We start from the raw sequence: 288,358 nt of genomic DNA on the forward strand, positions 1-288,358 counted from the left end.
TCTCTTCTGGTGTTCCGCAGGGTCATAGGGAGCAGCTTTGTGTGCTCCGGCGGTAACACAGTGCTGGGCGTTGAGTAGGGGCTCAGAATTTCCAATTTGCTGAAGAAATGTGAGTAGCTGGGAAAATGGATAATTGGAGCTTCTTGGAACCATCTGGGTGAGGGCGGGACCAGGTTCTCCAGTGATGGGGCTTTGATGCCCCATGTCTGGCCATGGCAGGGCTTTGTGCTAGAGCACAGAGTGGGGATGGAGCATGAGCCCTTTTCTCCTTGCTGAGTCTCTGCCTCCTGGAAACCTAGCTGTTGGCCTTCCCTGCAGCTGCTGAGGTTTACAAGTCCTCGGGTGTCTCATGAGTGAGGAAAGGTCCTCCTACCCCAGAAATGCTGTTCTCCAGAGCAAACGCAGAACGAGGGAAAAGGAGGCTGGCTGTTGCTTACACAGTAAGTGCCTATAATCTGCACAGGGAGGTGAACTGGGGCCTTATCCCTCCGAGCAGGAGATTAAAGGCCTGAACTTGTGATTGCTGCTCGGCTGGGGACCTCTGCCTGCACTGACAGGGAGCCCCGAGAGCGCAGAGAGCACAGCTGCCACTGGAGAAAGTCAGCGCAGGGGACCGCCGGTGGCGGGCTGTTGAAAATAAATGGGGCAAAGAAACGATTCCAATGCTATTGATTGGAGCTGATGTTTGCAGAACAGCCGGGAATGACTGACTTGCCTTCAAAACCAAAAGGGAAACTGAAGTCAGTGAGCCTAAGACAGACCTTGCTGAAAGGGCATTTGCATCCCCGGCCTCAGAAACCCCCGCACATCAACACACCTACCACAACATCGCCAAAACCTGGGCCTGGGGGAGGGATACCCCCAGCTGCCCCTGCTCCTTCCTCCCCACTCTTATCCTTGGGTGGCCTCCATCATTAATGTCTTCCTCAGCCTCCCACGGGGCTGGCTGCTGCCACCACCACATCTGGCCTCTGATCCCCCTTGCTGCTGTCATCAAGGCTTCCGCTCCGTGTGTTGGGACATGGATGAGTACCTTCCCTCCTCAGGTTAGCAGAGACAACACTGGAGCTTTTGTTGTTGCTGTCATTTACTGAAAAGGGACTCCACTAGTAAATTACCAAAACAAATCAAGAGAAGAGAGTACAAAAGCCTAGAAATGGATGAGTTTGCAGAGCGGGGACGCTTCAATCCCAGATAACTCAAGTTTAGCTCAGTGAGCACAGCCTGTTGGAAACCCTGGTCCCCTTCTTCCCCTCCCCTCTTGTCTTCTCTCCTTCCCTCCCATTCCTTCCTCTTCTCTTCTTTCTCTTTCTTTCCGTCTCTCTCCATTTTTTGCATCCACCCTATGTTAGTCTGGGTCTTTCAAGAAGCAGATGCCAAGACAGGATTAAAGGAGCATCAATTCTATTGGAGGAAACACCCTGTGAGAGAAAATGGGGAGGGAGCTAAAAAGGCTGAAAGAAGCAATGCAAGCCTGACCCTGAGTGCAGGAGGGAAGCTGGGTAACAGCATGCTTAACTGCCCCGCAGTCTAAGGAAGGTTCAGCAGGGCCCTCAGGGTGTTCTTGGGCACAAGCTTGCCATCCAAGCAGTCCGATGTCTCCCAGGCACAGGCCTGCTGCAGCATTCCTACTGTGCTCAGTCGTTGGCTGGGTGCAGCCCGTGGGCAGCAGGACCTTGGTGTGAACTGGGCGACGGGTTTCAGAACTGGACACTGGGAGGCTTGGTCAATCTTGTCCCTGCAGTTGGGGGTCTGTGGGGCACATTCTCTTGGCCGCCATGACCCTGTCTGGTTTGGCATGGCCGAAGCCAGTTCCCAGACTGATTCTGCCCTTCATTGGACTCTTACTCTTTCCCTAGTCTTCCTCCAGATAGCCATGTGGGCTACTTCCACTATAGCCTCTCTACAAGGCCTTCCCTGCCCACCCCATCTGCAACTGCAACTTTCTGTCCAACGCCGCCTTGCCTCCCTGCCTCGTGTTTCTCCCTAGTTCTTATCATTGTCTAACCTACCATATATTTTATCATTTATTGTCTTTATTGTCTCTCACCCTACTAGGATATAGGTTTCATGTGGGTAGGGACTTCTGTCCATCTTGTTCAGTGTTGTATCCCCAAAGCTAAAACAGCGTCTGACACTTAATAAATATTTGGTGAATGAATACAAGAATGACAATTGTTCAGAGTAACCTTCAGACTCAGTAGCTTCAGCAGCTGTGTGGACCTCAGGAAAAGGGCTGTCTTCTTTAGAGCCTGGGGGCTTTGCACCCCTTTCAAGGAGCTGGAAAGGCAAGGGCTATGGTGCAGGAGTTAGTAGCATGGGGTTTAGCCCTGGACAGACTCAGGTGCTGGTCCCAGCTCCATCACTTACCAGCTGTGTGACTTTGAGTAAAGCACTTACCCTCTCTGAGCTGTAGCTCCCTCATGGGTGAAATGAGGACAAAACCTACTGCTGTCAGGATGGTTTTAAGGTTGAGAGGGTTCTGATTACCCCAACCAAGGCTTGAAAAAGACTTTTCCTACTTAAGTGAGCACTCACTAATGATTTATCACCAACCTCTTTCTTCTGTTGACGGAGAACTTCAGCTCAACCCACTTCCCCAGGTCCTTTGGGGGTGTCTCCTCACAGCACTTGGGGGTGCTCCCTCCCTCCTTCCTCCCAATCCCCCCAAGAGGTAAGATTTTGGCATTCCTAGGTCTCTGTCACAACTAATAACCTCCATTTCCTATGGGACGGTTACTTTGCATACACTATTACATGACTTAAATAATTAGAGCTCTGTGACAACAGGGACCGCATATCTGGTTCGCTGCTATGTCCCCAGGGTCTGGCGCTGTGTAAATATTCAGTAAATATTTGTTAAATCATCTCAGCCAACTGGGAGGTTGGTATTATCATCTCTGTTTTAGAAATCTGGAGACTGAGGCTTGCTCACAATCACAGAGCAAATAAATGGTAGCACCAAGACTGGAACCCACATCCGCCTGATCTCCAAACCTGAGAATTTTCCATTCTGTGCTGCCACCTGAGGAAGGTAGTTCTCTTACATAATCCCCAGAGGAAAAGCCCAGGTTACAGGCGTGGACTTCTGATGGTCTTGGGACTCACCCAGCCCCCTAGTTACAGAAAGTATCAGGGCACCCCAGTTCACTGTGAGGGGACGGCACAGCCTCACAAACGGCGTGCCTTTAGCCCATTGACTTTTACTGCCAGAACATTATTTTCCAGGTTGAGTGAATCATCCTTGGCTGGCAGGTAGACCTCTTTTAATTTTTTTTAGCTGCTCCTGAATTCTTGACAATGTGGAGTCATTCCTTGGCAGCACATTGCCAAAGTTGTGGCAGTTGAGACAACGGATGTAGGCCAAACGGCTTAGTTAACTAACCTATAGGTTTTCTTTCAACATGGCACAGAGTTTAATCCTATTCTAGGCAGCCTAGAAAGAGTGGTGGCAGCCCTTTAATCCTCGCAGAATGCTTTCAAAGTCTCAGGGGCAGGTGGAGGTAGTTGGAAGACGGAGGGGGTGTATTTGTGTATTTGCAAATGATGAAGTCTTTTAACGATTCAACCTGGGCTGTTTGTGCTTGAAATAAGACTCAGACATGCATACAAATACACAAACACCCTGTGATGAAAAACTGAGTCTTTATTGTACAAACAGAGGTGTTTGCCTTTAAGTGATGCAACTAAAACAGTGTTACATGTAAGTAGAGTGGCATAGTCTAGGGTCAGTTCTTTGAGCATCAGAGGGAGAGCTGCTGAGGGATGTCGTGTTTGAGGGGCACCTCAAAGGCTGCTCTCTTTTGAAGTCCCCCACCCCTGTTCTGCTTTGGGGATTCTATTTTTCACCATCGGTCACTGGTAGAGGGTATAGCATTGGGCCTTTCATTAAAGAGCAAGAGTTTAAATAGATGACAAGAAAGTGGTGACATATTAACAGACTGACTGGTGCATAATAATACTTTGATTATTTAGATGTCAAGCTAGCCAGCTGATGGCCTGGAAAAGCTAGGAGATTACAGGTGAGAAGGTATGTTTTGGTGTGGAATGCATACTTGTTATTTTTGCCTGTCCAACATCTTTTTTCTAGACATGGCTTTCTGATTTTCCTTGGGGCACCATCCCTTCTCTAATCTTTGTCCATGGATTTCCAGTGGGCATGTGACCTAGGCTTAGCCAATCAGAGCATTGCATTTTTTCGGCCACTGTAATTAGTTCAAGAATAAGCATGTGATTTGAGTCAAGTCAATAGGAGACCTACTCTAGACTTGTCCTGAAGCTACTGGGACAGAGTTGTATTCTTGGAAGTTACTAAGCTAGTAGAGTGTCAGGCTGGAGCATCTGGGTGGGGATGGAGGACATAACGTAGAGAAAGCCTGTCTGAGAATAAAGGCAGAGGAAAGCAGAGTGGAGAGGGGAGAGGGACACGTTCCTCAGGGCATCACTGGAGGATCACGGTGTGCCTGAAGCTAGCTATCCCTCAATTTTTAAGCTATATGATACAATGAACTAGTAAATTCATCTTGCCCCAGTCCCCTCGCTTTTTTTGCCTAAGCTTGTCACCCAAAGACGAATCTTGACTGATATGTTTTGCTAGTTTACTGCTCTTTCCCTCCCACCAGACTGTAAGTTTCCTGAAAACAGAGATTTTTGTCTTACTAATTTTTGTACGCTCAGCATCTAGCACAGTAAGATTTCAGTACTGAACTGAACAGCCAAGAGGATGCACTTTAAGCAAGATGGTGCTAAGCAGGAAGATGGTGTATCCTATAGAGGCAGGCTGAAGAAATGTGCCTCTTTTCTGGGTCATTGTGTAAGGGGCATGGGGGAAAACAGAAGACTGGAGTATGAGGAAGAGAGTGGAGGTTGACTGGGGAAAGATCCCCAATGATTATCAGCAAGAAGTGGGTGGGTGCTGATGTTACCATCCAGAGATGAGATACGGAACCAAATGGGAGTTGGAAAGCCAGGAAACGCAAGAATGCACACCCAGAGGTCAAAACTGGCAAATGGGAGGTGACTGGATGGATTTGGAGACAAGAGTCAATACCTACGGTTTGGCATTTGATAGAGAGAACAGCTCCATTCAAAGGGGGCAAGATGGGGAGGGTAGAGATGAGAATATCGGGTGCCTTCCTGGGAGGCTGGACCCAGAAGGGGAAACCAAGGCAACATTCCCCATTTTCTACCATTCTTCTTGAACTTTTAAATTTGGCAACAGGGGGCTGGCCCCATGGCCGAGTGGTTAAGTTCGCGCGCTCTGCTGCAGGCAGCCCAGTGTTTCGTTGGTTCGAATCCTGGGCGCGGACACGGCACTGCTCATCAAACCACGCTGAGGCAGCGTCCCACATGCCACAACTAGAAGGAACCACAATGAAGAAAATACAACTATGTACCGGGGGGCTTTGGGGAGAAAAAAGGGGAAAAGAAATAAAATCTTTAAATTTGGCGACAGAAGTTATTGGTGTCCCTCTTCCAATTCTGCCTTTTACAGAGGTGAATTAATTTGAGTGGGAGAGGCAAGTTATGGGCTTTAGAAGCATTTCAGCATATCTTGGATTATCTCATAATTATACAAGGTCCAAGAGAGCAGCCCCTTCCCAGGTGCCCCTCTTCCAAAGTAAATCCAACCAATTGAGTCATTCTCATCCACTGACCAGAGGAGACCACGTTACATTTCAAATGAGCTTAGGACACCTGGTATCCAAATACTGCTGAGCCAGGAGCCACTTACTCTTCCATCATCAGACTCCTCGAATCTGTTCTCAAGTCTCTATCTCTGGATGCGATGCTCCTGAACCGAGGCAGGGGAAGGTGTCTCCATGGCTGAGGTGAGGTCAACACTCAATGAACCTGAGGCTGCGGCGTTGCTGGGGGTGATGGGGCAGGGACCAGAGGTCAAAAGTTGTCCCGTTTAGAATTCCTAACTACATTCCACAGGAAATTTTGTTCAGTCTCCTTCCTTCTCCATCCTATGACCCGTCCCCTGCACCCCCCCATCCTCACTCTGGCACCACTCAGAGGCTGCACGGCAGAAAGCAAGTCAGCATAGTCTTCTTTTCCTACCTTCAGTTCTTGGAGTTCCTGGCTCCTTGGTCCCCCTCTCCATGGTGCCACTGTGGGAAAAGGCTACGTGGCAGATTCAGAGGGTGTCACTGGTGAGCTGGGAGACTTGATTCTAATTCCAGCTCTTCTAGACCCGCATTCCTTGGACTTGGGAAAGATTCTTCCCTTTCTGAGCTTCAGTGGCTTGTTGATTGTGTAATTCTGGAAACTGACAAAGTGAAACCCTTCTCTGTCTCTTTCTGCCTATCTGTCTCTGTCTGTGTCTCTCGGCTGAGAAGGCTGAGCACTTGACGTCCATGTCGGGGTCTCGCCGTGTGAGATGCTGGTAGCCTCTTTGGGCTGACCCCTGCTCTTTGTACAGTTCCTCTCAGCCACACCTTCCAGTACATGCCTGGATTTTTGCAGTTGAGAAATCTAAAGTTGGCAATAACCTTAGAGGAGACTGAAATATTGGGCCACCGGAGACCAACAGGGTCTTCAATAAATGGAACGTCAGCATTTCAAAGATTCAAGTCCAATTCCCTCAGAAAAGTTCCTGAAAATAAAGATTATCCACTTAAACACCCAAAGATAGCATTTACGAAAAAGGCACTTTGCAGGGAAATCAATCTTAATGTTGCCTTTCACAATTCCAAAGCCCTCCCGCTCTATTAAGAAGTGTCCCTTTAACTTCTCCTTGGTCTCCATTCACCGGCACCCTCCCCAGGAGGACCCGCCTCTGCCTGGGGCTTTTCTTCTTTTTTCTGTAATGACAGTTATGGGGAAACTGGAGGATTAGCCGTGGTACAGCCACCCTGTGCTGAGCGGTGATGTGAGGAAGGACCCTGGTCATTCGGTTCCCATCTGTGAGCAGTCACAGACAGAAGGAAAGGGAATGAGAGGAATGCCTAGCCTCAGCTCAAATCTCTAAATTTGGGATTTTCTCTCAAAACTCTTATGTGAAGGATGGTCTTTTAGAATCCTTCACCTCCCGCTCATATGTGTGTTTCTGAGTTTCCCAAGGAAAAGGAAGCAAAACCTTCTCACTGTCTTTGGATTATTATTATTATTTTTTTTTTTTGTAGCTTAGAAGTTGGGAAAATATCAAGTGATAAAGTGAACGATGACATTCTTTTCTTAGATTAGTTTTTTTTTTCATTATAGCAGCATTTATATCCATTTGAAAAATAGTAAGGCAAATGCATGAGAGGTATATAATTTATTCATTCTATAGGTTTTTCGTAGTGGTCGTGCAGACTTGAGGTTCCCCTATAATAATTCTGGGGCTTCACTAGGGTCTACTGCCTGCAGATTGGAAATGCTGTTCTAAAACAAAAAAAAGTATTGATAGCATATATTGAGTGTTTCCTACATGTCTGTCACTCTGCTAAGTGTTTTACATACCTTCTATTTGATTCTCATGGCAACCTTATAAACTAGATACTTATAGTGTCTCCGTTTTATAAATGAGGAAACATAGGCTTAGAGAGGTAAAATAATTCACTCAAGCCTGCACAGATAGTAAGTGGCAGAGTCAGGATTTAGACCCACATATTTCTGATTTCAAACCCGTGTTCTTAATCACAGAATCAGAATTTGGCATATCCTGTGTACATCCTTTTTAATTGGCTCCTTTGAATTTAGCTCTTTGTATCTTCTGCAGATCCTGGCACATAGAAAAAGCTCCACAAATGCTATTTAATTAATGGATTAGTGGTGAGAGTTTTTAAAAAATTTAATTCCTATGATTTTACTACTTATTTCCAAACAGTGGCATTTTAACCTTCTTGAGTATAGGCCGTTGTAAGATCTTGGATGGCCTTGGTTAACAAGCATTCTTTTAAGTTTTGAATCTCAAATCAGGAATTAATAGATAGATGTCAGAGAAGGAATTGAACTTGAAGTTCTGACTCTTGATCTAATTAGGGAGCCTGATGGAGATCATTTTGTTTGTAAACCATGAGCCATCCATCCTATTTCCCAGGACATTCAGCTAAGTTTCTTTATCCTCATCACCACCACCATCATCATCACCATAATAATTATCATTACTATATATTTACAGAGCTCCTTATTCTTACAAGGAACTTTTCTAGATTCTGGCAATAGATCTATAGAGGTATGATATAGGTCCTGTTCTTGAGGAGCTTCCAATCCAATGGAGAAGCCTGGGAGAGCTTCAGTATGGAGGTGAATTTATCCTGGGCTTTTAGGGCAGAGTTACTTGGAGGAGGGGAGGAGCAGAGTTAGGACTTATAATATTCTAGATAGAGGTGAGAATATAATCAAAAACAGAGAGGTGGGGAAGTGCAGGTTTAAAGAAATCCAAGTTTAAAGAAATGTAAGCAGTAGAATGGAAGTTGTTTAAAAGTTGTGACCTATCTTATGTGGTGTGAGGTAGGGATCTGACTTTATTTTTCTCCATATCATGGTTAATTTCTCAAACACCATTTAATGAATCATCAATCCTTTCCCAACTAATTAAAAATAACATCTTCTTCTTATACCAAATTCCCTTAAATACTTGGGTCTGTTTCTGGATTCTGTTCTGTTTCATTGTCCTCTTTGTTTATACCTGAGCCTGTACCACATTATTTAAATTCAGGTAGCTTTGTAATATGTGTTGACATCTGGTAGGACAAGCCCCTCTTTTTTGTCCTTTTTCAAAATAGTTATGGGTATTCTTGCACATTGACTCTTCTATATGAATTCTGGAAGTTCCTAATTCCCTGAAAAATCAGAGGGGGCATAAAGGGAGTATGAGACATAGAGTGAGTGTAATGGGCCGTGAGGCTGGTAAAGGAGTTTGAAGATCAAATAATGGAGGCTTAGATTGTCAAACCAAGACATGCAGAGCCCAGAGCACTTCTGGGCATTTCTAAAGAAGTTGAGATGGCTTCTGGCATCCTGGCCCCTCCCTTAAGAATCTTGTCTGCAATGCCTTGCAGGAAGACTTCTACATGTTTGGCCAGAACACCCATGTCTCCAGAGCCCTGCATGGTGGGCTGAAGAGAGAGCTCAGCCTGTGTTGGAGACCAAAGAACGACTTGTCCATCTCGTCTATGTAGAACTCAGAAGTGACCTGAATTTGAAACCCTGAGGCAGCTTCTTCCTCTCTGCCTTGTTCTTTTCACTGCCTCTGCCCCTTTTCACATGCAACCCTCCCTGGCTGCCATCTGTCACAGTTACAGATGATTGGACAAGGATAAGAAGAAAGAGTCAGCTGCCCGTTTTGTCTTCCCCTGAGGACTAATGTCAGCCCTGGATCAGAAATCACGGGAAGCAACCCTGGCCCTTGGGTGAGGGGAGGGATCATGAAGGCCCTTTGGACAAGCCTCTGAGGACAGGCTGCCCTCTCATCCATCCCATTCCATTAACTGCAAGACAGAGATGTGTGTGTAGGGAAGGGCCTCTCCTCTGCTTGCCTCTCCAGTTTCTCTTCTTTGGTTTTAACTTATTTCTTCATTCAAAAAGTATTTATTGAATACTTGCTATGTCCCAGTTGTTGGGTGAACAATGTAAACAAAATAGACTTGGTTTCTGTCCTCACAGAGCTTACAGTCTGGTGGGGGAGACAGCCAGCAATAAGCTAACAAATATATATATATATACTTCTTTTCTCCCCTGCCCTCCTCTCCTCCAAGCACAGCTCTCCCTCAGGAAGCCTCTGCCAGAGATGCGTAGAGGTGAGGCCTGGGTGATATATCCATATAAGAGGGCTCTAGGCATACCAGCCTAGGGATGGTAGAGTAGGAGAATAATGGTGATTTCTATGTGTAAGGGGCAGTCTGAAAGGGTCTTGAAAATCTTACCTAGGTTCCCATTTTTATGACCCTACCAGGTGATTCCTATCTCCATTTTTGAGATAAACGTCCCAAGTCTGAATTATACCCCCAGTGAATGACATGAATTCAGTGTAAGGAGATGGAGAAGCTTTTCTGCTCTGTGCAAGGGAGAGGAGGATGGTGAATAATTCTGTATTCGAAAGTGATGGGAAGGAGGACAGAATAATCTGACAGGGGAATCCTGACTTCTCAGAAGCAATCTGCAAAACATCCTCCCCAAGAGGGGTTCCTGGTGCTGGTGACCATGATGTGATGCATATGATTGAAATTCTGGGCCAGCTCTGCAGCCAGGCTAATCTGAGAGCAAGGAATACATGAAAAAAAGAAAGAACTGTTGTGTGGCCTTGAACACAAATCTCAGGCAAACTCATGGAGAAGATGAGGGGAAAGGAGCCATGCAGACGCTTGACAAGGAGTGCCAGAGGGCTCTTGACCGGGGTGGGGTTTGGGGGTAAATTATGGAGAACTTTGGATTGCTCTCCAGAACTCCAAAGATGGAAACCTTTCACTATTTGCATATAGCTTATGGAATTTGTTGAAAAATAAATAACAAACCGGAAATATGGCCTTGGAAAAGTCATGGGGCATCAGTTTCTGCATTTCTAAATAGATAAATTGTGGTTGGGAAGGTGGAATGGGATAATTAGAGTGGTATTTAATGATTTCTAAGGTTTTTTTCCACCTTTAATATCAAGTGAACCTGTTTTCATCCCCATGGAGCAGAGACAATGTGTCTAGAAATGTGCAGAGGAAAGTTTTTGTTTTTATAAGTTTACTTTTGGGAATCTATAGGCTGTTTGAAGGGAATAGGCAGCTCCTTAGCACATGAACTTGCATAAAGTTGATGAATGAATAAATGAATGAAGAAAAAACTAAAACATATGAAAGGTTCTCTCTTACCTAGGAGCCTACTTCTGGGTTGGAGAGATCAGACAGTACACTTGAAAGAGTTAAATAAGTCTGCTAAACGATCCACATTTAGGTTCTAAATTCTGACTTGACTGCCTGGAGAGCACTGTGGACAGCTCCACGGTGCTGAAGGTAGAGCTACAGTGAGGTGAATGCACTTTCCAATTCAGGGTTCACTGACTCGTTCATCCGGCAAACATTCACTGAGAGCCTATTATATACAGGCAGCATCCAGGTACAGTAGGGAAGAAGAATTCTTTGAGTCTTTTAAAGTCGAAGATAACCTCAGAAGAAATGACCAAAAACTATTGCAACACAGGTTTCCAAGAAAAACAGGAAAGGAAACGCAAAAGAAAGACAATTTCAGTTTAGAAAGTTGAATTCAGAAAGATTAGGAAACTTTTCATAATATGCATCATTTATTGAGTGTTTACTACAAGCCAGGTTCTGTACATTCATTCTTTCTAAATAGTTCTGTGAGACAGGAACTCAGAGAGGGTATGGGTTCCAAATCACATAGCTTATAAGTAGGAGCAGGATTAAGGCCAACGTCTGTTTCTCTCCAAAGTCTGAGGTCTTTCTAAATCCTCATGATTCCTCCCATAAGGCCACCATGGGAGGAAGGAATATTTTAGTCTGCACACAGCTTGCATGAGCTTACAGGGGGAAAGACCAGCTCTTCTTTCTCCTTCCTTCTCTAAGTGTCTTCTTGCCACCTTACCCTGGGACAGCACCAACTGGTGAGGAGAGGGAGCAGAGAGTCTCCAGAACTATTTAAGATGTGTGAGGTATATTAGTCAGAGATCTCTCAGTGGAATAATAGTTTCTTCAACTCAAATAAGCCTGATCAAAAAGGTAGGTAATTAGCTCACAAGACTAGGAAGTCTAGGAATAGACCTGTCTTTAGATGTGCTGAATCTTGGTGGGGAGGAGAGATGGAGGGATGTTTATACCATGATGTCATCATGACTCTGCCCCTTCCTCCAGCCCTCATTCTCTCTTTTGCTTTATTCTGGAGATGGGCTCTCATCACATGATGACAAGATGGCTGCCAGCAGTCTCAGAATCACACCCTCTCTGATTTGCAACACCAGCAGAAAAGAACCTTCTCTCTTCCAATTTCCATGCATCAATCACAGATAAGATCTTGAGTGGCCCTGCTTAGGTCATGTGCACATACTCTGATTGATCAGGGGGAAAAGGATACATGGGGATGAGAATGAGGGCTCAAATGACATCACCTGAAGTGAGGGAGGACCTTCCTAAAGAACCAGAAGAAAGATGAGGGGGAATCAAACTGGACAAATAAAAGTGTTGAGTCCTCTAGAGTCCTATAGTAGAAACACAGCCCAGGCAGTTAGACCAGGGGTTCCCTAGATGGTCTTATCTTCTGAGAAGAAAGTGGAGAGGCCGCCAGAAACAGAGCCCAGGAAAGGTGAACAGCCCTGCTTAGTGGGCTCTTTGGGACAAAAAGCAGTTCTGGTTCCTGGTTTTACCTGCAGAGCTCACCTTTATAAGGCAGAAGATCCATAAAAACAATGACCCTCTCTTTATTCAATTCTCTGCAGTTTACCATAGGCTGTATCATCTTCTCCTCAGAGCCTCATAACAACTGTGGAGATAGTAAGAGCAGGTGGTACTTCCTAGTTTTGCAGGGGAGGAAACTGAGGCTCTGTGATGCTAAGCGACCTTCCCAAGGTCACTCAGTTAGTTAAGTTGCAGAGCTGTGACTATCAACCAGCTCTCCAGCATAGAATTAATTAAAGGCCTATGAAAAAAAAAAAAACTCCACCATGAACAAGTCTGGTAAGTGATGAGGAGAAATCTCATTGGCCGGACAAAAAGCTGCAGAGGGAACAGATCTGCCAGTTGGAAAGGCAAAAACAGGAAGCTTGGCTGGATTGCCCAAGAAGAGAACAAAGAAATAGCCAGAATTTATAGGTGTGAGAAAAGAAAGATCAAAGAAAGAAATGAGATGCAACCTGCAAAACACATAAAAGGAAATAGAAAAACATTCTTTAAAATACAGTAGGAACAAGAGGAAGATAAGGAGGAATGTTTCTTCCTAATAGATGATGAGGGAAAGCTGATAATAGATGACACCAGAAATGCATAGGTTTTTAATGTTTTATTCCTCTGGTAGCCGGAACAAAGTGCATACAGCCAAGAAGGCAAGGAAAACAACTGGAGGGAGGAAAGGAAAAGGGAACTACAGATCTGGGATCACCAGTGACAGGGAACCCTGGAATAACAAAGTTAGAGGGACTCGAGATGTCATCTGGCCCCACCCCTCATTTTACAGACAATGAAACCGAGTATCAGCGATGGAGAGTGAGCTGCCCAAGGTCACTCTGTTAGTATTAGAAGAGCCAGGCTCCTGGATCTTGCTTCAATGCATTTTTCTTGCACCCTTAGAAGTGGGGAGATGCAGAGAGACAGTGATAGATAAACCAAGACATATAAAATCTAGTGTGGGAATTAGGCAAATGCACAAATAACATTGACTAAAGGCAGAGTGAAGGGCAAGACATGGGGAGCAAGGTAAGGAGGGTGCTGCCTTGACATCAGGGTTCAAGTCTTACTGTTGCTCTGGCCTCTAGTCTTCAGCCAGTCTGGTTTCTCAGGATCTCGAGATCATAGGCTCTCTCAGATCCCAGGGCCTCTGGGTCACTGACTGTTGTCTGGTGCTTGGCTCCTGCCTGTCTTGCTTTGTTTCTTGAATCAGTTTTCTGTTGCCACAATAATGCTCTCTGATGAACCATCCCAACATTCAGAGGCTTAAAACAATAAGTGTTTATTTAGCTTGCTGTGGGTCAATGATGGAGACTAGGCTCAGCTGGGAGGCTTTCCTGTGATGGCTGAATTCTTCCACATTTGTGGGGTGGTTGGCTTGCTGTTGACTGATCTAGGATGGCTGTGACTGGATGGCTTGGATGACTGGGGTGAATGAGATGACTCAGCTCTCTGTCAAATGTCCAACAGGCTAGCCCAGACGTGTTCTCATGGCAAGGCAGAAGAGTATGGCCAACAAGCCCAATTGCACAAGGGATGGAAACACACAGGCACTTTTCAAGTTTCTACTTGCAAATATGTTTGCTAGCATTTTGTTGGCCAAAGCAAATTACATGGCGGAGACCAGAGTCAGAATGGGCAGGACTACAAAATTACAGGGTAGAGGGTATAATTCAGCAAGGTCATTAATTGGAGCTGTGAGCACAATCAATCTACCACCAGGCCTCTGTTCTCAGGGTCCTTGACTCTGCTGCCTTACTCTACTTCTCACCACTTTGGTCCTGCTAAGTGAGCTGCTTCTCTGGCTCCCAACTCTTATTTCTGAGAGTTCTCTGCTGCCTGGGGTCCCCACAGTCCATTTGCCAGTGGGACAAACAAGCTGAGTCTCACACTTTGGTTCTGCCCAGGCAGACTTTTGCATATCCCCATCCAGGCTGAGTTTGCCTTTCCTAGGATAGCGATGAAGATACCGCATGCTCAGATCCTGGCTGCTGCTGCCACAGTCCCAGAAGCAGTCCCCTCTAAAAGCCCTTTAACTGGAAGCCCCTAAACCCACGGGCATTCATCAGCCGCTATTCACTTCCAAGTCTTCTCTGCCCATGGACACATGTCAAGGAGAAGCCAGGTATGTCCTCTGAAGCCTTAACCTGTGTCTATACTACCCTGGACTCTGTCCTCTGAGAAGACGTTATGGGCTGAATTCTCGTCCCCCTCCAAATTCATATGTTGAAGACTTCACCCCCAATACCTTGTAATGTGACTGTATTTGGAGATGGGGCCCTTAAAGAGGTAACTAAGTTAAACTGAGGTCATTAGAGTGGGCTTTAATCCATTATGACTTGTTTCCTTATAAGAAGAGATTAGGACACAAACATGTGCCAGCACAGAGAAAAGACCAAGTGAAGACATAGGGAGAATGTGGCCATCTACAAGCCAGGGAGAGAGGCCTCAGAAGACACCAACCCTGCCAACACCTTGATCTCAGACTTCTGGCTCCGGGACTGTGAGAAAATAAGATTTCTGTTATTTAAGCCACCTGTGTACCCGGTCTGGGTCACGTTGTTATGGCAGCCCGAGAAAACTAATACAGAGGGAGGAACCCAGTCTTTGATGTTTGACTAAAGACATCAGGATGCTTGGAGGTAGTCCTCCCTTCAGCACCAAAGCTCCAGACACCAAGAGAGGGACGCACTCAGTGGAGACACCATTCTGGGTGAACCCATCTCCTGGTTTCCATGCTGAAGACCGAGCACGTCCTGACCTCCCTACTTGGGTCCCGGTCAGAGCTTGCCCACTGCGGGACAGTTGACCTTTGCCTTCCCCAGACAAGGCCCTCAGCCAAGGGTTCCTGGGTTCTGGCTCGTCTACCTTCTCCTGCCTGGCCCTGCACCCCCTTCTGTCCCTCCCCTCTGCATCCCCATCAGGCCAGTTCAAGCAGTTCATCATTTCCTAGCCTTGGATCCTATTGCCAGGAGATGAGGTCTGGATTTTCATAAATTTAGAATATCAAAGCCCATTATCTTCTTTCTATCACTTTCAACAATATATATTGTCAATGCTCCTATAATTAGAGAAAGGAGGGAAAATATGTTTCATTACAAGGCAATGATCAAGGACCCGTGTTAAGTTCTGAGGCAGGAGAAAGCCTGTCGCAGGAAGCGTTTCTTGGATGTTGAAGCTCAGTTGAGACTGCAAAGGATGGGTGGGTGGCTGGGAGATGAGCCAGGCGGCCGCTGTCCTGGCAGGGTGGACAGAGCCCTGGGCTGGGAGTCAGAAGACCAGCCTGAACCTGGTCTGTCAGTCAAGCCTTGTGCTTTTTGAGCACGAAGCTGTGCGCCACTTTGCCAGGCGCTGGGCATACAGAGTGGAATGTGGTAGACATGGACCTGCCCTCACGGGTGTTCCCTCTCTCAGTGTGACACAGGGCAGTTCATTCACCTCTGAGCCTCAGTCTCCCCATCTCTAAAACGAGAAGTCTGGGCCACGATTTCTAGTGTCCTCTCCTGCTCTGGCATTCCATGATGGCCATCCCTCTGGTATGAGGTGTTGAGGACTAGATTATGACAGTGGCAACTCTAAAAGCGGGAAGGGAGATGTGAATCCAGAAACATTCCCAAAAATGAATTGACTCCTTGGCTTTGGGAAAGGAGTGAATCTGAAGACACACAATTGCTTGAGGTTTTTAACCTGAAAGTGTCATCGACAAGGGAAATAGAAGTTGGGATGAAGACAAAGAAGAATGTGAGCCCCAACTGGATTATTTCCTGGTAAATATATAGACAAATGGATGAAAACTGTTTTCCTCTAAAGAGGGAAAAATAAACTCCCTGATTGAAAAGCTGCGTGTGGAGGTGGAGGAAGGACTCAGTGGCTACATCTGCGTGTGGATGAAAAGACCTAGAGGCCCTAGTAGGAAACAAGGTGACTCCAAACCGGAAATCAGTACTGCTGCAGAAAACGATCGCAATATGGCAGCGTGAGGACAGATGGGAAAGGCACGTGTGGGGGTCATTCTCTATGTGCGCAGGAGGCCACAGCGCTGGAGAGGAAAATTGCCAGGTCGTTGCTCCTTCCCTGAGGGATTGTGAACCTGCAGCGAGGTCCTTCTTAACGACACAATTTTTCATCTTCTGAGGGAGCTGAGTACCTGGTAACCCAGCCAAACCACGAGTGCCTTCCATTCTGTCAATTCAGTAAACACTATTGTCATACCCTCCACCTTCCAGGAAACAAGCTAGGTGCCAAGGATGCAAAGATGAATAAGAGAGGGCTTCTGTTTATAAGATTAGAGCAGGGTGGGGTGCGGAGGCTGACACATGCTGAGACTAATGCAGGCAGCCTGTGAATCCTGCTTAAAACAGTGTTGTAAGCAAAGTGCTGGTGATTAATTCTGATGCTTGAGCTCTGGGAAGGCTTCATGGAGGAGGTGGCATTTGAACTGGGCCTTATATGTACTCTGTATTGGAAGAGGTAAGCTCAATGTAGGGATTCACAGAAACACCCCTGTAGACGGATAGGAGGAGAAGTGGGGAGGGTGGCATGGGAGTGGAGAATGTTCTAGACCAAAGATGTGAGTAAATTTGAAGGTGGCTGGGGGAGGGAGGAGGGTCTCATAAGATGACCCTGGATGTCTAAACACCCACACAGGACAGAACCAGATGCACTGATTTAATTCAAAACTAAATGGGGCCACTATCTAGAAGACAGGAGAAGCTTCTTTGGGAAGTAGGGGGAGAGTTGGCTGGAGGGGGAGGTGAGGCAAGAGGCAGTTACAAGCCTGCAGGAGGGTGGGGGAGGTTTCAGACAATGCTGTTCTTTCGGAAGGGTGAAACAGGCCAACACCGCAAAGGCGGCGGAAGGCTCTGGAGCCTGAGGGACAGCGCGCTGATGAGCTGCTTGGTCAGTGAAGCAGGGAAAGGAGCTGGGATGGCAGCTGAAAAGATGCGCGGGGTCAGAGGAGGACAGAGGTAGTAAGTTGCCTGGGAGTTCTTAGCTCCTACCTATGCTGCCCTGCCTGTGCAGGGGGCGGGGGGGTGGCTGGAGGTGCAGGGGCCACAGGCTTGCCAGGGTCTACCCTGCGGGGCGGGGTCATGGAGCAGCTGTAGGCCTCTGAGCAGCATGGGGAATGGTGAGACTCTAACACACACACAGCCGAGCTTTTGAGGCAGTGCAGCTGACCAGATGCCGGCTGCTTACCTGGCAGGTATGGCAGATGGAACAGGTGCGAGCCTGGAGTCTGAGTCTGCCGTCCTTCTCCTCTTCTCCTCCCTTCTGCCCTCTCACTCGCCCTAACACTTCCGTTCCTTTCAACAAAAATTTATTAAGCATTTACTACATTTGTACTAGGCTTTTTTCTGCCTAGAGACTTAGAGACCCTTTAAAGAGGAAAAGCTCAGGCCCAGTTACAGTTCCACCAGCCTGGCTCCCAGCCCAGAGTCTCTGCAAGCCCCTACCTGCACCCTGCATGGGCTGGGCAGGATAAATCTTGTTGGCTGCTCTATTCTTATGCCCACTACCCCGACTGATGACATGCCAAGGGGGCTTTGAGGCAGGCTCTCAAGCTCTTGGGCAAAGTCTACTCCCTACATAAGTCTATTTTCTTCTCAGCCATAATTATCTTCCTAACGTCAATCTTACCTTCTTCCTCCCAGTCTGCTTCACTTTAACTCCCGACCTTCTCACACAGTTCTGAGAGAAGGCTGGAGGGTTCAGCTGGGAGGGTTATTAATAATGATGGCTGCCACTTATTATTGAACAGTTACAACGTTGGGCATTAGTTAGGCGTTAGTTAAATGAGTAACTTTACTTAATCCTTACAACAACCTGGTAAGGTAGATATTATTCCCCCCGTTTTTCAGATGAGCACACTGATGAGAGGTTAAGCAACTTGCCCAAGGTCACACAGCTATTACGTGGCAGAACTCGTTCCATTCCACGCCTGTCTGATTCTGAACCTGTGCTAACAGACACTGCTCTAGACTGACTCCCTTTAGTCTTTAAACAAAGCCTCATGGGTTGTCTCTCACCTGGGATGAGACACCAGAAGGCCCCTTCTCTTCAGACCCCCCCCCCCCCGTGAGTGCAGCCACCTTCAGTTCCAGCACCGTCCATCCCTTTAATGCGTCCTGCGTACCTGTATTACCTACATAGGGGGGTCATTTTGCCCCCAGCTTTTCAGAGCGAGGGGAGCAAAGGTAATTTGGCAGCAAAAAGGATAAAGCTCAGACACATAGAACACCCGAGGACAAGGGCAAGGGAGGGAGTCGTTTCCATTTTTCAATCCTGGTGACTTTATTGGCAGGACAAGGTAACCAAGCGTTGCCAAAGCTAGTTCGTCAACCTCCTGCGTTTTCCTCTCCAGTGGGAGCTGATGCTCCCATCCTGTTCCAAGCTGGTGGGTGTCCCAGGGGCAGCTGCTGGCTCCTGTCACGAGTCCAAGTCTGCCACCACCTCTCCCTCCAAAGCCCCCGATTTCCTTCCTTGATAATCCAGATATGATGATAACTATGAGATGCACAGCAATATATCTGACATTATGACGCATTTTCACAGGCGTCATCTCACCTCCACAGTAGTAATGAGGTCCAATCCCAAGCCTTCTTTGTGGCCCCTAAAAAGTCTAGATCACATCCCAAAATGCTGCTCCCCATCCCTTTGCCTGGATTTGAGTCTTCCCCTGTCTCCTTAGCCGGGTTTGAACCAAATATGCAGACTCTACAGTTGCCCTGGAGGGAAAGTGCCACCTCTATTTAAGATGTGGAGGGATTGAGGCCTGAAGAGGTTACGCCTTGAGGGAGGGTGCACAGCTGTTGAACAGAGAAGCCAAGATTCAAGCCCTGGGCTTTCTCTACTACACTGTACTTCCTCCACCCCTGTGGGGGCAATGTTGGAACTGGGCCATGGTGCACAAGCAAGATTTTGATCATGAGAGAGGGTGAGTGAAAGGCACAAAGGTGGGACAGTACACAGCAAGCCGTCCTGTACAGCTGGAGGACAGACAGGGCTGGGGACATGGTGGGTACCTGGGGCCCCACTTCGAGGGCCTTCTCTGCCATGTTAATGACTTTGAACCTCATTACAGACATGGCCCCTGGGGAGGCACTGGGATTTGGAGCAGGGAGTGAGATCATCTACCCTGGGCTTTAAGGTAGGTGGAAATTCTGAGAGAACTATCTGACACTCCAAGGAAACAGCTGACACCAGTCCTTGGAGAATCGGATGAAAGAATTAAAGTTGAATCTGGTGGTTTTGTCCAGTGAGAATATCGCTGGAGTTGGGGTGAGACTGAGGTTTCGTGGTCAAGAGTAGGAAAGGCGTCAGAAGATCGGTGCATCCCAGGTGGCACTCGAGGCTGGCTCTGGGGTCTGTGGTTCTTGCCTGGGCTGGAGCAGGGGTCTTGGGAACTGTCTCACGGGACACAGGGAGAGGAGGGGTTCACGGGGTTCCCATCAGCTGAAAAACCAAGTGTCAGGACTCAAGAGAGAGCCATGACAGGTGAGAAATATTACATTCAGGCCTCAGGACCCACTGGGCAGGTGCCCATGGATTTGGGGAAAGGGTCCAGGGCTCTGGGGGCAGTGCTGAGTGGACGTTATGGCACCTCCGCAGGGAGCCTGCGGCCTGGTCTCCCATGATCTTCTAGGGAGCAGGGGGAGGGGGCGCTGTCTTTCAACATGAGATGCCTTGAAGGGGAAGATTCAGCAGATCCCAAGGTTCCAGCCCCTCAGAAGAGGATGCAGCTGAATCCTCCAGGCCAGGGCTATGCCCCTGGGATCGGGCTCCTGCGCTTCAGTTAGACAATCACTCAAAGGCAGGCAGGTTCTCAGCTGGGGAGCCGGAGGCAGTTTGGGATTCTCCCCACAAGCTGACCCATGCCTGCCTGCCACCCCACCTCCAATCACTGGCTCCTGGCTCCAGGCACTCAGCCACACTGGCCTGCTTTCCTTCCCTTAGCTCCCCGCGCCCCTCCCTGCAGGGGATTCAGCAGTCTCCCCCACCTGATGCTTTCCTCTTGCTACCCTTTACTTGTCCTTCCGCCTTTTGGGTCTTGGCTTAGACTCGCTTCGTCATGGGGGACTTGCCTGACTCCCCAGCCTGCAGCTAGTCCCCGTGCCTGGATCTCATAGCTCTCTGTACATCTCTATCATAGACTCTTCTCACAGTTTCCAATTTATAGGGTTACGTGTGTGCGTGTGTGTGTGTGTGTGGTTTGTTTCACGTCTGTCTCCTCGGCTAGACAGTAGGCTCCCCGAGGGCAGCTGCTGTGCCTGCTATGTTCACCAGTATCCCCTGGGCCTGGCACACTGTGGGCACTCAGGAGGGTGAAGCTCTCTGGGGTCAGCGCTTCCTGCCACTGCCCCAATCGGATATGAGATCACCCTGTACCGTTATGTTAGCCTTGGATCTGGGAGTCTGGCAGGAACAGGAGCTCAGGCATCAGTAGGCTGGCAAGGCTCCCACAGCCCCTGGCGAAGTGTGAAAATCCCTCAGGGGGCTTTGGGGCTATTTCAGGGCATTCTAGGTGCAATTACTGAATAAATTAAGAGACTGGGGGCCGGCCCGGTGGCAAAGTGGTTAAGTTCGCACGTTCCACTTTGGCGACCTGGGGTTCGCTGGTTCGGATCCCGGGTGTGGACATGGCACTGCTTGGCAAGCCATGCTGTGGTGGGCATCCCACATACAAAGTAGAGGAAGATGGGCACGGATGTTAGCTCAGGGCCAGTCTTCCTCAGCAAAAAGAGGAGGATTGGCAGCAGATGTTAGCTCAGGGCTAATCTTCCTCAAAAAAGAAAGACTGCTTCTTCTTAAGCGCTCTTCTGCCATGGTCACCTCCAACTGACCCAAATCTCTTTTTGCCAATTTTCTCCCATGAAATCACCCAGTAAGAATGCTGTAAGGTGGTGTTGTGGTTATTATCAAGATTGTGGAGAGACGCAGAGTTTTCCCAGCAAGCTTAGAGTCTTCCTTTCATTTGATACAAAAACCTTTGACGTAGCCTGTGCCAGGATTATCCTCCCCATCTGAGAGGAGGGGGAATGAGACTGAGAGAGGACTGTGGCTTGCCCTGGTCACAGAGCATAAGAGACAGCGAGTCTGTAGCCCTGGTTTTCTGACTCCTGGAGCGGAGCCCTTTTGCCTACGTCTGTGATGCCTTCACCGGAAGTGGTCGTCGTCGAGACAGACTTCTCCCTTATCCTCAGGATCCCAGCTCAGTTCCTCCTTGAGTCCAGGGCAGCCGTTGTTGTTTGACAGAAGAATGAGAAACAGGGAGAGAGATATTCCTTCTGCAATCTTTGGTCCACACAAATGGAACCAACATCTTGGGGTCCCTTAGGGCCACTGCTTGTGTGCCAGGCACAGTGCTGGGGCTGCTATCCTTGCTTCTTCTTCGTGCCTGCCATCTTTGTTACTCCTTCATCAATCCCATGAGGTAGGGCTGATGCTGGAAACCCATCTTGCAGATGAGGAAACTGAGGCCCCGAGAGTGTAAGTGACTTGCCTAAAGTCACATTGTTGGCAGCATCCCTAGGATGCACCCCCTGTCCATTTGACTCCAAAGCCCATGGACTTTCTACATCCTCACATTGCTCCTCATTACCAGGTTCTCTGGGAAGAACCCAAGAGAAGGATGGACTGCAGATGCTGGGTAATGATTGTCTTTTACCCAAAGAAGCAGGAGTCAGCTGCTCTGAGACAGGATTCGGTCCTTCAATCTCTTGACAGGTTTGCAGATGAACTGAAAAGACGATTCTTCCCAAGTCTGTTGCCTCATTCTTCCTCACACAGGGCAGCCTGGACCCCGTGACCAGAAAGTTTAGTTAGAAGCTTCAAGAGTGTCTTCCCCCAAAAGAGATATCAGTAAGAGATGGGGCATTTGTCAAAAGAAGAAACAGGAAAGAACAAAGGGAAATCAGTGGGAAGCAGGGAGAGGAAACAGGAATCAAGGGGATGGTGGACAACAGAGAAAGACCGGAGGACTCAGGAAGAGGGATGGGTGCCCTGGGGGAGGGTTGGGAACAGGACTGGATTGGCGAGCTGCAATTTGTGAAGTTTACAGATAAATCTTGGTCCTTTCAGCAGAGCTTATCTGTAATGGGCTCGGCTGGCTGAGGCCTCGTCTCCTGTAGACATAAATCATTTTCTAATTTATAACATGAATAATTGATTTTGCCTCTGTAGCCTCAACAATAAATCTCCCGATCACACATGCATAAGAAAATAATAATAATGAAAGCGATCAGGATATGCTGCCATCGATTAACTGTGAGGGGGCCACTTGACTCGCAATTCATGTTTTAAGTATTCCAGGTGGCGTTGTGCCCACAACCCACTTCTGCCCCTTGCCCCTGGGCTCTGCCTGTCACTAGTGGGGCGTGAAGGAGAAAGGGGAGAGGGCCGAGAGGGGAGGGGAAGCTGCGTCTGGCCATGACTGGCCACAGACGGGATCAATTGAAATGTTTCCTCAGTGGTTATCGTTCCTTCATTCAGCAGCTCTTTACTGAACTTCTCTTACCTGGAAGGTCCTGGGACAGGTGTTGTCCAGGGCAAGGCAAGACTTGGTATTTGGCTTCAAGGAGCCTGTGATCCAGTGAAAGGGCAAAGCATGGCACGTGCGACTTGGTGTTCAGGAAGGATGGAAGGGGAAGAGGCTTTCAAGGTCCTGTCGCGGTCATCTCCAAGCCAGGAACCCTGGAGTCCTCGCTGACTCCTCCCTTTCCCTCTGCCTTCCCACTGGGTCCTGCAGATTCCCTCTCCACAGGCCCCAGAAACCATCCACTCCTCTCCACTCGTTCACCACAGCTTTGGTCAGGCCTCCGTCATCCTTCTCCTGGGATCGCAATGACCTCCTAAATGGCTGCCCTGCATCCCTCTTGCCCTCCCCATCCATTCTCCAGTAGCCAGATTTTATCTTTAAAATGATAAATGGACCTTCCCACAGGCCCTCCATTCAAACCTCCCCCACTACCCCGACCGCTCACCCCTCCAGCCTCATCTACCAGGATTCCTCTCCACTCTGAGCTCTGCCGTATTCAACTTTTAAAAAATTTCCAAGTGTCCTGTCCCTCTTTCCAGCCTCAGAGACCTTTTGCATGTGTTCTCTGTGCCTGGAATGCTTCCTCCCCACCCCTGCTCCTCCTGTGCCCATCCTTTAGGTCTCAGCTGGACCATCACTACCACCCCAGACTCGGTGATAAGAGTCCCTGATAAACACTCCTGCCGCACCCGGCACTTCTCCTTCCCATCACGCATCACCTTGGTAATTTCCTGTTCAATAGTTTTCCTTTTTGTCAGGGATGAAGTTCAGAAGGCCAAGATCCATATCTTCTTTGTTTGCCACTGATCCCTCAGGACCCAGCACAGTGCCTGACACACAGTAGTTACTCCATAAATGCTTGTTGCATGAATAAATGATCTTCCTGCCTCTAGCCTATTTCCTCTCTGGATCATCCTACATAGAATTTCTCTTTTTTTGGAAACATCATAGCCAGATTATTCTTCTGTTCAAAAATCATCATTAGTTGCCAGTGCCTGTGCGTGAAGTCCAAATGTCTTAGCCTGGCCCTGACAGCGGGAACCTGTCCTACTAGGTCATTCCAACTTCATATCTCACGAGTCCTCTCAGTGGGCTCTCTGCTCACTTACTGAAATCCTACTCATCCTTCAAGACTTGGCTCGTATGTCAACTCTATTATAGCACTTATTTCCTTGCCTAAAACCCTTCAGTGCTTCCCCTTTGCTACTGGATGGAAGGGGAGGCATCAAAGAGTTTAAAGTGGAAGAATGATGTGGCCAGATTTGGGTTTAGGGTTGATCGTTCCTACAGCTTCATGGGGGATGGATCCGAGGCCAAGGGGACTGGAGGGAGGCAACCTTTCACCCTGAACATGACCTAGCCCTGCACCTCAGATCCACGGAACCAGGGGCTCGCTCAGGGCCCCATGGTGATTCATCATCAGACTTAGATTTACACCCAGTCAATGCCAAGGCTGCTGCGATTTATCCACTCAGTTATGCTGCTGATCCGGCCCCTGGGACTGTGGTTTCCCAGCTCCCTGGATCCCTGGCCTGAATCCCAGGGTCTCCCTTAGAATGGAACCTAAAATTAGAAGCTGCTTTTATAGTGTAAGGGAAGAGGCAAAGGACCTAGGCAGGGTTTGAATAGACAGAAGTGACACTCGGAGGGGAGCGTGGGGACTGGCCCAGGAGGCTCTGAGCACCAGAGGGAGCAGAGGGCAGGACTTCTGGTAGGAGACAGAGTCCCTGGTGGCATCTGAGAAGGCCAGGCTTCCCTTCCCTCACCTGTTCACAACCTCTCTCCCTCCACCTGTCCTAGCTCTGAGCCCAGGCCTTGCCCAGTGCTCTGTCCTCGTCTCCAGGGAGGGCTTGCGCAGCCATCAAACCAACACAGAAACATTAGAGAGAGCCAAGGAGCCATCAAACCCGAGCCAAGCAGTGGAGAAGAAGATGGTGTGGTGGGTGCGGGGGAGGCAGGGACAAAGACATGGCCCTGGGTGTCTGAAGTGACCAACCACCACCTTGACCACTGCAGCTCTTTCTGGATGACAATCTGTAGACATTACTGCTCCCCCCAGAGGTCCCTGAAAATGCCCCAGATGAGCCCATGGGCCAGGAGGACTGTCTCACAAAGTCCTTGGAAGGCTCCAGTTCTGACATGTGTTTCTAGACAACTCACCCTCCTGAACCAGAGTTTCCTCCTATTTACAGTGATAATTTTTTGAAGTAGTAGGGTTTTAATTAAAAAACCCTGAGGTCTAACAATAAAGCACATGCCTCTCAAGGGTACAGTTGATGAATTTTTACATATGTGTACACCCGTGTAACCATCACCCAGCTCAAGATCCGGAACATTGCCAGCGCTCCACAGGGCTCCTTCCCGTCAGCACCACCCACTCCCCCCACTGAGGGTAACCACTATTTCTGATTTCTACCATTATAGATTAGGTAGAGGCATTTTTGAAATTTATATCAAGTCATACAGTATGTGCTCTTTGGTGTCTGGATTCTTTCCCTCGGGGAAAGAGTTCTGTAGGATCAAATGAAATAGCCTGTACTAAGCGCCTGGTACGGCGCCTGGCCCACAGTAGCACTCCATGAATATCCAGGGAGGCAGGGACGGTTTGAATCACAAAGACCTGGCTTCGAAACCTGCTCCAGACCTTGCCAGCTTTGTGACATTCTGAGCCTCAATCTTCCCATCTGTAAAAGGGGATCATAATTGCTACCTCGTGGGCTTGCCATAGGCATTAAATGAGATAAAGAAGGAATAAGGCTGGAGCAGTAAGTGCTCAATTTATGTCTGTTCTGTGATTCTCTCAACTACAATGCTCAAGCCAAAGCCCTACCCTTTGCTCTAGGCAGCCAGTTACTTTGCTATTTTCCAGTGGTCTTCAAATGGCCTTTCCCGGAGCCTTGGGATTCTGCAGTCATGCATCAGAGGCTGAGGGAAAGGGGGGAAGAACAGGGGCAGGAGGAAGCTTAGCGGATGGGAATCGGGTGTCCTATCCCAGGTCAACTAGAGCAGGTCAACCAGTGGTCTGTGTGATATGTTGGGGGGATTACAATCACAAAAAGGGTTCTGCTTCTAAAAATGGTTTGAAAACCACTGTTCTAGTCTATAACCACGCAGTGTTGCCCAACGTGCCAGCCAGATGTTGTATAAAGGGGAGAACAAATGAGAACATGTCTGTGCTAATTGATTAGACCTTCCTGAAAACCTCTGCAGACAAATGCCCTACATCTCGCCACAAGGACACCATGAGATGCCACCAGAAATGAATGGACCAGTTGCTTTTTAATTTTGCTGAAGTATAAATTGCTTTTGAGGGACATTTACATTTCTATTTATTTTATGAACTGTAATATAAGAATCAAGTTAAATGTTAAAAGAAAAGCTTTCATGATTCTATCACTTTAATATGGCAACTAGGAAACCCATTAAAAGAAATAAGCTGCAGGAGGTATCTGTTGTTTTCGTCTGCCAAGTAAGCATTTGCCTCTCATCGGGGACCAGTACCTCATTTTTCCTCTGTGGAGCGCCCCCTTTCCCACTCTTGGTCCGTGTGGGGTAAATGTGGTTTCAAGAATGCGCATATGACCCAGGCCTGATCACTCAGGGAATTCCATCCCCTTGGCCATGGTGATTCTTTGGGGAAGGGTATCACACAAGCCAAGCCAATGAGATTCCATCCTAGGGCTTTTGTTGAAACTGGTGGGAAAGTAAAGTTCTCTTTTCTGTTAGAGTCGAAGATTGAGCAACTGGGGGCCACTATGTTCAGAAGGCCTGCTTGAAAATGAAAAGAAAGCACAAGAAGAGTTTAGAGAGATCAAGAAAGGCCAGGTCCTAAATATATTATTTCAGTCCCTGGATCCAGCCATGCCTGAAACACAACCTAATCAATCAGTTATTTTTTCCCCATTAAGCCAGTTTGATTTGGATTTCTTTCACCTGCCACCAAAAAGTCCTGCTTAATATACAAGTAGATCAAAGCTTAATCATGTAAGTGCATTTCCCTTCAAAGCTGTCACCTTGGGAAGCAACACTTATTCCAAAGTATTTTTTAGAACTCCTCATTGAGATAAGTCTTAGTACCAATTTAACAATACGGTCATCTCTTTGCTTTATTTTTTTTAATTTTTAATTTTTTTGAGGAAGATTAGCCCTGACCTAACATTTGCTGCCAATCCTCCTCTTTTTTTTGCTGAGGAAGATTGGCCCTGAACTAACTTCCGTGCCCATCTTCCTCTAACTTTATATGTGGGATGCCTGCCACAGTGTGGCTTGACAAGTGTGTAGATCCACACTCAGGATCCAAACCGGCGAGCCCCTGGCTACCGAAGAAGAAGGTGTGAACTTAAGTGCTGTGCCACAGGGCCAGCCCCCTCATCTCTTTACTTTATATCATTGTGAGGGAGGAGGAGAGTATGCTGTTCGATCACTTAGTTTGTTCACCAGACTTAATTCTGATTGACCGTCTCCAAAACTCACATCTACCCTCAGAGGATGGAGACTCGCTGACTAGGATGCCAGCTGAGGATGGCTTCTACGCACATCTCTGAATTGGTGTTTTGCTTTTCAAGGTGAATGGGAGAAAATTAATTTGCATAGATGAATTGTAGTATGAAATATCAACCTCATTATCTTTGGTCATACCTCAAAATAATTGTGCTTGTTCCCCCGGCCTCCATTGCTCAGAGAACCATATGGACTCCATCTCCCTCTGGTCCTGACGAGAGGACTCCTAGTCCCATTTCACAAATAAGAAAATCAAAGCGAACTCAAGGCTTTTTTGTGAAGCCTTGTGTGTATCAGGATCCAGAATACTAAATGGAATCTCTAAATGAAGAGGCCACCAGGAGGCGGGGCCAGAGGATGAATCTTGGGATCTGGGCAGGGCCAGATGGGGCCCACAGGAAGCAATATGAGCAACAGGAGAGGGGAGATCAAGCGCAGACAGTCACTCACCAAGAGCAGGCTGAGACCACGTAAGACCAGAGGAGATGGCCTGCAGGAGAGTGAGGACCTGGCTCTGCTGGTGTCTCTTCCTCCAGCTGGCAGTGGGTTATGCGTTGGTCCCAGGTGCACAATTTGTGCTCACTGTAGGGTCCTCGTCAGTGTGTGCATGACCTGAGGAGAGAGCCAAGAAGGACTCCAAGTCCTGGCTTCCAAGCTCTGCCCAAGAAGAGGTGTCTCACCCCGTGGAGACATTTACAGCATCCAAGCAATTTAATCCTCCCAAGCAGCTGGGCAGGCCCTGGAGATAATAAAGAAAGAAGGTAACAGAGTGGATCTGCAAAGCCTTTAATACACAGCATTAAAGGGTAATGGGAAAATCGATGGGACTATACAACAGGGTCACCCCAACTGCCAGCAGTGCTGTCATTAACAGGACAGTTGGTGCTCAGCCACTGCAAGGCCCCTGGGCAGGGCCCCAGCCCCACCTCTTCAGAGATCACGTGGTGTCATGGACTCCTGGACTTCCTACTTGGATCAGAACACCAGGGGACAGCCTTCTTTTCTCCCTTGGGCACACCCACTCTCCTCACCCTGGCCAAGTGACTTAATAATAGCTACCAATTATTGATCACTTTCCATGGGCCAGGCTCCAGGCTAAGAGCTTTCTGAATAGTTGCATTTAATCCTTACAACAACTCTATAAATTAACTACTGTCACCGTAGTTTCCATTTCACATGTTAAGTAAAGCAAGGTCCACAGAAACACATGTGTCCTCGATCATCAGCTAGGAGAGAGAGTGGATGGATTAGCGCAGATCATAGGATGTCAGAGCTGGAAAGGATCTCACAGAATGTCTGGCCTGACCCCTCAGGACGGAGAAGTGGAGTGACCTGCCCTGGATCACGCAGCTGCTCAGTAGAACGTGGGTGATTATAAAGCAGGTGTCCTACGCTTCAGTCCTGTGTTCTTTGTCCCCATTATATCATCTGATCATTTCTATCCACAAAGCACACACTCCACTGGCTTTGGACTTCGGAGTCATTCATTGTAATTAAAGGGATGGTCATTTAGGAATGGTTTCAATTCAATGCAAAGTTACTAAAGCCACTCACTGTGTTCTGAGGGAGGGCTGCTGAAGAGCGAGAAGGTCTGGCTATTGTTCTTAAACACCCTGGGCAGAGAAAAACACGCAGACCTGAAACAACCTTGGAATAATTCTAAGACAACAACTAAATAAGCATGAGAGTGTGTGATGCCAACAGTGCACCCTGAGCCTCAGGGAATGAAAAGTAAAGGAAGGTAGGCTCAGCCGGAGGAGGCTTTGTGGAGGCGAAGAGTTTGGAACTGGGCTGTTAAAGGAAGGAGAGATTAGAGAAAATGAGAGGGGGGGGGCTTGTCTGATGGCAAAATCTTGTGAGCAAAGGCTTGGCGGCTGGAAAGAGCGTAGTATAATATGTTGGACCTGCAGGAAAGAGAATTCCTGCAGCCGGAGCAGGGAGCCAAGGGTTGGGTTGGCAGGGGAGTCTAGACTCCGTGTGGAAGGCGATGCCAAGCCAATGGAGATGGTTAAGCAAGGTAATGCAAGATGACAGCAGAGGTTTAGGAAGATGTAACTGACGCTAGCCATCCTAGAATATTGGAAGGTTGGAGGACTGAATTCTGGCTAGGAAGGTAATGAAGGAAGTCTTCCAGGCATGAGGTGGCGGTGGGAGTAGGGGCTGGCAGGGAGGCCAGAGAATAATCAAGGGTGAAGCCCCGAGAGGCTGCATTGAAGGGGTCCCAGCCTTTGGTGTAGGGGCTGAAGGACAGAGGGCGTCAGGTGAAATTTACACGTTATAGGCCCGAGAGCCCAGGAGAACGGTGGCAAACTGGGTAGTTTGGGAATTGAGTTCAGAGTGTGGGATGGAGAGGGGAGAGAGTTATTTGGGAGGAGGGGTATCAGGCCGTACACAAGAAGGCCCAGGGGAAGGAGAACAATTGGGGAAACAGGCTTTGTCTCCTGAGGAAAGAAGTTTCCATAACAGTTTTCCTCAAATGGTTCCTCCCCTTTGACCTATCTCCAACCTGCCCGTTTTTTTTCATTGTTGTTGACTTTTCTTTTTGAAGATTGGCACCTGAGCTAACAACTGTTGCTAATCTTCTTTTTTTTCAATTCTTCTCCCCGAAGCCCCCCAGTACGTAGTTGTAGATTCTAGTTGTGAGTGCCTCTGGTTGTGGCATGTGGGACGCTGCCTCAGCATGGCCTGATGAGCGGTGCCATGTCTACACCCAGGATCTGAACTGGTGAAACCCTGGGCCACCGAAGCAGAGCACATGAACTTAACCACTCGGCCACGGGGCTGGACCCCAATCTGCTTGTTTTGTGAGCCCCATGGAGCGGGGTTAGGGTCGTGGGCTTGGCAGACTGACAGCTCAGGCCTGGGGCCCTGCTCCGCCTTTACTGGCCTGGAGCCCGGGGCGAGTCACACCAGGGCAATAGAGGGGATAATAAGACCGACCTCACGGCTGGTGATTACGTGAGAAGTGTGCCAAGTGCTCACCCAGATTCCTTGTACACATACGCTCAGTAAACATTAGCTACTGTGATGACAAAACCAGCCTTGACATACTGCACAGTTCAAGTTACCAAACCACCATCATGGCTCAGGACTTACATGGATTACTGAAAAAAGGTGGAGTTGGAGGAAAGGCTATCAGATGGTAGGTTAGCAGGAGAGTTGGAGGCAGCTATTCATCCAAGCTCATCGCTGAGTTTCTCAAAGAATGGCCAACAGCTTCCTGTGTGGGCCTCCTGTAATTCCCTGGCTGTTTGCCGATAGAGAGCCGAAGCTCAGCAGTGGGGTTTGCAACCATGTTTTGAATAAGCTCCACAGGTGGTTCTAAAGCAAACTGAAGTCTGAGCGCCGCATTTTATCTGCTCGCACGAATCTCCTTGGCAAGATCTCTGGTCTATGTGATCACTGCCAACGTGACGGGGAGCACTCTCCCACTGGCCAGCCCATCCATCTCTTTGGAGCGAGTTTCCTGTTAATAAGTTTCCTCCCAGCCTCTTGACCCTCTCAGAGAAATGAGAGGCAAGTGAGAGAAGAAAGGGAAGTGGGATCCGTCAGCAGGGAAGAGAGGGAGACTGAGGAAACGACAAAGGACCCGAGCCGGGGGGTGTAGGGCACGCCACTGGGGCGAGGAGAAGGGAGCCGCCAGAGCTGGCTCCCTCCACAGTGCAGTCGAGCCAGGTTATTAAAGAGTAGAAGAATGAGCCTCTGTATCTCAGTGGAGCAGGGCAAGAGTCATCAGCAGACGTTATTAAAATCCTTTCCTCACCAGTGAAAGACACTTATCGCTCTTCATCAGCAAAGCTCTCTCTTTTTGAAAAGGAGAATCAACTTAACAGGTGGGGACTGTCCTTTCACTCCTCCTGTGAGAGTCCAAGGCTGCCTCCTGACAGTCCCCAAACTTGTGTGGGGCTCACAGAGCACCCCCAGCATGGCAGGAGAGGGACTTTGGACCCTCAGCGTCTTGGCGCTGTGTTCACGAGGGGGGACCTCTGCCCTGCCGCAAGGGAACGTGTGGGTGGCAGCACCTGGATGCTGTGGGTACCAGTGATGACTCACTGCTGCGGAGGGGCCCTGGATCCCTAAACAAGAAATCATTTGGGAGGCGCTCTGCTGCATGGCTGCAGGCGGCAAGGCCTGCTCTGCACGCAGCCTCCTCACTAGAGTCCCTGCACCTGCTCTTACCACCTTCCCTCAGTCCTCCATTTACCCAGAGGCGTCCCTCCTGAGCATGTCACTCCCTTGCTGATAAATGCTTGGAAATGGCCCCCTGCAGCAGGAATCTGTCCCCACACCTCAGCCCAGGTCCTTAGCTCAATGCCCTTCCCAGACTGGCCCCAAATGACCCTCCAGTCTTCTCCCCTCTTCCCCCCATCAAGCTGCAGGATAGCAGCACTAGTCACGATTCCCCAACCCACGCTGCCCTTGCATGCCTTCCTGCTTTTGTTCAAGGCAGTTGCTCTGCTGTAATGCCTTTCTGCTTCTTCTCTGCCAGGTGATCTGCTTAATGGCCCAGCTCAAATATCCCCTCCTCTGGGAAGCCCTCCCTGACCTCTCCAGGCAGAACTAATTATTTCCTCCTCCAGACTCCCATAGCAGGCATGCTACTGTTTTAACAATTACCACACTGTATTCTAGTTGTTGTAATCCCTCGTTTGTATCTGTCTCTCCTCATTACAGGGAGTTCTAGCAGGAAGGGGAGGGGAGCTGTACCTTGCTCCTCTTTGTATCCCCTGCAGAACTAGGCACAGTTCTTAATGAAAATGCTAGCTAGCGTGTGCTGATGGCTTATTCAGCACTCTGTTTGTCCTTCATACACACTATTTTATGTAATTAAGCCTGGTTTCACAGGTGAGGAAACTGCAGGGTGGAGAAGAGAAGTGACCTGTCCAAGAACACATGGCTAGTATATGGCAGAGCAGGCATTAGAAACCAGGACTGTCTGAGCTCAATAAAAGTTTGTTGACTGACTGAACGAACCCCCCACCCTGCCCCACCCCACCTCTGGAGCCTGCAGCCCTTAGGCAGACTGGTGGAGGGACCTGCGGTGGTGTCCAGCTCCTGAGCAAGATCCCATCCAACCGTCCCCTCCCCCATCTCTGTGAGCTCAGGCTTCTCTGCCTCCAGGGCATCACACCACTTCTTTGAAGTCGTCCATTTTCTCCTGGACAAGATAAGACCCTAGAGAAAGGTCTCTGTCACCTTCCTAGAACTAGCCCCCATCACTCGGTCACTGTCACTCTTCCCAGTCCAGCAGCCCCTTCTGGCCGTCCCCTCCCCAAACCCCTCCCCAGCCCCGGCTGTGCAGTCAGCATTTCAGCCTCTGTCTCTCCACCTTCCCAGTCCACGGTGCACTTCCGGCCTCTGCCTGAGCCCTGGAAAACCTGCACAGGACAGTACTCTTGCTTCTGCGCTTAGGTTTCAGATAACTCTGGAGGGGCACAGAGCTGTGGGCAGTTGTCACAGCCTCTTCCTTCACTGGGACATTCAGGGGTAGCTCCTCTCTTCCTCAGCCCCAGTTTTAAGATCAACCCTTATTTTATAACTTTGTAAGCTTTCTGAGAACATCAGCTGAATTTTCTTCATCTCTACAGGCCCCACGGTCCCTAGCCCAGAGCTGTGCACCTAGGTGATGCCCAGTAAATGGTGAATGGAGGACTTCATGGAAAACACCAAGAACATTCCATGAGCACGTTCTCAAACACACCACTCTCCGTTTTCATATATACTGTCCCTGCCTCAGTGCTCTTGTCATTCTCTCTGGTTCTAGAAAGGACGATGTCTCTTCTCTCTGAACCTGACTCCTCCATCTCTATTGTGCTCACCTCCTCAGGCAGCAACTATCCAGCTGCCCGAGGGCAGGCCAGCAGCCCTGAAGAACTCCCCTCCATGTGCATCTGGGCTCTAGCATACTGAGTGGACCCTGCTCTAAAAGACCAACAGAATTCATCTCATTTCTATATTCATTTAACAGAAGGTAACCGAACATCAGCCATATGCTAGTAGAGAGGAAATGTGGTTCAGGGCCACCCTGTGGGGTGCAGTCCCTGGTGGGGGGAGGGGGTGCAAATCACATTGTTTTGTTCACTGCTGGTTCCCTAGTGCCTAGAACAGTGCCTGGTGCACAGTAGGAGCTCAACAAGTATTTGTTGGGTGAACAAAAGAATGCACGGCCATTGTGCTTACTGTACTTTCTGTTCATTCCAGAATGTTTATCTAATATCACTATCCTTCAGTCTCTGTTACTCCTGGGACCTCTCTCCACCCTCCCCCTCAACCACCACACAGTTAGTTCTCATCTTCTCGTCATCCCATGACCCCCAGTTCTGTAGCACTCCTCTGGGGACCCCAAAGCTCTCGATCATTCACTTCCATTAGCACAACTCTTCACTCCCCTGGGGTCTTCAGTCTCTCCCCTCCTCCCAATGTCCTGAGTCCCCTTATTGGTCCTGTCTTTGCTCATCTCCCTACAAAGCCTGAGCCATGATGACCCATTTCAGCAAAGACCTTGGTCGTCTCTTGCTACCTCCTGCCTTGCTGACCCACCATCTTCCCAGTCTTTGGCTCTGAATGTCCTCCACTCTTATTTTTTTTTCTCCACAAAAGGAGATTGCCCAAGAGCCCTGCGGATTAGCATCAGTACAACTGCATGCTGACTGCCTTCAGCTGCTTGGCAACTCTTTAAAAAATGCGTATTTAAACAATTTTCTAAAGGGGAAAAAATATCTTTGCTTCCCCACCAGCTGTTTACCTAATTCAGTGACCTCTTATGAACCATATCATTGTATAAGCATCATTCTCCAGGGTAGAAATCAACTTGTCCATCTTATTTCATACTCTACCTTGTTTACCTAACATTTTTCTGTATATACTTTCTCAGGTATTGACAGAGAACTCATATTTATCATTTGAAATGGTTATATAATATTCCATCATATTAACGTTCCGTAGTTTGCTTAACCATTCCCCAATTGTGCAGCATTTGGGTGGTTTCCAAGATTTTCTTATTATAAACAGGGCAGCAATAAACATCGTTTTTGCAAATATCTTATATTTCTTTTTCAGTTATTTTAATGGTATATATTCCCAGAAGAGGGATCATTGGGTCAAAGGCTAGAAACACTTTTACGGCTTTTGATACAAGGTGCCAGACTGCTCCCCAGAAAGATGTACGAATTTGCATTTCTCCAGTCTTTTTACTTCTGTTTTGTAGCCTCATAGTGAATTCCTCCAGGGGTTGTTCCAAATCTTCCGGGCCTGCCTGGGGCATCTAGCCACCTCACCCTCCAGAAGTGACTTTACTGAAAGAGTGATAGCACGTCTCCCTCAGTTTCCTCAACTTCCTTCCGCATCAACATTTCTATTTTCACCCTGGCTCCCCTCCTAGGTTCATCTCTCAGGAGGCGGTGTCCAATTTCCTCTCCAAACAAACCTCCCTGCCTACATATTTGACCTCATTCTCTCCTGTCTCTTCAAAACCATGCTGCACTCATTACTCCACCCTTTTCACGTCATCCATCTCTCCCTCTTCTCCTGCTCCTTCCCCACAGCCTGCAAAATATCCTCAAGTCTCCCTTTTGCTAGAAGTAATAAGCCATTTTCCCTTCCCCCTCTGAGCTACTCTCTTCTTCCATCACCATCCGTCTTTCTGAAAGAATAGTCTACACCTCACCTTCCAATCTTCCAGTCCCTTCTCAGTCTTTTACTCTCTTTTATTGATGACCAACACTCAACTAAAGCAGCCCTCTCAAGGCCACCAATAATTTTCTTAATTATCCAAACAAATGACCTTTTATCAGTTATCATTCCCACCACCTTGTTGGTTATTGTGTCCTCACTGAAACCTGCTCCTAGCTGGGGTTCCATGGCAACGCAATTTCCTCAGAGTTCCTTGATCCTACCAATGTTGTACCTCTAGAAGAATCTGTTCTTGGATCTTTTAGTGAACTTTAAATTATCTCTACCTCTTATTGTATAGCAAACAGGAGAACTGAGTGGAATTGATCCCACTCCCAGCTCTAGAGGTAAGCTATGACAGATCTAAGCCCATTAATATACACCATTCCTCCTATCACAGTGATGGTTCATGGAAAAGCAATCAACATGTGACATTTACATGTGACCTGTGGTGATTCAAAGAGAGCAAAGCTCAAGACTTTTGTTTGATGATTGAGGGAAGCCAGTTCTTTCCCTCCTCTTGAGTATAAATGATAAAGCATATAAACCTAATTGTTGTTGGCTTCTTTTACAACCTTGAGTGAATCTCATATGAAGATGAAACCAAAACACAGAATAGAGTTTAGAGAACTGAATCATAATGGATCCAGGTCTCTGATTGAACCATACCTGAAGCCCACTCCACTGGATTTTTCAGTTACATGAGTCAATAAATTCCTTGTATTATTCAGAACATAACATGTAGGGCTTCAATTTGCAACTGAAACATATAACCATTATAGCCTTTTTCTCTATTCTCCCTTTATATCTCATTGCTCTCACCCATTCCAGTAGCTTCCGTGATCACATCTATGTGGATGATTCCTCTACACCCTAGCTAACACCTGTTTCCTCACCTCCAACTCTAGCACTGATAGTTTTTTTTCTGAGCATCTATATGTGGTCTATGAAGCTTTAATCTTAGCATTTCAGACCAAAATTTTCACCACACCACCCAAGCCAAATCAACCTTACTTCCCCATATCTGAGTATTCAGTTGTCGAAGTTTGAAACTTTGGAGTCATCCATATACTTCTCTCCTTTACAACCCACAGCGGATCAGCTGCCATGACCTCACACTTTTGCCTTTGGCTGCATCCTGACCTTCATTACCTCTCTCTCAAATTGACTCTCTTCCCAGTTGGTGTCCTGCCTCCTGGCTATCCCAATTTCTGATCACCCTACACAACAAATTTATCAGAAACATCTTCCTAAAACATCAAAGCAATCAAACATTTTCAGTGATTTCTCAAAATGTTTCAGATTTGGTACAAACTTGCCATTCTAAATATGTCTTCCATTACAGGGTCTTCCCACTATTTTTCCAGTTTTATAATCTCATTACCTCTCATTGATGCCTAAACTACAGCCAGACGGGTCTATTTACTATTTCTTCCACACCTTGCTGCCAATGAGATGAATCCCACCTGGACCACCTTCCCTTCTTATTTCATCTATTGAAATCCTATTCATCCTTTAAGATGCATCTCAAAAGACATCTCAGTAAAGTATGCTCTGATTTCCCCGAATAGATGAGTGTTTTCTCTTTTGAACTCCTCCAACGTGTCATCCTGCGTCACTCATCAGAATAGAAAAGCTGTCTTTTATTTGTGTATCCCCTAAGCACAGAGCACAGGGCCTTGAAAATAGTAGGTGCTCAATAAATACTCGTTATACTAGCCTGAAGCAAGGGCAACCTTATGGAGATGAGACGCCACAAGAAGGTGCCCAAGAAGGAGTCTTATTCTTTTGCCCCAGATTCACTAGAACCTCTTTTTTCTTTTTCTTTTTTTGTATCCAGCCTAGGGATTTATCAAGTCAGCAAATATTTATTTAGTGCTAGCTACGTCCAAGTTAACACTGGAATCTGGGAGAAGCTTGCTCCGAAATCTTGTACACTGATGACTCAGAGCTGTGGTTCTCAGAGCATGGTCCATATGGATGTTCCTGGAAGCTGAGGGCTGATCTATCCTCCAACAATATCGGTATTTAGGGCAAACTCTGAGCTGTGTAGCTGTTGAGGCTAGTGGAAAAAAACCAATGGTGTAAGAGTCTATAGACCTGAGTTCTGGGCCTGGATCTTTCACTAACTGGCTGTGTGACTTGAAGAAGTCTTTTAACCTCTCTGGGAGTCTATTGCTTCTTTACCCGTGAATCAATACAGTTAAGCTGCAATGTTTCTCAAAGTGTGGTCCTCAGACCACTTGCATCAGATTCACCCCAATGACTTTAATAAATGCAAATTCCCTGGACTCAAACTAGTGCTATTGGAAACAAATCTTTGGGGGTAGGGCCTGGGGTCTGCATTTAAGCAAGCTCCCCAGGTGATTCTTATTTCCACTCAAAAACCTCTAGAATTTTGGAATTACAAGGTTCCTTCTGTTCTGGGATGTGGGGGTTACTGGATTAAGTAACCATGTGAGTTACTTTTCAGGGATCAGTAGAATGGATTAGAGAGGAATCCAGAGGGCGTCCTGCCTTGACAAAGAGTCTGTAGAGAGAAAGGTTAGGGAGGCCCTGTTCCATGGCCTGCTGTCTAGGCCACAGCCCCAGGCCCTGGGGTAGCTGCATTGTCTCCTTTCTCATCCCTCCTCCCTCCCTCTTTCCCTTTCTTTTCTTCTTTTCTCTGTCTTTTCTTTCTTCTCTTCTCTTCCCTTCCTCTCCCTCCTCTCTTTCCCCTCCCCTACTTCCCTCCCTTCCCTCTTCCCTCCTTTCTTTCTCTCTCTTTTTCTTTCCTTCCTTCCTCCCTCCTTTTACTGTTTCATTTTTCTTTCCCATTCCTTCCAAAATCCCATCGGCACCTGAGTAAAGACATCAGCAGCAGTACCTTCATTTGCACTTACCTAATATACTTTTTTCAATGAAGTCTTTCCGGCTCCTTCAATCAGATGTTCCTGCTCAGAGCTCTCAGAGCACTTTGAACCTCTCTTGTGCCATTAATCATACTTCGCTGTGTAATATTTCTAGTCTACTCTATGGTATGCCCCTAAGGAAAGAGGGTATTTTATTCTTTTTTATTTCCCCCCTTCTCCAGGGCCTAGCATGGTGCCTTGCACATGTTGATAATATTTTACACTTATGTAGTGTATATTAGTTTAATAAGTGTTTTCACAGAATTAGTGAACAGGAGACACAGAATAAGTATGTGCTGAATGGGTCAAGGAATGAATTCCTCTATTTTCCTCATCCTATCCTTGAGCTTGTCTTATCTCCTGTCCGAGAGGCAGGATTGTGCAGTGGCAAGCCCACTGACCTTGGCATCAGAGGCTTGAGTTTGAAACCTGGTTCTCCCTCTTAATAGCTGAGTAGTCTTGGGGAAGTTGTTTAACCTCTCTGAACCATGATTTTATCTGTAAAGGACACATACTAATACCTTATTTTCAGGGCTAGTGATGATGAACTGCAGTTACTTGTGAAAACATCTGGCACACAGCAGATAATTTTAAAATACTAGTTAAATGAAATTCTTCCCTTCCGCCAACCTTCACCTCCAGCAGAATGTCCCTGAGGACGAACGGGCTTTTCTAATTCTTTCTCTCCAGATTTGTATGCTGTGTCTTGGTGCACTGCATACAAAGAGGTGCAGAATACATTTTGTGGACTCTTAAAAATAGTCAATGTTGTAAGGTGAAACACATGTGGAAAACACTCAAACTGAAATGAATGGACTGTATTTGTCAGGATTCTTTGTTCAAGGTCCGTCAACCCAATTCAAACAAGCTCAAGGAAAAAAAGAGAATTTATTGACTCCTATAATTGGGAAGTTCTAGAGTTGGTCTGGCTTTACGCACAGCTGCATCCAGGGGTTAATATACTGAAGTCGGGATGCAGTCTCCTTTTCTCCAGCTCTGGGTTCCTCTTCTATGGCTTCGTTCTCAGGCAGGATCTCTCTAGTTGGTGGGAAGGATGGCTACTGGCTTGTGATCCAAAACAGCTCACAACTGATGTTCATGTCTGCATGCAAATCTCACAGAAGGATTCTCACTGACCCTGTTTGGGTCCTGTGCCCATAACTGGACCAGTCAGTGGGTCTAAAGGATGTAGTACTACGGTTGGCCCAGCCTGGGTCACATGCCCACCCCTGTGGCCTGTGGGGAAGGATGCAGTGGTTGACAGCCCCAAAGATCACAAGAATGAGGAAGAAGTAGTTCCTCCAAAAGAAGGAGTGCCAGCAGACATAACTAACTTGTTCAATGCACAAGTAGAAAATACACCTTTCCCATAAGATGCTTTACGCTTAAAACTGCCTGCTTTGCGTTATTTAAAGGGCCTAGCTTCATTTACTCATTAATTAGTTTATTCACTGTTATGGGGGGAAATGAACGCATTTTGAGTGTCTCTTAGCCCCCGGTCCAGGGCCATGTGTTGGGGTGAAGCAGTGATGAAGGTGAACCACAGCTTCCTGTCACGGAGCTTCTAGGCCAAAGAGAGCTCAGAAATCTCTCTCTGCAAGGGCTGTCTCCGTTCCTCAAAGCTCTCTGCTAAATATGACCCTTGGCTTCCAGGAATGATTTCTCGAAGATTCTGGTTACAGTGTATTATCTGGGAAGAGTACCACTTTATCTGTTATCACCCATTTAGCACAATCATGTTATTGACTGAACTGACCTCTCCTGGCAGAAATCATAGCATCAGAGACTGTGAGATGAAAGGACATGTAAGGTCAGCTCCCTTCAGAAGCTTGTGCTCGGTTCTGGAGGATGGCACAAGGGGAAGGTTAGGGAGGATTTCTTTGTTTTTTGTTTTTGCAATTTAAAAAAATTTTGGTAAACTACACAAAGCATAAAATTTACCGTTTTAGCTATTTTTAAGTATCTAGTTCAGTAGGTTAAGTACAGTCACATTGTGTAAACAATCTCCAGAATATTTTCATCTTGCAAAACTGAAACTGTACCCATCAAACAGCAACTCTCCATTCTCCCCTCCCCCAGCCCCTGGCAGCTACCATTCTACTTTCTGCCTCTACAAATTTGACCCATCTAGGCACCTCATATAAGCGGAATCATACGGTATTTGTGCTTTGGTGACTGGCTTATTTCGCTCAGCATAACGTCCTCAAGGTTTACCCGTGTTGTAGCATGTGTCAGAATTTCCCTCCTTTTTAAGGCTTACAATATTCTATTGTATATATACACCACATTTTGTTTATTTATCCATTGACGGACACTTGGGTTTTGTCCACCTTTTGGTTATTGTGACCACGGCTGCTATGAACTTGGTGGGGAAGATCAGTTTTGGTGGCGGGAGCCTGAGTGTTCTGCAGCTTGGCAGAATTCACACGAGTAGAGCCCACGTAGAACCCTGAGTGGACAAGCCCTGTGTTTGAAGGGGCAGCGTAAGAGCTTAGGGCGCCCTCTTCTGGGGCAGGCTGGGGTTAAAGCAAGGGGCGGTGTCCTGGTCCCGAGGAAGCATGTCCATGTTTGAGGGAGAGGATCCAGGAGGAAGGGAAAAGCCAAACTTTATCTTCCTCACAATTTGTCCAGCTCTAGCCCTGATTTCACACTTTGTTGACCAATCTTCGGAACTCTTGTCAGGTCATTAGAGGTGACTTCCAAACTATAACATTGTACTAATTTCTTTAGGAGAGATCTTTACTCATTCTTCAAGACCCCCTCCCTCCTCTGCTGAGCCCTCTGTTGAAGCACTCCCAGCAGCTGCTGGCAAGCCCAGCCCACTCCCCAGCAGAGCTTGGGCCCCTCCTCTCCTGTCACCCAGCCCCAATTTCACTTTTCTTTGCCAGATTGCCTATATCAGACTTGGTACCTTCTCTGTTTGTCTGTTGTCTACAACAGACTGAGGTTTGGAGCCAGCCTTGTGCCCAGCGCTGTTCCTGGCACTGAAGAGGTAAATGTTCAATGTGGCTTTGTTTGAAGGTGGAAAAGGAGAGTACACTGATTAAAGGCGGCTGCTCAGTGGTGCCCAGCATCAGTAGACTCATAGCTGGAGGCTGAGCCAAATAGAAGTAGAGTGTCTAGGGGACTCTGAAATGGCTGCCGAAGACAAGGGAATTGCTTGTTGGAACTAGGTGACCCAGGAGCAGGTTTCACAGTGCAGTAGATCAATACTGTTCCTTCTAAGGAAACAAACAGAATCAATGCCAGCTGCCCCAGGTCTCTGAGCAGATCTGAAAGCCACAGGGCCCATGGTTGGAGGTTCCATGCTGATTTTGCAGAATACAACAATGTGTGCCCGTTTGGGAGACTGGAAGACACTTTATTGAATTTCACACCGGCAGTTGCACCTGAGCCACTGAGGCCCAATATACAAGCAGGTAACAACAGAGAAGCATACAATTGAAGGGTTGGAAGAGTCCTTAGGTATTGGGGCTGGCGTTCTTACTGCCATTCCCTACTCTTCTACCCCCAGCAGATGTTGCCCTTTGACATCCACGTACTTGCTTGCCGAGCAGAGATGTAGCCTCAAAATGTTCTCACCAGTGTTTCAGGTGGCCCCCGCCAACCTGCACGGCTGGGACTTAATGGGAAAGCTTTTGCCTTTCCTGATCTACTCCAATCTAACATCAGTCCAGTAGGACTCCCTTCCATGGCTTTCTGGAGCGCTGCTCTAGAGGCTTTGTGAGCCTGTTTCAGTTCTCGAATAGCTTGAATTGTTAAACCTCCAGTTCAATTAAAACACATTGTGTTCCTATTGCAGGAAAGGATGGCGGCTAGGCATTGAAAGGGTGCTTCCTTAAGCAGGACAGAAGTCTGCCCCCTTGTAATTTCCTCCCACTGGTTCTACCTCTGCCTTCTGGACAGCACGTAGTCAGGTTCTCCCTGTGTCCTATGACAGCCCTTTCACTACCTGAAGGTGGCTGTTGTTTCTTCCATACCCTGACCCTCGCACCTTAGTCTTTCTTTTCTCTAGAGGAAATCTTCTAAGTGCTTCCAGCTGTTTCTTGTTTTTATTTTTTTTTGAGGAAGTTTAGCCCTGAGCTAACTACCTCCAATCCTCCTCTTTTTGCTGAGGAAGACTGGCCCTGAGCTAACATCCATGCCCATCTTCCTCTACTTTATACGTGGGCTGCCTACCACAGCATGGCTTTTGCCAAGCGGTGCCATGTCCACACCCGGGATCCAAACTGGCGAACCCCAGGCCACCGAGAAGCAGAACATGCAAACTTAACCACTGCGCCACCAGGCTGGCCCTCCAGCTGTTTCTTATAGTAGTTGGTTTGCAGGCCCCTCACTCTCTGTCAGCCTCCTGTGGTCATGCCCCAGTTTGTCTACATTCCTCTTAAATTGTGGTGCCATTATGCGCACAGTGCTCCATTTGTGATCTTACTAATTCAGAGTACAAGCCAATACAAAGGGACACTGAGGTGAGTCTTGATAGGTAAAAAGAAGTTCACCAAGTTACAAGGTGCATCGAGGCACCTCTGGGCAGGCAGAATGTCTGTGGAAGTGTGACCATGACTTGTTTGAGGTGGATCATGCCAACTCCTGAATGGACCACCTCCTATTTTTCATGACTTAACAATTATTCTTAGAATGACAAAAGCTCAGAGTTCCAAAGACCCTTAAAAGGCACAATCACGCATCTGATGATTAAATCGCCAGGCTACCACATTCTTTGCAAAAGATTGGAAGTCTTGAGCATCTTCTCTAACCCGGAACTTTGTTTTTTTGAAGACCATTCAATTTTTTGACTCTGTTCAAAAGTTCCTCCTTTTCAGTTGAAACCTGCCTCATTGTAATATTAGTTGTTTTTCAGTTATTCAGCATTTCATTTGCTCAGCATTATTCCAGACATTGTGTGTGCCAGTGGACATGAGGGCTCCATAGGGGCAAGCAAGGTGGAGGGACAAGGACAAATAAACTCATATTTTTGTCTCCAAGGAAACTGCACCCCAGTGTGGGGGGGACACAAAAAGGAGTTAAACAAATGCTATAATTAAGACATGGGCTAAATATTGTGGAAGTACAGAGGAAAAGGTAGTTATTTCCAATGTAGAGAACAGAGATGGCTTGTTCTCATGTCTTCACAGCAGCCAGAGTTATCTCTTTAAAAACCAAATCAGATAACATGACTCTCCTGCTCAAAACCCTCCAAGGTTTCCCATAACACTCAGAAAAGAATCCAATGATCCTTACAGCGGATGGTAGTGTCCTGCGTGGCCACCTGGCCACCTCTCATGGCCCACATGAACTCTTGAGCTTTTCCACTCTGGTCACACAGACCTCCTTGCTGTCCCTTGAACCCGTCAGGTTCCCATCTTAGGGCTTTCACACTGGGTGTTCCCTCTCAGGAACTCTCCTCCCTCAGACCTTCCCATGGTTTGCTCCCTCACTTCTTTCAGTCTCTGCTCATTTGTCAATTGTGCAGAGAGACCCCCAACTCCCCCTACTTGACTCATCACTTGCCATCCTCTTGGTCTGCCTTATCTACTTAGTAAGATTTATTGCTACCTGAAATTATCCTTATATTTATTTATTAATTGACAGTCTCCCAATAGAATGAAAACTCTATGAAAGCATGGATTTTATCTGTTTTGTTCCTGCTGTCTCCCCAGTGCCAAGAATAGAGCCTGGCATGTAACAGGTACCAAATAAAGATTTGTGGAGCGAACGAAGGAGTTAATCTTTTTAATGACTTCTTCTAAAAAACTAGCAGCAGTTGATATTAACATCCAGTGTACGTGACTATAGTTTCTAGAAACAAGTCCAATCTCTTTGAAAATGAGCCCAAATAGTTTCTCATTTGAAATCCTGTGATATTTTCTACTTTTCGTGATTTCTCAAAGATTTCTTTTGACTTTTCTTTTTCATGGAGTTCATAATAGTTTACATCATTGTGAAATTTCAGTTATACATACTTCTTGTCTGTCACCATGCAAGTGCTCCCCTTCCCTGCCTCTGAGATCTGTAAATTCTTTCAGCTGTTCGGGAGACTTTCCCACCTGGGCCTGGAGACCTAGACAAATTGCATGCACAGAAGATTGGCATCTAGCACAAGAGTTACGCTCGAAGTGAGCATAGAGAGCTAAACTTGACATATCCTCGGAATTTTCCTTGAATATTCTTAGCATCACACCAGATGACTGATTCTTGAGTTGTGCACACAAGGAATCGGTTTGTTTGCATTAAGAGCCCTGCAGTATGAAAGATATGGATCTCTGAACCCTCGAATCACTCTTAGTCCATTAGATGCTTTTTCTACTGGGGGCGTTTGGGAACTGAGTCTAGTGAGTGCTGGAGCCAAACTGTCTAATTTTGAGTTCTGCCTCCACCACTTACTTGCTGTATGACTACCAGCAAGTTACTCAACCTCTCTATGGATCAGTCTCTTCATCTGTAAAATGGGATAACATAGTTCCTGCCTCATAGGGTTACATTGAGCATCAAATTCACTAATGTATGTGAGGTCCTTGGACTAGCACCTGGCACATAGTAAGTATTTCAATTAATATTAGCAATTATTTTATTTTCTCCCATCTCATGTTCAAACTGGGGCATCTGCTCACTGGTTGGAAAGGCAGGCAGAATGTGCTAGACGATTTAAATTGCACTTGCTTGCTTGTCCTCTCTAGCTTTCTTTGTCTCTGTTTTTCTTTCCCCAAATGCCAATATTTGAATTTCTATGATGTGACCTCACTGTAAATTGCTTAGGTGCTTTCCTTCTGCTGGATTTCTATACATTCTCATACTGATTACCATATAATTTCTAGTTTGAACACCTTTGTAGAGACTGGAGAAGGTGGGGAAAAAAACAAAGGTGGGATAGTTTAACTCCTCGTCTCTGTCACATGCACATTCCCACACTTTCCACAAATGGTGGGTTTAGACTTTTTTTTTTTAAAGATTGGCTCTGAGCTAACATCTGCTGCCAATCTTCTTTTTTTCTTCTTCTCCTCAAGGTCCCCCAGTACAAGTTGTATATTCTAGTTGTAGGTCCTTCTAATTCTGCTGTGTGGGACACCCTCTCAGCACGGCTTGAGGAGCAGTGCTAGGTCCACACCCAGGATCCAAACCTGTGAAACCCTGGGCTGCCGAAGCAGAGCGTGCGAACTTAACCACTCGGCCGTGGGGGGCCAGCCCCTAGCCTTTTCTTGATGTTCTTCTCCAGATGTGGTTACTGAGTCCTTTTGGTTGCTTTTAGCTTTTCCTGGAGCACTCGCTCCTTCTCTAGCTTCAGCTTTTTGGACACTATTCTTACAGATTCATGTTCTTTCCTTTCTTTCAGCACTGAGAAAGTAAAAAAGTCAGGAAGAAAGGCAATACTGCAGAAAATTCATGAAAAATAGCCAGCCAGTTTTTTTTTTTTTTTAAATGTGGAGAACAAAAATGAGAGAGGAGGCCTGAGGAACTGGCATGAGGAGAAAGGAGCATTTGCTGTTATATACGGCAGAAGCCGCTGTCCTACCCGAAGTGATGAATTCCCCAAGGCCGGAGCTTCAGGAGACATACGTGCAGGGCTCTCTGGGAGTAGCCCGCCAGGATGCAAGCTGACTGCCAGGGTGTGCAGGCAAGTTTTGACCACATCTGGAAAGTTCAATTATTACTGGTATTTGTTTTCCTTCTAAGCCCTTGGACAGAATTCCCAGGTTCTTGGCTGATATTGAGAATAGTGAGGGAAATATTATATAAGAGCTCAGTAAGTGCCAGATATTATTATTAATATCATCCTTTGGCCCAGTACTCGACTCATTCATTCATTTAAGAAATATATACTGAGCCCTTATGTTCCAGGCATGATGCAAAACATTGAGAATAAAAAGATGAAGGAGACAGTCTCTGTCCTTAAGTCACTTACGTCTAGGGAGGAAGAGAGGCACAAACAGATAGTGCTCATACAGCAGGGTAAGTGCAGTGTCTTAGGTTGGGTGCCCAGAAGCAGCCCCAGGCAGTGATCCCAGGAAGTACTAGTGGAGGAATGAGAAGCTGAGACAGGGAAGGAAAGGGAACCAATACAGGGTGCACTCATGAGCAGGTTACAGTTGTGGGCAATGGGAGTTCAATCCCACTGGGGATTTTTCAGAGCTACCGCAGAAGCTATCTCAGTGTCGTCCCCCCTCTGAGGGTGAGAATCTGGGGTATTTACTCCCATTAACTCCCACCTTCTGGCTTGTCCTGTTCTCTGGCTGAGCACATGCATGGCCATAGGCTGTGTAGGAAAGCCATGGGTGTATAGGAAATGATGGTGCCAAGAGGATGTGGGCAGGGCACTGACAGTGTCTGTTACATACACTTATAGGAACAAGCACAGAGCATGATGGAAGCCCCAAAGAGGAGCTCCCAGATCAATATTGTTGGATCCAAGAAGTCTTCCTGGAAGACATGGCAATTGAGCAAAGTCCTAAGGATGCCTTACTCCACAGCTGTTCAGCAGCTACACAGGCAGAGAGTCCCTGTTATCTGACCACACTAAAGATTCTGCACTGAGAGTTCTGGCTAAGGTTAAAAAAAATGTCTACTTATCACCCTATCCACGTGGTTTGGGAGGTTGAGAGCAGGACAAAAACTCAGATGTCTGACATCCTTACAGTGCTGTTCTCTCCAGAACTGAGGAGTAAGAGAACAGCAAGCAGTGAGCTTTGCTCCTTGTAAAGAAAGCCTGAGGACTTTTCTGGGTTCACCCAAAACCTGCCCTAGGTTTCTGTCTATTTGTGGATTAGGTGCTTCCTCAGAACATCCTGCCTTCCAGAGCTGCCATCCTGCAGCCCTGCCCAGCCCCCAGATGCTCGCTGTGCTCACTCCTCCTCCATCACCACCACCTCCCAATTAGACCAAGGATGTGGCAATTGGACTGCCCAGAATTGCTCTCCCCACCTTCAGCTCGCCCTGAGCAGAGTTCAGATTGCACATTTCCCGACACTCAGAGAGACCCATTAATATTTAGCATGCTACATTTGCAAAGCACTTTGCTAACACGAATTGATCCTTTCGTCACCCCCTTGTGAGACAGTTCAGTACTGCTAGTCCAACTGGGGACATCAGGCTTTGGGAAAATGAGCTACTTCGGCGAAGTCTATGGCTGGTGAGTGATGGATCTAGATTAGAACCAAAGGTCAGTGATACCAGTTGTCTGAGCCTCCAGATGTAACTCCAAAGTGGTCCCAACAGCCCCTCCCTGCCCAGGATGTCTTGGAACAAACCCAGCCTTCTGAAGGTTTAAATAGAATGGTTTCGTCATCTTTAAGTTTGGATTGCTTACGAACCAGCTACTATTTATAGAGCCCTTATTATATGCCAGGAGCTGGGGACTTTACATAAAATGTATCATTTAGTTCTCACAACCCTTCCCCACCTTCTGTGTTGTCACTATTATTATTATTTTATGCATCAGAAAACTGAAACACAGAAAGATTAAGTAACTTACTTAAAGTTGCACACCTAGTAATTAGTAGAGCTAAGATTTAAACCCAAGCTATTCAGCTCCAGAGATCTTTAACTATTATGGATCAGACTAAGGATGGGTAGAGGGACCAGGTCAAGAAATTTGTGAAGTTCTGCCTACTCCCAGGCAAAGCATCCTATGCTTTGCAACATTATTTCTGGAGGCAAAGGAATTAGGTGGGATTGTGTGCAAAAGCGTTCTTGAGGAATGAGAGTGTAAACTAAAGTCATTGGTTCCTTGATTTCCTCTGATTTTATGCTTGGCTCCACATTCCCAGCCCCCTCTAAAATGATAGGGAGAGGACTAGTTTGTCCAAAAAATAATGTGGGGCCCATGTGCCATACATGGTGTTTAGTTACACTCACTGTGGTGGGGTAGAGACACACATCAATAATTAGGATTTGGTGGGGAGCGCTATAACTAAGGATTCTGAGAGCTCATTGGGAGGAGGAGGCAGAAGTGTCTTGCTAGTCCAGGGAAGTTTCGTGGAGGTGACATGAGTTGGATGCTGATGGAGGTGGAGGATGGAGAGACAGGGCATTCCGGGCTGGAGGAATAGCACATACACAGGAAGGGAGGTGTGAAATGATATGGCGGTTTGGAGAGTAACAAGAAGTTCTGTCTGCCTGGAGCTGGGCTTCTTGCTTTCTTGAGTTAAGTGGGCTGATTTGGGGCCCCGCTGCCCTAGATGAGGGACTGGATTACAAATTCTAGGATATTCCTGAGAATGTAACTCTTTGTGATGTGTCTTGCCAAATTCTTGATGTTCTGTTGTTGAATAGATAAGATGATTGTTTAACAAATACTTATCAAGTTTCTACTATATTTAAGGCACTGTGCTAGGTGCTGTTGACAAGGGACAGGGTGTTCTGAGTGCTCTGGGGCCATGGGGAAGAGTCTGGGACTGAGGGATTGTGCGCTGGGAAGGAAACTTTGAAGAAGGGTCACTCTGCCTCTATGACTCTCCTGAGGCAAAAACGAATTAACATTGTAATTTAAAAAATCTGTTTGTTCCCTATTCATCTCTGTTCCTTATGAGCAAAACTTTGTGTAATGTATATGGATGAATATGGGCATAATATCGCTAAGCCCTCCCCTCCAAGCGGGCATTGTGGCATTGGAGAACTTAGCCATACAAGTCTTGAGGTCAAGGGGCAGACGGAACAGGCTTGGTGCAGAAAAGCTAATTGTGAGGGGAGTATGTGTGTGTGCGATGGGGGTGCTGGCACAGCTCACAGTTGGGTAAGAGCATCAGATACTGTGAGCTCACAACCCAGAGAGCCAACCAAAACAATAGCTGCTGCCATGCCCTTTCTGAGGTAGCTTCAATTAGAGGTGGGAGAGTTTTCTGGGCTCCTAACTTAGGCTTGGGTGTCTGGAGTCATTGCTGCTCCTCAGAGTTCTCTATCCTGCTTTTTTTATGAATTAAATGAGAGTACCTGTTGATATTCTGCCCTCCCAGTGTCCTAAAAAGTCTTATCTTTCCTCCAGTTGATGCCTAAGACCTATACAATTCTAGATAGTAGCACTTCATGAGAAAGGGATCCAACCACCCAAAATCCAATAAAGTTTGGATCTTTTTGTGCTTATTGGCTGGAAATCACAAAAGGAAAGAATGCTCAAGTTTGGAGAGACCAATCAGGGCCCACATTTCCAAAGGGCAGGCTCATTTAGTCGCTCGCTCCTGATAACATTTCTCCTCCATCTTCCATACCATCTGGGTAATTATGATATTATATTGGGAGGATATTAAAACTCTGAGGAGATTGTGAAATGTCTCCCAGCAGTTTTTCTCTTATACATGCCTTGTTCAAATTGTCCACTTCGAAGCTGGGCTGGAGATGATCATGGCCCAATCATTGAACAGACAGGCAACATGGAATGCCTAAGAGTCTGAGAACCAGACATCCTCTATTAGTTATCCTAGGACTCCAAAGGGTCACACTACTAAAACCGGGCACCTGGCATCAGGAACATCTGTAGGAGGTGGTTTAATTTGTGGCTGAGAGGGCAGACTCTAGAGCCAGACTGTCTTGCTTCAAATCTGAGGTTTGTCACTTATTAGGGGTGTAGCCTTGAGCCTCAGCTTCCTCCAAAGGAAAATGGTGGTAATAATAGATCGTATCTTGTAGGATTGTGTGACGATTGAGTCAGATAGGGCACGTAGAGGGCTTAGCACAGTTCCTGGCACATATTAAGCCCTTGCTAAATGTTAAATGCTATTATTTATTAAAGGGGAGAATCCTGTTCCTCCTTTAGGTGTTTCTTTCTCTTCCTTTTGCCCTTGACCCCCAACCTAGACCCCCTCCCTAGTTTACATTTCTGAAGCCAGCTGCTCCAATATCCCCTCCTCTTCTGGTCTGGGATGCAATGGAAAAACAGCTTGCTCAGGAGCATATTTTTTTTCCTATTGCTTGCAGCAACGCCTTAAACCAACATGCCACAGTTCATTTTTATCCAAGAGCTAAGGTCCCTTTTAACCAGTCATTCCTTATTTATTCTGTTAAAAAAAAAAATCAAGGTCCTTTGGTTTCGAGTTCCTTTATTGTATTTTGTAAGGCGCTGAGCACTTATTGGATACTATGTAAATGTGAAATACTCTAACAATAGTAACTGAGACAGATGAGAAACTCAAGGAAGCAAACTCACCATTTTGAATTTAGCTTTTTATTGATGGGCTGAGTGATTTGGGAGAGACAACGTGGCTCCAAGGCTAAAGAGCCCTCAGGGAGTCAGTGGGCAAAGGTTTGAATCTCAGTCACAGCAGCAGCTCCGGTGAGCCCAGGCAGGCAGCTTCCTTCCCCTGGAACTCAAATTCTCCCTGTGAACCCCGGGCTTAATGCCACTAAATCATCTCCCAGGGATGTTAAGCAAGGCTGATGTTTGTGGTTGTGTAGACTGTGCACTGCACAATGATGCCAGCTGAGGGGGTAAGTGGGGCCTGAAATGTAGCCGACGCTCCACTCATCAATCTGTGCACCCTGGAGGAAGGGGCGCTTTTTCCTAATTTGCACAAAGGTACTATATGGACTAGTAGAGGCCCTGTATGAAGTAACGTGACAGTGATAGGGCGCAGAGCTTAGCACCCAGAATGGATAAATTCATTCAACACACAGTTATTGAACACCTGCTACATGCCACACCCTATTCTAGGGGCTGAGGATATGAAGATGAATATAAACAATTTCTGCCCTTGGGTCCTCTCTCTCCTTCCCCAGCCCATCTGTTACCCAGCCTCTGGCCCCACCTCCCCTACATTCAATCTATCATCAAGTCCTATTGACTCAATCTGCAAAATACATGTCAAATCCACCCACTTTGTTTCACTGCCAGATCTTCGTTTCATTATTTCTTACCTAGACTATGCACCAAATGGGCTCAAACTTCTACTCTGGTCCTCCAAACAAAAGCAGAAGTGATTGTACTTGAGATGTGAATCAGATAACATCACTCCCTTGTTTGAACACTTTGGTGGCTATAATTTAACCCAGGTTTCTCACCAGGGCCTTAAGGTTGTGCACACCTGGTCCTACTTACCTCATCATGTCATCTGGATCACTCAGCCCACACTCTCTCCATCTGTATTAGGGTTCTCCAGAGAAATAGGAACCAATAGGATATCTATCTATCTCTCTATCTATCTATCATATATTACATCTCTATCTCTGTATATCTCCTATATACGTGTATATATATATATATATATATATGTATATGTTTAAAAGAGATTTATTGCAAGGAATTGGCTCATACAATTAGGCTGAGAAGCAATGGAGAGTGGAGCAGTCTACTTTACTGAGTCCACGGATTCAAATGTTAATGTCATCCAGAAACATCCTGGAAGACATACCCTGAAATAATATTTAATTTAGGCACCCTGTGGCCCAGTCAACTTGACACATAAAATTAATCATCACACCGTTCCAGCAAAACCGACCATTCATTCTGTCCTTCAAACAGCTTAGCTCTTCCTTTGTATAGTTTCATCCCTTTGGCTGGAACACTTTTTCTCTGGTTCTCCCCTTGACCATCTCTTTCTCACCCTTTCGTGCTCAAGTGGAAAGGTCACCTCCTCAGAGAGGCCTTCCTGGACTGCCTTGTTAAAGCACAGTAGTGTAGTATTCTATGTCCACCACCGCTCATTGTCGGAATGTTCTATCACAAAGTGGCCCAGCTCAATTTGTAAGTATGGTGTTTGTTTATTTTCTTTCTGCTAGATTGTAAGCTCATAACAGTAGGGACCATGTTCTTTTGTTCTCTACTGTATATCCCTTCAGTATCTTGCTAGTCTCTGGTGCATAGTAATTAACAACAATAAATATTTGCTAAATGAAGTTACAAGAAATTCATCTAATAGGGGGGTAATCACCACAATACAATGTAGAGATGTGTGGTATGACCCAGGCTGTGGTATGCTGGTCAACTGACCCTCAAGAAAAAAAAAGGCCCTGCTTTGTCATTTGCTGATTTCCATGATGGTGGAAATACTCCCATCACAGCTGATTTCAAGCTACCAATGATTTAAAAACTGACTTGCAAAATTCCTGAGAATTTAACAGTTGGCTTTTCGAAGCTGGTATGAGCTGGCCGTAGCATATCACTGGGAGGGAGGTCAGCATGGGTGCAATGAGTACCCAGGAAAGAGACTGGGGGAATAGTAGTTCATCCTGGGGAAGCTCAGCAAACACTTCCTGGAGGAGGTGATATTTGATGTGTGTTTTGAAGGATGAGTATGTTGGCTCAGGCCCTATAGCTCAAAAATGGCTAATGTAGACCTGCTCCCAGTAGCCTACATTCAACTGTTTCTGGCTCCCCTTCTCAGCTGAGTTCTGCTTGCCTGGGACCTATCATTTGACTCAGTCCAATCCTCAGAAAATCCCTCCATGTGGCTGGTGTTCTACTGGATTTGCTCTGAGTCCAATAGAGGAGAATTAGGGTAGAAGTTAATCAAGGGAGAACGGGAAGTGTTTTCCAAACAGAGAGACAGCTTATGCAAAGGCGAGAGCAAGTGCAGTACAGTAGTTTCATAGATCCAGGAGTATGTGGGAGGGAGTGGGATCAGATTAGCTCCTGGGAGACTCTGACAGGCTGAGGCGCATAAACTTATTCCCAAGCTGGGCTGGGGCACTTGGCAGAAGGAAAGGGACTGATTACTTTTCCTGCATAATTCTTATCACAGCTGGTAATTGTGTTTTATTGTTGTTCTTGGTTTTGTTTTTTGGCATGGAATCATTTGATTAATATCTGCCTCTTCCAAGAGAATGAAAACTCCACAAGGTCTGTCTTGCTCGCCATTATTTTCTCAGTACCCAGCACAATGCCTGGTACATAGTATGAACCAAAATACATCCTATTGAAGGATTGAATCACCTGCGGAACTTTAAAAAAGGCCCACCTATCCTAAAATATGATTTGCTATAAATCTCCCTTCTCTGAATCTCCCAGCCACAATATGGGATGGGGTGGGGGTGAGGGGAGTAGTGGGGCTGGCATCCATATGTTGTAAAAGCCACCCAAAGGATTCACCTCCATTCTTCTTCCCAAACTCAATCAAGTGGATCCTTTAAAGCGTTTTACCAGAAGTGTGACATGATTAAATTTGCCGTTTGCATAAATGGGCCTGATGGCAGTAGAGAAGACTGGATAGAGTTACTGAGGTCCAGAGACCAGTAAGGAAGCTGATGCAGTAATCAGATAAGAAATGATGCGAGCCTGAGTCAAAACACTAGCAGTGGGTATGAAGAGAGAACAGATTGAAGAGTTACTCGGGACATGGACTCTACGAGATTTGGTGACCATATGGACATGGGTGGAAGAGGAAGTGAGAGAGAAGGAGGAATCTAGGTTGAAGGTTGGAGTGAATATTAATGATTAGGGAGGACGGGATAGTTCACTTTTGAAGTTGCTGTATTTGAGATGCCTGTGGTACGTGAATGAAGAGAAATGTCTAGGAAGTTGGGAATACGAACTATGAGATCAGGAGAGAAGGGGCAGGAGTGTCCCCTCCCCCACTCCACTACCTGGAACTCTGGAGAACACCAATATTTAAGACGGGAGTTAGGAAAAGAATTCTTGAAGGAGACTGAGAAGAATGACCTGAAAGGAGGAAGGTAAACCTGCATAGTGTTAGAAAATAATGTCCTACAGCGTCAAATGGTGCCTAAACTTTAAGTTAGAGGACTGGAAAATACCTCCAAAGAATTTGGCAACAAGGACACTGATGGCAAAAACGGCATTTTCTGCAGGGGCAGAAGCTGCAATACAGAGGACAAAGGAGGAAGCGGGGACAGTGAGTTTAGACTACCCTATTCAAGAAACTTGGCTGTGAAGAGAAGGGGGATGGTCTGACTGCGTGACATGTAAAGACATTTGAGCACGTTTCTAGCTGAGGGGAAGTGGGGCGGGTTGAGCAAGAGAGCGTAAACATCTTCCCACCCTCGCCACTTTGCCAGGAACCCTCCTCCCCCCCCCCGCCCCCGCAACGTGACCGAGAGGCAGCTCGCGGGGCCTAGGCCTGGCGCAAACTACAGCCCCCAGAAGGCCCCGCGGCGACGGGGGCGGAGCCGAGGCCTGACGCGCGCTCCAGCGGCGCGAGCGGAAGAGCAAGACCTTGGAGGCGGCGGCGGAAGCCGAGAGCGACGGCGCCCCTGGTAACGAGCAGCCCCGTGTCCCTGTCCTTCCCTTCCTTCGTGCCCCAAGCTGGGCTCCTCGCCTCCACGTCTCCCCTTACCCCTCGGACTAGAGTTCCTTTCCCCCTTTGTTTGTTACCGGTATTTTTTCCTCACGTGACTTGCGGGGCGGGCCCCCGCCTGGGGCGGGGGTTACTGGGAAGCTTCCGCCCTTCGACCCCTGCGGGTCCTGGGTTGCGGGGTACCTTCCCGAGGCCCTTTGCTCTCCCAGCGGCTGCGTGCCGGCTTTGGGCCCTAGCCCCAGATACTCCCTGCGGAGGGGACGTTCCTTTCCCGGGTTTCAACAGGTACTTAGCGGGTCCGTGGCGACCCCCCGGGGGTACGGGGCTGTGGGCCGCTGAGGCCGCCCCGAGACGACCCCGGGGCTGCTGCCTGATTCCCGGCCGCGAGCCTCTCGAGTGAGTCCGCTCCGCTGCCCGGAGCCCCGGGCTATGGGCTGGGAGTGAGCCGTCTATGCAGGGGGCTGTACTTCCTGGTTTTCTTGGGCCGCCCTCGGAAAACCCTAAGTCCGATGGTTAAAGTTTTGTTTATCAGTAAAGTCACCTCTCAGAGTTGAAGGAGTACAGGAGTTAGAGTCTGATGTCCTGGGAGGAGTCTCGGGTCTGCCACTTGCCGGACCTATGATCTTTTGCAGCCCGTTTATCGCAGCCTCGGTTTCCCATCTGAAAAATGGGGACGGTAGCCTTTGGCCGGCCGGTCGGCCTGCCTTCCAGTTTTGTTGTAGGGTTCAGGAGAAGTAATAATGCGAGAAAGCATGTTTCAAATATAACCTCACTATTCTCCGGTCTCCATTCCGGGTCAGTTGACTTTTAAAACCACATTCGTGTCTTTATGAACTTGTCATAAACATGATCATGGTCGTTATGAAGGTCAGATGAGTTAATAAGTAGGGAGAAAGTGTCTTTGGAAACGAATGTGAGTCATACACATATTCTTATGCCGTGTTCCTGGTGAAGAGGTGACATAAGACCTCATCACCTGTAGAGTCAGTTTTAAACTTTATCTGGATTTTAAGATCCACCAGAATTTGGACACTTCCATCCCCTCAACACACACACACCTGTCTACCCCCTGCTCTGTTAGAACCTTCAGCACCACAGATACGAGGATCTCAGAAAGCACTTAATGTTTCTCAGATAAACTCATGCCTGTCTCCAGCAGGTTGTACGTCTTTTTCACCTTTTCAGAAACAGCTCGTGCTAAACCTCCCTGTGATTCTGACATAATCCTGCTAACTTTCTGTGTGTGTGCAAACTAGCTGAAATATTGGGGTTATTGTCACCTATTCTAGGTAAATGTGCTAGGAATCTGGGTTTCCTTATAGTTAGAATTCAGAATATAAGTAGCCAATATTCCATTTTGTTTTCTTTTCTGGCAGTTAAGCTCTGAGACTCTAAGCAGGTGGCTTTTTGTCTTTTTTCCCCCTTGTAGAGAATGGGGATTTTACAATCAATTCTTTATGGGTTTGGAGGTGTAGTAATTAGGTAATCTTGTATTTATTCTGAAATCATTGGTTGACAAATCCTTGAACATGTTTCAAAAGACAAAAGAGAATGGCAATAAGTGAATTAGTTTAATGTACCAAGTTGAACAAATTTGAGTTCAAATTCTGGTGCTGTGACTTTTAGCAAATTAGTTGACCTCTTTCAACCTGTTTACTAATCTTTAAAATGGGGATAATTTACCTCACAAGGTGTCTATAAGGATTAAGTCAGATGTGAATATAAGGAGTCTTGTAGTGCCTAAAGTGAGTAAGTGCTCATTATTTTGTTGCTATTGTAATTGATGACTAGGATGATGGTAAAAAATGATGATGATAATTTTAGATAAAGTATTTTCTTGAGATTCCATTTTTTTTGTTTGTAAAATGAGGATAGTTATCTTTAACCCATAAACTTAAAAAAGATACTGTAGAGGTTCTCACATTGTAGAGTTTTGTGGTTTTTTTAGCAGTTGCATTTTATATAAAGATTATATTATGCTGTTTTTCACTTTTGGAGGTTTCCAAAATGCTGTTGTGCAAAGATCATTGTTGAGATGTGCTGTTGGACTAGTACTTCATTTGTAACCTGTAGTGAGACTGCTGTTTTCCATCTGCACTTTATAGCTTGTAGCAGAGCAATTATCTATGTTTATGACTTAAGTATTGACTAGGACATAGTTTTATAGAGCGTTTTTTTGTCCTCCCCTGCATTGTTTTTTTAAGCCAGACTATTTGACTCTAAAAGTTTAGCCTAGTGGGTAGGGTCCTTATAGAAGACTTGGTGACCCTCATATTTTTCTTTTTTTTTTTTTGTGATGAAGATTAGCCCGGAGATAACTGTTGCCAGTCTTCCTCTTTTTGCTCAGGAAGATTGGCCCTGAGCTAACATCTGAGCCCATCTTCCTCAATTTTGTATGTAGGACGCTGCCACAACATGGCTTGATGAGCGGTGCATAGGTCCGTGCCCAGGATGTGAATCTGTGAACCCTGGGCCTCCGAAGTGGAGCATGTGGACTTAACCACTATGTTGGTCCCATGACCCTCATTTTTTGAAGATGGAAACCTAGTGATTGGTGCTGATAGTGGCGTTGGTGTATGTGTATCGGCAAGGACTGAGAGTTTAGAGAAAGCAAAGAGGAAAACCTAATAGAGAACACTGCTTTGTTGATCAAAGCAAAGTCTTAGGGTTAAGAATTAAAATATACTATTTTTCATTCCTTCAAATGCTGTATTGACTACAAGATGTCTGCAGATTCAGATGTTTAGGAAATGTTTCCTTTACTCTCTTTTTTAAATTTTATTTTATTGAAGTCATACTAGTTTATAACTGTGAAATTTTGGATGTACATTATTATTTGTCAGTCACCATTTATTTATTTATTTAATTCATTTTTTTTGAGGAAGATTAGCCCTGAGCTAACATCTGCCACCAATCTTCCTCTTTTTGCTGAGGAAGACTGGCCCTGAGCTGACATCCGTGCCCATCTTCCTCTACTTTATATGTGGGATGCCTACCACAGCATGGCTTGCCAAGTGGTGCCATGTCCGCACCTGGGATCCGAACCTGTGAACCCCGGACCACCAAAGTGGAATGAGTGCACTTAACCGCTGTGCCCCCGGACTGGCCCCTGTCCGTCACTATTTATATGTGCCTCTTTGCCCCTTATGCCCACCCCCAACCCCCTTCCCCTCTGGTAACCACTAATCTTTTCTCTTTGTGCATGTGTTTGTTTGTCTTCCACATATGTGTGAAATCATACAGTGTTTGTTTTTCTCTGGCTTATTTTGCTTAGCATAATACCCTCAAGTTCCATCCATGTTGTTGCAAATGGGATGATTTTGTCTTTTTTTATGGCTGTCGTTTACTTCTCTTTTTTGACGTGGAATCCCTTGGCTTTGCTTTACTGTTTTAATGCTTACCTTTAGTTATGAATCAGTGAGGTAACTGTTTTTAATACAAACTTGTATACAAAACTATGACAACAGAGAGTCACTTGCATTACAATCTACTTTGTATGCTATAATGTGTTATTTTTTCCTTTGTGTTTTAAACACTTTTGTTCCTCGACCATTTTTTACTTAAAAGAAGTTTTTGGAAGGTACGCTCATTCCCAGCGGTAGCATCTAAGTGTGCCTAGTGGATACTCAGTTAGTAATGACTGTGCTGAATAGTTCTGAAGAGGAATATTTTGTTGATTGTTCTGGAGAGACTGTATTGTATTGTGGAGATAACCTAACCTTTGGAGTCAAGGTTTGAATCCAGGCTCTGCTACTTGCTAGTTTTGTCACTTTGGTTTGTATAATCATTCTGAGTTCATTTTCTCAGCATTTGTAAAACAAATAAAATCCACTGATAATCTCACCTCTCAGATGAAGCTAGTTTAAGGTCCATAATTTCTTATCCATGGTTCCGAAATTCCAACTGTTGTGAAAGTGGAAAGTTTGTAGGAAGTTTGTGGCAGACTCACTTGGCGGCACAATCCAGTCTGCACTGATGTAAGGCGGTTTGTAGTCTTTATCATACCTAGTATAACTAGTCATACTTTTTTCCACAGACATATTAGTGTGTTTAATTACAGAGTGTTGACCCAGACCCTGGTTGGAATATTTTGTAACATATAGAATATCTACCATATTAACTTTTCTAAAATCTGAGAAAAAATTCAGAATTCTGAAACCTATCTGGCCCCAAGAGTTTTTGATAAAGGGATTTTGGAGTGGAATTAAAAACTTAGGAAAAGATGAATTTATTAGCCTATTTTGGTGGTTCTAGACTTTTTCTTCACAAGAATCTTCCCAGAACTTCTGCGCCTTCATTTCATATTTTCATTTAGGAGAAGACCCAGAAAGAAAAGAAATAGTCTTGATTTGTTTATATGATTGGTAATTCTCTGCAACCATCCCAAATAATTGTCTCAAAGTCAGCATGCTCATCTTTCTATACATGCAATTCCTGGTGACAGTTTAGGCCTCTTGACTCTTCTAGTGTGAGAAATAATGATTTATTAAGTACTAAAGTGAACAAGCCCCAGGAGCCATGTAGCTCTTGGTTTTTGCCACCAATATTGTCAATATGACATTGCTATTCCTTCCCTTTTTGCTGTGATGTTTCGTTTTTGTACTGTGCTGCTTGTTTGTTTCCTTGGGCAGCCTGAAACTTTTCTTTGCCTCTGACAGTTGAGTTCAAGGTTGAGGAATTTATCTTTGACTTCATGATGTCATATAATTTTAATTTAAGTATTTCTTAATATTATAAATTCAAGACATGTTCGTTATGTAGGATTTGAAAATATAGCTATATTTTCACCACTTGGAAGTGACTGTTTTCCCTGTGTGTGGTATTAATGTAATACACACACACACACACACACACTCTCTCTCTCTTAAATTGGAATCTCTTACTATTGTATGTACATTTTGTATCTTGCTTTCTTAAAAAAAAATAACATGTTTATTAATAGTGTCTATCACTCTTTCAGGAAGATAGCATGAATTATATTACTGGGCAGTGATCTTTAAATTTATATTTACTTTGGTTGGGAACCTAGGGGACTAGGGTTCAAATTCTGGTTTTGCCATTGCCAGACTGAAAACCAGGGTAAGTTAGAGGACATCTCTGGGCTTCCAATTTGTCCGCTGTCAAATGAACCTTCCAAGGTATTTGACAGAATAATCTGATGAAAGTTAACCCTCTCCTTAGAAAATCACTCATACACAAAAGAAGTCCCAGTCTGGTCAGTTTTTGAGGTTCTTCCAGTTCTACTCCTGGATGATCTCTCTGTAGAGGAATGCAAAATGCAGAGTATCTATGTGAGGTTATTTAGGTTTCATGGAAGAGGACGATCATGAAGGAAGTGAGAATAATAAATTGAGTAGAAAGAACAGAAAAAAATTCTACACAGAGAGTAGTTAGAAGCAAAAGAGAGTACAACATGTGAACTGAACAAGACAAAAAGGAAACGTTAACAGTACTGCACAAATGGTATGATTTTTACTGATGATGAGTAGGAAAGAGATGTGATTTGTTGGGTTTATATGTGTGTAGGGATAATGAAGAAGAATTAATGGAAGGCTTTGAAAGCTAGCCTGTAGAACTTAGATTTGATCCTATAGGTAACAGTACTTCTGTTGAAAGTCATATGATGAAAGGAGAGTTTGAAAGGTTGTACTGGCAATTTTGTGTGATAACCTCAAGTAGGGAGTGGCTGGAGAGTATTTCAATAGTACAGTCATAGAATAATGTGGAAATAGAAAACGTGATAGCTCTTGTGGAGGAAGAACAATTAGGGTGGGGTTAGAAGAGCTGGAAGAATCAGAATACCTCAAAGTTTTGAGCCTGGCATGTCAAGTGTATTGTGGTACCATTAATAGTTACGTTGGGAAAGGATCTCAGATGGATCTAGGGAGAACGATAATGAGTTCAATTGCTAATATGAGTTTTAGGTATTAGATAATTTAAATGGTAGTTTAAAAATCTCATGCTTTAAAAATAAAGAACTTAGTAAATGAATGCTGTTCCTTTTAAAGTAATCCATTTTTGAGGCAATGCATTTATTCTAGCAAATTGATATTCTTTGGAATTTGTCTTTTGGAACTGCTTTCAGAACCAGTAGAGCCATACAAGAAAACTAATCTCATTACTTGGTGGTCATATCCTTTGTCCCCAGAACAGTGTTATCTTGCTTGATCACTCATCTTATTTACCATACTTGTTTCTAAGTGATACTTGGCAGTTTCTAAAAGTTAGTCTTCAGAGGCATGAAATTTATCACCATAGAGGATATTTAAGTGACTATTGTGGTTGCTGAGGACAGCTTTGAAAAGTGTTAAGCTGTGATGGCATCTTTAGAATAAGGTGCTAGTGGGTACTGGTTAAGAGGGTGAGTTCTTGAGAGCCTGGGTTTGAATGATTTCTTTAGTACATTTGTTATGTGTCTGGAGCAAGTTATGTAACTTGTCTGGGTCTCAGTTTCCTTGTTGGTAAATGGGGATGGTGTTAATACTGCCTATTTCATAGGATTGTTGTGAGGGTTAGCTCTTAGACCAATAGCTGGCAAATAGTAAGAGCTCAGTAAATATTAGCTATTTATTACCATCACAACAAACTACTGCTATTGCTATTACCACCACTTTGTTTATCTCTTTTGTTTGTTTTAAAAATCACTTACGTTCCTGTATAATTATGTCTCGTACAAGTGGAATGATAGACAGCTGGAGATGAAATTAGAGCTCAATCAGACCTATAGAGATGTGATTTTGTAGAATGTTTGGCCTAGAGCAGAAAAGACCAAGGATGGAATATTGGGGAATACTCGTAGGAAGGAAGTGGGAGGCAGAAAAAGAGTCAGCAAAGGAGCAGAGGGAGATTGTTTAGAGAAAGAAAGAAAACAAGGAGTGTATTTTAGTATAGAGGTTATATTCATTAGGGTTAGATTTCGTTGCAACCAAGTAAGAGAGACTTAAACATGATAGAAGTGTATTTTTCTCAATGTCAGGAATTCCAGAAGTAGTCTGGGACTGGTATTGTTTGTCATGGTGTTATGTCTCTCCATTGTGCATGGATTCTATTCTTTTCCAAAGTTACTTTAGGGTCTAAGATAGCTACTGGAGCTCCAGCCATTACATCCACATTCCAACCAGCAGAAAGGAGGAAGAGAGTAAGAACACATCTCCCTCCCTTTAAGGATACTTCCTGAAAGTTATATATACCACTTTTGTTCATATTCCATTGATAAAACTTAGTCACAGAGCCATACTCCTGCTAGAGAACTTGGGGAATATAGACTGTTTTGAATGGTCAGTGCCTGGGTATAAAGAACAGAAATAGTGAGGATGATCCAAATGTAGCTAGATGAAGAATAAAGGGTAGATAACAGAGTTAATTGTCTTTAGGACAGTTTAATTAATTATTGGTAATCCCTGATAGAGTTTCTGTACTTAGGAAACTATGAGTGTAAAACTACTTTTGTCAAATTGTGTCAATAGTACTTTGTTTTTAGAGTCTAATACCTTCATGAATCCTTGCTTAATTAGAATTATCAGTCTCATAAAGAAAAATATTATGTGTATATATGTATGTGTATGTGTGTGTATACATATATCCTCATTTAATATTAGTGTTGGCCAAAATTACTTCACATGGCAACAGTGTGCAGTAAAATTGATGGTAAATAAGTTTCTGCTATCTTTTTTTGTTGTTTTAAGCCTATAATTTTACCTAGCCTTCCATCCACTCTCCAATTTGGTTGTTTTGGCCAATGTTTTTAATCCATCTCTGTCCTTTTATATTACTGCTCTCTCTCACTGCTGTTAATTGTACTTCCCAAAATAGATAAATGAGCAAATTTAATTAAATGTGTTATTTGCACTTTCTTGATCATTAATGAATTTGTAAGTAAGGTCAGACCTACAGTCTTCCTAGTATTACAATTACTTAAATCTCTCCACTCAATTGTTAATTTGCTTTAACATTTTTTATTTTTAAAGCTCTTCTGTATGTTGTATGTTTATGCTCTTTCAGTATTGGTAATATGAGGGTCTTCCAACAAAAAGGGGAGAACTTTTTCCCTAGGATTTTTTGTCCCTTTCAGTTGAAAATGTTTTATTTATATATTCTTGAATGATGAAGAGTATATTTAAGATAAGATGTTCATATGTTGCTGTTTTTCATATTTTATCAGCAGATCTATAGTTTAAAATAGACAGTTTAAACAGTCAAATAGTAAAAAAGTGGTTTATAACAAAAATATAGTGAGTAGTTTTTGTCCCACCCTTTCCCATTCTCTCTAGTCCTTTCCCTAAAGGTAACCACTTTCAACTCCTTAAGCTGTTTCTCCTGGCATTTACATATCTCCATATTTTTTTTTTCTGAGGAAGATTAGCTCTGAGCTAACATCTGTGCCAGTCTTCTTCTATTTTGTATGTGGGTTGCTGCCACAGCATGGCTGAAGAGTGGTGTAGGTCTGTTCCTGGGATCAAACCCTTGGACCCGGGCCACTGAAATGGAGTGCGCCAAACTTAATCATTAGACCATGAGGCTGGCCCCTCCATATTTTTAAATAATATATGTGTAATGCTGTCTTTTGATTTACCAATTTGTTCATTATATATTGAGTTTCTATTATGAAAGAGAAAATTTTACTGTTTTTAAACCATTATGACCACTGCTACTCCTCCCCTAGCCTCCCAATTTACTTATATTACAATATTTGGTTAAATAAAATAGTTAATGCTGTGTTTACATTATTAAGCCTGTGCAAATTTTATTTGCTGATAATGTCTTAAATAGTAGCCTCTCAGTATACTTTTCCACAAGATCAGTCACAGTAGTCTATCAGTTCCAATTTTCTTTGTTTTTAAAGAAATTCTTGCACAAAAGAAGCCATCAACAAAACAAAAAGACAACTCACCAACTGGGAGAAAATATTTGCAAATCATATATCCAATAAAGAGTTAGTTTGCAAAATATATGAAGAACTCACACAACTGAACAACAAAAATGTGAACAACCTGATAAAAAAATGGGCAGAGGAGGGCCAGCCCTGGTGGCCTAGTGGTTAAATTCGGCATGCTCTGCTTTGCTGTTCCAGGTTTGGTTCCTGGGTGTGGACCTACTCCTCTGTCACTGGCCATACTGTGGCAGCAGCTCACATACAACAAAAGGAAGATTGGCAACAGATATTAGCTCAGGGTGAATCTTCCTCAGGGGAAAAAAAATGGTCAGAGGATATGAACAGACATTTTTCCAAAGATGTTCACATGGCCAACAGGCACATGAAAAGATGTTCACCATCACTAATTACTAAGGAAATGCAAATTAGAACTACAGTGAGATATCACCTTGCACCTGTCAGAATGGCTGTTATTAAAAAGTCAAGTGTTGGAGAAGATGTGGAGAAAAGGGAACCCTCTACATTGCTGGTGGGAATGCAAATTGGTGCAGTCATTATGGAAAACAGTATGGCGATTTCTTGAAAAATTAAAAATAGGAATACCATATGATCCAGCTATTCCACTTCTAGGTATTTATCCAAAGAACATGAAAACACTAATTTGAAAAGATATATGCACCCCTATGCTCACTGCAGGGTTATTCACAATAGGTAGGATTTGGAACCAGTCTAAGTGCCCATCAATGGATGAATGGATAAAGATGATGTGGTATATTATATACAATGGAATACTACTCAGCCATTAAAAAAAGACAAAATCGTGCCATTTGTGACAACACAGATGGACCTTGAGGGTATTATGCTAAGTGAAATTAAGTCAGACAGAGAAAGACAAATACTGTATGATTTTACTTGTATGTGGAAGATAAAAAAACAAACATATAGATATGGAGAACAGATTGGTGGTTAGGGGAAGGGGGAGGGGGGAGGGCAAAAAGGATAAAGGAGCACACACATATGTATAGTGATGGATGGAAACTAGACTTTTTGTGATGAACACGGTGCAGTCTATACAAAAGCTGAAATATAATGATGTACACCTGAAATTTACATAATGTTATAAACCAATGTGACCTCAATTGAAAAAAGAGATTCTTGGAAACTTCTCTTCTGGAGACCTTCATTGTCCTCCTTTCTGGGCCTGCTACCTGGGCCTTCTGCACAGTTCTGGAATGATTTCCCTTGTTGTCATCCTTAGACTTTTCTCTCCTTGTGGTTTTGATTCCCAGTGTTGTTGGAATTCTTTATCTTCCTCATTCTTCATTAACCCTTTTGCTCAGGTGGAGCACATCTTCTAGTAGTTGTGTCAGATTAAAAAGATGTCACTGTGGCGGAGAGCATGGGGATGATAGCCTTCAACATTCGTGTGTCAATTTGGATTGGTTGCCTTCTACTTTTAGTGCACAGTTATCCTGGAATCCCCATTCACCAATACTCCTTCACTTCTCTCTTGTGTTGGATATCCTGTTTTCCATATCCCATGTCTGTCTTTGTTTTATTTCCCTGTTTGGCGCCAAAGGATGATGAGACCATCACTCTCTGTCCAGAATATCTCATCACGTATAATTTCCCTAAACACACTGGATTGTTAATATTACATAGTGTTTTTGGGGAGTATGGAGTTCAGGGATTGGAAGATTTTAAGAGGTGGAAGTGGGTTAACATCATGTACAGAAGCATTTTATTTGGATGACGTTGTTGATTGGTTACTGCTCAGGGGTGTGTTTATTGGAGTGAATCTGTCCCTGATTACTTGGCTTGTGAAAGAGTAGCTGCTGAGGTAAGTTGTCATTATCAATTGAGTGGACTTAAAACTGGTTCTCCGGGCAGCTTTTTACCATGGCTACGAACAATCAGTCTTTTCCTGAATTTGCTCAATCTTCTAGTAATTTTCTAAGAAAGAGTACATGGGAGGTAATTTTTTGAGTCTTTCCATGTCAGAATGTCTCTGTTTTTGTTCTCACATTTGATTAACATAGTTTGGGTGAGTGTAAAATTCTAGATTAGAAATACTTTTCTTTAGAATTTTGAAGGCATAGTTTTTTTCTCGTTGTCTTCTGTTGCTGTTCGGAAGTAGTAAGCCAACATGAATCTTCTTTTGTTTGGACCTTCTTCTTGGAAACTTCTTGGATCTCTGCTTTGTCCCCAGTATTCTGAAATTTCACAGTGATGTGCCTTGGTGCATGTCTGTGTCTATTTTATGCTGTGCTGGGTATTTGTAGGTACCTGGAGGGCCCTTATATTGAGTTTTGCAGGGAGCTGGTGTGTGGGGATGGGGGTGGGAGCAGTAGAGCTTAGTGTTCAGTATGCTCACTTAATCACCCAGTTTTAAAGACCTTTGCACTTCTATTCAGCCCCCAAACTAGAGATCATCTGTTTTACATTCTGCAGAGATAACCTCAAGTCTTCTTTCAGGGAGGGGGAGGGGATCTAAGGATCTAACTACGCCTCAAACAGCTTTCACCTGTTGCCCCTTCCCCACTTCACTTCCAGTTCCAGAGATGGTGCTGGTAGTTCCTGACCCTTGTGCGGGTTTCTGGTTATAAATTGGTTTGGGTCTCAGCTTTCTCTACTGCTGGATTTGTATTTGGCTCTCCAGGATCTGCTATACAGTTAGCATTCATCTGTGTATGTTCCAACTTCTGAAGTTTTGTTACTTTTTCCTCCTCTTCTGCTCTCTCCATCCTTGTTGATTTATGTCTTGGAAAAAAAAAAAAAGACTGTACTGTTATTTTAGTAGGATTTTGGAAAGAAGCACAGTTGTATGTGTATGTCCATTCCACTCTCTTAACCCGCAAGACTGAAATGATTTGACAAACTAACTGGAATATTTTTATGTGAAATGATACCACATGATCATTTTAATTGTAATATATGAAAGGCAAAGTAACAGAATATGGTGCTCAAATACAGTGACTAAATGTAGGTCTGCAGAGAGGGGGGTACTGTGATAGAAAAGGAAGGATGTCATGGCTTCCTTGATTGTGGGCTAGCCCTTTAATTTCTAAAAGTAATTTTCAGAAAAAAACATAAAAACGATTCATCTTCATTATAAGGAAGCTAGCAAACTCCATTACTCAGAGCTAGCTGCTATTAACTTTTTAGTGTATATTTCCTAGTCTTTTCTCTTCATTTATCTGTGTATTTGTGCAAATATGTTTAAGTGGAATATACTATATGTATTATTTTGCTCCTCCCCATTTTTTTCCATCATGAAAGTATAAATCTCTTGAGTCAGGATGATTTTTTTGCACAGAATATAATGTTCTCCTTAACATCTAAAGCTACTATTTATTTGATTGCAGATTATGTGCCAGGTACTGTGCTAACATCTTTTTTCTGTTTACGTTGACATTATTTCACACTACAGAAAAGTTAGAAGAATGTACAGAAAGTTCACCCAGATACTCCAAATGTTAACACTTTACTACATTTCCTTTTTCTCTCTCTCTCTCTCTTTATCTCTCAATATTTATTTCTTGAATCGTTTGAGTAAGGTGCAGACTTATACCTAAATACTTGTATACGTATACCTGAATTTCCTGTATACCTAAATACTTCAGAGTGCATTTTCTAAAAATAAGGACATGCTTTTAGGTAACCACAGTACAGTTGTCAAAATCAGGAAATTAACATTGATTTAATATTATTATCGAATCTACAGACTTGGTCAAATTTCACCCATTGTCCCAATAATGTACTATTGTACAAGAGAAAATTTCACATCATAGAGTGCATTCATTTGTCATATCTGTTTAGTTTCCTTTAATCTGGAGCATTTCCTCAGTCTATCTTTGTTTTTTCCAGACATTGACATTTTTGAAGAGTGCAGGCCAATTATTTTGTATAATGCCTATGATCTGGGGTTATCTGATGTTTCCTCGTGATAGGATTCAGGTTATCTATTTCCCGCAAGAGTGCCACAGAAGTAATGTTACGCTTCTCAGGGCATCATGTCAGGAGGCACAGGATGCTGAAATACTCGTAATGTGATCTTGGATCACTTCATTAAGGAAGTGTCTGCCAGGTTTTCCAGTGTAAAGTTATTTTTCCTTTTGTAATTTTTTGGTGGTAAAATATACTTAAAAAAATTTACCATTTTAACCATTTTTAAGTGTACAGTTCGGTGGGATTAAGTACATTCACATTTTGTTTGTAATTTTGAGGTATTTTTGAACAGATGCTTTGAGACTTTATAAATAATAGCCTATTACTCCTTGAACTTTTACTCAGTAATGTTAGTATCCGTTGGTGATTTCTGCTTGAATCATTTTCATGATTCCTAAATGGTGATTTTCTAATTCTCCTCATTGCTTCTGCACTTATTTATAATGATACTTTATTTCATTGTTTGTTTTGACACTGTCCTGGATTTGGCCAGCGGGAGCCCCTTCAAGCTGATTGTCTTCTTTTGGCCTGCAATTGTTATTGTTTGAGTACTTCCTAACTTTTTACCACAAGATGTTCTGGGCTCATCTTGCATTTTCCAAGCTTGATCCCTAGAATGAGTTATTTCTTCAAGGAGCTCTTGTCCTTTTAGCAGAGAATGGCCTTGTAAGCCAGGATCCAGACTCTAGATGTCCTCATTGCAGCTGGGTGTCATTGCTTCTAGGCCCTCTCAGCAGGTGTCTAGGAAGTTGATGTGACGTGTGTGCGCACGCACACATGTACATCTTTGTCTACTGAAAGCGATGAGTTGATAGAGATACCTGTGATTACAGTCTAACACTACGGGGTTTATTCTGTCCTTCGTTCATTCTGTATTCACAGCTCCTTCCAACAGTGAGAACCCTAGCCCCATTATTCGTGTTTTTACTTATTGGCTCAATCCTAAATATCGAAAAATAGAATTGCTAACTCGTACCACTGTTTAAAAGATACCTAGTAAATAGAGTTCAATATTTGTCGATAGCTTTTTCCTTTAGCCTAAGGGCATATGGTCTGTCTTCACTGTCCAATAGGGTAGCCACTAACTACGTGAATTGAGATTTGTTGTAAGTGTAAAATATACACTAGATTTTGAAAACTTTGTATGAAATCAGGAATCTTAAGTATCTCAATAATTTTATGTTGATTTGGTATTGAAATATTTTAGATACATAAGATAGAATAAAATATATTAATAAAATTAATTTCACCTACTTTTACTTTATTTCAGTGTGGCCTCTAGAAAATATTAATTACATATGTGCCTCCCATTCTGTTTCTTTTGGACAGTGCTGATCTAAAAGCCATGTTCAGAGTTACTAGGGTTTGTTTTCTCTCCTCAGCATTCTTCCCTCCCTCATGTGGTTATTTAGTCATTTTAAATACAGGTCAGTTCTTTTTGTATTCTAACTTTTTCTCCTCATCCTATTCAATCTTATTTATTTTTGAATATGTGAAACATTAACATGGTTCCAAAAGTCAGAAATGTGTAAAAAATACATACTCAGAGCAGTGTCACCCATTTCTTCTGTCCTTTCCACCCTGTTTCCACCCACCCTCTGTAGGTAACCTATCTTATCATTCTTTGAATTATCCTTCCTGTGTGTTTTTCCTCCCAGGAATGAGGAGATCCATGTATATTTTCTGATTTCCTCTTCTTTCTTAGATGAAAGGTAGCATGCTATAGATACTCTTTTGTACTTTGCTTTTTTCACTTAGCCCCATATATTTTGGAATCCATTCCACATCAGTTTATAAAGCTAGCCCTCTCCCTCTGTCTTTTCCTCCTACGGTTGCACAGTACTCTGTCGTAAGGGTGTTAACCATTCTCTTACGCTGTTTTCAATATTTTGCATTTACAAACAGTGCTGCAATGACTAATCTTGTCTATATATATTTTTGTTTGGGTAAATTCTTAAAATGGAACGATTGAGTCAGAACTTTAAAGGCATCTATATAGTTTTCTTAAAAATTGCTAAATGCCTTTCTTTGGGGTTGTACAAATTTGAATTCCCACCGGCAATGTAGGAAAGTGTTAGTTTCTCCACAGTGTCACCATCAGATTGTGTTGTTATACTTTTTAATTTTTGCTAACCTTATAGGTAAGAAATGGCACCTCAATATAGTTTTAATATTCATTTCTCATATTAGTAGTGAAGTTGAACATCTTTCCAAATGTATAAAGGTCATTTTAATATCTTTTTTTGTGTGTGAATTGTATCTTAAAAAATTTTTCTGTCAGGTTTTTGGATTTTTTTCCTCCCTCAACTTTTAAGAGCTTTAAAAACTATATTAGGAATATTAGCTCTTTATAAGTGATATATGTTACAAATATTTTCTCCCAGTTTGTCAGTTGTCTTTTGACTTTCGAGTGTGTGTGTTTAGGCTTTTATTTATTTATTTATTTATTTTTTGGTGAAGAAGATTGACCCTGAGCTAACACCTCTTGCCAGTCTTTCTCTTTTTGCTTGAGGAAGATTGTCACTGAACTAACATCTGTGCCACCCTCCCTCTATTTTTTGTATGTGGGATGCTGCCACAGCATGGCTTGATGAGCAATGTGTAGGTCTGTGATCCAAAGCCATGAACCCCAGGCTCTCAAAACAGAGTCCGTGAACTTAACCACTATGCCACTGGGCCAGCCCCAGGCTTTTATTTTATGTAGTCCAGTTTTTCAGTCCTTTGTTGCATCTGAATTTTGGTTTATATTTAGAAAACCCTTCCCTTTACTCAGGTTAAAGAAGAGTTTACATAAGCTTTCTTCTAGTACTTGTATGATTTTAGTTGTTAGATTTGGATCCCTGATAACATTTGGATTTTTTTTAATGAATATTGTGAGTTAATCTTTTTCCAAATGCTAATTAGTTGTTCCAGCATATTTTCTTTAAAAAGTACAGTTTTGCCCGAGTGTTTTGCGATGCCACCTTTGTCATATAGTAAGTTTCCATTGACTTTGTTTCTGGACTTTGTTTTCTTTTGCCCTGGTCTGTCTGATCCTGCACTGTTTATCACACTGTCGTAGTTAGAGATGCTTGATACTGTTTGAGGGGCTAGCTTTTCACATTTTTAATGTTTTGTTGGCTATTCTTATACTTGTTTATTTTTCTGTTGAACTTTACTATCAGCTCTCTGTTTCCATTAAAAAAACTTACTCATATTGAGATTTTTGTTGAGATCACATTAACTTTATAAGTTAGGGAGAACTAACATCTTTATCATGTTGATTTGTGTTGAGTTTTCTATCCAAGAACAAGGAACATCTTTCCATTTGTTCAGATCTACTTTTGTGTCTTTCAGGAATGTTTTAAAGTTTTCTTTATATTGATTTTGTACACTTCTTGTTAAATTCTCCATTTTTGAAAAAGTTATACTTTTTTAGATCTTTATATCAATATTTACAGCTACATTATTTTTTAAAATATCTTTATTGTTCTCCATAGTATAATATACCATAATTTATTTAATCTGGCCCATATAGATGGACATTAAAGTTGTTTATAAGTTTTCACTATTATAAATGGTTATGGAATAAGTATCCTTGTAGAATTCAGTTATTTCCTTATGATAAATTCTTTGAAGGAGAATTACCTTGTCCAAAGGCCCTTTGATCTATAAAAGATTTTGAAATATTGTTAAAATGCTTTCTATATTAATAAAATGTATACCTCCGCTAACAATGTGTGAGCCCTATTCAGTCTACATTCACCAAAAGAGTTGCTCTTTTTTTAATCTTTGCCAGTTTGATGGGCAAAAAAAGAGTGTATTTACTTTGCAGTTCTTTGCTGACTGATGTGATTTAATTTTTCTTTGTTAACTGATGAGATTTATTTATTTATTTATTTGCTGAAGAAGATTAGCCCTGAGCTAACTTCTATTGCCAATTTTTCTCTTTTATTTGCTTGAGGAAGATTAGCCCTGAGCTAACATCTGTGCCAGTCTTCCTCTATTATTTGTATTCGGGGCACTGCCACAGCATGGCTGATTAGCGGTGCGTAGGTCTATGCCCGGGATCCGAGCCTGTGAACCCTGGCCCCTGAAGCAGAGCACGTGAACTTAACCACTACGCTACCAGGCCAGCCCCAAGATAAGGTTTATTTTTAATCTGTGTGTTCAACCATCTATTCAGCATATTCTTATTGAGCATCCACCATGTGCCATCCTATAAGTTAGAACTACAGTAATGACTGGAAGTTGAACATCTTTTTCTGCTTTTGATCATCTGTATTATTTTGTTTCTTATCTCATTTTTAGTGACAGTCAATAGGCATTTCATTCTCCTCAGACTAGTTCTCAGAGGACTGAGAATGAGAGAAGATGACATTTCCGTATTCTTTTTTGTTGATTAGCCTCTAAAAAGTATTTTTGTGTCTTTATTTTCATTGCACATTCTATGGTAAATCACTGTGTTAAACTCTTAGTATCATGAAGTGAGATAATGAAAGTTGAATGCACAGACAGGTGTCAAAGAAGTGATAACTACATATTTTTATAAAAATAACTTTTATTATTATTATTTTCCAGGTGAGGCTGCTGTCCATCAGAAGGGAGCTTTTGTACCATTTGCCTTCAGACAGTCTATCTGCATGTTCTAGAGTTTTATTATTCAAAAAATAAATGTCGCTTATTTGGTAAGTCAGTTAACTATACTTATGCATATTTTATAGAAATATTGTTTATGTATTCTAAATGTTTGCTTATATTTTCTTCCTTCAGTGTCATTTTATTTTGTAACTTGTATGTAAAACAAGTTTGAAAGTGGCAATTTCCTGAAAGACTTAGGGTCTTTTAAAGGTTTTCTTGCTTCTAGTCACTGACTGTCTTAATTTTGGTGTTTGTTGTAGAGAGAACAGGAGCTGATTAAATATTGGAATTAATTCTCAAACTTGGATTACTAGCTTTGCTCTGTTCAGTCTCTTGCCTCTGTAAAAACGGAGAATTAACATTCTTCCTGTCAAGCTCTAGCTTCCCTATTGTTCACATAGGGAGCAGCAAAGATGCGTGGTTATTGTAGGGGTTTGATGAACTGGTTTAGGAAGAAGAGATGGTCAGTGAATCCTCAGTAAAGCATAACAAAGCAGAATGAATAATGCCATCGAAGAACTTGGAAATGAAAGATAATTAGCTATCTAGTAAAACTGATTTTAATTTTTTTTCCTTAAAGATTGGCACCTGATCTAATAACTGTTGCTAATCTTCTTTTTTCTTTTTGCTTTTTCTCCCCAAATCCCTCCAGGATATAGTTGTATATTTTAGTTGTGGGTCCTTCTAGTTGTGGCATGTGGGACGCCGCCTCAACATAGCCTGATGAGTGGTGCCACGTCCGCACCCAGGATGAGAACTGGTGAAACCCTGGGCTGCTGAAGCGGAGCGTGCAAACTTAACTGCTCGGCCATGGGGCTGGCCCCCTGATTTTAATTTTTTTTTTTTTAAGATTTTATTTTTTTTCCTTTTTCTCCCCAAAGCCCCCCAGTACATAGTTGTATATTCTTCGTTGTGGGTCCTTCTAGTTGTAGCATGTGGGACGCTGCCTCAGCGTGGTTTGATGAGCAGTGCCATGTCCACATCCAGGATTCAAACCAATGAAACACTGGGCCGCCTGCAGCGGAGTCCGTGAACTAAACCACTTGGCCATGGGGCCAGCCCCTGATTTTTTAATACTACTCTATAGGTGTTTATTTTCAATTAAAATTTTTTTTCCAAGAAGACGTAGTAAGTTGATAGGACCTGCTATTTTGTGAGAGATTTTTCTTACCTGCATCCTCTGATGATATTTTCAGTTTATTCCAGCTTCTGGCTCTCATGTGTAACCAGTGGCAACTGGGAGGCTGATGTGTAGGGTGAAGGCTTTACTGGTAACGAGAGAATCAGTAACAGCAACTGTCAGAAGATAATTGTACTTGTGTGCTGCTGAAACACACGGCAAAAGTTGGGTGATAACTTAATAAAATGATACTGATGATTTGCAGAATTGTCTTTTAAATGGTTTTGCACAGCAAGGCATGGTGAGACATAAATGTTGATGTGGAGAGCTGAGCTTAAACAATGTCGTCTCAGATAGAATCTAAGGATGAGGAGCTATAGGCACGGAAAAAAGGAGAAAGATTCTTTTTGATAGTCTCTTTGCTTTTGTTAGCATCAGAAGCTGACTTCAGATGTTTGCTAGATAGGATGTGTGGCTCGTTTAAGTGGAGGCATGGGGTTTCATCGTACATAGCTCTGAAATGACCCAGCTCTCAGAGCAAACCAAAGTGAATTTTAATCTTGGTTATTTAAAATCTCCTTGTGCCTGTCTTATTAGAAGTATTATTTTTTAAGAAGAAAGTAATTTGCAACTGGCTATAAAGAGTGACATTGTGTCCGGGAAAATGCTGTACTAATACTCTGTGCTGTCCCACAAGAGTGCTTCTCAAGTCCCCAAACGTAGTGCTGACAATCTGTGACAGCCTGTTGAGTGTTGGGCAGCATTTTGGGAAGGTGGACAGCAGAATGAGGTGGTTGTGTGTAAGTTTTAGAGGGGATGGGGAGGGGAAGAGATGAGAGAGGAGCAGAGCAACTTAGTTCTGTGGGCAATTCAGATGGAAGCTATTCTCGTTAGCTCTGCTAAATATGAAATAAACAGCTAGAGTGTGTGTGTGGGTTTTGGTAGGGTAGAAATAGTGTGTTTCACTTTTCTTTTCAAGGTGTTAGTATTTTATTCTCTCGTCAAAACTGTAAGGTTAAATGTTATATTGATGAGAGTATGGATTGGATAGATTTAAAAGTTTTGAAGAGAGTAGCAATATCATTTCATGCCAGGAAATGAGACTATAAAAGTCAGAGTAATGGGGATTGGGCTTATCTTTTCCAGGAATTATTGCACTGGTATAAGGCCATTTACCATATCTGGATCCAGAATGACTAGGCCTTTATCTCAGACAAAGCCTTTATCCTGTTGTTTATTTATTTATTAGATTTGGTACACACATATACACATACCACCAGATGGTATTATTTCAGAAACAATTGGCCAACTATAGCCATCTTCATCGGACCTCAAGGCATGAGTTTCTGGATATTATTTGGATTGTGGAGTAGAATTTAATGCGGGGCAAACATTGGTTCTATTCTTTCTCTGATTATGATTATACCTAGTAAATGTATTTGATTACTCCCCTAGGCGTAATGTCTAATTCTGAATATGAGATTAGATTTGGGGCACATTGTTTTAGAGCCTCTCTCTCTTGTTGGTCCTATTCCTTGTTTTTGGTTAATATGTTACAGCTTGGTCATTGATACCATTGGATTAAGTAAGCATAAGAGAGATGTCAGTCTTTAGATTGTGTGCTATCTCAGTGCCTCTACACTGATGATGCATATTAAAAAAGATGCCAGAGGTAAATGAAAGGGCAAATGGGGTAAGGGAAGACACTGTAATAGTATCACTTTTCAGGAGTTGTCTGTAAGGTCTAGATTCAACTTTTCATTGCTTAGGATATCACATGCCTAAACCTAGTGCTGAAGGTCCTCCAGGCTGAAAACAGTCCTTCTGACCGAATATTCCACTATTTCCCTACATTGAACCCTTGCCTCTAGCTAGACTAGTTTTTACAACTATCTCGAAAATAACACTTTTTGACATACTCCCTCTTCATATGTTCAAGCCGTGCTTTCTGCTTGGAGTGTCTTCCTTGAGTTCTCTCTCTCAATGCCAGCTTCCAAAGGCCGAGTTCTAATTCCACCTACTTTATGACGTCTTCTTCAACCATTCCAGGCCCTTGGTGATATGTCTCTTCTGTGTGTTTTTATCATTTACTGCTTTTCTCTTTATTTGGCATTTATATACTACTTTAAAACAACTTAAAGAAAATCTTCTTATTTTCCCAAATAGAGACAACTTAAAGGGGAGGCTACGTTATTCATGTGGTTCAAACCATTTTATTACTTGTAGGCTTAGTTTACATCCTTCACTGCCTCTAGCATAGATCTCAGTACAATATGTGCACTTAGTAAATATTTGTTTGACTGTGAGAAAATGCCATTACCTACTGTTAGCTTTTACCAGTCTTCAACATTTATCTTTCTTTTTGTATTATAAGAATAATAGATTAGAATGCAGTTTAAGTACCTGAGCATGTTTGTTCAGTAGATTATTCTTCTTTGAAAGGCTTCTGTAGCACTCGGTCTAGGCTTCTTGATCCTTAAAGGAGCATTGTGCTAAAGATATTATTATATTCTAAGGTAAGCATTTGTTATTCTTGAAACTTTAATTAGGTAAACTTTCAATCTGCATATGTAAGAAGCTCTTATTTATTAATTATCTAATACTTTCTTTGCTTGCTTTAAAGTGTTTCTTACCAGCCACATTGGCCTTCACACCAGCTAATGTAGCTACAATGCGAAAGATGAGGTACATACGGGGTTGTAACTCTCTCTCTAACATAGGGACTCCACCTCCTTTACAGCTGTTCTCTTTTGTTGCTATTGCACTTTGGTGTTTTTGTTTTTAAACTATTCTCTGCTATGTTTTATTTTACCCCATTTTTTAGAAGGCATGTATTCTAGTCTACTGTAGTAGTTAAGTGCAGGAACTTTGAAATCCTAACCAACAGTTGCAATCTGTGAGATCTTAAGTAACTTAAGTTTCAGATTTCTCATCTGTAAAATTGAGCTAATAGCTACCTCTTAATATGTAGTTGGGATCAAATGAGGTAATATATGTAAGACACTTGGCACAGATTACGCCTAGTGGCCTCTATTTTCAAAATTTACTCAATGGTTTATTAGCCTTAGTCTGTGAATCCTAAATGGTAAAAAAGATGAAGTTTAATGGATGTCTAGTTTGAGGCTTAGCCCCAAAGCCTAATGCATTCCAGCTCTTCTGTTGTCAACTATAGGATATCCCTGTAACCCAGGATAGATCCAGGAGAGGAACTAATTTCAAATAAGTCTAGAAGCACAAACAACCTCCAGATATGTAGTGAGGGAAATAAGTTTTAGGAGGGAGTTTTTCCCTTCTTGCTTTCCCCCTTACTGCCAGGCACATATGCAGAGTAGGAAGCAGGCTTTTTTCTCTCTTCTTACATATTATATTGCTATTGTTCAGTTATATTAAAGCTTTGGTCTGACTCCCTTTTGAGGTGGTCAATAATAGGTGTTAACATTAAACTTGGAAGAGTTAAGTTGGTGAACCATGGCGTTACCATATCAGTGGAGTGTGAGAGAGACTAAGCTGCGGACTGTTTCCTGATCTTAGAAAGCGTGAAATCAGTTGGTGCTGATGCATGGCGACTACAGCCAGTGGAGTGTAAAATAAGTTGGGGGCAGGAATTGTGTCATGTTGCAAGAAAGACATTTTCAAGCCATAATTTATGTATTTTGGGGCTCCCATGATCCTAACGGAATCATGTATTTTGTATCTTTCATAGTCTTGATACTCAGATTTTTCATGAACTGTTTCTTGAACTGTTCTGCAGTCTGTATTCTTTGTCTAACTGCATGCAGAGAGGCAAAGGCTGTAAATGTCCAAGGCAGACTAATATTGAAATACTGTAACTATTAAATTCTGTTTAAGATTAAATCTGAAAATACCATCTGCAGTAGGTATTTGATGTGCCGAGTTTCTTTTGTTTTTAGACTCAGATTTGAAAGTGCACTCTACATTCTGCTTTGGAGCTTCCTCCAGTCTAAGAATTGTGTTACTTAGTTCACTGGTCGTTGTTCCTATGTTCACATGTGCCTCTGGAGAAAAGGAAGTATGTGGAGAAGGATAATGTTTTCAAATGGTTGGGGGAGTAGATGGGAAGAAGTATAGAGATTATTTTTATGGGGAATAGAAGAGAGGGAGTTCCTCTCCTGACACCTGGTGAGGTTCTTCACCATATGGCTTTGAGGGTGAGGCAAGGTGAATGAGGAAGTTTCAGAGACGATAGTGAATTATTATTGTCAGCACTTTCAAGTCTGGAAGGTTATTGGGAATAGACATGCCATGAAATCATTAAAGTTCTTTCATTCTTATCCTAGTTCATTTTATTTTACTATAGTCATTTTTGAGCTCTCTTTGGTTGCCTTGCATTTATACAGATTCTAAGCAAATTGTGAATATTTATTAAATTAATACATTATTGTGAGAGACCATCCTGCTGACTATCAGGCAGTCAGGTGTAGTAGTTACATGCAGGGACTTTGAAATCTTAACTAACGCCTAGAAGCTGTATGATCTTGAGTTATTTAAGCCTCTGATTTCTCATCTGTAAACTTGGGATAATAATGGCTACTTCCTAGTATAGTTGGAATCAAATGAGATAATATACATACAACATTTAGCACAGTTCCTGCCACATCATAGGCACTCATTAAATGGCAGCTGCTTATTTTTTCCTCTTTCTCTTCCTCTGCTACTACTGTTGGTACTACTCTACCACTACTTCAGTTTTGCTTGTAGGGCCTAAACCTTAATGAAACGGAAAACATAATTAGACGTGGTTCACAGCAGCAGATTTTGAAAAAGGTCATTGTTCTCTTAGGCATTGGTTAATGCATCTTTCTTAACCAAAGAGAAACACTATAAAAAGACTTTTTTTTAATGAAAGGAAGGGATCTTTGTGTTGGCTTAAGATAGCCTTGCAAATGAGTATAAAAATTGGTTATTATTATTATTATTTTAGAGACCGGCCTCGTGGCCAAGTGGTTAAGTTCACGCACTCCGCTTTGATGGTCCAGGGTTTTCCCAGTTCGGATCCTGGGGGACATGGCACTGCTCATCAAGCCATGCTGAGGGGGCATCCCACATAGCACAACCAGAAGGACCTACAACTAGAATACACAACTACTTACTGGGGGGCCTTGGGGAAAAGTAGAAGAAAAAAAGAAGGTTGGCATCAGATGTTAGCTCAGGTGCCAATCTTTAAAAAAAAAAAAAATTGATTATAACATATTTGGTTAATGCAAGTAAAACAGCCTTTCTATGAACTTAGGGAGTATATAGGAATAAAATAAGAGTTCACATAATTGTCGTTCCTTATTATTTACCTAACACAGGCTATTTTTTCTGAGGAAGTGCCTTTTTTGGAATTCTTAGGAGAAGTGTTTTGTTTGGTGCTACGAATAGTTGTAGTAGAGTTCTTGTTCAGTGTATGAGGCACATTTTTATGGGAATGGGATGGAAAAGTCATCCTGATCATTTATACTAATGGAGATGAACATTGGTGTGGATAATATGTTTGGCTTTGATATGCATTATGTGATTATTTCTGTAGCACAATTAACTTCCTGATTAAACTTTGCTTAGCTAGTATATCCTGAGTATACAATAGTTGTCTTTTATCTGTGTGGCGTATGTTCCAGGGCCCCCAGTGGATGCCTAAAACCACGGATAGTACCAAACTTTATATGTACTATGTTTTTTCCTATACCTACATACCTATGATAAAACTTAATTTCTAAATTAGGCACAATAAGAAATTAATGACACTTTGGAACTGTTATTAAATAAAAATAAAGGTTTACTTGGACATAAGCACTGCGATACTGAGACAGTCAATCTGATAACCAAGTGGGCTACTAAGTGACTAATGGGCAGATAGCGTAAACAGCATGAATATGCTGGACAAAGGGATGATTCACATCCTGGGTGGGAGAGAGTGGGACTGCATGAGATTTCATCATGCGACTTAGAATGGCTGCAGTTTAAAACTTAGGAATTGTTTATTTCTAGAGTTTTCCATCTAATACTTTTTTTTTTTTCCCATCTAATACTTTAGGAATGCTCTGTTGGCCATGGGTAACTGAAACTGCAGAAAGCAAAACCATGGATAAAGGGGGAGTACTGTATATCGGTGGAAAACTGGTTAAGGCAGCCGTGATGGTGATAAAACCACTACTTTAGTTGATAGGAGATCTGAGTTCTGGTCTCAGTTCCCACTTAGATAGCTGTAAGTCTTAGATAAATTCCGTAACCAATTTCCTCATCTTTAAAATGAGGAGGTTATATGACATGATATTCAACTATAAGGTTATAAAGATCTATTTGGAGGTATCTTGGCAATTAGGAAATGCAGCAGTGACACATCTTGGCCACCAGAGGGTGAAGTCCAATCGGTCAACTTGTGCTCTGTATTTGACCAGAATGTGTCCTTGGAAACGAAGAGGGCACATTACTACTCTCTTCATTTAGTTTAAGTTATGGAGCCTCTTGCTTTTCTGATTCTACTTGCATTAAATATGTTTCTGCATTTTTCTTTTCAACCTTGTAGGTAGGACTGGGTCAATTACATTAAGAAGGGAGAAAAGAAGAGTAGAGGTTTCTAGTTGTCAGGGATTCATCTGATTTTGTTCTCTAAGATAGTGAGTGGGTCCTAGATGACTCATGGGAAACTTGGATGGGAAGCGCAATAGTAAAGGTGATCAAATTTAATTAGTGGACACCTTTCTCCCCCAAAACACACAGGTGCATACACACGAATGGCACTCAATCCTCATTACCCCCATGCCCACTGAAATCCCAAGGATGAAAACAGAATGTCTGAGAAATATAGTAAAGTGAACACAGCACTTGCAATTGAAATCTAGGTTCCAGTCTTGCTTTGCTACTTAGTGTATATCTAATCATGGACATTGCAACCTCAGATCCTCAGTTTAAAAATTAGGACGTTGAATTCTGATCTATATGATCTCTTTCAGTAATGTGGTTCTGAGATTTTGTAAAAAATTTTTTAATGTTTATGTGAAGGGCAGTGCTATGCTTAAAATGACATTATAATTAAGTAGTATCTTGTAAAAATAGTACATGATAGCTTTTTTTGCTAGGAACAGAGCTGTGTGTGTTCTTAAGACATAAATATTAAAGTATTCAAGTAAACTACCATTACAGCAAGAAGAACAATAATTGCCACTCCACCAAGACATTTTTCTAACCCCACAAACAAATACAAACAAATTGTTTGTGAGCATAGGGTCAGGGTGGCAGCAAATTAGTCAAGAGGAGCAGGACTAGGAGCCAAGCCAAGCTGATTTGGGGTATAGTTGATAGTGAAGCATTTAGAGAAGTCATTTGGGGATACGTGAACTTAGAAAAGGGAATGTGAGTTCTGGGAATCTGTATCACAAAGCTGGAGTCAAAGGCCATTGAGTGGAAATAACTTTGATACAGAGTCCAGTTATACGAGTTTGAGTAGCTGTCTGAGAGCACAGGATAATGCGGAAAGAACAAAGAAGGCATGGAGTCCAAATAGACAAGCCGAGATGAGTGTGTAGAAGGTGACAGAGCAAGTGGATGCAGACATGTGCTTGTGAAAACAAGCGAGGATTAGTGCTTATGATTTGACGTGTACACAAGAGAGTAGAAGCCAGCCAGGCAGACTAGATAGAAATAGCCTTTTAGGATTATGTGCAAAAGACGAAGACTTAATCTGTCCTGGTTTTAATCACCCTCTTTGATGTTAGTAGGCAGGGTCTACTTGGTAGAGCCAAGGCTCCACACGTTTGAGGCTAGTGATTATATCACCGACAAACTATGTGGTTTGTATGGTTCTAATGGCTTCACACTCCACTGGATACACATATTCACAGATCTGCTCACTACTACTGCAGAATTCATTTCACAGAACTGGCTAGTAAAAATTTGGCAGGGAAACTAGCTTTTCAAGTGTTCCTAGGAATGGAGCCCAGCTGTTCCCTTTGGGCTTTGAGCTGTTGGAATTCATTGGGTTAGCAGCTAGAAAGAATAAAACTGTAACATTTTCAGCCCAGTTCATGACAGCAAAGCAGAGGTGTTAGAATTTCTGTTCTAGAGGTTTACACTGCAAGTAACTTAACCTGATTGTGTGTCTTAATATTACTGGGCTTCTGACCACTGAAATATGGCTTGGATCGATGGTGGTTTGGAGAAAGTAGAAAGAGGGCTATCCATCATTCAGAGGCTCCATAGAAGCTGCCTGATAATGCTGCTTTCACCAAGCCACCATCTGTCTATCCATCCATCAGTAGGATGAAATGAGATTTAGCGGAACAGGCAGCCGTAACTCTGAGACACTTTCTAACCAACTATTGCAGCCCTGGCCTGAGTCTGACCACAAAGCACAGCACTGGGGTTTGGCGGGATGTAGTGGCAAGTGCACACTCTCGTTCCCGTCACTGCAGCCTAGAGTGTGTTCAGTATATGAGGCCACAGCACAGCCATACTTCTCATACAACATTTGGCTTAACTTGGATGATGAGCGAACAGTAATTCTCTTTCAGCTCCACACTGTTCCACAAGTTGAACAGACCCTTTTGATGGAGAATTTTTTGTTTGACTTGGGGAAGAAATAGAATTAAGAGCTGATTTCATTTTGCTGGAATCCCACCACACAGTTTTAGCCTTTATCCCATATCTTATATTGGCAAACTGCTTTGTAAATGCTAATGAATCAGAAAGACCACCTTTTTCTAAATTGAAAGTACTTCTGGCAATTCCCAGTTCATCATGGTAATGAGGGATGAGGCTAAATTAAATTCAAGGATAATTCAGCGATTTTGTTTTAAGCAAATGCTTCTTTTTCCTCTTAAATTGTAACTTTTACCTAGGTTGTTAGGTAGCAGAAATTGGATTTTCTTTCTCTTATTTCTCTCTACTCCATATTATTGGTGCCAGTATGAAGGAAAGAAAATGTGGATAGGAAAATGGGTAAAAGATTAGAAGCAAGAAGCTGGATTACCCTAAAATGGATAATAAGGTTCTCAGTAATTGAATGTTAGCTGTTACTTTCCTTGTTACCCTGCTTTTCAGGGCACTGAGCCTTCTGAGAGCTTCTTACCAGTAAAGCTCTGTGCTCCTGTTGCCTGTCCTGGTACCTTGCCTGCCATGGGCAGCTTCCTTGACTATTTTCTTACAGTGGTCACTTCAGACCTCAGCTCTTGCTCTTTGTTCTGAAACCTTGCTTTTCATTTCAGATTGGGGGAGGGATTGAGGGAGCCTAATGTACCGGAGATGCCTCGGAAATGAGAGCCTTGGATGAATTCCTGGGCCTATTGATCCACCGGCAGTTTATGCATCCTGACATTCATAATCTCAGTAGGCTGCTGATGTTCCTGATTAATGGGCCCAGGGGCTGTCCATCCGTCACTTCACATTAATTACTGAAGAGGTGTTTTTCCAGTGATTTACCTGACAGCGGGCTGTGATAAATACCCCTAAGCAGAGTGGGCAGTGATTAATTGCAGGGCCACACCCCTCCCCCCACTTTCCCTTCCCCCTAACCACAGGCCAGCACTGGGACCTGACCAAAGAGTGCCCCCTCCCCCATAAGCTATCTATCTCCATAATTGCTTGTGGATGCATATTTATCGGAGCATGTGACCTGGAAGATAGCATTCTAGAATTTGTGCCAAAGATGATAAAAAATAAATCTTCCCAGTAGGGAGAGTAACTAGTATGTTTTTATATGGGGCAGAGAAGTATATATGAGCTGCCTTTATGTTACTTTTAAGAAATCTGATAGAAATATTGCCTACCTACTATGCATGTACTCAGCACTGTAATAGTTGCTCTGCGAGCTTTAAAGAGAGGAGAAAGCACAGTTTTTGTCTTTGTAATATTTTTAATCTATTCAGGGACAATCTGTGAAGAAATACGAGAAATTAGAGAACATTTCAAGACACTAACATCGTCTTGGGAGGATTGGGATAGAACTCCAGGGTTCCATTTCCTACTTTGTGGCCTTAGAAGATGAAATTTAGTTAAATATTTGAGTGCTTTCCATGTGTCAGGCACTGTATTCAACTCTGGAAATACGAAAATGGATGTGATAGCAATACAGTAGCAGATCTCAGGGAGCAAAGTCTCCTCCCTGGCTTCAGTTTCTCTAGTTATAAAATAAGCTTTTCCAGGAAGTTAAGTATTTTAAATTAATTTGAAACTTAAAGTGATTTGAAATTAATTTTTAAGTTAACTTCCACATTAATTTTTTTCTCTGAATATTTATTGAGTACCTGTTGTATTCCTGGGTATACAAGAAGCATGTGAAAAACAGTGTCTGCCCTCAAGAAACTATTATAGAGTGTGAGATGACTTTCATGGTGAAACACTTAAACAAGCATATAAGGTAGTATATAATGACAAATGATTACCATAGATAATGAATGCGTATGAAGGCACGGAAAGGAGAAATCAATGTGTTTTCAAATAGTTAAAGATTTGAAATAAGTCTTTTGAATGAATAGTGACTAGGAGTGTTTAAACTGAGATAATTCAAGGAGGGCATTTCGGAATTTGGAAGGAACAGACCATGAGGCCATCTGGTGCAGAATGGAGGATTTGTGTCTGAGAGTGGTAGGAACATGACTGGAACAGTAGATTGACACCAAATTGTGAAGAAGCTTGAATGCCAGGTAAGTTCAGTTTATATCTTGTAGGCTCTGGTGAATCACTGAGGTTTTTGAGCAAGGAATTATGAAAAAAGGTATGTTTTAGAAAAAATTATTATATATTGATATGCCTAATGTCATTTGGAATTGCCAGAGTATCTTAGAATACTCTCAGTGCTGTCTTTTCTAAAGTTGTTCAGAATAAAACTAAAACTATCCAGATTAACAATAGTTTTATATATCTCCCTGAGTACAATGCAAAGAATTGTGTGGTTTGGTTATATATGGAGTAAATAATAGAGCTGACAGTCAAAGGAGACTAAGTTTTACAGTCTTTGCTCATGGAAAGTTGAGTAACTCAGTGGAAGTTTTAAGTAATAACTGCAGAATTAAATTAGGAAAGACTATAGCCTCAAGTTTTAAGAGAGAAATTGATCTTTAGTCTTGCTTATATAACTTCATTAAGGCTACACTAATTACTCACTGGCTTCCAGGTAGGTATATTTTAAAACCAAGAATCAGAAATTAAAGAGTCAGTACTGTCAGCTATAGTTTGGTAGGAATTTCTACGGGATGAGATTTTCTTTTTTTATTAAAAGAATTAAGATCTAATTTACATAAAGTAAAATTCACCTTTCTTAGAGTACATTCTGCAAATTTTGACAAAAGCATACAGTGACGTAACTCCTACACAATTAAGATATAGAACAGTTCCATCAATCTGAAAAATTCCCCTGTGCCCCTTTCCTGAGCCTGAGTTTCTGGCAACTACTGATATATTTTCTGTTTCTACAGTTTTGCCTTTTCCAGAATGTCGTATAAATGGAATTGTATTTCCCTAGTGATAAGTGATGTTGAGCATGTTTTGGTCTTTATATCTTTTTTGGTGAAGTATTGTTCAAATTGTTTTTGTTTTTGGATATCGTATTTTGAGAGTTCATTTTGTATTCTGGATAAAAGTTCTTTATCAGATATGTGATTTGAAAGTATTTTCTCCCATTCTCTGGTTTGTCTTTTCATTCTCTTAACAGTGTCTTCGAAGAGCAGAAGGTTTTTGTTTTGCTGAAGTCCATTTTATTGATTTAAATTTTTTTTTTCAGTTTTATGGATCATTCATTTGGTATTGTATTTAAGAAATCTTTGCCACAACTAGAAGGACCCACAACTAAGAATATGCAGCTATGTACCAGGGGGCTTTGGGGAGAAAAAGGAAAAAAATAAAATCTTTAAAAAAAAAAAAGAAATCTTTGCCTAACCCAAAGTCACAAAGATTTTCTCCTATATTTTATTCTAATGGTGTTATAGTTTTAGGTTTTATATTTAGGTCTGTCATTCATTTTGAGTTAGTTTTTGTATATGTTGTGAGGTATAGATAGAAGTTTTTTTTTTTGTTTGTTGTCACGTGTGAATTTGTAGTTGTTTCAGCACCATTTATTGGAAAGAATATCCTTTTTCCATCGAATTTCCTTTGTACTTTTGTTGAAAATCAATTGATCATATATGTGTGGGTCTGTTTCTGCACTCTTTTTCCATTCCATTGATCTATATATCTTTCCTTTTTCCAATACCAGACTGATTTGATTATTTTACAGTAAGTTTGAAACCAGGTAGTGTGAGTTCTCCAACTTTGTTCTTCTTTTTCAAAATTGTTTTGGCTATTCTAGTTCCTTTGCTTCTCGGTATCCATTTTAGAAGCAGCTTGTTAATTTCTATAAAATTTCTTCTGGGATTCTGATTGATCTGGAGATAATTTTGGGGAAAATTGACATCTTAATCTTGTCTTAATAATCTTTATTTAGATGTTTGATTTCTTTTATCAGTGTTTTGTAGTTTTCGGCATAGATTCTACACATATTTTGTTAGATTTATACTGAAGTATTTCATGTTTTTGAGTGCTGTTGTAAATGATACTCTTTCAATTTTCAATTTTTATTTGTTTATTGATATCATATAGAACTACTTGTATCCTATTGCCTTGCTAAATTCACTTATTAGTTCTAGTGACTTTGTTGTAAATTCTGTTGGATTTTCTACGTAGAAGGTTATATTGTCTACAAATAAAGACAGTTGTTATTTCTTTCTTTCCAATCTGGATGTCTTTTATGTGTACATATACATATATTTACATACATATACATGTATATTTATAATATACATATATATTTTGCCTTATTGCATTGCCTAGAGCCTAGAAGTAGTGAGAGCAATCATCCTTGCCTTGTTTTTGCTCTTAGGGGGAAAAGCATTTGTTTTTCACCATCAAGTGTGATGTAGGTTATTATTACTTTGCTTCATTTTGTTTTTTCCAGGGTTTTTTTTGCAAATACTTTTTATCAAGATGAGGAAGTTCCCTTTTATTCTCAGCTTGCTGAGAGTTTTTATTATGGATGGGTGTTGAATTTTGTGTAATACTTTTTGTGCATCTATTGAGATAATCGTGTATTCTATCTTCTCTAGTCTTTTGCCTTGGTGAATTATGTTTTGTTTGTCTAAAAAAGTTTTTATTTCTCCTTCAGTTTTGAAAGATATTCTTGCTGGGTATAGAATTCTGGGTTGACAGTTTTTTTCTTTCAGCACTTCAGTGATATCTGGCTGTATATATCTTTTTTACTGAGGTTGGCTTTAAGATTTTCTCTTTATCTTTAATTTTTTTGTTGCAGGTCGAATATGATGTGTCTAGATGTGAGTTTTTGTTGTTGTTTTGATACTGCTTGGTGTTCTTAGCTTTTTGGATCTGTGGTTTGATGTACTTGATTAATTTTGGAAAATTCTTGACCATTATCTCTTCAAATACTGCTTTTGTTTCATTTTCTCTGATCTCTTTTTTTGAGGTTCCAAGTACATTTATGTTGGACTATTTGATTTTGTCCCATAGCACTTGGATGCTCTCTTCTGTCTTTTTCATTCTCTTTTGTTTTTATGTTTCAGTTTGAGTGATTTCTATTGATGTGTCTTTACTGATTCTTTCCATGGGTGTATTGAGTTCACTGATAAGGTCATTGAAGGCTTTCCATCTTTAGTTACCCTGTTTTTAGTTCTAGCATTTTCATTTGATTCTTTTTTGTAGTTTCCACCTCTCTGCTTAAATTACCCATCTGCTTATGCATGTTGTCCACATTTTCCCTTAGCACTTTTAATGTATTAGTTGTAATTATTTTAAATTCCAGTATGATAGTTCCAGCATTGGGGTCATTTCTGAGTCTGGTTCTGTTGATTGCTTTGTCTCTTGACAATGCAGGTGTTTTCTTGTTTGTTTTGTTTTTTCTTTACTCCTTTTTATGTCTTTTGGTTGAAATCTGGACATTTTGTGTAGAGAGTCAGGTAAAAGTATGCCTAGAAACAAGCATGCTTTATCTTTTGCTAAGACTTTTGTGTGTGTGTTGAGGGGAGAAGGGATTTGAGCCAGGCCAGTCTGGTTGGGATTTTGAGCTGAGTTTTGGTTTTATTGTTGCTCGGTTACCCTCAGTTTTACTATAGGCTTCAAGTTTCTCTAGAATTAGCTTGTGTTTGGTTTGCCAAAAGGTTTCTCTTAATGTTTGCTCTACGCTCAGCTTTAGGTCTTCTTTGCTTTTTTTTTTTTTTGGTAATAAAATGCATACACTTTTAATTTTATTCATACTTAATATGTTTGCTTCTTTGTTTTTTTTTAATTTTTATTTTTTTTCGGATGTACATCATATTTCAAATTCTGGATACATTGCATCATGTTCACCACCTGAACACTAATTATAGTGCATCCCCTCGGTCTTCTTTGCTTTTAACTTGCGTCTCAGAGAGATCTCTCTCCATGCTTTCACTCCTCCCAGAATAGTAGATTGCTGTTACTGTTACTTGAGGCCTGCTAGCCTAATGTAGGGGGAAGACGAGGAGGGCATTCTCTTGGTTTGGTTCAGTCTCAGTTTTAGGTAGATGCTTTTCCCCTGACTCTTGAGGTGGGGCTTTTTCAGTGATCTTACTCCTTCCTTAGGAGTAGAAGTGGTTTTTTTTGTTTCAAGATTGGCGCCTGAGCTAACAACTGTTGCCAGTCTTCTTCTGTTTTTGTTTTTCTTCTCCCCAAAGTCCCCCAGCACATAGCCGTATATTCTAGTTGTGAGTGCCTCTGGTTGTGCTATGTGGGACGCAACTTCAGCATGACCTGATGAGCAGTGCCGTGTCTGCACCTGGGATCTGAACCAGCGAAACCCCAGGCCACCAAAGTGGAGCCTGCGAACCTAACCACTTGGCCACAGGGCTGGCCCCTAGAAGTGTTTTTGTTTTGTTTACTGCCCCTAGCTGCAGTGGGCCTTCACTTACTGCCTGAGGGCAACAGGATTTGCCACCTTTTCACCACCCACAAAAGGCTTTTGTTTCCATAGGGGAGGTAGGCAAGAAGGATCCAGGTGGGGCTTGGTACTTTTCCCACAGGGGCTGCTGTTCCCTTCTCCCAAGTCTGCACCACAAGGGAGACTTCTTTCTCGCCTTGCCCTTAGTCTTTTTTTTGAGCCTCTAATGAGGTCCATGGAGAAGATTCTGTGAGTGGATGAGAATTCTACTTGTTTCTGTGGTTGCCAAGGGTTCTACATTCTCATGGTAGCCCACGTTTGGCCTTTAGCAATTTTTAAAACATTTTAACTGAGTTCTTCTTACTGGCTTGTGTGGTGTCCAGTGTTTAGATAGGTAAGAAAGTGTTCATTTTCTATCTTTCCTTTGAGGAGCCTGTCTTCTTTCCTTAGATTTTGGGTTAGTTGGTTGTCCTGTGACCATACTTCTCTGATGAGTTCAAGAAAATTGTGTTTTTGCACATTATCCACCTTTTATTTTGTTTATTTTAAGGGTGGGAATGACATCTGAAGCTTTCTACATCCTAAGCAGAATCCAGAAGTGTCACTTATTTATTTGAGGATGTGATTTTTTTTTTTGAGGAAGGTTAACCCTGAGCTAACATCTGCTGCCAGTCCTCTTATTTTGCTGAGGAAGATGGGTCATGAGCTAACATCCTTGCCCATCTTCCTCTGCTTTATATGTGGGACACCTGTCCCGGCATGGCTTGATGAGCGGTGCATAGGTCTGTGCCCAGTATCTGAACCAGTGAACCCCAGGCCACCAAAGCGGAACACACAAACTTAACCACTCTGCCACCTGGCCAGCCCCTTGAGGGTGTGATTTCCATATGGGATTTTTGTTGATCAGAGTACTATTTAAATCTTTCCCTTTCAATTTCTACCCCCAAGTTGTTATTTTTGTTAATTTGTTCTTTCATTCGTTCATTTTACCAAGAAGCAAAACAAAACAACATCGAGTCTATGCTGTGTGCCCAGACACTATACTAAGTGTTAGGGATACAGTGATGAGTAAGAAGACATAATCTTTTTTCTTGCGAGCATATAGTTTAGTGGGAAAGACTGAATAATTAAAGAAGTAATTATAATAAAACATAAGAGCTGTAATAGGAGAAGTATATGGCAGAGACACCTAGTGTAATTTAGAATGATTAGGCTCTCAGCGAAAGAGCTGTGTTGGAGACCTAAAGGTTATGTAGACATTAGTTAGGTGAAGATGGTTAAGGGGCTGTAGGGAGTAGACTAGGTAGAGGGAAGAGACAGTATAGAGGCTAAGATGAAAAAAATCCACGAAACAAACAACATGAAGAGTTCAAGAATATGAAAGAAGTTTGATGTGGCTGTATAGCATATAAGGACAGAAGTTACAAAAGGTAAGAGAAATTGATTGGAGCCAGGTTAGAAAGAGTCTTGTAAGCCATGTTAAAAGAATTGATTTTATCATAGGAATGATGTGAAGTCATTGAAAGATTTTAGGGAGGGGAATATCTGAGCAGCTAATTGTTTTAAAAGGGTCATTCTAGATGCAAGGTGAAGAATGAATGGAAAGGAAGCAAATCAGGGATACCAGTCAGATGAGTTTTTAGAGTATTCTGGGCATATTTGTGTTTGTTGGTTTAACCTGGAGTAGTATTAGGATACAAAAAACTAGACAGATTAAAGAGATATTCAGGTATGAATATCAGGGGAACTTGTCAATTGATTGAATGTGGAGAGTGAGGGAGAGGGAAAACTTGAAGTGTGTATCCAGTGAAAGCCTTGGTATGTTTCTGCAGAACCTCCAAATTTCCTTCCTTCCTTGAGAGGGAGAGTAGAAGAAAAGATCCTTGGTTTACTTTAACAAATAACCACCATTCATGGCCCATGATTCAAAATTCCTTGAGGTTTTGGGTGGAAGTAAGTCAGAAAAGGTGAAAAGGAGATAATATCTAAATAATGTAAATAAATATGTAAATAAATATGATAAATATGTAAATAAATAATATGTAAGTCATGGGGAATAAAATTCTCTTTCCTGGTCATTTTTGCATGTTGAGAAAAACAGAAGACAGCTTGATACCTTCAGTTTTGATGTTTAGCCTATCGGCATATAAACAAAATCTGCAAACTGGCTTCTTTGCTCTTTTGGAGCAAAAATAGCCTACAGTGGATCTTCTCAAAGAGCTGTTCCATGCAGAGAGAAACTTACTGTATTTAATCATGTAATTTTCTTGTTTTTTCCAGGTGTTTTTACTCAGCATTTAGTGTGGTGGATGGATATTACATAAATGTTTAGAACTTGCATTAGAGGTCAAGTCTTCTAAGACTCCAGAGTCGTCTAAGGTAGTGACCACCGCCACTAATAGCTGTGGCAAATTTTATACAGAACACAGTGGTGGGTGTCAGTAGTGTTTTCATAGTATCGGAGGGGCAAAGTCTAATTTTCAGAAAAGGGAAAGTTAGTGATAAACAATCCCTATATGATTCAAGATTTTAGTGGTTAAGATGGGAACGTATGTGTGGAGCTCATGAAGGGAAACAGTTTTCCTTTATTTCTCAAAATGATGGAGTTAGAAATAACATGATATGTTATCACAGTAAAGTTAGGCACTTGTGATTCAGAAAATTCAGAGTTGTTTTGTTGAGGATATACAATGGGATGCAGAGTTGTGAGCAATCAGTCAAAGTTGAGTTTCAGTTCTGGCTCCTACACTTACTAACTAGATATGTGACTTTGAGTTGTATTTACCTTATCTGTAAAATGGCAATAATAATTATGCATACCTCAAGGAGTTGTTATGATGGTTAAATGAGTTAATATATATGAACACAGAACAGTGCTTGAATTCAATGATTTAGTGCAGTACAAATTTCAATTATATTGCTATGTACAGTTTTTTAAATCCACAATATCACAGTTTTTATAATCTCAGAAACATTCATGGTCTTAGTGCTTTTCAGCATTTCTAATAATTAGAACATGTCTATGTTTCAACTATCTGTAAAAATGGGTAATACTTTAAAAATACAGAGCATCATTACTTTGATGGTGGCAGGACATTGTGGTTTTCAAGAATGAACCAGAGGACAGGCCTTTAACCTGGCTCAGGTTTAATTTTGCTCTCACCAGCAGTTTGCATATAAGGCCTCTTTCTGTAAATAGATATGTATCATGTGTCACATATGCAAGTTAAGAAGGATCTACATTAGTAGGAAAATAGCTAATGAATAGAATAAAAAAAAAACACAATGATAAAGAATTCTTAACTTTGATCAAGAATACACATACCTTTCGCCTGTTTACAGTCTCAAGTTAAGGAGAAACATCTGCACTGATATTGCTTTGTGTTAGGGACATTTGTTTTTATACTTATTTATTTACCAAACGTTTATGAAAGCCATCCATGTGCCAGGAATGGTGCTGGGCATTGAGGATATAACAATGATAAGGCATTTCTTGCTTTCAAGGAGCTCAAGGTATAATTGAGAGTCACAAAAGCTAACAGTTTAGAATGGCAGCAAGGAGCAGAAAATGCCTAACCCACGTTTACTCAGGAATATTTATTGAAATCTACAGCATGTGACAGGCATTCAGAGATCATTTACGACTGCATTTCAAAAGGAACAGTCTTAAACAATTCTTGACAAGTAGGTCTTCAAATGGCAATGGAGAGTCTTGGGTTTGGATTCATTATAGGACAAACACAGTCTAATCCTAGACAAGGCTAGACCCCTGAAAACTTCCTGATCAGCTTTCTTGACCCACCAGTGTTTCTCTGGCTTTTTACTTCCATGGCTCAGTTAATGTCTTTTGGAGCAGCTTTTGAAGAAAGGAGGTAGTTAGGACTTCCGATCTCCTAGACGTCAAATGATGCAGTTATTCCTAACTATTTTTCTTTCCCAGGGCATTGTCAAAGATAGTAAAGCAGGGACTAGCCCCATGGCCAAGTGGTTGAGTTTGTGCACTCCGCTGCGGTGGCCCAGGGTTTTCCCGGTTTCCATCTTGGGCATGGACATGGCACTGCTCATCAAGCCATACTTGAGGCGGCGTCCCACATAGCACAACCAGAAGGACCTACAGCTAGAATATACAACTATGTACTGCGGGGAGGCGGGGGCACTTTGGGGAGAAGAAGAAGGAAAAAAAAAAAAGATTGGCAACAGATGTTAGCTCAGGTGCCAATCTTTTAGGGGAAAAAAAGATATTAAAGCAGAGGGTGCTAAACACTGGTGTGTTCATATTGCCGTAAGGCAGTTATGAGCACAAACACTGGGGTCAGGTTATCTAGGTTAGAATCAGCTACATTCTAGGTCTTGGCCTTTTTCGTATTATTTAACACCGCATGCCTCATTTTCTCATGTGTAGAATTGGACTGGTAATAATACCACTTTGTAGGGTTATTGAGAGGCTTAAATGAGGATGTTACTATTTTCAATGTCGTCAAGTAAGCAAATCTGCTAAGTGGCCAAAATAAGTGTCATAAAGGTCATATACTTTGCTCAAATATGAAGCATCTCAGATCCTTACTTAGAAGCCTTTTATTCTTATTTTGTATATAGTTTGAACACACTGAAATTTACGGCACCCATTAGATTCAGAGAAATAAAAATGCTTAGAGTGGCAAGAAGTGACAGGTGGTGAAGAGACAGAAACAATAAAAATAAGGTACTCTGCTCAAAAGTAGTAATCTGGAGGTCATAATATAGTTGTTTTATGTGTGGGGTGAGAGCAGCCTTTCACAGTGAGTAAGGTCTCATTGTATACATGGCAGTTTAGTTTCAGTAGAACTATTTGATTCCTCATTCTGCTTCTTATTGATGAATCTTTCTTGCATCCCTTTGAGTAAGGTCTCTGTAAGGTCCTCTCAATGAGTGTCTACCTGGTTTAAAACTTGTTTCTCTTCAGTCTGGGTATGTTAAAGAGAAGGCCTAGAGTAATCTCTTTGATTTCACAAATTATTGTCTTTATTCTGTTAAATTATAACGTATATTTTGTAAACCTGGTTTGAATAGAAGTAAGAATAAAACTGCAAGTCGATGTAGGAATTATTTTGTGTTTTCAAGTGTGCAATATGTGATTGCATTAGCTAGTGCAAGTGCATTTACGGAAGGATGCATTAAGAAAACAGAATCAGTTGTGGTTCATTAGCAGATTTTATAGTTTTTAAAATATGAAGCCATTTCTCTGCTGTCCAAGTGTAATTTTTCATGTTGTTAATATCACACACAAGTGCCTCTATGTTGTGTTTGGATCAAGTATATTTTAAAGTGAAGCTCTTGCAAAGGAAGGACATTCCTTGGTTTCCTGTTGACAGAAGTGTGCTCGTCTTTGGGAGTGGAAGCCCTTGAAAGTGTGGAAAGATTGAGTATATTCCTAATTTTATTATTTTGCTAAAGATTCCTGGTCAGGTGGTATAATATTTCTGATTTTTAACTTGTGTTTTACTTTCCCTTTTATCTTGCTTTACAACCAAAATTTCAGATATTTGAAATAGAGAATGTTTTCTATCCCTGTTGTAAAAATTTCTGACGTTAAATATGGTGTTTAGGATAGTGTTTTTCAGTCAATCAAGTGAAACAACTTAGTGAATAAATTGATTTTAAATTATGGTAAGAATCTAAAATTTTTTAAATTAAAAAAGTGAAATAGAATAGATTAAAAAGTTAGCAATGAAAATAGTAAGGGTAGGTATTTTATGGAACTTTTTTCAGTCACATATATGTGTGTGAGTCCTGTATATACTGTCATCATGTGAAATGTTTTTAACTGGAGTGCAGAAAAAGATTTGAAAAAAACTGGCTTAGAAGTTTTTCTCTACAGAAATCTGTGTTCACAGCATATGTCTCCTTCACAAAGCTTTTAAAAAGATCTGGAACCATATACAGCAAAATGTTAACAGTCGTTGTCTCTGTAAGGTGAGGATACAGATTTTTTATTTTTAGGTTTATTGTATAATGCTTTTGTATTATGGAAAATGTAAAAAGAGTACTTTTTTTGGTTAGCCTTATACTTTATTAAATTTTTCTTAAAACTAGATTTCCCCTCTAATATAGTGCTTTGAGCCATCTGTTATCTTTAAAAAAGGTAACTAGCTTAAAGAAATTCCGTTTTTTCTACTTGGAGCTTCATTTGTCAGGAAGTAGGCTCATAGTGACCAAGAAAAAGAACTTTTGACCTAGTTTTGTCATCAGAACACTGAAGCATTCTATAAAAGCTTGTAAGTGAATATTAACTGCTACATTCACAAGATCACCTGGTACTGCAAAGATCCATACTGACCATTGCTAAGGAAGCAGAATTAATTTGTCTGTTGTTCCTTAGACTGAATTCAAATGACTGAAGAACTGCTTTGTACAGGCTTTAATGAATCCTGAATGTTGCTAAGGCAAAAATAATTTTAAGAAAGATGTTGAATATGTGAGTTTCATTTATATATAAATACTGAGGCTCAAGGTGCCTTAACTGTCCTGAGGTGAATAATTGAGCAATTCAGAATATCATATTCTACTTAATACTCCCCTTGCGTTTCTAATAAAGATATGACAAAGCAGGTATTGATAGAATTTCTGATCTTATAGTTGCTAACTTTTTGTTCCAGAATTTAAAAACTATTGTAAATATGCCTTTATTATGTTAACCTCTTCATTCTCTATTTGTATCGTCTGTTTCTCCCTTCCTATTGGATCATTCTTCTTTACCCCATACTTGTTCTCTAACCCGTTCCAGTCAGGTATTAATCTCTCTAACTCCGCTGAAACCATTCCATTGTCACCCACAACCTTTATCCTGCCAAATCCAGTAGAAAATTCTCAGTTCTTCCTACTTGACCTTTCAACATTTAATGCAAATACTCTTGCCTTTTAAAAATATTTTCTTCACTTGGCTTCTAGGATACTGCGTGCTTCTGTTTGTTCCAATATTCCTCCTCCGTCTCCTTTGCTTGCTGCATCTCCTCTTCCTGACCTCTAAAGGGTCGCCATGGCTCAGTTCTCCTGGCGCTTTATCTCTGTCACTCCTTAGCTGGTCTTATCTTGTTCCTTGACTTGAAGCTTTATGGTGGTGACTCCTAAATTTTTATCTCCAATTCTTGCACCTCCCCTGGGCTTCAGATTTATATAGCCAATTCCTGTGTTAATAACTGTACAGGATGTCCAACTAGCGTTCAAATTTAAAATGTCAAATCGTAACTTTTGATTCTTCTTTTCTTATTTCCTTCTCCAGTCTTCCTTATCTTAGTAAATGTAACTGTCATCGCCCAGGTTCATCAGACCAAAACTTTCAAAGTTACACCTCTCTTCTTATCACATCGCATATAATCAGTCCACCAAGTTTTGTTAGCTTTCTCTTCGGAATATATATCAGTCCCACCACTTCTGGCGACCTCCTCTGTAACTACCCTAGACATACTGCACGTCTGTTAGTTTTTAGACTTCCTTACAGATTTTCCTCTTTCTACTCTTATCTCTTTTAGTCACCTCCTCACGGTTTTGCTAGAAAAAGCTTTAGCAAAGGTAAGTCAGATCATGTCATTCTCTTGTTGAAAACTTCTAGTGATTTTCCAACACATTCAAAATAAAATCCAAAACTCTTGTCTTGACCTGCAGGCCCTTACTTGTTTTGGCCCTTAGCTATCTCACTAACTTCTGTGCCTCTTCTTCTTTTTTTTTTTTTTTTAAAGATTGGCACCTGAGCTACCAACCATTGCCAATCTTTCTTTTCTTTTTTTCTGCTTTATCTCCCCAAACCCCCCATACATAGTTGTATATCTTAGTTGTGGGTCCTTCTAGTTGTGGCATGTGGGACGCCACCTCAACATGCCGTGATGAGCAGTGCCATGTCGCCGCCCAGGATCCGAACCCTGGGCTGCCGCAGAGGAGCACGTGAACTTAACCACTTGCCCACGGGGCCGCCCCCTGTGCCTCTTCTTAACTCTGCTGTTACCACACTTACTTGTTTTCGTTTTCTTCCTTGAACATTTCAAGCTTGTCCTGCCTCAGAGCCTTTGCACTTGCTCTTCTTTTTTTTCCCTGGAATTTTCTTTCCCTGGATAATTTGTGTGAGTCGCTGACCCAATTCAAGTATTAGCCCAGATATTAACTCCCCAGAGTGATCTTCCCTGCCTTACCATATTACTTTCCTTCTAAAATAGCCACACACACCCCATCACTCCATATCTCTTTCCCTACTTCATTTTACTCCATTGCATTTCTGACTGACAGACATTATAGTATATGCTTAAGTGTGTGTTTATTTATTGTCTCCACCATTACAATGTAAGCTCTATGAAACCAGAGAATGTGTTTTGTTCATTGCTGTGTTTCCAGTGCCTAAGATGGGACTTGGCACATAATAGGTATTCAGTAAATGTTTGTGGAATGAATAAATGAGTGAATGGAGCTCCAAATCTCAACTGGAGGTTGGGGGAGCATCACCTATGGAGAAGTCTCATCTGCCGTAATTTTACAGATATTATTCAGTGACAAATGCAGTGCTATGGCATTGTAGATACAAAGGCAAAAAGACATTAATCCTGCACTGAAAGAACTTACTGTTTAGAAGAGAACCAGACATACAGACACATAACTATAAAGCAGTATGGTAATTGCTTTAGTGAAGGTATATGTAGAGTTATACAGGGGAACTTATGGGTAGGACCACAGTATATCCGAGAGTCAATGACGAAGTTAGAGGAGGTAACCTTTAAGGTGAGAATTGAAGGACAACAGGTAGGAGACTCTAAGACAGGCATCTAACTGGGAAAATAGTATGTCTTAAACCACAGAGATGTGAGAAGGCAGCTAGGTGTGTTTGTGCTGCTACCAGGAGTTGGAATTGATGGAATATAAAGTCTGAAATTAGGAGTGGCTGGAGATGAGGCCGATAGGCAGTTTTAGGGGTAGCAGTGGAGCTAGATCATGTAGGGCCAAATGTGCTATGGAAGATACTTTGAAGTTTGTATGTGATAACGAGCCACTGAAGAATTTTGAACAGGGAAATGGCCAAATCTGATTTGTATTTTAGAAAATCACTGGACACAGTGTAGAAGTAGAATGAACAGGGCTTGGTAATTGATTGAAATGTCAGGGATAATGACTTCCAGGTTTCTGGGTTGACAGTGATACCATTCACCAAACTATGAAATTGGGGCAGGAAGAGCCTTTATCTTTTTGTGGGGATGGCTAGAATTTAGAAGTATACAATTACTTTTTGGTGCTCAGAAATCTATTGGTTTACTTGTGTCAGTTAATATATTTTACATATTACGTTTACTCATAAACCTACTAAATTTACTTTTAAGATATTTTTATTCCATTACAAATGAACAAATATACTGCTGAACCAAAGGATGTTGGCATCTCTTAGTTTTGCCAGTTTGTAAGTAGACCAATGAGAATAAGAATGCTCTTGATAGTATAGTAAAACAAAGGAAGTTGTTTTATTAAGATACAAAGAAATGACTCTAAATCTAGGGACCTCCACAATTTTAAATATATATAAAAGTCTTCATTTTCAGGGGAAATGCTCCTAAATTTGTTGAGGATAACTTTTACCACATAAGAATGTTGTCTAATCATCTTATTTTCTGATTTATGAAACATAACTAGACTTCTTTTGATACTTTTTTTGATCATTACGAGCTAATGGAACATTAAAATGTTTGTGCAGAGATCAGCTTATCTATGCATTCAAGCTTTAGTTGATTTCTTGGTTTCGTATAGTCCCGTGTTGCTGAAAGTGGAAAAATCTGAAATAAGCAAGACATGAAAAGCAGACTGTGTTTGTTCTTGTGGCATTAAGAATATAACAAGATCTTAGGCCAGTGCTATACCATTAGAAATATAACATGGACCACAAATTTGAGCCACATATGTAATTTTAAATTCTCTGGTAGCCACATTTAAACTTACAGTCACGCGTCGCTTAAGGACAGGGTTACATTCGGAGAAATGTGTTGTTAGGTGATTTTGTTTTGCAGCCATCATAAGTGTACTTACGCAAACGTGGGTGGTATAGCCTACCTAGGCTACATGGTTCTAATCTTATGGGACCACTGTCATATATGTGGTCTGTTGTTGACAGGAATGTCGTTATATGACTCATAACTGTACTTTATAACTTTTATAACTGTACTTTATAACAGTTTTCATAACTGAAATTAATTTTAATGTTTTATTTAATCCATTATATCCAAAATAGTATCATTTCAACATATAATCAATATAAAAATATTGAGATATTTTACTTTTTTTTTATATGGCAAGTCTTTGAAATCCAGGAGTATTTCACATGCATAGCACATCTCAGTTTAGTCTAGCCACTTTTCAAGTGCTCACTAGCTGTGTGTGGCTAGTGGCTACTGTGTTGGACAGTGTAGTTCTAGATCATTCTTAGACCAAAAAGTAGAGGTTGCTCAGCACTCTGCAACGTTTGATGGTATCTTTCCAATATGCTTGTTTTATTATCCTGTCAAGTATATTAAAGCGGTTGTTCTTTTCTCTATTCATCATTTTCCTACCTATATAACTTTGTCGAATAAAGATCTGTTTATCAATTTTCATTGCCTTTACTTTCTCCTACACCAACTTATAGTAATGGCCTTTTACACTAAAACAATAGCATGTCTTTACTTGGAAGCAATCTAGGTGCCCATCAAAGGGATAAATGGATAAAGAAGATGTGGTATATATACATAATGGAATACTAGTCAGCCATAAGAAATGATGAACCTGGCCATTTGGGACAACATGGATGGACCTTGAGGGTATTATGCTAAATGAAATAAGTCAGAGGGAGAAAGTCAAATACTGTATGATCTCACTCATAAGTAGAAGATAAAAACAACGACAAACAAGCACATAGCAACAGAGATTGGACTGGTGGTTATCACAGGGAAAGGGGTAAGCGGGGAGGGCAAACGGGGTGATTAGGCTCACATATGTGGTGATGGACTATAATTAGTTTTTGGGTAGTGAACATGATGTAATCAACACAAAATTCGAAATATATTACGATGTACATCTGAAAGCTATATAATGTTATAATCCAATGTTACTGCAGTAAAAAAACCAATAGCATGTCTATAAATTTTAGTGATTTTGTTTTTAATTACAAAAATACTACCTTTATTGTAACAAGTTCAGATAATACTGAGATATATGTATAAAGGTAGTAATCCTTAATTCTTTTCCCTCTTGGTTTCTGCTCTCCCAGATGTAACCACTGTTAACAGTTTAGATAATAGCCTTTCTGCCCTTGGGAATATACATTTATGAGAAATTCTTGTTAAGTGAGAAAATTGGTACTTTGAATACCTCTTAAAGTGGACTTATTTAAAATGGAGACTAAAGTTTCATAGTTATTAATGAAAAAATGATTTGTTAGGGACAATTTTCTGCAATAAAAATGTTTATTTTACCACATATTTAATAGGATTTAGGTTGTAATTCAGTTGTGCTAATTCTTAGAATTAACAAAGGACGATATACTTTCTTGGTATAATTTTTCCTCTAAAATTGTGTGATAGTCTGATAACATGCTTCACTTTGATTTTCTTAGTATTTATCATATAGACTAGACTAGTACATTAGTATTACCAAAACTATTGACAGTTTAGGAGTTTCTCAAGAGATTTCTCTTAATCCCTTGACGTTTTCTTTCTCGATTTCTATTCTGTCATCCTCTTTGTTGGATTTTCCCTTCTTCAGTTGTTCACTGGTTTGATTCTGCCAAATCTTCATTCTCCAAGGGTTTTGCTGTGAGATAACCACTTCCTTCAATATTATTTTCACAGACTTCGTGAAATCCTGCTTTCTTTTCGAGATTTGTATTTTCACTTTACATTGAGTTATATTGTGTTTATTTTGTGTTATTGGATATTTATAACATTAGACTATTAGTGAGAGATTGATGGGCAAAGCCGGGATACATAGTTGCAGTAGATGTTAGTGTCAAGTAGAAACGGATTTTATAGATGATCAAGACACATTTTGAATATTATTGTATTATAAGGACTTTTGATTCCCTATGCAAACTTGTAACTTAAGTAACTCAACTGCCTATTATTAATAGGTAAATTTTATTGAGACTTTTACCGTGACCGGCAAGTTTCTGGACACGCATCATTTTATTTAATCTGTTTAATATGCCTATGAAATAAGTCTCTTATTATCCTCATTTTATGCTTTCAGTAAACTAAGGCTTAGAGTGGTAACTTTTGCCACAATAAAATTAAATAATTTGTCTGAGATAAGGGCTAGTCAAGTATGGGACTAGGATTCTAACCCAGGAACCACAGCCCTGTATTTGACTGCACACTCATGTACGCACACACACTTTTGTGCAAAAAAAATGTTTTGGATTGTAATTTTATTTTTTCATTTAGCATTATGTTTTGAATGTTGATCCATTGTGTGGATGGGCCATAGTTTTCAGAAGTTACTCTTATTTAGATTGTTTATAATTTTTATTTATTTCTTTTTATTGCAGTAATGTTGGTTTACAACATTATATAAATTTCGGGTATACATTGTAATGTATTTTGAATTCTGTGTAGATTACATCACTCTCACCACCCAAAGACTAATTACAATCCATCACCACACACATGTGCCTAATCGGCCCCTTTTGCCCTCCTCCCTCGCCCCTTCCCTTCTGGTAATCACTAATCCAGTCTCTCTTGCTATGTGTTTGTTTGTTTGTTGTTGTTTTTGTCTTCTATTATGAGTGAGATCATACGGTACTTGACTTTCTCTCTCTGACTTATTTCACTTAGCATAATACCCTCAAGGTCCATCCATGTTGTCACAAATTTCAGGATTTCATCATTTTTTTGTGACTGAGTAGTATTCCATTGTGTATGTATACCACATTTTTATCCATTCGTCCCTTGATGGACACCTAGGTTGTTTCCAAGTCTTGGCTATTGTGAATAATGCTGCGAAGAACATAGGGGTGCATGTATCTTTATGCATTTGTATTTTCAAGTTCTTTGGATAAATACCCAACAGCGGAATAGCTGGATCATATGGTAGATATAGTCTTAATTTTTTGAGGAAATTCCATACTGTTTTCCACAGTGGCTGCTCCAGTTTGCAATCCCACCAGTAGTGTGTGAGGGTTCCCTGCTTTGCACATCCTCTCCAACACTTATTGTTTCCTGTCTTGTTAGTTATAGCTGTTCTGATGGGAGTGAGGTGATACCTCATTATAGTTTTGATTTGCATTTCCCTGATAGTTAGTGATGTTGAACATCTTTTTATATGTCTGTTGGTCATCTGTATATCTTCTTTGAAGAAATCTTTGTTAAGATCTTTTGCCCATTTTTTAATTGGGTTGTTAGTTTTTTTGTTGTTGAGCTGTATGAGTTCTTTGTATATTTTGGCTATTAACCCCCTTATCTGATTTATGGTTTGCAGATATCTTCTCCCAATTGTTAGGTTGTCTTTTCACTTTGTTGATGGTTTCCTTTGCTGTGCATGAGTTTTTTAGTTTGATGTAGTCCTATTTGTTTATTTTTTCTGTTGTTTCTCTTGCCCTGTCAGACATGATATTTGAAACAATGCTGCCAAGACCAATGTCGAAGAGCGTACTGCCTATGTTTTCTTCTAGAAGTTTCATGGTTTCAGATCTTACAGTCAAGTCTTTAATCCATTTTGAGTTGATTTTTGTGCATGGTGATGGTAAGATAATGGTCTACTTTCATTCTTTTGCATGTGGTTGTCCAGTTTTCCCAGCACCATTTATTGAAGAGACTCTCCTTTCTCCATTGTATCTTCTTGGCTCCCTTGTCAAAAATTAGCTGTCCATATATGTGTGGGTTTATTTCTGGCCTCTCAATTCTGTTCCATTGATCTGTGTGTCTGTTTTTGTGCCAGTACCATGCTGTTTTGGTTACTATACATTTGTAGTATATTTTGAAATCAGGAAGTATGATACCTCCAGCTTTGTTCTTTTTTCTCAGGATTCCTTTGACTTTTTGGGGTCTTTTCTTGTTCCATATAAATTTTAGGATTCTTTGCCCTATTTCTGTGAAAACTGTTGTTGGAACTTTGATAGGGATTGCATTGAATCTGTGGATTGCTTTAGGAAGTATGGGTATTTTGCCTATATTAATTCTTCCAATCCAAGAGCACGGAATATCTTTCTACTTCTTTGTGTCTTCTTCAGTTTCTTTCAGCAATGTTATATACTTTTCAGTGTACAGATCTTTCACCTCTTTGGTTAAGTTTACTCCTAGTTATTTTATTCTTTTTGTTGCAGTTGTAAATGGGATTGTATCCTTAATTTCTCTTTCTGCTACTTCACTGTTAGTGTATAGAAACACAACTCATTTTTGTATGTTGATTTTGTATCCTGCAACTTGACTGCATTCATTGATTTCTAAAAGGTTTTAGTGGATTCTTTAGGGTTTTCTATGTATAAAATCATGTCATCTGCAAGTAGTGACAGTTTCACTTCTTCCTTTCCAGTTTGGATCCCTTTTATTTCTTTTTCTTGCCTGATTGCTCTAGCTAGGACTTCCAATACTATGTTAAATAAGAGTGGTGAAAGTGAGCATCCTTATCCTTGTCTGGTTCCTGTTCTTAGAGGGATAGTTTTCAGTTTTTCTCCATTGAGAATGATACTAGCTGTGGATTTGTCATATATGGCCTTTATTATGTTGAGGTATTTTCCTTCTAGACCCATTTTATCTAGAATTTTTATCATAAATGGATGCTGTATCTTGTCAGATGTTTTCTCTGCATCTGTTGAGATGATCATGTGATTTTTATTCTTCATTTTGTTAATGTGATGTATCACATTGATTGATTTGCAGATGTTGAACTATCCCTGCATCCCTGGAATAAATCCCACTTGATCATGGTGTATGATCTTTTTACTGTATTGTTGTATTTGATTTGCTAGTATTTTGTTGAGGACTTTTGCATCAATGTTCATGAATGATATTGGCCTGTAATTTTCTTTTTCTGTGATGTCCTTGTCTGGATTTGGTATCAGGATAATGTTGGCTTTGTAGAATGAGTTAGGAAGCTTCCCCTTCTCTTCAGTTTTTTGTAAGAGTTTGAGAAGTATAGGTATTAAGTCTCCTTTGAATGTTTGGTAGAACTCACCAGGGAAGCCGTCTGGTCCTGGACTTTTATTTTTTGGGAGGTTTTTGATTACTGTTTTGATCTCCTTACTGGTGATTGGTCTGTTCAAATTCTCTATTTCTAATTGATTCAGTTTTGGAAGGTTGTATGATTCTAAGAATTTATCCACTTTTTCTAGATTATCCAATTTGTTGGCGTATAGCTTTTCATAGTATTCTCTTGTAATCTTTTGTATTTCTGAAGTTTCTGTTGTAATTTCTCCGCCTTCATTTCTGATTTTATTTATTTGAGCCTTCTCTCTATTTTTCTTGGTGAATCTAGCTAAAGGTTTGTCAATTTTCTTTGTGTTTTCAAAGAACCAGCTCTTGGTTTCTTTGATTTTTTCTATTGTTTTTTTAGCCTCTATTTCATTTATTTCTGCTCTGATTTTTATTTTCTTCTTCCTTCTGCTGATTTTGGGTTTTGTTTGTTCTTCTTTTTCCTATTCTTTAGATGCACTATCAGATTGTTTATTTGGGATTTTTCTTGTTTGTTGAGGTAGGCCTGAATTGCTATACACTTCCCTTTTAGAACCGCTTTTGCTGTATCCCATAGAGTTTGGCATGTTGTATTTTCATTTTCATTTGTCTCCTTGTATTTTTTGATTTCTCCTTTGATTTCTTCATTGACCCAATCGTTGTCCAGTAGCATTTTGTTTAATCTCCACTTATTTGTGGCTTTTCTGATTTTCTTCCTGTAGTTGATTTCTAGTTTCATACCTTTGTGATCAGAAAAGATGCTTAGTATTATTTCAGTCTTCTTAAACTTATTGAGACTTGTTTTGTGGCCTAACATGTGACGAGTCCTGGAGAATGTTCCATGTGCATTTGAAAAGAATGTGTATTCTGCAGTTTTTGGATGGAATGTTCTGTATATATCTACTAAGTCCATCTGGTCTAATGTGTTGTTTAAGGCCAGTGTTTCCTTATTGGTCTTCTGTTTGGGTGATCTATCCATTGGTGTAAATGGAGTGTTAAAGTCTCCTACAATCACTGTGTTGGTATTTATTTCTCCTTTTATGTCTGTCAATAATTGCTTTATATATTTAGGTGCTCCTGTGCTGGGTGCATAGATGTTTACAAGTGTTAGATCCTCTTGTTGGATTGTTCTCTTCATCATTATGTAGTGCCCTTCTTTGTGTCTTGTTGCAGTTTTTGTTTTGAAGTCTATTTTGTCTCATAAATATTGCTACCCCTGCTTTCTTTTGATTGCCATTTGCCTGCTATATCCTTTTCCAACCCTTCACTTTCAGTTTGTGAGTGTCTTTAGGTCTGAAGTGTGTATCTTGTATGCAGCATATATATGGATCTTGTTTTTTTATCCAGTCAGCTACCCTGTGCCTTTTGATTAGAGCAATGTATAGTGAGTTGACATCCTCTTTAGTTTGACGTCTTTCTGAAACCTCTGCTCTTTTACTCCTCTCCTCCCACATTTTATGTGTTTAAAATCATATCCAATGTCTTATTTTGTGTGTGTGTATCCATTATTCTCTTATCATTGAAATAGGTAATTTTAGTACTTTTCTTTTAACTTTCATATTATCTTCATAGGTAGTTGATCTGCTACCTTTACTGTATTTTTGCCTTTACAGTGATTTATTGTCTGTTTTTTTTTTTTTGATAATTTTCTTGTTCCTATTTGTGGTCTTCTTTTTCCCACTTAAGTCTGTTTTGCATTTCTTGTGGAAATGGTTTCTTGGGGATAAACTCCTTTAATTTTTCCTTGTCTGGGAAACTCTTTCTCTCTCCTTCCATTCTGAATGATAACCTTGCCGGGTAGAGTGTTTTTGGCGGTAGGTTTTTTCCTTGCAGAACTTTAAATATGTTGTGCCACTCTCTGCTAGCCTGTAGGGTTTCAGCTGAGAAGTCAGCTGATAGTCTTATGGCATTTCCTTTGTATGTCACTTATTGCCCCTCTCTTGCAGCTTTTAGGATTCTCTCTTTATCTTTAATTTTGGACATTTTCATTATAAAATGTCTTGGTGTGGACCTCTTTGGGTTTATCTTATTTGGTGTTCTCTGTGCTTCCTGCACTTGGATGTCTGTTTCTTTCCTTAGGTTAGGAAAGTTTTCAGCTATTATTTCTTCAAATAGAGTTTCTGCCCCTTTGGCTCTCTCTTCTCCTTCTTGGACACCTATAATACAAATGTTAGTGTGCTTGATATTGTCCCAGAGTTCCCTTAGAGTGTTCTTGTTCTTTTTAATTCTTTTTTCTCTTATCTGTTCAGCTTGGGTGATTTCCTCTAGTCTTTCATCCAGCTTGCTGATCCATTCTTCTGTATCATCCACTCTGCTATTGAGTCCCTCTAGTGATTTTTTCATTTCCAGTATTGTGTTCTTCATTTCTGATTAGTTCTTTTTAATATTTTCCAGTTCTTGGTTGACATTCTCACTGAGTTCATCCAGTCTTCTCCCAAGATCAGTGAGCATCCTTATGACTTTTCGTTTGAACTCTTTGTCAGGTAGATTGATTATTTCTGTTTCATTTAGTTCTTTTTCCAGAGTTTTATGTTCCCTTTCTTGGAACATTTTCCTTTGCCTCCTCGTTTTGCCCCTTTCTCTGTGCTCATATCTCTGTATCAGGTGAGTCATCTGTGTCTCCTAATCTTGGAAAAGTAGCCTTGTGTAAAAGATGCCTTTTGAACCCCAGCAGTGTGCTTCCCTCTCTTCTCCAGTCCAGATGTTCCAGGAGTGACCCCTGTGGGCTACATGTGTCCTGCTGCTGCTGCAGGGTTGCTCTTCCTGCAGGTACCCAGGGCGTCTAGGCTCCCCCTGCCCCCAGTTGGCTGTTTGTTAATTGGGTGGCTTTTTTCTCTCGAGGAATTTCTGCCTCTTCAGCCTCAGTCAGGACTGTCCCTTGTTGTGAGGGTTCTTTTTATCCAGTTTTCAGTTCTCTCTCTGGGGTAATTTTTTTTTCTACTTTTTATTGTGATTATGATAGTTTACAACCTTGTGAAATTTCAGTTGTACATTATTATTTGTCAGTCATATTCACCCTTTGTGCCCACCCACCAAACCCCCTTTCTCTGGGATAATTTTTCCAAGAATGGTTGTAACCTGATTGTGTTCATGGGAAGAGGTGAGTTCAGAGTCCGCCTATGCCACCATCTTGGCGAGATCTCTCTGTTTACTTTTTATTTTACTAATGTTGCTGTTCTTGGTAACTAAGAGGCTTAGATATTGATAGGTGTGTGAGAAATAGGAGTGGAGGCATTGGGCCTGGGAGAGATGAGTTGGAAACTGAGTTCACTTCCTGAAGCCTTAAATCTCAAGAGTTGTACCTCACTCAAAGGGTAGAGTAGAAAAAAAATTGCTCAGAGTTACAGAAAGAAAACAAGGAAGCTTGTCTGTTTTTACTTGGGTTCTGAGTGAAGGGGAAAAGTTTCCTGAGATTTTGTAGCTACTCTTTTACCCTCATGTGGGTTTGTGTTTCATATTTATATTTACTGCGTGGTCTGGAAAACCTCAAACTTCAAAATTAACATTAATGCAGAACTGCTCCATAGAGGAACACTTGTAGTCTGGCTGTATGAAATTTCCACAGATGAAGCCCCACTGATGTTGAGCTCACTACCCAAAATTACAGAAAAAAAAAAATGGACAATGCCTTAGGCAAAAGTCAGAGATACAAGAGACAGCAGAATTAAATTGTGAGGAACTTTAGAAAGTAGAACTATTAAATAATAAATATTTAATATTAATTATAAAAGTTAAATCTAATTATAAGACTAGTTTAAAAGTAAATTCCACAATTATAATAATAAACATTAAGCAATAAATAGGAATGTTAAAAATGATGAAAGATAAAAGAAGAAGACATAAATATAAGAATAGCAATAAAACTGTTAAACAACATAAGACCAGGGAGATCATGGGCAGAGTGGGGGATAAATAGGACTTCTATAATAAAACCTTAGTCATTAAAATTTAAAAACTGATTGAATAGGATAAAATGTAAAATAGGCAAATTTGAAGAGAAAACTAGTGATGTGGAAGATGGATCTGAAGATATTGTCCTGAATGAATAGAATTGGTAAAAGACACATAGCTAAAATAGTCAAATTCAAGAAGCATAGTATTTTCTTAGTAGTAAAATAACACTACACATACACTTAAACACATTGTAGAAACTTGAGAGCCCCAAATACACAAGAGACTATCTTGAGAATCATCATAAAGGAAAGAGGGATTAGTTATAAAGCAATGACAAACTGACAACAGATTTTGTTTTTTCCCTTAAAGCTGGGCTCTGATCTAACATCTGTTGCGAGTCTTCCTCTTCTTTTTCCTCCCCAGAGCCCTAGTACATAGTTGTATATTCTAGTTGTAGGTCCTTCTAGTTCTTCTATGTGAGCTGCCACCACAACATGGCTACTGACTGACGAGTGGTGTGGTTCTGTGGCTGGGAACCAAACCTGGGCCACCGAAGCACAGTGCGCTGAGCTTTAACCACTAGACCATCAGGGCAGGCTCCAGATTTCTTAATAGTAACAATAGAAGTCAAAATTCATTAAAGGATGAGAGCAATGTAAAGATATTTTCAGACAAAAACTAAGAGTACATATGGAAGGGATTGTGAAATAAAAACATCATACGATTGTCTGGGGACAGATACAAATAAGGATTAGCTTTAGACATTTAGACAAGCACTCATGTTAAAATGCTAAGAAGAGACTAGAAGTAGGGTATAGAGCTTTCTGAGCAGTAGAAGAAGAATAAAAACTTCATCAACCTCAAAAAAGCAGGAAAAGGAAAAAAACTACTAAAAGTAGGATAAATAGGAAGCACAAAATAAAAAGGTAGAAATAACTCCAGATGTGCCCATAATCACAATAAATGTAAATGGACTAAATTTGACAACTAAAAGACTGACAGTGACAGAATGGGTAAAGAATACACAGTTCAACTGTATAATATTTGCCAGAGACACACCTACAACGTGGTGACACAGGTTAAAAGTAAAAGGATAAGAAAAGATACTAACTAAATGAAAAGTGCCATAGGTATATTACTTTTAGGCAAAATAAATTTTAGGGCTCCCCCCTAAAAATTCAACAGTCGAAGAGATCACTACATAATGGTAAAAGTAAAAATTTACCAGGGGCTGGCCCCATGGCCTAGTGGTTAAATTCCCGGGTTTGGTTCCTGGGGGCAGACCTACACACTTATGCTGTGGCGGTGACCCACATACAAAACAGAGGAAAATTGGCACAGATGTTAGCTCAGGGTGAATCTTCCTCAGCCAAAAAAAAATAAATAAATAAGTAAAATAAATTTACCAGGAAGATAGAACAATTCTAAATATAAGTATCTGGTAATGTTACTTCAAAAAGTTATATAAAAACTAATGTACAAAACTAGAGAAAGTAGTAAGTCCACAAACATGGTGGGTATTTTACACATTCTTCTCAATAATTAATACAGAGAATAAGTAAGGATATGATTTGAACAATACTTTAATACACTTGATTTAATGAATACACACAACACCCAAACATTTAGCTAGTATACATTATTTTTAGGTACAGATGAGACATTTATCAAAATTGATCATTTACTAGACCATAAAGCAAAATCAAAAAATTTTGAAGAATTGATGTCATTCAGACCTTCAGTGTAATTAAGTTAGAAATCAATTAAAAAATATATGTAAAATATATATACACACACACACACACACACTTGAAAGACACTTCTAAATAACTTATGAGATGAAAAAAGCATGGAAATGTGTGTTTTCATTGTTATTTCATTCCAAAAATAAAAATTTGTGAGATCTGAAAGTGATTACCCACAATGACCAACTCAGTAGCAGTAAACTCAGATTGTGGTTTTAAGATATTATTTCTCACCAAAATGAACGAGGGCTTCTTGAAAAAAGTGGCTGATTCCAGCTCTGGGTAAGCTCTGGTATGACAAGATCTCATACAAGAAAGCAAGGAGCTATCAAAGGCAACTTGGATTTGTGTAAAACGGACCTCGAAGGGGCTGCCATTGGCCAAAGACAGTTTGAGCTTCAAGAAGAATAATTATTGCAATGGATTGAAACACGAAAAAATTAAAATCTGTGTTTTTTTTTGTTTTGTTAAAATCAATTAAAAAAATGTTTTTTACCTTTTGGAGGATGCCATGGAACCAGTTTGTTCAGAAACTGGTAAATAAATAATCGAGTATTCTGTCTTATCCATATAAACTGTATCTCAGCGTCACGTAATGGTTGTTGAGGGAAAGTTCATTATAAGAGAATTCCAGCTAATAAATGCAAAAAGAATGACAGAATTAGAATGTCATCATTTTGCAAATAGTGTATCTTGGCAGTATTCATCAAAGGCTGCTGAAAATCACTGGGTGAAAGACTGATGAGGGATGACTTCATAGTAGATGGCCTGGCTGACAGCACCTGCACCCAGTGATCAGTGTTAACATTACCACAAGGAGGCAATCAGACATTATTGCTTTCTGATGTGATGCAATAGGAAATTTATAGCATGACTTATGACATATTCTTGCTCTAAAAAAAATTAAACCCAAATCCTATCAAGCCACTAGATCACCACCACTTTTTAGGAAGTACAAAGACTGTGTATAAGAACTTATTAAACAATACTGCAAGAATGCAATCACCAAAGTCTAGAATGTAGGAAATTCTATATGACAAATAACCCAGTTTCTTTAACAAATGAATGGCAAGATAGGAGGACGAAAACAAAAACAGTGTGACAGGTCCCTATAAACGAAAAGACCAATGGAACCTATTGATCTTTTTGGATCCTGATTTTAACAAACCAAGTGTTCAAAAAAAAAAAAAAAAAGAGCTGGCAAGGTTTGAGTACTGGATATGTGATGATATAAGGAAATATATTAGGTGTGTATTGGTATTATGGTTTTGTAAAAAAAAAAAAAGTCAGCCTTTTAAGGCTTTATACTGTGGTATTGAAGGATGAAACGGAATGATACTTGGGACTTGGTTTAAAATAATTCGATGGGGATGGGAGTGTATGCACAGATAAAGTGAGGAAGCAACTGGCCATGATTTGAAGCTGAGTGATCGGTGTTTGGGAGTTCATTATAATAATTTCTCTTTATATATGTTTTAAAAATTTTGTAATACAAAAGTTAAAAACAGCAACAACAGAAAACTTTGAAATATAGCTAATTAAGTCACCAACTCAAGAAATTAACCCAGGAAAAATAGAATAATTTAAAGAAAATTGAAGGAAGAAAATAATAAAGGTGAGAGCAGAAATTAATGAAATAGAAAAAAAAGTAGAGAAGATTTCTAAAACCAAAATCAGGTCCTTTGAAAGACTTATAAAGTAGATTTCTAGCAGGACTGATAAATTACAAAAGGAAGAAAGTACAAACAAACAACATTAAGAACCAAAAAAGAAGACACATAATGGTAATTATAGGAGAGATGCTTACTAACAAGAAAGTACCATGAACAACTTTTATATCAATAAGTTTGAAAACTTAGGTCAAAAGGCAAGTTTTCTAGAGAAATATATTTGCCAAACTGACTCATGAAGAGAAACTTCAGTAGACCTTTAACATTAAAGAAAATAGTTTTTAAACATCTTCACCACAAATTACCATTCCTAGACAATGCTACAGATGAGTTCTACCAAACATTTAAGAAACAGTAAGCCCAGCCTTGTAACAAATCTTTAACTTACATAATGTATCTTATGGTAACTTTGATAATCCAATCATATAATTCCCAATACTAGGAAGGAAAAATCATAGATTGATCTCGCTTGAATATATACACAAAATCCTCAATAAGGTATTGACAAGCCAGGCAGTTGTCCTGACATTGTATGTTCCATATCTTTCCATTGATGTGAAGTGCCACATTTATTATAAAATGAATTCCCATATAGATGTGTGTCCATTTTAGGGGGAGGGTATACTTGTGTGCTTTGTCTGTCATCTTGAATTGAAAATCAAACTGTTGAACCTTGCATTCAGGATATTTACATTGGAATTTTAATATGTGCATGGGTAAATTTCTTTGTATTGCATAGTTTTTGCAAATCATTTGAAGGAGATGTCAGGGTCAGAACTCAATATATACCTCATTTGAGACATTTCATTATTCTAAAGAATATTTCATAGTTCAAACAAATCTAGGTTGAAAATAGATATAAAATAAATATATTGCTCCACAAAAAAATGTTTTCCTCCCATGCTCTCACATTTCTGTTTAATAACATATATGAATTGATTGTGCCTTGTCTCCTTCCCAAAGGAATTTGAGATGGGTTTAAAAAGGGACAGAGAAATAAATATTACCAGACATCTAGGATGGATTAATCATTGAGTTTGAACACCAAACTTAAATTCTGTGTTTTCTGGAAAAGAGCAGAAAGGGACACGTTGTGCTGTGCCTTTTAAAGGGACCATATAACTTCGTCTGAGAGACGTGCTTTTTCCTCCTTTTTTTTTTTTTTTTTTGTAAATGGGACATTGGATAAGATGATAGTTACTTTTGACTTTGATTTGCAAAAGTTAGAAAATGTTTTTCACATGGACATTTACTGTATCAACCAACTATGAAAGCTGAAATTTTAGCATTGCGTCATAGAATTTTAGTTTCTTTGGTGAGCTAACATATATGGTTTACTTTTGCTTTCAGAAAAATGCCAGGGATTGACTGGTAATTGTGAAGGGACTTGTAGAGTTGAAGAATCATCATTTTGCAACCGTCATAGTAAAGATTGGATCAGATTAGAATCATTAGTGGATGTTAAATCTAGGGGGAAATTTTGATGAGGAGCAGGATATTTGCATGCTCTTAAATGTTGCTACATAGACTGCTTAGCTGCAAGGGACAAAATACACAGTAATTATACAGCAGAGAAACTGGACAATGCCTTGACCAGGTAGTAAAGTTAAGAGCACCACTGAAGGACAGGTGGAAGTCATATGCCTCCAGATGTGATGGCTTGAGAAGGACACATGACCACCTATGTACTATTCTGGCTGAGAATGTATAGCCTTAGTCTAGTCATGAGGAAACATCAGACAAACCTTAAATGAGGGATGTTCTCTTAAAAAGAGGGTGGGACGAGGAGCTAGTCTTCCAAAATGTTGATGTCATAAAAGACAATGAAAGGCTGTGGCAACATTCTAGAATGTGAAAGGTGAAGAGATGTGCTAATTAAATGCATTACCTGATTCTAAACTGGATCCGGTATTAGGGAAATATGCTATAGAAGACATTACTGGGTCAACTGACAAAATTGGAATACTCATGTTAGATTTGATAAAAGTATCAGTGTTAAATTTGCTGACATTGATAACTGTATTCTGATTTGGTAAGAGAATATGAGTATTTATAGGAAATAATACTCTGAAGTATTTAGGGATAAAGGGCCATGATGCCTGTAATTTGCCCTCAAAAGGTTCAGAAAAAAAAATTGTGTGTGTGTGTGTGTGTGTGTGTGTGTAGAGAAAGAGGAGAGAGGGAACATGCATACTTGCAAATGATAGAGCAAATGGGATAAAATGTTAACAGTAAATAAATGTGGGTAAAGGGTGTACAGGTGCTCTTTGTAGTATTTTTGCTTTTGTAACTTATGTATAAATTTGAAATTATTTGCAAGTAAAAAGTTGAAGACAAAATATATGGTTTAGTTATGATGCATTCTAATGAGCTAACAAAGTGAGAGAGCATAGAGAATTTGTTCTGGAACATAGAATAGTTAACATGCTCGTTAGGCATTTTCTCTCAAATATCAGATGTCTCAAGTGAGCCTTCGGTAAGTACTGGATCAAATCCATGGTTGAATTATCCACTGAGTGCCTTAAGTGCTAATATTCTGTACTGTTGATTGAAGAGGGAACCATATGTTTTAGATACCAAATGTGGACAAACAGCGTTGACATTCTGTTAGGAAAATGTAAAAGCCTGATTTGTTTTGTGCTAGTTCACTTACTCAGGAAGATGAGTCAGAAAGGTACGTAAAGGAGGTTACTGATATTTTCTCTCAAGGTTAATTTGAAACTGTAGAAGCAATTGGACAGGTACTCACGTATGATCCCACTGTTCAAAAGTATAGTATAGAAAAAATGATTTGGAGTAAAATATTTTAAAGGCCTATGTTAGCAATTAATTGCCCACCATCGTGGAGGAAGCTGAATTTTTATCGCTTTAGAAAGTGTAATTTTGAGGGGCCAGCTTGGTGGTGCAGTGGTTAAGTTCGCACATTCTGCTTCAGTGGCCCCGGGTTTGCCGGTTCAGATCCCGGGTGCGGACGTGGCGCCACTTGGCAAGCCATGCTGTGGCAGGCGTCCCACATATAAAGTACAGGAAGATGGGCATGGATGTTAGCTCAGGGCCAGTCTTCCTCAGCAAAAAAGAGGAGGATTGGCAGCAGATGTCAGCTCAGTGCTAATCTTCCTCAAAAAAAAAAAGGAGAAAATGTAATTTTGAAAAGAATTGCATGCTAATGGCCATGATAAATTCCAGGATAAATTAACTGCAAAATAGACTCCAAGTAACTGGTTCTCCCCTTCAGTTAAGAAGCAAATTGGACTGATAAAAGCACTTAGAACACTGTGAAAAAGTCAAACCTGTGTTAAAAGAGAAAAGGAAAATATCAAGTGCTGTAGTAAATACCTGGGTAGGCAAATTTTAATCCAATTTAGATTTTTAAGAATTGCATATGGTGGGCACACCTTCTCCCAATGTTAAAGGCTTTTCATGCCTACAGTTGCAAAAAAAATTGAAAAAATACAACAAGGTTTCACAATGAATTGGCATTATCTTGAAAGTCCACAAGATGAGGATGCTTCTCATTTTTGTGTGTCTGTGAGTTATTACTAAAGAATTGTCACAGCCAGTGGTATATTGGAGCATGTCTTACTGGCCTGAGAGCTGATTGTTAAAATTTTAGGAATTTTGCAAAGAAATTGTTAAACACAGCCATTATTAAAAATTAAATTTATATAACTTATTATTAAGTAAATTACATTTATAAGAAGATAATAAATACTTAAAATTCATCACTTCCTAATTATTTTACTACCTTTTACTATGATCTATGCTCTTGAAGTTATTTATGTATATTGTACGTTTATGGCTGAAATATGTCATGGTGTGCTACTTTGTGTCTTTTTCCAACTCCATGTTCAGTAATGTCACATTGGAGGCTTGAAATTAGCCATGGTGGGAATATTACACCCCAGAGATCGGCAAATGCCATAAATCAAGGCTTGATTTATTGTTTATTGATTGTCTAGACTTAAAAGTGTTGGAGAAAATGCTAGTAATGCAAACTTAAAAGTGTCGTGTCTTTAGCTATTAAATTGTGCATAGCTCAAAAAATTGAGGATATATTCTTTTGTTCAAAAATGATTATCCACTTCAGCAGAGAAACATTGTTGACATCATTCACATAAACGAAAACATCAACCAGTACTCCAAACTACACTAGGAAAGCCAGTTGCTAATCATTTAGCAGCACACTGCTAGTCATGGCATAATTGAATTCAGTGTTTTGGTAGGAAATAGACAATAATATAAATTTGTTATACTGTTATTCAGCTTTAGGAAATTGTACCATGACAACATGTGGGCATTAACTAAGAAAAAAGAAAGGGTGAGTTCTAAAAGGCATTAGCTGTAGCACATAATGATAATTTTCAATTTGAAGCCTTTGATATATGTCTTTGATATGAAGCCTTTGATGTATGTAGATGAGAAACAGAATCATAGAATTTAGAGTTTGAAGAATGCTTAAAATTAATCCAGACCAATCTGCCTTAGAGATAGAACTTCTTTCTCTAGTCTATCAGTTATCCAGACTGTATTTAAATTATTCTAGAGACAGCTTATTACCTGATAATAGTGTTGGAGAACTCTAGAAGTAGAGTTCTTTTTTATATTGAGCCAAACTTTGTTTTCCTTTAATTTCTGCCAGTTGGTTCTGGTACTGACTTCTGGAGAAATACACAAACATAGAAGAGAAAATTTGTCTCTTCTGTAGAGCAACCAACCATTTGTGTATAAACGTAGCTGGGCTGTTTCCATTTAGACCTCTTTGGGCAAGAAGTATACCTTTAGTTCCTTTAACCATACATTGTATGGTATATTTTCTAGACTCTGAAGACTGTGTTGCCTTTCTAAACATCCACATCACTACTTTTTGGCTTTTATTGACTTTGTAGATGAAGTAAAAGCCTTTAGATCTTTTTTTTTCTGCAAATTGTACACAAGTCAAGTCGTCTGTGTTGTTTGATTCTTTTTTTTTTTACCCAAAGCAGATTTTGTTTATTTATTCTTATGTCTTCATATTGCTTTCAGCACAGCATTCCAGATTGTAGAAATGATATTAATTTGTAATTTTATCATTTTTGGTCTATATTAATCCTATGGATTTTGTGTTAATTGCAATTGCAATTGCAATTGTTCAATTGCAATTGCAATTGCAATTTGTTCATTTGTAAAATGTTCAATTTCAAAGGGCTGTGGGGACACAGTTCTACTTTAACCCTCTCTAGATTTACTTCTACTTATTATCGTTACTTTTGTTGTTTAATCAGTTGTGAGTCCACCTCCCATTTCCATTAAGTAACCCACATTTTAGCAATTTAAATACAGAAGTTTATCATGAGGTATTTGGTCAGATGGTTTGCTAACTGAGATCAAGATACACTATGTCTATGGCATTCTCTCCGATGAAATACCCTTTGGTACTTCGATCTTTGAAAAGTAGGCATTTTTGAAAGATCTTGGCATGACTAAATGTTAAAGGCATATTCTTCCACAAATGGAAAGATAGAAAATCCATGAAGAATGGTGAGCTAGACAATAATTAAGACATCAAAAGAGAAAAGGGACAAGAGGATCACTGGAGACACTTGATTTTCAGGGCCATAGTATATACTTGGGCTGAAAAGAAAATAGCCTGGGCCAGGAGAGCAGAGCCTTTTCACTGAGGAAGTATTCTGTATCAGGTGAAATGAGGGATCAGGAATAGAGGGGACAGGATTTGTTAGTCGTTCATTCTTTCTTATTATCTCTTTCTTTGAAATGTGTGTGGTGAAATATTAACAATGGGTGCTTCTGAGTATATATAGGTATTTCTTTGCAATGTATAGCACCTCCTATTCTCTCTGCTCTGGACAAATAATACCTACTTCACAGTGTTACTTTGAAGATTCAAAGATTATTTCAGTGTGAAATTGTCTAGCACATTTCCTTGTATTTTATAGATAGTAGATAAAGGTTTATGTAACCTTTGTTAAATTATTTCCTCTTGTTAAATTCCATTGACCAACCACGGTGGAGGTTGTCAGGAAGTTACTAGTGTGAGTTGTCTCGTCACATTCCATGACCTTCACCCTTCTTCATCCTACCCAGACCTGTTTTATTGCTGCTGGAAGGAAGAAAAACTTACAGTAGGTCACTTGATTAAATAGTATTAATAGAATAATGGCTCTCTCTTTTCCACTACCCATATCTTTCCTTAAAAATTATGTTCAAAAGCAGATCTTCTAGAAAGCAGTTCCTGATTTCATCTCATTTTCTAGGCTACATTCAATTTAGTCTTAAAAATCATATTTATGTATAAATATTTATGTTCAACTGATGTGTTTTTAGGGGTCCTTCTTGAATATACTCTTCCATGTAAATTCTGAGCTCCTAGACTATGAAGATCATTGTGTTTTATGAGTACTTGATAGCTGGCAGTCGTTGTTGTAATCTGTTTTAATTCAGCTTTAGACAAGGCTACTTGTTAAAAAGTAGAGAGGACTTGGGAGGTAGAGATAAAGGGTTTTGGGAAAATGAAGAAAGAAGATATATGGCTAAAATTCATGGGCTCATGAGTTATTTTGGAATTTATTTTTCTTAGTTGTTTACCTGATTACATTAATTATTTTATGGCAAGTTTTACTTTTAACTTGAGGGTTTCTATAGGATGGATTACTAGGCCCTCTACCTAGTCTTTAAAAATCTCTTGGTTCAATACATTGTAATTAGTTTCTGGTAATTAAATCATTCTCTCTTTTTCTTGCAGATTGAAGTGGTGCCATGCAGCAAGAGGCAGAGAGATGCAGAGTTCGAGCCAGAAGGCCTGACATGGCACTTTATGTACCTAAAGCTCGAAGGGGTGTAGTCCTCCTTGAGTCAGGTGGTAAGGAAAAAAACTCTGGTCCATCTAACTCCATGGTGAAAGAGGAACAAAAAGAAGATTGTCTTTCCCAAAAGGAGATCTTTAGAGACAAACCTGCAGCTCAAAGACTGAGTATTAATCCTGATAAAAAGGAGCACAATCACAGGAAAGGACAGAAATCTTCAACAAAGTTAAGAAAAGATGCGTGCCTTCAAGAAAGAAAGAAAGATAGGATTTGTACTAAGAAGGGAACCACAGAATCCAAAGAAGTATTATCCCAAGCACATCAGCAAAGAGGCCCAAATCCTGGGATTGTACCTAGTGTATTTTTACAAAGACATTTTAAACCAAAGAAGGTGCAGTGTTTTGAGATTGGAACCACAGACGTGACAGGACAGGAGAGGTTGTTTGTATCTCAGTCTTGTTCAGAAATCAGTGAATCTCAGGTTCTAAACAAACCATTCCAAAATGTGGAATTCTGTGATTTCAGTGGGCACGAACTAAGTGGGGAAACATTTGAAGACAGAGATTTGGAAAGCAGAATGGAAACTGATACTACAGTTGTGGAGATACTATCCCAGTTTCCTGGAGTTTTTAATTCTGTGTTGAAAGCTGAGAGTATGCTTGCACCGATAAAACTAAGCTCTGATTCTGGAATTGTACAACAAGATATGCAAACAGCAGGTGGAATGTTGAAGCTCAGCAATGGAGGCATCACCACTGTCTCCGTTCCTGGAAGTCCAAAAGATGGTGTCACTGAGCAAACTTTTGTAGACTTTGAAGCTGAGAATGTTGGTGATGTAGCCAACAGTACAGATTTCATCTTGGGTCAGAAAGGTATAGATTCCATTCCTGAGACTATGGGTCACATCTCTCATAAAATGACTATCGTCAGCAAATTAGAGAGCACAAATGGCATTTTTGAGCCAACAATGATTAGAGAGTGTGAGGAGAATGACAGCACTACTGATGAATTATTTGTAAAGTATGAACCTTCTGATACAGCCGTCCTTGCTCATGAATCAGGTACAGATAATGGGTCTAAGAGTGTAGGTGACATTACCAATAAGGCATGTGTGATGGACATTACAGATGTCACATCTGATCAAGTAACTGTAGGCAGCCCTTGTGTAGTTGCAGTTAGAATAGCTGACGAGGCCTGTAGCAACACAAGTAGTTTCTCAAAATATCTAGAAATGAGTGCAGCTACAGCTCCTTTTCATGTAGCTAGAAGTGGGAATGACACTGAACACTTCAGCAACCTGACTGCTTGCTCAGATATTTATGCTGAGAGTATTTCATCTGGTTTCACTGAGTCAACAGGAAAGTTGATAGAGAGCTTGTCAGATTGTGCTTCCTCCTTACCTATAAAGAAGATTGCTGGTAGTAGTTGTAACAATTTTTTGGACTCTGAACTCAGTATGTTAAATGGGACAAAAGTACTTTTAGACAGTGCCTTGGGCAATGATCTAGATTGTACTGGTGATATAACAAAGACATTACTTGAACTAAAAACTGCTGAAGAGTTCGAAACAAAAGAGGAAGATGACTCGGAGAATACAGAATTTGGTGTATCCTTTCCTGATACAGAATCAGTGTCTGTGGAAACATCCATGGAACTGAAAGCAACTGAAGCTTCTCATGTTGAAGGAAGTGCTGCTACTGAGGAGAGCTGGGAGTCTATGTTTAATGATGATGGTGACTGCCTGGATCCACGTCTTCTACAAGAGGTATGTTTAGTGGAAATTGCTGGATGCTAAGGTGATTTCTAGATTCTTAGAACCTGGGATTTGGGGGTATAATTTTGGTAGACATTTGTGCACATTCACTCATATTACATCCAATGTAAGAGTTTCTGCAATAAACTAATAAGATTGTAAATTGAGAAAAGAATGTCTGATAGATCTTTAAAATGTAAAACATACAGAATTGAGCTATATCTGTAATAGCCAAGTCCTGAGAGATCTTGTTGAATCGATTAAAGATAATTTAATGGATTCTGGCTGTTGAGGAAATACAGAAGGAAACTTATTCATGAAGAAGGGCTTTTCTGTGTTGGAAAGATGTATTTTCCCAGGCCTGTTTGAGGGAAGGAGAATAATTTATTATTATTCATATTAATTTTATGTTTCCAGTAGATCTTGGAATGTTGTGTTAGACACTGTAGAGGGAAGAAAGTAGAGAAAGGAAATAGTAAAATAAAGGTATGATTTTCTTTTTAAGGAGTTTATGATGAGTTAAAGAATAAATGATTGTTGAGTACCTATAGAAAATATAAGTGAATAATGACATGCCAGCTAGTTAAAGTTCCTACATACAAAATGTTGGATTTGAAGGCATCTTAGAAATTATTTAGTTCAGTCTTCTCATTTTCTTAATTTAGACATTCGTTCTCTCACCACCGTTTAAACTCCTTATCATAGGGGCCAGCCCTGTGGCCAGGCGGTTAAGTTCGCATGCTCTGCTTCGGCAGCCCAAGGTTTCAACAGCCCAGGGTTTCGCCAGTTCGGATCCTGGGTGTGGACCTAGCACCACTCATCAAGCTGTGCTGGGTAGCATCCCACATGGCACAACTAGAGAGACCTACAACTAGAATATACAGCCGTGTACTGGGAGGCTTTGGGAAAGAAGCAAAAAATAAAAAAGATGGGCAACAGATGTTAGCTCAGGGCCAGTCTTTAAAAAAAAAAAAAATTCCTTACCATAAATAAGAATCCTTGGTTTTAAATAGTAGAACCACTCCCTGTTTCATTCCTTTCATGTAACCTTTCCCTGGAAGGGAAAAAAATTATTTCCCTATGAAATCCGCAATTTTATAAATGAGGAAATTGAAGCTTAGTGTTCATACCTTTAGGAAAAGCGGAATCAGAATTTGTCTAGTTCTGTCTTAATCCAATGTTTATATTCTTTCTTACCAGACCACTTTCTCACCTATAAAATAGTTTTGTTTGAGTGATTCCAAAAAGCCCTTTAAATATTCAACAGTGAGTCTTTTGTTTCTGAGAATTAAACCAGAAGTGCAGAAAAATGATTACATGCATGTGAAAGAGACATGTGAGGCTGAAGAAGGCAGCACATTGGATGGACAGAACTGATTTTCCAGTACCAAGTATTTCTTCATCATTCTTAGGAGATGTTTGCATGCACACCTGTACTGCAATTAATACTTATGGTCAAGTCAGGAAACACTACGTCCTAAACATTCCTTAGAAAGAAATATAGAGCAGAAGGTGTCTACAAATGGTCATCCATAAACCCCTTGAAATTGCGTGCAAAATTTTATATATATATACACTTTTTCATAGTTTTCATCAGAGTCTCAAAAGTGATGGTTCCCAAAGCATGGTCCCTGGGAACTTGTTAGAAATGCTGTCTCTTTAGCCTAGCAGTCTGTGTATTTACAAGTTTTTCAGGTGATTCTGATGCACATAAAGTGAGAACCACTGCTCAAAGGTAATACACAAACTTAAATGTGTATCAGAATGTGAGTGTGGTAACTAGAGATGGCTGTCAGCCCATAATTAGAAAGAAAAACACTGTTCAGCAGAGGTTTTAGACCCAAATCAGATTAAGAATTACTAATAATGCAGGAAGTTAGGTGAATATAGAGAAGTTATTAAGAATCTAAGCATTGAAAGAAGGCCTTAGTATGAGAAAGGAAGCAGTGTTCATAGGAGTTGGTAAAGTGACTACCTGAGTGGGTAGAGGGCACAGGTACGCATAGGAGAGAAAGAAAAGCTTCGTAAAAAGAAGGACCTGGCGCACAGAGCCTTTTATACATGGTAGTACTCAATAAATATTTATTGAATGGATGTAGGCAAGGGCAGAGTTGGAGCTCTCCGCCTTTTTAGAGTGGACTTCAGGGCCTTTCAAAACATCATTGCTGCTGGAACTTGGTTTCTGTGTGATAGCTTAGGGATATGGCTTCTGTATTTGGGGAGCAGGGTTCAGCTGTGCAACCTTGTTGTTCGGGTCTTAACACTGTTTAGAATAGGTACGAAAGAATTTAGGCAACTACTCAGTATTTTGAGGAGCATAGTAATATAGCCAAAGAGGATACTAACATGACCTAAACTTGGGAATGGCAGGAAAAAAGAGTATGTAGTTTTACAAGCTGAAGACATCCAGTGCCTGGATGTTATGTTTGGTTATCTTTGGAGATGCTTGGTAGGGAATGGGTTCTGTGTTGAGGGATGAGGGTGGAAGAGAGCAAGAAGGAAGGAGTTGTATTGAGAATGCAGGTAGCAGATCCAATTCCAAACTACAATCTCCTGTGCTTTGAATTTTAGAAGATGTAATAATAATGTTATTAAAAGATGTCACAAACCAAATAAAATTAATAGCCCTTTGGTGACTGTTCTTAATTTATTATTTATATTGCTCCAAACATACTTTATTGAAGGCTAAAGTAGAGTATCTGTCTACCTTGAAAACTTTCCAACCGAAAGATTTTTGGCTCTTTTCCCAGCTGGCCTATTTCTTTGTTGACAATGACTAGACATGGAGGTATGTCTCATACTTCTGGTAGGCAGGGAGGTATGCTGTAGAGGAGGGTGTGGCAGCCATTGGCATGCGAAGCAGTTTCATGTGACATTTGAAACTCGAAAACTGCCTGAGGAGCGTAGAGAGCACAGGTGGGTCCATTATTGAGCTCCAGGAACTGTAACTCTTGATCAGTCTCCAAAAGATCATACTTAATCTCTTTAAGCCATGGTATGGGATGCCCAAACACCTAAGTTGGTACTTGATAAAGAAAAGGATGTTTGCATGACTTCTTTTAACTCCCTGAGATCTTGGTACAAGAACACAAAAATTATTGTTGTCTAGATATAACTCCTGTAGCCCCTGCTGCCTCCTGTATATGGATCAGCAAACCTATTGGTAGGAGGGTTCGTAGGATACCAGCAACATAACATTGATGTTGGTAGACACTGGCATCTGGTCCCTTCACTGGCCATTTCTGGCCTTGATTTGAGTTTTTAAATAGGGGTAAATATTTAGGTAGGAGTCTCCCTTTGTTGCAGAAGGCCAGTAACAATGTATAACCATGGAAAAGAGAAGAGTAAAGGAACACCACTCGTTCCCAAACCATCTTCCCTTTGTATGTGCTCACTCATGTTCGTACATTTGCTTTCGTTCCCTATAGTCTTTTGCAAAAATACTCCCTGTTTTTAAGTAGAAAATCGAAACTTGAAAAATTAATAATCCAACCACTAAAAGCTAATTATATGAAGTACAAAGTGAGGAAAGTCCTTTATATCCCACCCCCTAGGGATCTCATTGATACTTAGTACCCCATCACTTTGCAGTTAAATAGCAAATATTGAGCACCTAGAGTTTGATCAACTATACATTGCAAATAGTCAGATATATATTGTTATCATCTGTACTATGTTAAAGGCACTGTGCTACATGCCAGCTTTTTTCTCTGCTTTAAAGTTACTTGTACTTTATTTGGAGAGGCAGGATGTAACCATGTGATTAGATAGTCACATAACATTCTGAAGGATAATTAATATAGAACAACCGTGTAAGAGATGTCCTAATACTGGATTTGATTGTCTGATGAGTGATCCAGACAATGGCTTCAATAGAGGATTAGATCCCCAAGGACTAAACTGGTTGATACTCTTTCATGTTGATCAGGCCATAGAATTAAACAAGAGATTATAATCCCTACTTCTATAGATTATTCTCTGTTCCTAATTTCTATTCCATTTCTATTTTTTTGAGCAGTTTTAGGTTTACAGAAAAATTGAATGCAAAGTATAGACAGTTCCCATATACTCCCTCACTCTTCTATTACTATTTTAATTTCTCTTTTCACAGTATCTTAATTAATAGTTCCAACTCCTTTTAACAGGTTTATATTTAATATTTTTATTAAAATGTCTGAATTAACATGTTATTGACTGCCTAAGTAGGGGCTTAGAGACTCACCTTCCAGATGCTGTATATTCTAATGCAGTCCCTTGGACATCCAATGAAGAATCTGATTGAGTTATATACTGTTTATTGTTCAGCTCATTAGTGGATGATGACTAGATCTCCAGTTCGCTCTAAAAGAGGGAACATTAAGTGGATTCTATTGCTCATGGTTTGTTTTTCTTAAAACCAGCTAACTCCTAAAATTAAAAACCTCCCTTCTGAGCTCTGTAGATTTATTGCATAATATTTTTTCCCTCTGAATCTGCATTCAAACCAAGAGCATTTTAATTTCTGATCTTTTTTCAAAACTAAAGAAAGGTAAACAGCTCTGGGCCTATATCGTCAGTACAAGGAGGGATTCTTGTCCGAAGCTTCAGATTCCTGGTGTGCCTTCCTCGGTCCCTGGCAGGACTTTTGCTTCACTGAGCTCCATGAGATGTGCGATGTGGGATGTGGTTGGGGCACATGGGGTAGGGATACTTACGTTTCATTCCATTTGATTGATTCTCTGTTTAGTGACAATAGCAGGGAAGGGAAATGGTAGGTTTGGCAAAGAGAACCAGAGCGTATACTCTGTGCTCGTCAGGAAAAAAATAGACAGCAACAGCTGTATCCAAAAATTAGAAATTCATTTGTGTTAAAAAGCTTGGTTAAAGATAGAAACAGACCTATGGGAGAATTAAATGTCGCCCACACTTGATTTGAATTAATTCAATCATTTCTATCAGAAATTCCTTATAGGCATACTGGATACTCTGTTGCTGGGCATTGGGAAGGAGTCCTAGAAAGGGAAAGAGTGATCCAGCTATAGACCTGACTCCTGAAGGGGGTAGGCGACAGTCTAAACATATTTAAATTCAGACTTTTTTGTTGTGATGAATTTGAGGTTGGAGTGCAGGGAGGTGTAAGTTTGCAATAAGGCCTAGATTTTGGGCAGAGGGAATTTAAGCACGGATCAGTAACCTTATACAGAAAATCTTTTGTGTGGATTGACCAAAGGCTGAAATTGTTAAGGAAGAGCCAAGAGGATGCCCGGGCATACTGGATACTAGGCTTAAAGCACTAAGACTGTAGTTTTGATCCCTCAGATGATGGGTCATACTATTATATTGCCTACCGGGAACAAAACTGACTCATGTCTTAAACCAGTAGGTCTGAGTCTGCAGTTTGAAGGTCAGAAGAACATATCTATTGCCTGTTTCTGAGAGGGACAGATAGGCAAAGACTAATGCTTTATAAAGTAATAAACAAGGAAAAGTTTTGATGTGGGAGAACAGGCCTGGGTGTAATGCAGGATTTTAAGTAGCTGAAGGAGGTAGAAGGAAAAAGTGGATCAGGGACTAGAGAAATCAAACAAGGAGTAGAATGGCAAAAAACGCTAAGTGTGTCTGCTTTGCAGTTTTTCTTAGGTCTCATGGACAGCCATTCTCACTGACTATCATAGCATACCTGAGTCAAGCTATCAGGACTAGCTTGGGAAGATTCAAACCTCTAGCATCCCTGTTTGACTTAGTTTTACTGTTCCAGGCTAGTCTAGTCTTGCCTTCTACTTCATCAGTGGTCTCTCTTCATTTAGTCTTTCCAGTCATTTTGAGAAGGGAAGAAAATACAGATATCTCTCCCTGCCTTCTCGGTCTTCCTCTTGACTATAGATTTAACCTACTAGAGTGTTTTCACTGTTCACTGGATCTGTATAGCATCTTCCCAAGAATGCCAACAGCAGTCTGCTGTGTTAACCTTTCTGTACTGTCTGAATAGGAGCCAGATCTATGTTGGTTCATGATATTTACTTGGTCCCTGCTCATATATTTGTGTGCCATACATGGGAGAGAATTAGAGCTCTCAAAATTATCCTCTGGCACTGGGGACAGTAAATGATCATCCAGCCAACTGTTGGGGCACTATACACGTCTCATCATTGTAGCTTTCTTTTTTCTTATTTCCTTCTGCCCTTCTCCTTTTCTGCTTCCTTGTCTACTTCCTCCCTTTCTTCTCTTTTACTATGGCTTAATCCAAAGCTATGGCAATCGCATTCTCCCACTGATGATAATCAGAGGTATTGAGATATTGCTGTTACTTATTCTAGAGAAATCTTCAGATGGCACCTTGCATGGCATTCCACCTATGCTGTGTTATAAATTTATGAAGCCAAAGTTTGCATTTCTGGCCTTGGTTTCTTGAGAAGATCAGTGGAGGCATAGCCTAGATATATTACATAATTTTATTTGCAGAGAGGGAATACTATTGGAGACATTATCTACTCTTTTACTTAATGTATAAAGTATTAGAGTTTAGGATCTAGATTTATTTTTCTGCTTTTGAAAAGGACTTATACCCTAAACAGTATAGAAGAAGGCTGGAAACTTATATGTTTATTACACATCGTAGTAGTAGTGTCTTTTTAGGGAACTCTTTTTGGATATTTTTGAACTTAGGTCATGAGAAATTCAAAAGGACTTGAAATACTTTTTAGTTTTTTAAATGAACAGTGTTATTTCCCTAACTACCAAAGATAGGAAGTTAAATGGGTAACACATTTTAATTCTAGCTTTTGATTTATTTATGTTACCATAGACCAACATGAACAATTCTTGGCTGTTATTCTCAATTTTCTGTGATATTGAAATACCTTAGATAGAATCAAATCCAGATAATCCAAACACCTTATTTTTTTTGTTTATAGTTTAAGCCTGTTCTCCAACCAAATATTTTAATTTATCAAAGTTTGTGATAAGTAATAAAATTTTAAGTTGATTTTCTTCAATAGAAAGTGAGTTAATTATCAGTTAAGTAGCCACAAGATAACAGTGGAAGAGAAAAATAGAAACAAAATAAAGGACTTGAATAACCTAACCCTACATAATAGAGAATTGACTATATGGGTTAATTCTGTAAGTAAATATGTAAATAGACAGTGACATTTGAAGTCACCACAGTAATGTTATACCAACAACTTGTGGTCAAGTCTCCGTTATCCTTGTCCCTGATGCCCCCCATATTTAAATTTGTTATAGCCATAACTAAAGTGGTTTATTATGTTGTTTTTAATTAAAAGTACCCACAAAAGTGTTCTTATTCCTACCTTCCAAGATTTGAACCAGGGTGACATCATAGCCCTGGAACAATAAGCACTAGGAACTAGAAATTTAACCTAAGAGATAGAACTGTACAAGTCTTTTTAAAAAAGTGGTATGTTAACATTGAAAGGAACCTGAAGCATAGTGCAGTCTAGCCCTCTTGTTTTATAGGTAAGGTAACTAAGGCCCGGAAAGGTTGTTACTTACCTAGTTAAGTTAGTGCCAGAGCTGGCACTAGAATCCAAGTCTCCTGGTTTCTAGCCCTGGGCTCTTTCCGTGATAGTAAGCCTTTGCCTCTACCTGACAGGTCTCAGCCAGTCAGCAGACATCGTAGAGCTATTCTCTGCTCAGCTCTAACATTGGTAATGTGAGGGGTAAAAGAGAAGGATAGCAATGCTTAAGGAATTTATAGTCTTGTGGAGCTGATGAGACTTATTCTGAGAAATGACTAGAAAAAAATACAGGAGTATTCTGTTTCATTGAATTGAAAATACCATTGATTGTGAAATACATCATTACTTTATGTATCACTAAGAAAAGAAAAAAATAAACTTTCATACAATGCTTACCCTTTAGAATTTTTATTTTATACATATTGAAAGAACTCTTTTAGACTTAATTAGATATAAAATTTTATCATTTATCATTTCTTACATAAAGACAATGTAGGTGAAGTAAATTGGTTAAGGTTTTCCTAAAACTTAATATTTACAGTCCAGCTCTTTCTAATAATTTCTTGTCTCAGTCATTGATATTGATGCCTTTTTATCTTGATTCATCTTCTGTGCCATCAAGAACTTTGGTGATGCAACATTTTTTAAAAGAATACATACAAGGAGCAAAAACAACTGTTGCTGAATTCTTAAGTCACCTTTGCACTTATATAGAGCTATTCTTATATCTGGATTTTCTTCCATGCTGCTGACCACCCTTTCTGTAAGTTTTGGTACTGGTACTTTTGATGCTCATGCATGTTGCAGGAAAGTAGTGACAATATGCGTGATTGTAAGATGCATCTTGATATCAGAGATGTCAAAATGTGAAAAAATACGCATCTTAGAACTCATGAAATAGCATATATATCCAATTGCTAAGTGTTACAATATTGTAGTATAGGGAAAGGAGAGACCACCAAATTGGAGTCAATAAGGAAAGCTTCAAGAGGAGATAAAGATTGAAGCTGGATCTTAAAGGGTAGGAAGGATCAGGAGCAGACAAAGCGTTCCAGGCTATGATAACAGCTTGTAAAAAATACAAAATGTTCCCAGATTTAGGTCCTAAATTTGTCACTCTCAGAAGTTTAGATGATCTGTTTTGAAATTTTATTGTTGTTTTCCTTTTATAATTTATTAATTTTGGATTTTCTGCATGATTTATATAACCATAGCAATTCAAGTTTATTGGTAAAGGGAAAGGAAAAAAAGTGTCAGGTTTTTTTTCAAATATCAGATTGCCATACAGAATCATTTAAAAACTGTATGTTGCATAAATCAAATCCTTATTGATGAGGGCTCTATGTAGAATCAGTCTTGTTAAGCATGCATTTGGACAAAGTAATTAACTTGAGGCATGTGCATTTTATTCATTTCACAAATGTTTATTGAATGCCTAGTTTGTGCAAAATAATCTGTGCAGTGGAGGAATATAGGGATAAATATGACATGTCCCTTATGGTTGAATTATAGAAGCAGAATATTCATGAGGAAACTGAAACTGCAGGCTCACTCCCTGTATTAGTTTGCTTAGGCTGCCAGAACATAGTACTCTAGACTGGCTGTGGCAGAGTACCACAGACATTTGTTTTCTCATAACTCTGGAGGCTGGAAGTCCAAGATCAAGGTGTCAGCAGGGTTGATTTCTTCTGAGTCCTCTCCCCTTGGCTTGTAGATGGCCATCTTCTCTCTGTATCTTCACATGGTGTTCCCTCTGTGTCTGTGTCCAAATTTCCTCTTCTTATAAAGACACCACTGATAGTAAATTAGGGTCCACCCTAAGGACCTTATTTTAACTTAGTTACCTCTGTGAAGACCTGCAAATACAGTCATATTATGTTATAAGGTCCCTGGGGGTTAGGATTTTAACATACGAATTTGAGGGGGGGCACAATTAAACCCGTAAGACTCCCCCAAGTCCTCACATTAATCAGTGTAACCACCCTGAACTGTTCGATGAATACCACACTCCTTGTGTGCCTTTGCACACTTCTACCTGTGGTACCTTTCTCTGCCTTTTCTCTGTATTATTTCTTTATTTGGGCAGTGAGGAAGAGTAAGAAAAGTTCATTCTCCTCTACCCGCTGGTAGCACTTTCTTCATTCTTATAACTTTATTACATATTAATATTCTTTCTTCAAGTTCTTTTTCTCATGATTGTTAGACGTATGTTAAATGTTGGATGGGCAGTTAGGTGGTCAGGATAAGGTTGGAGCAAGAGGTGGGTCTAGCTGTAATATAAGGTGTGTACTACAAAAGTAGTGCAGATGAGGTAGATGCTGTGGAAGTATAGAGGAAGAGTCAGATTATACATGCTTTGGGGTATTTAGGGAAGGAATCATACAAGAGCTGATATTTGAGTATGTCCTTGGAGAATGGTGTGATATTTTGGGATTTGAGAAACTGACAGCAGCTCTTGCAAAATAATGTGACCAAAGCGGTAGGCAGGAAGAAGCAAGATTTGTTGAGGCATAGTGAGTATTACTCTTTGGTTGGAATATAGCATATTTGAAGGGGTGACATGAGATAAAGCTAGAAAGGAAAGTATATTAATTTGCTATTGCCGCTGTAATAAGTTACCCCAGACTGGTGTCTTAAAACAACGCAGATTTTTTATCTTACAGTTCTAGGGGTCAGAAGTCCAAAATGGGTCTCACTGGACTAAAATTAAGGTGTTGGCAGGGCTGTGTTCTTTTCTAGAGGCTCTAAGGGAGGAGCCGTTTCCTGTCTTTTTCGGCTTCTGGAGGCTGCCCACATTCCTTGGTTCATGGCTCCCTTCGATCTTCAAAACTAGCAATGGCCAGTCAAGTTTTTTTAATATCATATCACTCTAACACACTGACTCTTATGCCTGTGAGCTCCTCTGCTTTTAAGAACCTTTGTGATTATACTGGGCCACCCAGATAATCCAGGATAATCTCCCTATGTTAAAGTCAGCTGATTAGCAACGTTAATTCCATTTGCTACCTTAATTCTCCTTTCCATGTAACATATTCACAGGTAAAGGGAATTAGGACATAAGCATCTTTTTTTAAAAAATTTTTTCCTTTATTGCAGTAACATTGGTTTATAAAATTATATAAATTTCAGGTGTACATCATTATGTTTTGATTCCTGTGTAGATTACATCATGTTCACTACCCAAAAACTAATTACAATCTGTCACCACACACACTAACTAATCACCCCTTTCACCCTCCTCCATTCCCCTGTGGTAACCACCAATCCAATCTCTGTCTCTTTGTGATTGTTTGTTGTTGTTTTTATCTTCTACTTATGAGTGAGATCATGCAGTATTTGACTTCTCCCTCTGACTTATTTTACTTAGCATAATACCCTCAAGGTCCGTCCATGTTGTCACAAATGGCCAAGATTTCATTGTTTCTTATGGCTGAGTAGCATTCCATTGTGTATATGTACCACATCTTCATCCATTCATCCCTTGATGGGCACCTAGGTTGCTTCCAAGTCTTGGCTATTGTGAATAATACTGCGAAGAACATAGGGGTGCATGTATCTTTATGCATTCGTGTTTTCGTGTTCTTTGGGTAAATACCCAGCAGTGGAATAGCTGGATCCTATGGTAGTTCTGTTCTTAATTTTCTGAGGAGTCTCCATACTGTTTTCCATAGTGGCTGCACCAGTTTGCACTCCCACCAGCAGTTTACGAGGGTTCCCTTCTCTCCACATCCTTTCCAACACTTGTTGTTTCCTGTCTTGTTGATTGTAGCCATTCTGAGGGAGTGAGATGATATCTCATTGTAGTTTTGATTTGCATTTCCCTGATAGTTAATGATACTGAACATCCTTTCATGTGCCTGTTGGCCATCTGTCTATCTTCCTTGGAGAATCTTTATTCAGATCTTTTGCCCATTTTTCAGTTGGGTTGTTAGTTTTTTTGTTGTTGAGATGGATGAGTTCTTTATATATTTTGGGCATCTTTGAGAGACCATTATTCTGTCTACCACTTGTAGGTTGGGGCCAGGTTATAGGAGCTTTAAATACAGCCATTGAATATTTTCCATCAAAGGAATAATATGATCAAAGCAGTGTTTTGGGAGGTTTAATCTATAGTCTGTATGCTATCTAGAATATAGGACTGGAAAGAAATCAACAACCCTGAGTTGTCTTTTCAGCTTTACCGTTGATCCTCCGTCCCTTAGTCCTTCTTTCTCTTCTTCCTTTCCCTTCCCTTCCCTCTCCCCTTCCTCCTAGAACAGCTTATATCCATAAATCCTTAGTCAGAGAGAATTAGTTGTCCTGAACACTGCTACAGCCACTGATTCTGATTCTGTTCACTGTAAGGCTATTTCATCATGTTATGAAAGGGATACTAGACTAGCAGTCAGGAGATCTGAGATATGTTTCAAACTTTGTCACTAATTTGCTTTGTAACCTTAAGGATATCCTTTAGTCTCTCTATGATGCAATTCTCCGTCTTTGTAATTGGGTTGATAAAAACTGCGCATCTGTCAAAGATATAAAGATAACCTTATTCCAAAATAATGTAGCTTATTTTTATTTTTTGTCTGTAGAGAGTAACTAGCTTGTTAGAAAGTAACTGACTTGTAACTTCAGAACTTTTTGCTTTTCCTTTTCTATCTCAAAGAACCAAGAATCGAGCAAAAACCAACGAAAAATAAAAAGCTCAGTGATGCATGCCTAGTTGACTTGCTACTCTCTCTTTTCCCTCTACAAGTAGCCAATCAGGGCAGTTATGTCACGGCAAGTCAGGTAATATTTTATAAACCTCTCCCCTTCTATTATTGCTTTATTAAACATTTCTTGCCCGTAAAAAAGAAAAATATGTATGTGGGTCTTACTATATGAAGGTTTCACATTGACAATATAGCAAGTATTGCCTCAGTACGTGTGATTCTTAGAGTAAACATTTCAGTTGTCTACAATAGAAATACGATGCAAGCTTCAAATGTGAGCCTTGTGTATAAAATTTTCTTGTAGCCACATTAAAAAACGTAAAAAGAAATGGGTGAAATTAACAATATATTTTCAATCTAATATATTCAAAATATTTCAACATGTAATCAATATAAGAAATTATTAATGAGATATTTTAGATTTTTTTGTATTAAGTCTTTGAAATCTGATGTGTATTTTATAGATAAAACACATCTCAATTTAGAGTAGCCACATTTCAAGTACTCAGTAGCCACTTGTGGCCGACAGCTACTGTGTTGGGCAGTGCACGTCTCCTACAAAGGTATCTACGTAATCATTGCATCAGATCTTTTAGTCTTTCCTTAAAGCAGTCTGCACTGCCATGTCTAATCTCTCTATGACAGTGGTCCCAACCCCCCACTCTGCTTTACCATCTTGCTCTGGTCCTCACTTCATACTATATTGTCCTCTCTTAGACATTTCTCCCTTCTGTGCCACATATTCCTGTCTCCTTTACTCTGTCAAGGCCCCCGTGCATGTTTTTTGAGATTTGCAGGAGAGAAAGCGCCTTTAACAGTTTCCTACCTACCACTATACTTCCATTAAAGTGTTACAGTGGAAATTAGAAATGTAAGCTTATCCCAACAATATTGATACCCTGGGGAAATGAAATGAAGTTCTTCCTCCTCTTAGGAAAATGTCGGAATCCCTGATAATAGTAGAATCTGAGTGTTACAGGAAAATCTAGTCGGGAGTGTGTAACTTGTAGGCTTTGTATCTATTGTTCCATGAAATGTAGCATAAGAATTGTATGTTTTGCTATTATTAACACTTTGCATTTAATCAGTCTCAAAAGCCAAAATGCTTCATAGTTACCCCACAAAAGGAATATAAGTATACAAGTTCAATTTGGCTGACTAGGTTAGAACAAAGGACCATAATCATATTTTCTTGCCAGATCATCCTGCCTGTCTTTTCCTTCCTCTTTGTAATCGGCTCTTAGAATTTATATTTCCAAGGTGTTTTGTAGTCATGTGTTGTTTACCTCTCACAATGCATATTTTAGCCCCAATTTGTAAATGCATGGACATGCAGTGATGTGTTTTGGTTTTTGCAAAGTAACTCAAAAAGTCAATGCCAGGGGGCTGGCCCCGTGGCCGAGTGGTTAAGTTCTCACGCTCCGCTGCAGGCGGCCCAGTGTTTCGTTGGTTCGAATCCTGGGCGCAGACATGGCACTGCTCATCAGACCACGCTGAGGCAGCGTCCCACATGCCACAACTAGAAGGACCCACAACAAAGAATATACAACTGTGTACTGGGGGGCTTTGGGGAGAAAAAGGAAAAAATAAAATCTTTATTAAAAAAAAGTCAATGCCAGAAATCCAAAACTGAAATGAAGAAAACAATTCCATTTACAATAGTGTAAAAAAAAATTTAGGAATAAACTTAAAAGAACTATAAAACTTGTACTCTGAAAAACTACAAAACATTGCTGGAAGAAATTAAAGAAGACCTAAATAAATGGAAAGACATCCCATGTTCATCTCTTTTTAATATTGTTAGGAAACTTGCCAAATTGATTCATATATTCAATGCAATTCCAGCTGCCCCTTTTTTATTTTTTGCAGAAATTGACAATATTCATATGGAAATATAAGGGATCCAGAATAGCCAAAATGGTTTTGAAAAAGAACATAGGAAGACTTAAACTTCCTGATTTCAAAACCTGTTATAAAACTACAGTAATGAAGACAGTGTGGTACTGGCATAAGGATGAACTTCAAATCATTGCAGAGCCGCCTTGTTTCTGGGGCTCTGAGTTGTTCTAAACTGATACTCCAGCCTACTCCAGGCTTTTGTCCACTTGTGTGGTGGCCACTTCTTTCCATCATCTGCTAAGGGCAAAACAGTTTGTGTTCTGTTTCTCTTTGGAAGGACTTGTCATTCTGTGGATTTCAGTCTCCTTGGTTGTCTTATATTCTCAGCTGTCTGGTGAACTCAAGAAAAGTTTTGACTTTGTGGATCAGCTGGTCTTTTTTCATTGTTACTGTAGGAGGAATATTCTCTTCCTGCTTTCTACATCCTAAGCAGAGTGGGAATAACATGATGCTTGGCCTGTGATAGGTTGGGCACTCAGTTAAGATTTGTTTAAAGTGGGTTGAATTCATTGAATACTTAGGTGTCTGGCAGTAAGCTAAGCACTTACTACATCATCTCATTTAATCCACCCCTGTCTATGAGGTGTAGGTAATATTATTATGCCCACTTTTTTAGATGTAAAACTGAAATTTAGTGGAGAAAAGGAACTAGAGGCATAGCAATAAATGAACATTTTTGTTGATTTTACCTATGTCACCTTCCCCCAACCCTCCTTCCCGAATAAAATTCTTGAATCCATTTTTCACTTCTCCAAGGAAAGGCGATATATACTTGGCATTGCAAGTTCTCGTTTCCTCACATGATGGGAAAAGAGGCTCAGAATAAAAGAGAGAAAGCTTGAAGGGACTTCAAGGTGGACTTTTGATTAACAGAGAGAAGACACTTTTGGGTCTGAGGGCTTTGGGTGGTCAGTGCTAGCGTCTAGGTTTTATAACAGGTGAAAAACAAAACGACTGTGATAGCCTTGCTGCCACTTTCCATTCTTCCCTTTCCCTTCTCTTGCTTCTGATGTGAAATAGTTAATAGCCTTCAGTTTTTTCACAGGGTAGCCAAATTTTCAGTATTTTTCATTACTATTAATTCCTTACTAACCTGCTATGTGGGAATTCCTTTAGGTAGTTCTCATGCTAGGGACCTTAAATATAATTACTTGTACCACTTACATTTGTCTTAACAAATTCCTTTATAAGCTACATTCAACAAAAGGTGAACTCACAAACTGTTTTCATTTCTAAAAATTTTGCTTTGTTTTTGTTCACTTTCAGAAAAGAAACTATGAGATGAGCCTGATCAATAAAATCAAATAAAGCAAATGTTATTAATTCATCTCTTCAGCTATTTTCCGAAATTCATTTTCTAAGATGTACCATTTGTAACTCACTACATTAATCATTCTACATTTTCTCACACACTGGTTGATAAATGCAAGTTAACTTTCATGCATTGCCTATCTTTGCTGGAATTTCAACACCTTTTCGAGTATTCCACGTGTATAATATAAACTGAGAAAGAGAACTCTGGTCATTATTATATTCATGAACAGCATTAATACAGAGACAATGCTAAAGGTTAAGGAATAGGAACATGGAGACAAGGAGGAGGATTGATTATATATGGTAGAATATTTTATAATGCCCTGGCTTGATGTAACAGTCGCTTATATACCTCCTCTCCCTAGTTATCAGGGAATATGAAGAATAGAGAAAGCATCCAGGAATCTAGATTTGATTATTACAACTATGAAGTTCCTGATATTGACCTCAGTGATTGTGAATTCCCACATGTCATTGAAATTTATGACTTCCCCCAAGAATTTCGTACTGAAGACCTCCTACGGGTTTTCTGCAGTTATCAGTAAGTATTTGCAAATGGTTGGGTGTGTTAGGGAGGGTGGGATGAAGTTTTCTTAAAATGTCTTCTGAAAAGTCATCTTGTATTTTCATATTCCCTACTGGTTTGCTTTAGCATCAAGTTTGTTTATTGCCTTTTCCAAGTGCATTAGAAATCTTCTATATCAAATGACTCTTCTTCTAAGTTCCTTCAAAATGCCAAATAGTCTTTTTAGACCCCATTTTAGCATTTAAGAAGAATGTCATCAATGATGACTTCCGAATCTGTCTTCATGGTACATTTAGTCTATTTATATTTATTGTAATTATTGATATATTTAGATGTGTGCCTACCATCTTTTTTGTGTGTGTTTACTTGTCCCATCTTTTTCTCTTCTTCTTGCCTTCTTTTGGATTGATGAGGTATTTTTTTCTCATTCCATTTTTTGGGGAAATGAAACTCTGTGTTCTATTACAAAGTGCATGCTTAACTTACCAATGGCTAAAGTTAATATTTTTTACACTCTTTCTAAACATTATAAGGACTTTTAACTCCATTCCCCAATTCCATTCCCCACCTCTTAGCCCCCCCCAACTAGTATGCTGTTGTGATTATTTTGATTCTTTTTAATTTTTTCTTTTTCCTTTTTAAACTCTATTTGATGTTGTTATTGTTTTATATATTCAGCATTCAGATTTATCCACTTTCTGTGTACTTGATTTATATCTTCTTGGATCTCATACCTTCCATCTGAAATCTTTTTCCTCCTGCATGAAATGTATTTATTAGCATTTAATTTAGTAACAGTCTGCTGGTAACAAACTCAGTTGGGGTGTTTTTGTTGTTTTTTAATGGCTTTATTTCAACTTCATTCTTGAAAGACATTTTTGCTGGGTATAGAATTCTAGGCTGGCAGTTACTTTTCTTTCAGGAACTTGAAGATACTAGTCTCCTGTCTCCTGGCTTTCTCTGTGGAGGACGAGAAGCCAGCTGAAAGTCTAACAGTTGTCACTTCTGAATGTAATGTCTTTGCTCTTTGGATGCTCTTAAGGTTTTCTCTTTGTCTTTAGTATTGTGTATTTTCAGTATGATGTGGTTTTGTATTTCTTTTTATTTATTCTTCTTGAGATTATTTGGGCTTCTTAAATCAGTGAATTAGTGTTTTTTGTTGGTTTTGGAGAACACTCAGACGTTATCTCTTCAAATATTGCCTCTGTGCCAGTCTTTCTCTCTCTTTTACCTTCTCTGAGATGCCAATTAAATGTATAATAGACCTTCTCACTTAACCCTCATGTTACCCGTCTTTCATGTTTTCCATCTCTTTGTCTCTGTTAGAGTCTGAGTGATTTCTTTAGCTCTAGTTCCCAGTGCACCGATGTTTTTCTTCAGCTGCGTTAAATTTGCTGTTAAATTTGTCCATTGAATTTTTAAATTTCATTTTGTTTTTTCATTTTGCAAAGTTCTCTATTTTTTTTTTCAAGTCTGAATGGTCATTTTTTTTAGCTTCGTATTTTCTCCAGATATTTTCACGATTTTAAACATTTCTTTAAGTATATTAAACATAGACCTTCTGTAGTCTTCTCTGAAGTCCTTTTAGTTCTATTTCTGCAATTTCTCTCTTATAGTGACTTGCTTTTTTGGAGATTTAGGTATTTTTGTACTATGAGCCAGCCATTTTCCTTGTAATTTTCTTTATGGGAATTGAGGCCTACAATAGAAGAAGAGGATTTCTCCTGAGAGGATATGTGTTTTCTTCTGCCAAGCCCCCAAAAGCCCCAACAGTCCAGGAGCACCTTAAATTGATTTGAAGTTATTCTGACCACTGAGGTAGAAATAGTCCAGTGGAGAATGATAAAAAATGATTGTTATATGTCTCAACTGGTTCATTTTAACAACACATATAAATATCCATTCACTTACCAGTCTTTGATGTGGTATGAAAGCCACCTTTTTTTTAAAGTTATTGCTCTATTGATGGAAGAGTTCTTGTACTTCACCCTCATAATATATCACCTGTGACTTTCAATTTAATTTCTTTAAAGTGCAGCAAGAACTTTAATGTACCTTCAGAGTCATCTGAGTACATATTCCTCATAGGTTAAAGTGTTTTCTCTTTTATAGCTATTTTTCCTAAATGTAAATTGATTAAAGTTTTTGGGGTTTTTTTAGTGACTTCACCTTTCTCTGGTCTTCCAAAGCATTCAATTAAGTTTTTATAGACACAGCAACTCATCTTTTTCAGCCTCATATTTCATCCTTTAAATTTTATTTAATTAAATCATGTAGTGAAAATATAAGTTAAAACTAATGTAAGTGGGTTTGAGAACAATTGCACTAACCCTTGTTATGTATATAGTTTATACGTATATGTAAAAGGTAAAAGAGTCAGAAGTATACTTCTGTATCCTTAACTTGTAAGAAAAAATAAGCTTCAGGAATAAAGAAACAATCTAGAAAAAAGTTACTGAGAAAAAGGATTTCAAGATCTGAAAGAATTAGTCAATACCAAGAAGGATTATACTTTAATGCTCCAATCCTGATATTAAAAATGATCCAGGTCCATTGTCTGATATTATAGATTTAAATTTAAAAATCAGTTCATGTACATCTTGATTTTGTATCAGTTAGGGTATAGCCCCCAACTTTTTTTTAAAGGGCCAGATAGTAAATGTTTTAGGCAACTCTGCCATCATTGCACAAAAGCAGCCATAGACAAGATGTAAACAAAGGAACACGGCTGTATTCAATGAAACTTTATGTGCAAAAACAAGCATGCTGTTATTTTATGAAGTTTTAGAACAGGCAATACTAGCTAGCAGCCATATACCTCACTTAAATTTGGTTGGTGGGGAGTATCAGTTCTATAACTAAAAGAAAGAAGGGGTGACTGGATCCTGAAGGACACTTCTCTGCTATAGACGTTACTCTGTGTAGATAGTATAGGTCAGTTAGTCTAAATCATTGCAGTTACGTTAAGACCCAATAGCAGGGCCTGTTCTATGTGAAATGCATAATAGATTTTAAAAAGCAGCCAATGAGATTAAATCCCAAAGTAGAACTACCTTAGATTGTTGTTAATAATGATTAAAACCAAGGATCAGTTTTGTTGATGTCTAGAATTTCCTGAAGATTAGTTAATTCTTATGAATTGTTAACTTCCCTTTGCTTTGTTTCTTCCTAATCTTACCTGTAAGACCATTTTTCTATCAAACCCCCAAATATTCCCAAAAGAGCATTTTAAAGGATTATGAAGTTCCAAAGTCTAAAAGGCCCTCCATAACCTATCTAGGCCTTTTTCTATCATTTTTGCAAACTATCTTATAATATAGACTTCTCCTATTGAACTTGTCCGCGGTCTCCAACCCCTGTGGTCATTTCATGTCACGGTCAAACTTACCCTTACATTCAGGAAATTCTCTAACTAACGTTCAAAGCCTCCTTTATTCCTTTTCCCTCAAAGGAATTTTTTTTCTTCACTGGTTGTTAAAGAGTGAAGATATTTTAGCAGTTGTCTTTTTTCTTCTTTATAGTGCTTTATAAAAATAAAGAAAAAGTCAGGGTGCAGAAGCTTATAATAACACCTGTGAGTTAAATACCAGTGTCAGCTTTATGTGCTAATCACTATCTTCATCAGAGTTAATAATTTTCCTGATGAATATTGCTATTAATAAATAATGAGCATCATTCATTTAGTAAATGCCCACTAACTGCTTAACACCATGTTCTTTGTCATGGATGATCTCATTTCCGTTTTTCACAACTCTGTTAGGAAGGTACTGTGCCCGTTTCTACAGATGAGCAGACTTAGCTTAAAGAGAGGTTAAACCTGCCCAGGATCTCAGGGTGGCAGAACCTGAGTCCATTTATGTCTGATCCTCAAACCTCTGCTCTTTCCACAGAACTGTATTGAGTCTGTGAGCAGTTTTAAGCTCCTAGCTGAAAAAATGACAGCTGTCATGGCATCATCCTGATAGTCCTTGTGCTCACTGTATAGCTCTGTTCCAAAATAAAGGTGTTTTTTTTTAGTACTTAATGGTCATTCTTTCTAATCTGGTCTGATATTTCTCTTATCTTGATTTCTTTTATCCTGAATTTTTCTGACTTTGACACAATTCTTTCTTATTTTCCCTTTCTCTGAAACGAGAAAGAAAGAATAGGTCAGCCTCTTTGATTATACCTGTCCTTTTTCTCCATTACCTGATTTTTTTGCTTTGAATGACCTATGTCCTTCTCCCTCTCTGTCCCTGTGCCTGCATTTGCATTAAATCCAGGTGACCTTCCCTGCCCACCTCCTCCTCTAATACTCTTCTGCTCCTCCTCTGCTTCCTCTTTCCACCTCTTCTGTTCCCCTCCGTAAGAACATCTCTTGTAAATAGTGCATTAAATACTTTACCTCCCCAAGGGGCTTGTGAGGATTAATTAGTTGATGTCTATAGATGACTGGAATGTAAAATACTCCCAGGTAGTTCTTTATGATGGTATTATTTGCTTTTAAAATTCAATGGCTTCTTCTGTCCTCCAAGCTGTTTTTTGTGTCATTATCCCCATTCCACCTGTGTGCTAATTGAGTGTTTCTCTTTATCTCCTCATGAAATGTTTTGTGAGACTCTATTTGAAAGATGTTTCATAAAAGTAAATTTTATTTTAAGAAATAAAATTTGTTCTTTTGTTGCAGAAAGAAAGGATTTGATATTAAATGGGTGGATGATACACATGCCCTAGGAGTATTCTCCAGTCCAATTACAGGTATTCACCCAGTGGATTTCTGTGTTCTTTTTAATATTGTGCATTTTCTGCTGCTACTTGTTCTTATTTCCCTTCTATGCCAGCGTTGGCTGGCATTTTATTCAGCCAGTATCGGTAATTGACAGATACAGGTTTTTGAGGCCTAGTACTTTGGTACCCAGGTGCTCGCCTTCTCCCTTTTCACCTTCATGCACTGGTATCTGGAGGGAGAGTCAGCTCCTTCCAAGGCTGTTTGCTGCATAACTGTCAGTTATAATAGTGCATAAACAGATTGTAGGTAGAGATTAAAGAAGCCAACGTGGCTAAATCTTACAATATTTGTGATTTTTTTCCCCTCAGACAAATGAATTTTAAGTAGTCCTTTAACCTTTCTGGTGAGAGGTAGTAATACCTACTTTCAGAATATATGATAACGGCCTTTTCAGATGTATCATTGGCCTCATGATACATCTGATGCAGAGGCATTCAAAGAAATCAGAGATGTTGGTTTCTGTTTGAACCACCTAGAATTCGGGTCTGCAGACTTATTCTGTACAGGGCTAGACAGTAAATATTTTAGGGCATAAGATCTCTGTCACTACTTAACTCTGCTGCTGTAACAAGAAAACATCCGTAGACAATATGCAAAGGAATGGACATGGCTCTGTTTCAGTAAAACTTTACAGAAACAGATAGTTAGCTGGATATGGTCACAGAGCCATAGTTTGCTGATCTCTGATCTAAAATAATCGCTGCCCAGTTGTTCCTTTTGGATTTTCTAGAGTTTACCAATTTCTTTTGCTTGCCATGAAAAAAAAAGCATAACATCTAGGAAAAACTTTCTAAGAACTAGCCTTAAATTTTCCTTTGCGTCAGTCTTCTTCGTGTCTCTTCCTTCCTTACATTTGTTCCTCTTTGCAGCTCGTGATGCTCTCGGAAGTAAACATGCCATGGTGAAGACCCGACCCTTGTCACAGGCCACGAGAGCAGCCAAGGCCAAAGCTAGAGCTTATGCCGGTAAGCCTGTCATCTCGGGGCTTTATCATGTTGATAGTGGTGTTATTGTTTTTTCCAGCACTTGTGCAGCATCCAGAGTTCTAAAAACATATCACTTTTATTTTTAGTATTAAAGTAAGTATATTCTTACAGGAAAAAAGAAAAGGCTATGTTGGAAATAATGGCATCTGAGCAGCCACTTGGAGAGAGTGGGAGATACTAGGCAAGCAATGCAGGAACTTTGCCTGATGATATCCTTATCTAGTTTACCTCTGTGTTTAGCTGTTTGATAGAGTCACAGTAAGAAATTGTGTTAATACAGATAGTGAAGCCAGCTCTGTTTGTGCTTTGCCATGTTAATTTCCTCTGATCGTCATCTATCAGGCTTATATTAATTACTGCTGATGCAGCCCTTGTTAGTCTATTTTGTATGTTAATTACTGAGTTAAATCACTTGGAGCTAGAGTGCTTTCTCTTCCTTACTCCCTCCTCCTCCCTCCCTCCTCCTCCCTCCCTTTCTCCCTTTCAGAGTTCCTCCAGCCAGCAAAGGAGCGTCCTGAGACTTCAGCAGCCTTAGCCAGAAGGTTAGTTATCAGTGCCCTTGGGGTTCGAAGTAAGCAGAGCAAAACTGAACGGGAAGCAGAGCTCAAGAAATTGCAAGAAGCCCGAGGTGAGTTGAAGTGATGGCTTTCTTCTTTAGTCCCTTTAGAGCTCACTTTATAAGGCATGTATAAAAAAAGAAAAATGACTAAAGCCCATTCCGTTTTGTCATTTCTGTTTCCTAGAAGCTTCCCAAGTACATTGACATTGTTTTTAAGCCTTATATTTAGGAAGAAGACAATTCAGGATTTGTCTGCATGTTCCACATGCCGAGGCACCCTGATCCATGCTCCTACTATTGTTTTCCAAGAAATAGTTTCAGGTTCTTAGCTCACCCATGGGTTTTTCTATAATTCTTGCTCCAAACTCTGAGAAAAATTTTGCTGTGAAGAAGTAATAGTTTTCCAGGCAGAAACCATTATTTGCTGTGGTTTTACTGGGCCATGATTGCCATGATACTATAAAATGGTTTAGATCTTGGGTAGAAGACAAATTAAGGAAAAGCCAGCAATTGACATTTGATAATGATAACTGTAGGGGGTATTTTTTTTCTTCAAAGACAGTCCTGAGTGGCTTCATTAGAGCACATCTAGATTAACCTATCTTCTGATTATTTTCCAGTACCTAAGAGTTCTCGGAAAGGATTTCAAATGATCCACAAGCAGAGATTTCTTTCCCTCTCGTTTGGAGTTGAGGTTAAAATCTCTCTCCTCTTTTATAGGCTGTTGACTTGTATGTAAAGGCTTGGGACTCTGGCTTTGCACTTAAGTACTTTTTATCAACCTGCAGGCTTTAGACAGTCTCATTGCCTTAGCCCACGATCTGTGGAATCTGTGAAGGCAATTTATTCTGAAAATTCCACTTAGCGAAAAGGAACTTCATTTTTCCATTAAACGAATTGAAGTTTCAAACTCCTTGTTTATTGCCAGTCTAACAAGGCCATTAATACTTCCTGTCCACTCTGCTTTGGTGATAGCAGGCAGCTTGCAGGCTCTCAGCTGCACTGGCCAGATAACCAGTGACAGAGTGTGTCATGGCAGGTGCCAGAGTTTCAGGGTTGAACCCAACTAATTTTTGAAACCTTAATGATTATAATGAGGCACTTTTGATTTTTCCAGTGTGTTGTTCACTTAAAGGCCTCCTGCAGACTATAGAAACGGGAAGACTCCTCTGGTTTTTATAGATGGCAATAACAGAACTAGATTAAAGGAGAATGTGCAGTGTCCTTAACTCTTTATTAATTGGTTATCTCTGTGGAAAATGATTTCTCTGTGATAAGCACAATTATCTCAGAAGATCAGTAGAGGTAATAACAGCAGTATCTATGAAAGGAGATATGACTCTTCGCAGTGCATCATGCTTGCCTGGGAGCGTGATATCACCTGTCTATACAGGTGCTGCAGCAGTGCTTTTGCGTGGGTAGCACCTGAGGATTCCCCTCCGTTTCTCTCTAGGCACATCAGCATGCATCTCCACTTGCAGTATTTGTTTTAAATGCCCAGCTACACAGAGGACTTTCAGTGATGCAATTACAAATGAGACTGTTGGCTAAGTGGGTACCCTGCTGCTGCCTTTTTAAGGAAGGGCTTTTGTTTAAGTGAATCGAGACCCACTGTGATAAGTTCCTCCTGTCCATTGGTGCTGAGGCTGTGTGGATTATAGAGGACTGTTCCCTTATTATATTTCAGGACTCTCCCATTCTTAATATCTGAGAAAATGCATATGGAAAATTCCTGATATATCTCTTTCTGGCTTCTTTATGTGTTGAGCAAATACTGTTACATCTGTCTGCATGGATCCCAAGACTTCTCACTTAAAGATTTTTTTCTGTGGAAATTAAAAGTACTGTTTAGGTATTAAACAGAACAGATATTTTTGTTGCAGATCTTCTTTCACTGGAGGGGGAGGGGTCAGGACAGCATAGTGCATAGTATTGTAGACTCTGGACTCAAACTGCCTGGTTCTACATCTAAGCTCTGCCATTTTGTGGCTCTGTGACCTTGGATAAATTACTTACTGTCTGGAGGCCTCTGTTTCCTCATCATAAAATGGAAATCAAGTGACATAATCCACGAAAGATACTTGGTCATCTTCAAAAACCATATGAACGCTTTGTCTCTTGTTTCTATAGACCTATAATAATTATGTGATAAATGTTAGCTGCTGCTGTTTTTATTAGTAGTAGAAGATTATCACTATATGGTGAGTCCAGCACAGATTCCAATGCATATTTTTTGTCATTACTCTTTATTGTAAATTTTCTGTAATACTCTGTCAACTACATTTGGCATTCACTGAGCACCTGCCCTGTGCGATGCATTGTGCTCTCTATTTAGGAGAGTTAGAGAGATGGCAAGATGTTGTTCCTCTCCTTAAGACTTAACAGTCTGGTGGGGTTTTCTGCTTTGAGTAAGGCAGAAAATATGAATCTGGTATTTTAAGCAATTTTTTCTTCTCTCACTTTAGTTCTGAAGATTTTAATATTAAAAGCCATGAAAAGCTGTTTGTGATTAAGAAGATTGGAAGGAAACTCCAGGCAATGCAGCATGTTATAACTCTGATGCATGGTTATTATCTCCAGTTTCTAGTTGGCCCAGAGAAGTTAAGTAACTGGCCTACGGTCACCCAGCTGGTAAATTGAGAGGAGGCATTTGAACGTAGGCCTCTCTAATTAGAACCCATGCTCCTTCTACAATACTCCAATCCCTCTTGAAGGACTTTTTTCCCAGGGAAAAAAAGATAAAAATTTTTTTAAGGTCTTCAGAAAATGAAATATGACAGGCTTCTTTATAGTTATCTGTTCCCATGGTCAGCAGCATTCACTGTCAGAACATTCTTCTTTAGGTCTAACTTAAATTTGTATAATAGTTTAAACCAGTTTCCTCTTCTTTTTTCCTTAGTAGAAGGAGGGAACATCTGGACACCATTCTGTTCTAAGCGCCTGTAACTGTAAAGATCAAGGGTAGATCATTCAGGAGTGAGGGGATCTGGGCTATAATAGAGTTTTTGCCATTAACTGGCTGTGTGGCCGTGGGCCAGTCTCTGAAACCTCTCTGTGCCCCAGTTGCCAACAAAGGAAAAATAATGCTTGACTTACCTAATCATTGAGCACTTTTTGAGCACAACATAAGTTAACATGTGTAAAATTGTTTAGAAAGGTGCTTTACAAAATCAGAATGCTATTATTTATGTGACTCTTGGGAAATTAGGATTTATTATAATAATATGAGCCACTAATGACAAATATGTACTATGTACTTGCTGCTCCCTGTCCATTATCCATGACAGACAGTGCTAATCAGTCATGACCTACATTCCTTGGTGAGTTTTGACTTGACTGTTGCCAATTGATCAAAATTAGCATGGGAATTGAAATCTATGTGCCATCCTGATATAGGTAGTTTTATTAATAATACTATAGAATAATCTATCTTTCTTTTTCCGACTTTAAGAGCTCTGCTGTCTGGCACAGTGACTGGTTCATAAAAAGGTACTCAGTATTCATGTTCATTGACTGAATATATGAATGACATTGGTTACTTTAATTTTTCTTCATAAATCTTATTTCCTTCATGATTCTACTTTGAACCCTTTCTGATCCTCCCTGTTTTTCTTTATAAAACCCGAGGTGACCGCTGCATATGTAACCCTTCTAATTAATGAATTTGGGATTTAAACACTTTCCTGCTAAGTTCTTCCACCCTACTTTGGTCTTTCTTACCCTTTTAATGAGAAGTCGGTGTCATAGTCCTTAAAAAGAAGATTCAGAAAGTAAAGCTACTCTGGGAAGAATTGAAAAAGGAAGTACCCAAATCATTTTAAGCAAATCATGTTGTATTTATCTGGGGGATAACAGCTTTAGTTCATAAGTCTTTGAAGATGGAGAAAGTATCTTTTAGTGCAGCAGAATGCATAACATCTCAGAGGTAGCTAAGAGTGGGAAATTAAAGCAGAGATTATCCTTGAGTGCTTTCTATTTGACTTAATCACATGTTTTAACCTAGTGATTCATACTAAATGACAAAACCACACTTTAAAGACCTAACTTGAGAATACGTGTAAAATTTCCCTCTCGTTCCACTTATCGAAACAGTTGGTTCCCACCTGATATTGGAGATAAATGTCAGGACTTCTCAGAAGAAGCTAGTCTCTCATTTTCAAAGCCTGCTATAATTTTATTTCATAACTTATTTCTATTTTATTCTTGGGGTAGGTGATTAATTGGCTAGTTCTAAAAGGTCATCTTTTGGGTCACAGGCCTGAAAGGCAGAGTGAGTAAACAATAATTTGATCTCCTACTTTGATTAATTAAATCACTAAGAACTTGAAAGTAAAATCATCTCTATAGGATACTTAGTTAACTATAATAAAAATTTAATCACAATTGCTACCTTCTGAAATTCTTTTGAGGCATTCCATTATTCTGCCTTCAAGGACAGTGCTGCATTGCTGACTCATAATCTAGGTCGTGTGGTATTTTCTTGGTGTCTTTTTTCCCCCGATGTGAAGTTCCCTTCATATCTAAGCATGTTTCCTTTCAGATTAATGTGATATTTTTCTCTCAGATGCAGTATTTACCCATATTTTTGGTGTCACCTGCTGTTTAATAAACTTATGTCCTTGGCCTGGATCAGAGATGAAAATGTTGGCCCTAGGGCTAACTGACCAGTTCGCCAACTATTGCTAAATAAATAGCACGTAGTTCTTGGTGTTGACACGAATACCTTGAGAATCATTCCACCCTCAGTTATATGCCTCCTTAACACTTACGTGATCCAGATTATATTTTTCCAGTATATTAATGATGACGTAAATACTCGATAAGCCTAAATTCTAAAACTTTTCTAAAATTAAGAGGTTACTTATATTAATTCTCTTTGATCTACCAGATGTGTCAATCCATAAAAGAAGGCAGTTAGATTAGTTTGACCAGACTTGTACTTTAAGTCTTCATGTTGCTTATTACTCTGCAGGTGGCTGCCAGTGGATTTTGTGATGATTTTTCTCATTATTTTCTAGATGTAGAAGTAAATTTTGAAAGTTTTAATTTACATCTCTTTTCTTTAATTTTTTTAAACGTGACACCAAACAGGCCCTTCAACACTTTCCACTCCCTCAGCGAGAAGTGATGATTTCACTCAACTCATTTAACATAATCATTTCTGCCAGTTTGTTTATCATACGGGGAAATGAAAGTCTTCAGGGCCGGCTTATATGAGTGCTTTAGGTTCATCATCTCATACTCATTCTTCTCTTCTTCCTTAGTTTCATGCCCTTATGGCTGCTGTTGGGCTTTCTCTTTACTTAGTTTACTTTTATAATTGTTGGAGATAAAGTTAATAGGAGCTTTTTCATGCAGTCTATCAGCTATTATCTGCTTTCCTTTCAACATGTTTCTTTATCTTTCTGTCAATACATTTTTTTTTCATATTTTTTCCCTTTCTTTGTAGATATTTTCAGATGTCAGGATAGTGGAAAGTATGATGGCTTAAGACTTAAGGACTGGGTTCCAGCTTCAGTTTTTCACTGATTATGTAAGCTTCAGCAAGTCACTTAACCCCTCCAAGCTTCCATTTCCTCTTTAAAATGAAGAAAGTATTTTTAAGTGTCATACTAACTTATGTTTCTCTATTTTATTCATGGTCTGTATTTCTAAATTTATGCCTCACATTTTCACTATTTCTTTGTGCTTTTTAATTTGTCTCCCTACTCTTACTGGTTTTCTCATGTGGTTTACCACCAGAATTTCATCGTATTTACATGTATTTGGTAATAAAGATCTACAGTCTTTTATTAGAAAGCATTAGATTAGGAAATGTTTCAGAATTCAGAACTTTTCCAATTTTAGAAAGGTAATATGGTTAATATGCTTCATAATATCAAAATCAAACTTGTTAACATTAATAGTTCTGCAGCAGAAAATATGGCATTATAAGTAGCCATACGAAAAAAGACTATAAATAGCCTTGTGTCTTTTCAGGTTAGGTTTACCACCAAATGAGTTTTGGCCCCAAGCTTTTAAAAAAACAAAACTTTGTTTTCAGAACTGCTTTGATTTTGGAATTGTGGCTTATGGGCCAGTCATATTTTTCTATTGCTCCTTGATTTCTTTTCTTATTACTTCCCGTATGCCTTTCTGATTTAAGTATCCAAGCTTATCAAAGAGTTTGAGTTCTAATAGTTCACTTTTTTGGTTTCTTCACTTTTTCTCGTAATCCAGAACCAGTTTTCAATTGCTTTTGTCTAAGTTTGCTTTTACCTTTTGATCCCCTTCTAACTTTCCCCTGTTTGTAAGAATCAGAACCACAGTGCCTTCCTAAGAAATCCTGGGGTCCTTGAGACAAGTCATTATCCTTAGTGCTCTCTGCTTGGAAAATCCCGACCCCATTCAAGCCTGCCTTAAGCAGAGTCACAGGACACTGAATTAACTAGCTAGCCTTCAGTTTGGAATTTGCTGACCCCCATTTTTTGCCTCTTGTAACTTTGCTGCTATATTCAGGTAATGCCACAAGATGGTGCCCAAATAGCAGTGAATTTCTCTTTTTCACGTTTCCAAGTGCCAGTCAGCTTCCTGACCAAGTTCTTTGCCCTTAAAGTACAGTCAAATATAGTATAGGAATTTTGTAAGGGATTCTGCTGATTTGGAAAGATAGGTCAAAATAGCAAGTGTTAACTCTAAATTCACTTTGATTTCTGTAATCCCCTTGGTTTATGACTTGCAAAATCTTTTGCAGACGTTGTCTGAAATAATAGCCCTTGGAAGGAAGCACTTAGGCTTATCATCTGCATTCTGTGGTGTCAAGATCAATGACTAGCCATGAAATGAGCACTGGTATTGTGGCACCTAGTGAAGTGCTCAGACCACCAAACCGTGTATGGTCTGTATTTTCTCAGGTCTTAGTGAAAGTGTTAAATGAAAACCAAGCATCTATGTTAAAAATTGAAGACAGATTGCCCAGATTTGTGCATTTTTTTGTTTTTAGAAATAGTCCTTAGTTTGCTTCCATTATATGTGGTCATTTTTCCATGTTGAGATTGTGTATTCCAGAAAATTTCTGGCTCCTGAAAGTGCTCTGAAAATAGTGAAATTTGGTTTGCCTCAGAAATATTGTTCCATAAGATTATAGTAGGGAGATATGACTAAAGCCCCTGTGGCTGCCATTTTCATTTGAGCAAGAAGGTCAAAGAAGGATATTGAAATGTATTTTTGACGCCTATTGAATTACTTGTAAAGATCAGTAAGCTGGGAATAATGCACAGTTATATTGAAACACTAACACAATTGAGAAATAGAATTAAAATAAATACGTTGTCAGCAAGACTAGAATCTGCATCCTGCTAGATTCTGACTAATTCCATATAGTTTTTATTCTCTAGGCCCAGATCTTTTTCTGTTATAGAGTAATAGTAACGTTGTTTTCACTTACAAAGCCCATGGAAAGTTAAAGTTCTTAACTCTGGAATCAGGTAAGAGAAGACCAGGAAATCCAGCTGTTTCATGATTAAAATTTGCCTTGTAATTTGGATTATGGGAAAGTCACTGGTTATATGAAGTAGACTACCACTTTTAACACTGCTCTTATTTATAGAGAGAAAACGGTTGGAAGCCAAGCAACGGGAAGACATCTGGGAAGGCAGAGACCAATCTGCAGTTTGAACATCACTCAATGAAGGGGATAATCCCATGAATTCAGAAAATATTTCCATAGTCTTCAGATAAGAGAATGCTTCCAGAGCTCTGTGTACATGCAAATGTGCATGTAGGTGAAAGAAAGAGATAAAACAATCAAGACAAGGATTGACTGGGTATAGAAAGAAGATGGACTCCTGTCTGTCTTCACTCCTAAATGCAATTCTTTGGAATCACTTTCCTGTTTGGGGCATAGAAAGGAGCCATCAGCTAGGAAGAAACATGGAAGATGTGACTTCCAGGAGTCATCTGGACAGGGCAAGTCATGTTAGCATGGGTCCCACTTCCAAGATGTTTTAAGCAAATACAACAGAGGATTCAAACCTGCGCTGATGGGAGATTCAGGCCCTGCAAGGGCAGGGTGTTCCTTAGTACCTCACAAAACTGAGAACAGCAATATTGCAGGGGAGAAGGGGGCACAGTTAGTACGAAGAGACAGAACAGTGTCTGGTGTACTTGATATTCACAGAATCTACACTGCCAGTTTCAGAACTCCAGAGTTGGTGAACTGTAGCAGATAAGGGTATTTGGACTCCAGAGTTTGTACTGAGCTGAGTGCCTGGGGCTGCTCCAGCTGCACAGCAGCCACGGGCATGGCAGCTTCATTCCTCCTAGGAAGCCAGTCTTGGGAGCTGCCTGCCAGTTCCAGTTTAAGCAGTACTGGATGTTGTATGAGGGAGATATTAAAGCCCATTTTATGACATATATCACTCTGGTATTTGTCAATTTTGTTATTCCTACAAAGAAACTGGAGAGCAGCTCTCCTTAAATCTTCATTCCTGTAATTCTGTGCATGGGTTCAGCGGATCTGTTGGTTTTATTGAACCCCACTGAATAGAGAGCTGATCATCTCTCTGCCCTAGAATATACTATAAAGTGCCTCTCCTGGAATTGGCATGTGGCAGCTCGTCTCCCCTTCTTGACCTCTTTATGCACCCGGACTCCACCCTCTTGCCTTTTCCCATTTCTGTCAAATGTGACATCCTGCAGAGGGCATCTGTCACACAGCATGTTCTTGGTATGATCTTCTCAGCCTGTGCCAGAGGCACTGGGCAAGAAGCTCCAGCTCATCCATTACAGCGAAGAGCAGCCAGGATAAGACACCACCTCCGAGTAGTGAGAGGTTCCCTAAAGGACACGACAAGTCAGAGCCATCAACTCAGGCTTTATCCATCTCATATGTGTATTCTCAGTGCTTTTGGAAAGTAGTTCTACACTGAAGAAACGGTAATGCCAGAACTTAGATGCTGAAGTAGCAAGAAATAGTGTCTCATTGTACTTTCACCATGGGCAGTAGCCTCTTTTTTGTGTAATTTAGTGCCCATGACAATGATGGATTATTAGCATCGCCTAGACCGTGGTGGAGTGGGCCTCTGTTCACACGTTCCTCAGATGACACTGGCCTTGGGTCTTTGTCCTGACCCAACTGTCCCTGCTGCTATTCTGGTCTGAGAGCCCTCCAGCAGTTCCTCAGCATTGTCTTCTCATTCTTGGTCGGTTCTGAAAGTGTCCCTTGTTCGTGTTCAGCGCCTCCATTCCATGTTTGAGGGATTAAATACGTCCTTCTCCTGACCTTCGGTCCCAGATTACTTAGGCCAGTGCCCTTCTCTTTGGCTGCTAGCTGCGGGATTGTGCTGTCTGTCTTCAGAGAGCAGACTTCTCTAAGATGGGCAGGTCTGTTTGAACTGTACAGCTGCATTTGAAAGGAAATGCAGGGAGCCGGAGCCAGGCTTCATTCTGAGTGGTAGACCTCGGAGGCACACCGTTGCTCTGTTTTGCTGCTTCAAGGCTGAGAATGACCTTGGGCAGTAAAAAAGAGATGATTGCCCCTATTACTTGCCTTTGAGGGTGTTTCCCCCTTCTGACAGCATTTTAACTTTTAAAGGCATTGTTAATGGTAACATACAGCCCCAGGTTTATTACTCAGCTTTTTTTGTAGTCCTCGTAATTTCTGGAAGTTACTTGTGTTCTCAATCTAATGCTGTGTACTAAGTGGCTAGTAGCTTAGGCTTTTTTTCAGCTAACAGTCAGCCACCTCTAACTTTCAGTCTTATCCTTATAACCAGACCCAGAGAAGGGATTTTTTTAGCCAATACTGAAATCTGTGGAGTGCTGCTTCATCTACGGTTAGTAGAAAATATGCTTTTGAGTTAGATTTTTCTGGTGGTTAGAATTGATGTGTACTGGCTGGAGGTAAGATGGCCTGCCGTGGCCCAGCACGGACTACATTGAGCTTGCCCAGATGGGAGTCAAATCCTTGGCCATATCTAAGCCATGCCTTCATAAGCTGAGTTAACTGGAGAGCACCTTGTAGCTGCAGCTGACTCCTTTGTCAGGTATTCGAGAAGACAGTTAACGCACTCTGCTGTGCATACATGTCTGAATCCTAGGAGCACCTGGACTTTATAGTAGAAAGGTACACTCCCCTTCAATTCTGATATGCTCCCTGTAGAGTGAAGGTCTTTGTGGAATAGAAATACCTTAGGCTTCTGCCTAGTAAGTTGAGGTTCCCAGCACTTTAGTTTCTCTGAGACTAAAGTATGCCGAGGTGAAAAATCTTCTCACATTTTTGGTTCTGTCTGGAATTTGGTGGTTGGTATTCTGTTAACATTCCTCATCTAGTTACAAGTCATGCCAGCCACCAGTCTTCCCATGTCCTTCCCTTTCAACTCAGACGTGTAACAGCACTACCCTTGTGTAGTTTTTTCCAAGAATTAGAACTGGCTGCACCTATCAAACTTGTGATGTGGGCAGCAAGGCTGAGACCAGAGCTGGTGGCTGGCTGCCTGGCCTGCTTTTTTCTGGCCCTCTTGGAAACTGGATCCAGCAAGAAGCTGTGGGTAGCCTTCCTGCCTGAATCTAGTCATCAGTCACCACACGCTGCACATTCTTTCACAGACCATTAGCTGCATGTGCGAGTATAATGTTGTTACTGTTTGGGAGATGTTTGCTAGATCCAACAGGAAATCAGTCCTTCCCTTGTTTACCTAAACTGCCATGCCAAAATATAATGCTCCCTCTGCCTAATGAAGGAGATGAAGGAGTTGAGAAGAGAGAAGGTAGAGGAGAAGGAAGAAAGCACTTCTTTGTGTTCTTAGAGGATACCCCAGAGCTTCTGACTTCCTATGGAGGGGGTAGCTGTTGTGATGTGGGAGGGGAGTACTTTTGTAAATCGGCCCCATCTGCTACCCTTCCTTTTGGCTTTGCAGCCTCAGTTATAAACGTTTACAATCCTTGGACTTCACCTGCTTGCCTCCTGCCTTTCATTGGAAAGGTTAAGTCCAACCCATGTTTCAGCATTGAGCCTGGGGAGGGAATTGGGAAGCAGACCGAAGGCTGCTATCTGATCAGAGAAATGTAGGGGGCTGTTGTGAGTACTATGTGGGCCCCACACATCCTAGCCACCAGCTCAGCGGGTGGGCCAAGGGGTAGAGCTACTGTGCTGGGAACTGCAAAGAATCATAGCTGGTCTTATCTTTGTAGCAGTCCATAGTGAGCAACCTTTATTGGCATTAGGATGTCAGACCTGTAAGGATCATCTTTTAAGTTGTCTAAGTGGAATAAAAATTAAGAATCATGTCCAAGAAGATCATGGGATTTTAGTATGAGTAAGAGCATATCACAGCCACATCAAGCAGGGAGGGGGACTTTCCTAGGTTTAGTCCTTAACTAAATGAAATGTCCCCCTCTGACTTATCCCTAGTCTCCTGTCCTCCACTCTACCAGACCTGTCTTATTCCTACAGACATGAGTGGCTTGTTTGACCGATGTTCTTTCCATTGCAAAAACTTATTTACTGCAAAGTTCACTCCAGAAACTTGGTTGAGACCTGAAATTTAGGCCAGTCCTGAGAAGCACAGTGATATTGAGGGAGACTGGATTGCCTGCCAGGTACATGGCATGTATTTTTCCTTGGCAGAGGCCCTAGCAGGGGCTGGAGTCCATATTACCCCAGCAGTCTTTCTGCTTGGCCTTCTCTTGCTGCTCTGCAGGAAGGCCCATCTGGCCACTTCTGTGAATCTTGCCCCTTCTCAAGCACTCAGTAACTGGTGGTATTGGCCCATCAGGACATAAGGGGATGCCTGAGGCCTAAGCTTCCATGGATATTAGAAACACCCATATGTGTGGTAGGATAAAGGTAAGGGAATTAAAGAACAGACTCTTAGAGAGTATGACAGGTGAGTTCTAAATGAGGACAGATCAAGCAAGGTACTGAATTCACCAACTTCTCTGTCAGTTGCGACTTTGACACAAGTTGTATTGCTTTGAGCTCCTTGCAGGGAGCTAACCCCACCGCCTGTGTATTTTGGTCTTTTGTCTTCTACTCCTCCAAGACATTTGCAAAGCACCATTTAAATGGGGGACTGGGCCACAGTCCATCCCTAAGGAGCTGATTGCTCCTGAACCAGGAACTCTGGGGCAAGATCCAGGAAAGACTGGGTCTCCTTATGGAAGAGGAGCTCAGTTGAGCAAAGCCTGGAGGCCACAGTCCATAGACCAAAGACCTTGAGGGGACAGGTCCAGAGCCATCCTGAGGGAGCAGTACCATCCTGGTTTGGTGAATTGCCATCAAAAGGCTTCCTGAGCAGGTTCTTGGTGCCCTTTGGCACTGGCCCCTTTCCCTCTGAGCTAGGGCTCTGTGAAGGGCATGGCTCCAATAAGCTGAGGTATCTGGTGTGTGGGCAGCAGCTGGGAGTGTGCAGTGATGGCTTCAGATGAGGTTGTTCCTGAGGCGCTGCTCCTGCTCCAGGAAGAGCTCTGCATTGGCTCGGTATGAATCTCCTGTGGGCCAAAGGGAAACAAGTAAGTAGCCAACCCCACCATGGTCTCATCCCTTCCCAGACAACTTCCCAAACACACAGATCCATTCTGCCCAGCTCATCTTTTACCTCAGGTCAGTCAAGGGCACAGAGCCCAGTCCGTTCTATAGAGATAAACCCAAGAGGTATGCAGTTTCAGGGGTGTCAGGAAGAATAGGCTATTGAGTGGGAAGGGTTGTGCTGGTTACTCTCCTTTGCCCCCTCTCCAGATTTATTCTATACCCTCCTTTGTCCTCTCTGTGCCCTGGAGAACTGGCCCCTAGAGATTGTCTCACCCTGGCTCCCTCATCCTCTGGTTTCTGGTTGATTTAGGTCAGTGGAAACAATAGCAAGAGATGATAGGGCGGAAGGAGAGAGCGATTGGGGTATTTCTTCCCCTGTTCTGGCAGTAATGGTCTCCTAGGACACCTTTTGCCCCTTGAAGCCTAAAAGGTGGAAAGCTTTCCACTCTTGCTTATCCCTGGATATCTCACACGCCTTGTTTCCTTAGTCTTACACCTCTGTAAGTAGTCCTTTCATTACATAACCTTGGACTCTCATCCCAGTGTGCTGTCTGTTTTCTGTAAGGACCCTCACAGGGGTCAGCACTGCATTATTTTTCTTTCCCTTCTCACTGTCCTGGATCCCTTGCAGCCTGCTGCCAGCATTATGGAGGATCTGCTGTCTCCCTGTGTGCAGCCTCAGATCCCATTTCCTGATTCTTCTTGCATTTCTCTCATTGAATGGCAGCAAAATGTACTCAGTCTGACAAACTTGAAACCTTAGATTATTTCTTCCTCCTCTTCCCATCTGTCTTCCATCTGCTGCCAGAGTTATCTCTTGAAAGCATAAATCTGATCTTTTTGTCCCCCTTGACTGAAATTTGTCGGTGGTTCCCAGAAGTCCACAGGATAGCAAGAACCATCATAACCCTCCCTGCAAAAAGCATGAGTGGGTTTGAAGTACAGAGCCCTGTTTTACAAAAGAGAAAACTTCTGATGTTGAGATTTCCTCCCTGTCTCACAGCTAGAAAGCGGTGGATTTGGATTTGGAACCCAGTGAAGCCTCCTGGAGCCACATCCTGTGCTCCTCCTACTCCTCGCTTCTCTGCCTCTGCCCCTCCTCTGAAACCCAGCCCAAACATCACTTCCTCTGGAAGACCTGTGCTAGCCTCTAGGTTGTTGCTTTCTCTTTGCGTGCTCAGCATTTAGTTCATACCGGTCTGGGGTACTCAGCAGTATTGGGGTTATCCATTTGCATGTCTACTTACTCTAGACACTGAGCTCCCCAGCTTAATCCCATTTATGTTCCTAGTGCCTGGCACGGTGTTCAGCACAGAAGTAGTTCTTAATAAATGTTTGTTGACTGAGGGGACGGGTCTGCCCTGCCCCACCCCACATATGTAAGTGTGAGTGTGAACATGCACATCCCATAGCAAATCCAAGCATTTTCACACTTGAAGATAGAGGAATCGTGACCTTTCTTTATAAGTAAGTAGAGCAACCGCCTCATCACCCTGCCTTCCCACCCCCCGCCACTGGATCGTTGCTTCTTCCTTTGATACTGCCAATCCTGCAAGAAGGTCTTCCTGCAAGCAGTCGTCACAGCTGGAGATAGGAACAGAGACCTGGGGGACTCCTACTTGTGCCTGTGAGGCAGTCAGCTTAGGATGGAGGCAGCTAAGAAAGACCATATGAAAAGGAGAGGAAAATTAACAGACTGGAAAAGGAAAATCCTGACATGGCTTGAAGTAAGGGGAAGGATTCCAGGACAGATGCCAGACTGAGTCTACAATGCAAACAGCTTTAAGGACAAAGAGGGATGTAGAAGTAGGTATCAGGTGAGGCTGACTGGCTGACCAGTTTGTTCTAGAACTCTGCCTGTGAAGATGTCAAAGGAAATTCATCTCTGTTCCATTCCTAGCCTTTTACACACATTCAGATCACACACAGCGGTACATTTGGAGTCTTCCAGCCCCCCTGAGCCCACAGCGGGCTGGCCCCACAGTGGCTTGCAGTTACCTGTGTGGCAGTTGTGCAGCCAGACTCGTTGCCCATCATACTTGCAGCGGCACCGCATCATGTTGTTGGAGAAATCGGACTCTGCCACCTCGTTTTTGGGGTTCACAACTACCTGGAGTAAGAGAAGGGGACAACTGAAAACAGGCAGTTGGCTTTGGAGCGAGCTGATAGTGACTAATAATCCTTTACATTTCATGTAGACTTGTACAGTGTGTCTATATTCTTTGCTTCATTAATCCTTACAGTCACCCCCAGAAGGTAGAAATCAATGTCCCTATTTGCAGGTGGGGACTGAAGTCACAGCTGACAGTTGTCACGACTCAAACCTAGGTCCTCTGGATCCTGATTTGGTGTTCGTCCCCTGTACCAGACATAGCTCCTTCAAGTGATAGACCTGTTGGATGAAACTCCTCCTTTGTTTGACCTTGGTAGCTTTGCGGACATCTGGAGGAAATGGAGTCCCTGTGAGGAATCCCCACAAGCCCCCTTACCTGGAAGATATAATCCCCAGGGCCCACGTCTGTGATGTCCACCCACTGGCAATCAATGTCATGTCGGTAGGTGTCCCAGCAGCCAACTGTCACTCCCTGTTCCCCAAAGTTGGCACACGCATAGCGCCGCTGCAGTCCTGCAAGGAAGGGTGCTGACAATTACTGAGGCGCCGAGTAGGTACTAGGGACCAAGCACTCTGCTAGGTCTTTCATATATTTATCAGGTAATCCTCACACCAGCCTTACCAGTTACATGCAATCAGATTAGGGACCTGAGGTTCAGTTAAATAACTTGCCTGAGTATCAGAGCCAGAATTCCTACTAACGATGAATCCGGCATTGTAGCAAACCCCGTCTGTGACAGAGATCGTTACTTTGGATGCTCTAATGGAAATCCCTGTTTGCCTAGGAAATGTGGTTGGAAGATTCCAGCCCTGCTGTGCTAATACATTTGTCCATCCATGCAACCCTCTGAAGAGCCAGTGTTTACCATGCCATTGCCAAGGGCTAGGAACTGTGGGTATGCAGATGAGAATGAGACAATCCATCCCCTCAGAGAACTTGGCAGAGATAAAACAGGTCTACAACTGTTACCCAAAATAGAAAGTGTTAAGCATTTTAAAACTGGCACAAAGTATGTTGGGAATGCAGAGAAAGCAGAGACCTTATACCTAAGATTTCAGAAGGTAAAAAATTGATCTCTTTGAATTGCCTTGAGTGCTGGCTGTTGTCAGGCCAGAGTCTCCAGGTGCCTGAGACTGTTGAGCAAGACAGGGGAACCTGACCCCAAAGGGGCCAAGGAATATAACACGAGGAGGATATGCTGACAGGAAACCACGTACCTGTGGGGCAGTTTGTGTCCTCTAGACAGAAGCTGGCCTTGTGCCCTTCAGCCACCTTGGAGCCATTAAGAGTGAGTAGGTCATAGTGGGTGAAGACCTCAATGCTGTGGTAGTGCCTGCAGAAGGAGCAGAGCTGTCAGCTTCGCAACAATGAGAGAGGGTCCTCTCTGGAGGAGTTGGCGGGGAAGACCGAGGCACTAGGCCCCATCATTACCCAGAGAGGAACGTCATAATAGCAGGGCGTGCCCTTCTCCCTTCCAAACCCAAGATTAGTATGACCCATGGCCTGCTCTTCTGGCACCCCTGCCAGGCAGCAAGGCACAGCTGCCCCCATCACCTAGGGTCTTAACCCAGGTGAGGAGAGGTAACGCTCTGCCCTGGTAGCCTCCCGCAGGTTGGTGCCTGGCTGCAAGGCCTGAACCAGATGTGGAAGAAGGGGCACTTCTAGGGACCAGCCTAGGAGCCAAGCTGCTGAGGAGGGCGCTTCCCCTGCTCCCTGTCAGCCTGGGACCAAATTGCTACCGTTGTTTCCTATCCTGTAATGACAACTCTGTTCATGCTACAGGGAAAGGTGCTTATTATCTCAGGCAAGGCCCAGTCCCAAAGTCGCTGCCCATTCCTCTCAGCTTCCCCCACCCACGGCTGTGTCTTGAAAGAAAAAACACATTTTTCCATTCTGCCTTTGTCACAGGCATTGTTTCTCCTGTCTGGGCTGGAGATGTCTGGCAGGAAAGAATGCTCATTGTTCCCTTTTGGTACCAGTGTTCATGCTATTCTTTGGGGACCTTGCTTTGCTGCTGCAGAAACTAGCAAGCTTTTTCTGCAGAGCCAGCATCCTGGATGTATTTTGGGACTCCAGGCTTCTAGGAGTCCTCAATTTACCTGGCTTTTCCAACATAGAAAAGTTGTCCAATATCATTTTAACAGAGACCAGCTCTGCTGGCAGTGACTGCTCTGTTGGATATCACTGTGGGAAATGGAGGAATGGACTCCACGAGCACCATCAACATGGTCCATCCTGGGCAGGTGAGGGAGTGATGGAGATGGCAGGTTGATCTCCTGGGATTCTCTATTGCCTCCCGGAGGCAAGGCCAGTAAGGCAGCTAGGAAGGAAGGCTCTCACCCAGCGCACACAGCCCTCCTCGGAAACTTTGCCTGGGGCCAAGGAAAGACCAGACTGGTTTGGTCCCTGGACCCTGTTTTTTGTCCCTCTAGAACCAAGGCAGGAGCAGGCACTAACCTGTGGCACTGGTGCCAAATCCAGCCATGGCGTCCTGTCTTGGGACGAAAGTCAGCCCGGCCCAGGTTGTGGATCTGTGAGGAGAAGCGCAACAGGCGCCGGTGTCCGTAGGGCCACTCCATGCGGTCAGCGGACTGGGAGAGGCAGTTCTCCTCGTGCGCACAGTACAGTAGGCTGAGCGGGCGGTCCTCCAAGTAGGCTGTCTCCTGCACTAGTTGGGCGTTCATCACGAGGTCTGGAGCACCTGGGTCACAGGAAGCATGGCAGGGATGCAAAAGGTAGAAGACAGCTGTGTTTGCTCTCTGGCCAGGAGTCCAGACTTGCCCCCAGACCAAGCTCTTTTGGAGCACCCCAGAAGAGGAGGGCGGTTTATGAGCCAGAAGACATGAGTTCTAATCATAAGGAACGATCTGTTGCCTTAACCCGGGAGGCAGCTAAAGTGTCACAGTTAAGCTTGCTGGCATTGGAGCCAAGCCGCCTGGCTTCATGTCTTGGCTTAATTTCTGACTGCATCAACTAGCTCTGTGACTTGCTTAGCCTTTTTGTCTCTCATTTTCCTCATCTTTAAGATGGGGATGATGATAATATTAATGTGATCATACCTGTAACATGCTTAGATCATTATCTGGCCCGATGTAAGCATGCAATTGATGTAAGCTAGTATTTCTTTTGTAAAGTGGTTCTCAGCCTCTAAGTGCCATTGTGGAGCCTGCCTCTGTAAGCTCTGCTAATGTCTAACTTGGTTACCTCAGCTCAGTCACTCTCTCTCCCTGGGCCTCAGTTCCTTCAGTGTAAGGCAGGGGAGGAGCTGGGAGGGAGAGCTGGAAGAGTGATCTCCGAGCCTGCTCCTGAGCTCTGCCGTTCTAGTCCATTCTGCTGCAGTTTCTAGGCCTGTGCTTCCTCCAAGTTTCCTGTTCTAACCTGATTGTGATCATGGGCATTCATACCAGGGTATCCTGTGCATTCTCTGAGGCATCATGGACTCTTGGTGCTTCTCTGCATAAAAATCCAACATGCTGGAGCCTGTGTCTCAACAGGCTGCTCAGTGCCTCTCCCATTCCCTTCCTGTGACGGGCTCTTACCCTCCTCAGAAGCCACATGCCTCCTCTACCATTGCTAGCCCGCGTGTGTCAGCATGGAAATGTAGAGATCTGCAGCTGTTGCCATGTAACATCAAGAGAGAGAAGTTGCCCATTCTCAATGCTTGTTGGTGCAAAAACAGGGTGACAGTACAGACTTGTGGCAGAGGCATCATGGGTGAGTGAGCCTGAGTGCTGACAACAGTGAGGTGAGGACCCTGGTTGACTTCAGTGGATGGGCACTGAGGGTGGGAGCAGGGCTTGGCTGGTTTGCTGTATGATGCCTGTACTATCACCAAATGCTCTCGAAATTCCTGTGGTATGTTTTGGAGAGAGCCAGGGTGTGCCAACCGACAAACCCTAGAGTTCCTGTGGAAAAGGAGAGCTTTCAGAGGGAATGAGAAGAACAGAGAATGAAGGAAAGAAAGACATGAGAAAAACCACAGAGGAGAAATAGGGATGGCCAGAGAGGGGGCAGGACGGCTCTCTGCTCAGCCATTGTGAAGCGTCAAATTCGTTTAAGAGGAGAGCTGCCACTCCAGGCGGTAGAACAGGGAAGGGTACATGGCTCCCAGGAGGCAGAGCAGGCCCCCAGTGTGCTGTGAGCCTTGGTGCTGGGAAGGCCCACCTGATGCCCCGTTACCCTGCAGGAGAGGGTGTGCTGTAAGGGCCCTGTGCTCTTCCAAGGTGCACTGGACAGAGAGGAAGCCCTAAAGCTTGCTGACAAAGGTTAAGGATGTCTTGGCATTGAGGCTTGGCTGGGAAGAAGGTCAAGTGGCTACTAGGCTTGGTGCTAGCCTGCAGCCTTTGGACGAGATATAGTTATCTTGGCACAGACCTGGTTGGCAGATGTCAAACAGATGCTGCTGTCCCAAGAATCTGGGTTTGTGGGGCAGACCGATGCCTCAAAGTGGTCTTGTTCTAAAGCCTTTGGGGAAAATCCCACAGCTCAGGAGAACACACAGCAGAGCCTTATGCCCCATGTGTCCTCACACTTATAACCCTTTACAACAGCCTTCAAACTCTTTTCTTACTAAAACCACAGTAAAAAATAATGTATTTTATGTTGTGACCTTGTACATACATTCATAATTCCAAGAAAAAAATACTACCCGTACTGAATGTAACACGTTCTGTTGTTTTCTATTCTGTTTCTTTTTTTTTTTTAACTATTGGTCATGACATGAAAATTGAAAAACACTGTTGTACAGCCTTGTGTTTTCACATATTCCCTGGTTTAATTCTCACAATAACTCTGTGAGATAGGCAGGGCAGGGTTTGCATCCCCCTGTGACACACACAGCTGGAAGGGCAGAGCTGGTCCTCCAAGTCCTGCCCTCCTTCTCCTCCTCCCCATCAGCCTTGGAGCTGGGACCAGTACTTGGGGCGCTCCCTGAGGACAGGAGGTATAGGTTTGCCAAATTGGGGGAGCCCATGCTTGCCTGTCCCCAGGCCCTGTGGGCCTCCCGTTACTCACTGTCTGTGCAGGAGACTCCGGCTGAGAAGCGCCCTGTGCCATGGGAGCAGTGCACCGGCCCATGCCTTTGACACTGCTGCAGGGCCAGCTCTGTGCCTGAGCAGCGCACCCCACTCATCACCACTTCTCCGGCCCCTGGCGTCCCCTGCCAGTACCAGGTGTCCTAAGGAAACAGCCAATGTCACCCAGTTAGGGCTGAGAGGAGCCTTTGGAGTCATCTCCCCTGACCCCCAGCTGAAGCTAGGACCCCATCAGACCACCCCCACCAGGCTGTGCCCAGCCTAGGCCTGAAAAGCTGTAGTGATGGGATAGTCCATGCCAATTTGGACCCCTGTGATATTAGAAATTTCTTCCATGTATTGAGGCCAAAGTCTGCTGCCTGTGGCCTCTACCATTGGCCCTGCCCCCTCACTCTCCCATAATTTGAAGAGGATGCTCCTGTTCCCTTCCTGTCCACCCAGGTGGCCTGTCCCATTTCCCCAGCTGTTCCTCATAAAGCCCCAGATGGTCGGCTGCGCCCACAGTTGAGCCCAGTTCTCCAGGTGAGGTGTGCCAGCATTGCCCGGCAGGCTAGTACAAGCTCAGTTGAAGAGGTTTCTCCATCGCACCCATGCCCAAGGCCTCTTGATGTTGTTTCCTTGATATCTTTTGAGTCCATCCACTTATTCCCCAGGACTGCCGCTAGCCTGGCCCCAGCCAGAATCATTCTCACCTTGGCCACTACAACAGTGTTTCCCTGTATTCACATTAGTCTCCATCCCAACTACCAAACAGCAAGAAGAAATCTTTTAAAAATCTGGATTGCAGCCTTTGAACGGTCTTGCCGCTGCCCTCCTTCTCCACCCTCACACTTCACACCACTTGCCCTTGATAGCCACACTCCACCTTTGGTCCCTGATTTCCTCAACTGAATCAAGTTTCCTTTGGCCACAGGGTTTTTGCATGGGCTGTTTCTTCCTCTGCCCATCTCATCTGGCTAACTTCAATTCATCTTTCCCATAGACACAATTATGTGCCTGTCGTGTGAACGTTTTATTAATGACTGCCTCCCTCACTTGAGTGACTCCTTGGTGAGACAGGAACTATGTCTTTTGTTCACCACAGTATCCTCAGCACCTAGCATTATACTGGCCCATAGTTTCACTCAATAATTAATTGTTGAATGAATGAATGAAGGGTTAGCAGCTTTAGCACAGGAAGTTTTGGATCAAGACAGAGACCTACCTTGATGGCGTGGTTGGCAAAACCCAGGCCAAGCTGTCGGCAGGCCACCATGGCTTCAGTGAGCCCCCAGTGGTCACTGCACACGGACCCCCAGCGTCGGACCCCGTTCACCTCCACCTGCACCTCCACCACACCCTCTGCAGGGCTGCGCCCACCAGCCAAGCGCACCTGCAATGGTCAGAGATGTGTGAGGAGCGGGGCGGCCTTAGGAGGGGAGAGCTCAGGACTGCCAGCCCTGAGACCTGCCCAGGCCAGTTCACCGTGTGGCCCTGGAGACAAACCCTTCTCTGAGTTTTTCCCCTTCTCTGTAACTCGAGGGCATTTACTAGATAGTCTCTAACGCCGCTGCCCGCTAGAGAAATCTGACTCTATGTGCCTGCACCCGGGGCCCCTGCTCCGGTACTCGCCATCCTCCTCCTGAAATCATCCCATTTACATGACCTTAGGAGACAGTTAACACCATTTCATGAAACAGAGAACCAAGTTCAGAAACATGAGTGACTTGCCCACAGTCCACGGTAGCACGACACTTGAACTCTGACCATCCCATGCAGCCTCTCCAATGCCACACTGCCCATTACTGACAGTCCTGTGGTCCCCTGCCCCAGGGACCTTCTTTCTCAACTTCACAGGGGACCCAAGAGGGTGTGGTGGGGGAGTGCATCCACCTGAAGTGTCCCTTTGCCTTCTGACATCTCTGGAGGCCAGCACCTGGCCCTGGGGGATGTGGGCCAGGCCAGGGGAGACTCAGAGGGAGGACAGGGCTTTCCAGGCTGGCTCCGAGGGACAGCAGAAGTGCCAGCTGCCTCTCATGAATCCCTCCCCACTAGCTCAAGGCTGTGTCCTAGGGCTATCTCAGGGCTCCCCCAGCCCCCAGTGTGAGGCCATGCGCAGACCTGAGCTCACCTGATTCTGGAAGCCCATGTTAGGGATGTTGCACCTGACAGCAGCATCATTCTCATGTTGGCAACCATTCTTGGACCCTTCCAGGGAGGGGCAGTCACTTAAGGTTCGTTCATATCCTCTGCAGCGCACCTCACTCAGGTGGATGGGCCCCAGCCCTACAGGGAGAGGGAGAGAGGTGCCATGTTATGCTCCACTTCTGTAGCCCCACACCTGTGGCTTCCTCTCCCCAGAGGGGGGATCTTCTGACCTGGGCTCTGGCACCCCAGAGCCACCAAAAGATGGACCAGTGGCACATCCAAGCCCTCCCACCCCACCCCAGGCCTCCTCACTCACCTTGGCCCAGCCGTGCCCCAAAGAGGACCTCTCGAGCAGAGCCGAAGCCAAGCTCACGACACACAACACTGGCGGAGATGAGGTTCCACCCATGGTCACAGACTGTACCCCACTGGCGGTTCATGAGCACTTCCACCCGGCCCTCGCCCACCTGGGCCCCAGAGCGGAGGCGCACCCTCGTCTCCTGCTGGGAGAGAATCACCTTCAGGGAGGGCTGAGGAGGGGGCGGGGGCTGAGCCACTGCAGAGGGAGCTCAGGCAGGGCCCCATCCAGCTGGGCAGAGCCAATGACTGGAGTTCCAGTCCCATCTCTGACTGCTGATAGCTATTACCTTGAATAAACCATTTTCCTCAATCTCCCTTTCTTCAATGACCAAGAACCGCGACAGTAATAATAGTAATAACCAATTCCAGCTCTAATGAAAGTCTTAGGAGTTGAGGTCCCTGGGCTTCACAACCCTCCTACTCTAGGCCAGTCACTCCCTCTCCGCCTGCCCTGGCTTCTTTGTTCTTTGGGGTTGAACTAGATCAGCTGTTCCCAAAGAGATCTGTGGGATGATTTTAAAGACGTGCAGGGACGTGGTGTTAATTAAACTGATTCACGCAGTGGGGAAGTTATTTCCATTTGCATTCTCTTCCATTCCTTCCTGTTTCATGGAGGAGACCATCTCACTGCGGTGCCGCCATGTCCACAACCCCTCACCAGCACCTGCTCGTTCCTTTTTATAACAAAGGGCCAGGCTCACGTGCAGTACCTTCTCCCCTCAGAGGGATGTAGATACAATGTAATTACTGTTTTTATAGTTACCTTCTATTCATGACCAGTGATGTCAGCTTTCTATTTATGGCAGGGTTATAAATGGTTCCTTTCAAATAAATTCCAAGATTCTACCATTCTGTGATTCGCTGTTCTCCTCCCAGTCTGAACTGATGCCTCCTGGATAGGGGTGCTTCCTCCCTCCTCTCCTGCCTGTCTTGAAGAGCGCCCCCCCCCAACTGGGTAGGGTCCCGCTGAGAGGGGGCCTGTGCCTCCAGGCCGGGGTGCAGGCCCCTGGAGACCCACCTCTGCCTGGGCCTCCTTGCGCCTGGGCTTTGCCTTCAGAGGGCGGAAGCGGGGCCCTGCTACACAGCTGACCACAGCGTGCATGCCACCTGGGCAGGCTGGCTGCAGCTTGCCCTTTGCTGGTGCCACCTGCACCTGGCAGTTGGCCATGTGGGGCTCTGTCCCCAGGCAGTTGACCCGATGGATCCAGAAGGAATTCTTCTTTGTCAGGCTCTGCAGCCTGGAAGACAAGGGAGACTGAGGGTGGGGGAGGGTTTGAGGGAAGCACTCAGGACTCGGGAGACCAAGGCACTGGGGAAGGGAAGGGAGGGGAGGGGGGTGCCACTCCTCACCTGGACGTGGGGTCCTTCATCTTCGAATTCCAGACTTTCCTGTGGTGGGAGGAAACAGGTAGGGAGTGGAGTGGGTGCAGAAGTCCCGCCCTTTGCCACCCTGGCTCTTCATAGTTGTCCTTGAGTTTGCACCAGACTTCACAGTTTGTAAACTCATTCACAAATCTTATTTCAATGCTGTGCTTCACAGCAGCCCTGACAGGGCGGCCACCTCACAGATAACAATGGTCTCCATTTTATAGGGAAGGAAAGGAGGGCATAGCAAGGTCCCTTGACTAGCCCCAAACTACGGTCTCTTCTGCACTGGGCTGCCCCCGGGCAGGCAGCTCCAAGCTCACCCTCTCTCAGTCCAGATGAAGGGGAACCTTTAGGGAGCGCCCCAAGGGAAGGGGCCCAGGGGGAAGGTCCTCTGGGGACAGGTGGAAGTTGAAAGCCTTGCTGGCAGGGGCTGCCTACCCAGAGACACGACCTATAGGGACAGGCGGCTGTGATGAGGGCTGCCCTCCTCATGGGTGATGGGCAAGTCAGCCAGGTGCAGGTGTGCAATTACCAGGCGGTGGGGAATCAGGGGCCTGCCATCCCCGTTGTCCCCAAGGACAGAGCCACGTGGCTGGCCTTAGGGACCAGGGTCATCTAAGTCCAGGACACAGGAAAGAGCAACTAAAACTGATTAGAGGTGGGCGAGGGCAGATGACTCAGATGTCCTTTGGGAGGCTTCTCCCTTGATGAGAAACATCCATGGTTTTCACTGACACAGAGCTGGTAGAACTGTGACTGGCCATCATTTACAGGCTGATGCAATCTTCTGACAGTTCTGTCACGTTTCCGACAATATTTTTATATTGCCTTTCCCAAATGCCGCCCTACCCCACTCCTTGCTTACATGCAATGCAGTCAAAGCCTGGCTTGGGGCAGAGTTGAGATGATTCCCTGGGGACTGGAAAATTGAGGCCCAGATGCCCTATGGATGCCCCACAGCTAGTTACTGGCAGAGCTGAGACCAGAACTCAGGCCATCTATCCTTGTGGGCACCGCTGTAAATATCTTCAGTAAAGTCTAGCTTTTTAATCAGGGTCACAGGTTTACATTCAATTGTTTTCATTTTGGGAGCATTCTGTACTATAGTCAATTCTTTTTAGATGATTGGCAAGCGCGATGTTTATATTCTGACTGTTTCTAGGTATTTCCCAGGATCTTGAAGTTCATCCTCACTCTCTTAATTATTCTCAGGGACCTGTAACCCAGGGAATCCAGGCACATTCCTCAGTTGCGCCTGTTTCCCTCCCAATCCAGACACACTGAATGTCGTGCCATACACACCCACCCTGCCAATCTCACTGAGCTCTGCAGGGTCCACCTGTCACACACACATGTCACACACACATATGCACACGTGCATACACACAATCACTGCCCCACAGCCCTGCCTCCCCCAGGTCCTCCCGCTTAGCCATCCTCCTACCTGTAGTAGTGGCTGTCGACAGGCGCGTCACTGGGGAAGCCCAGCATCCCGCACACCACCCTGCTGTTGTTCCTGGTCCAGCCCTGGTCACACACCTGCCGCCAGTGGCCCTCGTACCTCACCTCCAAGGCTCCCTCGGTGATGGGGCTACGTCGTTTGGCACTGGCAAGGATGGGCTTGAGCCGCACCTCCTCCAGCCGCTGGCCCTGCAGGGTACACCATCACTGTGGGCCCCAGGATTCCTGCCTCTGCTGAGCCCACTGCTGGTCTTCATGTGGGAAAGCTGGGGCTCAGAGCGCTTAGAGATCACCCCCCCCCCCCAAGCCCCCTCATTGGACAGGCCAGGAAACTGAGGCCCAGAGACGGGGAGAGATTCACTGAAGACCGAAGTGTGAGCATGAGGCAGAAGCTCAGTTTGTTTAGGGTCCTTTCCTTAACTCTGGAGAGAACCAGGCAGATCTGTGCCTTCCCTGGGGTCAGGATGGGAGCCCTTGGAGTTAGGGAGGCTTCCCTCGAGCATAGAGGGGCCTTCTTCATGCCACCCTGGGGAGAGCTGAGGATGGACCTCAGGCCAGGTACTTCAGGATCCTTTGGCCCACGAGACCCCCCTACTCTAGCCCTGGGGTGACTTAGACCAGTGCAGAGCTGCCCATCCTGGCCCACTGCATTTAGTGGGCCAGGGCCAGCTGTCCTCAGGCTGGGGCTGCCTGGCAGCAGAGGGTGGGAGCCAGAGACCTGCCCTGCCTGCTCCTGTTGTTTGGCTTGGGCTGTTTTTAGCTTGGGGTTGTTTGTGCCGGGAAGAGGCAGCAATTGTGGCTAGGCCTTGTGGGTGAGGCAGCCCCTTGTCCCCCTGCTGTCTCCTTTATTGGGAGCAGCTTCAGTGATTTCCAGCAGGCCCAGCCTATGATTCCCTGGTTTGCCCTGCCTCAAGTTGGGCCCTCTGTCCGCGCACCTGCTCCAGGCCACCAACAGGAGTCGGGGCCCAGGGATGCTTCTCAGCCCACACTCTGCTCCCTTTCCCCTCCCTCCTCCTCCAGGTTCATCCCCTGGAGGCTCTCTATCCCCTGACCCAACTCTCAGCTCAGGCCAGGGCCTGAACAGCCTCCTCACCTGCGGCCCGAGGGCATTGGAGACCTTTTCAGAAAGATAGCCTCGCTGGCGCTGGGGATGGCACACTACCCCAACGTCCTCCGAGTGGCTGCAGTCACTGACGCCCCAGCCATTAGACCCGCACTGGTCCAGGGAGCTCTCTGTGCCCACACAGCGCACATTGTCCAGCCAGATTGGTCCTGTAGGGGAGGGGATGGGTGATGCTCAGGGACGGACCTGGAGAGGCAAGTCATAAGCTCCGCCTCCTGGATAGGACCCCACAGTTAGCAACTTTCCCCTTCCAAACCCTGAGTGGAAAGTCGGGGTTGGAGAGAGGAGTTGGTTCTCCTGGGATCTTGGCATCTACAACCCTGCCTGCTGCCTCCTCTTGGCATCAGGTCCTGTAGCAACTGTTTTTGGAAAGTGCCAGATAGGTCTTGTAATTAGACCTACGTGTTCACCCATTCATCCATCCATTCATTCACTCAACAATGCTTGGTGAGCACCTACTGTGTGTTAATTGCCATGTTCAAGGAACTTACAGTTGAGTGGTGGTGATGGTGGTGACCTCATTGCAAGCAAGAATGGGAGGGTTGAAGCAGGGATCATTTGTAGCTGGGGCACTCAGGAAGTGCCTCATGGAAGAGATAATTTGAGCTGGGTATTAAAAGATGGGCGAGAGGGGTGAGCTGGGTGGTGTAGTGGTTAAGTTTGCATGCTCCACTTCAGTGGCCCAGGGTTTGCAGGTTTGGATCCTGAGTGTGAACCTACGCACTACTCATCAAGCCATGCTGAGATGGCATCCCACATACAAAATAGAGGAAGATTGGCATAGATGTTAGCTCAGTGACAGTCTTCCTCAAGCAACAAGAGGGAGATTAACAACAGGTGTTAGCTCAGGGCCAATCTTCCTCACCAAAAAAAAAAAAGATGGACAAGAGTCTGATGTATTCTGTTGAGCCTCAGTGAGCCCACTCCCTGAGAGAAGCCCACTGCTATCTCCTCACCATCCTGCTGGGCAGCACCCAGCACTCACCTTTCCCTGGGCCATACTTGGCACTGTGGGCCCAGGTCAAGGCAGACTCAAAGCCCAGTTGGCGGCAGGCCACTGTGGCCTCCTGGAGAGCGAAGTTGTCATCACACACGCTGCCCCACTGGCCCTGGTGCAGCACCTCCAGGCGGCCCTCCGCTGGCCTGCCCTCTGGGCCCACCAGCCGTAGCTTCATGGCGACCAGTGACTGTGGCCTGCTGGGAGGGGCCTGGCCCAGCAGCAGGAGCAGGAAGAGGGTGGCTGGTGGGGACCACATCATGGCGACTTCAAGGGCAACTGGAGCTCAGGCACCTGGAGAATGAGTGAACGTGACAGTGATCACTACCACTACCCTGACCTCAGGCTTCTTCTGCTGGCAGAGACAAAGGATGGCAGGGCCCTTGCAAGTGCATGTGTGTGTGTGTGACTGTGCATGTGTGTGTGGGGGCACTGACTGAGTCTGGGCTCTGAGATTAGTCGATCTGGTTCAAACCCACCATTCATTGGCCATGAGACCTTGAGGAAGTTTAAGATTAACCTTACTGAGTCTCGATCTCATCTGTAGCGTGGGAATCATAAATAAAATCCTTGTCTCACAGTGTCGTTGTGAGTGTTAAAACACTGCATGTAAAGTGCTTAGCACAAGTCTACCACGTGGTAAGCGCTCAACAAATGGCTATTCCTGATACAGTCTTACATGTAGGAAGAGGGGGTGGCCTACCCTTTGAGGCATAGGAGAGCCCCCAGGGGTGCCCTCAGGTCCAGAACATCTAGCCCAGGGGCATGGCCCTCCTGGTGTTCCCAGCACCGTGGCCTCCCTCCCCATGGAAGGCACACAGAATGCTGGAGTGGAAACAGCCATTTGCTGGGAGTCTAGGCCTCTGCTGCTCATTTGCCGTGTGGCTGGGGCAAGTCTCACACCTCGAGGTCCTGATCTCTTATTTCCAAAGTGAGGAGTTTGAAGCAAATACTGTCTAATTGAATCTCCTCCAGCCTGCGTGGTGTGTGATATCCTCGGGCTGTGCTCTAGGTCCATAGGGGGCAGGATTCGTACTCCGATTCAACCAACGTGTTTGGAATGCTTGCTTCAGGCCATTAGTAGGCCGGTACTGGGACACAGACCTGAAGACATGGAGCATTACTCCCTGCCTTCATGAAGCTCGGAGACGACGAATCAGGGAAGGCTCTCAGAGAAGGGACACTCAGCCCGGGCCTTGTCAGATGAAGAATTCGCCCCAGTGAGAAAAGGGCACTCCAGGTAGAGAACAGAGGGGCAAAGGAGGAAAGAGGCAAAGAGCTGAGTCTGTGTAAGAGCAGGAAATGCCCTCTCTCAACCCCCTCCTGCAGTACTGGGGGCTGGGAGGGCAGAGGACCAAGGCCTGTGCACCGTGCAGGGGGTTTGTCCTTCATCCTGGAGGAAGTGAGGGGCCACTGGAGGGTTTAAGCAGTGACCATACACCAGAGAGAGGGCTCCTGTCTCCAGGGCTCTTTGGGTCCTTAAACGCAATGAGGTTGGGGGCTGGTCCTCTCTCCCTGGTGCATTAGCAGCCTTGGTCCTGGGAGCATGGAGGAGAGAGTCATAGCTGGTTAAAGCTGTCTGTAGCCACCAATGCTGAAGCTCCTCCATGCCAGGATCTGCTGCCGATAGGGAGCTTAGCCCAGCCTGGAACAGTGGATGGAGAAAGTTGGGTCCTTGACTCCCTCTTCAGTGCTTGAGTCTTAAGAGAGCTCGTTCTGGGGAGACCTCCCTCTTCCATGGCCACTGCTGCCCTTGAGGGATTGTGTAGCTGGTCAGCAGGGAGGGTCTCACGGGGCCTCCTGCCACTCCCTTCCCCACGGGCTGGGTCTGGCTGAGAATCACTCCTTATTCCCTCCTGCACCCAGCCCCACCCCCTTCAGCCACCAATCCTCCTGCTTGGGCGGGCCCAGGGCTGGGTGGAGTGGGCTCCCAGAAGTGCACTAGATGAGCTCAGGAATGAAGCTCTATGGGCACGAGGGCTTCACGTTGTGCCCCCAGCACCCAGAATAGTGCCAGGCATGTAGGTGGCACCCAGCAAATACCCGCAGTTGCATGGATGAAGGTGGCATAGTACAGTGCTTAAGTGTACAGACTGAGAGTCAGACCGCCTGGGTTCACATCCCCCCTCTGCTAATTAGTTTCTGGGTGGTCTTAGGCAAGTGATTTAATTTCTCAGTGCCACAGTTTCCCCATCTGTAAATGGGGACAATAATAGCACCTACCTTAGAGGATTCTGGTGAAGATTAAATGAGTGAATACATGTTAAACCCTCTCAGTTGACAGTTAACTATCAACAGTAACTGTAACAGCTACTACAGAACGATTGGTCTAGGTTTCGGCCACTCTTCGGATAAAGAAGGAATGGAGGTCACATCCTAGTTCAACAGCAAGTCCCCGGGACCCCTCTTTGCGACATTCTCCAGCTTTGCCTCTTTTCTCTCTGAGCCCTGGTTCTCTTCTCTCCACTTCTGGAGACTGGGTGTTGCCTCCTCCCCATTCTCCCTGCCGAAGTTTCTTCCCACCCTGAGCCCTCCTGCGTTTCCTTTCCAGACTTAAACACTGTTTTCTTCACCTCCCTCCCCACTGAGGAGCCTATGGGGGCTCCCAGCTGGCTGTCACCATCAGCAGAGAGCTCTCTACTGCTTGGGATATCCCCATGCCCTCCTCCGTGTGCCACAGGGACAACTAGGGACTGAGCCAAACCCGTCACTGTGGCTAGGGACCTTCCCGAGATGACTAGAGAGGATGGGAAGGATTGGGCCTAGGGCCCACCAGCTGTTGGGACCCAGTGGTCACATTGGGTCTGGCTAAGAGACAACCCTGCCCCCTGCCCCCAGAAGTCAGGAGGCTCCTCATTCTGCCACCAAGTTGTTATGTGACTTGAATCAGGTGCTGCCTCTCTCTGAGACTCAGGTGCAACACCTCTGAAATGAGCACTATCTGTGACATGCTCCAATGGGCCATGGGGTGGGCCAGGCAGGTCTGCTGTCGGGCTGTGGGTGACATCCCCACAGCACTGAGGAGGTCTTATTAGATGCTGTGGACAGTCCTGGGCCAACCGACTGCCTCCCCTCCAAGGGGCCTCCCTGGAGGCAGGGGTGGGCTTCTGCTGCAGGACCCTGGGGCCAGAGCAGGGCAGCTCCCTTCCATGAAGGCTGCCCAAGAGCTGGATGGGCGGTAGGAGGAGCCGAGAGTCAGGTCCAGGGAGAGCCACTCTCCCCAGCCGTCCACCCAGTGCAGCTCTCTTTAGAGCTTTTGCTCACACCAAACTCCTCTCCTCACATTCCTCAAACAGATCCTTCAATTCCCAGACTCCAAGCCTTCGCCCTCACTGTTCCTTCTACCCAGAGTACCCTCTCCCTCTATCTCAATTGTGAAAGTCCTCCACATCTTTCAACACCCAGCTCTAATGCTGCCCCTCCATTAATCCCTCCCACACCCCACCTTCCAAGCACTTGGTGTGTTCATTTCCTGTCTCCACACCAGTTTCCAGCGTCTCCTCATAACTGTTCTCCCAAAGCCGAGCACAGAGAAGAGGCCCAGGCTGAGAAGAAAACTGCCTTTTCCCGAGTGAAGGAGAAGAGGACAGGGTGAGGGGAGAGAAGGTTGGAGTGGGGGAAGGGCAGTTAATAATAATAATTATTATTATTATATATTTAAAAATATATATTGAATTCTTATCTCCACTTTACAAATGAGATGATGAGGCCCAGAGAAGCTAAGTAACTTGCCCCCCCCCCAGGATTCAAACCCAGACAGCCTGCTCCAGAAGCCAGGCTCTCAACCATGAGAGAGATGGAAGTTGGAGGAGGAGGGGGCAGAAGGAAGGGAGGCAGGGAGATGAATGAAATTCCACCCTATTGCTGGTTGATTTATGACCCAGCCATGAAGTGAGGGCACTGGGGTGGGTGCCAGCATTGAGTGCAACCAAGTGACAGATCCAGGACCTGCCAACTTGAAGCAGAGAAGCACCTGCTCCAGGTGTTACCAGGGTACTCTGGCACCTGGCCTGACCTGGCCCCCCGAGAGGGGGGGCTGCAAATGCCCAAGGGTATTCAGGAGAGGACATCGGGGTGCTGTCCTGCTGGGCACCAGCTTCAGGATCACTTGAAGCCCCTTCTCTCTAGCTCTTTGGAGATGGGTCAGGGCTTCCCCTCACCCTAATACCCTCCCTGGGGCCACTGATTATAAGCAGAGGCAGCAAACGGGCTCTGAGCTCTACCTGTCCTGCCATCGAACATGTAGAGGTTGAAGCCCTCTGCCCACCTCCATCCTCTGCCCTCTCCCATACCCCCAGCATAATCAGCTCGGCTCTGTTTAGTTGGAGAGCCTGGCTGCACCCTCTTTGTCCCCCAAGTCACAGGAGTGACATCTGGGCAGGCAGAGAAATGGTTACACTTGGAGTGCTCACAAACAAGACACGCAGACACCCCGAGGCCAGGGCGCACCACCCTGGGCAGGCCTTGGGCCAAGCTCCCCAACTTGGTCCCTTCCACTGGAAGCAGGTTGGTGAGCGACTAGAGGGCTAGGTTAACTGTCCGTAGGACCCCCATCCCTCCCAGTCCCCAGCCTTCAAGGACTCTCAGAGGCTTGCAGACCCACAGAGAGACAGAAGTCAGACAGACAGACAGGACAGCAAGAGACAGACCCAGGGCCTGAGGCCAGGCGGGGGCTCACCAGCTGGAGCGCAGGCGGTCGGGGGCTGGGACCGGGTTGCTGAGGCCAAGCAGCGGTAAGCCGCCTCCTGGGGAGCCCGGGGCCCTTTTATCCGGCGGCGGCCAGCGGGCGCCCCCCACCTAGCGGGCCGGGAGGAGGCCCCGCAGGCCCCGCCCCCGGGCGGACCTGGCCGAGGCGGGCGCCCCGCCCGGCCTTCCCTTCGGCCCCGCGCCCCCGTGGGACGGGTGCCAGGGCGGCCGCCCCCCCGCCCCTCGCAGCCCCGCAGACCGCCGGGGTCCGCCGCCCGCGGCCCGGGAGGTCTCGGGGTCGCGAAGTTGCGGGGGGTCGAGGCGGGGCAGCTGTTTTCCGTGGAAGAAACTGGCGCCTGCAGCAGGAGGGCCCGTGGGAGGATCAGAGTTCCCGGAGAGCCTGGCGGCCAGGCGCCAGCGGGCTGCGTTTGCCTGGAGCGCCGCTGCGGCCTCGTGAGTCCCTGTCTGAGGCGCAGTTTCCTCCTCTGCAAAATCGGGTGACATGCCCCCCGGAGAGTTGACCTGGGGATTACATTACTGAATCGCGGAAGGTGCCAGTGCCACAGCGCAGCGCCCTTCACGGGAAGCGCCTCCCTGCCCGGGGGCCCCAATCCCACGGGCTGGGTTACCTAGCACAGCGCAGACTCCCTTCCGGGAGCGAGCAGGGGGCGGAGGGGAGCTCGGTTCAATTGAGGTCGGGTTGGTGTGGTGCAGGTGTCTTCTCTTTAGGGCAACAGGGGTCCTCTCCATTGCCCTGGTCCCTCCAAGTTCGCTGAGTACTATGTGGGTGAGAGGCCTCTGTTCTGCCCATTGTACAGTTGGAAACACTGAGACTCAGGAGACACGACTTGCCTCCCCAGGTAATAACCAGTAAATGGAGAACTTCGATCCTCTGCCGCAACCCCTTACGGAGTGAATGAGGCAGTCCTGGCCCTTCACAGGCTCATGGGGGGAGGGGGCGTGTGGAGGGTGGAGTGGGGGAGACTGTGGAATAAAACAAAGTAGAAAAGGCTGAAAGACTGGAACCCCATCAGCTAAGTTGGGCACCCAGGTGCCTGAATCCCAGCCCCTTTCCTCCAGATTCTTTCCCGCAGTCCTGGTCCCTCCCAGTGCCTCAGTGCTCCTGTCTGTAAAATGGGCAGAGTTCCAGCCTGCCAGCTTCCTCCCTAGGCCCAGATCAGTACAGCCTGGTTCCCCCTCTTCCTCCCACCTTGCCTGAGTGTCTTCCAAAGGCTCATTCATTCACAAACCGTTATTGATTTTCTCCTACATGCTAGACAGGGTGCTGGAGTGCTAGACACTGCAGGGGGTGGCTGGGAGGGGGCCTTCCCAGTCTGCTGGGGGAGGCAGATGTGTAAACAGACGCTGCCACGAGGCAGGATGTGATAAGAGCTAGGATGGCAAGGTGGACCTTTCTGACCCCTGGGTGATGGTCACACTGACCCGGCTGCTGGAGGACTACTGTCCCACTGGCCTCCCATGTCCCAGATGTCCCCCCAGTGCCCCTGCCACGCCCCAGCTGGGCCCAAAGCATTCCCCCTGATGAATCAACAGGAAAGAATGCTCCCAGCCTTGGGTCAGTGGCAGCAGCAGCAGCCCAGCTCCTCCCCCAGGGACAATGAGGCAGCTGTGGGCCGGGGTGCCAGGTATGCCTCGGCCCCCTCCCCATGCCCAGCCACCTCTCATGCGGAGCCAGGAACAACACGGAGGGCTCGGAAAACGTAGGCTCCACCTGCTGCCAATCACCCACCGGGGCCTGGCCGCCCAGAACTAAAAATACCCTGGAGCCTGGGGGCTGGCCTGGGCTAGCACCCAGAGAGTGAATCGACATTGCCCGGAAGTCCTTTAAGCTGTAAGACTCCAGGCAGAGGCTGAGGCTGGGGAGCAGTGGAAGGAGGGATCTCCCCCGGGGTCACTGTGAGCTCCCTCCTTGAGAAGTGAGAGGCTCCTTAGCAGGCCCAGCCCCCCCATGACTTACTAGCAGTGGGATTTTCTCAGCTGAGTGGCTGTCTCCTCATCCTTAAATGCTATTGCTGTGGGGCTCACATGGGACAGTTCAGCTCATCTCAGTGAGCTTTGACTTGATGGAGACTGCCTGCTTTCTTCTTCGTGCATGACTGTGCTCACAGCCTCGGCCACCCCCAGACCCTCTGCTACACTCTTGATATACAGGTCTGTGTCCACCTGGACTCTGGGGGCCCCTGAACTTCTTCTTTACCTCTAAACCCAGATTCTATCGCAGGGCTTGGCACATGGCAAGTGCTCAGTAAGTGCTGGAGAGCTGAATAAATGGGCCTGCTTTGAGCTGGTCCTTGGGCCAGAGCCGGGGAGACACAAACAAGCCAGATGTGGTCCCCATCCTCAAGGAATCTGAAGAGTGGTGGGGGAGACAGACCCCCAGTCAACCAACAGATGAAGCATCATTGTCATCATCATGCAGGTGCGGAGCAGTTGCTCTCTCTAGCACCTCATTTAATCCTCTTAAAATTCCTATGGACAATACTTTCATCACCCTCCTTTTACAGATGATGAAACTGGGGCACAGAGAGATTAAGTGACTTGGCCAAAGTCACACAGCTATAATCTGCAGAGGGTGGCAAGTGGTAAATGGGAGTGGAAGCACAGGGCTGTGGGTATAGAGGAGGGAAGTCTGAGGATTGAAGGCTTCCTGGAAGAAGTGTCTTGAAAGATGGATATGACTCACCATATAGAGAGGTGGGAAAGTGGGCTGGTCTGACTAAAGCTTTGGAGCCATGGAGCACTGTAGAGTTGTCAGGAGCTATCCCATCTCCCTTCTCCCCTCACCCAGTCCTCAAGGCCCAGGGTATAAGCATCACCATCTGCCCGCCTCTCCCAGGGTGAGCTGAGAAGCTGAACAGTAGCGAACACAAACTTCTTCCCCAAGGGGTGTTTCTCAACCCTGCAAGGTCAGGGCCTGCATTCCTCCCAAGGGGGAAGGCCAGAGTCTCCTGCAGAGAGCTGTGACCTAGCACATGGCCAGCAGCACCTGGGGAGAACCTGGCTAGAGAACTCATGCCTGTGGGGCAAACCTTCCTTCTCAGTGGCCTTCAAGACAGTCCCGCCCCACCTCCTTTGAAACTCAATATGGAGGAAATTGTACAGCTGGGAATCGGGGGACCTGAGTTCTAGTTCTGGCTTTCTGAGCTATGTGGCCTTGGGCAACTCATTTTGCTGAGCCCGAGATCCTGCATCCATTTGTCCTGCCTTTGCACCTCTGCCCCTCTGACATCCAAGGGCCAAACTGCTCTCCTCTCGTCCCTGCGTCTTGGCTGTCCCGACTTCAGTAAATCCTGTGCAGACTGATCTTCCCGACGTGTTGTCATGCCCGAGCTCAAGAATCTTCAATGGCTCACTGTTACCCACAGAATATGGAGAATCCACTGTTGCTCTTTCTGTTCCTCTACCCTTTTCCTCTTATGACTTCATTTTCCATGTTCTACCTATCCTTCAGGCCTAACAGATTCCAACTCCTCTTCGAATGCGTCCATGAAGCTGGTGTGAATACTTTCAAAGAGTCACGGAGCTGAACGGGACAGTCTCTGCCCTTTGATTGCTCACCACCCAGTGGGAGAGATGACTCAAAGACACAGCAGTGATGGAGAGGAGACTGTGATAACAGAAAGCAGGACAAATTGTGGGGGGCGGGGGGTGGTGAGGAAGGGACCATTCCGACGTAGGATGGGACAGGCTTTTCGTTTGCTGAGAGCTGTTTAACCAGGCGCAGGACTTTCGTTCAGAGGGGGCACAGGAGCTGAGGGGATTCTGAGAAGTCTTGGGGGTGGCGGAGTGAGTCAGTGCATATAGCAGGGCTGGAGAGGCTAGCCCGGGAGATGGTTCCTGGGGGGAGAGGAGAGATGAGCTGGCTGCAGTAGGGAGAGGAAATCTGGGGGAAGAACAGAGCCTGTTACTAGAAATTTTAGGAAGTTTTGCTTTGTGATGTGCACTGTCACCTTCCCCCTGTTCCTCTGAAACCTTCAGAAGACTCTCCATTACTCAATAACGTTTGGAGTTGGACAGGCCCCCCCCCAGTATTCACAGGGCCTGGGCATGAGTCAGAGGGGGTCTCATGCTGTCCGTGTAAGTGTCTAAGAGTTAAAGATCAAACGAACTCGTTGTTAGATAACACGTGGTCTGTCCTCCTGCCTTGACAAAGACACCTTCAGAAAGAGCTGGAAGGCCAGGTTTGAATCTGGAACTTTCCACTCCTTGGGGTTCTGTGTGAACATGTTACAGGGAGTGTCTACCCCTGGCCCTGAGCCCCACTGTACCCCCGCCTCCCCCCCCGACATCCCACACAGCGAGGTGCCTTCTGCTGTGAGAGGAGCACGCACGCTCCGGGCTCTGTGCAGATCTCCGCAACAGCCGCCCTTTGGCTCCCGAGCCTGGGTGCACAGGCTGGAGGCACAGCCTGCTCTCAGGAGGAAGGGCTGGAAGCAGGCTCCTGCCTCCCCGGCAAGGAATTCCTGGAGCAGGGGTCTGGAAATGGGATTGGGGCTCGGGGGGCGGGGGGCACATCCTCTTGGCCCTGTGGACTTCGTGCCCCTACTCCATGAGGGGTGGGTTTGCTTAGAGCTGGGCGGTAGGAACCTTAATCTTGCCTAGTGCCGTCTTAAGCGGGTACAGTGGGCCTGCTGTACCCACGGTTCCGCATTCGCAGATTCAAAGGCCTGCGATGATTGCGTCTGTGCTGAACATGTACAGACTTTGTTCCTTGTCACTTTTCCATAAGCAATACAATGCAACAACTGTATACATAGCATTTACACTGTATTAGGTATTATAGGGAACTGGAGATGATTAATCTACACGGGAGGACGTGTGCAGGAGATATGCAAATACTACGCCCTTGCATATAGGGGACTTGAGCGTGGATTTTGGTATCTGCAGTGGGCCCGGGACCAATCCCCCCCATACCGAGGGAAGACCGTATTTACCTCTTCATAGATTCATACCCTTGGGAGGGGGGAGCAGGGTCTGGGAAGTGGGGTGTTTTGGGGGGAGGACAGGGAGGATCCTAAGAACCTGTAGCTGGCAAGGCAGAGAGCCCAACTCAGACACCCCCATTTCTGTCCCCGCCCTGGGATCCCTAGCACAAAGGCCCTGAGTTCCCACAGATGTTTGGGGGTTCAGTTTGATTTGATACCAATGGTTTAACGCTCCTTTCTGCCCCACAGCCTTTTTTCAGGGCCCCCCAACAAGATCCAGGCTCTCACTTCATTAACCCATTTCTCACATGTAAGTCGTCACCTGAGGAAGGTCATCAGGGTCAACAGTCTCAGCCATCATCATCATTCCCTTCCTCTCCCTCTAACCACCCCTCCCCCGCTGCTCTCCCCTCACCTTTTCTGTCCTTACCTCCCCCTCCCAGCCACACAGCCTTGTCTAAATTCTCCCCAATCTTCTCCAGTTCCCTTGAGACCGTCTCCCCCTCCTCTACTCCCTCCCCCCAATTCCGCCTGCAAACCCCACATTTCCCTGTCTCAGCAGCTGAGCAGGCACAGTGTCTGCACACGCTTCTATTCTGGTAAATTAAAGTCATAAGTTCTGGGGGAAATGAGATGGAATGAAGACGCAGTGCCACAGCCCCAAAGCCCCCAAGGTCCCCTCGGAATCTGACACAGGTCTGCACTGACCTTCTCACCTGCCTGTAATTGAACCCCTTTTTCCTCAAGCAACGCTAGACAAGTTAAATTAAAAAACATTTCTTATTCCACACTGCTTTCCTGGATCTTTTAAAACGACTAAGATAGTGACTACATTGCTTCTCCCCAGATGAGATCAGTGGGCTTTAGTGGGCTAACCTGGGAACCTTGCAGCCTGCACAACATCCCCTCTAGCCTGGAGTCTTGCCTCTTCTCAGCCCCTTTAGGAAGATTGTCAGCTATGTGAGGGAAGAGCCAAACTCAAGGCTGAAGTGTTAGGGGCCATTCCTAGCCCCGGATCAACCGCTTGTGAATTCCCTCTGGGATAAATTGAGGCAGTCAGGGAAACAGGTGTTCAGGAGCAGAGCTATTGATTATAGAGAGGTGCATATGCCCTAAATACAGCTTTGTATTCTTTCGCATCTGAGTTGGTTGATCCAGAGCTTTGCAAACATTTTAAAGGTTCTTTGTGAGGAATTGGTTTTATCTCCCCAGCTGGAACGTAAGATCCTTCAAGGCGGAGCCTGACAGACTCCGAAGGGGTGATTTTCATGTAGCCAGCCAGTGTTCAGCTTCCAGGAACCAGGAGAGGGCAGCAAGGAGCTGTCTGGGTGGAGAATTCCCTTGACCAGGCCATCCAGGGGGGAGGGTGGGGACCTGCCAGGTTGGAGGTCAAGGGAGATCCATGGATGAAGCAGGAGCTGAGTCAAGACTAGGGCCAGAGAGCTGGAGGCAGGATGGGGAGCCATCGGCATCGAAGGCCAAACCAGGAGTGAGGGTGGGAGTGCCAGGGGGAGAGAGAAGCCCGACTAGAAAGCAAGGGTAATCTGACGGGCCTGTTCAGACGACACCAGACAGAGCGAGAGGCGGGCCTGGCGGTCTCACACGGTAGCTCAGCAGTTCTCTGAGTGTGGTTGCAGACCAGCAGCATCAGCATCACCTGGGGAGCCGTTACAAATGCCAATTATCAGGCGCCACCCCAGACCCGCTCCATCAGAAACTCCGGGATGGGGCCCAGCATCTGTGTTTCGACAAGTCCTCCAGATAATTCTAAAGCCTGCTAACATCAAGAACCACCTCTCTAGACCACACCCTTGGAAAATGTTTGCACTGACGGAGTCTAGAGCCCTGGAGTGCAGCCCTCTCGGGGGCCTCTTGCGTTAGGAGAAGCCTCCGCCACTCATGATGGGCTGGGTCTTTGGGGACCGCCGTCTTCTACATCCCAGTTACTCCCAAATGGGTTTTCATCCCCTTCATGTTGAGGTGGGAGGGCCATATCTTCTGTCCTTCACAGAGTCCCCAAAGAGTCCATCACTGGGGTGGGGTGGAGGGGTTCCTCGTTACTGTCTTCAGGGGGCCACTTGTGCTGGGCCAGGAATGGGAGTTCAGGCCAACATCTGGATTCTGGCAGAATCTTCCTGCATGACAGGAATTTCACCATCTATTCAATACTACAAAAATCTATGCCATGGGAACATCAGACTAAAGTCTAAAATCTTCCGGAAGATCAGTTGGCCAACAGTGTCATTGACGCCCACCAGCTCTGGGCAGGCAGAGGGGTCCCGGAGCCTGTTCCACAGGCCGCCTCCTCCCCTGGGAGCTGGTCCTGGCTTGCGTAATTCCCAGTAGATCCCAAGTGGCAGGAATAATTCTTAGTCCTGGACCATTCTGGGTATATCAGTGGCCAGAGAAGAGTTAAATAGCCTCAAGGTTGTTGATTTATTCACAAAGGAAACTGCCCAGAAAGGACAAGAAAAGCTTCATTTCCTAGCCATTAACTGAAAACCGCTTTTCTTAGGACAGCTTGACCTCTAAAGTGTTGACTGAACTATCCAGAAAAAAGTGTAGATAAACGACATCTCCTTTTAGCATTGAGCGTGAGTAAACAAAGTGGGAGAGAAGGAATTCCACCAAGATATCGGCAGAAACTTAACTTCTTAGGGGAAATAATTTCCTCTCCTCATTCCCAATTAATGAGCATAAGCTTCTGCCCATCAGCACTCTTTGAATTGCTGTCACCGTGGTGAGGTGGTGTGACAGGAACTTGGTGTAACGCCTATGCCTTTGGTGAGGATTTTCAGACCAGACCTAACAGGTGAGTGTGTCTCATTCAGGTTGGGGCCTTATCCTGTACTAAACATCGGGCATGGATCCATCATATTTGTACAGAGAATGCTTTGCTAGTCATGGTGGGGACACAAAGAGGTAAAAAACCAGTTCCTGCCCTCAATGTAAGTCTTGTAAGTCATGAATTATATTTATAACATTGTGTGAATTACATCAGCCAGTGAAATCTGTTTGTATAGATGAGATCATCCACTTACTTATTTATTTAACACATGTTTATTGAGCACCTATTATTTATGTAGCCATTTTGGGAAATCTAAAAAAGTAAACATAACCCCTGTTTCCCAGGCTCCAGGGTACTGCTGGGGTCACACTCGTGGTGAAGGCCCTATTTTCTAGGTTCTAGTCTCTTTTATGTAGGTCGCACTTCCAGCACCATCACCCCCCAATCAAATTCTCACTTGATTTACATCCAGGAGCTTTCAGGGGGTAGTCAACACGTGCTCATAAACCAGGCTGCAAGCAACGGTTAGATTGCACCATCTTCCATCATCTTCCATGCACATTGGCACCCTCCTTTTCCCCACTGTTGATGTCCTTTACCTGAGAAGTTTCTTGAAAAACTTTTCAAGTATTTGTGGTTAGTGCCTACTGCAAAAAATGCTGAAGTCAAAGCCAGAGGGGCTAGCTCTTGATGCGTCTAAAGCTGCCACCCTTCAAGGCATAGAATGGTGCTGCCTTCCCTCAGAAGTGAGGAAAATGCCTGTCCCCCACGGTGCTGTGCTGTGCCACCTGCACTCTGTCCTGTGTCACTGGCCTACGGCCCACCTTTTCAGCAGTCCCACCCTGTTGACTATTGTAGCTTTATAGTTAGTCTGACATCAGACAGTGAGTCCTCCAACTTTGTTCTTCTTCAAAATTGTTTCGGTTATTTTAGTCCCTTTGCCTTTCTGTATACATTTTAGAATCAGCTTGTTAATATCTACAAAAAAGCCCACCAGAATTTCGATTGGGATTGCACTGGATTTATAGATGAGTTTGAGGAGAAGTCATATTTTAAGAACATTGGGCCTTCCTTCCCACCCAGGAACACAATATAGTTCTTCGTTTATTTTTTCTTTGATTTCTTTAATCAGTGATTTCTAGTTTTCAGCATAAAGATCCGACACATGACACACTTATGTTAGATTTATGCCTAAGTATTCCATATTTTGGTAATATTGTAAGTGGTACTGAAAATTTTTAAATTTCTAATTGATCCTTACTAGTATATAAAAGTCCGATCAATTTTTACATATTGGCCTTGTAGTCTGTGAAATTACTAAACTCACTTCCAGTCATTTATAGATTCCTTGAAATTTTCTACATAGAAAAGCGTGTCATCTATGAATAGAGACAGTTTTATTTCAACCTTTCCAATCTGTACGCCTTCCATTTCTTTTTCTTGCCTTATTGCATTTGTGGGGTCTCCAGTATGGAGTTGAGGAGGAAGGATAAGGGGGGCATTCTTGCCTTGTTTCCAGTCTCAAGGGCAAAGCATTTAGTCTTCCTGCATTAAGTACGATGTTACCTGTATGTTTACCTGATGGCACATAGCATTTACCATTTCATCTATGTTGTCAAATTTATGTGTGTAGAGTGGTCCATAGTATTCTCTTCTTATCCTTTTTATGTCTGCAGTGTTTGTCATTACATTCCCTGCTTCATTCCTGATATTAGTAATTTGTGTCTACTTTCTCCTTTTTGTCTTTTTCTTGCTGGAGGATTGTCAATTTTGTTGATCTTTTCCAAAAACCAGCTTTTTGTTTCATTGACTTTTCTCTATCATTTTTTCTGTTTTCAATTTCTGCTTCTGTCTTTATTATTTTCTTGATCTTATTTGGGTTTGTTTCATTCTTTGCTTAGGTTCTTGAGGTGGGAAATTAGATGATCACTTTGAGACTTTTCCTCTTTTCTAATGAAGCATTTAATGCTATGTTTTCCTCTTAGCATTAATTTATCTCTGTCCCATAAGTTTTGATAGGTTATATTTTCATTTTCATTTAGTTCAATGTATTTTTTGTTTCTCTTGAGACTTTTGCTATGACCCATGAATTTTTTAGAAGTATATTAATTTCCAAGTGTTTCGAGATTTTCCAGTTGTATTCCTGTTATTGATTTCTATTTGATTTTATTTGATCAGCTAACACTCTGTATGATTTAAATTCTTTTAAATTTGTTGAGGTCTGTTTTGTGGCCCTGGATATGGTCTATCTTGATATATGTTCTAGAAACACTTGAAAAGAATGTGTGTTTTGCTGTTATTGGGTAGAGTGTTCTATAAATGTCAATTAGATCCTGTTGGCTGATGGTGTTTTGAATTCTTCTATATTCTGCTGATTTTCTTTCTTGTTGTTTTATCAGAAAGAGGAAAGTTGAAGTCTCCAACTATAATTGTAGATTTGTCTGTTTTTCTTTCAGTTCTGTCAGTTTTACTTCACATATTTGCAGCTCCATTGTTTGTGAATGCATATTTAGGATCGCTATGTCTTTTTTTTGGACTGACTCTTTTATTATAATGTAATGCCCCTCTCTGTTTCTGGTCATTATCTTTTCTCTGAAGTTTACTTGATATTACTTTACCCGATATTAATATAGCCACTCCTGCTTTCTTTTGATTAATTTTTGAATGAAATTACTTTTCCTATCCTTTACTTCCAAGCTGCCTATATTATTATATTTGAAGTGAGCTTCTTGTAGAGAGAACATAGTTGGATCATTTTTTTAATCCACTCTGCCAATCTCTGCTTTTTAACTGGTGTATTTAGACCATTTACGTTTAATGCAATTATTGATGTATCATTGCTTAAGTCTGTCATTTTATTTTTGTTTGTTCTGTTTTTCATTTCTCCCTTTTCTTTTTCCTGCCTTCTTGTGGGCTACTTGAACACTTTTTAGAATTCCATTTTGATTAATCTATAGTGTTTTTTTTTTTTTTGAGGAAGATCAGCCCTGAGCTAACTACTGCCAATCTTCCTCTTTTTGCTGAGGAAGACTGGCCCTGAGCTAACGTCCATGCTCATCTTCCTCTATTTTTATATGTGGGATGCCTACCACAGCATGGCGTTTGCCAAGCGGTGCCATGTCCACACCTGGGATCTGAACCAGCGAACCTTGGGCTGCCTGAGAAGCAGAACGTATGAACTTAACCACTGTGTCACTGGGCTGGTCCCTAATCTATAGTGTTTTTGAGTGTATCTCTTTTTGTAGCTTTTCTTAGTGGTTTCTTTTACTATTGCATTATATATACCTAATTTTTCACAGTCTACTGGTATTACCATTTTTTCAGTTAAAGTGAACTGTAAAAACCTTATCTTCCTCTATGCCTCTTTATCCTGCCCAATTAACAATATAGTTGTCTTGTATATTTCTTTTACATAAATTCATAACCACATCATACAGTGTTATAATTTTTGCTTCAACTGTCAAAAGTAATTTAGAAAACTCATGAACAGAGAAAAATAGGGTATTTTACCCATTTTTTCATTTTTCTTTCTTCCTTCCTGGAGTTCCAAAGTGGCTTCTTTTTATCGTTTTCCTTCTGGTTAGAAAACTTCTGCTAGCCATTCTTTTAGGATAGATCTCTTGACAACAAATTCTCTTAGCTTTCTTTCATCTGAGAGTGCCTTGATTACCCCTCCTTTCCTGAAGGATTTTGTTGTTGTTGTTCTTGCTAGATTTAGAATTGTAGCTTGACATTTCTTTCCTTTCTTGAAAATGTTGTGCCATTTATTTCTGGCCTTGTTGGTTTCTGATGAGAAATCCACTGTCATCCAAATAGTCTTTTCCCTGTAGGTAAGGTCATTTTTCTCTTGCTGCTTTTGAGATTTTTCTTTCTCTTTGGTTTTCAGAAGTTTGACCATGATATGTCTTGGTATGGATTTTTTGGGGTTTATCCTGTTTGGAGTTGGTTCATCTTCTGAAATTTATGTATTTTGTATTTATGTCTATGTATTTTGCCAAATTTGGAAAATTTTCAGGCCATTATTTCTTCAAGTACTTTTTCCAGTCCTGCCCTCTTTCTCCTCTGCTTCCAGGACTCCAATTACATGAATGATGAATATTAGATCTTTTGTCATAGTCCCACAGTTCCCTGAGGCTTTGTTCATTGTCTTTTTTTTTTTTAAAGTCTATTTTCTCTACATTGTTCAGATTAGGTAATTCGTATTTCTCTCTGTCTCTCTCTCTCTTTTTTTTGTGAGGAAGATTGGCCCTGAGCTAACATCTGTTGCTTATCTTCCTCTTTTTGCTTGAGGAAGATTGTCACTGAGCTAACATCTGTGCCCATCTTCCTCTACTTTATATGTGGGACGTCCTCCACAGCATGGCTTGACCAGTGGTGTGTAGGTCTGCACCCAGGATCCAAACCCACAAACTCCAGGCGGCTGAAGTGGAGCATGTGAACTTAACCACTGTGCCAGCTGGCTGGCCCCCCTATTTGTATCTGCTTGAATCCACTCATTCTTTCCTCTGTTCTCTCCATTCTGTTCTTGAGCTCATTCACTGAGATTTTAAATTTTGGTTATTGTATTTTTCTGTTCTAAAATTTCCTTTTGGCTCTTCTTTATATCTTCAATTTTTTTTTCTGAGACTTCCGATTTCTTTGCTGAGGCTTTTTATTTTCCTTTTGCTTCAACTGCGTTTGTATTTGTTGAAGTATTTTATGGATGCTTTAAAATCTTTGTTAGATAACTCTAACATCTCTGTCATGTTGGCATTGGTATCTCTTGAGGGCCTTTTTCATTCACTTTGAGAGCTCCTGGGTTCTCAGTATAATGAGTGATTTTTCTCTTTTTTTTGAGGAAGATTAGCCCTGAGCTAACATCTACTGCCAATCCTCCTCTTTTTTTGCTGAGGAAGACTGGCCCTGAGCTAACATCTGTGCCTATCTTCCTCTGTTTTATGTGGGACACCTGCCACAGCATGACTTGACAAGCAGTGCCATGTCCGCACCCAGGATCTGAACTGGCGAACCCCAGGCTGCTGAAGCAGAACATGCGAACTTAACTACTGCACCACCAGGCCGGCCCCCTAATGAGTGATTTTTGATTGAAACCTGGACATTACGGGTATTATGTTATGATGCTCTGGATCTTGTTTAAACTTTTTGTTTTCACTGGCTTTTTCTAGTGCTGTTTCAGCAGAGGATGGGAGGGTACCACATGTTACTGCTAGTTGGGAGTATAAGTCCAGGTTCCCCATCCAGCCTCCCTTGACACATGAGGGGAGGGCTCCTCATTCCAGCTGGGTGGAGGTGGTTGATTAGGCCCCCACTGACTAATGGTTGAGGGTAAAATATACTGTAACTCAACGACTATGGCTCTGGCTGTCAGTGTATCTAGATTCCATACTCACTGCATGGGAGTGGAGCAGATGCTTCATATACATGTTCCCCATCCTCTTGGGGTGATTGATGCCCCAAAGCCAATCTCCACCAAAGAGGACACAATTGGAGAAATAGTTGGCAAATAAATGCCCCAGTTTCCTATCCTTTGCTGGGGAGGAATTCTGAGGTGCATTCCTCTAAAAAGGGTCCCCAGTAGATAGAGCCCCAATTACTCACTATGGTGACCAGCTCAATAATCTATCTCCAATTGGCTTTTCTCCCTTGCCTATATGATTCTTCTTGGTTCTTTACTTCTGCCTTCTGAGATTACCTCCCATGTAAACAACGTGCACCCTAGTCCTTGTCTCAGGAACTGCTTTCAGGGGAACCCAAGCTAATTCCACTGGTACTAAAAGTGATCCTAGAAAGCATACTCTTAGGATGAGATTCTGGAACTGGATCATTTATCAGTTCACCCAACCCAAAGGACCACATGGATGACGGTAAGTGGGATGGTAAAAACCTCTCCTATGCTGTAGCTCACAAATATTAAGACTCTTGCCAGTGGTGTGTTGGGACAACACACAGTGGGAGAGAAAGCATTGGCTCATGCAGTAACGCTAGCACTTGAATGTTGTGGGGGACGTGGTAACAATAAAGATTATGGAATTGGGTGACTTTTTTATATCATTCTAGAAATCTTAAAGAAAAAGAACAAGAGGTTCCGTTAACTAGCAACTCAGAGCGTGCTGTGGAAGCCAGAGGGCGTCCCTGGCAGCATGTAAAAAGGCTCTTCTTCTCTGCAGTCGTGTGGCAGACTGCTGAAACTTGGGCTCGGGATCTCCTCATAAGGGTGCAAAACTCCCAAGGATGTGGAAGCACAGTTTCAACAGGTTTCTTATGCTAAAGTGAGAACCCTGATAGGGAAGGAATGGGCCCTGAGGTCTAGGATGGGACGCATAGATGAATGTGCACGAGAAACACAAACCCTCAGATTCACCTGAACCCCCTGGGCAGGCAGGAGCATCCTCTTGGCTCTTACTAGAGAAGAGATCCCCCCATTGTCTAATTTAAACATAAAAGGAATTATTGAAAAGATACAGGAAAAGCTGAATAATCCGGGGTGGTACAAGGCAGGTTAACAGCTCAGGGGGCCCGGTGATTAGCTGGAACTAAAGGGCAGTTGATTCATTTACTGCCAGTGGAATGGCCTCTGGTCAATTCATTCAAATTTAAATTCAACCAGAGAAAGTCTGACTGGCAAGATGATGTTCGATGCCAGATCTTGCTCAGGGGGAAGAGGGTGGGTGGGAAAGGGGCACAGGGCTACCAAGACATCATGGAATGGAGGGGTTAGTTCCTCAAAGGGAAAGTGAAATGCTGGTACCACGAAAAGGGGAAAGGAGCTGAGCAGACAGAACCCCCAGCTGCCCAGTCGGGAGGCAGGAGCCGGCTCACTGTTCCTCTTCTCACCCTGAGCCCCACCCCCAATCTCTACTTCTTCCCGCCCAGTTCCTCAGGAGGAGTAGGGAGAGGCCACAGATTGGTTTTTATAATTTTAGAGGATACCTCGAGTCAGCGATGAGCAATAATTAGACTGTGATTTTTCTATTTAAGTGCTTCACTTAATCAATTACAATCGCCCATGCTGCTCCGGGTATTGATTAGAGTCCTGCATTCTGGAAATCTTGAAGCACCCCCCTGGGATGCTACCCCGATGCTGCGATCCTCGTTGGCGTGTGAACACCTGGGCTGAAGCCGACCGTTCCATGTGGTTGCTTGAGACACTTTTTCATCTTAATTGTTTCTGAAGACAAGACAGAATAGCAGCTCCTTCTACTGCTAATCTGAATCTAAGTGGGAAGGAGCGGCCCGGTTAATGGGGCATCCGGCTGTTCCCAGGGGGCAAGGATGGGGCTGACTGCTCCAGATGCCCTCTCAGAGAAGACATGGGACACAGCCTAGAGATTGGCTGTGAACACTTGTGAGGATGATAATTGAGGAGAGGTGGCCCTGGACAGACACCAAGCCACCCCATCCACCCGTAATCATCATGGCAGGAAACAGGGGCTCAGGACTGGTCAGGGGCTCCACTAAGCAGACAGGCCTTGAGATGCATCAGGCCTAGGCAGCGTGGAAAAGGGAGGAGAGGCTAGGTCAAGGGGAGGAGGCAAGATACAGTGGTTTTCAACCTGGCTGCACATTAAAAAAGACCCATGCCGGGGGTGGCCTGGTGTTGTGGTAGTTGAATTCACATGCTCCTCTTTGGCAGCCTGGGGTTCACAGGTTTGGATCCTGGGTAGGGAGCTACACACTACTCATAAAGCCATGTTGTGGCAGGATCCTGCATAAAAATAGAGGAAGACTGGCACAGATGTTAGCTCAGGGCTAATCTTCCTCAGCAAAAAAAAAAAAAAAAAAAAGAAGAAGAAGAAGAAAGAAAGAAAGAAAGAAAAGAAAAGACCCATACCTCGGTCTACCCCAGACCTGTTGTATCAGAATCTCTGCAGTGGTGATGGTGGTGGGATTTCTAGGCATCTGTACTTTTTAGGTTCCCAGGTGACATCTTATTGCACAGTGAAGACTGAGAATCACTGAATTAGAACAGAGTCCTCGGCCTGAGATCCATGGTGGGCTTTGAGGGGGCGTCTGTGTTGTCCTCTGAAACTGTATGGAGAATCGTCTATACATATGCTTTCCTTGGGACAGGAATCCATTGCTTTTGTCAGATTCTCCAAGTGCCTGTGACCCTCCAAAGAACACAGAGCATGAGATACAGGGGACAGAGGGCCGGAGCTGGGGAGGAGGAGGGGCATTCGGGCTGTGGTCATTCTGACACCAGCGGTTCCTTAAAGCACTCTTGTCACAACCCCATGAAGCTGCCCTCCAGCCCTCAGCTCCGCAGCCAGGCGACCTGGCCACCAGCCCTGCCAGGTACTCTCCCCGTCAGCTGCGTGAAACCGGCTGCAAGAAGAGAACCACAGGGTTTGGAGGTGGATGTGGAGTAAGTAGGGATTTACCTCAGGCTCATCTCAAAATCAGGGCAGCAGGAGCCAGTTCCAAACCCAATAAGGCAGGGGTTCTAAAGTGTGGTCCCCTGACCAGCAGCTTCAGAATCACCTGGGAACTTACTAGAAATGCCAAGTGATCAGGCCCCACCCCTGACCTTCTCAATCAGAAACTCTGTCACAGCCTAACAACTGCCTCGCAACAAATCCCCAGGCTGACTCTCGAGCACACTGAAGTTGAGAACTGCTGCTGTGGGGGAGGGCGCGCCTCCTCATTTGCTGAAGGATGTGCTCGGGGTCAGCTGAGCCCCTGGGTGAGGCTGATCCAGCAGGTTGAAACCCATCAGTACCCACAGCTGAGAAAGTCTCTGCAAGGGCTGAGAGCTGAGATGCTCCCGAAGCTGTCGCGGGTGAGAGGAAGGACTGGGCTGCCACGTTCGTTTGCTGAATTGGAAAACAGACTTTGGAGGGGCCAGGTTTTATACCCTGTTTCAGACACACAGGGACCTCTAGTCGATGGTTCTAGTAGTCAGCTAAGATGTATGGTCTTGACTTTGGGAGAAGATGCAGGGCTGGAGATGTGCTCATCAGCAAGTCGGTTTAAATCGCACAGGAAAAGAGTGAAGGGGTGAAGGGAGCCGAGTACAGAATCCAAGTCCTTCAGAATCCTCTCACTGGTCACAGGGCGTCTGCGCTGGGGCAGCCCTGAGTTACCCTCTCAGCAAGGAGCTGGCAGTCCAAGTGGGAAGAGGAGAGCTGCACACAGGGAGCTGGTACTCCTTGCAGTGAAGAACTTCAACAGGGGAGGGGGCCTATGAGTGTTTGGGGAGCATGGAGGACAGAGGGAAGCCTTGCTTGGGGAGCGATCCCAGAGGGCTCTCATGGGGGGCGGCCACGTGTGGGGCTCTCAGGGCAGGCAGTTATTCACAGGGCTACAAACTGGGGGGTATGGCATCCCAACAGCCTCCCACATGGGTCTTAGGGAGCTGAAACTCCTGGCCAGCTGGAGCTCGAGATCGTTGGAGGGGACCACGGGGAGGGAAGGCTGGGGAGGAGGTGAGTGCTGGATTGGAGGGAGCACCCTGCCCAGGGCAGGAGTTAGCACCCTGGTTTAGAGGGGAGGATACAATTAAACTGTGGCTTGGGAAGAGCAATGTGGTGGCACAAGCTGGAGACTCCTGAGTGGGGAGAACAGCTGGGCGTCCCAGGTGTAAAGTGGCATGGATCCTCATTAAGGTGTAGACAAGTTAGGGAAAGAAGCTAGTGTTCCAGCTATGGGCCTGGTAACCGATTAAAGGCTTTTCATTGAAGTGTGGAGGGTCAACACAGTGTTGCCCACCCTACCAGGAGTAATCGCAGGGCCATTTTCTTCCTTCTCCGTCCCCTAGCCCAGGGCCTAGGCTGGGGAAGTGCCCATAGATAGGCTGTGAATGAAGCCAAGGACTTGTGCAAAGAAACATGGTCAGTAACCAGAAAAAAAAAAGGGGGAGGAGGAGTTAAACATTCGTCAGCAGGGGTGTGATTAACTACCCATAGGGTAGCCCTGCTATGAAGTACAGAGCAGGAGAGAGCAAGAATGAGGCAGATTGACGCGCACTGACGTGGAGTGGTTTCCTGGCATTTTGTAAAGTGAAGAAAGCAAGCTGCATACCAACGCACACGGAATGATGCCATTCGTATAAACAACAAGGACTTCAGATTATATATGAGCATGCAAATGCCTTTTTAAAAAGGTCTCGAAAGATGCACAACCAGTGATTGACAGGGGTCCCTGCAGAGGAGCAGGAGAGTTACAGAATGGATATGAGGCGGCCCTCACACTGGGTTTTGTTGTGGAGCTGGGGAACAGCAGTGGCCTGTGTTGCATGGCTAGGAGCAGGGTGAGATAAGAATAAGCCCTGTTGCAGGGATTCTCTAGCTCCAGTGTGCACCAGAGTTACCAAGCAGCTGGTTGAAATGCAGGTTCCTAGGCCCCATCCCAGCCATAACGAAGCAGGATGTCAGGGAGAGGCCCGTCTCACATTTGCATTTTAACCAGCTGCCCCCAATTCTGATGCCAGTGGTCCCTCGAAGCACTCCTGTGGCCACTCCATAAAACTGCCCCCACCTTGGCTCAGCAGCCAGGGCTCGGCCACCAGGCTTGCTGGGTAACTGGGCAGGGCGACTTCCCCTTCAGAGGTGGGGGAGGCTGGGGAGTGCCGCATAGGGCAGCCCTTCCCTCTGAGCGTGCTCTTCAGTGGGATATACGCCTTCCTCAACAACCATGGCTCACCACTCTACTGGGAGCTCCATGCATTGAGCTGGATGCAGCTGCCTTCTTGGGACCTTCATATATCGAGGGACCAAGGTACCTGCTCAACTTCCCTGGGCAGCTTTTAAAAGAGACCTGAGCCACCCAAATCATCCTTCCCAAATTCATTTGGAATTCAAAGCAAGTAGGAAAAACTGGCATTAATTAAATATTTAATTGATGTCCATTAAGTCTAGACTATTGGTTTTAGTTCAAATTTATGACACAGTTGTATTTTTTATAGCTGCGCATATATTGCATATAGGCCATCGGTTTCCTTCATGCAATAAAGTGTTCAGTATATTTATGCCCATTTTATAGGACTTGGAGCTTAACTGGAGTACCGTAAGTGATTATGGAGACATACAGTATTTGCTTTTACGATGTTGGTGGTGGTATCACTGATAAATTTGCTGTTACGTCACCACTGATTGCAACCCTGGGTCTCTGGGAAGATGTGCGCTGCTTTACAACAATCCATTTTATTGTGCACTTTTCGGGTACCTGTTGAGGCAAAATGGAGTCTTTTTGTACCTTTACGAGGTGGGGGTTGAACGTCCTCTCACCTCGTGTGGCCAAGGCAAGGTCCAGAAGCCAACTTCTATGGCTTAAAACGTGAGTCTGGAGGTTCAGTGCAGACTGGAGGGGCTGTGAGTGATAGAGGGATGCGGGTGGGATGGGAACACGCAGGTGTCCTCTTGCTCCTCTGGCCAGGGCCTCTGCCCTGTCGGGGGACCCTTTCCACCAGCGAGGAGGGGCTTGAGAATTTCTGGTCTTCTACAAACAACAAAACCCATGCTGGGTTCAGTTGGGGTTCCAGGCTGAAAATTGGGCCAGAACTGGCCCTTCTTCTGGAGTAGCCCTTGTTTTCAGTAAGTCAATTATGCATAACTTTAAATTTCTAAAGTGGATAAAGTGGGCCCCACTCTGTTTTAATTCATACAAGAGTGGAGGGAGAGTTTTAGAGATCTGAGGTCCAACATCCTTCTTTGAAGTTTAAAACACAACAATAACATCAATCAAGCAACAAACAAGATTGAGCTTTCCTGAAAGCACGCTGTGTGTATGTGTGTGTGTGTGTGTGCGCGCCTGGACATGTGTGTGCCAGGCCCACACAAGGGCTGCACACGTGCTGCCAGTTGACCCTCAGAACAGCCCCACGATGGAGCACTATCATCATCTCTACTTATAGATGAGGAAAGTGAAGCTGGTGAGTTGAGTGACTTGTCCATGGTCACCCAGCCAGAAAGTGGCTCGGCTTTGAGCCAGGTCTCCCTGCTTCAAACCCCAAGCAGCTCTCAGCTCCCTGCCCTGGGGAGCTCACTGTGGTCGAGTGAGGAGTGGAGGCCCAGATTCTGGAGATCCACACCCAGGGAGGGGAGGAGGGACTGAAGGCACGGGGTGACAGGGAGTGGGGGTCCAGAGAGCAAGTTCAGACACAACCACAAATTTATGGCCACTTTTGCCAGAATGGATCTCTGTCCTCTGGATCAGCTCTGTTCCCTGGCCCCTAAGTCTGAGAACAGTTCCTGCACCACCAGAAACTTCTTGGTTGTGAAACATAGATTTTGCATAAGTACAAAGGAACTTTTCTTTATTTCAGGAGGGGCTCTTTCCCCCAGCATGGCTTGGAGGTAGGGGACACGTGGGGCCTAAGCCTTTATCTGGACCTTCTTCTGATGTTCACCACAGAGCCTGACCATGTCACAATCAAAACACCTTCATCAAACCTGCAAGAATCAGCCCTAGTCACCTGAGGTTCAGAGAGCCCAAGCAGCCTGCCCAGAGGCACACAGCAGAGTCCAGCCCAGTCTCTCCCCGTGATGTTCATGTCTTGCTGAGTCCACCTAAAGCCTCAACTTGAGGTGTTCTCAGCCTTGAACACAGCTGGTGTTTTGGAGAAAGCCCCACATGGCTCACATTCGCTCTGGCCCACCATGTAATTCACTCCTGGGCTTCGTTTTTATTTCAGTTCACTGGGTTCCCCTCTCCTGACCTCCATCTTAGCAGGGGAGGTCAGGGGTGTCCAGTGGTTACAGCGACGGGAGAGTATGACTATGTAGGGGCAGTGAGAGTTTTGGGGGCGATGGAACTGTCCTGTATTCTGATTGTGGTAAGGGTTGTGTGAATCTATATATGTGTTAAAACTCATGGGACTGTGCACCAAAAGTAAAATAAAAATAAAAAAGGAAAGGATCGACCTCTGCTGGAACACATCTAGCTCTGACAGTACCAGGAAGAGGGACTTAGCATGGAGGAGGGTGGTTCTGGGGCCCATTTCGTGGACCCTCCCTTCTTGCTCTCCAAACTGGCGGGCAGGGTCCTTCTTCGGGTTCCAACCCAGCACGTCAGCCCATTGGGTGGCACTGCCCTCAACTCTCGGAGGAGCGTCCACACTGCTGACAGTCCCCTTTCTTCCCCCATGGAGCTGGGCCAGTGGGTATGGCAGGCCCCAAGGCTTTCTCTGGACTCCTTTGGGACTGGCCAAGAGGCTCTAAGGCCCCTTTTCTTCTGGATGCTGGGGAGCAGCTGGTGGCTATGGGGGACAGACGTCTGACCTATACATCGTTGTTCCTTTGAGCTATGCTCCACTCCCTGGGAGCCCAGAGAAAGGAAGCCTGCCTTCCACTCCCATCTCCCAAATCATACACATACCCAGAGACCAACCCCCAGTCACTCCACTTGCTACGGGGAAAAGTCTCCATAATCAAATTAGGCTGAATTGGCCAAATGAGCCAGTAGCCTGGGGCATGCAGGCACGGATGCCCCGAGGATGTGAGGACCAGCTCTCAGGGTGATGACACCGATGTTGGCAGTGCCCTCCGGCCCTGTCTATGCTGGAACACATTTCTGAGCCCGGAGCTCTGCAGATGACCCGAGAATCACAGGGTCATATCAGGAGGCAGGAGGAGAAAAGGCCAGGGTGGCGGCTTTAACCAGTTGTGAGTCCAAGAGAGGGGTCCTCTGAGTGGCAGCTGGCCAGGCCGTGGCACAGAGCCCGGTGAGCCCGGGCGGGACGGGGCTGCCGGCTCAGCTGCCTGTACTTTTCCTCGCTTACTCATCAGACTCAAAAACAACTCCACCCACTTGCGGTGAGGCTGCCCTGCATTTTTCACCTTTGGGCTATCATTCTGAGGAAGGAACATCAGCTCTGGAAGACAGTCTTGGCCAAGTTCAAAGGGAAGGGCTTGGGGAATGGAAAGTCCTTTGAAACCTCGTTTAGATGGTGACTGCCTGACCCAGATTTTCCCCTTTCAAAAGTATGCTCAGAGCTCAAAGGCCCGGGTGTCAGGGAGACACGGGTGTGGCAGAGTCTGGGGAAAACACACCAACCGCCGCACAGCTGCAGCCTCGCTCGGAAAGACCTCAAGCCCCAGCGTCAGGCCCGACTGCACAGGGCAGCCTGGCTGGGGGCACTTCCTGTGGGGCTGCTGGGGCTGCCTCCAGAGGGTGAGGCCTGGGCCCACTGTGGTGGGCCCACTGTGGTGGCCCCAGCTGGGTCTTCTCCAGGGGGCCAGCTCCTGCTAGACATGAGGCCCCGCTCCCTTTTCCCTGTTTCCTGGGTATCTTAGTTCCTCTGGCCTTGGATGCTGAGACCCAGGAGGTAATCCTGGGGAACACTGCCATGGAAGTGGGAAAGAGACAGGAAGACAGAAAAGGGTTACCAAGGGAGTTACTGCTGTGGGCATCCAGGGTTTAATTCTGCTGGGAAATAGCATAGAACAGGCCGCTCAGAGGTAGCCCACCCGGGCGCAAAGGAATCGGGGTACTTACACACCAACTGGCATTGGTGAGGATTCCATCATTCCGCGTGCTTCGGCAGAGCAGGCTGCAGTGCTGGCAGTGGGAGATTGGGCCGCCAGCTCTGAAGTGGTCAAGACTGAGGGACAATGGCCTGGCACCCAGGGTGGCCGCTCCATTGGGCTACATTTCCACACCTGGTCTATGCAGGCAGGTGCTTCCCAGGCTTGACACGTGGTACTCCCACCGTGATGGAGCTGGTGAAATGGGCCAATGCAAACTTTTGCATGTGCCCCCGATATATTGCAGACATCTCTGTGACAAGAAAAAGAGCCTCCTAACCTTTCTGCTTCTGGCAGGGCAGTGGGTTTGATGCTGCAAGGACAATGTCTGGTGGAGGCAGAAGTAGTGCCCCCTGGGGGGCAATTCCAGGGGAGAAGATTTTCCTGGAGAGGTGGGGTGCTCTTCTCTCTCCACATCGCATGGAGGAATTAGTTCCTCACGGTTTGTCCCCCTTTCCTCATAGGAAGGAAAGGAGGAGGAAATGCCGAGACTGAGGTGTGAGGCTGCCAAGGGACTTTTCTTGGTTCCCTGTCTCTGGCCTGGGGTTGTCCCACTCTGAATGACCGGGGCGCCAGCTGGGAACCCACTGCCATTCCAAGCCTGGGTCTCACCCCAAACCCAGCCACTGGGATCCTTGCAGTTCCATGGGTGTCAAAGCATCATATCAAAGCAAACTTCAGCTTAGTTTTCACATTGCACCCGGGGCCTCCTTAATTCTCCCCCACCTGCTGTGGACCCCACAGCTGCCAAACAGACTGCCAGCCCTGGTCTCTCCGCCCAACCCCATTCTTCTTCATTCGGCTTTGTGGTGCCTGGGCTGGGACTCCTCAGACTGCACGTTCCTTTGCCAGCAGCTGGTCCCTGGTAGGTTCTGCCAGTGGGGAAGCCAGAAGGAGACCAGAAGGCAGGAGGAGGAGGGCGCTGGGACGTGCTCCTTCCTGATTTTCTTCTTGTTTCGTCAACCTCACCCTAATGAAGGTGCTTATCCTGGCAGCGGAAGTCGGTCCCAGTTTCAGGCTTTTCTGGCATGCTTCTCGAATCAGCCTCATTGTGCCCACTCAGATGCACCGGCCAGGCGGCTCCCACCCTCAGAGGCCAGTGCCAGCTCCTCCGGCCACAGCCCCTCCTCCAAGCTTCTGGATTCTACCACCCCAGCTGTTCCCTTGTTCCTGCCCTGGGAGACAGCTGCTTTTGTAGTTATTCACTCTGTTTTCAGAGTGTCCTCCTCCCCTATTTTTTTTTTTTTTTTTTTTTGCCTTTTCAGTCATCCAATACCTGTTTAACCAATTCTCTAGATTAAATTCTCTCTGTTAAAATAACTGCTGGGTTTTCTGTTTTCCTGACCAGACACTGGCTGATACGGGCCCCATGACTGCCAGGCAGACTGCACAAGGAAGCTGTAATTCACCATCTGGTTTTCATGCATCAAAAGCATAGGTGGCCGTCAGCTTCCCCAGTTACCACACTGTGTTGAGGTCATTCCAGCCCCAAGCAAAACTCCGAGGCTTTGGTCAGCCTGTGTAACCTGATCACGAACAGACTTATGGCTTCCTTCTGTCTGTAGAGGTAGTGAGCCTTCTTTGCGGGGTCCCTTTAGATCCCTGGGGTCGGGGCTGGGGGCTGGGGAAGACCATGATGGCAGCATTGCTCTGCCCTCAGATCTCCTGATGCTTGCAGAGCCCTCTGCCCCTCAGCTGGCTGTGACACCCCTTCTGGCTCCTGCCTTCCATGACTCCCTCCCAGATGCCACCTTCCCTTGGTGCCTCCCACTCTCCTCCTTGTCAGTCATCAGGGGATGGTCCCCTCAGTGTGGTGGATCTGAGTATGGAGGATCCCCACAGGGCCCAGGCTGGGAATGAGGAGGAGATTCCGGCGCACACAGCAGCTAGGGTTCAGCTTTCCCCAGCTCTGTGGCAACGTCATCCACAGTCTTGGAGTGGAAAGAGAACTCAGAGATCAACTGATGGCGAAACCTAGACCAGAGAGCTTAGGCAGCTTGTTCAAGATCGTACAGCTTGTTAGAGGCAAGTCCATGGCTAAGGCCAAATTCTGTCTCTGGAAAGCTCCGAGCTCTTCCCATGAACCACATTAAGATTACTCAGCCTACCGTCTCTGCAGGCCAGCTGAGGCCAGCTGAGGCCAGCTGGTTTCTGCCCAGCATCCTTCTCTCCCAGACTTCCTGAGAAGTTAGCATTTTCTATCTAGTTCTCTGCTTGCCCTGATTTAGCCCTGAGTTTCCTCTGAACTTCCGTCTTGAGCCCTTTCTTGTTCTCTTCTGGTTCAGCTCCCCTGATTCTCTCCTGGTGCTAACTACCCTCTCCCACCTGCCCCTAAACCTCTCTTCTGGGGCCGGGGACTTTCATTTTCCCTTTGCCAGTGAACCCTTAGCAATTAGTCCTGGTGTTGGCTGATGTAAACAGAGGCTCATGCAGAGTGTGACCCTGTCATCATAAGCAAGTCCCTGCCCCACTGTCCAAGGGCACTGATTTAGCTGTCCTTTGCTGAAACACTGTTTTTTCTCAAATTGCAGGCTTGCAGGTACCATTCTTCTGAGAGTTCTTGGGAAGATGAGGCGACACCCTTAAGAGTCCAGATGCAGTCCTTCTGTTGAACAGCCTGGGGTGCTCCCCAAGGCACTGTTTTCTGACAGCTTGTCAGAGCAGAAGAAAGGAAAGCCACCAGTTCCCTTTGAGGAATGATGCAGAGGCAGCTCTTAGAAGTCACGTCTAAAGCCCCTGCCTCCAGGCACAGCACAATAGAGCCTTTACTCGTGTTCTTGCTGTGAGGCTGTGTACCTTAGTTCAGGGCTCCCAAATCTGATGGAAATCCAAATTTCCAGGGAAGCTGTTTAAAAATAAGTTCCTGCCCCCCACCGCTGAGCCAAGGGAGGGTGGTCTAAGGATCTTTATATTTTAAACACTCTCTAAATGATTCTGATGTTCAGCCAAGTTGAGAAGCACTGCCCAGACAGACAACAGAGGCTGCTGCAAGGCTGTTAGGACGTACTGGTGGGAAACGTGGATGCTGAGAAGGGTCCAAAATGCATGGAGAATGGGGTTATGCAGTGAAGCCCTTTGAGGCTGAACATTTGTCCTAGGACAGGCTGTGTGGGGACAGAGTCTGGGCTCAGCTCTCTCTACATGTCAGTCCTTCTCAGTCAGGAGCGGCTCCTTTGGGGTCACGCTGCCTCTGATGCACAAACTGGGAAATTGAGAGGCCCAGTCACTCTGACATCCTCTCCTGCAAGGGACACAGGATGGCTCTGGGACTGCACATGCCTTTGGGAGCTTCTGTGCAAATACGATGTACGCAATATTTCCCCCTCTGGCTTCACATAGTGAAAGCTATTGAACGGCATCAGTAGGTCCCACTTGGCACTTCTCTTCCAATAAACTGGAATTGGGATTGAGAAAATGGAACCAGTCTGGTCCAGTATCTATTCTAAACTTACAAAGTGAATACTCATGAATGAGTGGATGGAAGAACAGAGACAGCTGACCTCCAGATGGAGTACAGAGACACCAGAGAGGAGCAGAAACGGGGGATGGTGAAGGATCTGGTGAGCTCATCACTCCCAGTTTACAACCCTACTGAGAAGTGGTGCACTCCAGCTCTTGGCTTCCATTAGACACCATCACGTCCTTGTAATGCAATCCCTATTTTTATTTTTTTTACATAACCCATTTTCTGTTACTTGCAACCACTGAGTCCTAACTCATTCCTAACTGGGAAAGGGGTCACCAGTCCAGAGATCGGCAGGTTACTAGAGCAGCGGAGGTGCAGCACTGAAGCTAACATGCATAGTAACGTTGGTATTTGTCACTGAGCATCTACTATATGCCAGACACGAGATAAGTGTTTTATATTCACCAACTTTAAAAATCTTTACAACAACCCTAAAAAGCAAATGTCATGATCTCATTTTATAGAAAAGGGAGCTGAGGCTCAAGGAGCAAAGTACTTCCCCAACTCTCATAATGAGTGGTAGAACTGAGATTCAAATCCGTGTCTATCTGACTTGAAAATCTAGCCTCTTTCAACGATACCACGCTGCTTTTTCATGTGATGTAAGACCAACGAGGATTCAGACTCTGGCAAGCTGTTCATATTAGGTGTAGTTGGCATCTGGAGGGCAAAATCCAGGAAGGCAGAGGTGGCGGACAGCTCAAGGCCTGAGGGTCCACTAAGTCAGAGAGAGTTTCAAGAAGAGCTGTCCAGGACCCTGGAGAGCTCCCGAGGAGCCGCAAAGACCACACCCTCCCGCTCAGCAGCTCAGCCCCATCCTGAACCTCTGGACGCTGAAGGCTGTCCACTGGCATACACACGGAGGGTTTACTCCCTGAGACCCTGGAGCTTATCCCGGGTCATCCCCCGCACTCCTCTCCCCCACCATCAGTTTTTCTCTGCATCAGCTTTTGGAAGAGAATGCTGACTTAGGGTGCCCATGTCTCCGTGTCCAAAGAGTTGAAAATAACTTAAACAATCTCTTTCCAGCCAGCCCACCTTTTCATAGATGAAGTGACGGCAATTGTGATCTGTTAATCATGCCAAGCCTCCTTTGGCAATGTGAAACCGAACTGGCTGCTTTGCATAATAAAAGGTTAAAATTACGAGCCGTACAGGGAATAAATAAAGCTTGATCACTCAGGCTCAAAATTTGTGACTGAACATCCTTGTGCTTGCTTGCCTTTCACATTCGCTCCATCGTCACGTGTCTGCCCCCGATCACGACTGTTTATTTTTAATCCATGTTTCCCCAAAATAGATATTAATAATTTTCCTGCAGCTTCTCTGGCAGCACCCTGTGCATCGACCAAGAGTAGCAATATTTCTTTGACCGTATACATTTGGGGTTTTCTTTGACACCGTAAATGGATCTTCTGCTTGGTATTTAAGTTGGCTCTTTGTGGGAAGCGATGGCAGGTTCAGACTTCCTTAATAAGTTCTTCATGACTGCATTTGCAATGACGTTAATGAAATCATTTTGAATATCAGTGGGCAGATAATGAGCCCAGAGGCAGCGACCAGGGTGAAGGCCCAGATGGAGGGAGGGGTGGGACAAGTGAGGGGTCGAGGGAGCAAAGCTGTCTTTCTGGCTCCTAAAGGAAGATGAAAATAAATTTAAAGCCCCCAGGGTCTGACTTGTCTCTTTTGCTCCCATTTGGAGAGATTTTGGTGGGGAGTACCCAGGAGCTTGACAGTTCTGTCCCCAGCCTGTGGGGGAGAATGACACCCAGGAGTCTGCTCTCCCAGCCCTGCCCTCTCATCTCTCTCTCTGGAGGAGAAGTTAGACAGGATTTTCCTTTCCCAGCTTAGAGGGAGATCCTAGAAGGAGGGTCTCAATGCGTTTTGATCACATTTGGCTTTGTGCCCTATTTATTGCTCTCCCTACAGACCCCGTGCTGGCCTGCCACCCCCTCACGCCCATGGGCAGCTCCTGGCCTCCTGCTCCACTCCTGTTCCAAGCACATGTTGGCTCCTATCTCTGCCCTGGGGCCTCTGGCCATTTCCTCGTGCTGGGGAGGATAGAGGAGGCACTTAGGGCCTAGCACAGGGCCCCATCAATCTGTTCTCTGAGTTGACGGGTTGCCATAGGTTGTCCATCTCAGGCCGAGCCAACTGTTCAGAGGATGGAAGGAGAAAATCAAAAGTCTTGAGGGCACCATCTTGGAAGGACGGGAGATAAGAGGCAGAGCAGCACCAGCAGCCCAGCTGGACACGCCATTGTGCGGGTGACGTGTCCTGCAACCATGGAGGCCCCGTCCATGCCATAGACATTACACGTTTGTAAATGGATGATGACAGTTTCCTGGAAATCAGGTATCTTGTACTAACAAATCAGTATGTTGCAACAATTGGAGTAGGATGGGTTGTGGAAGGGGAACCTTTTCTGCTTTGCACAAAGATGCTGTATAGGCTGGACTGGCCTTCTATGTGGAAACCCCATAAATTTTGAGGGACATTCTGCACCACACCTATAGTAAATGTTCTTATATCAGTTATGCCTGGGCCTGGGAACATGGGACTAACCTGATTTCCAAACCTTCAATTCAGTGTAGGAAGAGGGGAAGCTGTAGACTGGGCTGCTCACTTGACGGGTCCATCCTCAGCTGATCATCCGTAGACTGTGGTGGCTCTGAAGCCTATGGACCATAACCTCCCAGGGGCATTGAGATGTAGGCATGAAAATGATACACACGTGCTTCGAAATATGAGATTTGGTGTTGTTTAAAAATCCTGACCCCATATTATACACAGGGCCAAAGCCAGGACCAGTTCACTCCTGACCCCTGCAAATAGCAGTTCCATTTCATTCTTCTAGACATTCCAGAGATGCTGGAATAACAGTCTGCTCTTCAGAAGAGCCATTCAATAGCTGTGGGCCTGCCTGGCCCCTCTGGCTCTTCCTGGAAGAAAGCAAACAGGAAGATGATGCTGGCAGTAAACAGCGGGGAACCAGGGGCCAACCACGGGGCTGGGGAGAGGTGCTGGCCCAGCCAGGTGTGGAGCTGTTACTCTGGGCAACAGACGAACTGGCTGAACAGCCCAGGCAGCGAGCCCCCACAGGGAGGTCACTGCGAGGCCAGGAGCTATGGCTTCACCTCACTGCGGACTCAGAGTGACTGAGCTGGAATGGAGAGGTTGGAAGAGAGGGTCTCTGAGGTCCTTCCAACTCTAATAGGTGTGGTTCTGGGCAGCTCACTTCCTGACATGGCCTGTTGGTGTCAGGTAAGGGGACGGCTCACATGTGGGTTGGCCTCCATCTTGGCCCTGTCCCTGGAGCCTGGAGCTTTCAGGCCACCCCCAGGCAGTTTGGTTGGAAGAAAATACATTCCTCTCCCATCCGGGGGCGGGCATGCCTCAGCCCTGCTCGGTGGCCCCAGCTCCCAGACAGCTGGTCTCCCAGCTGGAGCACAAAAAGGTGCCAGAACAGCAGAACCACTCATGTGATTGATTTTAGAGAAAGCCTTGGAGGTTATGTGCTTTTTCCCCTGGAGAAGCTGTTCCCTGCAGCCAAACATCTCAGATCAGGGGAGTACAAAGCTGACAAATATAGATTTTAGCCAGAGCGGCAGAACTGGGAGGAGGGGCTCAGACGCTCTCCTTCCTGAAAAGTCAGCACAGGCCAAGTGTTCCACCCTGGGGAGGGGACAACTGGCTCCTGGGGCGATTGCTGCCTGCCATCTCCCCTCTCCTGAACCTCTGTGTGACAGTACCTGCACCAGTGTCCTCACTCAGGGAGAGACAGCAGGGAGAAGAAGCTCATGTCAGGAGAAAGGCTTCTATCATTATTTAAAGGAATGCGAGCTGGGTTTTCAAGCAAATCACACCTGGCCAGGAATAATAATAGTAATCGTGGTAATGACAGCAATAGTAGCTGACGTTTGCTGCGTGCTGGCTTTATGCTGGGGACTTTTAAATCTATTGTTTCATTAAATTCTCATAGCAAGGTATAAGAGAGTTATTATTAGCTCTATTTCCCAGAAAACAAACTGAAGCACAAAGAGAGTGAGTTACTTGCCTGGAGCCACGCAGCTGGTCTGTAGCAATGCCAGGATTCAAACTCAGGCCTGTCCCACCAAAAAGCCACGTGCTCAGCCACAGGGCCCGGTGGGGAGTAGAGCTGCCTATGAGGCTTGCGGATCCCGGGCTGCAGGGATGAAAAGCTGACAAGCCAGGTGACCTGGGGAGGAGGACACAGTGATAGACAGGTGTTGGTGGCTCAGACAGATGTCAACTCTGGAGAGGATGTCTTACAGGAAATCACTGGGGGTCTGGGCCTGGCAGATGGGTTTTGGCTACTCAGAGTCCAGGGAGTTGGGGGCAGCCTGGGCGGGCGGTCCATGTTTGGGAGTCCAGCAGGAGAACAAAGCAGGTGAACCAGCTAGTAGGCGTCCGCCCTGGGGAGGGACGCCTGGAGGAGGAGGCCCCACCTCTCTCTCAGGGGTTCTTCTGAAGCCTCCAGCAGCTTCTACAAACTTAGACCCCAGGTCTGCCCAGTCAGCCCCTCTGGGGAGGGGATTCAGGAGTTGGTTTTGCATAAGCTCCTTGGGTGATTCTGACTCAGATGCTCCGGGGACGAGACTTGGAGAAACTCTAGCTCAGGAGAAGTGAGGAGAGCAGGGCAGGCCCAAATCTCAGAGAAAAGTGTCTGCAGGGCAAAGAGTCAAGGCTGGAGCTTGAGCACCAGGACAGGAGATGGGGGCCAGCCACCCGGCCAGAGGCGCCTGGCCTCCAGGAGGACCCTCTAGTCTGGTGAGTGAGGTCCTCAGATCCCTCCACATGGGCTGACGGGACAAAAGTTAGGATTTGCCTTGAAGTGATGGGTATGGGAGGGATCTTGTCATTCCTTCGCTTGAAAACTTGTAGGGGCTTCCTACACCTGTGAAATAAACCCAAACTCCCTCCATAGCTGTCATGACTCTGTGTGATCCAGTGATCCAGCCCTTGGCTAGCTCTCGGACCGCATCCCTCCGGCCTCCTTGTCCTCACACTCTGCCCACCTTCTCTTCTCTCAGTCCCCCTCGAGTATACCCTCCTCCTCACCTCTGAGCCTCTGAACACACTGATCCTTCTGCCCTGAGGAGCTTCCTCTCGTTTGTGACAGTCTCCTCCTTTTCTCTCCAGTCCTGAACATGGGGCCCCTCCTCAGGAAGGCTTCAGATGCCCTGCCTGAGATGGACACCCTCACTCCTACCCCACAGTTATTTTTCATCTCCTTCTTTGTTGCTTTCTCTCATGGCTCTCTCCAATATGTGTGATGACCACGCCGCCACCCACTCCCAAAGGACGATCAGCTCCATAAGGTTGGGGGGACGTGTTGCCTTGTTTATCTGTATATCCCCAGAATCTACCACTTTGTTTGCACCTGATTAGTATTTGGTGGAGGATGTGGGGAATTCAGGGTTCAAGAAATATCTCTCTGGGGGCTGCCCTGGTGGCGTAACGGTTAAGTTCGCATGCTCTGCTTCGGCAGCCCAGGGTTCACCGGGTCAGATCCCGGGCACGGACCTGTGCACCACTCATCAAGCCATGCTGTGGCAGGCATCCCACATATAAAATAGAGGAAGATGGGCACGTATGTTGGCTCATGGCCAATCTTTCTCAAAAAAAAAAAAAACACTCTCTGGAAACTTTCTGAAATGTTTTAACGCTAATTTAATCTTCAGTCATGGAGATATAGGGAAAATTCACATCACCTTCTGGTTTTATTGTCCAGGTCTGAAAGAGATGAGGTGGGGAAAGGGTGTATGTTCTCACTGGTGCTTAAAAAGGTAGAATAAATAAATACAACACCCACTGATGTTGACTCTTCCTCAACTCTTTGTTTGAAATGCCACCTCCCTCAGGAAGCCCTTCCTGATCACCACCTGCCTTAGCCAATCACACGTGACTGCTCCCGCCCCTGTATTTTTGCTTTGTCTTCTCCGGTGCTTATCACATTCTGCCTGGCTCGTGCTATGGTTGTGTGTGCATACCTTATGTGTTGTGTGCAAATGTCTGAATTCATCAGAATGCTTTTCATTGCAAATGACAGAAACTCAATGCAAATTAGCTTAACCCATGAGGAACTTTTTGACTAATATAACTAGGAATAAAGAGGTGGTGCTGGCATTGGACAAGGCTTAATGGATCCAGGGCAACAATGATAAGAGCTCATGTTTCTTTGTTCCTACCTCTTTCTTTTCCTCCCTTGTTTTCACTCCATCTCTTGGCTCTTGTCTCTATGTGGGGATCTCATTCTCTTCCACTGAATGGTTTTCTCTACGTGGTAGGGAATATGATCCCTGTTGGCTCTAGGTTTATCACATCACTGATCACTATCCATGGAGGATGAACTACTCCCCCATTGTCCTTATAGCAAATCCCATGGAAGCCTTCTGATTGGCCCTGCTTGGGTCAAATGCCCAGCCCTTTGACCAATAACTGTGAATGAGGAGGGGGATTGACAAGGCCTTGGTTACATGCCCATCCTTTCAGCCAGGGCATAGGCCACTGTGATTGACAGAGGGAGGAAGAGTTTGCCAAAAGAAAGGGAAGCAGCAAAGGGGTGCTGGGCAGATAAGCATAAAAGAAGTTTACTAAAATGCCTTATAATGGCTTCTATTTCTAAAGTGTCTCAGTGTTAGTCCTGGGGCAAGACCTCTTCCATATGCTATTTCTAATCCTTTTAATAGGCAATCAAGGTGGGTATTGTGCATCCTCTTTTTAAAGATGAGGAGACTAAGTTCAGAGAGGTTAAGTAACTTGCCCAAGCCATGTACCTAGTAAGTGGCTGGTTCAGGATTCAGACATAGAAGCGTTTTTCCCCAGGGCCCGAGCTTGACCCACTGCACTATTATTCCTAATGGCAGAGATATTTACTACTAGGAATAAAGTGATAGGTAATCTCACATATTCCTGCTTGGGAATTGCATCAGTCAGGACAGGCTTGGTTAAGATAAAGTCGCAAACAGCCCCAAATCTCAGTGGCTTAGCACAGTTTTCTTGCACAGTGTTCAGTTGACATGTCCATTATGGGTCAACAGGAGTGCTGTGCTCATCATGGGGCTCAGGGCCCAGCCTGGTGGCTGATGGAACAGCCACTATCTCAAATGTTGCCATTCACTGTGTCAGAGGGAAAAGGAGCTTTAGAGGGTCTAGAAGCCCCTGCTCCCAACTCATTGGCCAGAACTAGGCACACAACCTCATCCAATCACAAGGGGCCCGAAAAATGCAAGCCTACCACAGGACCCAAGAAGAGGAAAACCAAAAAAATTTAGGGAACAACACCAATGAATTTTTAAAATCCATTTTGTAATTTTTCTGTGGTATGTAAGAGAGTGATTTTTAAATGTGACAATGTAATTTTAGATCAGTGTATCATTAAAGATTTTATTACGAGTTTTATTTTAATCACACTTTAGTTATATCCATAATGTTTAAAGATGAATTTGGGCATTTTCCCCGTTGAATAAATGATAAATACTGTTTAATTTACTTTAAATTAATTATGTAAAAAGCTGATTTGTCGACAACTTTTAATTTGATGTATGTTTCATTTGGGGAACACATATATGTTAAAATCCAGGTTGTAATTATAACTTGCAGCATAAAAAACTGTTTTTAGAATCTCTTATTTTGAGTTATTGAAATTTTTGTATTTTGAAAAATCAATTAGGGTTTTTTTTTTTCTGCTGAGGAAGATTGGCCCTGAGCTAACATCTGTTGCCAATCTTCCTCTTTTTGCTGAGGAAGACCACCCTGAGCTAACATTGTGCCAATCTTCCTCTATTTTGTATGTGGGTCACTGCCACAGCATGGCTGCCGATGAGTGGTGTAGGAAATAAAACCTGGGCCTCTGAAGTGGAGTGTGCCACGGGGCTGGCCCCCTCAACTAGTTTTTTAAATGTAAAGAGTTTTCTTCCATTGGATATTGAGATTAAAGAGAAAGTTCGAACTGCTATTTGCAAGCACTTTCCAAAAGCACATTACAGAAGTGGATCATCTTTACCCTTAATAAACAAAACAGTGAAATTGACTGTAATTGCCACTGTGTGTCTTCCCTTCTTAGCATTGGTTTATGGAGTACTGGGAAAATTTTAAGAATTATTCTGTTCTGTATGTTCCTCATGAATCCAATGTTGTATTTCCATCTCAGAGGTCCTTATGTTTCTTGTCTTAAACCAATGTTCCATCCTGGGGGTAAATTACGTGGAGTATGACTAAACATAAAAGGAATTTAATGCCGCGTGGTGGTGAAAACCTCCAGGATGGTTCTTGGCAATGGACTGAGTGATGAGTCCACGGGCTGGAGACTGAGCCATGGGCAAACTTGTCTGATATCAACTTACTCCAGGCAGGTGCACCGTCAGGCATATGCCTTCAGAGCACTCACACAGTCCCATTTTAAAAAGCAAATATTTTATTATTGATTTAGGAAAGAAATGGGAACATAGTCTTGTTGCCTTTAAGTGAGTGGGTCCCTTGCGTTACCGTCTCGAGCCCTTAGGATCTGAACCAGGCGCCAGGAACCGCTTTGCACCAGCTTCCAGCAGACTGCAGGGCCTGGGGGCACATCCTGGAACTCAGTCATCTTTGCACGTCGCAGTCTCATGCTGCCAGCCCGGCCTATTTCCTGTAGGCTTAGATGCTTATTATTTGCAGATTAGAGGGAGCAAAGAAAAAAAGGAGGGAAAGACCAATGACCCCTCCTTGAGTATATTCTGCCTCCCAGGTCTGGAGCACCTGCACAGCCAGGGAAGGAGATGCGGCAGAAGTGGCGGCTGGGGCGGAAGGACGCAGGCGGGGCTGCAGAGACAGGCAGCTCTCTCTGGATGACCACTGTGTGAACTCCCGGCCGTGCCCTCCCCGCGCCACCGCGAACCGAGATAATGAAGATAGAACCAGTTCAGAGAAGGGCAGCAGGAGCGATCCAGCAGACATGACTTACGGGAGGAGAGTTTAATTGGTTTAGCCTAAAAAGCCCATTACGCTCTCTGGTGGACACGGTAATGTTATAAATATCTGCAAGGTGACAACAGGGGAGAGGATGGAATCCGTCTCCCTCGTACTGATGTTAGGACTGGAGGCTTGGGAGGACCGCAGAACCTGCTGAGGGTTTGATCCTCCTTATGGGACTTGAAGGCTTCCTTACAGTCAGAAAGGATGGTTGTTCAGTTGAAAGCATTCTGTTGCACGGCAGATGGACAGCTGAGTCTCTCTGGAGGAAGCGGAGGATGGGGCCCAGGGCTCCTCTCTGCACCCCCCCACCCCCAAAGGGCCTCCCCCAGGCACCTCCCCTGGCCTCCAGGGCTCGGTTGGAAAACCTCTGTCCCAGGTGCTCTGAAGTCCCTCCAGCTGACACCCATGCTGGGGCGTGGCAGTGTCCCAGCAGGAGCAGGGGAGTGGGACACACAAAAAGACAGGGCGATGGGAGGCAGCTCGACACAGGGCTGCTGGGTGGACAGGGGTTTGCGGTGAGACCCTGGTGGCTGTGAAGCAGTCCCAGTGGAGACACTGGAGGAACGGAGCTCCTGCAAGGCAGGGCTGGGCACCCCCTCTGTGCCAGGGGAGGCCGCCCCCTAAAGAGTAAGCCGTTCTGCTGCCATCTGTACCCCAGCACATCTGGTCCTTAAACAGCGTCATCAGGTGGACAGTGCTGTTCGCATCACCACCACCTTGCAGGCGAAGAAACCGAGGCCCATAGAGGCAAACTGTTTTGCTTAAGGCTGCAGAGTCCTGCTGGTCCTGCACAAGCAAGACTGCAACCTGGTCTGACTCCCAGGCGGGAGGAGCCATCCCAGGAGCAATGCGGAGACTCGTGCCCAGGCGGGCCCAGGCGTGGGCTCCGCAGAGTGTGTGCGGGGAGAGCCATCCCTTCTCTCAGAATGTTTGCAGAAAAGAATGCACGGAACGGCTTTCTCTGGGAAGAAGGGTCTATTGCTTTCATCAGATGCTCAAAGGGGTCCAGACCGCCCCCCCAATTGTAAGGACCTAGAGGTTGTTGAGGAGGCGCCCCAGGCCTGGCTGCTTCTGTTCGCAGGATTTGGGGTTGAAGAGAGAGAGGCTGGATCACATGTGTGGGGCTCGGGAAGCCAGTGGTACCCGGTTGTGACCAGGTAATAGGAACACAATCCGATGACCTGTGGCTCACAAATATGTATTAAGTGTGAAGTGAGAGAGAGACCCTCTGGAAGGGGCTGGGACCCCAAAGGAGAGTGACACAGGTGTGGTCCTCGCCTCTGCTCCCCACCCCCACTCGGTGCCACCCCTCTGAGCAGTCAGTAAAGGGGGATCCAGCACCCCCTCTCCCTAACCCTGTAGTTTGGGGAACAAAGTCCTAAAGGGACAAAAGCAGGGAAGTGTAGGGGCAGACAATAAATGAGATTGGGGCCCTAGTTGCCCGAGGCAGCTCCCTGGAGAAACCACCTTCTGGCGTCTGTGATCTGAGACTCTGCGTGTGTGTGTGCATGTGTGCGCATGTGCATCCCTTGGGTTCTGAACTCACTCCATTCTGGGGAAGTGTCCCATGCAGGGTTCTTAGGTCAAAGGTGGGGCCCTGAAGCTGGAGGGAATTCCTGGAGGGGACCCCCACCCCTGGTGGCACATTCCAGCAGGTTGGAGACCGGGTTCCTAGCAGTCAGGGGGTCAGGTGGGCAAGTTGTTTCCTGGTGTTGCTTGGGAAAGTGGTGGAGGTGGAGTGAGAGAAAGAGGGCTGGAGGCATGTAGCCCAGCAGCCGGAGAGGCCCTGCGGAGGCTGCAGGTGCTGGCCAGTGGCTCCAGGGGACTTCCTTCCAGTAAAAGTGAGGGAAGCCCCTATCCTTGACCCCATTCAAACCTCAGTCTGTGCACACAAATGTGGGACAGGCATTGCCCAGGGCATTAGGATCAAAACAGGATGTCCCTCACTTTCTTTCCTGTGAACACATTGATAACTTTGCTATTAATGTCTCTCAACTTGCCAGAGAGGAAATGAGGCACAGAGAGGTCACTTAACTCATCCAATCTCACACAGCCAGGAAGTGGGTCAGCTGGGAATCCAAGCCTGTCTGATTGAGTCCAGTTGTCGTCATGGCGTTTGCCCCAAAGAACAGTGTGAGCCTTGCTCCTCTTCCCTTCTCCCTCTCCTTCCCACACCTCTCCCCACCCAGACTCCAGGCCAGTGCGGGCTCCTAGGGCCTCCTGCTGTAGGCCAGGCAGACAGGCAAGCAGAGGCTGCAGCGCTGGCCCATTACCAGCCCTCTCCTGCCCTCTTATGGCGGACCCTGAACCAGCCTCTGCACGAGGCTCCCGGGACCTCCAGGGCCTTTACAGTCCGGGCTTGCCAATGACCCTGGCAAGGGTCTCCAGGGCCCTGGCTCCTGGAGGGAGACAGAGGGCTCAAACCCACCCTCAGGGAGCGGGCTGGGGGCGCTCCTGCCTCAAGGGACCACCCCACGGGCAACCCTTGGACCCTCTTTCCACCAGGGAACAGAGACAGCTCCACGTGTCACCCCCTGTGCTCAGAAACATGGCCCCGTGCTGCCTGGAGATCAAAGAAAAAACGCCCAGTGATGGGGGAGCATGTCTGAACTCTGCTTCCCTCCCGCTCCTCCCTCCACTTCCCCTCTTCACACTCTGTGCTCCACTTAACCCTCTGGACTCGACAGTCCCCAGATACATTTTCAGTTCATCCCTTTACCTGCAGATGCTGCTTCCTGGACCCGTGCCTCCAATCCCGCCTGGGAAATCCTCCTTTCACTGCATCCCCAAACCGTAGACACAAGCCCCTCTCTCCCCCTTCCAAGACGCAATTAATTAATGTCAACATCCACCCAAACCCACTGCTCACACCTGCATGTGTAATTTCTCAGCAGGAGCCACGGTGCACCTGGCATTTTGTTCCTGGTTTTCCATCATTATATGATCATTTTCTTCTGTTGCTACCTAACCCTTATAATAATAATTTAGCGGCTGCATGATCCGTCATCGCATGGACTGAGAGTCCTCAGTCTGGGTTTAGGGGTGTCCAGGGGGTGGGATCTGAGTGGTCGTTCAACCACAAGAACCCTGCCTTTAGCTTTTTCACAGCATTATTATCGTTCTTGTCACTGTAAGATATTGGGTTTCTGGGAAAGATTTTATTTGTAAAAAATGTTTTGCTTTAAAACCCTTAAAAATCACAGAGGTAGACTAGCAAACACACACATAAGCAAATGCATCATTTCCAAGAGTGATTTCGGGCATGCAGACTTTGCTTATTTTAAAATGATGTCCTTGGCATCTTTCTTCTCCTGCCTGGCAACGTGGGCCTCTGGAGAAGGCATTTGCCTGGTCCCCGCCATTAGAATGGGGCTCCTGAGAGTCAGGGTCTGGGCCCCTGTCATCCCAAAGCCCGGCCGGGTGCCTGGTACAGAGTAGGTGCTCAGAGGGTGGTGTCCTGGGAAGGGTTTTGTAATGAGCTCCAGGATGAAACAGGCTGCTCTGACCTCCGTCTAGGCCCCGGTGGAGTGGGGTGGATGTCCTCCTTCTCCTGACACTTGCCCTGTACCCCACTGCCACCATCTTGGAAGATCACACCGTAAGAGAAAACTCCCATAAAAAGATCTTCAGGTGGAGTTTTTACTGGCGAGAGCTGCTAAGGGTCCCGCTCAATAAAAAGGCAGCATGGTGTGGACCACAGTGCTCTGGGCTTAGACTCAGGAAACTCAGGTTTGAATTCCAGCTTTTCCACTCCTGAGCTCTGTGACTTTGGGCAAATCACTTACCTTCTCTGACCTGCTGTTTTCTCAACGATGAATGAAGATACCACAACTCACTCCACCAGGATCAGCGCCATCGCCATCAGAGCACAGGAGGCTCAGCTGTTTGAAAGCTTCAATGGTTCTGTCTCTCTTCTCTCCTCTTTGCCTTCCATGGTAATTTCTTGTCTCATCTTCATTTCCATTTATTGATCAAGTAGTAATTGACAATCCCCTGCCTTGAAAACTGAACCCTTTTCTCCCTTTGCCTCCTTCTTTCTCCCCATTGTGGTTTCGGAGGCTTTGTCTCCCTAATGGTAAAGGGGAGACACTATTTCCTAACTCACTGGGCCGTGAGGACAGGATGAGGGTAGCACCAGGAGCCACATTCGGCGTGTAGAATGTGCTCAGCAGAGGTCACTTGTATTCAAAGAAGGGAGGGAACACACCCAGGTTGGGGGGAGCTGGGCTGGAAGTCAGCAACATCTGCAGGGAGGAGGTCGCAGGAGGAAGGAGGTCACCTGGAAGGGTGGCCAGGACGGCGTGGTGGGACTAGAAAAAGGACCTTTATTCCGCACAAGGAACCCAGAGTGCCTGCCTGGTCCTGGTGAAGGCCCACCCGAGTCTCCCCACCACAGCTGAATCTCCCGGGCACTCGAGGCTCATCTGTGCCCATCACTGCTCCTGAATGTCCTGCAGAACAGGGGCACCTGCCGTGAGTGACGCGCCCCCCAGGGACCATGCGAGCTATCTTCCAAACTGGGCACTTTTGAGAGTAAAAGGTTTTATTGTGGGGACAACAGGCGCAAACCAGGCAAGCGGGGACATGCGGTTCCCTGAGTCCTAAGCTGGGGGTGAAGACCGCGGAGACGGGGGACAGTCAAGCCGCGAGGACCCACAAAGCTCACCTCCCGGGCCCCCCGAGGGTTGCTCGCTCCTGAGGATAGCAGTGGCGTTAGCGATTGCTGAAGACCAGCCCTGCCTGCTCCTGCCTCCCCCCGCTGCCAGCGTGGCCTTTGCTGCTGGATCCAGAGAGAGGAGCCGTCCCGCACTAGGCAGTCCGCGTGACACGTCGGGTGCCCTGGGCACTCACTGGCCTTCTTCTAGACACAGCATCCTAACTGCTCCTCTTTCAATGGCAGAACATATCCAGTCTATAACGTCCTTTCATTTTGCTCCGCTTCATTTCATCTTTATAATGACGTTCTCAGGAGTTGGGCTTTATGGTTCTCACAGGTGAGGAAACTGAGGCTCACCGACATTAGCTGGTCTCTAATCACACAGCTGCTAAGTGGCTGAGGGGGGACCCCGGGCCAGGCGTGTGCACCGCTCTTTGCTGGCCGTAAGCTGCAGGCTGCACAGCATAGGTTAAGCGTTCTGAACGGGAAGCCAAGTCTGGTGATAGGGGTTATGATTATTTGCTAAAACCTCAGGCTAAATACTAGGCACTCTGTGGTTTTGACCTAGTGTAAATGCCTTCCCTCAAGCTGCGGGCCTCTGTAAGCCAGGCCCGCTCAGCCGGGAGGTGCCCCTGGGGTTCGGAGGTATATATAACTGTGTTTGTGGAGTCATCGTTCGGGAGCTCTCCCTCGGCGTTTGTAATAATTGTCAGCTAAAGGTTTGCATTTTCCTTCTCCACTAGGGTCCTTCCCAAGCCTTTAGGCTGAATTTGTCCCTGTATCTTACTCAGGCTTTTGGAAGTGTGATGAGGAAAGGAATTAAAGTTGAAGGAGGGCCTACTATGTGCCGGCTATGTCACTTCCATCCTCACTGAATCCTGAAGGTGAACCCCGGCAGTCTCGACTTCCTGCTTCACGTGAGAAGCGGAGTCCATGCCTCGCCCACGGCCACACAGGGAGGAGGGGAGCTGGCTCCTGAACTCGTGTGGCCAATTGCTCCTCTCTGGCCTCTGAGGGTGAGGGCCCAGGCCCCAGGGAGGAGTTCTCAGAAGCCACTACCATCCTGGGCAGGAATTTAAGCTACATTTAATCGAGGCAAAAGTTCCTACTGTTCTAAGTCATTAGGGACACGCGAGAGCTTTAGAATCTGTTTCAAGAATTCCAAGGACAAAGGCCTCGGAAAGCTACTGACAAACAGCTTTAGGATTAAGAACCTTTAGAATGCGATTAAATTCAACAAACTTTTGCTACTTCCTACTAGAGGCCAGGTGTTGTGCCAAGTGCTATGGGGGCAGCAAAGACGTGAAGGCGGGTCCCTGCCTGTATGGAGCTCTCCGGGCGGGCCCTGGGGCATTTCTGGCACCACCGCGTTGAACAGAGTCCCCTGGTGAGGGTTGTCAAACATGTTTGGGAAGCACTATGTTCTGGATCATTCTCTTGTAGCTCATTCGCATAAGCATTGTCAAAGGCTTGAGAAGGAAGGACACTGGTTTAACTTTCTTTAGTCCAGAGTTCCCCAAACTTCTTTGACAATGGAGCCCCCTTCCCCATGCCCTCTTGCCCCTGGTGGACTCCTTACTCACGTCCTTGGCATATTGCATGGAACACATTCGGAGACAGTGGCCTGGGGCAGCTCCATGGTGGGGCTGGGAGGCTAATGAATACACTTTCTTAGAATAAACTAGAAGATTCTCTATTTGGGGCTACTGGAATTCCTCACTCTTTCCTCTTGGATAGAAGACGTGTCTGTTGACGCCTGGGTTTAGCTTTGGCTGCTTTCTTAAAAGGGTGTCTTTCGAAACTGGGGGGTTACTGAGGCCTCTGAGCCTTTTAGCTAAAGGGATCCCTTGGGTCAGCCAACAAGTGTTTGGCGGAACGTGAGTACAGCCCCAGCTTTGCAACAGCACAATTTCCAACAGGGGATTGGCGCCGCCTGCATTTTAATTGAGAGAACACACTTGGAAACAGCAGAGGAGGGGCTGTTTGCCTCCAGGTTGGGGGCGGGGGGGTTGGTCAACAGGGCTCTGATCTCTTCTCTGCTGAGGTCACCCTGCCCCTGGCCAGACTCCAGGCATTTATTTGCAGGGTGAAAGCGGTGAGCAACTGTTCCCAGTGTGTCAGCATCCAAGCCTTGGCCTTGTAACAGTGGCCTCTTCTCGGAGGTGACACGTAGCAGAGCTGTTTACCCAGGAGAGCCAGCGCAGAGAAGTGACTTAGATCCCCAGGGCTGGGACAAAATTAAACGCCTTCATGGGTGTGGTGACATTTTTCCTTGGTTGGGAAATAGCCTGGCACCGTGATTAAGAGGATGCTTTCCAGTGTCACAAGGCTTGGCCCTGCCGTGGGCCTGTCATGAGATCTTCCGGATCCTTGGGCTCTTCTGTCAACAGGGATAATTCCTACTTTGGAATGCCTGGCATGCGATGAATTTGAAGGTCCCCTGGGGTCTGCCTTTATGATTGGATTGTCAAAAGGAGAGAACGGATGTGAAAACGCTTTATAAACTGTAAAGTGCTGGACAAATGGAAAAGGGTTTAGCTAAACTTTACTGAGTACTCATGATCTGCCAGGGTCTGTTCCAAAGGAGTTACATGCGTTCTCTCGTTTAAGCCTCACAGCAGCCCTATGAGATGGGATACTGTGATTCTCCCCATTTTACAGATGAGGAAACTGAGACCCAGAGAGGTTAAGTCACCAGCTTAAGTTTACATGTAAACTTAAATCCTGGAATTTAAGTGTAAATTCCACTGGGAATTCCCACCCAGGCCCATCTCTGCAGAGCCCCAGACCTCAGTTCCTGAATCTCCACTAGGGCAGAGGTGTTCTCCTGTGGGCGGACAGGGGATCTTGTCCTTCTTGGGAGGGCATGAGGTTCTAGAGGCCCCAATTCCTTCCTGGGGTCTTTTATGTCAGGTGCCCTGGAGCGAGGCCGGGGGACGGAGGAGGAGAGGGAGCAGGTGACAGTGCCTCCCGTCTCCTGGTGGTGAGGCGGGCGTCTGGACGGAGGCACCCTGCTGCTGCTGTGTACTCGTTCCAGGAAGGCCTGTTGAGCTCTCTGCCTCCTTTCCTCCTCTCAACAACTGTGAGGGAGGCACAGCTGAACACCTCATTTTATAGCTGGAGAAACTGAGGCATAGAGAAAAATGGTGCAAAACCATGCAGCTATTAAGTTTCAGAGCTGAGAGCCCCACCCTGGACGCCTGGCTCGAGGGCCTGTGCGTTTAACCACTGTTCTACATCAGGCTTGCTACAGACCCACCGGAAGGGCCAGAGGGGAAAGCCACAGGCCACTTCCTAGGCCAGGCCTGGAGAGAAACAGGTAGGCCCTGTACATATTTACATTTTATTCATCCTCATGACTAAGGTAGGACTTCCTGTCCTGCTTTTACAGACGAGGAAATACAAGCTGAGGGAGTGTAGAGACTCGTCCAAGGGCGCCTGGCGAGGAAGGAGTGCCAGGTCTGCCTGGCTCCAAAGCACGTCTTGTCCCTCTGTGTCTTGGTCACCCTTTGGAGTCCTCCCGTCTCTGAGGCTCTGATTCCTTGAGAGCCAGGCACGCCCTGTCCTTCTCAGTGGGGCATCCAGGAGACCAGGCCTCTGCTCACATCTACTTTATGCCTCTTTCTTCAAAACCAAGACCTGAGGGGAGGTGGTAAAAAAGGGGAAACCATGAAAGGGAGAAAAGCGTCGATGGGGTGAATCAAATCACCCATCTTCCGCCGGCGATGGCAGCACCCACCGGAGTCTCAGCAGAGAATTCAGGTTTCTCTCGCCTCTTGTCCTCTGGACGTTTCACTGTGCGGTGCCGTGAGCAGCTCTTCCCCAGAATCACACACTCACTGGTACCTCGCAGCCACACGGAAGGCCCCAGGCCCAGGCCCTGACAGCAGAAATCAGGGCTCAGATCCGAGGCCTGGTTAGAAGAGCGAGGTGGCGGAGTTGCTCTGCTGGGAAGAGCTGGTGGAACACTGGACGTTCACACAGGCTGAGCCTGGGCACAGTGGGGGAAGCTGGGAGAAGGCATTCATTTATCCACTTGGTCCTTTCACCACCTTTTCTTAAACACCCACTACGTGACAGGCACTGTGGTTGGTGCTGGAGTTAAGAACAGAGGCTTTGGAGCTCATCGGTCTGAGTTCAAATTCCAGCTCCATCCCTGGACCAGTCCCTTTACCCCTCTGCGCATCAGCATCCTCATCTCCAAAATGAAGACACTGGCGGCACCCAGCTCACTGAGCTGAAATGAGGATTGGATGAGGTTATGTATGTTAAATACTTAGAACAGTGCTTGGCGCAGAGTAAGAGCTGAATAAATGGTGGCTATTAGTGCTATTATTATCTCTGTCCTTGGGAGTTCGCCGGCTGGTGAGACACAGACATTAAAAGAAACAGATAATTTCCTAATGACTTGGGCCAGGAAGTGAGGCTGAGTTCTACCAAGTAGTGGTGTCAGGAGTTCCTGCCTCCCTGCTCTCTGGCTTGGACTGAGGTCATCGTCTGTGCTTCGCTCTGGAGGTGGGTCTGTCTGCAAGCACCCCCTCGCCTTGAGCCTAAAGCGGTCCAGGACAGGGACCCTGGCCACTTTGTTCCTGTTCAGTTTCACCTTCTGAAAGGAGAGAAAGACTACGTTGGGATTGGCAAGAGTCTCGAAGGCTCCTTTATAATTCTGCACCGCAGACAAGAGACAATGAGATGGAAAATCCGAATGGCTGAAATGAGTATATAAGAGCAAGAAGTTTAACAGCTTGATGACAAGCAGCACATGAAATGATCATCCTCTGGCAGATGATAAGCATTTCAGAAGTGATAAAGCAGAAAGGGAGAGTGGGGTGACATTGGGGACCCTCACTCACAGGCCTGGTGGGATTCCTCTGGGGCTGGTGTCGGGTGTCTAGACTTGGCAGGGGCTGCATCTTCTGTTTTGCTGCATCAGAGGTGGAACTCTGTTCTCAAGTATCACCGGCTTAATTATATTCACGATCTTAAGGACAATATTTCTCCAGGGGCAGAGGGGACAAGACTTTCCAGTTGCCTCCAAAATTCTCAGCTTTAATCAAACCTATGATAATCTTACTCTCTGATTCTAATTATAGAAAATAAACAATTCTAATTATTTTCCTTATTATTGTCAACTTCATACCCAAAAGATCATCTCCAGGAGCTAGCCTTAAAAGAGTTAATTATTTTATTAAAATAATCTGTCCTTTTGGAATAAATCACAGTTTCTATGGAAAATCTACTTCCAGGAGGTCAGATGTGCTGGTCTTAGGATGAGATGGGACTAATGCTAAATGTAAGTCTTAGGTCTGCCTGCTGGTAGGACGGTTCCTTCCCTGGGGTGGCTCCAGGCTCCAGGCGAGATCTAGACCCTACAATAACGTTAAGGGGAGACTGTGGGCAAGAGTGGGATGAAGAAGCAGGGGTGGGAAAGGGATCCACAGAGGAAGGGTATATGGGCAAACGAGCATCCTGCCTAGTGACAAGATTTCCCACTAGGGTGCTCTGGTCTTGGTGGGTGTGGGTTGAATGGTGCCCTCCCCGACCAAGGGAGATTTCCATGTCTTAATGTATTAATCCCCAGAACCTGTGAATGTGACCTTATTTGGAAAAAGGGGCTTTGTGGTTGTGATCAGATTAAGGATCTTGAGGTGAAATCATCCTGGATTATCTGGGTGGGTCCTAAATCCTTACAAGAGATGGCAGAGAAGAAGGCATGTGAAGACCGAGGTGGAGATGGGAGTCATGCACACAGCCAAGGATGCTTGGAACCACCAGAAGCTGGAGGCGAGGATTCTAGAGCCTTTGGAGGGAGTTTAGCCCTGCCAACACCTTGACTTTGACCCAGTCATGTGATTTTGGGCTTCTGGCCTCTAGAACTGTGAGAGAATAAATTTCTGTTGTTTTAAGACCCAAAGTTTGCAGCAATTTGTTACGGCAGCTCTAGGAAACTGAAACAGTAGGTATAGAACTAAGTGGTGAGAACACTGGTTGAAGATTGGAACCCATGAAGATTGTGGGTACCACAATCAGACAGAGAGGGCCTGAAGAGGCAGGAGGCCCGGGGTGGGGTTGTTGTGGGAAAGAAGGGAATAGAGAACTCTTATGCCTCTCCTTGGGGACATGGATGGTCAGGTGATGACTTCCTTTGGATTCCTGCTTCTCCATCCTTCCAGTTATGTCCACCTGGCTTGTCACGGTCACAAGGAAGAGATTTTCCCAAGTGACTTAAGGATGCATGAGAACATGAAGTAGCAGGGATGTCACCTCAGCAGCAGCCAACTCACATGGGACTCTAGTGCTCCAGCAAGGTGTCTTGGCAGCTGCAGGGCTTTAGGACAGTGCTGGGGCTGCCCGTGTCCCTGGGGCACTTCTGCTGTCAGAGCCCCATGTCTGGGCAGCTGGAAGGGGCTTTCTGACCCGCATGAACTGGATTCCTGCTCACAGTCGCTCAGTCTTTTCACCTCCAAAGCTTGACTTTTTTCTTAAATCATTGGCCTCCTGCTCCTTGACTGCTGGGCAGCCTCAGGAGATGGCAGCATGAATGAACAAGCAGCAAACAAATACAAAAGAGAAATTGCTCACACAGCCAAACTCAGCTTGGCAGGTTATTTCTTTTTGTCTAGGACACGTGTGTTTGTGGTTGTGATATTATATTGCACACATTAATATAGTCATATTTTCTGCTAGTAAAATTGTTGCTGGCTCATATAATGGGATTAAATATATCAGTATTTCATGGTGTTCCGCAAAAAGCCCCATAACTTCCAAGTGCTCAGCCACACGGACAAGTTTGAGAACCGCTGATCTATAATAAAGGGCAAAATCATTGAACACACAAGTAAGCAGGATGTTTGAAAGAAACCATTTGTCACTAATCCATCAGCGTTCTGGGAGGTAGAAACTACATATGGGTACAAACAAACTGATAAATGTAGGTGATTTAGATTTTTCAAAAAGCATTTGATTAGACTTCACATCTAATAGAATTGATATGAAACACTCTGGAAGCCCTCTTCCGGGCTCCAGAGCCAAACCAGAAAATCAGCCTCACCCCTTCAGGAGCCAAATAGAGGCTGGTTGCCTCCTGGCCACACTTTGATGTGTCTCTCCCAGCCTGTCCTGCAAATGGATACTGTGTATGTAAAAGCCGCGTCACAGATCTTGGCCCCAGAGCCCACACGCCCCACCTCTTAATCGGTTCACTTGGGAAGCACTCTCTGGAGAAGGGAATGTCCTGGGGTCAGGGCCACTGTCTTCCTGACCCGAAGTGCATCCTATTGAGCATCAAACAAAACGCGGAAAAGGGACCTAGAGGCCTTGCAAACTCTCCACAGTTATTTACACGAGGACACTGCAAAGGCCGGGAAGCCCGGACGTGGATTGGCCTCCTGCCGGAAGACACTGTCCCACCTCTGAACTCAGCAGCGGACCAGCCACAGCGGAGAGGAGCTGGCACTGTGGTCCCTGGACACCCACCCCCAAATCAGAGACAGTTCAGAGAAGTTTCCAGAAGACCTACGGGGTGGTAATTTGGGATGAGAAGACAGAAATAAAAGCAATAATTCGACTGTACAAATAATAACAAAATTCTTTTAATAATAATACTGTAATGTCATAACACAAGGATGAGGAAGGAAACGGTTAAGAAAAAGTGAGCCAGCAAGGGAATCACTTTAGACCCGGGAAGGGTGACTTCAAATCAAACGAAGAAACAAAATCCTTTGTGAAATGGAATATATTACAAGAAAGCATCCACAGAAAACGTGGCCAGAGGGAGGAAAACAGATTTAGCAAAATCCCTCTTTGATGGATTCAAAATAGGCTCTTAAAGAAAATGATGATTTGGGGGCATGTTGTTACTCAGTCATAATTTATTCAGCCCCTACCCTGTGTCAGGTCCTGCCCTCCGCCCTGGGACAACAGCCATGTAGAAGACAGATATTGCCTGCCCTTTAAGGAGTGAACTCTTGGGTGGGGAATCCAGGAAGAAAGGTAGCGATTACATCAGGTGTAACAATGGGAAGAGTCACCGTCGGGAAACCCAGCACCTAAGCCGAGGAGGGCCGTCTCTCCGGGACTGGGGAGCAGGGGCTGAGGTGGACATCGCTGTGGTTTCTGGGGGAGACGGAACCGGTACCCTGCCCTTGGAGAGGAGCTCCTGGAGCACAAAGCGTTCTGAAAGCATTTTAATGACTAGGCCCATTCATAATGCAGCCGCTGCAGCCCCAGAAGCTCGGACAGCAGGCAGCATGATGGAGTCTGCTGTATTATAAATATTTGATCTTCTGAAACGGCATTCCCGTAAATATTCTTTGCTGCCCTGAAAGCTTCAAGCTCACAGTTTTAATTTCCCACATTCGGAGTCTAATGAAGAGGATTTCAAAGTGTGCTCTCCAGGGACAGGGGTTACTGGCAGGTTCCGTGCTAGGCCCTGGGTTGGAGGAGGTTGACTTGGGGTCAGGTGGTACCTGCTCTCAGCGAGGGAGGCTGGGAGTGGGAAGTGCTGCAGGTGTTGGCGGACAAAGTCGTGCTGTGGGGTCCCAGGAGACAGAGGCTCCTTCTGGGGATCGCCGGGAAAGTAGGGGAGGCTTCATTTCATCCAGGCTCCCAGAGAGGTGATCAAGCACCTTGGGGAGGAGCATGGGCATGGAGCCAGCTCTGCTTCGGATTCACTGGGTGGCCTCAGGCAGATTACAAGGTCACCTAACATGCCAAATGCAGATAACGACCGCCCGCCCTGCCTTCTGGGGTCATGGAGCAGGAGAAGGTGTGCATGTCATGCGGTGTCCTGCACGTGGTAAGTGCTCAGGAGGTGCTGGCCGTTCTCTCTCTCCCAGGGAGCACAGTCAGCTCCTGCAAGAGCCTGCGCTGCTGCTGCTGACTGACAACCAGGCCCTTTAGGGAAGATTCCAGCTGCCTCAGCACAGCCCACCCTGACCCCTGCTGCTGACACGGGCCACAGGCCCCAGCCAGTCACAGTTGCCCATCACGGCCACATCATGACCTTGTCCTCTGTCCTTCCCCTTCTCTCGGCCAGGGCACTCGCCTCCAGGCCTCTTTGGCTTGGCTAACCCCTTTGGGTCTTCATGCCTTCGCTGCTCTTGCCTCCTCCGTGAAGCCTTCCTGACATTCCAGCACACCTGCTCTTGTCCTCTGGGCTCCCCTGGGCCCTGTCCCTGTGACGGGAGCTTGCTGACGGCCTGCCTCCCCACGCAGCTGTGCGTCTGGCGAGGATGGAGGCTCTCTCGCCTGTCTGTCTCCAGGGCCTGCTAGAGTGCTTGGCTCACGGGGTTTAGTAAATGTTTGTTGAATAAAGGAATGAGTTATACAGAGACTCACAATTTCTAAAGGATTTTCATACCTGCTGCACTATTTGTTCCACCAAAGTCCCTGGGCGCATTGTGATGCTTCTCAGAGGCTCAGAGAGATGAGGTAACTTGTCCAGAGTTACTCAGCAAGGTAGGAGCATGAAGCAGCTGTGGCTTGTCTCTACCCTGGGCCCCAGGGCACTCTGAGTAATTACAGAGGATTCCAGGGGCTGAGACATCTAAGGCTGGGTCAGAGTATCTCTTTCTGACTCTGTCTGATGAAGAGTTGAGGGTCCTACAGCACCACCGGTGCTGGGCCTCCTGCAGCTCCAAGTCATTGTGCAGTGAGGTGGGAGCAGAGGCGTTGTTCCTGGAGCTGGAAGCCACCGAGGGCCTCCAGAGTGACTGGATCTTCTAATAGTGCCCTTGAACCTCCTGAGGCATTCTCTTGCAGGTGCTTACAACCCCATTTATAGAAGAGGAAACTGAGGCACAGAGCAGTTCTATCACCTGCTCAAGGTCACACAGCTAGTAGGTGGCAGAACTTGCCAAGGAACCCGATCTCTTCCCCACTGCTCATTTCCCTGGTCTGTGACACAGAGATCATGCCAGGGCCTAAAACAAATCTAGCCCCCAGGATGGCTGGGGCTGATGATTTAAAGGGCTCAGCAGCGCTTAATCTTACTGCCGGGCTCCCTCATTTTGGTAAATGTTGAGATTTAAGAGCTCATAAAACTGAGCTATAACAGCGCCCTGCCAAGTGCTCTGCGCCGGGCTCTCTGTCCTGGACTGCACCCGGCCCGGCGGTCTCAGTCTTGTCCCGAGTCACCCTGGGAGAGTTCTGCAGCCGATTAAAGCTGCCAGGCTTCTCGAGTCCTCAAGAGGCCCATCAGGTTGTTTATGTCCTTGCCAAGGCTAGATTGACATGCAGTGTGGCAATGTGCGTGGTGACTGACTGAATGCGTAAATTGTTCAGGATTCCGGCAGCGGCAGCAGCAGTGCTGGGTGGGTATCAGGGTTCAGCCTGGTCACAAAAGCAAATGAGCACGGACAGGTCGTCTGTATAGGGACCATCTTGCTGTGGTCTCAGCAAGACAGAGGCTACTCATGCCTGTAGAAACAACTCTGTGGCTACCAGCAGCCCTCCTGATCTGCTTCAGTGATGGTTTTCTTCGGGTTGAAACCCCCTTTCAAAGCCCAGGGTTCATGTCACCAACATACACATTCTCCAGCCATGCTGCCAACGCCTAGCATGGTCCTGTTCTAAAGTATGTCTCCAGTCAGTGGGTGTTGGATGGATGGATGGATAGATGAACGGATGGGTGGATAAATAGAAAAATGGATTGACGGAAGGAAGCAAGGAACGGGTAAATGGATAATTAAAATGTCCCCAGTTCTTCATACTTCCCTATATCCTCACCCTTTGCAAACTGGTTTTGCAGCTCCTCACATGAAGAAGTGGAGGTATTTTCCCTCCCATCCCTTAAATCTGGGCTGGCCTTGTGACTTGCTTTGGCCAGTGGAATGCAGTGGAAGTGACAGTGTGCCGGTTCCAAACCCAGGCCTCAAGACATTTTGTGCACTTCTGCTTTTTCTCTTGGAACTCTGTGGAGCTGCCAAGTGAATAAGCATGGGCTGGCTTGCTAGATGACGAGAGACACGTGGCCCCGTCATCCCCTCCCCTCAGCCTACAGCCAGCCAGCCGCCAGACACATGCACGAGGGGACTCCAGCTAACCCACCAGGCGATTCAGATGCAAGATTCAGTGCAGTCGAGGTCAGCCAAGCCTGGTTTAGATCTGCCCAGCTGACCCACAGTCTCATGAGCAATAATAAATGCTTGTTATCCCAAACCATTTAGCCATGGAGTGGTTAGTTATGCAATGACAGCTGATCCAGTATAGAGACCTTGGGAAAGGATGCCCTTTGGGTTCAGCATAGCCCCAGCTTCTCATCGTTCTTTCCCCTGTTTATCCTATGCCTTCATCTCCTGTCACATGCTAGCCAGAACCTTCTATCCCAGTTTGGACTTTCTTCTTCTAAGTCTGTGTCTAAGATGCTGCGCAAGCTCCTTCAGTTCAATTCAACCAACAAGTTTAATGGAGCACCTGATGTATAAAAGACATCATTCTAGTTACTACGGAGATAGAGAAAAACAACTTATGGCTCTTGCCTTCAATAGGCTTCTAGTAGGCAGAATAATAGCAATATTAACAATAACTGATATCTGCACAGTACTTGACAATATTCAGAGAGATTTCACATGCACCACATATTGGAGCTTGTAATTCAGGGGTGACATAGCAGGTTAGGTGCAGATTCTGTCATTACTGAGTGCCTACTGTGCACACAGCACCGTGATAGATGCTGGTGAAAGAGAAATAACAGACTCAGGGTCACTGTAAAAACTCAAGCTTCTCTAAGTGCTGGAGTGGCTGAGTTCCGCCCGCACCATCCCACCCCTCCGCCCTTTTTGCATGCCTCCCTGCTCGGTAGGGGAAATGCAGATGTTGAGCCAAAAACCACAAGGAACAAAGGTAAAGTTCCACTTTTAGGTTCAGAAATCCATTTTGCAAGTGCGGGTTAGGGGAGCCATGGCGAAGAAGATCTGAAGAGCTTTCAGGTGTCAAAGCTACAACTGAAGAGCCAATTCAAATTTTAGACCAGCGACCGAACCTAAATTCATTATGGTATCACGGTATGGGATGTGAGTGCCACCGGGCTGGTCAGACGGCATCTAGAAGAAGGCATTCCAGGCCGGCTCTACATTCCCGGGAGCGTATGAATAGACCAGGCTGTGGTCAGGGGAAAATGAGTGTGATGGAGCAGAGTCAGGAACCAGGCCTGGAATGTCTGAGGGAATTTGGGCTATTTAGCCTGGAGAAGAGAGGGCTAAGGAAAGATGGGGGCGCCAATTCAAATGTTTGAGGAGCCTCTTGTGTTTAACAGGGCTGGTCTTTTCCAATGTTGTCCAAGAGGGTGCGGGGTGAGGAATTGTAAAGGGACAAATTTCAGTTAAACTCAAGAAATAACTGTCTGACATCTTGGCCACCCACCCACCGACGGAGCACGCTCTCCTCTGTGGAGGTCTGCAGTATCCATTGACTGACGGTTGCTGGGAAAGGGGTTCCTGGGCAAGTAAGAGTTCGGGTTCAATGAATTCTAAGGTCCCTTCCACCTCTGAGTTCCTGTGAAGGGCTCCTCAAAACTGGCTTCTAAGCCCTCAGGGTTCTGCAACATCCTTTGGTAAAGACAGCTAAAAGGAAGGTTGAAATAGGGAACAATGCTTCCATTAGCATGTTGGCCACTGGTGGCTGCAGAGAACATTTGAGAAACAGCCTATGCCAGGGGAGTGTACATTAGCCCTTCTGTAGGGACCTTCGTAAATATTTTATCTAGATAAAGGTTCACATGTCTATGTTATAAAAACATTGCCTATAATTTATACAACTCTATGGCATCTGTAGAAATGTGATGTGTAATTTACAATTCTGTTCTGAAGAAACGGGAGCAAAGCCAGGCCCCCCCTTTTCATTATGGCAAGTGGCTCGCCTCTCCCAGTTAAAGGGTGTAAGGAAATGTGAAGCCGCTGTGCTAACCAGAGGGAGCTGGAGAGGAAGGCAGACAGGGAGGGCACTGACAGGAAACGCCAGGCCAGAGGAGGGGGCACAGTCACTGTGCTACAGCTTGGAGACAAATCAGCTGGGCGGAGGGATGTGAAGAGCGCAGCGTTCCTTGGCTTCGGACATGCTCCTTTGGGACGATGATGTTGTTCATGATAATAGTAACAATACTTTTTATTCAGCACTTACTATATGCCAGGGTCTATAGTTTACAAATATTATCTCATTTAAGACTCACAACAATCCAATGTAGTAGGAATTCTTGTTAGTTCTATTTTATAGAAGAGCAATTAAAGCACAGAAGGATTGAGTATCTTACCCAAAGTCACACAGCCAAGAAGTGGCAGAGCATGCATCTGAACCTGGATCTTCTGGCTAGAGCCTGCACTGTCTGCCTCTTCCCAGTCACATCTTATCTGTCTGTCTCTGTAGTGCTAGCGGGGGGCCGTCCGTCTGACTTTCAGTCATCTGCAGCCTCTAGGGTGTGATGGCGTGGCGTCAAGAAACATTTCAAGAGCGCGGAGCGATCCCACCACCTCAATATATTGATTCCTCCTCCGGAATGCGACAGGCGAGAAAGATGAGCTCTGCCTGGTGGCATAAATTAGCTCTGTGCCCTTGGGGTTTTGTCTCACCTAGCTGCCTCCTTGCCATTCAGGCGGCCGGGCTGCCTGAAGCAGCGCTGTTGCTTTCGAGCGATTCTCAGCCAGCACATGGCAAACGCAGGGACAACAGCTTCCACGTTGAGCCTGGACAAATGGCAGAGCAGAGCAGAGGGCAACGCAATTTACAAGGAATCTTAGCAACCAGGCAACGGGCAATAAACCAGAAAATCACTGAGGAAACTCAGTGGAGCATGAGCGAAAGGAATTTCAGGATTTGTGAACCAATTTACACCCGTCAGAGAAGGGTGAGAGAGGTACCAGGGGCTCAAAATCCACGGCCGGGGAACCACGAGGCTGTCACTCCGGCAGACCTGTTGAAGGGCAGTGAGGACGCGTGGTCCCTGTGAGGGGACAGCTGAGCCGTGGCCTCTAGGGGCATCTCTGAGTGGATCTCGGCCTCCCTCTCTGTGAGGGATTGGGTAGTTAACGGCCACTGTGGAGGGACAGATGTCAAGTGCGGGGGAGGCGAAGGTATGAATGGGTGACTCTCTCTTTTCCTTGCTCCCAGGGAATTGATAAAAAACAGATGAAGCATTCTCAGCCGGAAACAGAGCCCACCGTTGTCTCCGTTCTGAGGAGTAAGTCTCTTGGGCAGTGAACGCCGTCTCTCAGCTGAGACACCTCATCGCGAGGTGGGAAGCAGACTCGGAATAAGCAGGAGGGGAGGAAACTCTTCTCTTCAGGATTTGGGACGATGACACGTGTCTGCTCAGAAACAGACTCCCATCCTGAGGGACCTCTGAGAAGAGCAAATTCAGCCGTCCCTGGGGCCTGGGGAGCGGGCGGGTTGTCACAATATAAACATACTCACCTAGTTAAACAAAAGCTCTTGCAAGGTGTCTAAAGGAAAATGCGACACCTTCAATTGTGCAGGGCCCAGAAGAGTGTCTGGTTCGTGGTAGTCTGGCACGTTCGAGTCTCGGTTGAATGAGTTAGGCCATTAGTAGTAATAAATGCATAAGATGCAGAGGTAGGATTAAGGGACATAACCGCATGTTAAGTTAATGACAAAGGCTTATGATGAGCCTTAATACAGGGACCAGCGTGCTGCCCTGGCCGTGTAATTCTTGCTGATGCTGCTAGGAAGTGAGAAGTGAGGTACTTCATTGTAGAGAAAGGGGCCTCAGTTTACCCATCTGTCACCAAAGTTCTCTGGGCCATACCCGGCTCTGCCTTGCTGTGGTTCAGTGATTTTTGGCAGTAGTGGGCGGCTCAGGCCTTGCCTTGGAAGAGTTAGTGTGATCCAAATTTCCTACATGCCACATGGAGCTCCTCCCTGGGCTTCTAGAAGACCTCCCTGACTACCCATCATCCCCTTGCCTCTGAGTCCCCAGCCTCCACTGGCGTCACTACTGCTTGGCAGGACACAGCACACGGGGGTCCTATGCAGGCCCGATACAGGCTCCTGCCACAATTTTCAGTCTAGGGGGCCACCTGCAATGGGGGTTGGAGAGAGAAGGGAGCAATGGCAAGGACGGCAGCTCCCCAAACCCAGGACCTGGCCCCTCACCAGGCTTTCTGGCCCTGAGCATGGAGATGGAGGTGAGGAGACCCCAGCAGGATTGAGATTGCTTTGTCTGCCTACTGAGTTGTGGGGCTCGAGTGATTCGCACAATTTAGGTAAATAAAAGGGTAGCAGCATGGTGTGGGCACTGGGTTAGACATGGGTGGGTTTGAGTTCTCCCTCCACGTGGCTGTGAGAATTGGGCAAGTTACTTTCCTTTGAGTGCCTCAGTTTCCTCATGTGTACAGTAAAGAGAATAATAATACCTGCCCCATAATTCTGAGGAGTATCTGAAATTACACAAGTAGCCACTTGGTGCAGGGCCTGGCAGGCTGTCAGCATATGTTCAGTAAGTGTTAACTATTTTTAGTGTCAAGAACCCAAATTCCAGAGGCTGAGACGCACGCATTCTATGCCTACTCCCTATTAGGACATCCTGGAGAGTCTAGCCCTGTGGGATGAGCAGGAAGCCCAGGACTCTGACCTGAGTTGGGGTCCTTGTGACAGGCGAGGACTGCACATAAGAGTGAAGTCTAGTTTCCAGGGAACCTGAGAATCAACCGAATGGTCTGAGGGGTCAAGGCCAAAAGGACAAGGACAAGAACAAGAACCAGATCTTCGAGGGCGGATCTATCACAGAGTGCGTCAGTCAGCTTTTGCTGCATAACAAACAGCCACAACATCTCAGTGGCATGCAACAATAAGCATTTATTTTGCTCATGAATCCATGAGTCGTCTGGGGAAACTCTGCCTCCTACGGGCCCCAGGCTGAAGGAGCAGCAGTTACCCAGAAGTTCTCGTGGCTATGGCAGAAGCACAGGGAGCAAGTGGAAGCTGGCCTGGCCTCTTAAAGCCCAGGCTTGCAACTGGCACACTGTCACTCTACCCCATTGTGTTGACCAAAGCAAGTCACAGAGCCAAGTCTAAGTCAAAGAGTGAGGAAGTGCACTCGGCCTATGTTGAGGCCATGGCAAGGATGTAGCTGCAAGGAGGGGTGACGAATTGCTGTCTCTGATTTAATCTACCACTTAAAGAGTGAGACCTAGAGGGTGGGGGAGTGGATTGAGGAGAGAGAGCCATCATCAAGGTGACACACACCAAAGGAGGTCCATGGTGGGGCTTAAGGGGGTAGGAAACGGTGAGTGACAGAACTGGTTCAGGCAGAAACAAGAGTGTCCCCTCCCACGGGTCCCAGGGCAGTGCCAAGAAGCCCCCCTCCATTTTGCTTTCTCAGTCCCTAAGGGGGCTGGTGTGGAAGTGGCCCGGCTACCATCCTCGCGGGGAGATAAGCTGCTGTTTCCTCAAAAAGAGGGCGTATTTGACAGAGAGCCTTACCAGGACTTAAGTTATATAGGAAAATGACCAAGTGACACCAATATAGAACAGTTTGTTCCTAAAAAGTCCCACTCTTCTCAGTCAGGCCTAATGTACCCAACTGAATCTTATAATAGCCCTCTGGGTGCCGTTGCCTGGAAATACCAGGAAGGAACTTAGAGTTAATGAAGGGAATTATTAGTTACTAAGGCAGATACGACTTTAAAAAGACGGCCTAGGGGTCAAGATTATCGTTTATTTATTTATGATTTGTGCTCCTACCAACCTCCAAACAAATTTGAGATGACTGACAATTAAAAATAAAGGCCCCAGGACAGTGAGATTAAAGATGAAATATCCAAAGTCATATGGATGAAGGGAAGAAATGATTAAACCAGAAACCTAGCAGAAGATAGTTACCGCAATTGTGCATTAAATTGAGCTAGAGCGAAAGGGGAAATATGATGAGTTATTGGATAAAAGGAAGTATGGCCATTTGTCAGGAAAGGCAAACTTTTCCCTGACACTCAATGTGAGCACGAATTTATCATGAGAATCTCAATATAAGGACAGCGAGGCACATCATAGACTGTCTCTTCAAAGTCTTCTGCCGAAGTGGCAGACACAGTCTTCAGCTGGTCGTTTATTATAGCAACCCTGGATAAAAGCTGAGGTCTTAGGGACGAACGCTTCTAGATTTAATACGGCCCCAGCTAATGGCTTATAGATTGTTGCAGAGGCAGCTCCAGGCAGGAGTGTGTGGAAGGCCAGTGCTGGAGCCAGAGGTCAAAGGCTTGGGAGAGATGTGTGTGTTTCCTCCTGGGGACCAGGCTGGGAAAGCCCCCCCTGCCCCCGACCGACACCACCTTGGCTCTGACCCCACCTGCCACCCCCACCCCAACCCCTAACCCCCAGCCCCACGTGTGAGACAGAAGCAGGGCAGCATCCTGAGTGGGGGAAGATCAGGAAGGCCCTTGGAACAGGACAAAACGTGACAAATCAGACTAAAAAGTGGAATAGAACCAGTATTATTTCATTCACGTGAACAAAACATACATGCAAAGAAAAAAGACAGAGAAAATCTGCCAAAATGTTCATAGTGTTGACCTTTGGGTTGTGGAAATTCGGAGGATTCTTTTCTTTATAATTTTCCTCACTTTCCAGATCTTCTAGATTGAGCTTGTTTAACTTTTATAAACAGAAAGAAAGAGAGAGAGAGAGGGAAAAAGTTTTCCTTTGTAAATCCTGATTTTTGAGGTCTTTGAGTTGTGGAGAGGAATCACCAGCAACAGCCTCTGTTTTGTGAACACGCTTTTCCAGCGGATGAGAACCAGCTCTTTCAGAACTACAGCGTGCTCCCAGTTCCTGCGTCTGCTTCTCTCCCAGTGACTGAACCCGACCCCACCTTCCCAAATGGTGTAATAAATCACACGCGTTAGTTTCACCATGGTGTAAAGAAGGTAATGGAAGAACTTGGCTGCTGTGATCGCCTGAAAGTAAGAAGGTGTTATTTCATATGCTACTTCTCTGGTGAGAAAACTGGCAATATGGGGCAAAAGTCTTAAAAATGTGCATACTATTGCTGCATTAATTTCACCTGGGGGAACTTAGTCTAACGAAATAATCATGAATGACTACACATGAAGATTGAGTTGTAAAAACATTCTTAAAGCATTATCTATATAGTAAAATGTGAGGAACAGCCTAAATATTCACCATTAGAGATTTAGTTAAATAAACTGTGGTCCCAAGGAACACAATGCAACCATCACAAAGAATAGCTTGGAGGAATTCTTAATGGCAAGGGACACTGCTCTACGGTTCTCTGAAAATGAAAAACACAGCTTGCAGAAGATCGTGTTCAGGACCATTCTACACTCAGAAAGAGGAAAAAGGCACATACCAGGATTATAGATGATTTTCCTTTCTTTCCTTTACCCCTATTTTTGGCTTATCTATATTTACTAAAATTTCTTTATGACTACGTATGTCTTTGGTGATAAGAACAAAGGGGAAAAAGTGCATTCTTTTCAAAGCAGTACTGTTTCGTAGCTCTGTTTTCTGGAGAAAAACTAGAGGAACAACTCTAGTGTTGAGATGCTCTTTAAGGAGCGTATTTGGAACAGACTTGCTGGCTTCAGGGCGGTAAGTACGCGCTGAACAGAATCAGAGCATCTCTAGGCCATTTGTCTCCTCTGGCGTTTCCTTTTTGTCGTCCCTGGGTTTGAAGCAGTTCGTGTGAGAGCCTGAAACCCCAGTGGGTCCAACTTTCTCTCCCCCGTTTCCCATCCCAACAGACACGACGGTGAAGGATTAGCTCTGAGATGATTACGGGGCTTGTCCCAAAACAGCACCTGATGGGTGATGCACCCTCCCGTACATAAAAAATGGTGGGAAGAGAGAACAAGAACAATTGCTGACCCTGACATCAGGCTGGCTTTTAAAAGATGACACGTTCTTCTCAGGATCAGCCAGCTTCTGAGAGACAAGGACCCAAAGCAGCGCCCCTGTGTCTTGTGTGTACACTCCTGGAGATTTATTTGGTTTTTTGCTATTAAGTTCAGTCCTTCGAAAATTCATCTTAGTCCAATTTCTTACCGTGTTGCTCCTCTTTGCAGACAGGCTGAGACAGATGAACATTTTTCCTCTTGGTTTCCCTAGCTTATAAGCCTTGGGGAGCGAAGGGAGATTTTTTCAAGGGAGAAGAATAAATTTGGGCATGTCAGAAGTGTCGCCTGGACTTTGTGCCGTGAGATGAAGGGACGTCTGGATGAAATAAAGACAGGCGGAAAAAATGTCACTAGGGCGAAGGCAAGAAATCACAGAGTACGGGACTCCTGGGCTTGGAGAGACACCCAGTGAAGTGGCAGAGGGCCTCAGTGTCTGCCGAGACGGTTCTTAAAGGACGGCGCGCAGATGTGGGTGGGCCTTGAAAGTCTTCCGCGTGTTTCACAGAAAGCAAGGAAACAAGTATTGATTGAGGGGCTCCCAAATGCAGGATGTTTGGCATGTGAAATCTCAGCAAGCCTCACCACGACCACAGGAAGCAGCTGTTGTTATCCACATCCTATAGGTGCAGAGAACAAGGTTCAGAAGGGTTGAGTAACTTGCCTGAAGACACACAGCCAGAAAGCAGAGGAGCCTGAATTTGAACCCTCCCATGTCTGACTCCCAAGCATGAGCTCTTTGTGCTCTACCATGCGATCTCCTTCAGTCTCAATATTATAATACGACAAAAGTAGATGAAAATATTTAGGACAATGCTTTTGCCTTGACAGAGATCAGTTCCAAGTGTTTGCCAGAGGGATTTACTGTTAAAATGTTAAATGATTTCCATTTCTGGCATGAAGCAGTTGTTTGCTTTTGAGATTGTAGACAAAGGGTTACTTCATGGTGTCTTACCAAAGCAGGACCGGTTTCTCATTTACTCTGGTGAGAGATGTTTAAATCTATTTTATTTTGCTTTGGTTTTTTGCACTGGTCAGCAGAAGAGGGGGATGCCTTGCTTCACTGAAGTGGATAATGGCTCGAGCTTTTTAAGGGGCTGCGCACCACGGGGATGAAGTGCTCCCTTCCTTTATCGAGGCTCGGCGGGGCAGGGAGAGCAATTTCAGGACTTAGTTGTTCTATAGACAAATTTTTCTAACTTATTTTGAAGTACTTTCAAAATTACGGAAATGTTGCAAGAAGGGTACAAAGATCCCCCATTACCGCTCTACCTGGCTCCCCATTTGTTGGCTCACTACCCCATTCGCTTCATTACCTTCTCTCTCTCTGTGTGTGTGTATCTACCCACCATCATTCTTCTTCTGAGCTATCTGAGAACAAGTTGCAGACATGATGCCTCATACCCCTAAATACTTCAGAACTTCCCCATATCAAGGACACTCTCCCATGTGACAACCACAGATCCTCCAAATCAGGAAATGTAAGTGTTGCTACAGGACCATCCAATTCCCAGACCTTACTCAGAATGTGCCAACTCTCCCAACAGCGTTTCTTTTTCTTTTCTGTTCAAGACCCATCCGAAGTCACATGTTGCTTTTGGTTGTCATGTTCCTTTATTTCCTTTCAGTACAGAACAGCTCCTCAGTCTTTTCCCATGTTTCCTGACCTTGGCAGTCTATAGAGAGTGACAGATCTTTTATGACAGGTCTCTCACTGTGTTTGGCTGCTGTTTCTTCATGCCTAGACGCAGGCCATGCATTTGGATAGAAAAACTACAGAAATGAGGCTGGACGCTTCTCAGAGCATCTCAGCGGGGCCTCACGAGGTTGACCCTTCACATCACTGAGATGGGTTCTCCATCATCTAGCTTGTCCGGGTGGTGTCTGCCAGGCTTCTCTGCTGTAAACTCACCACTTTCCCCTTTGTGGCTGACAAGTATTTTGTGGGTAGATATTTCAAGATTACACCAATATTTTGTTCCTCATCAAACCTCTACCCAGGTTTAGTGTCTGTTGATGCCTTTATCAACAATCTCTATGGTGGTTGCCAAGTGGTGAGAATTGATTTCCAGCGTTCCTTCTCTATTTGTTTGTTACTTTATGGTAAAGAAGAGCTACCTTTTCTGATTTACTTATCCATGTCTCTAAGTATCTACCTACCTACCTACGCATCTAGTTACGTCAGTATAGACAATAGATTGTGATCCATTAATATCATTATTTATTTTGGTGCTCAATTAACCCAGATTTGGCTAGTGAGCCCATTCAGGCTGGCTCCTGTGTCCTTTTGACAGGTCTACATCATTCTTTGACACAAAGAATGTCAAAGAATTTTCTGACATGGCAAGATGTTCCTGCCTTGTCTTGTGCTTTCCCTGTCCCAGCTGTGGGTCAGCCGTTTCTTCACAGAGCTGTGGTTCCTTTCAGTGGAGGATGATATTTAGAAACCAAACACTGGGTGTTCTTTCCTCGTGGGGCGTGATTGTTTTCTAAATCCTCTTGGCAGATACAGCTAGGAATTATACGTGTGTATCTATGTGCACACACCTGCCCACAAACACACCCACCCACCCATCTATCCATCTATCTGTCTATCTATCATCCATCTGTCTATCTAATCACAAGTTCACATCAACACTTCAGCTACAGTCTATCTCCTCGGGATTCTTTCTCTCTTTCCCTGTTCCGTATTTGCAAACCCCTTCTCCAACAGCAAAAACTTGGCTCCAATTAGCCTCAACATACTTACTTCTTCGCTCATTCCCCCAGGCACCCATTCTCCTGACAACACATGCAGCCTCTGAGTTTCTGGTCCTGCCACCACCAGCTCAGATGATGGCATTTTCATTTTCCTGGGCCCTAGGCCATGTAACCACCTCCTTGGCCCTGCTGCCTCTCAGCCCGTGGCCATACTGCTACCTCCAAGGGAAGAAAAGAGAGAGAAAGAGGGAGAAGAGGAGGAAGAGGAATGTGAGGACCTGATCATTTTCTTCAGGATCTTTCAGTCTTGCTTCCCTCTGTAGTTAACACAATCTGGGGCTACCTTCTTTGGGAATCACCCTCCCTCGCAGGCTGTGCTAGAGAGAGGGACCTATTTTTCTAACAGAGGCTTCCCATCCCTGCACTCTTCCAGGTGATTGGATGGGGGCGAGTCAAGGTGTTGTTTGGCCAAGATATGCTGAGATCCTTTCTATCCAGGACTTGAGCTGAAGTTGGCAGACATTCTAGGCAACAAACCTGGGGCTTGTGCTAAGTGACACGTAGAATATGGCCTGAGGCAACCACTTCACCCTGCATGCAGGTGGGTGGGCCAGCACAGGAGGCCAGTCTGCAGACAGAACTGAGGCATGGAGCACAGGAATGGGTCCAGTTTTTGTGGGGCCTGAAGCTTATACAACCTTACTACACATTCTTTGAGAATCATTTAAGAAACATTCTTTAGGAAAAAGAATATATACATATGAATATATAAACCTGTGGGCTTTAGATGTCCCTCACTCTTTCCACAACTGTTTTATTTAAATTACCCTAAGTGGCTTTCTGCTTCCTGATCAAGAAGCCAGAACTCTGCGATTCAGACACTGACACTGAGCAATTTTTTCTCCTTTCAATTTTGAAGGCAAACTCAGTTCAACATTTTTGTCTCTGAAAAATCTTCCTCTTAACTAGACCACTGAATTGCCAGATAAGGTTTGAGAGTTTGCAGCAGTAAATAAAGAAGAATCAGAAGTTATGGTTTTGGCATTGCTATCCCAGATTTTTCACCTGGTTCGCGAAGATGCCTTCTAAATCAAGCGTGCGAGTGTCCTTCAGGATTGCTGTTGATTCGAGATTGCTGGGGATGCTCTACATCCGGTTCCTAATAACTGCAGAGTTCATATCAGAAAAAGTTTGCAGACTCACTAGCAGAGGTACTTTTGGAAGTGGAAATTAACCCATTTTGCAAGAGGGAGTGGGCCCCAGGTGATCGGAAATAAACTGCTGATTAGGGAGGCTACTCAGGGTGAGCCCACCTGCCAACAGGGGGCAGTGTAACAGAGAGGGTCCCTCCCGCTCCCCTCTTCCTCCATGGCCCCAGGACAATCTGAGAGCTGCAGATGATTTGGGGGACCTTTAGGAAGGATATTGCAGAGTTAACATTCCTGATGTCAAAACGAAGAAAAACTACCGTGTGCTAGAGTGGGAGGGAATTTTTCATCTAGTCAATTCCTTGCTCAAGTTCTAGCTAACACTCACCAACTAAGCAATTCACTTAACTTTCATAAACGTTGGTTACGTGAATATCGTGCAACGTGGGTGCAAATTTAGCACCTAAAATTCTTTGTAAATGGCAAAGTAAACAATAACTTAACTGTTGCTTGCAGTTGCTATTACGTGCCAGGCTCTGTTCTGAGCACTTCACTCACATTATTTTGTTTAATCCTTACAACAATCCTATGACTAATCATACGATATACAACAACTATTTTTGTTCTCATTTTACAGATGAGGAAAAATAAGGCACAGAGAGGTTAGATGATTTGCCCAAAGTCATTTTACTGGTGCAAGAAACCTGTGCAAAGAAGATTGAAGTGACTTGCTCAAGGTCACAGCAAGGTCTGGTGGAAGGATGCTTACTCAGTTCCAGAGGGAAATCAGCAGCAGATTTTTTTCCCACTAACGGGGGAAAGCTGAGACTTGGAGACTCATAAGATGTGGGACCAACAAGCCGGAGACCCAGTAAGAGAGAAAGACAAGCTTCTCACCCCTCCTGGGAGGGAGCGGAGTAGCGGGATGTGCAGAAGGGCTGAAGGGCTCTGAAATTCTGGCACTTGCTCCTCTGGTGAGGAGAGAAGCAGCTCTTCCATCCGTGGGGCTCAGAAGGTCAGCAACAGCCGCATTGCCCAAGGGCATAGCTGTCACCTCGGCTGCCCCAGAGGGGCGGCCACCAGGGATTTTCACTGCAGAGTCCAAGTCACTAGCCGCCTTTGAAAGTCCAGAGCTAAGTCAAACAAACACACTCGCCCGTCTCAAACACAGCAGTGACTCCTCCCTTCAAATTGCTATGTTGCAGTTAAATGGCATCGGCCAGCTTTTTACTTAAGACCTTTGACTAATTTTGGGGAAAATTAGGTGACCCACCAAAAAAGAGTGTTATTATAAAGAGATATTGCTTGTGGGGGGGGGGTCGCTCAGGACCCTAAAAGGGTGATTTCTTGGGGACCCTTCTTCCTCAGTCACATGGCTGTTTAGGGGCAAAGCTAGGACTAAAGACGTCTTTGGACTTAAGAGCTTGGGCTGTGGAATCATTTTGACATGGGTCCACCCCAGCTCCACCCTTTACTCCCTGAGGGAATGTGAGCAAACTTCTCAGTGTTTCTACCTGTCCCGTTCCTCCTGGGCGGTGAGGAGGATGAGGAGGAACAATTATTGTAGTTCTAATGCTCTTCCTATGGTTGGAGAGTGATACTGCCGAGCTCATTCTTTTGAGGTAATTTTTCTTCTCCAACTTTTTTGAAGTATAACTGACAGTAAACTGCACAGACTTAAAGTGAACAGTTTGATGCGTTTTGACGTATGCGTATGAAACCTGTGAAACCATCACCACAGTCAAAATAATGACCATACCCATCGCCCCCCAAAAGTTTCCTTGTGTCCTTTTATAATCCATCCCTCCCACTTCCTCCTCATCCCCCAGCAAACACTGATCTGCTTTCTCTCACTATAGATTAGCTTGTATTTTCTAGAATTTTTATAAATGGAATCTGACCATATGCACTTGTTCTTTGTCTGGCTTCTTTTACTCAGCATAATTATTTTGAGACTCATCCATCCTATCTATTACTGACTTGTTGTTTTTGGTCTTATTCTCCTGCACATGGGGGAAAAAGTATTTCCAAGGGAGAGACACAGGTCAGTGGAGAGCTGCTTTGGGGCCTTGGCTGGTCTTTCCAGACACAGACTTTACAGCCGCCTGCGCTTTCTAACACTTGCCTTTTGAGCACTCAGATACTGTCTGTGTCCCAGGAGCACGCAAGTACAGACGGTTCAAGAGCTGCAGGACTGAAGTGTTCAAACTAGGCAACCCTTTCACATGACGCAGGCCTAGGCCCCATCCCCAGGGATTTGTAGGTCTGAGGTGTGACACGGTTGAAAACCACTGTCACTAATTTCCAAAAGTCACCCGGGCCAGGAATACTAAAGCAAAAGGAAGGGACTTCGGGCAGCACCTTGTGGTAAGAATCATATTTCATAGGAAAACGGGATACTCTGTGGTGTCTGAAATGCATTGTAAGACATCCATGAGTCATTATGAATGTGGTACCTACTATGGGTTTAATGACCACACATGAAAATAAGTCTGCTTCCTGGGTTTATTTCAGCTTTCTAAACACTTGTGACCTGAGAGCCACCGTGTGTCGTGCAGACCAGGAAATAAACAAGGGTGGTGCCCTCACCTGCCTGCATATGCGATTCCAGAAAACCACACTCAAGAGAGCACGGAAATCAATATCAGAAATGAGACACTCAGGTTACCGCAAAGAGCTATTTTTGCTTTTTCCAAATTGCTCTGTTTCTCTAAGCAGCTATTTTCACGGCCAATGCGGCCTCTTCCCTAGCTATGTATAGGGACGACTCAGCAATTTAAAAACAAGTGGGAAGAGAGAAGAAATCTGCAAATAGGCTCACACCCCGGGGATAAATCTGGGGCAATTCAAAGGTGGCGCGAGCTGGTTATTTTCCCAAATATCCGGCGTCTTCAAATTCCACCCTTGGGTTGGAAACCGGTAAGACATTAATACACATGCACGTCGGGGGTCACTTTCTAGTAAGTGCTCAGTGTTTAAAAATAGGGATTTAAAAGGAAAAATCTCCTCTGAGTCTAGCTGTGGTGACCCCTGTGCTCCGCTATCCAGGGACCATGTTTAGATGGCAGGTGAGGGGAGGCATGGGTCTATTTTTAAAGTTCTCTGGTTTTCGGACTGTTGCCAGGGAGAAGGTGGACAAAAGAGGAGCACAGCAAAAGGAAGGTCACCTCAAACATTGGTTCAGTGAGTCACTCAACAATTATTTACTGGTTCTACCGCCCAAAAATATATTGGACCTGCCCACTTGGCTCCATCTCCTGTGCTGCCCTATTTGTCCAAGCAGCCATTATTTTTCACCTCAACTGAGTGGACTTCCTGTTTTCACTCCTGGCTCCTCCAGGAGTCCATTCTCCATCCTGCCAGAGAGAAGACTTTTAAAAGTGGAAATCAGACCGAATCACACCCTTGATTAATAGAAATGCATAATAAAAAGTCTGGAAGCATAGCTATCTAATTGTTAATAGTGGGTTCCCTGGGGAAGGGAGATGTGAATGTTTTTACTATGTGGTTTGAATTTTATACAGTGGGCTGTATTTCTTTCATAATTTTAAAATGATCTCAAATGTTTAATTTGGTCCCTAAGCTCCAGGTGCTCTTAATCTTGCACTAGACTCCCAGACACTGAAAATTCTAGGAATTATACTTGTTCGTCATGGCCTCACTACGGTCATGGAGCGGAAGTGACTAGGAAACGCGCATAAGAGAGAGCATGCTAGCAGGCAGAGCTGCCCGGAGGTTGGCTGGGCAGCCAGCACAGGTAGTGATGGCCAGTGCAGAGGTTCCCGCCGAGGCTGGGTGCCCTCCGCTGGAAGTGGTGTCAGGGACTTAAGTGTCACACGTCCTCAGGGTCCCTGCCATTTTGTGACTCCAAATGATGCCCCAGAAGGCACATTATTCAGCCTGACTAAGGCGACATTCTCTAGGGAGCCTAGTCATTGTCTACTTCCCTTCATTTCTACCTCCAGTTTCTACCAATCAGACAAATAGATTCCTGGACGCCTTGACTTAATCTCTTAGTTTCATGTGCAAAGATGTGGATGATGATCCTTCTGCGAGAAAAAAAGAACACATGAGAGGCACATGGAACCAAATTGGGTACTAAAAGTGGAAGGGAAAGAGGAGTCCTGGAAGGGTGGCTAAGGAGAAGCAAACAGCCGCAGCCTTCCCAGCCAAGCTTCACCTCCAACCCTGGAAGCCACTTCCCCTGTGACTCCACTCCAAGGTGTGCCTGGGGCTGCCCCCCAGAGACCGGCTTTCTGATCACCCGGCTTGTTCCCTCAGGCACAGCACCATTTCTTGATGTAGCTCGTCGTTTGGCTTCTGGAACAGAAGTCCTACTGCTGTTCAAAATGAAGACATACCCTTCAAGATGTCATCATTCTTATTCTGGAATAAATAGAGATATTATTCTGATTGGACAAGCACTTTACGGAGCCTACCTTGTTCCTTGTAGTTTCTCAGACGTCTACAAATTGGTTGAACTATGTTTTTATTTTTTCCACCACCTCAAGGTCATACCATTTTTCTTTTTAATATCCAGACCATTCCTTGCATAGAGTAAGTGCTCAATAAATATTTCTTGAATTTATTTTCCTGTTGGGAGATGTGGCAGAAAGACCCTCTTGCTCCATCCGCGTAATTCTTCTGTGTGGCTGTCGTGGAATTCCTGGGGTACTGGTCACATTGTCTCACCCAGGGTGCATCTTAGGGTCTGAGCTGAGTGTTGCCTGAATCAACAAAAACAAATGCAACCCCTGAGTACAGACTGTGGTGGGGAAGGGATCCCAGAGTTAGCAAAATGAGAATAATTCCAGTCCCCGGGATGGGAGACGAACGTGAGCCACAGGCCGGAGTCAAGGCGTGAAGTTGAGAGCTTATGCGACGAGGAGCAGAGGAAGAAATGAAGAACAAAGTGGGGTGGTGTGACGGGTTCAGGGGCCAGACAAGGAACAAGGCTGGCCAAGCCAGACATCTTGGGTTTGTGTCCTGGTTCTGTGACGCTTGTCACTTTGGACAACTCATTTAATTCCACCCACTGAGCCACACAGGTCACCATGGGTGAAATGAGGCGGCACCCGGTCATTGTGAGGACTGAATGAGGGAGCTAATACGTGTGAAAACACTGTCAGCCGTGAAGCGTGATGAAGAGAGAAGCCGAACTATCAAGACTTGAGAACATGTAGAGTCTTTGAAGAATTCTTTACAAGTATTTTCATTCCTCCGTCAGTCTTATTCACAGGAACCCAATGTCTCTGAGCCTGGAGGGGTCTTGGAGTTCATTTGACCCATTCCTGTCACATTCTAGACTAGGAAATAGGCTCAGAGATTCAGTCACACGTGGATAATTAAAAAACAAATCAAATGCCATCAAAATGATCAAAGGTTATCTGAATTGGACTCTTCCAATTTACATTTTTACTTTGTTCTTTACGCCCCTCGTTTCCATTTTACTTTCATCCCAGATGTCATTTTAAGGACAACTCATGCCGCTCACTATAGAAAAATGGGACCTAACTATTGAGTGCGTGGCAGAGCAGCTCACCCAGGGGCCCCCACGCCCTACCGCAGCTCAGACCCCTTGAAAGTCTGGGCTATGGCCAGGCTCCTTGGGGAAGGACGAACTGTGGGGTCAGGATCCGACTGGTCAAGGCAAGAGAGAGTACCATGAGAAGCCTCTGCTCCCTCGTGTCCTGCAGCATCGTTGTGCTTTCTCTCGCCCGGGTTAAATGTCCTTCCATTCTCTTTGGTTTCTTGTGTAGAGACTGCCTGCACCCCCTCGCCCCCCTCCCCATTTTGGCTGATGTCTTTGACAGAGCTTTGCACTGTCTCAAGGGCAAATCCACCTGACGCCCCTCCTGGGCCCTGGTCTCGCTAACTGAACAGTACCTGCAAACACGAGGGGCTGATAGGCGTCCGTGTGCTTCTGTATCAAAGAGATTTACATGGCACAACGATTAAAGAACCAATCAAAAGAATGAATAAAACATGTCTGTGTAGGCTTTTTTAAGAAAAAGACTAATTATGAGAAACCCCAAGAAAGATGGGTGTATTCTGTGTCAGGTCGTCCCTTCTCGAGAGAACAGAAGGAGGGAGGAAGGGCTGAGAGTCTAGCTAAGGCACTGTGCTCAGCGGGGGAGCCGGAAGCAGTTTTTGCTGCCTCATTTCTCAGACTTCAGCCCCGTTGTTCCCCTGCAGCTGTGCACCGTGACCCGCCTGAGGGAGGCTCCCCGCCTGGCCCCAAGTCCTGGCTATTGAGTGAGCGGCCGCTTGACCTCCACAGATGGCTCACCCTGCACTTCCTGACTAGGAGACCAGCCTCCCGGCTCTGCGGTGATGTCTCTTGATCCTGGCAAGCCTCTTCCTGGCTGCCCACATCAAGGTCCTCCTTACAAAGGCTGATCCTGACAGTGAGAGGCAAGATACATTTTCCAAACCACCAAAGGCATCACATAAATATGTGAAGGCATACATTTGTCAAAAACTGGCATACAATACTCCTAATGACTGAAGCAGAGCTGGCTTGGGAAACAAGAATAAGCCATCAGCAGACCCGTTAATTTGTGGCAGCCAGACGCTGTGACGAGAGAGCCGGTTTCGGAGGGCTGTGAGGTCTCACATGCTCCTGGCTGTGCGGCAGCTAAAATAAGTCTCGGTTTCCTCACTTGCAAAATGGGCTCAGTAATCAAAATAATGCCCATCCTATTTACTTCACAAGGTTCTTGTGAGGATCAAAGAGTGTAAAGCTCTACGAAACCTATAAAAAATATATATGTGTACAAGATGATTTAGTTCCGTAATTAGTAAGTGCCTTGCTCAGAATAAGCTCTCACTAGATTTTCCAAGTGTAGTTTGACGGTGAAAGAAAACGTCTTCCTTTTGTGGTGTTTCCTACCTGACATTCTTATTTGTTCGCCTGCTTCTCACCTGTCCCCCCAGTGACCTATGGGCTCCGGGAGTTCTGACGTCTAACTCAGAGCTGTAGTGCTGGTGCCTTGGGCGGTCCTGGTGCATAGATATTGCTCGTTAAATTTTGAGTGAATGAATGGCACCTTTCTGGCTCAGAAGGAAACAAGGCGGGGAACAGTTAAAATGGGCTTCATTCTGGTGAAGGCATGCTTATTTAGCTAGAACTTGCTGCTGGTGTAGAAATACAGTATATTTTAGAAAGTGACCAGGTCACCTTTGAGATGGAAGTATGGACAGCAAACCTGAGCATGAAGAACAGGTGAGGGAGCTGTGATTTTCGAGTGGAGAGAGAAGATTTGTTCTAGATGTCTTCTAAAGGGCTGACTCCATTCGTGTTGCCCTGGAAGTTGGAACCAGAACCTGCAGAGAGATGCAGCTTGCTTCAGTTAAGATATTTGAAAATGGGTTGGCTCAGGAGGTGGTGAGTTTCTTGTCAGGGGAGGTATTCAAGAAGAGGCTGGATGCATCTGTGGCACTAAGCGGGATGAGTTACTATGATACTAGAAGAGATACAAGATGGCCTCCAGGGTCCCATTTAATCCTGCCTGTAGGGCTCTGGAGGCAAAGTTCAAAACAAATAAATAATAGAAAATAATAGAAAAAAGGGGAAGAAAGGGGAGGGGGGTGGGGAAAGAAGAGGAAGAAACCTCTGTCATTTTGCTTCCCTTGAGAATCCTTCCCGGAGCCTCAGACACCTCCCACCCCCATCTCAGCACCATCTGTGGCTCACGTGCTCCTTCTCCCACCAGACCTACACCTCTTGCGGGGACACATGGCCTGGGTCAGGCCTTCAACTCCAGTTCACTCTGAACCTCAGTCACCCCTCCCGTCAGACCTTCCTGGGGCAGCTCTCCACCTGTCCTCCTTTAGTATAAGCAAGACAACTGTTCACTTCATGCTGAACTGGATAATACGGGCTTTTCATGCACAACCTCAACATGCTCATGTCAAGTGGGAATGGGCAGCCCTCTGTGGTGCACTGCGTGTTTGTGTTCCCTTCCAATTCGTATGTTGAAGGCCTAACCCCCAGCATGGCTGTATTGGGAGTGGGGCTTCTGAGGAAGTGATGGAGGTTAAGCCAGGTTGTAGGATGGGGACCTGCTCCGATAGGATTAGTGTCCTTATAAGACTCACCAGCGCTCGTCCTCTCTCTCTCTCCACCATGTGAGGACACAGCAAGAAGGTAGTCATCTGCAAGCCAGGAAGAGGGCCCCACCAGAAACCGAATTGCCCCTGGATCTTGCACTTCCCACCTTCCAGAACTGTGAGAAAATAAACTTCTGTTGTGTAAGCAACCCCCCCTCCCCGCCGTCTACGATATTTTGTTATCGCAGACCGAGCAGATGAACGCACCCTCTGCAAGGTAAGGTAACTGCAAGGAGGAGGCCTGATTGGAACCTCCGTTGGCCACTGACCACTGAGGGGCCTCGGGCATGTTATCTCTCCTCTCTGAGCCTCAATGTAGTCACTGGGAAAATGTGGATCACAAGACCTACTGTAGAGGGCTGTCATGAGGATTAAGCGAGAAGTCTCATGTGGAGTATCCGGAACACAGTAAAACTTTAACCTGGGCAATGTTAGGTGTAAAGGAAGGTACCCTCATCTTGAGATAAGAACATCTCTCGGTATGATCACGTGGAAGGAAAAAACAACCGTCATGACATAGACCACCTGTCCCCATCAAGGCTGCCTCCTCTGGACAACGACCATGAAGTGTCCACTTGTTTATCAACAGAAGCGTGTTCATCATCGACCAACACCAGCCTTTCCTAGGCTGCCAGCATTCACATGCAAGAACTCCTTCACGTGCTCTTCTCCGTAGCATTTCGGGATCACAGCTAAGTGAATCAATCAGTCTGCTGGAACCTCTAAGTTCCGCTGCCCTCCTGAGACCTGCAGACAGAGGCAGCAATTCCATGTGCAAAATTTCCCAGTAACGATCATGGCCCTGGGCCCATAATTCACACCCTGAGGCCACCCCCTGTAGGACGGCTGGAGGTACCCCACAGAGCAGCCCACCTCCCTGCTTGTCCCACGAGCGGCGGCAGCTTGTTAGACCAAATCAGAGGCAGGGAGAGATTTATAGCTTATCTCCCAACACCCGGAACAGCAATGTCAATTCCAGACAAACAGCAGGAGAGGGCACTTGGTGCCAAATTACAGGCGTCGCTTCTGAAGAGCAGCTGCCCCGAGCATTTGCCTTGAACGCTTCTCAGCGGGCTGTCTCTTCAGAGTGCGCACATCTGGACTCGCAACTAAGAGCAAGAACTATCCATTTTTCTTGCTGTTGAAGTATGGCTCCCCGGGGACCCAGCAGGTCTGGCCAACACAGACACTTCCCGCATCCTGACCTCCAACAAGCCCACATTCTCCAGGATAACAGAGGGAAAGCTTCCAAGTCTGCAAGTTGCTGTCAGCTAAGAATTCGGGCATCCTTGCTTCATGCTGAGAGGAGGCTCTTAAACATGTCACTGCCTGGGCTGAGCTTAGTGGAGAAGGAAGTAGCAAATGTGATTAACATGTAACTATAAAACGCTGCAGCCATAAAAAAGAAGGGAAAGAAGTTACACGTAAGTAATGGCTGCGTGAATGGCCCCGTCGAGCCACTTCCCAAGACACCATCTCACAAAACAGCAGTCGTCTATGCTTGCCAAGTGGAAACCACTTTAAGGCAGCTCCAAATTAGTGGCGTTCTGCCAGCAGCCACACTACCTGACTGCACAGAGATTCTGACCACAGTCAGCTTGCTAGACTCTCACACTGCCCTGCCTTTGACTGTAAAAAATATGATGCATACTGCGGGAAAAGTGATGGGGCTTGGTTGGTTTTCAGCTGCATTGTCATGATCAGGTGCGATCTGTTACAACTCACTTGTTTCAAAGGTAAAGAAATCATGTTGTGAAGGAAAAAGAAAGACAACACTTTTTTTCGATTTCTCCATAACAGACATCATCATTTCACTTGTATTTTGAAGTGATTTCCTGAGTGAGAGAAAGAAATTGTTAAAGGAGAAACAAAGACCACAACAGTGATCAACTAAGTGAGAGAGAATCTGCTTGCCTTATGAGAGAACTCGCACAAGCGAAGAAATTCACCAAGTGGCTCTAGGATGGCAAATAGTCTGGGGATGTTATGTTCTAGAAAAGGGAGTTCATTGTGGTTATGCTAATTAAGAATTGAAGCTTCCAGCCTGGGTAGGGTGGAACGAATCCTGCAGTCCGTATGTGTGAATCCATATCCATAGCATGAATCCATGAGTGCATACTATGAATCCATGAGTCCATATGTATGAATCCATAAGTCCACATGTATGAATCCATGAGTCCACACTATGAAATATATGATGACTCCTTAAGTCCATACATGATGAGTTAAAACAAGTCTCACTTTTCACTCTTCAGAAGAGTCTTCTTTTAGGCCCAGCATGAAGAGATTGTCCACAGATCATGGTCCTTTATCAGTTTTGCCTGGTTAGAACAAGTAGGGGTGAAACTCAGCATCCAGTTTTTTTTTTTTTCCTAGGAAGATTAGCCCTGAGCTAACTGCTACCAATCCTCCTCTTTTTGCTGAGGAAGCCTGGCCCTGAGCTAACATCCGTGCCCATCTTCCTCTACTTTATATGTGGGACGCCTACCACAGCATGGCTTGAAGAGTGGTGCCACGTCTGTACCCGGGATCCAAACTGGTGAACCCTGGGCCACTGAAGAGGAACATGCGCACTTAAACGCTGTGCCACTGGTCCGGCCCCGTCAGGATCCAGTTTTGATCTCCAAGGCAAATGATAATGCCATGGAACATCCTTCGTTGACAGAATGGAGTACTTGAGGTGGGTGTTGAGGCAAGAACCCCAAGAGTCTGCTCTGAACAGCGTCACTGCTGAGGTGACAGGAAGAGATCGAGATTTGCAGGATTCTGTAAATTTGTATGCATGGCCTCTGCCTGTGCACACATTCCAGGCGCTTCAGCTCTTCCATCGCTCACCCAGATAGTTTTAACGATGCCCTTCCAACCCTAATGACTTAGGCTTGCCCTTCCCTGCTATTCTAGGGAAAATGTTCTTCTTGCTCAATTTTGTTTTCTTACAAATTCCTTCTTTTGTTTAGCATTGATATTCCAGACTTCTTCTTAGATTATGTTGTTCTCCTATTTTCTGCCACAAACCGTTTTCCACACTAAAGATTTGTTAATGTGAACCAGAAGAACTTCCAGGTTCTGGTGGTGAAATCAGACAAGGCAGATGCAAGAATGATGTTCCCCTCTGTCCCTGTGTTCAAAGCGTCCAGCCTAGCTTGACACCCAACAGGCTTGTACTAAAACGGGCCCCCTGCCCCCTGCCCTGATGCAGTAAAGCCTGGTTAGCTATATGATGGATATGTGAAGACTTCAGCTTGAGTCCTCGCTCTGTTGCTTACAAGCTGTGAGACCCTTCATAAGAAATGCGACCATGGGGAGGCTCAGTCTTCTGACGTGTTAAATAGGGATAATTATAGACCGTTTCTGGTGGGGTGTCACAGGAAGCAGAGGAGCTCATGCTTAGCATAGTACATGGAATGTCTTCAGGACCCAGTGAAAAGGGAAGCTATATTCTTCACAGCGATGGGAGAGCTCTGTATCTTGATTGTGGTGGTGGTTACGTGAGGCTACACATGTGAGAAAATGGCATAGACCTACAGACCCATTGGCCCAGGGTCAATTTCTGGGTTTTGATATTGCACTAAAGTTACGTAACCACTGGGGGAAACTGGGTGAAGTTTTGTACTATCTTTTGAAATGAAGATCTATAAAAAGAAGCTTTATACATCTTTGTACTATTGTTGCAATTTCCTGTGAATCTATAATTATTTGAAGATAAAAAACATCAGACCAGAAAGGTTAAAAAAGGGGGTGGGGTGGGAATAGCTATGAATAGAGTTATTACGTTTGGAGATTTAATTTTCTTAACTGCCCCACTTTATGGCTCCATAATCCTGGTTGCTGACTCTGCTGCCCTTTCTCATCTGCTCTTCATCACCGCGGCCCTTGGTTTAAGGACTTCACTGACTCTCACACAGTTTTGCCTTCATTCTGGCTCTTCCGGAGACTATCTTGGAGCAACACTCCCATAGGCTACTCGCCCCTAGCCCATGCATCATTCCCCCAGGCAGCTCCCCACCCTTGCCCTGCCCACACAAGACACACTCCATGCGTTCTGACTTCTCAGGCAAGGTCCAGGACAAGGGGGAGGGGTGTTCTGGGAGAATGCCACTCCAGGGAGGACTATCTCACTGAGTGAGCAGGGCTCTCCCCAGGTGCCACAGGCCTGCGGTGTGGGTGGCAAGGGTAGATATTAGGTATTGCTATACACTGAATGTTTGTGCACCCCCAAAATTCATATGTTGAAACCAAATCCCCATCGTGACAGTATTTGAAGGTGGGGCCTGTGGGAGGTGATTAGGTCATGAGGGCAGAGCCTCATGAATGGGATTGGTGCCCTTATAGGAGGAACCCCAGAGAGCTCCCTCACCCCTTCTGCCATGTGAGTACACAGTGAGAGGACGGATCCATGAACCGGGAGGAGGGCTCTCAACAGACCCTGAATCTGCCGGCACCTTGATCTTGGACTCTTCAGCCTCCAGAACTGTGAAAGATAAAGCTTTGTTGTTTCGGCCATCCAGTCCACGCTATTTTGTTGTAGCAGCTCAAGCAGACTAAGAGGTGCTCTCATTGGTGGCCACAGGCTGTGGATTATGAGGATGGCCCAAACTCGTGAGTATGAGCCCAGACGGAAGCCCCCTCTCTGAACGATGTGGGAGGCCACGCCATGGAATTCTGTTCCAGTGAAGAAGAGAGACCGTGCCACGTCTGTCCCAACCAAGAGGGAAAGCATCAAGTACGAAGAATTTAAAACGCTGACAAGTTCCTCAGTGACATGTGACAAGAAGTAGGACTAGAGTCCAGAGCACGTAGACAGTGAGAAGTACACAAACTCAGGAGGGTGGGGGCAGACAGGCAGGGGCAAGGTCATTGAGGACGCTCATGTGCACGTCAGACCATGGATGAGACCTCCATGTGAACCTGGTACAAATGTTTTAAAATATTCAGAAAGGAATAGGTAGACGCTCTCTGTGGCAGCCTGTAAAACAGAGGGGCCGACGCGGGCTGTGGAGGAGACACTGCTGGATTTCGATGAGGTTGGAGGGATGTGGAGAGTTGCCAGACAAGGCCCGACCGGAGAGGGAACTTGGGTGGCGGGCAAGCACGTGAAGGGGCTCTGGCCTCCATTTTCCCCTCTTGTTTGTCTCCACAAAGCAGAGAAGACCTGGAGCCCAGGAACGCAGGACAAAGAAGGGCAGATACAACGCCGCTTTTACAGGAGAAACAAACAAGCGGCCCAGATGCTACCCTTCCAAGGGTGCTGGGCATGTGCAGAAACAGGCACATGATGGGAGGGTGGGCATGGAACAATATTTTTGGAATTCAGTTTGACGAATCCACACACGTCCATAACAAGGTCCTCAGGGTACTGTAAGAGTGTGTCTTACATTCCTGGTCTTTTGCTGGTGACAATTAATGAAGTGACAGGGGCAAGCACTTCCAAATTGCATGCCCCACAATGCCTCTCACTGGCAGTGCAACCTCGGCTAGTCTTCGAACCTCAGTTTCCCCTGCTGTGAAACAGGCACAGGGTTGCTGAGAGGATTACCCGGGGCAGTGAACAGCCTTTGAAAGTTGTAGCACACCTCTAAATGTTAGCTAATGTTGCTCTGACAACATGTGAAAAAGCCAAGGTTTTGGAGTCGGGTACATTTTCCTGGGAGAAGGAAAGGGTAAAGAGGCCAGGAAGGTGGGTTACGCTCCAGACGCCAGGAACTGCTGTAAAGGAGTTAAAATTGCAACAAAAGACAAACCTGTGAAAATACACACAGGATGAGCTCTGGACAGAATGGGTTCAGGAGACTCAGGAAGTGCCCACGAAAGTCTTCAAGGAGCAAAGAAGAAAAAGTGACGAGTGTGCACGGCAGGCTCCGGAGATCTGCGATTAGAGAAGAGATGGAAGAATGAATAGCGAGGACTAAGGTTCTGCAGACGGCAAAGGAGGAGGCAAGAACTCCAGCTCTCCCCGTGAGTGCGTCCTTCATCACGCTGTGGGAGGAGGCGAAGGGTGGCCTTGAACTTCGAGGGACAAACCGGGGCAAGTCAAAACCAAATCGCTAATGGGATAATGAGAAGATAAGAAGAGCAATTTCCAGATCTGCCAGAGAATGTGGGTGTGGGTAAGACTGGAACACGATTTGGGGTCCCTTCTAAGATGCTGCTGACAGAAGGGGAAATGGGGGATTTCAGAAGGAGAAACCCTGCCCAGGGATGCAGAAGCCCTGGAGGGGAAGGGTCACTTCTGGAACAGACACGTTTCTTAAAGAACTTCCTCCCAGCAATCGTTGCCTCATTGTCTAGAGAGGAAGAGAACTGGAGGAAGAGCAAACACTCGCCAAGCCTACAGGGGTAGACGTGACCCCACACTTGCTTCCAAGGTCAGCATCCCTGGATGCTCTCCTTACAGCCCAGAAATCCAGTTCTCTGTCTGGACCATACTATTTGCAAGAATTTTAATTTAATACCACAGCTGGTGTTTGAGCAGCATTACTCTTAGTGGTGAGAGCAGATGGAGTGATTCAAGGCCCAAGCATCTTCCCTGACGCAGAGTCTCATTGCCTGAAGGAAAAAATGACACGTGGAAAAGGATGGTTGGGACAGGCCCTGGCCTTCTAAGCGAGTCAGACCTGCCTTCTGACGCTGGTGTCACTACCTGCTAACCACCAAGTCTCCTTGGAAAGAGACTTAACTACTCAGTTTACTTGCTGAGTCTCAGTTCTCTCAACTGTAAAATGGGAATGACGTTCCCTCCCTCAGAGGGTCATAATGAGATCCCCTAAGATGACGGGGGCAGCGCTGGGGGCCACACCCCACTACTGCGCTCAGGGAGCGCCTGATGTCAGCGCGTTAAGGGAAACTGAAGGGCTCTCTGGGCAGACAGAATCTTAGTTCGCAGCTGCCCAGACTGCTCCCGACATGGTCATTTAGACGTCGATGCAAGCTCAGAAAAATCGCCTGATTCTCATTTGTCCCTCTCCTTTCTTTTCAAGCCCAGGAATGTCTTTTAAAAAACTCGAAAGGCTAAACTCTTTAGAAGAAATACCAGGTGCCAGGCAAATGCCATGGTTAGTGGGTGGGGGTCTTTGTCCCCCGGATTCACCTTCCGGCCTTGTCGTGGGCCCTGTAGGTTCCTGGCCGAGCCCTGCGTTGGCTCCTCTGGGGCCCGGCGGCTTCTCTCCTGGTTTCAGCCGCTCCCTCTGGCCTAGACTTAGTGTTCGCCCATCTCTTCTGGTTAGGGTTCCCCGTCTGAACCCTTCTCCAGTGTCCTGCTTTTGCAGTCCCAGAAGCCTTGGGCCTCAGGCTGTCTCCTGAATGTGCAAAGTCCTCACCTTGGCCTAGTAGATTGCACTAATTTACCCCAAGGGTAAATTAACTCAGGAATTTATTTGCAGCCCAGAAGGACAGAAGGTGTGAGGGATGGAGGGTCGCGGGTGGGATGCAGTGGCGGATGTGCTGTCGTCAGGTGTGCAGCCTGCACACACCTTCAGGAGCAGTGTGATTGCCCCTTGCCCAAGGAGGAGCCCCTCCACACCCCACGGACACTTTCTCCCCAGGCTGTCAGGGGAGAGAAGGAAGCACCAGACGTGAGACTCAAATGGGCCCCCAGTCTTTGGCGGCCTTCACCTTTTAGCTGAGATCAAGGGCAGAGTCCCTGTGGCCTGAGGTGGTGCCAGCCACTGGACCTGGCTGAGCCCCCCTCTTCCACCCCTGCCACCCCGGGACGCGGACTCCTTACCGGACAAATGTGACCAAGGCCTGCTAGCAGCGAGCTCGGTGTTTTATTCCCCTGCTCTGACATATAGTATTTGAGATGCAAGATCCCATTAGCTCTCCCCTGACCCTGGGGCTTTAAATTTTCCATTGAATTCATTTCAACCAACATTTATTAGCTGTGTGCAAAGCTCTGGGCTCAGCTGAGAAAAAGAAAAGGGTGAATTGGCCCTGGGGAGCTCGTGGTGTGACAGGAACAGACCTGTGAGCCCAGGCTTCTGGCGCAGGGCAGGACAGGGGCCTGGTGAATGGGCGGCTCACTGGAGGGTAGGGCGGGGTTGGGGGAGAATCCGTTCCACGGTGTCAAGGGCTGGGGCGGTGGGTGTGCTGCTGGTTAGGAAGAACTACAGAGAGGAGGGGAGACCTCCTAGTGATGTGGGCCTCCTAGGAAAGGGTCATCAGACGGACAGGCCTCATGAGCAGAGGCATGGCAGAGCAGGTGTGAGCAGAGCCCGTGGCAGGTGGTGGAGAGAAGCTGGAGAGGCAGTTGGGGCCACATCACGAGGGCCTTGGTTAATGCTTGAACCTGAAGGCCAGAAGTGTAAGGGGCATCAGGAGTCTGTGACCTCCCAAACTGTGTGGAAATATCTGAGTGTACTTCATTTTTTAAGAGGAGACTCTGTCTGTTTCATTGGAGTCTCAACGAGATCCATTACTGTTGATATAGACCATGGGGGACCCATCAGAACAGTTTTTGTTCATTAAAATAAATTATTTATTACAAAATATTCCAAACATACCAAAAGTAGGGGGAACAATGTAATAGACTCAATGTCCCACCTTTGACAATGACCAACTCATGGCCAGTCTTGTTTCAGGTGTACCTCCACTTTGTTCCACCTTCCTGGATTAATTTGATGGTAAATCCAGACACCATGTTGTTTTGATTGTAAATATTCAGTGTGTGTCTCTAGAAGATAAGGACTCTTTTTTTTTTTTTTTTGATGAGGAAGACTGGCCCTGAGCTAACATCTGTTGCCAATCCCCCTCTTTTTGCTTGAGGAACATTGTCGCTGTGCTAACATCTGTGCCCATCTTCCTCTATTCTGTATGTGAGACGCAACCACAGCATGGCTTGATAAGCAGTGTGTAGGTCCGTGCTGGGATCTGAACCCGTGAACCCCGGGCCGCCAAAGCGGAGTGTGCAAACTGAACCACTATGCCAGTAGGCTGGGCCCAGGACTCTTTTTTAAAAAAACCATAAGCACTGTACTCCGAAGCTAACTAAAATGCTTAACAATATTTCTTAATCTCATCAAATATCCAGTCATATGTTCACGTTTCCCTAATTTTTTTTCCAACAGTTTGTTTATTTGATTCAGGAGCGATATAAAGGTTGTAAATTGCTTTTTAAGGTCTCTTTTAATTCCTAGGCTCCCCTTTCATCTCTCTCTTTTTTTCTCCTTGCAATTTTTTGTTGAAGAAACTTGGTCATTTGTTCTGGGGAGTTTTCCACAGTCTGGATTTTTCGGGCTGCGTGCCCACGGTGTCATTTAACACGTGTCTCTATCTGTGTTTCCTGTAAACTGGGAGTTAGAGTGAGAGATGTCATCAGATTCAGATTTGATTCTTTTTTTCCCCCAAGACTACTTCAGGAGGTTCATCATGCCCGGTCGTCTCCCTTCCTGCCATCAGTGCAGTTTTAAGCTGGGAAGAGAAGTGCTGGGCATTTCGGGAAGGTCTCTGCGGAGTGGAGCCTGGGCAGAGGTGGGAGATGGGGAGGCAGGAGGCCGTCAGGCAGCTCCTCAGGGGTCAGAGCACGCTGCTGCCGTCCAGCCTCGCAGCTCACCCTTGGGAACAAGGGGGCCTTTGTGTTTGCATCTGAAAAAGGCCCCCTGGAGCGGCAGGCGGCCCTTGTCCCTTAGAAGCTGTAGGCTTGCTTTTTGAACTGGAGGAACTTGAGAGTCACCTAAGGGCCGCGAAGCAACCAAACGCAGCAGAGTGAGTGAGCCACTTTGGGGGTAGGTTTGCTTTTTCTGCGTCCCCTGAAGCTTTGCCAGTGAACTAGATTTCCAGTGCGTGGCCCCTCCCTAAAACGTGAAATCCCCAGCGGTTAGGAAGTGGGATGGAAACGACTGGAGCACAAGGAGAACCTCTGCCTGTGTGTTTAAAGGAGAAAAACAGCAGCTGTTTTTTAATGGCAAGTCTTAAACAGTGAAAAAGCCCCAGACTGCAATATCTCATCCTCCCTAAAAGGTACAGGGAACTTAATGTTTGAAAATGGTTTTAAATTTCTTTGGGGGCCAAAAATATTCCTGTTGTCTCTATGCTCATCCGTTAGTCTCTAACTCTCCTTGACATATAGGAGAGAGAGAGAGGGGCACGTCACCCCTCCTTTTGGAATGGGCACATGTAAAAGCATCCAGTAATGTACTTTTTGAATGTGTAACTAGGCTTATTTTCTGATAGTCTTGAGTCATAAAATTAGACATTAATTTTAGAAAGCAATTTGATTCCAAGATGTAATAAAATCATATTGGGTGCTGTGGAACATTATAAAGTGTGCTTTTAAAGGAAAATAATATACTTTGGATAACTATTAAGGAGCTCAGCTATTCAAAATAGATTATAAAATGCAAATAAAAATGGACTTGGGGTATATTTTGAATTTTGGTACAATCCCTTAGAAAGCTGCTGTAGCAACGAGAATGGCAGTGAACCCAGCAGACCCCAGGGGGCCCACCAACAACCCGGCACCCACTCCCCAAACCCTGCATCTTGATCGCGTGCAAACTCATGCTGGTGGCTCCTCGGTGTCCACTTCTGAGTGTTTTGAGGAGGCTGATTTTAAGAATAACCAGGTTGATGTGGCATAGAGAGAGCAGAGAAGCAGGCGAGGCCCAGCCCCAATGAGCATGTCCAGGAGATTTTGGACAGGGGTTGGGGAGGGGAAAGGAAGGACTCTGCAGTCCCATGAACCAAGATTCTAGAACTTGACTACCGCTTCCTGGCTGGGTAACCTTGGACACATCATTTAACCTCTCCTTTGGTTCCTTTATCAATAAATGGGTATAAAATCCCCTTGTTTCTAATCTCCAATAAGTGGGGATTAGAAATGATGAGTAATGAGAATTAATGAGTTCCTGTGTGCCAGGAACAAAGTAGTTGCTTAAGAAATGGCAGGTCTTATTATCACCAGGACTCAAAAGAAAGCCGATCAATAGTAGAGGAGTAAATTAGCTGCCACTTATTGATGAGGAAATATTTTGTAATCTTGTTTTGTTATTCAGTAAAGGTAATATCAAGGAATTTCCCTGATTTACAAATATGGAAAGACTATGGTATGGGAACCAGCTTCCATGATGATGCCCAGTGATTCTCCTGGTCTCCATGACCAGAGGGGATGTGTAGTCCTTTCCGCACTGTAACAGTATTGCCCTGTGCGGCCAACAGAATATGGCAGAAATAATGGTAAATCACATGAGGTTAGGTCATAAAATACATTGTGTACAGATGCAAAAGAATGAAGTTGGATCCCTATCTCACACCATATGCAAGAATTAACTCAAAATGGATTGAACACCTGACTGTGAGATCTGAAACTATATACAAAACTTTTAGAAGCAAACAGGGAAAATGCTTATAACCTTGGATTAGGAAATGGTTTCTTAGATATGATACCAAAAGCACAAAGAACAGACGGGAAAAACAGATAAAGTGAGTATAACCAAAATTTTAAAATTTTTGCTTTAAGACAAAAGTCTTGGTCGAAAAAGTGAAAAGAAAACCCAAAGAATGGAAGAAACTTTTTGCAAATTATGTCTGATAAGGGTCTTGTATGTAGAATATATAAAAAACTCTGACAACTTAATAATATAAACAAATAACGCAACCAAAAAATGGACAAAGGAGCTGAATAGACATTTCTCCAAATAAGATATACACATGGCCAATAAAGGCATGAAAAGATGCTTGACATCCATGGCCATTGGGGAATGCAAATCCAAACCACAACAAGACATCACATCACACCCACTAGGATGGCTATAATAAACAAGAGAGAATAACAAGTGTTGGCATGGATGTGGAGAAATTGGAACCTTTATATACTGCTGGTGGGAATGTAAAATGGTGCCATCACTTTGAGAAACAGTCTGGCAGTTTTTCAAAATATTAAACATTGAGTTACCGTATGAACAAGCAATTCCACTCCTAGGTGTTTACTCCAGAGAAATAAAAACATATGTCCACACAAAAATTTGTACATGAATGTTTATAGCAGCATTATTCCTAAAAGCTGAAAAGCAGAAACAACCCAAAGCCTATCAATTGATGAATGTAAATAAAATGTGGTGTATCCACACGGTGGAATATTATTCGGCAATAAAACAGAAGGAAGTACTGATATATGCTACCACAAGGATGATCTTCAAAAATATTACGCTAAGTGAAAGAAGCCAGTCACAAAAGACCACATATCATATGATCGCACTTATATGAAATGCCGAGAATAGGGAAATCCGTAAAGACAGAAAGTAGATTACCGGTTGTCTATTGCTGAGAGGCTTAGGGAGAAATGCGGAGTGACTGCTAACGGTCATGGGGTTTCTTTTTGGGGTGATGAAAATGTTCTAAAAATTGATTGTGGTGATGGTTGCACAACCTTGTGACTATATTAAAAATATTCACATAGCATACACCCAAATACTTACCAGCCAGCTGAAAAAATAGAATAGTCCCGGGAACCTAGATTCTCTCGTGTGTCCTCCCCGGTGGGGTTCCCCTCGCTTCTTCCAAAGGTAATTCTGAACTTTATGTTAATCATTCCCTTACTTTTCTTTCCACCTGTTGTTTTCTAGGTTTTTCAGTTGTTTGTTTGTTAGCCCGTAGTGGCCAGCCTGTTTGCAGTTGGCAATGGCATGTGAGTTACATCTCAACAAAGCGGTTATTAAAAAACAAAAAATACTGCAGTGCACAACAGATCCCTATCACCTGATCTGAACTACATATAATGGTAGATGTTAACATCTAGTTTGTCAATATTACTACATGCGACTTTTTGAAAATATTAAATAAAAGACAACGAGGAATCTAAAAAAATTTTTTAAAGACGTGGCTTTTACCTTGCTTTCTCTCTCGGATTACTTGCTCTGGGGGAAGCAAGCTGCCGTGTCAAAAGGAGAAGCCCACACGGTGACGAACAGAGGCCTCCAGCCAACAGCCAGCAAGGAGCTCAAGCCTTCTGCTGGCAGCCACGTGAGTGAGCCTGGAAGCGGAGCATCCAGCCCCAGGCCAGCCTTTGGATCACTGCAGCCTGGCGGACAGCTGGACTGCAGCCTCAGGACAGACCCTGAGCCTGATCCACCACCTAAGCCACTTCTGAATTCCTGACTCACAGAACTGGCAAGATAATAAATGCTTCTTGTTTTAAGTCACTAAGTTTTGGAGTAATTTGTAACACAGTAAGAGAGAATTAATACGTGTGGGTTGAGTGGGGCTTTGCATAATAATCCCCAGTACCTCATGGGAATAAATTAGGTCAATGGGGATGGCCAGGCACCTCCTAGAGAGCTGGGAAGTGGTCCCTAAAGTAGCAGCACTCTGTGCTTTCCTAAGGGGATTGGAAGTGTAGAGAGCCTGAGATGAACATTTTCCAGAACAGTGACCCTGAGGTAAGGCGAGGATGGCATGGGCTCTGAAGGGAGGAAGTGTGCGACCTAGAAAAGTCACCTAGAAAGTCCTAGTTTTGGGGGGCTCTAGGCCCCAGGGGTGGCCATTCATCTAGGGATAGAGGACCTGGGGGCAATCTCCAGAGAGGGAGGTCCCTTCTCGGGCAGCCAGGGTGGCAGAAGACAAAGCTTTTTCTGGGAAAGCAGCAGCCTGGCTCAATGAGAAGAGGATCACAGACTTCTTCTGATGACTGCAATAGAGCTTTGAGGTGAACTGGGACACTGGGAGTCTTGAAGAAGGCACAGGAGCCGCAAAAACGCATCACTGGAACCTCGGAGATGGTGGTAACACCCACATGGGCAGCTGTTAATAAAATACGCAACTTTCTGGAGCATTGACATCCATCTTTCCCTATTACCTCATGCCAACACTTTAATGTAGGCAATCACTATCCCCATTTTACAGGTAAGAAAATAATAACATTAATGTAAACAAGTTGGGGTATATTAATAAGTGACAGAGCAGGCAACTCTAAGTCTTGGGTTGTCACCATCACTGGAAGTGATAGACTCTTGTAGTAAACAGGTCCTTCTACTACGACCTAGAAGTGGGGAGCCTCTGGAGGAATTTGTAGCTCAATTTAGATACAGCTGATGTCAGATATCGTGCCCAGCCTATTATTTCTCTTACTTGACCCAAGAATTGGTGTGTGTGTTTGGATAAAATACATCATACATTAAAAAGTGTGTGCATGAAATCCATACAAATCATAACTCAAAATGATCACTCAAGCACTTACCAGCCCACTTTAAAAACAGAATATGCCAAGGAATTTAGATACCCTTGCATGCCCTCCCCAGTGGAATTCCTTGCCCTTCTCCCAAAGGAAATTCTCAATTATATGTTAACCATTCCCTTGGTTTTCTTTCCATCTGTTGTTTTCTGAAGTTTCTGGTTGTTTGTTTGTTTGCCCTGAGTGGCCAGGGTGTTTGCAGTGGGGAGGATTCTAGACCAGACTAACCAATTTCTCAGGTTTCTGGGTGAGAAATACAGACAAGTATAATACCTGTCTCCCCGATCCCATGACCAGTCTAAGTAACAGGGACTCTGAGTGCCTCTGAGTGGCTGTATCTTAACACGAATGCCATTAGTCATGGACCATTAAAGATCAAAGGGCCTTTAAATATCATCGAGGTGGGAGATGGTGAATAGCCGGCAGGATGCTGCCATTCTTGAGCTCATGCAGACATCACTAATCAATCATGGCATTCTTCCACACTGACCTGTCTTGATCCCAGGCCAAAAAGTTTCCTTGTTGTTAAATTACAGCCATTCCTCGTGTTCTGATTCAAGCCTTTCTCTTCCAGAAATCCGTATGCAACAATTCAACTCCCACTTATTTCTCCACTTCTTGCTCTGAACTTACTTCTCTGGCTTTGGTTGGCATGACTTCCAGGAGGTAGCTTGTAAGCCACTTGAGGGCAGAGGTCTTAGCCTGTTCTTATATCCCTCACGTGCCTAGCCCAACCTTGGGCATATAGTTGGCGCTTCATTTGGACCCACTAATGGACTGAGTTACTGAGATCATGTGCAGCCAAACCTTGAGTGGGTCTTTGGTGATTTGAGAGCCAGAGATCAACTGCTCCAGGACCATGCATTTGGGGAATCTGTCAATTCACTCACAGCATCCGTAGTTCTTGTCCTAAAACCATTACTATGGCCTACTTGGCTCTTTCCTTCCCGAGCGTTCCTGATTTTCCAGACTGTGACCTAACGGTGCGTCTCTCTGCTTCTGGCCTGCCCTTGCCTCCTCAGCCCTGGCGTGGCTGCCGTGCCTGGGATGCGTGCCCTGAATCTCCCTCTGGCCAGGGCTTCCCGTCCGCCCCGGGCAACTGCCTCGCTTGGCCCACCCTAACTCTCCTGGTTTGGGCCCCCTACCGAGACTGCCTGGCAAACTGGACATCAGGGCAGTTTCCTCTCCATGGTCCATTTATTTGTTCTAGGGAGTGAATTTAGCTGAATTTCCAGACGGTTTTCCTTCAAAACCTCACTTTTTGCCATGATTTTTAGGCATCTGAGAAGCAAATCTCAAGACCTCTTCTTTCTTGCCCTGTCCCTTTGTTCTCTGAGGGCTCGCTGGTCACCAAAACTTTTTCCACACTTTCAGATGCAGGTTTTTAACAATTTTGAAAGTTTTAGGTTAGAGACACAACTCTAGATGGGCCACAAAGAGGCCTCACTCAGACAGCCCTCATTGGATATAAAATCCCGGGAAGACTACTGATGTGGCCCAAACTGCAGTGGTCACTTGGGCACATGCATCTGAACAGGAAGACAAGTCACTTGACGGAAGAGTGATCTGAACTGCATTCTGGCTCGGAACAAAGGAGGAGCAGGTCAGGCCACCGGGCTGAAACTTTCGCCACTTTGGCCCGAGACGCTTCTGCCTCGAAGGCTATTGGAAGCTGCGTGGAGACAAGTCAATGGTTAATTATTATCTAAGACCAAAAATTAAAAAAAAAAATAGTCCTGCTTTCAAGTTGGACTTTCAAGTTGGTGGGAGGAAAGTCAGATGAAAGGAGGCCACGTGAGGAGTGCAGAGCGTGAACTCCCCACAGCAAGCGAGACAGGCAGGATGGAATCCAGAGCAGCCTTGGCTTTGCCTCCACATTTCAACAGCCTGAGTCAGACCCCGATCTGTTGGCCGTCTGTTGACTTCCTGAAGCCTAATTACAGTCTGGGGAACAACATACCCCTCTGGGGAACACATAGAGGCTCCGCTGACCCCTCTTTCCACACACGGCATGAAACAGGAGATGTATGCACAAAGGAGAGGGTTGTTCAGCCCCACACACACCGCCTGACTCGGAGCCAGCCTGATGGAGCTGGCGTTACGACCTCACCTTAGCCTACTCAGCGTGTGCGCCAGCTCCGGGCTCTCTTCACTCCAGACTGAAAAGGGACGGTTGTCTCGCCTGGTGCCCGGGGTGCCAGCGTGTTTACTTCTCTTTGTAGAGAATACTTCCAGGCCTGTCCTCTTCTTCTCACAAAGTATCTAGGACAAGGCTCCCCTTACAGAGCAAGGAGGAGTTGTGGGTATGGCTCTAGTTCCGTCTTCTTCCCCCAGGGTAAACAGTGACCCTCAGCTTTATGAATTCCTTCCTTATCCTTATTTATCTTAGACTATCCTTTTAATTGACCTGACGTCTCATGATGTGTTGATAAAAGCACCATAAAAAGTGTCCCATGGGGGCTGGCCCCGTGGCCGAGTGGTTAAGTTCGTGCGCTCCGCTGCAGGCGGCCCAGTGTTTCGTTGGTTCGAATCCTGGGCGCGGACATGGCACTGCTCATCAGACCACGCTGAGGCAGCGTCCCACATGCCACAACTAGAAGGACCCACAACGAAGAATATACAACTATGTACCAGGGGGCTTTGGGGAGAAAAAGGAAATAATAAAATCTTTAATAAAAAAAAAAAGTGTCCCATGTACATATAACTCGTTAATTTGCGGATAAGTGGAGGCCTCACCCTGAGTGTCACCAGTTTGCTGGCTACTTGGTGAGAGCAGGAGGGTGAGGACTGGAGATGGAGGAGTCGGAGGTGAGAGGGATGGTGATGGGTGGAGGGGGGAGATGGACGTGGGGCGTTGGCAATGGGGAAGAGACGAGGGAGAAGCAGAGGGAGATGGAAGAGGAGAGGAGAAAGAAGAGCGGGAAGGAGGAGGCGGGAGATGGAAATAAACAGGAGGGTGATGGAGAGGGAGCAGAACTGAGCAGGAAAGAAGGACAGTGCCTATACATGTCCAGTCCTTTGCTCCGGGGTAGATCCTACTACAATGTTAGGTCCTTTAGATGCTATCTCATTAATCCTTACAACAAACTGACGGAGCAATTAGCGTTATCCGTACGTTTTGGTGGGGGAACTGAGTTTTCAAAAGGTTAAACAGTTTGTACACGATTACTCAGCTGTGAGGTGGCAGAGACCAGACTCAAACTCGGGTTTCTGACTTGGATTCCAGGGCTCTTTCCTTTGTACTATTCTGCTTCCTGTGAGACGGAGAGAGAGGAGGAAGAAGACACAGGGAGTAGAAGGGAGACGGAGCCGAGCAACTGTTCTCTGTTGCACACAACAGACCTCATTCTAACCAGCGTAGATGAGAGAGGGTGTGATTGCAGGGGTCCCGGGGGGCTTCCAGAATCCAGTGGAATGTAGGAGAACAGGGCTTTGAAAAAGGCAAGAACCAGAGTGTTCTAGGGTCTGGGCAGGAGAAAGTCATTAATAGCTTCCCCGGGGATCTGCCCCCGGAACGAGTTTGCTCCAGCGATTTCCCTCTCGCTCTGTGCAATTGTTGAAGTTCCAGGAGAGAGCCTGAATGGTTGTCCTGTGCACACATGTTCGCCCATAGACCAAGGGAGGGAAGAGCCCCAGGGCGGCACGCAGTGAGGAGACATCTAACTCTCCAAACGCTGTTACAAATGAAGCAGAAATGGATGCTGAGGGCCCAACAACAGATGACTACTGCGCCAGAATTTCTAGCACCGGGGCTAAGATTCTGGCCACCGCAGACTGGATTAGGGCTGGGGCAGAGCCCGCAGGTTGAGTTTTACTCATGCCTTTGCATTGGCCACCGTCCTTACCACCCTCTCCTTCTGTCCAGCAGAGATGGGGTCGGCCCCCACAGCCTCCAAACCTGACTGCTGGGAGGGAGCATTTCTTCTTCTCTCAGGCATTAGTCCTGATCCAAAAACATAAGATTCAGCTGTAAGATTGAAGACCAGTCAGCAGCTTACGGTCAACTGTGCAGACACAGTGTCTTACAAAGACCGCTCATAATGCAGCGGTCTTTAGAGTCAAACGATTTGGGTTGGAAGTCTAGCACCGTTTACTAGCTATGAGGCTCTGAGAAAATACTCGCCTGTTCTCTGAGCCTCAGTTTGCTCCACTGTGAAACGGAGGGATAATAACATGTACTCTGCCTCTGTCTCCATGATGTTCTATCAAATGAAATAAAAATTGTTAAAAGTTTGTAAGCTGTGAGCTATGTACAGATACAAGGAGGCATTCTAGAATTTTCCTTATTATCAAATGAGGCCAGGCCCCTCGGGACAAGTGGATGGGGACAGGAAAAGCAGTTGCAAACCACAGTAACAGAGTGGAGGTCTGAGGAGCAGACGATGGGAGTCTGGAGGATGCAGTGGTTTGGACTTTCAGATTGTTCTCAACTTCAAGCCTTGTGAATAGACGAGGCCCCACTGGATTCCATCATGCACCCCAGGGCTGAATGGCCCGAGGGTAGAGTTATAAATTCCATCAGTAATTTTAAAGGCTCTGATTTAAGCTCCATCTCCTTTACTGAGAACCCAACAGCTATACCCTTCCTGGCAATTAAGCTCCTCGAGGCTGAGGATTAACAAAGCTGGGTTGCCTCCAAGCTTTCCCTTGGCGTTGCGCAAGGATGGAACCTGATGAAATGCTCCCTCTTCTGTCGCCTGCCTGCATGTCTTTGGCCGTGCTTCCAGCAGCTGTGCTCCAAGATGAGCATTTCAACCCTCTCTCCCTAAAGGCTCCATCTCCCTGTACTCCAGGGGGACGTGCATTCCTCTCCTCGCTCATGTGCCCCACTTCAAGCCATCTGCACACACTACAGAGCACTTGCCACCTGACATCTCGAAGTTCAAAACCATCCAAATCCTCCAGAATCTCACTTTTTCTGAAATTTCTGCCCCCAGAGTACGAAACAGAAAGACAAGCCCTCTCGTCTCTTTATTCTAAATGTTTCATCCGGATTCCGTGGACCTGGTCTGTCACCATATAGTCGTGGTCTTACATCAGCCCTACATATTTCTCATCGTCTCCCTCATCCTTATCCCCCTAGTGATTATTCCAGACCTTCTCTTCTTAAAACCGTCTTCCCACTCATATCTTTATTGCTAATGTACTTCCCAGAGGCATCTCGAGGTTGTGGACTCTGTCTTATTTTCTGCTGTATCTCTGGCACCGAGGGCAGTGCCTGCCCCATCACAGGTGCTCAGTAAATGCTTGTGAGATGAACGCACGGCTGCCCATGTAAGCCCTGTCTGCTGCTGGAATGTGTGGTACCTCCGGTCAGAGCTAAGTTTTATTAAAGTAGGATTCCAGAAAGGGTTCTATTAACCTGGTCTTCTCATTTTGAGAATTGGAATCTTATTTGCTACAGTCACTTGGGGCAGCCTCCGGTACAGATTTATAATTATAATGATATCCAGTAAGGTTTTTACTCTAGGACTTCTAAAGACAACAAAAGAATTGTTTGAAGTTGTCTGAACCCACACAATGGAGTGAGAACTGTAGACAGTTTACTGTCAGGTAAACTAAACCATAATTATATATACACAGCAGGATTCTGATATTAATTTGCAGTCACTCCTCACTGAGGACGAGTGAAAATCCTTAGCAAAGTGTGGTTAGGAAGTGTCTCTGTTCTCAGCTGGTTTGGATTTACTGTCTACGTGCTGCTGGTCCTCTCACTGCAGCTTCCAGGCTGTCCCTGCTCCACTCTGCTCGGTCCTGGCAGGCCCTGTTCCTTGCATCAGGATTCCTCACGTCTGGATTTGTGTAATTGCAGAGACTTCTTATGTTCTGTTTGCAATCCTACACAATTCAGATTTTAAATTAAAAGATGAAAGTGGAAAGATTTGGATAAAAGTTTACAGGGTATCAGCGTTAGAAGAGACGTATTAAACATTCCAGGGATGACATAGTTTTCTACCTCAAGTGCCATGGGGTCAATGCCGTGTCCGGGGTTTGCTGGAAAGAATGTAGTGACCATTTCATAATTTGGCCGCAGGCAAGGGATGAGGAGTGGCATGGCCTATGCCACATGTTTGCCTCCTTGCAGAAAGGCGGGGATGTCGTATGGGTGAAGGGAAGGCAGGATTCAAGAGGAAAAAGCACTGGCGTTTTAGGAAAATGGAGACCTGGTGGCAGAAATAGTGTTCTTTTACTGGATAACAATTGACATTCAAAATCACTTTCAACCCAACAAGGCCAGTCACAGTGAAAAACAGCATGAACGCCTGGTCACAACCTGGCTAGTACGGGGCAAAACAACCCTAAATCCAAAAGGTGGCTGAATCTCAGGGTGCGGTGTTGGTGGGAGGGGACACGGGGAGACCCCCAGACTCCAGGCTCCCCTGGACCAGGTACAGCCAACTTCATCGGCCAGACGTGTTAGGAGAATCCTGGCTCTCAACCGATTTCGACAAACCCTCTCTCAGCTTCCACAGAAAGGCAGGTGCTATTCCAACGAGGGCAAATCAAATTGGACCCTGGGACCCAAAATGCTGGAGACATTAAAAAAATTGTATTTTTGAGAAAAGGAGATGACACTGTGATGAGACATGAATAAACACATACAGATATACCATAGAGAGTTACAAAGTAATTTATTGCTCACTAAGAACAATAAACCAAGGGGATTAAGAGAGATAATACAACTTGTAAATTACCTGGCCCTCTGAATTTTGATGCTAGAAGTAAAACACAAAATTCTGCATTAAAAGTTTCTAAACCTACAATGAAAATGTCAGTTATAGGGACTAAGTAAATGAAGGTTTATATACCTAACGGACGATTATGCACCTGTTAATATTATGATTATTATGGATGGTTTAGAACAACATGGGGAAATGCTTGTTGCGACTTCAAGTAAAACCACAAGTTTGTAAACACAGGATGATCACAACTAGAAAAAAAAATTGCTTTACAGGAAAAAGCCCTCTACATCCTTTCTGGAGTAAGAAAGGATTAATGCTATGTGTTACATGGAGTTTATCATTGTAGCTCTCCCAGTATTTTCATCTATCTGTCAAGCATCAACATATTGACAGTATTTGTCCTCGAGAGCTATAATCATGGCTGAATTTTTTCTTTTGTTAGTTTTATTACATCGTTTCTTCTTGGTTATTGTAGCAATATTAGAAAAGAAATAAAAGTAACATAAAATAAAAACACTCATAATTCTACCCTGGATGGATAACATTCTGGTGTTTTCTTTCCAGATATTTTAACATGCAGGTACACATGTAAGTACGTTTATTTTATGAAATTAAGACCACACTCTGTGTGGGGTATTTGCACCAAGGGGCCTTGCCCTGGCTGGTGCCATCCTGGCCTGGGGACGCTCTCTCTCTCCTCTGGGTGGAAGTTTGCAGGCAGTCAGATCACAGAGCAGTTTGTAACCCAACCAAGTCTGTGTGCTGCATCTATAAGAAGATGTTAAACGCAAGAGCAAGATAATATGCAACCTTCTCAGTTTCCACAGAGGAAGCCCTTACCCCGGTAATCTGATGAGCTCTTTGCATTTGTCCTACGGAAAAACAGTGAAGGGCAGGACGGCTCATCGAATCTCTTGCCCTTGCCAAATGGTGTGTGGACGGGAAAATGTCAAGTGGTCCTGCTGGAAGCACTGGGCCAAGAAGAGCTCCCTCAGGGAGAAGGGGAGGGGTGCCCCCCAGGGCTCCTCGCCCTCCTGGTACCCAGACACCATGCCACCCTCTCCTCGCCCAACCTGTGTGCCCACCCAGGGGAGGGAGGCCCCAAAGCCCTCGATGCTGCTTCTGCAGAGACAGAAAAGACAGAATGAAGAGACTGACAGGAACTCCTCTTCTCTTTTGTTCCCAGCCAGCTGCAGGGAGAGGTAAGAGAGGGAACACACCCAGCGACTGGGGGCTGTGAGCCACTCAGGGGTCCTTTATTAGTTTCCTGGGGCTGCCGTGACAAAGTACGACAAACCGGCTGGCTTAAAATAACAGAAATTTATCCTCTCGCAGTGCTGGAGGCTCAAGGTCCAAAATCAAGGTGTCAGGGGGCACATACTCGTTCCTAAGCCTCCAGGGGAGGGTCTTTCCATGCCTTTTCCAGCGTCTGGTGGCCCAGGTGTTCTTCAGCTTGTGGCAACACAAATCAGATCGTCTCTCCATCTTCCCAAGGCCGTCTTCCCTCTGTGTCTGCGTGTCCACTCAGCCTTCTCCTGTGTGTGTGTCAATTTCCCTCTTATTATAAGGACACCAGTCATATTGAATTAGGGTCCAATATGACCTCATCTTAACTTGATTACACCTGCAAAGACCTTATATCTCAGTAAGCTCACATTCTTAGATACCAGGGGTTAGAACTTCAATATATCTTTTTGGAGGTCAACTGGATTAATCCTCTTTCACTATTTTAGGTGTAACTGGAGGGATGGCTAAATAGGACAAAATTCCCACAACTCTGCTTCCCTAACACACTTCTATAACACTCAGAAAGTCTTTTTGAAGTCTCCATGGCAACTATAGCTTTGGAAAAGTCATTTAACTTGTCTGGGCCTCGGTTTTCTCATTTATTAAATGAGCTAAAGCAGTGACTTTCAAAGTGTTGGCCTTGACACCTTGGTGGGAACTAAGCGTCATTCTGATGACCATGAACTGACTCAAGAATGCTCACCTTTCCTGTGGTTCCTACAGGTGACTCACACACACGGTCCAGGGACTTTCCTCCTCACCTACAATTAAAGGCTACTTGCCAGTAATCCACAAAAATCTGATATTCATAAACTAAAATTAGCATTTCCAGGGTTTACTGAGGACTCAAAGTTGTTATTTCACACTGTGCTTTGTTAGTGCTGTCCTAGTGACCTGGGGAACAGCAGAGCAGAGCCCTGCTTGGTCTTTTTGAGCCATCCTCTCATCTTCCAGTGCTGTATCAGACGACGTTCTGCTGTTATTCATAGGGTTTTCATGGCCAATTTTTTCGGAAGTGGGTGGCCAGGTCCTTCTTCCTGGTCTGTCTTAGTCTGGAAGCTCCACTGAAACCTGTCCACCATGGGTGACCCTTCTGCAAATGGTGTGTGGACAGGAAAATGTCAAGTGCTCCCGCTGGAAGCACTGGGCCAAGAAGAGCTCCCTCAGGGAGAAGGGGAGGGGTGCCCCCCAGGTATTTAAAATCCTGGTGGCATAGCTTTCAGCATCACTGCAACAGGCAACTGCCACAGTATGACACCTGATAGATGGGTGGTGTGGTTCCCTGACCAGGAAATGAACCGGGGCCGCAGCGCTAAGAGCACTGAATCTTAGCCGCTGCACCACCGGGGCTGGCTACGCTGTGCTTTATCCACAGGCGGAATTTCTCCAGCGTTTGGAAAGATGCTTTTTTAGTTAGTTCTTCAGCAGTTGTTTTGAGCTGTTGTGGTTTTCCATTGCTGTTATTCATGCTTTTCATTTATAAATTACTATTGATTTTGTGCACTCGTCGTCCATTTTAGTCTGATGAGCAGTTTTTGGTTTGTCCTAGAGCGTGTATTTTGGCTTTATAAAATTGTCCGCTATCTAGATGTTATATATAAACGAACTGCTGTTCAGTAAGTACTCACTCACACACCCCTATTGCTAAAGGAGATACGGACCTAATCCCTCACAGTTTGCTTATATGCTCGAGTGACCAGCCCACCTAGTGTGCCCAGACTGAGGGTTTTGCCAGGATGAGAGTTTTCCCAGTTTTGTGAAACTTTCAGTGCTAAAACCAGGAAAATCTGGGCAACCTGGCACAATTGGTCACACTGTTATTTGGGGACACTTCATTGGTGGCTTGCTTGCCTGTGGATTTGTGCTATTCAAATAGCTTTCATCTTATAATCAAGATTAGTATAATAAAATTAGTAGGGTTGTTTTTTAGACCATACGGCATTCATTTGTAATATAAAATGGAGTGTATAATGTCAGGTTCTCCTCTTTTAACATAAACAGGAAGTGAGTCGTGTATGTCGCACGTTCTACAAGCTCAATGCAACAAACTCATTCGGCTCCTCTGCAGTTCTCATCTCCCTCCCCTAAACCCTGTCCCTCTAATCACCAGACTCAGGACAGACGTGCGATAGGTGGGATGTCGGTGCTCTGCAGCCCTGCTCAAGTGGGCATAGTCAGAAAAGCTTCGGAATCCCTGCCTTCTGCCGGGCATTCAGTCTTAGCAGCTTGAGCCTTTTGACTTGCCTTTTTTCCCATCACTGGGAAAGGACTCATAAGAATGTTCCTCCCCTCTCAACCCCCCGCAGCCTCTGGTTGCAAATCCACCTTGACTTAGCTAAGGTTCTAACCGAGTGCCGAAAGTGAGAGGCCCGGCCTTGTGAAGCACGCTTGGAGGTCCTTGCGGAGAGTTCCCTAAAGGGCAGGTCGTTCACCTGCCCTCGGGAGGATTTCGATATTGACATAGACTCCTTCGGGTAGCGTTCAACATGGATTCTCTTATCTGGCTCCATTGTTTTACAGGAAGTGGGGAGGGCAGGGAAGGAGAGCGGCTGTTTGTTCACATGTCCATCTTCAGCATGTCAGGACTCGAGTTAGGGGCTTTGGCTTTTGACAGTTTAATTTAGTCCTCACAGCAACTCTATGAAGTACGACTGACCCCGCTCCGTAGATCAGGAAACCGTCTCAGCCTGACTTACCTCAGACTCTGTTGTCCCCACCACGCCCTGCATCCTCTGAGATCCCAAAGAACTCAGCACTTCGCTCACCTGAACAGAGGTCGCTTTCAAACTGTGAAAGGGACAGAAGCCTTAAAAAGCCCAAACAAACAAACAAGAGGTTGACAATTTAAAAATAAAACCAATTCGTCCTCAGCTTGGAATGGAAGCTCCTGACGGGTCCATCCTTAGAAGTCATTGTTCTCAATTTACCCCAAATCCTGACGACCCTTCCTCCACTATTCTGGGTGCATTTCAGGCTATGCCGGCTCATGCGGCATCGTGGCCGCCATAAAAGGTGGATGACCCGTCGATGGGAGGCAGCTTTCCACCCACCTAGCACTTCCTTTTCCCAACTGGAATGTCTTTTCTAACACAAACATTTTCTGCCTTATATTTCCAGGGGAGTTGTCCTTAAGAGTTGGTAGGCGACCGTGTTGTGACCTGATTTCTGCTCAGCCATGAGGTTTTTCTGTCCCCTGGCAGGAGACAGACACTCAGCATTCCAGACAGCTTTAGTGGTGGGATTGCTATTTATTTAACTGCTAATCCCACTTATGTGAAATTAATTTACTCTACGATTATAACTCACCCAGCTTCCTGCCCTGCCGGGCTCCTATAATTTACACCTGACTGCTCCATTGTGCTCCTGCTTCCTGGCTAAGGGTTGGGAGCTGGGTCTTGGGGTGACTCACGTTAGGAGGTCGTTTATGCAGAAGAGAGGTTTTCTCATTATAGACTGAAGAGGGTTACTATAAAAGCAGTGGTGGTTTTTAAATTTTTTCCTCTAATAACCAGTTCCCCTTTAGTCCATCCCTTTCCAAGGAAGTTTGTTTACTATTATTAAACTTCTTCCTGACTCCAAATATGGTTGCTCCAGTTCATACAGTGTGCAGAGGAATCTCTGGCTTCTCAAGTAAAAACTCAGCCCCTAGGTTCCCATCTGCCTCGATCCCTGATGAAATGTGGGTGAGCGGCATGGTCCCAAAGCAGGTGCTCACGGCAAAGGCTTCCGGGCTGCTCTTGGAATAAAAGGCTTTAGGGCCCATTACTTACAAGGTTTTACAAGCATCTTTGAGAAATAGCAGGACTGCCAACTAAAGCTCCTCAAATCCATCCCCCATGGCCAGGGTCTCTCGCCTTTATTCTGCGGGGGTGAATTAGGAGCCATTGGCAACAAGGCTGCTGGTGACAGGATTCTTCTATACAGACCAGAAGGAGTCACACTGGCCTCCTGCTGACACTCCCACATTGAGCTCCTGGCCTGGACAGTTAATTGGGGGTGATAGTCTGAAGATCTGGTTCCAGCCTCCTGAAGACAATGTCCCAATTCCTACCTCATTTCTATCTCTGAACAGCTCATTTGGGTATGCTGGGAGAGAGCCAAGGGAGGGGATGAAGGGGGTCCTGAAGCTTGCCTTGGATGGTCTATGCCAACACTGTGAATGTGGTCACTTAAGCAAGTTAAAGGGCTGGACGCCCTCTAACATATGTAAAGACCCCAGCATCTTCTCAAACTAATTCCACATTGGCTGTATAACGGAGCCTGCCTTCTGCCGGGCATTCAGTCTTAGCAGCTTGAGCCTTTTGTCTTGCCTTTTTTCCCATCACTGCCTTTCACTAATCCTCTTCCCATTCAACTGTGTGCTCCTGAGCTCTCTGTCCTTTCCCACCTCCCTGCCTTGGCCACAAGGCCTCCTGGAGGAACACGAAGGCCCTCCTCATCCTTTTCTCTCATCGAGTCTTCTCCCAAGAGTCTGGGGTGATCTCACTCTAGCTCCAGTCCCCTCTGCTGGAAGAAATACTTCCTGACCCTACCTGCTCACAGGCAGCTTGTCTTTCCAAATTTCACAAGAGTGCTCTGTACAGATTCCTACGGAACTGGAGATCTTAATAACCCCTATAGCGTGTTCTTCATCTCCCCTCACTAGACTGTAGATGCTTTGAGACTAGAGACCATCGCTTCACATTCCCAGATAGCCCTACACACAAGTAGTCAACATTCAGTGGGACTAGCTGATGACGCAACCACGTGTCTACTAGTTGGATCCAGAGTGGAGCTTCTTGCTTAGAACATGACTGTTGGTGTCAGAGAGCCCTCAGTTCAAATATTGACTGTGTCAACTCTCAGCTCTGTGACCTTAGGCAAGCTATTTAACCTCATTGGGCCTGTTTCCTCATCTGTGAAAACAGACACTCAGTGTACTTGGCTCCTGGATTTGTTGTGGATACAAGTGAAATAACGCATGTAAAATGCATGGTTGGTGCAGTGCCTGGCACAGAATCAGGGCTCAAAAAACAGCAGCTGTTATTATTATCTGATTCTTTTTTGGGCTGGTGCCCAGGTACCTCTGTCACAACAAGATTCAACAAATAGCAAATTAATAGAGATGTTGGTTTCGGGGGAGCGTCCTGGAGAGAACATTGGAGTGAGTTTGGAGATCCAACAAGGAGAAAAATCAGAGGTTAATTCAATCCTATTTCTCCTAACTTTTCAACAGACTAGTTTTTAGCTGATTCTCCAGATATTGCAGAGCTTTTCCCAGAGGCAGGTGAGGAGTGACTGTCCATGACTCTAAAAACCTGTACTTGTCACCTGACCTTGAATGCAACAAACAGCCCCCGAGGAAGGTAGCTCCAATTACAGTCATGGAGTTGGAAGAGCTCTTTCAAGGCAAATTGATTTATTGGACCAGAAATACAGCTTACCAGCCCACACACAGATTCTGCCTTTGGCAAACTGCCCTGCTTGCTTCCTTCTCTCTTGCCCTGATATATTGATCTGCGGGAGTGAGTTGGTGCAGCTTATCGCGGAGGTGTGCATATGTGCTGCTGTCTCAGGCAGGAACCTCCCAGCTGGGAAGCATCTCTCTGAGGGATCTCCAAACCTGAAAATTAGGGGAGTCTTGCTCCATTTCTTTTCATGGTGCCTTTAATTTCATTCCTTTGCTTCAGGTGTGCCCAGAATGTTCCAGAGTGCCTCTCACCGGGCAGAACCCTCTGTTTCTGAGTCCAGTGACACGTTATTTTGTAAGGAAGGAAGGAAGCTAGTCTTTGTTGTCTGCCTCATGCTGGGCAAGACATCACTATCCCTGGCTGGTCAAAAGAAACCGAGACTCAGAAAGGAACTTTCCCAAGGTCACATGGCGGTAGAGTCAGGATCTAAACCCAGATGTGTCTGACTGATGGCCTCAGTGATGGCTGACTCCAGACTTAGCTCTACTGGGAGATGGATGGCTAGCCTGGGAGAGATGTCCAGATCACAGGGTCATTTTAAATGGAAATACTTTCAAATCTAGGGGCACAATTTCAATCCATATCATCAGACATATTTTGTACCCATCACGTGTATCGCTGTTTGGCTTCCCTTATATTATCTATTACCGTGTAACAAATTACCACAAAGTTAGTGCCTTAAAACAAGACAGATTTATTATCTGTTTCCACAGGTTAGGAGTTCAGCCAGGTTTAGCGGAATCCTTTGTTTAAGGTCTTGGAAGGCTGAAATCCAGTCGTTGGCCAGGACTGCAATCTCATCTGGAGGCTCAACTGGGGATGCATCCATTTCCTTGCTCATGTGCCTGTTGGCAGCATTTGGTTCCCTGAGGTTGCAGGACTGAGAGCCTCAGTTTTCTGCTGGCTGTTGGCTGGATGCTGTTTTCAGATCCTAGAGGCTGCAGAAGTTACTTGCCATGGGGGATTCCCAATGTGGCCACCTGCTTCCTCACAGCCAGCCAGGGAGAGAGAGATTCTTGCAAGATATCATTTTTGTGACATAATCACATCTATCCCATCACCTTTGTCATATTCTGTTGGTTAGAAGCAAGTTACAGGTCTTGCCTTCAAAGAGTGGGGATTGCACAAGGGTGTGAAAACCAGGAAGCAGAGACCATGGGTGAGAGGCACCTTGAGGGTCTCTCCACCACATCCCTCCTGTCCTTTCTGCTTTCTTCTCCTTTCTTACCCTCCTCTTTCATTTTCCCATCCTAGTCTAGTCTCAGATGTAGGGCTTTGCCAGTAAATAAGAGCTTTCCAGTAATGATGTTAATAAGTACAGTAGTCTCCCCATTATCCACACAGGATGCGTTCCAAGACCCTGAGTGGAGGCTTGAAAGCGAGGACAGTACTAAACCTTACAGTAGTCCCTTCCTAGCCTCAGTTTTGCTTTCCTCCTTATTCGTGGCTTCAGTTCCCTGTGGTCAGCTGTGGTCCTACCGCGGGTAACTGAAATCGAGGAAAGAGAAACCGCGGATAAGGGAGGACTACGGTAATATCACCTTGCACCAGGCACCAAGCTACTTTTCTTTTTAACTTTCTGTTGAAGAATAAGAAGAAAACTGCAACATTCTAAATGTAGAGCTCGAACGTTTTGGAGGCTGAACATATCTGTGTAACCATCGCGCAGATCAAACAGCAGGCTATTACCAGCACCCCAAAGCCCTTCTCAGGCTCCCTTCCAGTCCCTAACACTCCCAGAGGTGACTCTCTAACAGTATAGATTACTTTTGCCTGTTTTTGTACATTTTATAGATGGAATCCTACAGCCTGTATTATTTTTTGCCTGGCTTTCTTGACTCAACATAGCGTTGTGGTGTGTGGCTCTATGTTGTTCATTCTTATTGCTGAGTAGGATTCCATTGTGTGACTGTGCCACGGTCTACTTATCCATTCTACTGTTGGGGGCATTGGGTAGTTTCCAGTGTGGTGGTATTGCATCGGTGCTGCTATGAGCAGTCTGGTTTGCGTCTTTTGGTGAACACCTGTAAGCGCTTCTGTTGGATGTACACCTGGGAGTGGAATTCTGGGTTGTAGGGTACGCCGACTTAGGTGGGCTATGTTTACATACACGATCCTTCCATCGCCTCTGTGAGGAAGGCATCACAGTGCCTTTATGCACAGCGGCATTTGAGCCAGACCCACACTCCTCCAGAGGTCCTGAGAGATCAAACCAACAGAGGAGAGAGCGCAGGTCTGGCTCCAGCGTTTTTTCACTATTGACAACCCTCTTTATTACTTTTTCTTAAGAGACCCATTGTTTTGAAAGATTTCTGCGTACCAAGCTACCAAACCAATGTCGTTTTCTCCGTATAATTTAACTCATCTTCCAGTTCTCCTGCGACTCACAGACACGTCTCACCAGCCACGGAGCTGCTCATCTGACAGCCTGCAAAACCGAACTGACGTAATTTCAGATAAAACCAGACACAGTCCAGGTTTGGATTCACCCCTGCAGCCCCCTCACAAGAACCCAGGATTTCTACTGGGCTGTTGAAACACTGAAAACACGCCACCCTTCTCCTTTGTGCTGTTAAGGGAACTGAGTTGAGGGAGATCCCCACCCCTCCACCAAGGGAATCCAATACTCAGACTGTGTCTGAGATTCTCCCATTTATGATCGATAAATGCACATTAATGCACGAGTAACTCACCAATCATCTGGACTAGGTCTACATCATCATTTTAAACTAAATTTCAGAGCCCCATCCATTTACTTTGGGCTTGTTCTTAAACTAAGATAGGTTATATGAAGATAGCAAGGAATATTTTCCAAATCGCCACCAAGTGGCCAGAGAGACTTCAGGCCATTGCCAGCACCCGAGTGTACTGGGTTCTTTCCCAGCTGTCTCTCGTTTCTGTTCGTCTCCATCGCTGTCTCTTTCTCTGTGTCTCTGTCTGTATATGTGTGATATATCTGCACGATACACATATGTTTATGTGTATATCATAAAGATATCTCTAACATATATAAATATATACATACATATTTATCAGAGGCAGAAAGATATCTATCTTTATATCTCTATAAATAAAATCATGATCCCACTGCATCTTACTTTATTAGCATTTTTGCATGTGATTAAACAAAGTAATTTCAAAAACATGATTTTTTAAAAATTACTGTTTGATATTCCATCGTATGCAGTTGTCATGATTAACTAATTTTTTATTTTGGGACATTTAAGCTGTTTCCAATATTTTGCCATTGCAATAACACTGCGTGAATGTGCTTGTACCTCAGTCCTTGGGGACGTCTCTGATACTTTCCTCAGGCTCCGTGACGAGACGTTGACTAACCCCCCAAATGGGTTGGCTTTGGGATGTTGGCTTTTCTGTCTCATTATCAAATACAAATTTTTGCCACTGCCAACAATGCACGAGAGTATCTTTTCTGCCCACACTGGTCATTTTCCGTTACAAGTAATTTTTCTCAATTTTATAGGTAAAACATCATAGCTTGGTTTTAATTGCATTTCATTGATTCCTGGTGAGGTTAAATATTTTTTCAGATTTGTGTCCATTTGTGTTTCTCCTTATTTTGCCTTGTGCTCCTTTTTGTTGCACATTCTCCCACTGCCCAGCGAAAGCCGCCCTGTGCCCCGTGCTCGGGAAGAGGCACGCTCCCGGCTGCGTCTCTGCCTCCACTGCGGGAGTCCTATCAGTGTCCCACAGAAGAGCTCAATGTTGTCAAATGCTTTGCAAACAGAACATGGGTCAGAAATATGCACTCTCGCAAGGCTGGCAGGTAGCCTGGCCAGCCACATCTGTCATTCCTGCACCTGGGAAGCCTGAATTCCTCCCGGAGCTGTAAACCTCTCATCTCACCCGGACTCCAGACACCACCACCGGGGGGCTGTCAGAGCAGGAGGGGCTGCCTAACAACCTAAGCAGGTGAGGTTCACGTGCCTCGGAGGAAGTGCTCCCCACCGCCAGGGGAGATGGGCAACCGCAAATCAGGTGACAAGATGGCGCTGACCTATTATCCTTGTGAGAGTTTTATGTTCTGAAGTCGGCAAGGGACCCATTGCCTGATCCATGGCCAATCTGCAGGGTCGCCACCTTGGGGAAGCATGGTCCCCCTTGCTCAGGGGATGGCATGCTGGGGGCTTGTAGGAGCCAAGGCCCCCATAGGGCCGAGGCCTGATTGATCATGTGTCTTGGTCTGGATCAAATATTATTTTCCACAGACATGAGACAGAGGAAATCACCAAACAGTGGGCAATTCTTCCTCTCCGTGCGAAAACTGCTCCTTCGGCTGTTCCCGGCCTCCTCCGAGTTCCGCCTCGTTGGAGGGAATGTTGTCTGGACAGCAGCTGTGCCCTGGGAGATACCATAGTCATTCCAGTAGGAGCAGATAGATGTGAGGAAGAGGCGCTTTCCCGCCTTCGCTGGTGCTCATTAGCAATCAAGGCCAAGGCTGAACTCAATGCCCCATAATAAATGATGGGACATCCTTACAAGAGAATGTTAGGCAGCCATTACAAATAATGTTTTCAAAGAATATTTATGACACTAAAAAATGCTCATGACATGAAGTAAAATGAAAGGAAGAAAGGTGTAAAATCCACTTATAAAATATAGAATATGATCCCAATTACGTAAAAGACTAGCTAGAAATATTATAACATGATAACCAGCATTATCTCTGCAGGGGACACTATGTGTCAGCTTTATGTTCTTATTATATTTTAAAAATTTCCTACATTAAGCATTTGTGACTTTTGTTTACCAAAAAAAAAAAAAAACACTGATATTTTGAAAGACCAGATGTAATTTGCCCCAGCCTGCCGAGGATTTTACAAGTTCCGTGTGTTATTCAGTTCTGCTCCCTCGATGTGAGTGTTGGGAACGGGTGTGCCGTGATGGGAACAAGGCAGCTGCCTTCCCAGAGGATGAAGACACGGCTTACTGAGACGCTAGCCAGCACTCGCCCTCAATCCCACATCTTCCTGCCTGCCTCCTTCCTTTCCTTCCTTCCTGCCTTCCTTTTCTTTCTTTTCCTTTCCCTTCTCTTTCTTCCTCTCTCTCTCTCTCCTTCTCTCCTCCCTCCCTCCCGCTCTCTTTCTTTCTTTCAAACATTTTTTTCCCCTTGGGCCCTGGGAAGTCTTTTGAGAGAAGTAAATCCTAGAACTCAGACCAAAACCAAATTTTCAACAAGCTCAAAAAGTTAGCTGTACCAGTGCTGACGGGGGCGCGGTGGGGGGTCGGGGGCTGGTTTGGCAGCTCTTCTCGTGGAAAAGTCTCGGTGGACGCCGAGATTGCTCTGCTCTGTCCTAGTCACGCTGCTTTTCCATTCTGGGTGCCAGGTTAAAAAAAGATATTGAAAAGTCTGCCTTCTGCAGAATACAAAATGACAGTAACAGCTTCACCAACAATATTCGCAGCGAGACCACCACCATGTACTGAATGCTCATCGTGTGCCAGATACTGGACTAAAATATGACCTGTTGTCTTACTTGATCTTTAAAATAAGTCCTTTACAGATCAGAAATCCAAGTTTATTGAGGTTACGTAATGAGGTGGGTATATCTGAAGCTGTATAAATTTCCCTGGGGAAAGGAGAGAGGCGATGCCCCAGGGCACCTTCCTGCTCCTCTCTCGATGGGACCCCCTGGACCACCACCTTGGCCTGTGGGATTGGAGAAGCTGGCTGGGAGAGCTGCATCACCATGGGGACATTTGTATGAATCTTTCTGACGGAGTGACAACCCTTCTCACTTTAGAAAAATGCAGGTTGATGTGGAAAGATTTTAGTGATGAGACAGGTATGGCTTGCTCGTGGGAGGTGACAGGCTGAATGCTCCAGAGTCAGGATGTGGCCTCCCTGATGGCCCTCAGCTGCACCCACTTTCACTCACCCTTGACTGCTGTTTGCCTGACTCTGACAGTTCCGATGGCTTGAGGTGCCAAGTACTGTTCAGGGCCGTGGCCCTGTGGATGACTTTGTGGGTCACTGGGGAATTAGGTCCTTTCTTACACTTTGCCAGGAATGCAACAGCAGTAGATTGGGCCTCACCAGGGCAGCGATCCCACCAGCTGGTGGGGGCCCAGCAGGGAGATGGGCACACTTGTCGGTCGAATGGACTCTTTGGAGCTGATGCTGTAGGGTACTGAGTATGCCAGATAGGATTACCCCACCTATTGTGACATCGTCATGTGTAATTACACAATGATGACATGTTACCTATTCTACTAATACATAGAAAAATGCAAGCTATCTATGTAAATTGTTGTTTTTAATAAAACAAAACCGGTTCACCCTGAAGTCACGGGCACAAGGTTAACTATTACCGAATGCATCGTGTACGTTTCTCCTAAAACAGCGGCAGGAGCTTGAGGACTTGTCTGCCTTGAGCTGTATCCTGGGAAGCTGACCCGACGGGGACTCAAAATCTCAAGGGTGAATTCTTCTTCCTGGGTCGGAGTTGCTTCAGGGTCACATGCTCTTGAGGTCCCTGAAGACCACGTGGGCTGCATTGCGTCCAGCGGCTCCCATGACACCTCCTCCTGGAAGGGAATCTCCCATGAGCCAAAGCTGCACTCAGAACCCCACTGGGATCAGGGAGCCAGCGACAAAGCAGAGCGGGGATGCTTGAAGGGTGGTGCCAGGGCCGTGGGCATCGGAACCACCCGGGATGCCTGTGAAGACAGATGCTGGGCTCCCCTACAGGCTTCCTCCATCAGAGCTCTGCGGGGGCTGGACGTACGGTCCAAGTTAGTGTCCCCCTCAGGCTGAGGGCCAGCGTGCTAGATGGTGAGACTCTCAGCATGGGAAGCTGAAACACAAGGCTAAGGGGGCCGGCCCAGTGGCGTAGTGGTTATGTTTGCACACTCTGCTTCAGTGACTTGGGGTTTGTGGGTTCAGATCCTGGATGTGGACCTATAGCACTCATCAAGCTATGCTGTGGCAGCAAACCACACACAAAACAGAGGAAGATTGGCACAGACACTAGCTCAGGGCCAATCTTCCTCACCAAAAACAAAACAAAACAAAGCACAAGACTAAGGGTTTGAGGGGAAAGATGTGGAAGTCCGGACGCTTTCTGGAAGGCCAAGGTCTACATAGCTCAGAGAAAGTGTCAATATGAAATGGCAGCCTCGGCGAGGTCAGCCAGGCTCAGAATAGGTGCAGGGAAGAATTTTAAAGTTGAGAAACTGAACTTTATGGATCCTTACTGGTGTAAAATATGGAGGGGGAATTTAGGGACATGGTTCTCTCACAACCCCAAACTGGAATCTGGAGAGAGGCCTCTGGGACATATCCTCGAACCTCATGGGGGGAAGCGTGAGCTGCCCTGAGGGTGTGGCCAGCCTGGCAGAGGCCACGGCTGTTTGTTGACTGGCGCAACTGAGAGTTCTGAAGGTGGGGCTGGCCTGTACTCGCCGGAGTCCCGCGCTCCTCTCGCTCTCTCCCTGCCTCCCTCACTGTTTCTCCTGTTCCCCTATCTGCAAGCCTGTGACGGCCGGCCAGCCCTCGCAGCCCACGCAGGGTAGTGGGAGCGAAGGTCACTCACCAGGATGGGCCCCACTTCCGCAGAGATACAGGCCCTGGAGAGGGCTGCGGTAGCCGGAGTGCAGGGGCACGGGGCGGGCGAAGTAGAGCTGGTCCAGGGCCATGGCGCAGTGGAATATGTTCTGCAGGAAGGAGGCAGGGCCACAGTCGTTAACATAGGAGTGCTCGGGTCTTTAATGCCTTTGCATATTTCTTTCCCTCCCCTGTTCTCTGAAGAAGGTTCTTCTCCTTCCACACGTTTTCTTGGGTTCTTACGGTGCAGAAAGGGGAGGGGAAGAGAGAACAGGCGCATGTGCTAGGGCTGGGGGTGAAGTTTTCCAGAGGCATTTTTTCAGGGAGAAAGAAGGGTGGGGAGCAGCTTCAGAGTGTGAGGAAACTGAACAAGAGAGAAAAGGGAGATTTTAAAGATTTTGCTGTGGACTATGAATCTCCCTCACTCTGTTTGAAAAATAGAGGAATTTGACTTGTTTTGGCTGCTGGCACATGTTTCTTTGGCCAAGACACCCATCTGAGCCTGGACCATGGGGTCGAAGCTCTAGTAGAATTCTAGTAAATGGCAGACAAGGGGCACTGGGACCCCAGCTCAGTTCTGGTCCACTGGCCTGCGTCAGACCAGCCGAGAAGGGAGCAGCGTGGGACAGGAGCAAGGTCAGACCGGACAAGGAGACCAGCATCTCCTGGAGGTCACCAGGGGGATGTTCTTCCTGCTGACCCTCAACACGTCCCAAACCGAGCTTACCCAGCTCCTTCGAGCCTGCTCCTCTCCCATCTTCCCTGCCTCAGTGGAGGACACGACTGTCCACTTCTTGGCCTCCGGGCCAGCTCCTGCACATAACCTCTGTCCCAACCTCTGCACGCACATTGCTACCAAGACTTCTCAATTCTGCCTGCCCTACGCCTTCCACATCCATCCACTCCCTTCCCTTTCCACTGCCTGGCCTCCTTTACTCGACATCTGGACCAGTGCCGTCCAATAAAAATATAACAGGAGCCACATGTGTGATTTTAGGTTTTCTAGTAGCCACGTTAAAAATTAAAAAGAAACTGGTGAAATTATTGTCCGTAACATACTTTATTCAACCCAATAGATCCAAAAGATTATCATTTCACCAGGCAATCAATATAAAATTAATGAGACATTTTACACTGTTTTTTGTGCTAAGTCTTTGTAATCAGGTGTGCATTTGACACCTGCAGCACATCACATGCTGGCCTTGCCACGGTGCAGCGATGCACAGCCACACGAGCCTAGGGGCTGCCGTATCGGGCCTGGCCTCCTGCCTGGGCCCCCTGCCTCCAGTCTCAGCGAGGTTGTGATAAATAGAAGGCAAGTCCCAGGACACACTGCCGTAGGGAGGAGAGCTCCCTCTGACGAGAGCCAGGTGGGAGAGGCTGACATGTATGCCCAGACACAAGGGCCACAATCCTGGTGACCTTCTCAGCAGGAGCTGTCTTTCCTGTCTGCATCCCCTCACCGTTCCTCCACTCCCCAGATCTAACCACTTCTCTGTCCCCTCTCCATGTGGTCTCTGCCGCTGTTCTCCCTTCCCGATGAAGGTTGGCTATGGAGGGCACTGCCAGGGAGCGGGGATGCAGGGAGAAGAATGTGATGAGGGACCCCCAGGCTTATACTCACCCCTCCAGGAAGCCCGAAGATTCTCTCCAAGTCAGGCGGTGTGAGGATGTCTCTGCCCAGCACGGAGCCCTTGAATCCGGGGGCATAGGCCTCAATGCAGTCGAACACTGGGAACCCAACGGCAGGGAAACGAGATGGTGCCCGGGAAAGAGAGGAGGCACTGAGTGTGCAACTTGGCAAATGTACTAAAATTCATTAAACTGCACACTTAAAATGGGCTTATTTTATCATATGCAAATTATATCTCAGTAAGGAAAAACAAAAACAGTCCACAGGCAAAGATATAATTCAGTACAAAGGTCTATGAGTCTCAGGCTAGTCCAGCCCCCGCACTCTTTCCCACCTCCTTACCCCAACCCTAACCACAAAGCTCCTTGTCTCCCCTTGAATATGCAAAGCTTTCTTCACCTCATTGCTTTGCTCAAGTTGTTTCTGTTGCTTGGAAGGCCCTTTGTTCCTGGGCAACTCCTATTCATCCTTTAAAACCCAGCTCAACTGTCCCTTTCTTCAGAAAGGTCTCCTTTTCTCTCTGGCTCACAGCTTCCTCCTTTGGCTCGCACAGTATGTCGTACTGTAAGACTGCTTTCTTTATGAGTCTCCCCCACCGGACTGTGAGCAACTTGAGGGCAGGAGCTGTGTCTTTTTGACTTTCCTAGCCCAGTGACTGAGACCAGCTGGAGTCACTGTGTTGACTTAGGTTCCTTTGTGTTGGCTTCCCTCCTTTTGGGACAGGACCTGCAGGCGTGAATCCTGAACGGGGCAGTGGGGAAGGGGAGGCTCCATTCAGGCCACTGGCAGCTCCAGAGACAGGACAGTCTGGCCCTCTTTACCTTTGTCCGCATAAGCGTTCCTCTCCTGCTCGTCCCAGACCTTGCCCCCAGCCAGTGTGTAGGGAGTGTACTGAGTGAAGAGGGAGATGACATGGCAGCCGGGGGGAGCCAGGGTGGGGTCCAGCGAGGAAGGGATGCAGAGCTCGATCATAGGCCTGTGACACGTGGAGGAGAGGGGGTCAGGTGTGACGGGCAGCAGCTGCCCGAGGGAAGGGGCTGGGAGCTGCTCTGAGGTACCGATGTCTCGGGCACAAATTGCAGGCCTGAAGGAGATGAGGCCGGGCTGACCGTCTCTGCAAGGCCATGGTGGGTGCTTGCCGGCACGGCTCAGCGGCCACTAGGATGCCAAGAGCACTCCTGAGGAGCCCCCCACCCCCTCTGAATGCGTGGTCCGTCCCCACCTCCCCCACCACATGGTCTGCCCTCTAGCCAGGGCCTCAAGCATCTCCAGGGTCCAGACAGACAACATGAGCCAGCGAAGGGGCCAGGCCCAGAGCAGGAGCTCAGGCGGCAGGTTTCAACCCCCCTGCCCCTGACTGGGGAGTGTTCCCGGGCAGGTCGAGCACAACAGAGCTGCTGGGGCTGCCTGCACCCCACCGAGCTACCACCTGTTTCCCGCTACGCCCTCCCCCGGCCTGAAACACCTGCCCTACGTGGAGCACAGTCACCCCCTGATCCCCAAATACGACCATCCCTCAAGGTCCCGTGAAACGCCCCTTCTCCCTGCAACCCTCACTTGCAAAGTTTCCCCTGAACGTGGATGTCCACTAAGCATCTCAAATGTAACTTGTCCAGACCCGAATGCCCGTGTCCCCTGAAACCTGCTCCTCCCATACACACCATCTTCGCTTTTCAACGAAGGGAAACACCATGTTACGGCGGTGCCTCTTTTATGCTCACACCCCACTTCCTGTCCAACAGCAAATCTTGAAATACCAAGCATTCTCATCACTTCTGCTGCCCCCACCCTGGTCCAAGCCACCGTCCTCTCTCCCTTGGATTCTGCAACAGTAACCAATTGCAACAGGTGGCTTTTTTATCCACATAGTGGCCAGAGTGGTCCTTCTAAAATATAAGTCAGGCTTTGCACAAACTTTCCTGGAGCAAAAGCCAGGAGCCGTTGACAAGGCCAGCAGGATGCAGCAGCTGCAGCTCAGACCCCACCTCCTACCCTTCACTCCAAGGTTCTTTCTCCAGCCACTCTGGCCTCATCCTAGTGCCTCCAACATAGCAGCACACTCCTGCCCCAGGGCCTTTGCACCTGACTTTCCCTCTGTCTGGATGTTCTTCCTCAGATATCCACAAGACCTTCAGGTCTCTGCTCAAACGTTATGTTATCAGAGAGGACTTTCCTGACCTCCTGATAAAGACTGGCAAACCCTCCCCTCCCCTGACCTATTTGTCCGCATTTCATCAGTGCATGTTTGTTGACTGTCTTGTCTCCACCATAGAAGGGCAGCAACCTGAGGGGAGAGGCCATTGACTTGGCTTGCTGCTCTGTGCCCAGGTCCCTGAACTAAGCCTGGCCCAGCGTAGGGCCCTGAAATATTTATGAATGGATAAGTGGACATTGCCCTCTACCCTTCTCTCAGGGCACACGTCCTCTCTACTTCATGCTGTAAACATTTGTGTGCCTGTCCTGCAATAAGCTTTGTGCCCGACCCCCAACTCCCCATCACATATCTAATCCAGAGCCTGGCACAGAACAGGCTTTCGACAAGTTTCGGTGGACAACTGACAGTTTGGAAAGATGCTTGCTCCTGCAACATCCCTGCCTGTCCCCAGAAGGATGGAGATACAGCTGCAGTGGCAGGTGGGAAATGCTTGGAGCAGTTCTGTGTGAAGGTGGCTTATCAGAGGTAAGAGAGGACATGGAGCAGGGCGATCCAGTGAGGGTGCGCCCTCTGATGGGCCCGGAATCAGAGAAACTCCTGTTCTCTCCCAGGAAGCATTCTCTCCAGTTCTTCCCAAATGCCAGCGCTGTTCTCCCTGTGGTCCTCCGCCCCTCCTGCTAACCAGTGACACTTGGTGGAATGAGTCCTGGTCGTCCCTGCCCTACCCGCAGAGTTCCTGCTGGGATGCACTTTCCATCTTTAGAACTTAGCTTCGGATTTAGGCAGATCCTAAGTCACTGTGAATGTCTGACCCCAGGAGGAAGAGGGAGTCCCCGTCTCTGGACAGTCATCCCACTCCCTGGCCCATGTGTCATAATACCCCAGGGACACAAAGCCCAGGGTCCACCCACCTGTGGGAAGGCAGGCCACCCATGGCGTCTTCAAAGGCCTGATGGAGGAGGAGGGTGTCTTCACAGTTCAGGTGGATGGAGCACTGGTGATGGGGCAGCGGCCGGCCCCCGGGAGCATTGGGGGCCGCCAGGAAGTCAGGCAGCCTGTCGACAGCCACTGAGGGACCAAGGAGGAGGGTCAGGGCCAAAGGCCTGTGTCCTCAGTCCCCTAGGACCCCCCTTCTGTACCCATCTCCCTGCTCATCCGAGTGGTGGACTGAGAAGCAAAAGTATGAGAAAGTGTTTCCCCTTCAAACTGGGGGGCAGGCTGGAGGTCAGGGAATAGAGAAGCTGATGCAGGTCAGCTTTCCCCAGATCTGGAGATTTCTCACTCGGGCAATGCCCAAAGAGCTCTGCAGTCTGCGTGCCTCTTACCGTTGATCTTGGTAGCAGGTGACCGGGTGTCCAGCTGGTAGATTCTCTCCACAAACTCCTCAGGAAGCCACTCCTGAAAGAAGGTTCCATGAGAGGCCTGGGGATGGCCCAAGGGGGCTGCCTTCCTCCTTTGCGCAGACTGGTCCCTCAACCTCTACCACCAGAAATCCTCTCCATCCTTCAGAGCTCTGCCGAACCACCTCCTCCGTGAAGCCCTCCTGGACCTGCTCCTGCTCAGCGCTAACCACTTCTTCCTCTGTGCTCTGCCAGCCATCCTGACTGTAAGCGGCCCACACCAACTCCTGCTTGGATATGGCCCGTGGGCTGCAGGCCTCTTTTCTCCTCTGGTCTGTAAGCTCTTGGAAGTCTTGATGAGCTCAGAATTGCCTTAACAAGATGCTTTTGAACTGATGTTTGTTGAATTTTATTGGTGGAATCACTCAGAAAAAGTTGTGCTTGTCCCCAAGAATAGTCCCAAGAAGGGTTGGGAGCTCCATGCTCACACACAGATTATCATATCTTTTGGGGACAAGGTAGGTGTGGACAGTTGCAAAAATTGCCCCAAATTCTCACCCCTCCCTGTATGCATGCCCTCCCACTGCGACTCTGGGCTTGACCATGAAACAAGGCCAATGTTAGCAAATAGGAAGCAAACAGAAGCTGAAAAGCACTTGCCTGATGGAGTTTGCTCCCTTTTGCCCTCTGCCAGTCCCTGAGAACGTGCCTGGACTATCGCGTTGGAGAATGAAAGACACATGGAGCGGAGCTGAGTCACCCTGGTCATTCTGGCAGAAACCGTCCTGGACTAGCCACAGCCAGGGATCCCCCCGGCACACGAGTGAGGCCAGCCAAGATCCACAGGGCTCACGAGTTGACCCACAGCTGATGGAGATGCATGAGTGAGCCCCGATCAGCTGAACTCTCCAGCTCCGTGTGCTAACTCAGTATTTCTTCCCCTATGCCTGGAAGCTGTGTGGTTGGTTGTTATGCAGCATTAATACGGCAACAGATCATTGACACAGACGGTGGACTTAGAGTTGGTCAGAAGGGAGAAGGCAGCATAGTAGGAAAGTTGTAGAAATAACTCTGGGTTGAAAGGCAGACCCGGGTTCTAGCTCTGGCTCTGCCAACTGCCAGCTGCCTGGCCTACGTCACCTCACGCCCCTCTCCCCTGTTGCCACCCGCCTGTCAGGGAAGGGAGAGAGGCTTGCATCTCCCAGCCTGACGCAGTCCTGGCTCCCTCGATGCCCCCATTTCCAGCCCGTCTGGGCAGACATCTTACCTCACCCCCAGGGCCTCACCTGTGGCGTCAGCTTCAGGAAGGTGATCTGCGGTGACGCGTTGGACAGCACCACCCTGCTCCTCACCTCTGAGCCATCTTGCAGCACGACTCCTTGCACGTGCCCGCCGCTGCTCACCTGCACCTTGGCCACCGTCTAGAGCCCACCAGCATGAGGCCCCAGAAACGCCCAGGAAGGGAAATGCAGGTTGGATCTCGGGGGCGTCCAGTGCCTGTGCTACTCTGAGGCACTCGCAGCTTCCTCGTCCTGAACCCACCCTGCCGAGCTCTGCAGGCCCTCTGCGAAGCCCCAGCCCAGCCCCTCCAACGCGAAGACTCAGCCCAAAAGTGGGTGAGCGGCCGCAAATTCAAAGGGGCTGGCAGAGAACTGCGACTTGGTGGACAGCTGCTCAGCCACTAACAGGGTGCATGAGCTGAGCCCCTTGATTCTGAACCCTGTCTTGTCCATCAGTAAAACGAGGGACCTTCTGAATCTGAGGTTTTGTTCCCTCCTGGGATCCTTGCCAATAATTGGGGTGGAGGCTAGAGGGGCCGTTCACCTTTTCAGTGAAGATACTTGCTCCATGCGCGGCGGCTGAGCTTGCGATGGCAGCAGAGAGAGCACCCATGCCACCCTGGACGTAGCCCCAGGCCCCCTGCATCCCCTCCAGGCCTCCCATGACATGATGTAGCAGCACGTACCTGAGGACAGACCATCAGAATCAGCGGCTGGAGGTGGGGTTTAGTCTCCCCAGAGTTCCAGGTGCAAACACTCCTGTCCGTCTTGTACCCTCTGCCCCCTCGCTGCCCCCATCCAGCTCTGTTTCCCTAGCCTTTCAAGGAGCTCTAAGCTCTTGTAAGAGCCCTTTGCCTCCCTATCCCACATTCTCTCTCCATGCAAACGTTGTCTGTGTGCAGACCTTAGTACCAACAATGTAGTCAGCTGTTTCCTGAACTCCAGCCCGTATGTCCAGCTACCCACGGATATCTCCATTTGGATGCGTTTGGGGCAGGCATCTTAAACCCAGCCCCTTTTCCCCATTCCCAACCTGTTTCTCCTCAATCTTCCCCATCTCAGTGATGGCACCTTCAGTTTCCAACAGGAACCCAGGGTCAGTCTTGACTCCCACTAGCCCCTCACCACCTACATGCAGTCAAGCGCTGTTGACTCTGCCTCGTAAAGAGCTTTCGGAAGGCCCCGCTCCCTGCTGCCTCCTCCCTGGTCCGGGCCACCCTCTTCTCTTCCTTAAACTGCCGCCGTCACGTCCTCCTGCTTGGACCAGCTTCCCCACTCTCTTCTCTGCAGACCTTTCTCCACACAGAATCTGAAGCCTGATCTCAAAACCTGGCTATGCTTCTGTCACTTCTCTCCTTTCAAGACTTCACCTGCTCGTCATTGCTCTTAGGGTAATGGCTAGTCTCTGAAAATGGCCTCCAGGGCTCCCGCCTGCTCGTCAGCCTCATCCCTCACCATGCTCCCCTCGCAATCCACACTCGTACCAACTGGAGCCTCTTTCAGTTCCTTGCATGGCCCACATGGTCCCTTCTCAGCTCCCAGCATTTGCACATGCTGTTCCAGCAGCCTAGAATCCCTTCCTCCCTCGTCTTGTGTTTTCCTAATTCCTCCTGCCCTTGGGGTGTCAGATTAAACATCTCTTCCCCGTGGCGGGCTTCTCTGACCCCGGACCAGTTGTTTCTGCCGTATTTCCCCTATCATCACACTCCTGGACTCTATCCTCATTGCTTGCTCTGTGTCTGACGCTCCTGTTAGGATTTCAGCTCTGTTTGCTGCCGTATTCCCAACACCTAGCACAGGCAAGTGCTCCCTCAATATTTATTGAAAGAATTAACAAAGAAACAAATTACTTAAAGGCGCATTTCACAAATGGAGCAGTAGCTAAGCCTCCCAGACACCCACAGAGAAAAGGACGGGAGGCCCCAGCTGGAAGATCTAAATTGGCTGGTTGATCACAGAACTTGGCCAAGGTGTGGCAACTGCTGCCAAGCCCCCTTTTCCATGGTCCTGGGGAATTTGGAGCTGGCCTAAGTGTGTTGAAAAACCACTTCCAAAGGGTGCTCTTATCCCTAGAGAAAAAAGCCACATTGACAGCCTCTAGCTGCATCTCCTGGTGTGCTGGAAAGGTCCCAACACTTGGCAGCATTCTCTAACCCAAAACACACACTCTCACACACATCCCTCCATTCCTGCTCCTACAGGGGCTCATTAAGTCACACCACAACCACAGACTGCACTGTGTCTGACTGCCCCCTCCCGGATCAGGATGTCAGCACACCCCCCAACTCACAAAGAGAAAGGCAGCTTCCCACTGATACAAAGGTGTGTGTGTGTGTGAGTGTGTCCTGGAACCCAGGGAAAGGATCACGGGAGAGAGAGGGGCAACAGGGCTTCCTGGGAGGGGAAGAGAGAGAAAGAGAAGTGAGCGAGAGAGAGAAGAGGAGGAGGAGGGGAAGAAGACACTCATGTTGAGATACCCGTGGGAGGTGGGAGAGAGGCTTTTCTTACTGAAGAGTAGAGAGCAGTGGCCAAGAGGGAAGATTTTGGGTAAGGGGAGGCGACTCGGGCTGCACATCAGCTCTGCCACTTACTAGCTGTGTGACTTTGGGCAAGATGCTTCCCTTCTCTGAACCACTGCTCTCAGATGTAGCTTTGAGGGTTAGGTGAACGTGTACGAAGTTCTTGGCTTCGTGTCTGGCTCGCTGGGGGAGCTCAGTGAATGACAGTTGTTGTTATCACTCTTGCTGGGGAATCCGTCCCACGGCTGAGGCCTACCTCGTCTCCCTCACTCACCCACTCCCCGGAGTGTGGGGACTCGTCATGGCTCCAATCACAGCATCTGTTGCTAGAGTGGCTTTTAGAGGCTCAGACTCAAACCACTGATCCAGCACCTGGGGCAGAAAAGCAGCAGGGAGAGGGCTTAGGGGCCTCGAGAGGAGAGGCCCCTCACTGCGAGCTGTGGCCTGAGGCCCGGGAGGCTCTCACCTTGGTAATTGGAGCTGTGAGGACCTGGTAGTACTCCGGTAGCTGGGCGCCCAGGATGCGGCCTAAGACAGAAGATCCACGAAACGTAAACCGAGACAGGGAAGGAGGGAAAACTCTGATCTGTAATATCTCTGCACCTGTTTACCCGTAAAATGGGAGTAATAGTTCACACCCCCAAGAGATACTGTGAGGATTAAATGAGATATGTAAAGCATTTGCAAGTCCATAAGCACTTCAGACATTTCAACTGTCAGCATTATTTTTGGAAAACTTAACTTCTACCTATTCCTTTACTTTGAACTCTGTAAGGTCCGTCCCCTGGGAGGCAGCTGGCTTGGCTAAGCCCTTCCTCTGATGCTGGTTCAGACTATCTCCAAGAGTGACCCAGCAGGAAGGCCTGGGGGGCAGGGATCCTGACCTCTAACCATTGTAGCCCTGTGCCTAGTTTAGCATCTGACACACAGCAGTTGCTCAATAAATGTTCATTGCACGAAGGTTTACTGCATGTTTATTGCAGGAAGCTCTTCGGACTGGCGATCTGAGAGGCAATGTCTACTTCTGACATTTGTGATAGATTCTGCTGGCTCTGATCCTTCCCCCGTCCCTGTATCCACACACTTTGCCATGTAACTTCAGCGCCTTCCACCCTGGCTGGGTTGACTGCCCTGCTCCTTGATTCTGGACTCATCCACGTGATTGCTTGGCTGATGGAATGTTTGCAGATGTGTTGCAAACACAGGCTTGAAGACATCAGGGCTGGCCCTTGGTGCTTCCGCCATTGATGACGGACGAAGGCCATGCCTGGACGCTGCTGCTTCCAAGAGGAGGATGAGAGGCACCTGCAGCAGAGCTGCCTCAGCTGATCGCCCCCAGCCCCAGAGACATGTGTGAGACCAGACCAGCTCAGCTGAGCCCAGCTGGGATCAGCTGAATTGCACAGATGAAATAAATGTTTATTTTTATACACCATTAGAGTTTTGTAGCTGTTTGCTATGCAGCAATTTCGTGACCACAGCCAACTGATTTAGTATTTTTCTAGAATATAGCAGCTAAACTGGACTTTATACCCTAGAGAAGTGGTAGAAAATAATAGCACACTTGGTGAAACTTCCTTTCGCATATCCATGGCAGACATCACTAATTGATCACAGAATTTTTCCTTGATGAGCCCAAATCTGGAAT

The 288,358-nt window shown here is 45.1% G+C and overlaps 3 protein-coding genes across 6 annotated transcripts in view; 1 reads left to right on the top strand and 2 right to left on the bottom strand.

Moving 5' to 3' along the window:
- Positions 1–53,953: 53,953 nt before the first annotated feature.
- R3HCC1L (R3H domain and coiled-coil containing 1 like) lies at positions 53,954–149,131 on the top strand. 3 transcript variants are annotated; one of them, XM_046653180.1, is made up of 8 exons: positions 53,954–54,041; positions 71,463–71,569; positions 116,715–118,540; positions 134,264–134,439; positions 139,091–139,161; positions 140,062–140,157; positions 140,666–140,806; positions 148,326–149,131. In XM_046653180.1, the coding sequence occupies exons 3-8, from the start codon at positions 116,729–116,731 to the stop codon at positions 148,391–148,393; spliced, it is 2,364 nt and encodes a 787-aa protein (XP_046509136.1). In that variant the 5' UTR covers positions 53,954–54,041; positions 71,463–71,569; positions 116,715–116,728; the 3' UTR covers positions 148,394–149,131. The 3 variants fall into 3 exon arrangements, with proteins under 3 accessions (XP_046509136.1, XP_046509138.1, XP_046509137.1); XM_046653182.1 differs by lacking the exon at positions 53,954–54,041 and adding an exon at positions 54,100–54,478; XM_046653181.1 differs by lacking the exon at positions 53,954–54,041 and adding an exon at positions 54,100–54,367.
- Positions 149,132–149,585: 454 nt separating this feature from the next.
- Positions 149,586–173,054, bottom strand: LOXL4 (lysyl oxidase like 4). 2 transcript variants are annotated; one of them, XM_046653183.1, is made up of 15 exons: positions 172,510–172,666; positions 167,820–168,125; positions 166,805–166,983; positions 165,695–165,900; positions 164,233–164,271; positions 163,901–164,120; positions 162,839–163,022; positions 162,506–162,660; positions 161,600–161,767; positions 160,376–160,538; positions 157,820–158,063; positions 156,580–156,695; positions 155,738–155,874; positions 155,247–155,358; positions 149,586–153,208 (listed from the first exon to the last, which is right to left on the bottom strand). In XM_046653183.1, the coding sequence occupies exons 2-15, from the start codon at positions 168,091–168,093 to the stop codon at positions 153,138–153,140; spliced, it is 2,268 nt and encodes a 755-aa protein (XP_046509139.1). In that variant the 5' UTR covers positions 168,094–168,125; positions 172,510–172,666; the 3' UTR covers positions 149,586–153,137. The 2 variants fall into 2 exon arrangements, with proteins under 2 accessions (XP_046509139.1, XP_046509140.1); XM_046653184.1 differs by lacking the exon at positions 149,586–153,208 and adding an exon at positions 153,215–154,904 and having other exon boundaries at positions 172,510–173,054.
- A 103,421-nt stretch (positions 173,055–276,475) lies between these two features.
- PYROXD2 (pyridine nucleotide-disulphide oxidoreductase domain 2) overlaps positions 276,476–288,358 on the bottom strand; it is a 29,400-nt gene continuing 17,517 nt past the window's right edge. The window contains exons 7-16 of the mRNA XM_046652465.1: positions 287,177–287,238; positions 286,985–287,082; positions 284,736–284,877; positions 284,198–284,332; positions 282,897–282,969; positions 282,483–282,639; positions 280,238–280,392; positions 279,408–279,514; positions 277,773–277,893; positions 276,476–276,765 (exon numbers count right to left, since the gene is read on the bottom strand). Of these exons, the coding sequence (XP_046508421.1) occupies positions 276,695–276,765; positions 277,773–277,893; positions 279,408–279,514; positions 280,238–280,392; positions 282,483–282,639; positions 282,897–282,969; positions 284,198–284,332; positions 284,736–284,877; positions 286,985–287,082; positions 287,177–287,238 (1,121 nt within the window). The 3' untranslated portion in view covers positions 276,476–276,694. The remainder of the gene's footprint in view (positions 276,766–277,772; positions 277,894–279,407; positions 279,515–280,237; positions 280,393–282,482; positions 282,640–282,896; positions 282,970–284,197; positions 284,333–284,735; positions 284,878–286,984; positions 287,083–287,176; positions 287,239–288,358) is intronic.

Source organism: Equus quagga, chromosome 2, assembly GCF_021613505.1.
Source record: "Equus quagga isolate Etosha38 chromosome 2, UCLA_HA_Equagga_1.0, whole genome shotgun sequence".
Lineage (NCBI taxonomy): Eukaryota > Metazoa > Chordata > Mammalia > Perissodactyla > Equidae > Equus > Equus quagga.

Excerpts from the sequence above, each read along its gene's own strand:
- LOXL4 (XM_046653183.1), bottom strand. The coding sequence starts at position 168,093 with ATGATGTGGTCCCCACCAGCCACCCTCTTCCTGCTCCTGCTGCTGGGC. Across the intron at positions 166,984-167,819 it reads CAAGTATGGCCCAGGGAAAG|GACCAATCTGGCTGGACAAT; the intron begins GTGAGTGCTGGG and ends CCTCCCCTACAG. Across the intron at positions 161,768-162,505 it reads ACATGGGCTTCCAGAATCAG|GTGCGCTTGGCTGGTGGGCG; the intron begins GTGAGCTCAGGT and ends TGACCATTGCAG.
- R3HCC1L (XM_046653180.1), top strand. The coding sequence starts at position 116,729 with ATGCAGCAAGAGGCAGAGAGATGCAGAGTTCGAGCCAGAAGGCCTGAC. Across the intron at positions 134,440-139,090 it reads CGGGTTTTCTGCAGTTATCA|AAAGAAAGGATTTGATATTA; the intron begins GTAAGTATTTGC and ends CTTTTGTTGCAG. Across the intron at positions 139,162-140,061 it reads ATTCTCCAGTCCAATTACAG|CTCGTGATGCTCTCGGAAGT; the intron begins GTATTCACCCAG and ends TCCTCTTTGCAG.